Genomic DNA, 280,417 nt, shown 5'->3' with positions numbered 1-280,417 from the left:
CGGAAGGGACCTAAGCAGATCATCTAGTCCAACCCCCTGCCATGGGCAGGAAAGGATGCTGGGGTCAAATGACCCCAGCTAGGTGGCTGTCTAGCCTCCTTTTGAAAACCCCCAGGGTAGGATCCAGCACCACTTCCCTTGGAAGTTGGTTCCAGATCCTAGCCACCCTGACAGTGAAGTAGTGCCTCCTGATATCTAGCCTAAATCTACTCTCAGTCAACTTATGGCCGTTGTTCGTTGTTACTCCCAGTAGTGCTCGGGGGAACAGGAACTCTGCCATTGCCTGCTGGTCCCCCTTGGCCAGTTCGTAGACGGCCACCAGATCCCCTCTCAGCCTTCTCTTGTGGAGGCTGAACAGGTTCAGGTCTCATAGCCTCTCCTCGTAGGGCCTGCCCTGCTGCCCCCTGATCATGTGAGTGGCCCTCCTCTGGACCCTCTCCATGTTGTCCACATCCCTCCTGAAGTGCGACACTCAAAGCTGGACACAGTACTCCAGCTGCGGCCTGACCAGTGCCTCATAGAGGGGGAGGATCACCTCCTTGGATCTGCTTGTGATGCATCTATGGATGCATGACAAAGTGCAGTTAGCCTTCCTGACCGTGTCCCCACACTGCCAGCCCATGTTCGTCTTGGAATCAATAGTGATTCCAAGATCCCTCTGTGCTGACGAGAAGGGAGTTCCCCAGCCTGTCGGTATGCTGCTGGTTCTTTGTCCCCAGGAGCAACACCTTGCACTTGTCTGTATTGAAACCCATCCTATTCTCATCCACCCACCTCCACAACCTGTCAAGATCTAGTTGTAGCTTGTCCCTCTCTTCTAGTGTGCCTACTTCTCCCCACATCCTAGTGTGATCTGCACACTTGAACCAAGGTGCCTTTCACCCCCTCATCCAAATTGCCAATGAAGATGTTGAACAGTGTGGGCCTGAGGACTGACCCCTGGGGAACCCCACTGCCCACATCCCTCCAAGTCGAAAATGACCTGTCCACCACCACTCTCTGGGTGTGGCCCTCCAGCCAACTGGAGACCCATCTGACTGTGTAGGCATCAACACCACAGGTGCCTAATTTTTTAATGAGGATGGTGTGAGAGACAGTGTTGAAGGCCTTCCTAAAGTCCAGGAAAACTACATCCACTGCAACACCTGCATCTAAGGCTATTGTGACCTGGTCGTAGAAGGCCACCAGGTTGATCTGACAGGACCTGCCTCTAATGAACCCATGTTGGTTGCCCCTAACCATACACTCCCCTGCTGGCTCCTCGCAGATGTGCTCCTGGATAATTTTCTCAAAGAGCTTCCCCAGGACCGAGGTAAGACTAACGGGCCTATAGTTTCCTGGGTCCTCCTTCTTCCCTTTTTTGAAAATGGGGACCACATTGGCCCTTTTCCAGTCATCAGGCACCTCACCAGAGCACCGCAAGTGCTCGTAAAGCTGTGCCGGGGTCCTGCAATGACCTTTGTTGGAGCTGTAGACACGATGTCCCATCGGGGTCCCATGTATGTTGTCCCCTTAGCAGCCAATGCAGGAATGCGCTCTGCAGAATGTTTTCCAGTGCAGCTTCCTCATTTTCTCTGCTCATTGCCAGGAATAGCTGAACACTTTTGGACTCCAAGCCAAAAGAGTTTAATTGAACCTTTTCAATTGAGAAAGGTCCCAGCTCAGCTCCAGCACTCAGCTGTGTCTGCCTTGAAGCAAAATTAGCAGATCTGCTCTCCTCTTGGGGACCCAGGTTTGAGTCTGAGCCACTGTAGCCTACATGCACAAGGGATCTGTGCCACATGTGGTGGTGGTGCACAGTCCAAAGTAGCTGATTGTGCTCCCTTTCCAGAAGCACTTCAGCTCCTGGACCAGGCCTCACTGGGACTGTCCATCCAGTCCCTGTGGCAATGATCAGGTGCTTTTCCCTGTGCTATCCAGGAGACATTCCAGTCAAAGGGATCTTCTGCCCACCTCTGTCCTGGGTGGCACCGCGAAGCCCAGATCAGTCCAAGACAAAGCACTGGCTGAGGAGTGATGACTGGGAAAACTCATCGGGCAAGATCAACACCTTCAAATAATCTCACTGTGGCAGCAAGCACACCAATAATGAGAAGGCCTGTTTCAAAATGTCACCAGGCATTCAGCTGGCATCTTCAGGTCTTTCCCTGCCAACTACTGAAAGGGCCAGGATGACAGATACAAGTTGCTTAAAGGAACAGCTAGGGTATGTGTGGGAAGAGGCTCCAGTGCATCCCAACCTCAAGATCAGGATGAAGCAGTAGGGTGATCTCTGCAGCATGATTATAGGGTTGGCTTAGGGCACATAGGCCCATTTTCTCCATTTGGTTACATGCTGAGCTTTACTCTACTACACTTCCACTGATGTCTGCGCTTAGAGTCACAGAGTACAGGGCCAGGTCCTGTATCTCCGCCTCTAGTATCTCACCACAGGCAAGCAGGGTCCGTTAGCACTAGTTTCATCTGCTGCACACTGGGGAAGGGAGAAGGTGCCATGATGGAGGGCAATGTGGCAGCCCTGACAGTGTCCCATGTTCTCTTGATCTTGCCTTGCACAGGCCCCACTCAGGCCTGCTTTGGAGGCAGGGGAGGGCTTGAACTTTGGTCCATTTGGTTTTTGGCTTCCCTTGTGAGGCTGTCAGTAAGGAGAGAGTGCCAACTGCCATGGCAGCCGCTGCAGTGCGACTTGCCAGCTCACTACAGAGGAGGCCATAGAGCCGCCATTGGGAAGAAGGGATGAGGACCACTACCCAGCAGGGTCCGGATGGCTGCTGTAGGACCGAAGGGCCCTGGTGGTCTCTGCCAGACCCTGGAGCCCTCCCTGCCCATTCTCCTGGCTCCTGGTACTGACAACACCCCAGCATTTCCATGTTCAGGGTAGCATCCTCTGAAGCTGCAGTGAGACCTGGGGAAAGGGAAGAACAATTTCAGAATCCCCACGTTCTTCTGCAGGCGCCTCTGGTGTTACGATCCCACCAGTGGGTTCAGGAAGAGCAAGAGCTGTTGAGGCCAGGGAGCTGGTGAGAAGTTAAAGCAGAGAGGGACCTCTCGCTCCCGCCCGTCTCTTCCCTTACCAGCCCGGCTTCTGCTTCTGCTATCGGCAGGTTCCCCCTGGCTGCGGCCAGCTCGCTTCTGTGTTATCTGCCAAGCCCTAGATCCAGGTATGTCTCTAATTCCACAGAGTGACAGGGATGCCCTTTGTGGAAGGCGAGATGAGAGCAGGCGTGCGGCTGCACAGCCTCGGCCCAGGTGACAGGAGAAGCGAGCCCTGCGCTCTGTTGAAAAACAAGACGGAGGAGAGAGAGAGAAAAAAGTGACAGCACTGGAGGGAGCCCAGAGGGGGGGATGGAGAAGACTTCCACACAAAGGGCCAGCCTGTCTTCACACCTGCTCGGACATGCGGGGAGCATGGAGGCTGGTGGGACGGGGGGGGCAGGCAATGACAGATAGAAGCAGAGGGAAATAATTCTCACTGAAAGAAGCATGTCATTGGAAGATACCTCAGCGAGACACTTCAAATAAAGGGAAGCAGCCATGGTGACAGGATACATTCTTTGCCTCATACGCGCTGCAGGGCCACGAGTGCCAGAGACTTCGGGGGGAAGAAAGGCTATTTGAGTCGCATCAAAGACAACCACCACCGAAGCGCAATTGAAGCCTGCAACCGTAGCCAGCCTGAAAGCTGGCTTTGCACAGGCCGCTTTGTTCTCTGATCGGCCCCTCGGCTTTGTGAGCTCCCTTCCAGCATCAGCTGGGCGCGGTGTGTTGGGAGTTGTGGTGTCGGGGGGAATCCGGTAGCAGGTGACATGAGCTCGAGGTGAAAAAGGGGGCTCTCTTCTTAGGCCCCCCACTCCATAACACACAGTCCTGCATGACTGCTTGGCCTGTCCCCTTATGCAAGTATGGGGTAAACCATTGCCTTTCACCTGCAGCACCCCCTGGTTTCACGAGGGGTTTCGAAGTGTGTTGCTAATGAGGATGAGGGGTTCACACACTACCTGCTCTTCCCCACTGCTTGACAAGTGAAATAATAGCTCAACATATTGTGCTGGACAATGGCTTTCTCCCTGCAGCCCTGCTGATGGAACTGGTGGCATGTGAAGTATTTGACAAGCGTGATGCTTGGGTATCTTTTGTGGCATTTCTTGCTTGGTTTTCAGAAAGAAGGGAAGACTCTTGGCAGCCTCCCTATAACTGGCACCCTGAGTCCTTCAAAACACTTCACAGAACCTGGGGCACAGATTATGGCAATACAGAGCGAAGCCTATATGGCACTAGGAAATGAAAACCTCTCAAGGGGGAACTGGGGAACATGTGGCATCATGGCATCCCTGGAGAGCTTTCCACTACCTTCTGGGGAATCCCAAAGAGAAGTCCCCACTTTGTGTATGGTGAATGTTGCTCTTGGTATCTTACCTGGCTCACAACACAGTGCTGCCTGTGACTTGTCCCTTCCTCAGGCCCATCTCATGTCCAAGCTTCACCTGTCTTACACAGAGTTGTTTCAGTTGTCAGCCCGTAGGTAAGAACAGCACATCACCCACATGTTCTCCTTAATGATGGGCTCTCCTTGGGGCCTCCCCATCCAAACCTACCTGAACCTTGGGGAGAAGTGTATGCTGAGCCAGACACCCACCTGCAATTTTGTAGCCTGACCTCTCTGTCATTCTACTCCTATGTGAGACCCTTCTCCTGAATGCCGGTGTTTGCTTAGTACTTACAAAGAGAGGTTAGTCATCAAAGGCAACAGGAACCTTCAGGACCACGCAGTGCTCTGGGAGATGAAGCTGCTAATTTAGGGCACTATGTGTGAGAAGCTTAACTTCATAAACTTGTTTGTTGTAGCATCTGAGCTGCAATATTTTTTCTTTCCAGTTAACCACCAGCAGATTGGCTGAAGTCTGGTTTATGGTGGGAGAGAGTGGTAAGCCTCACAGGAAGTATATGAAGCATGGACAGTAGGACCAAATAAACCATTACGTGAGTATTCAAATTTCTTCTTTAAAATCATTTGCTTTTAGTTTGAATCCCCACATTGAGAATCATAGAAAATTAGGCTTGGAAGGGACCTCAGGAGGTCATCTAGTTCAACCCCCTGCTCAGATGTCACACTGGCACTGTAAATAGGTTGAGAACCTACTGTCTAGGCAAACATCCAGCCTGACGTGTCTTTGTGACCATCACTAGTGTAGCTCCTAGGTGAGGATGATAGGCAGAAGCCTGGGCAGCTGCATGCCTCCTATGCTCTTATGTGCTGAGTAGACACTGCTTGCCCCTGGGCCTGGGAAAAAAGGGCAATACAGCTAATAAATTAGCCAACTGTGCCCCCATGTGGCATAGAGGAGTGCAGGCACCAGGGCCTAAACATCCATGTCTATCTCTATAGCCTTGTGAAAAATCCACTTCTGCCAGGTTGCCTGTAGTTAATCCTGTTCATTTGTATGTAAACTCTCTCTTTGTTGTTTCCCTTCCTCTGATCTCCTTTTGTCCTTAGGCCGTGAGCTCCTCAGGCCAGTGCCTGTCCATCATGGGCGCTAACTTATATTTAATAACAATCATTAATAATGTTGGCATCTGCCCAAGGAATCCTTGCCATTGTGCCCAATGCTACAGCAGCCTCTTCGTGAGTAATCCATGCAGGCATTCTGATGTGGACTTCAGTGTCTAGTACATCACGCAGAAAGGGCTTGGTGAGTCCCAGCTCTTTCTGACATGCGGTGCAAGTTTCTCAAGCCCACTGCTAAGACGAGGTGTTCCAGCATCACAAGTCAGGCCCTAGAAGACCATGCAAATTGGCTTACAAACCACAAGGCTTCTTTTCCCCAAATAATAACTTTGGAAAAAGAGAACTGTCTTCTCAGATTTTTTTTATGCCTTCCTAGGGTCATGTTTCCAGGCTCTTCTCTATAACTCTGAGGGGCAGAAACCTCCCTAAACTTGTTCCTAAGACCTCTTCTTTGTTTGTGTGGCTCCTGGAGCCAGGACTTTAAGAAAAACACCACCATCATGAGAGCTGACTCTTCTTTTGACAGTGCTTGTTTAATGGGAGCCTCACTGCATAGCAGGACGGAGGTCTTTGTTATTTGGGGGGAAGGTATTGTCCCTCATCTCAGTCATTCCTAGGGATCCTTCCTTTTCCCCAGCTTTCTGCCCCCACCCCAGCCCCCTGCCCCACCTAGATGATTGACTTGCACTCTTTTTCCAGTTCTGGTCCTTAGTGGGCCAGAGGGCTGTTTGTTGAGCAAGTGAGAGGCTCAACCCTTCCTTGGGTTATGCTCTATTCCTGTAGCACTCCTAACCCTTGCTGGCCTGGGAGCAGATGAAGTCTGAGCCCCTACATGTCTGTGCCTATGGCTCCAGCTCCTGGAGTGAGGGTGTTGCAGCAGAACCTCAACTTTGTTTTGTTTTTTCTTTTTAGGTAGAGTTGGGGCCTTCCTTGTTACAAAAAGCTTGGACAGGAACCTGGTGGAAGTGAGGCAGGGAGGTTTGCTTGAAAGAACCTGAAACAGTAGCTGAGAGAGTCACCTGCCCCACTGAGCTCGATGGGGTGCTACCCTCAGACCTGCTGCTCTGGAGGCCTCATCAGCACTGCACAACAGAGGACACTGGGTATGGCAGGAAGAGAGCAGTGCCCACAGACCTGAGCAGGAGACTCCATCTGCTGGGGTGAGTACCACTCCCTGGGCTGATGCTCCCAGGGAGGGAAGGAAGCCCCATGTCTGTTTGAGGGGATGAGCCCCCTTCAATCTCCAGTCCAGGCTGGGAATGAAGAGGCAGGACCAGAGTCAGGTAATGGAGCCACAGAGGTCCCATGGCAGTGTACTTCATGCCTCCACTCTGGGTCTCAGCTGGCTGGGTTTCCCTTCCTGCTACCTATGCAGCATTCCTACCTCCTGCCAACCTGTAAAAAACTCTCTCCCCCAGGAGCTGGATTTATTTCTGCATAGACCTTCTAGGCCAGGGAATAAGACAGTCATCTCAAAAACCCAGACAGGGGTGGTACACCAGGCTGCAAGGTGGTCTGGCCCAGAGGAGGAGGAAGCCAGGAAAGCAAAGAGATGTTGTCACCTTTGTGCAGCCTTCCCAGTGTCTATACGAGGGGAGAGGAGACGCAGGGGTTTCAAAGCGAGGCTTTGTGAAGCTCAGAGCTGTTGGCCCTGCTCAGGCAGCCAGTGCATCCAAATTCTCTAAAACAAAGCATATCGCTTTCTCTTCTCCTAGCTGGAAAGGGCTGGGCCCTGCCTATGTTTCCTGTTTGCGTTACACCCTGCAGACTCCCTGCCGAGCTTTCTCCTTTGGGGTGGGTGGGGGAGTAGAAACCTCCCAGGTCTCTCTGAAGTTGAAGGATTAGTAACTTCCCTATCTCTTCCACTGTGAGTCAGGATGGCACCATGGGATCTCCCCATCCTTGCAGCCCTGTCCTGGACAAGCTTGCTGCAGGGCTGCCCTTTGCACTGGATGTGCCAGGTGGAGTCAGTCTTTGGTTTCTCCAAGCCACTGCCTTCTCTCCCTATAGATCAGGGCTGGCTTTCTTTCCCATCTGTGTCGCCTTCTGTCTGTGTTCCAAGATAGCTTTGGTCTGGGCTCTGCTGAGGCTTTACCGAGGGGAAAGCAACAGACAAGGGAACAGGAGGAAAATGACAGGGGAATAAGAGCTACTGCATGCAGCAGCAATGACATTGCCAGTTTTCTTGGGAGTCAGCATCTACTTCCTTGGGCATCACCCTAGGCAGAATGTCTCTCATCTGTGTGCCTGCAAGGACACCCCATATCCTATGCCAGGCAGTCGCACGTAGCACCAAAGTGATGCCAACAGTGGGGAAGGTATTTACTGCCAACAGTGGGGAAGGTGTTATCCAACTGTGGTATCCAACTGAAAAACTGTTCTGATTATGCAAGGCCTGAGTAGCATCAGGAGGACCTGAAAATCTCATCACAGAGCTTGTTCCTTGCAGATTTTCAGCCCAGAATGATGTGAAGTGCCTGAACCTTTTGGATCTAAACCATCCATCTCAGACCAGACTAGGTTTTTGCCTTTTCTGGTTTGCTGCCTCAGGGCTGGGCTCAAGTCCAGCTGGCAAGGCCCCTGCCTGCTGGCTGGGTTGTAAATTAGGCTGCCATGCTGGGTGCTGCCTTTGCTCAGAGGAAGTCGGTTGTGCATGAGAACCACTAGTACCTCTCTTAGAGTGGGTGGCTGCTTATGGGGCAGATTGACTACTTGCTCCATGGGCCTGGCAACATACAAAACTTTTCACCTCTGATCCCAGGGTCTGATACTGTGAGCATTTCACTTGAGGAGTTTGCAGGGGAAGACCCACAGCCAGTGGGCTCTGCTGGGCTCCTGAGGGCTGTACATCACCCCTAGCACTGTTGTGAGTGAACAGCTCCACTCAATGGTGACCAAAAGTCACTGTTGTCTGACAGCTCCGTGGTGGCATCGGAGCATCCAGACATAACAGTGACAAGGTGAACAAGCATCCCATCCCACAGTAGCAAGCTGACAGTCCCTAGAGAACTCCCCTGCCTCTCCACTGAACCCTATAAAAGAGGATGAATGGCCCCAAATGCAGGGCATACCCCCAGCCTTGGGGGGCCTGGGGCCAGTTGTCTGCTGGCCCACTGGGACTTCCTGTGGGTCTTTGAGCAAGTCACCTGGGTCAGGGCAACATGAGCCCCCCTGAATACTGCCTACCCACTCACTCTTGCCTGGGCACATCAGAGACCAGCAATAAGGCAAAGTAGGTAGCTCTGGAGGACCCCTTCCTCTCTTGCCCTGAAAGCAGGCAAGTCTTTGCCTAATTGTCTTGTTGGGTGCAAGTGGGTAGGCTTTATTTTGGAGGGAAACCATATCGATTTAGGTTCTCTGGGCTTCAGTTCCCCACCTATAAGATGGAGAGAGGAGCTTAGGGGGCTAGAGAGTGTTGTGAGAATAAGCACATGATGGTGTGCAAGGTGGTTGGCTACCACAGTAACAGGGGCCACACGTGTGTACCTGGCTGGCGTGACCAGAGCATTCCAGCAGCAGTCCATGATCGCTCCAACCTCTTACCGTGGCCCGTGGTTCAGTGAACTTGGCTTCCATCAGACTGCGCAGAGTGAATTCCAAGGCTGAGAGTGTCCTGCAGGTCCCCACTCCTGCGACAGTTTGTAGATGTGCTGTGGCCCATCTCCCTAGGGCTGCCAGATCTTTTAGATCCAACCTCACATTTATGTGAGAGGTCCTGACAGGTCTTGGCCATTCCTTGGCTTTCTGAGGAGAGCCAGGGTCACTTGCACAATTGCCACAGCTGAAGTGAATGACCTTTTAATTGATGGCTCAGAGCTGCAAGGGCCATGGCGAATGAGCTTCCTCATGCCAGGGCAAGCTGGCAACTGACTCCACACACAGTATGAGTCTGCCCTGATGCTGTTCCAGTGTCACCTGCTCTGGAAAAAACCCACAAGTGCCCCTGATGGCACAGGAGCCTTGGGGTTAAGTTGGCACAAGAGCTTTAGGGGTTGCAAGCTCTCTCTGAGCACAGAGTGGCATTCCCTGCTCTGGTCTCTCCTGGTGCCAAAGCGGGGCTGGAAGGGGGAGAAACTTTGGACTCAGAAGGGGAGCAGCCAGGTGTCATGTCTGCCTGATGCTCTAGGCACACACTGCGGCAGCTTTGCCACCTCATGGCTGGGCTTGAGTCCAGCTGGCACGGCTTCTGCCTGCTGGCGGGGCTGTAAATTAGGCTGCCACACTCAGGCTTGCCTTGACGTGGGAGGACAATAGAGGAAGTGCTGAGGGCTTTCCACTCAAGATACAAATCTCCCATTCGTGAGCCAAAAGGGAGACCCAGATTAGGAGGGTGTTCGCAGCCCATGTCCTGAGGGAACCTGGCTGCGCTGGGGAGGGAGAGGCAGGCAGACAGAATGAGGCAGATGGAGACTGCATCTGAGGGAAGGGTGGCATTCACCCTTGTGTGGCCCTGCTAGACCTGTGGCAGGGGTGGAGGAGACTCAGCTTACACTGCCCAGATCCAGAGCTGGTTTGGCCCCAGCCACAGGCTCAGGGAGACCCCAAGGCTGTGTCTTTGTGTGACCACTGAATAGTGAAGTTGTGCCTCCCCTGAGCCTGACTCACCTGAAACATCGACTGCACTGGAGGCTTTTGCAGGGGGCAGGGAGATGTTACATACAGGTATCCACGGCTGTGGGGGCTCACCACTCTGTGCTGCTGTGGCCTGTGTAGTCTTCTGAAGGGGAGATGGCATTGAGACCCCTCTGGGGTGGACTGAGCAGGGACGCTGGGGGTTCAGTCGGTGCCTTATGGGTGCCCGGGCCATTCAGATGTAACTTAGATACTTCCCAGTGTCTGCACATGGAGCTCCTGGTCACTAGACACATGGGTCTATGTCCCCGTGAAGCTCACGCTTTCCTATGGGTCTTCCATCTCCTGTTGAAGTGCCAGCCTGGGCACTGACAAACTGTCCAGGGGCAGGGGTGGCAGAGAGTCCTTCAGAGCATTGCGGAGGGGGCCTGAGGGCTGTGTATTGCCCTGACCTGGAGCTTTTTTTTTCACAAATATAACTCCACTTCCAACACTCTGCCAAGTGGCCCCTGTGGCAGCTCAAAGCACTTGGCAGCTCAGCAGTTCAAAGCACACTAAAAACCCATTACACAGTTTGCATCGCTAAACCGCATGCCTGCGCACCCATCTCCATACCTGTACCCCCCACCCACTGCCTTCCCCAGAGGGGCTTCTCCTGAATAAGTCTATGCCAGACCCCTCTCCACCAGATGAGGTCTGCCATTGCTTTCCCATTGTCCTCTTCTATCTTCCTGTAGTACCAGTACATTTCTCTTAGTCCCATTTTAATATCATCCTCAACTGCGGGGTATGAGTGTCTGGTTATGAGCAGGTTCCTGGCTTCCCACAAGGCAGACCTGAAGCAGGCTATGGCCTGGTCTAAGTGAGCTGTTGGGGCCCCTTGCTATCTGGTCAGGTGCACATAGAGAGCCGCTTCCCTGGTCAGGTTTCTGAAACCTGTCACCACCAGGAGGAGTTCACGGACTTTCTTCCACACCTCTCTGGCATATGGGCAGTCCCAGAAGAGGTGGTTCATTGTTTCTGCCTACCAGTAGCAGGTCTGTCTCGGGCAGTTTGGACCTCTCTGCCCTGCACTGTTTTTCCACGCCTGCACGGAGAGTGCCCGGTGGGCTGCCTGCCAGGTCAGGTCTGTTTGCAGAGCAGTTGCTGCAACGGTGGCAAGTGCACACTACATCCAATGGGAGCCCATAAACCATGGATTCACCATGGTTTTATGAGATCCTGAAGCACTTTCAAGAGAAATACAAACTGCATGACACTACCCTAGCAAACCTGGTAAACCACCACAAGATATGGGAGGTGGCAAGGGCAAGAGACACTATGTCGTCCATAGACTTACTACCTGGCAACAGCTGCCAGGCCGTGTGGGAGCAAATCTTCCGCAAGGACCTACGTAAGAAGTGTAGAGCTCTTTGCAGGGAGGGTGGTGACAGACAGCTCCCGAGGCTTGCTGTGGACGTGACAGCAGGGGGATGAGGGCTCCCATTCCTGCCCCAAAGGTGAGCCAAACTGAGACAGGGAGGATATCAAAGCAGGGATGCTTGGCCTGCCCTATGGGGATTAAGTGATTAAAGACTTTTCTTGTTGCTTCTCCAGGTTCCAGCAGAGGATGTTTGGCCGGATTAGCCTGGCAAAGCCTCCTCCCTTAATTTAGGAGAGACAGCGGCACCTCAGAGAGAAGACACCTCACAGATGAAAGACAGAACGCATCCCAGGGGAAGGACTGTCTCTCCTCAACCCTGCCGCTACTTCCCAGTGTCTATACACATGCCAGGAGCCCTGAATCCCCCAAGGCAGGTATTGCTGCTTTGCAAGTCAGCTCCCAGGCTTCAGTCAGAGCCAGGATCCCCTTCCCAAGATCTGTCCTTAGTTCCACACAGGTGACAGCTCTGGGAGCAGAGACTGGATGAGCCCATGGCCGGCTGGTTGCACACATGGCTGATAGTTAGTTACATAAGCAAGGCCCTGCCTTACTCAGCATGGTCTCTGCCCGCGTGTTGCACTCAGGAAGTAGGGAGGTTGACCCTGTAGCTAAGGCAATGACCTGGATTCCGTTTCTGGATCTGCCAAACTCTGGCCCCACTAGTCTCTCTGGACTGCAAGAGGGAGCCTTGCACTGCATCTGTACAGATTCCTGCACAAAGGACTCCTGAGCCTTGCTAGAGTGGAAATGTGTCCCACTGTTCAGCCTCAGTCAACCCTAACTCACATAATCCGCTGACTCTGCAGTTTGGCACTAACAAGCTCCTATCCATGCTGGGGCAGACAGAGCTGCAGGGCTGGAAGGGAGAATCTGCTTTACTTCACCCACTGGGCTGCTAGCAGGGCTCCCGCTGTGGAGTCTTTCTCCCTAGCTATGGCACTGTGAGCAGGGAGAGCCCAACTGGAGCGTCAGATTCGGAGGGAGGCTGGGGTTTTGCTTGCGATGCCCAAAGGGGAGCTGTAGGCAGAGCCTGTTTGGTCTGGTACAGTCCTTTGAGCATACTGTGATGCCCTCCCCCCCCCACCCCATGACTCTGCTTAATTATAAATCAGGGCTCAGACCAGTGGCCATGGTGACCCCAAACAGCATAACTGCACCACAAGTGACTGCCAAGGCCCTGTCCCAGCTACGTACAAATAACTGGGTGGTAGATCTGCCCTAGAAAGAGTGTTTAGGTCCCTCAACCATAATCCTTCCATGGGTCAAGTTCAGCAGCTGTTTTCTTCCTCCAAACTCTTCCTTCCTCCCCAGTCTCCAACCTGTCCTGTTCTACTTGGCCACATGGAGAAGGAACCATGGCCACTGTGCAGCCTGAGGCACTCCCACACTCTCTCACTACCTGTGGTGCCTGGCACCCAGGAGATGCTTCTAGCATCCCTGGCCTCATCCATGGGGCACTAACACCGTGTGCTTGGTTTCGCCGTTCCTGGGGGAAGCTTCTACCTCATTGTGCTGCTACCCCAAGAGGCTCGGCCCTGTTAATGCATCTTCTTCCTGGGCTGCCAACATCACAGTCCTTGTACAGGCTTCACCAGGTGTGTCATGATATAGAGGGTGAGTGGTTGCCAAGTTTGCAGGGGTAGTCAAGAGGATGCACATGTATAACAGGCCACTGGATGGTGCTCTCACCCCATGCACAATGCCATCTGCATGGACTGTCTCTGGCCTGTAACTAAAGTACTGCAAAAGAGAAGTGGTTCCAGTCAGTACTGCCAATTGTGACAAGACTACAGTGGCAGGTGTGGGGAGATGATCCCAGGTACAGAGTCAGCAATGCTGTAGTAACAGGCTGCTGGGGGTGCAAACATCTGGTGAATCAGGATACTATAAAGGGAACCATTTCCCTAACTGGCTCAGTTCCTTTCCCTGTCTATCAGGCAAGACTGCATGCAGCAAACAGCTTACAGGTGAGGGCTGGCTCACACACAAGCTTCACTGGGCTTAGTTAAATCATTTTAGTTAAACTTGTGCAGATGTGGGGGGAAGAGAGGCTCTTTTATATCTGTTTGAAAGCAGTTGTCTCAAGTAAGTCTGTGCCTGTAAACTTAAGGAAGGACTCGAGTGTCATAAGCCTGGTTAAACCAATGGAAGAGCCTCCACATACAGCTGTAGAGGTTTAACTGCTTAGGTGCCAGTTACATGTGAGATTGAACAAGTCCACTTGCATGGGTAGAACAGGCTTTGAAGGGTGTGTCTACACGGTGACTGCAGTGCAGTGTAGGCATGCCTGAGCTGGCTTTGAACTAGCTAGCTTGGGTGCTGGTAGCTGGCTAGCCTTGGCATGACAGAGCTGAGCATGAACAGCAAACTCCCCTAAGCAGCAGGGGAAATATGTGGCCGGTTAATCAACACTGAGCTCCAAAGCTGCAGCTAGATTGCTGCTGGTCTGAAGCTAGCTGGAGTATGTCCAAATGACACCAGTCACTACCAGGATTTCAATGTTGACCTGTCTGAGCTGGAGGATGGTGGCAGAGCTGATCTCTCTGTGCCCAGGGGCCATGCAGCACACAGGTCACCTGGGATCCCACATGTTGCAACTCAAGCTGAGGCCTGTGCCTCACATCTGTCATTTCAGCCCTGGCAGCAGCTTCCCAGCAGTACTGGGAGTCCTTCTGCAGGGGTCAGTTTGGTTGGACAGGAGAGCTTGTTTGTTGAGCTCCAGTGAGGAGTTAGCATCCGTTAAGCACTAGTGCCCAGGCCCCAGCCCTCCCCATGCGGTTGTGATGTGTTTGTGAAACACACTGCGCTTGCGGTTGACCAGAGCTCTGAAATAAGTGAGGCCGGAATTCATGCACTGTGCTGTATCCTGATGTGGTCAGGAGCCCAGGCCTGGCTGGGGGAGGGCGGGGGGCCAAGGGAGGCTGCTGGTGGCAGCAGAGGCTGCGAGGCGCCTGCCAGGAGCCTGTGCAGGGCCTTGCGATGTCACTGCCACCGGGCGTGCGGGGGCCCTCCAGGGTTCCGGAAAGCCTGACCCGACACGACCGGAACCGCGATAAAAATGAACCTGACCAGGACACCAGAATGGGGGAGATTAATGTCTGAATTGTCAACAAGCCACTGGAAAAAAAAGGCACAAGAGGAAGCAAGGGGCTGGGAGAATCCAACAGATACCACCGGTGAGGGGGAGGGTGGGGAGGAAGATGCTGCTTCTGCCCACACGTTCTGTGCTGCCCGGCCCTGCTGCTGCTTTACCTCTGCGGCACCCCATGCTCCCACTCGATAAGGCCCAGGGAATCTGGACTTCCCAGAGCAGGTAGCCGGGAGGTCCATGGTTCTCCCTAGCAGTGGTTAAGCTGTTAAACCCGCAGCATGCTTATAGGCTCAGCAGTGCTATGCTCGCTAGAACCACGGCTAAAAGAGACTTGGGGGTCATGATTGACCACAAGATGAACATGAGCCACCAATGCAATGTCGTAGCTGGTAAAGCAAACCAGACTCTGGCTTGCATCCATAGATACTTCTCAAGTAAATCTCAGGAAGTCATCCTCCCGCTGTACTCAGCCTTGATGACGCAGCTGGAGTACTGCATCCAATTCTGGGCTCCACAATTCAAGAAGGATGTCGAGAAGCTTGAGAGAGTCCAGAGGAGAGCCACGGGCATGATCAGAGGGCAAGAGAATAGGCCTGATGAAGAGAGGCTGAGAGCTATGGGACTCTTCAGCCTGGAAAAGTGCAGGCTCTGGGGGACCTGGTGGCTGCCTATAAGTACATCAGGGGTGTGCATCAGGATCTGGGGGAACATTTGTGCATCAGAGCACCCTGAGGGATAACAAGGACCAACGGTCATAAACTCCTCCAAGACCATTTTAGGCTGGACATAAGGAAAAATGTCTTTACTGTCCAAGCCCCCAAGGCCTGGAATAGACTCCCTCCAGAAGTGGTGTAGACACCTACTCTGGGCTCATTCAAGAAACGTTTGGTTGTTTATCTTGCTGGGATCCCTGACCCGAGCTGACTTCCTGCCCCTGGGGCAGGGGGCTGGACTTCATGATCTTCAAGGTCCCTTCCAGCCCTAATGTCTATGAATCTATGAACCACCTCCAGCATCCCTGGGCTGCTACTGCTGTTTATCCCTAAGGATCCAAGCATGCATGTTGGAAGTGTCCATCGCCTGCCATCTTGTGGCAGTGTGCCCTGAGGGGATCCCTGCTGATTCTCCAGAGTCCAAATCCAAACTTTCCAGGTGTCCTGGAAGCAGAGGCCCAGCCACATACCTTGCCCAGGCTCCAGCCACAGATGAAGAGCCCTAGCTGCCCAGGAGGCACTTAGCACTGTCAGGATGAGAGCTGCTACCAGCAGCATGCAGCTACTATGATTGTTATCAGCCCCTCCTGCATCCTCCAACTGCCAGGACACCTGGACATATGTCCTGCCTCCTAGCTCTCCTATTCCCAGAGTGTTACTGTAGCTCTTTTCTGCTGCTTCTCAATCAGCCTCTGGACATGCAATTTTTAGAAGAACCCCTCAGCAGTTTCCCTTTGTCTGCTCTATGTTGGGCTCTGAAATGGATCCACAGCAGGTGCTCCATCCCCAGCCCTCACTTCATGATGGCATCATTTCTCTCGTCCCTTCTCCCTAGGGAACTTATGCCTGGCTCTGTCTCAGAGCTCTCTCTACCGCCTTGACTGCACTCGGGAATGGACCTGAATCAGTCACCAGTGACCAGCAAGCAGGGGTCCTTTTGCTGCTGCTAACCTGAGCCCGTAGACAGGAGCAACCAGGGGCTTACACCCAAGGCTTGGAGCAAACCCAATCAGCTCAGTGTGCCCTTATCTCCCTGTAGGGCTAGCACAGCAGTAGCTGCGCTGGCTGCTGAATCTCAGGCACAGATGGGGCCTTTGAGATTGGCAAGGTGAGAATGGCTGCATTCACTGGGGGGCAGCATGCGCCTCCCTTCAGTTCCCCAATTCTCCCTTGCCATGTGAGTAGTCACCGTGTGTTTCACAGTTTCCTGCCAGCCCCTTTCCACCTCACTCTCTCTCTCCCCATTTGCCTCCTTCAGGGCTTGTTCCCACTCTCTCTATATTTCCCCTCTGTAGATGTCTCCTGTGCACCTTTCATCTGCCCCGTGTTAGCATGGTTTTCTTCCTGGAGTCTCTGCTGAATGCTGGGCCTTGGGTACCTCTTCCTGCCTTGTGCATTTATTCAGGCACTATATACTGCCTCCCTTTGACAGGTCCAGGGCATCTTCAGCCTCCTCTGCTTCCTGGCCTCTCCATTGGCTCAGATTAAGGTTGGTTCTTCATTCCTTTTTCCATTTCAACTGCCCATGCCTCCCTTGTACCACACCCAGCCTCACCAGCTTCTGTCTGCCTTCTCCTTGAAGGGAGGAAAGGGAGGAATTGTCTTCATCCCTCTTGCATGCACTGGGGAATGGAGTCAGCCTGCACTTCATCCACAACCCCCTGACTTGGCTTATCCCAGCCTGAGGAAGAGCAAACATAGCCACAGCACCATCATGACTAATAACAACACTGGGAAGGGTGTGACCCAGGCTTGTTTGCCTCCTGCTCTGGGCAGCAATCTGGGCAGGGGCTGTGAGGGTCTGGTAGAGGTATCCCTGGTGTAGCTAATTCATCCTTTAATCAGCAACACCCAGTGCAGTCCTGAGGTTAGGCAGTGAGCCTTGGTCCATGGACACCAGCCAGTTCCACCTTCCACAGGCTGTCTTGGAGGGACATCTAGTGGTTGTCTTGTCTCACTACATTTATCAGTATCCAAAATGCCATACAACAGCAAAAGATTTCACTGCGGTGACTGCTAGATGCAGCCCCTCATTGGGAAGCAGGTATTTACTGTGGGGGAGTCTTTGCAGAGAACCTTCTTGTTGCCTTTCTCAAAATCCTAAACCAAACATGCTTACGGTCTGTCACAGCTGTGGAGCATTGCTGCTGTTTGTGTGCAACCCAGCAGAGATAGAGGCATTGTGGCAGGGGCCATACACGCACACATAATACAAGTCCCTACCCCAGCTAATTGGCCATCTTACTATGTGAGAAGGAGGGTGAGGGAAAGACACTGTTGTCATCTCCCCGTGACAGGTGGGAACTTGACCCAAGTCAATCCTGGGCTTTTTCCATAAGGTCATCCTTCCTCTCACATAGTAAAGAAGAGGGCTGTGCCCTTAGGGGTGTGATTTCTATGAACAAGGCAGGCCCTGAGAGGCTGCAGGTCAGGATCTTAGTAATTTTATTGTTTTCTTCTCAAGAGCTGGACAGGCTATGAAGCAAATGCATGACAGACATTCTGAGGAATCTGAATCCCTTTTCTATTCAACTGACTTTGTGGCCTGGCTTGTTTGCTGTTCTACAAAGCTCCATCCCAGTTTAGGTCATTTTACCCAAAGTTTAGAAAATGACTGGTCTTTCAGCAAATCAACATGCCCTGAGGAGTATTCCTTGCTTGCAAAGGAAGTGCTAGCCAGCCGCCCAGGTGCAAAGACAGACTTGTACAATTTGCAGGCAAGAAGCAATATCCTATTGCTGAGTTGGTGGGTTACATAATGTGAATAGAGAACCCTGAATAACCAGGTGCAATCAGAAGAAATCTGCTTGAACACTGCCTAGGTTTCAACCTCTGTGCATCTAGATAGGGAACTCTTTGCACAAATTGTGTGTTGAATGCTAAGGAGTATTGAATATGAGTGTAAAAAGCAACAACCATTGCAGATAATTAGTAAAAACAGAAAACAGGGCTAACTTCACTACACAAATTGTTTGCTACAAACAGTTTTTCTACCTTTTTTCTGTGAGCAGTAGGTCTCTGAAAGCCCTTCCTTGATTCAAGCCTGAGATGGTCTTATTTGATTTGAGGTTTGTTCCATATTCAGTAAGACTTATCTTCAAGGAACTCGGTGGCCCAGGTGCAGGGTATCTAAAAGATTGGTTAAATATCTCAGCTGATGGCTATGGTTGACACTTTGGCCCACTGGAACAAGGAGCCTAAGAGTAAAGCTGGCCTGTGTAGCATGAGAGTTCCCCAAAGACCATGGAGTAAACTCCCATATGGAATTAAAGGCCATCATGACTTCACCTTCTTCCTCTTCAGGAGTAGGTTATATTTCTGTGATCTTAGCTTCTCTGGCTAACAATATTGTAGTGTGTGTGTGCGCGCATGCACGTGTATGTATTTGCCCCCTTCAGAAAAAAGATGAGAGCAAACCCATGATAGATTTTAGTCATGTTGCTTAATGCAGTCCTGGATACTCCAGTGATGAGGACAGCAAAAGAACCAATATAGAACAGAACACAATGTTTCTTTTATATTCGCTAGCCACATCCTGAGTGCGACTTTTTTTTCCATCTGTTGGGAAGGGGGTAGGTATCTATCACAGTGCAATGAGGAGGTTTGTGATCCAGCCATGTGCTGAAGGTTACTGTGGAAGGCAGAGTGGTTTTCACATCTGAGGGAATCCTCTTTGTCAACAGAGAAGTCCTGGAGCATTTGGATGCATTGTCAGTGGTTGCTAGCGGACAGGTCTTTACCCTGGGCTTTGCCTGTGGAGTACAGGAGTCAGCAATGGTGGTGACATGGGCCATGGAGAAAGGTTTGCCTAGGACTTTGGGTGCAGTGAAACCATGTTGCCCATCTCTGGCATGGTTGACTTAAAACTAGGGGAATAATTTTAAAAGGACAGGGATGAGCAGAACTTAAAGGAGCAATCACTGACTGAACAGAAGCATCAATAGAGAGAGTTCCTTCATGGAGGAGCCTTTTCCACGGGTAAACTGCTCTGTCAGGATGCTTTTCCCAATGCACAGCCTTGGTTTCCCCGCCCTTTGTTGCACCACCTGGTACTCACTACCTAATCCTTTCCCTGCCCTCACCACATATAGGAGGGTTGATGGCCTGCCCCTGCACTGCTGTTTTGCCAAGCTCTGTGAGTCTGCTCTTTCAGTCCTTTCTCACAGTTCACATCCTCCAAGCCTCAGGCATGCTTTCCTCTGCTACAAACCCCCTCCAGTTCGTTGTTCTGTCTCTTGGGGATCACGGCGCTGTGCTGGATGCAGTTCATCTGAGCTGTGCAGAGAAAGGGCCCCACAGCCAGCAGATTGACCAGATAAGAAGTACAAGAGTCTCCCCACTGGTCAAGCCACAAGCTTGTCTTGGCTGAGCGCCCTTTGCTGATCTGATCTGGGGCACGGAGGCCAACAGCGAGGGGCAGAAAATCAACTGTCCAGCATAGGATTTGTATTCACTTGCTGGGGCACAGCACCTCTCCAGCCCTTGACCATTCGCTGTTTATCCAAAGCACCATCTCCCCTGGCCCTCTGCTGTATCAGAAGCCCAGGTGTCAGGGAAACATAATGCGGGGTAATGGTGAGCTGGGTCTGAGACCACCCTGGAAACACATTCTTTACCTCAGAGGGAACTGGAGATGAACTGGTGGGAGAAGAGTCACTGTACAGATTTGAGTCTTGCACAAGAATTAGGGTCTTTTGCAGCAATAGCAAGGCAGTGCCATGGGATGCAGCTTGGTTAAAGGTGCTTCTTTCCAGGACAGACAGTGAAGAGCAAGGTCTGCAGTCACCTATGAAGCAGGGTGATCAGACAGGGGGGTGGCTTGATGCCTTGACCAGCATTTCCTCTCAGAAAAGAGGCAGTGATGTTTCTAGCTGTATGCAAGTCAGTGCTGTGTGTAGAATGACCCTGGCAATGGTCTCTGTGGTTGCAGCTCTGTGGCCATCTACCTTGCTTTTGCTTTAGAAAGTCTTGGGGTCCTTTGCAGTTTAAAGAGGCTACAGGAATGCAAATGCTGCTTTGGGATTGTTCTCATGTCAGGAGCCTTTCCTCGTTCCATTTTCACCTCTTTGTCATGCAGGTCTGCTGCTCTGGGGATTCAGAGCCATCTTATGTGGCTCTGAGGGAAGAGCTCTGCAAACATCCCACAAGTCACAGCTGCCCTGGTGGAACAGCAGCATCCCTCAGGGGTCAGTTGCCTGGGGAATGAGTTGAGGCACATGGTCACTCATGGAAATGACATGATGAGTTTCCTCCAAGCCCCTCCTCAGCCATCCTTTCTCCATAGCCACTGGCATCATCCCAGCTGGCCTGGCCTGTGATTTGAGTCAAGGTCTGGAACATCAAGAAGCATGGATGACGTTTCACCCAAAGTCAAAGCCCCTTTGTATTGGCAGATTCCTGGGCATGTCATAGAAGGGATGCTATCCCTACTCAGAGCATCACACAAGCCTTTGAGTTACCTCTGTGTGTCAAGAGGTATGCAGGTCCCCATAGACAAATGCCACCAGTGTCTTCTTCAATGGCCTGGGCTGAAAGGCCCAGTGCCACCAGGGCTCCTGATGCCCCAAGCAAGGCAAGCTACATGCCTGCCTGTCTGCAGGGACAGTGGCAGAAGCCCAGGGAGCCCTCAGAGTTTCTAGGAAGTTTCCTGTCTGACGCTCTAGCAGATGCCCTGGGTCTTCAACCGCTGCCAGTCCTGGGCTTCCGGTAGGGGCTCCAGCCCGGAGCCCCCCTCCGCTATCAGCTCACCAGATGCTTTTTTCAGGATACTGTGGTAAAACTGTGCAGGGCATGAGCTGCAATTTGGGGTTTTCTCTGGTGTCAGCCTTGAAGACAAATTGGATGAGAAAAAAAAAAAATGATGCCCCTGTCACTGGTCATTAGTCACTCTTGTTTTTCTCCTGTGTGTGCCGAGGTGAAGCAGTGGGTCCCCCAAGCGGCCCTGCATGGGTGGGCAGTGGGGCTGGGGCACTGGAGGGACTTGGTCAACGGTTACCTGGGCCAGAGGGGAGCAGAAGTTTCCCAGTCTCCTGCAGTCTTCAGCTTCTTGATTGTGTCGCCCCCCAGTGGTGCACTGCACCTTCCGGCTGCTGCCTCAGGCTCCATGGGGGGAAGCCTGCATGAGCCCAGGCTTTAGCACAGGAGGCCATGGGATGTGCTACATCGTGACTCCAAGTTTAATGGGTGATGCACCCCGTGACCTCCTCTGGAGCCATTCCCTTCGGCTTGCCAGGATCCGGGCAGGAATTCATGCCTCACTCAGCGTTAATGGCTGTTTTCTACCAAGGGTTCTGCTGTGATTGAGTAGATGCTGTTAAGCAATAGCAGGCCTGTTGCATCTTCCATGGGGAAGGACCTCAAAGCATGTTGCAAGCTCAGAGGGTGGCAGTCATGGGGCCCTGACCTGCATAGCAGCCTCACTGGGATGGAGCACAGCCACACAGTAGTGGGAGGTGAGAAGCAAGGCAGAGCTCTGAACGCTTACGTTGTGGAGAGGCTGATTAGGGTAGCAGACTGAAGTTGTCTTGCCCAGCACATGCCCAGAAGGTGCTGTGGCGCTGGCCATGCTGAACCAGCCTGAAGCATAAGAAATGTGTGATTTTTCAGGGCCCCTTGCAAGCTCACAGCTCACCAGCTGCCTCGTTCTCCTCCCTCCACTTTGGAATTGGGCCTGAGGTGACCAGCAAAGTCACTTCTCCCTCTGACCTGGGGAAGTAGCCTGGTGGCAAGAGCTGGGGACTTGCCCCAGATGTCAGACACCCCTCAGTGTCTAAACCTCAAATGGGACCAAGAGTGAGTGGCAGAAAAGCCTAGCAGAACTGAGGGCCCAGGTCTAGGAAAGGAGCTTAGTGCTGAGCTTTGGCTCCAGGTTTGGCTGACAGCTAGCAGTGTTCCCTGGTTACTGCCTTGTTCTCCAGGAGGCTCCCCTCAGCCCCTCTGTTCCCTCTGCAAGATGAGAGAGGAACCAGCTTGCTGATGTGAGTGTGCGCCATGAACAGAATGGGGCCTCTGGAACACTGCCTGTGCCTCAGCCTGAATTGCTGGGCATAGCCACTGGTCTCTGCTCAGGTACCAGCTTGCAGGTCACACAGGATGCATAGCAGGAATGCGAGACCTCAGCCTTGTAGCCTCCCCAGGGCTCTGTGTAGCAAACGCAGATTTGTACTTTAGTCAGCAAGTGCATCTCCCCGAATCCATGCTTCATGCTGCCTCTCTCAGCCAGGTGCCTTGAATTGGGAGCATAGCAGATCTCACAGACAGAACAGGCACAGCCTGAATCAACCTGTAGCTGGGAGACTACGGAGGACCCTGCAAGGTGGGCTGCAGAGAGCAACCTGAGCCAGTAGGTGGTGGTCTGAGCCAGCCACAGGGCACCGTGGAGCTCTACCATCTTGCAGAGATGGGGTTCTCATAATTTGTGGGCACATCTCACAAGAACAGCCGTAATCCCCTTGTTGTCCTGACGATGCTCCTGCTCTAGGGGTTCAAGGAGCGTGCCCACCTAAAGATCCCTGCTCTGCTGTTCCAGCTGGAAGATTGTGTTCTTCCTTTCCATCCAAAGCTATTGTCCTGCATCACTGATGGGTTTCACCCAGAGATGGGAGAGGAGTGAGTGACTGTGTGCCCACAAGGGATGTTCTGGACACTGCCTGTGCACATGTGATGTCTGATGGGACTTATAGTGAGACCATCCCAGCAGCTCTGCAGCGGGACCTCCTTCAAGAGGTTCTGCTCCCCCATCTAGCAGGGAGCTGGGCTAGTGCCAGCTGGGCATGGGAGAGCCATCAGCACTGTTGATTTGGCAACTGGAGCTTTTCTCTGTGTTACCACCTAGGCTGTGTTTGTTTGCAGACCACTAGCACTCCTGGCTGTGGGCTTCCTTAACTAGCATTGCTAACATTTGTCTTCATGCTGCATCTGGCTCAGGGGACCCAAGAAAGCCTGCATTTCCCAGGGTGTTCTCCAAAGTTGTGGCTTTGTGAGCCACGAGATGGTGCTGTGCAACTGTTCTTTATGAGTCATAGCTCAGCTCGGTGGTTGCAGCTGCCTCATCTCAAACTGCAGGTTGGGAGGTTGCCCCTTACATACAGGCTAAGCCACCCTTCACAGGAAAACTTTATGCCCCTTGTTCTTTTACCAGGGATGGCTGCTTTATAGCAATAAAGGAAATGATCCTTGTAGCTACCTAGATATTATAGGAAATCATGATTTAAAAAAACATTGCTGAGGTTGTAAATTTTGGATGCCTCAAGCACCATACCCCCTTGATGTCAGGCACAGCCATGACAGCTTAGCTTTTCTGTAAATCAGACCCTCAGGTGGCAAAATGCCTAGAAAGCAAAGACCATAAAATTAGCAGCCGCCTTTTGCAAAGCTTGAGTTCAGTGACTTGCCCAGCTCCACACAGGAAGTCTGTGGCAGTGACAGAGAGAGAAGCCAGTCCTCGTAGACTGCTTTCACCATAAGACTGAGTTTTTTTCTTACTGTTGTCATCCATCTCATTCATTCAGTCCCTAGTTCCTACACCAGACAGGACAGGGGCCCTACAAGCAAAAGCCTCCTGTGCCACACCCAGCCTGGATTCATCCCCTGAGCATGGCGGTCCTGTGCACTGAATGAGGCATAGGAAGAAAGTGTGCATGCTCATCTAAGTAAAAACTATCACACCACGTTACCATGGACAACTGTGGGTCTGGCAGTCACTCAGTTGCTTGCCTAGATAATGTTATTTCAACACAATGGGTGGAAGTGCCCACACACAACATCCATGTGACATCAGAAAGGTTATGTGCTGCTCTGGCATGGATTTAAAAATAAAATCAGGGCTAACTACTACCCTGATTGTCTCAAGAAATGGTAGTTAAAACAAGCTGTTGTATTCTAGCTGTTCAAGCTACACAGTCTGAAAACACTCTGTGCATGGGTGTCCATTGATATGCTTCCTGTTGCCATAGAACTTGAGAGCCCATTCCCAGTTTTGTGTAACTCATGTAGTGTTCCCTAGGTGCACAGGTTTGTAAATGTATGTGTCAGGGTCTCACCCTAAAAAAGTATACCACAGCTGCTTCTGCCTCATGCCCCAGGACAGATCCAGCCTGCAAAATAGCCCCCAGCCCAGGGAATTGGGGTGAGTTTGACACCTTTGCTCCAAGGGATTTCACCTCGTGAAGTGAGAGGGAGTTAGGCACTCCAGTACCTTGGAGGATCTGGGCCTTGGGTACTGCAGTGGCTGGGGGGTGCCCTGTGAGGACCAAGCAGACCACAACAGTGGAAGCTTTTGAGACTTGCCTCAGCAGTTGTCTGCACACTTTGCTCTGGGCCAGCCTGCCCTGCTTTTTTGCCATGAGGCTCCACAGAGAGAATTTCTTGGCCTTGCCTCATCTTTTGAAGGTCCTGGTCAAGAGAGTGGTATCACAGCCAGCCTCTTTCACCACAAGGGATTAGGAATAAGCAAAAACTTGTCCCATTCACTTACATGGCATGGAGGGGAGTTAAAAACAGTCATATGGTTGAGCAAGTTTTTGATGACTGCTTGCAGTGAGCTCCTCTGGGGCCAAGCCCTTTGGGAGGCAGGAGAAGCCTGGGAGTGACCAGGGGCTGGAGTCACCCTAAAATAATTTATTCCGGGGCAGGTCACTTCCCCACCCACCTTCCCATCTCTGCAAGGGGCTTTCATTTCATAGTTTCATTTCATAGACATTAGGGCTGGAAGGGACCTCAGGAGATCACCGAGTCCAGCCCCCTGCCCAAAGGGCAGGAAGTCAGCTGGGGTCATAGGATCCCAGCAAGATAAGCATCCAATTTACTCTTGAAGGTGTTCAATGTAGGCGCTTGAACCACCTCCGCTGGCAGGCTGTTCCAGACCTTGGGGGCTCAGACAGTAAAGAAATTCTTCCTTATGTCCAGCCTGAAACGGTCTTGCAGGAGTTTGTGACCGTTCGACCTCGTCATCCCATGGGGCGCTCTGGTGAACAGACGTTCCCCCAGATCCTGGTGGTCACCCCTGATAAACTTATAGGTGGCCATCAGATCACCCTGAGCCTGCGCTTTTCCAGGCTAAAGAGTCCCATGGCTCTCAGCCTGTCATCGTAAGATCTGTTTTCCTGACCTCTGATCATGCGCGTGGCTCTCCTCTGGACTCTCTCAAGCTTCTCCACATCCTTTTTGAATTGTGGAGCCCAAAACTGGACTCAGTACTCCAGCTGCGGCCTCACCAAGGCCGAGTACAAGGGGAGAATGACGTCCCGGGATTTGCTCGAGAAGCATCTATGGATGCACGCCAGCATTTTGGTCGCTTTACTAGCCGCAGCATCGCATTGGAGGCTCATGTTCATCTTGTGGTCAATGATGACCCCCAAGTCTTTTTCTTCTGTAGTGCTAACCAACGTAGTACTGCCAAGCCTATAAGGGTGCTGCAGGTTTTTCCTCCCAAGGTGGAGAACCTTGCATTTTTCGGTGTTAAACACCATCAGGTTCTCGTCTCCCCATTTGATGAGCTTGTCCAGGTCAGCCTGGATCACCCGCCTATCTTCTGGCGTGGATGCTTTGCCCCAAAGTTTGGTGTCATCGGCGAACTTGGCCAGTCCACTCCTGACTCCAATGTCCACATCGTTAATGAAGATGTTGAACAGTATGGGTCCCAGGACAGAGCCTTGAGGGACCCCACTGGTCACAGGGCACCATGATGAGTGACTGCCATCAATCACAACCCTCTGGGTCGGACCACGAAGCCAAATTCCCAGCCAGCGGATCGTGGTGGAGCCAAAGCCACAACTGGGCAGTTTGGCCAAGAGGTGATCATGGGATACCAGATCAAAAGCTTTTTTGAAGTCAAGATATATGACATGAACCTCTTCTCCCTTGTCCAGGTGATAGGTCACCTGGTCATAGAAGGAAATGAGATTGGTCAAACAAGACCTACCCGCAACAAACCCGTGCTGGCTGTCCCTTAGGATGTTAGCCTGGGCCAGTCCCTCAAGGATGGCCTCCTTAATAAACTTTTCTAAGATCTTCCCCAGGATAGAAGTCAGGCTAATGGGCCTGTAGTTAGCCGGATCCACTCTCCTCCCTTTCTTGAAGATCGGCACCACATTGGCCTTCTTCCAGTCTTCGGGCACTACACCAGAGCGCCAGGAGTTTTCAAAGATCCGTGCCAGGGGCTGGGCTATGACGCTCGCCAGCTCCTTGAGTACCCTGGGGTGCAGGTTGTCAGGGCCGGCTGACTTGAAGGTATCCAGCTTCTCAAGGTGTTCCTTCACGAGGTCAGCATTGATGGAGGGTAGGGGATCCCCCTCACCCAGATTTCCCTGTCCCATAGCAGGCATGGGCATCCCGTGTGACTGATGAAAGACTGACGCAAAGTACCTATTTAATAGGTTGGCTTTTTCCTGGGCGTCAGTTGTCAGTTGCCCCATCTGGTTTAGCACGGGTCCAACATTGCCCTTGCTTTTCCTCCGGCTCCCCACGTATCTGAAAAAGGACTTTTTGTTGTCCTTGATGCCTGAAGCTAGTTGGAGTTCAGTTGCAGCCTTGGCTTTCCTGGTTTGCTCCCTGCAGGACCGGACCAGCGCGGAGTAATCCTCCTTGGAGGTGAATCCCGTCCTCCATCCTTTGTAGGCTTTCCTTTTTAGCCACAGTAGGTCCGCTAGGTCTCTGGAGAGCCAGGGGGGCTGCTGTGCCTTCTTGCTGCCTTTCCTCCGTGCTGGAATAGATTTAGCTTGTGCACTGAGGATCGCTTCCTTGAGAAGCAACCACTCTTCTTGAACTCCCAACTCCCTGTGGTCATGGTCCCTGAGGGCCTGACTGACTAGCCTCTTGAGCTTGTCAAAGTCGGCTTTTCTGAAGTCAAGGACTTCTGTGTTGCTGACTGACTTGCCAGCTTTACGGCGGATGGTGAAGGTGATCAGCTCGTGGTCGCTGTCACCCAACTTCCCATCAATCACTAGGTCGCCGATTAGGTCGTCCCCCGTAGCCAGTACCAGGTCAAGCAGCGCTTTGCCTCTCGTTGGCCCATAGACTTCTTGAGTCAGGTAGAGGTCATCCACGCACGAGAGAAAGCTTTGCGCCCGCTCAGATTTAGCTGAGTGATCTTCCCACGAGATGTCCGGGTAATTGAAGTCACCCATGACAACCAAGGTCCTGGAGCAAGCGGCCTCAGTCAGTTCCCGGGTGAACTCCTGGTCAAGCTCGGGACTTTGAGTGGGAGGTCTGTAGTAGACTCCCGCCGTTGTGTCCCCTGTGCCGAATTCCCCACGAATTTTTACCCAGAGGGTCTCTAGCTGTCCATGCCGGTCACCAACATCAGCTTGCAGGGACATGTAGCTTTCCTTCACATAGAGAGCTACACCCCCGCCCCTTTTGTCAACACGATCCCTCCTGTACAGGGTATAGCCCTCTATCCCCGTGGTCCAGTCATGGGTGGAGTCCCACCAGGTCTCCGTTATCCCAATGACATCATATTTCTTTGCACTGAGCAGGAGGACGAGCTCGTCCTGCTTGTTGCCCAGGCTCCTGGCATTAGTGTACAGGCAGGCAAGTGTGCCCTTGGGGGCTCTTGCCTTGCCCACAGATTGTGCCAGGGCTGGGGCAGGGGTGGGCTCCCTTAAGTGCCCCTTTAAGTGCCTTGGTCCGCTGGCTTTGCAAGGGCCGTTCAGCGGGCCAGCAGGGGCAGTAGTCCCCCCATCCCCCAGCGGGCTTAGTTTAAAGCCCGGTGGAGCAGGTCAGCCAGCCTGGCTGAGAAGAGCCTCCTCCCCAGGGGAGAGAGGTGGAGGCCATCTCTTCCCAGCAGCTCGCTGCCTCTCTCTCCAAAGAGCGGGCTGTGGTCATGGAAGCCAAAGCCTTCCTGATAACACCAGCGCCGCAGTCTTTGGTTCACCGCATGGATCCTCCTCTCCCTCCTCAGCCCATAGCCCGAGACTGGGAGGATCGATGAAAACACCACCTGAGCTCCCAGACCCCTAAGCCCCGCTCCCAACTCCCTGTAGCGCCTCATGACCTGGCTGGGGGTGCTCCGAGCTGTGTCATTGGTGCCCACATGAATCAGGAGCATGGGGTAGTGGTCTGTAGGCCGGAGGAGCTGCGGGATCCTCTCCGCAAAGTCTCGGATGCGGGCCCCCGGGAAGCAGCAGACTTCCTGGGCTAAGGGGTCGGGGCGGCAGATTGCCCCCTCAGTGCCCCGCAGGATGGAGTCTCCCACAACAAACACCTTACGCTTTGTCTTGGGGAGAGCGGGGCCAGTAGCTGCGGTCGAGCCTGGGTTGCCTGCGGGAGCCGGCAACTGCGTGGGCTCTGCTGGGGCTGCAAGAGGTGCGAACCTGTTGCTAAGCTCCGGCGGGGCAGTGGCCTTGGTGCGGCGGGCCTTGGGGCCCTTGACCACCTTGGTCCATGCCCCTAACTGGGCAGAGCGGGAGGTCCCAGAGTCCTCCTTAGTAGCGGAGGGAGACGGAGCTCTCCCCTGCGGCTCCCGGGGGAGAAGGGCCTGGCAGTAGGAGTCTATCTCCTGCTCGCAGTCCCTGATGGCACGCAGTCTCTGGACTGTGGCCTGGAGCTCCTCCAGCTGGCGCGCCAGAGACCCCAGCAAGGAGCAGACCCCGCAAGGGGAGGGGGCCATGCTCCAGATCAGCCTCTTGTTGATTGTCCCACTAGAGCCACTCTGCTTGCGTTCCACATTTTAGAAATAACCAATGGTTTAAAAAACCCAGATCAGAGAACTCTGCCTCCTTCCCCACTTCCTCCTTCTCTCTCACCTCCCAGCCACACCCCAGCTGCCCCCACCCCAGTCAGGCCTAGCCAGAGGGCACAACAGAAGTGTAAAGGGCCAAAACCTCCCAGGCACTGTACACCCCTTCTCTTGCCTGAGCGAGAGGGCTCTCAAGTGGAAGACTGCCCTGGGGCAAAGGTCCCAGGCTTGCACTGGTCTCCATCAGGAACAGTGAGATGAAAGGGGCCTTGGAGAGATGCTGGGAGTGGCTACATCTTGCCCTGACTCTCCAGAGGGGCTTTCCCATCTTCTAGAAAGTAGCAGAGGAGCAACTATGAAAGCCTCAGACCCTGTCCAAACTAAAGGTGAGAAAGTCACTTTGTGTCTGACCTAAAACAAATGACTGGGAGTCTGGGCCTCAGTGCTCAGGAGTGATGGGAGCCAGAGCTGTGCTGGGACAGGATCAGTGAAGCAGCAGGAGCTTGGCTATCCGGCTACGAGTCTACATCCCCCATGGTGCTGACATGGCCCTGCCTAGGTGTGCCAGGTGCCCTGACAGGACAACAGACCCCATGTGCCTGCCTCAGACACAGCAAGTGCATCAGCTGTGTCTTTCTCCCACCATCTACCAAACATGATTCCTTTGCTGTTGCCTCATTTGTTGGCCCCTCAGATCTGACTCCACTGTCAGGCCAAGACAAAGCTAGAGAGTGCCCCATGCCCCAGAGAGTTTGCAGTCTCTGCAACTCTCCATGGAGCAGTGTGGGTGGCTCTTGATGGCTGCCTCTCAGCCCTAGGTCTGCCTAACCCCTGCCTTTGTCTCATGAGGCAATGGGGGGGAATAGGTCACCTGGGACCAGAGTCTGAGATTGGGATGGGGTGTATGATTGGTGAGATAAAGGTAAAGTTTGGGCTGGAGAGCAGCAGTTGCAGCCATCGTGAAATGGCAGCTGGCTGGGGAATGGGAGTCATGTTCCCCAGGGCTAGCACTGCCTAGGTCATCTCCTGTGGTGGGCTCTACTCCCTATGGGGTGGGCACTGTCACGTGCCAAGGACCAGCATTCATGGAGCAGGGATGAACAGAGCTCCTTGTCCCCCGCAGCTGCTCTCACAGTTGGGTGGTTTCCTTCCTTGTTTGGGACTGTGGAGGCAAATTACAGCCCCTTCAAGTGGAGTCCTTTCAGCTGCAAGGGCTGCACAAGATAGACACTCATTCCAGGTCTGTAGGGCTTGGCTTTAATTGCCCATGTGATGCTAATCTGCTGGAGGGGCTCAAGCACTCCTTTATCTGAATGTCCCCCACCCCTCCCCTTCCCCTCTGCTGCTGCGACTCCCCTGGTGGAAATCTCCAACTCCTCTCAGGCCCTCCATGCAGTTTGCTTTGAGCCAGCCTGTAAGAGGAGTTCCCAGCCCCTCTGCAGGGGAGCTGAGACAGAGGGACCCCTTTGTGAGTCCTGGCCCTCACCTGCAGGTTGTGTGTGGCTAGAGGCAGTAGCAGGTCCCAGTCTCTTTCCCCTTCAGCTGGTGTCTGTGCCTTGGTTTCCTTCTGCTGTGGCTGAAGCCAGGGAAACCAGGCCCAGACGGTCCAGAATGCAGCCCGGAAAGACCCTTTGTGCTGGGAGTCTCTAGTGGCAATGACCCCTTCCCAGCCAGAACCTGGCTGTGATGGGCTGGGAGGATGCAGGCTCCACTTCCTTGCTCCTGAGGTGCTGCCAGCCCTGGAAGAGGTGAGGGATGTCCCAGGGGAGCAGCAGATGGAGTTCAGGCAGATCCTGAAACAAACTGGAGAGGGTCACAGCAAGTCAAGCCCTTCCCAGGCCAGGAACCTGCTTAACTGTCTCCAAACAGTGGAAGCTAGCGTGGCGGTCATGGCATCCAGGCTGGAGAGGCTGCAGGAAGAGAACAAGCTCAACCTGAGCCATGTGGAGGAGAGACTTGACTCCCTGGTGGTCCTGCTGATGGGAATCCTGTCTGGCTGCAAGCTGCCCTGCAATGATTCTGTCCTGAAAACATTCATCCTGGGTGAGTGCACTGGAGCTCTGCTTCTGGGTCTACCAAGCCTCACTGGGCTGGCTTTTGGCCAAGAACAACCCAAGGCTGGCTCAGATCCAAGTCCCCCTTTTCCCAAACCCATCAGGGATGGGGTAAAAACAAGAGCGAGGTAATTGATTCAAGGTTTGGCTCCTCTCTGCTCAAAGGACTTACACCCAGGAATGTTCCCTGCAGCTGAACAGGGTAACTATGAACCAATCCCCCCATTTCAGCCTTCCCAAGCAGTTTGTCTGGTGATGAGTGGTCTTCATGGCACTCCAGGGCAGAACTCAGCTGTCAAAAGGTGCTCTAAGGAAGGAGATGTGCAAGGGCCAGGGAAGGCAAGGGAGGATGTGCCTGGGGCCAAAGGGAGCAGGAAGACTGAACCAAACCCAGGTGTGCCTGTAACATCCTGGGCCCAGTGCATTGCTCTAGCAGGTTGTCTAGATTTCATGTCATGCAGCTGTAGCAAACACTTCCTCACGGGTTTTTAATGCAACTGAGTTGTGCAGGGATCATCCAGGCACTGGGCAGGCTGTGAGGTGGGCCTGGAGTGGGGCTATCTGTATCTGTCTCCCATTTCCCCTTACAATTTTCTCTCCTCGGGAACATTCTCTGTCCAGGTTTTCTTTCCCGAGAGCACAAACATTGTGCTGAGCCTAGTCCACAAAGGGTCACACATCAGCAATGAGACACCGACATCTGCCTTCATTGTGGAGATCTTGCACTGCTGGGCATTGGTCTCTTTGCACACAAGGGCACTCACGGTGCAGGCAAAGACTGCTGTGGGGAGCATTTCCCCTGGACACAGCCCCTCTTGAAAAAAGTCTGTGTCAGGGATAGCTCACAGTGATCACTCACACTCCAGAAGCCTGCATGGCCTGGCTGGGCATCTGGCCGGGTGCTGCCAGTCTGTGCTTCTAAGGACAGTCCTTTCAATCCAGACATCACAAGGTACCTCCTGGACTGCAAAGGCCCTGCTCCCCAGAGACTTGCACTCTCTTTGAGAAACCTGAGCTGTCCTGTCCAGCCCACATCCATCTCCAGCCAGTACTTGTCCAGTGCAGGAGGTGCAGTCAGGACCCACTCAGCATCTGCAAACCCAGTCTGACCCCAGTGGTATTGGCCAAACAGCCCCACTGACCTGCTCTCCTTATCTCTCCTCATCTGTTACCTGGCTTTCTCCTTGATTTTTTCCCTTTTCTCCTCTTCCCCTCCCCCCCTTTTTCTCCTCCCTTAATGTTTTCCACCCCTCTCCCCTTTGATGTCCAGACAACCCATCCATTCCTGTCCTGGCAGGAATTCCAGGCAGTTGGATGCCATCATGAAGAGAAATGTCTGGGCTGTGTCGTCTGACACTTATAGCTACCTTCTTGTGTGGTGAAGGGAACAGTTCTCTCTCTTGAAGTCCTGGCACAATCCCCATGCTGTTCTGCCCTTCCTCCTCTCAGCCCTCCAGATGGGGCCTCCCTCAGTAGACATCCTTGCTTTTTATTAGCCTGGAGCTAAGGGGAGAGGAGTGCACTGGAAGCAGAGGAGAACGTGAGGGAAAAGCAGGCCTGTACTTCAGGGAGAGCTCTGGGAAAATCCTGACAAGCTCAGAAATCCCCTAGATTAGAAACTAGTTTGTGTCTCTTGGCAGCCAGGTCTCAGGAAATACATGGGCAAACACTACCATAGCTTGTCTGAAGGACATTCTCCAGAGGCTCAAAATGCAGCAAAGAGGCAGTTTAAGGGCCTCCAGGAAGGATTCAGAGGCTGGAATGGTTCACCAGGGAGGGGGGAAAAAAAAGAGCCATGGCTGAGTGACAGGCAGGGCACGGGGGCCATAACCAGCTATTGAATTTTGAAAGGGTGAAATGTTTGGGATGAAGAGAACTTGCTTGAGCCCCAGTAGATAGGATGAAATGCAAAAAGGAGAATACTGGGACAGTGACACCAGGAGGAAACCTGCTAGGCTAGGGACAGTCTCCCAAGGTTGATGCTGGAAGCTCCCTTTGCTGGAGGCTTTAAAGCAAGAAAGTGCGTGGCCCTGGCTGTGAGTCATCATGAGTCATTTCTACACCTCCCTGTGGCTTTCACAGGAATGTGTCTCCTCCCTTCAGATGCTGTTTGGAGTCTGGGGCTCTGTGCGTTTTACGCAGACACTTCCTTGCTCATTGTTTAAATGCCATTAATCCCTCACATGGGTTTGCCCCCATGCAGTGCCTGCTGCTGTGACGCACAATTAAGATGCACAAGGAGACACGGTGAAGTGCTGAAAGACCCTGGGTTGCTCACAGGACTGACTCCCTCCCAGAGAGGCAGAAGCGGGAGAGCCCTAAGCACCAGATCACCACTGCCAGCTGTGCCTTTTCATGAAAGACAAGGCCTTGCTTTTTCCCTTGCTTTGCCCTTTACCTGTGGCCAGTCCTTGGGCATAGTGCTAGTTGCCTGCTCTTGGCCTTGGAAAGGAGGACTCTCACAAGGCATGTATCCCACCGCATGTTCTCAGAAGGGTTCCCTACTCTCTGGCTTTGCCTGAGCCAGGAGGGCATCTTCTTTGGACAGGAGGTCTTGTAGCAAAAGATGCTGAACTGGGAGGCTGAGGGACTGTATCAGAGGCTGAAAGGAGCTGGATGGTATACGGATCAGGGGAGGAACTTGAGAGATTTTTTTCAGCTCTAGCTCCTAGGCCTAAATAGACTGGTAATGGAGTGGGGAACTCACTTGTGTGGTGTTTAATGGCTAAAGCCAAAAGTCCTCTCCTCAGGAGAGCTAAGTACAATAAGGAGGAGGGGGGAGCTTCAAACACACTCTCTGTTTAGCAGGAAGGAGCTTGCAGCATACTTGTAGCCAGATTTTGAATGGTTCTCCTGAGCCACCCAGTTCCCTTGGAGAACAATGCAGCGTCTGGCCTTAACTACCCCTGCATCCTGTCTGCCCACCTCAGAGTCAGGTCTGAAAGCCTGACTGCTCCATTCAGGCGCCTGCCAGGGAAATGGATACTCTTAAAGCTGGCCCTGGAGGGTCTCAGACTAGAAAATGGCCAGGAGTCCATATCCCCAGCCCCTCCATTATGCTTGGCCCCAGCTGGCAGGCTCCAGGCTGGCATAGGTCAGAGACCGACTCTGTTCTGCCCTGCAAGAGTCCAGTTACCTAAGGTCTGAAATCTGAAGCAAATGGTTATGAATTTTTTAACAGGGAAACAGTGATAGCCGCCTGCTGGAATGATTCAGCAGAGGTAAATGCAGCCCTCTGTGCTAAGAGATATGGGGAACAACGGTGTCACAAGCCATTTGTGTCTCAAAAGGTGACAACGGGGCCCTCCTGGCCCACACTGCCCTCAAACTCAGCCTTTTGTCCTGTTGTGCTGACTGCTGAGGGATTTCTCCCATGCTCGATGGGATCTTTGTTTCAGAAAGGAGATGCCTCAAGACACTGGAAATAAAGGAAGAAACACATTTGGTGCTGAAGGGGATGAGGCAGGTGGGAGCACAAGGTAAGGAATTGTATACAGCAAACTCCACTGGGAGCTTGCTGGCCTAAACTCTGCACCTTGCATTGATTTTATGATGCCCTCTGCCCTGAACTGTGGTGGAGCACTGCTATTCACTGCTAATGATCAGCTGCCTTGTTCCACACCAGAGGGGGCTACCTTTCAGTGATGAGGGAAACCACTCCTAAGTGCATGGCCTCTTGGGATAAAGTGCATCGTATTAATTAGCATTATAACAAATGTTCTCCCCACTTCAAACAAGAGACAGACAGGCAGGGACATGGCCAGGTGAGACTGTTTCAGCGCCCCATGGATGAATGGGAAGGCTCTACATGACAGAGGCATTAGTCTGGGCACAGAAGCCAACTCCTCTTCCCCTGCACACCCAGTCCAGCCAGGGTGGGGGTGAATGTGTAGTGGTCCTAGGCTATAAATTCAGTCTGTACGTTAGAGGAGCTTCGGGGAACCCCTCCCCCAGCCCCATTTCTCCACAGTACAACAGCAGTGCGGTCCCCCTGTTTGATGCTGTGAAGGAGCAGGCAGGGGCTGCAACAGCAGGGTGCACTGTGCCTCTGAACTGAGGGGCATCAGCAAGGCCGTGGGAGGTCTGAGGCCTAGGAGACCTTAGATCTGCTGGGGTGAGGAAGGGGCAGGGCAGCATTTGCAGTCCAAGGGCTTGTGGGGTGAGGAGAGGGGGTGGGGGAGACGGTAGCGATGCTTTGCAGTGAAGTGGATGAGTGCAAATACTGCTTCCTTTGCAGATTTAGGAAGAGCGCACAAGGCTGAGAAGACATCAGCCCTTCTGGGTAAATACAGAGTAATTCGTTTTCCTTCACCCTCCTTGTGCAAGGCAGCCCCATCTTCTTGCCTTTTGAGCCCTGCTCTGCCCAGCCTCTGGGCCTCACAGGCCTGCCAGGTCTAAGAGAGCTTTAAAAACAAAAACAAAAAAGTATGTATCCCAGGACAAATTAGCCCAAACCAATTCCAAATCCAAGAGTCCAGAACCACAAGTGGCCCTACTACTGGCAAACATCCTCTGCCCCCATCTGGAGCTTCAGATGTTCCCAAAACCTTTGGCGAGCATCCTACTTGCAGGCCCAAGCCTGGAGGCTTGGAGTTTGGATGATCTCGAGTTTTGTTTGCCCTCAGCCATAAGGCCGTTGGAGCAAGCTAGGGAGGAGACTCCTATTTCCATAAAGAGGGCTTAAAGCTGCTACATCTCGGTGGGTACTGAACCACGCCGGAAGAGCGGTTCTCCCCAGGTGCACTTTAGGAAAACTGCCTTCATGGACACACATACATGGTATTTTCCCTGCCAGGTTAAGAACAAGGACTATGCATGATCTTAGCCTACAGAAGGCCAAGAGAGCTTAAATTCAGAAATTAGCAGCAATGACTTCAGTGTGAATAAGGCAGGGGTCAGGCCTAGCGACCTGAGCATAGAGCTGCCACCAGGCTCTCCTGGGTTTCTGCTTCAGCTCTGACCTTGTTTCCATTTCCATGCTCTGCACCTCACCATCCCACTTCCCCAACATGGGCACAAAGATGCCCCCCTGCCTTCTGGTGGGGCTGAGAGGGCAAGCAAAACTCTCAGGGCCTGATCGCCTCTTGTGAAGAGCTCCCAGGAGAGGAAATCTTCCTCAGGGTGCTCCTGTAGGGCTGCTGTCATGAGCATCTGCTCCAAGCCCTGCAGCACAGGCAGGACAGTGCCCCATGCCAGTTCTGGGGCCCCAATGCCCACATCTGTTCCCACTGAACCATGCTCTAGGCATCTCCCTGCTGGAGCTATTCACATGCAGAAAGGCCCTTTAGGAAACCTAATGCAGCCAGTGCCTGCTGGCTTGTGGGTGATTGCTCTTTGTGTTGGCTGGACCTAGTGGAAGCCTCCAAGAAATTGGACCAGAGCTTCCCTCAGGACTGCACTGAGATCCACAAGCAGGGCATCCATGAGAACAGTATCTACACCATCCAGCCCATCCCGCTCCGGCAGCCTTTTGAGGTATTGGGGTGGTCCTCATGGCACTCTTGCATCAGTGGGTGCAGGCAGCGGCAAAACAGTTACAGTGCCTCACTGGCATCTAGAGGAGTGATTGGGAGCCTTGGTCCATGCTTGCACCAAAAAACTGTGCCCTCCCTGACTTGGTTGGACCTGGTTACTTGGGCGCAGGAGCCATGGATACGATGCTGGCCCCATCCATCCCTCAAGTGGGTAAGCCACAGGAGTTGGTAAGTCTCAGCCATGCTAGAGCACTGGGCTTGGGCAGACATTTGACTTTCTCTGTCAACACACCTAGGTCAAGCAAAGTGCCCCCACAGCTCTAGGCCACAGGGCCCAGCACACACCTAGAGTGAGACAGCCGTGCTCCAGCCCTCCCTGCTTCACTGGGTTGCTGGCCCCAGCTGGAGCCCTAAAGCACTTCCCTTCAGCTCTGTCTCAATGGCATTTTCTGACTGGCTTGTGTGAAGCTGGGTCGCAGCAACAAGGCCTGTGCTATGGCACCTGGTAGCTCTGCTGTTGCAAAGCTACGCTCCCTGGGCTGGGAACATGGAGGGTGCCCTAGGCATGAGGTTCCTACCGGAAGGCACTGGCTGGGTGTGTGGATCACGATCTGTGGAGAAAGTGAAAACTCTCACAGAGCACTATCCACAAGAGAGCTGCCTCCAGCCCTCTGTAGCCCAAAACGGGCAGAGCCCATGTCCCTGAGGCCCAGAGAAGGATGTCAGGCTCCTGACACTGCTGAACCTGCCTCCCGACTCCCTGCAGGCGTACTGTGACATGGTGATGGATGGGGGCAGCTGGACCATGTTCCAGCGCTGGCAGGATGGCTCCCTGGATTTCAGCTGCACTTGGCAGGAGTACCGCCTGGGCTTTGGCAGCCTGCAGGGCAAGCACTGGCTGGGCAATGAGCAGCTGCATGGCCTAATGCGCCTGGCCCAGCACACCCTGCATGTGGGGCTAGAGGACTGGTATGGTGTCCAGCATCACACTATCTACCTCAAGTTCAAGATAGCCAGTGAGGCCAACAAATACCGCCTGACAGCCCAGGAGTACCAAAGCAATGCTGGCAATGCCCTGACCTACACCCACCACTACAACCATGACCACAAGTGCTTCACCACCTGGGACAGTGACAACTACCCCATGGGCAATTGCAACTACAGGGCCAGCTGGTGGTTTGACTCTTGCTTGGCAGCGAACCTGAATGGCAAGTACCACCAGGGCCAGTAGTGGGGTGATAAGCAGCATCTATTAGGGCACGTGGTACATCCTAACCTACAAGAAGACTAATCAGAGATACTCATTCAAGAAGGCAGAGATGAAAACCAGGCCGGCTGACTTCTAGATGGAGCCCATGGTGGGAGTGTGGCCAGGACTGGGGCCCTGATGCATAGACATCAGTCTGGCCACAGGGATGCACTTACCCGTGCATGGGCTTGTTGGACACTGTTCTCATGGGAAAGAGTGGGGATGCAAGTCCTTTCCACCCATGGCTAGGAGAATGCAATGCTGGGACTGAGCCCCAGAGCAAGGGCAGAAAAGCCTTCTCCACCCAGGACAGATAAGGATACAGGATAAACCACCCTTCCCAAGGCTGGCTTCCCATCCTCTTGTCCCAAGCAGCATTCCCCTCCTCTTCCCCAGTATTCCTCTCTGGCAGCAGCTGGCCCTTTAAATTGGGCAGGGATGCACAGCTGTAGCCCTAAGGGGACCATTTGGTAACAGACTGCTGCTAGCTGCATGGCATTGTCTGCTTCCCTGGCTGATGTGATCCAAGCTCCTGGTATGTTTCCTTACCTCTTCTTCCCTTTGCTGGCCTGTTTTCACAAGTGTCTTGGGTGGGAGACAGGAGTCTGAGCTGTGCAGTGTTGGGGTGCTGGTTTGGCAGGAGAGTTTTGTAGCCATGGACTGTTTGGCTCCAAAGAGGAACAGGCAGGGCCTCAGCTGAAGGGACAATGAGCCTTGAGTATTGCTTGGCTTCTTCCTTGCCTTGGTGAGTCTTGAACTTGGGGAGCCCAGCTATCCCTACCTGATGCCTGGATAAAACACCTAGAGAGCTGCTTTGTATGGGAATGAGGCCCCATGTATGTCAATAGTCTATTTTGTACATGAATTAAAACCTACTTTATTAATAGCAGCATTTGCCTGTGCACTGAGTCAGCCTGATTCCTGCAGAGCCAGGATGGGGAAAGGGCAGCAGTGCCTTGGGGCTTCCTGTCTGACGTTAGGGGCCCAGACACTTATTTGAGCCAAGGCTTCCTTGTCTAACTAGCCAAAAATTCCTTCTCCCGCTTACTGTGCTGTCCTCCACCCCAGAGGTAGCTGTGCTTTGGAGTGGGGAAAGCACAGTGTTGTGACTGGTTGACTTTACACCAGGAGGGGAAACTGGAGGACAAAAGTGATTCTGGATCTGGGGAACACCAGGAAGACAAGGCTCTTGCATAGCAGCTGCTTTAATTTTCATCCTGTGGAAGTGGGACAGCTCTCCCCAGGCTAGCAGCTCCCTCACCCTCCTCTACCCTGTAATCAGGCTGATAGGTTGCTTTTGCAGGGCTCCTGGGCTGTCTGCATCCCCTCTGCTATTTATAGCTGCTTCCTTGCAGCCAGGCCCTCCACTAATGATTTCATAGATTTCATAGACATTAGGGCTGGAAGGGACCTCGGGAGATCATCGAGTCCAGCCCCCTGCCCAAAGGGCAGGAAGTCAGCTGGGGTCATAGGATCCCAGCAAGATAAGCATCCAATTTGCTCTTGAAGGTGTTCAATGTAGGTGCTTGAACCACCTCCGCTGGCAGGCTGTTCCAGACCTTGGGGGCTCGGACAGTAAAGAAATTCTTCCTTATGTCCAGCCTGAAACGGTCTTGCAGGAGTTTGTGACCGTTCGACCTCATCATCCCTTGGGGCACTCTGGTGAACAAACGTTCCCCCAGATCCTGGTGGTCACCCCTGATAAACTTATAGGTGGCCATCAGATCACCCCTGAGCCTGTGCTTTTCCAGGCTAAAGAGTCCTGTGGCTCTCAGCCTGTCATCGTAAGATCTGTTTTCCTGACCTCTGGTCATGCGCGTGGCTCTCCTCTGGACTCTCTCAAGCTTCTCCACATCCTTTTTGAATTGTGGAGCCCAAAACTGGACGCAGTACTCCAGCTGCAGCCTCACCAAGGCCGAGTACAAGGGGAGAATGACGTCCCGGGATTTGCTCGAGAAGCATCTATGGATGCAAGCCAGCGTTTTGGTCGCTTTACTAGCCGCAGCATCGCATTGCAGGCTCCTGTTCATCTTGTGGTCAATGATGACCCCCAAGTCTCTTTCTTCTGTAGTGCTATCCAGCATAGCACTGCCGAGCCTATAAGGATGCTGCAGGTTTTTCCTCCCAAGGTGGAGAACCTTGCATTTTTTGGTGTTAAACACCATCAGGATCTGAGGGCTTCCTAGCAGCCCCAGCCACTAAGCAGAGGCACTGATTAAACAGCAGCCCTTCAGCTGGGGAGGGAGAAGCATAGAAGGTGCTTGTCCCTGCTGCAAGGCTTTGATTTTTTTTCAGAAACTGAGGGTTCTGCTGTGCTGAGCAGGACCCCAGATGGCTGAGGAGGAAAGTCAAGGGCAAAGCTGGGGGTGGGGGCAACCTCTCTGCTCTGGGATAGAGATGGGGCATGTCCCTGGGGAATGGCATTGCTTACTCTTTCACCGTCCTAGGACTGGGGAGAATTCAGATCTTGTGGACTGGCATCAGGCTCTTGTCAGGACAGGCCTCATAATGCCCCTCACTCTGATACCCACCAGAACCCAATCCTGCCCTGCCTACCTATAAACCCTGTGGTCTGGGGCTGTGGGCACGGAACCTAGTAAGGGCTACTTTTTAGGCTGTCTTCCTGCAGTCTGATGTAGGGCTTGCCACGGCTCCTGGCAGCAATGCAATACCAAACCAATGCATGGAGTGGATGGAGCAAGACCCATACCCATCTCCCAGTGTCCAAAACCCACTTAAGGCAGGTTGCTCTTTGCTGGAGAACAATGTCAGGGGTCAAACTGACACTTAATCTTAGCCAAATGGCTGCAAAGCTGGTCACAGCATCTGAACAGTTGTACCCAGGGCCAGGAGCTCAGTGTAGGGAAAAGCCTGCCTGCTCCCCAGCACAGGTGTTAGCAGATGTAAGAAGGAAGCTGGTTCTTGCAAGATGAGGTTGATGTGGTCTAATGACCTGTGCGCAGGCCTGGGGGCCAGAGCTGTAACAGCAGGTGGTTTGGCCTGTGAGGAGGAAGAGGAGATGGATGATTCCAGCCAACACCAAGATGCTGCCCATTTACAGCCATGCCACAGCCAAGCTTGCCCCCAGAGAGCCAGGGGAGCTGAGGGGCAACTAGAGTCAGGCTCTCCAGGGCTTGGAGACCAAGTACAAGTGACTCTGCCCTAAGGCAAGAGGTTTCCTGCAGCCCAGAGACCACTGCTCCTCTCTGTTGGGGCTGAGGCTCAAGCTGTGGGAGAAGAGTTCAGGCTCCAAAGGGGCTGTGGGCCAGGCCAGGGCAGGGGTGTTTGCTTTTGCTGCTTCTAGCCAGTAGTGGCAGTTTCCAAGTCAGGGCAATGTTGGGGAAGGGAGGGCCACACCTGGTCTCCAGCTGGTGGGGTGGGTTGCTGAATGAATGGCCTTGTCAGCAAGGGCTCTACAGCCATCCCCCAATGCACACACCTTGCAATGAGGGTAACCAGTATGGGGCGTTTCTTAGCACCTTGAGGCCAGCTCAGTACAGGATATCAAACCCCTCCAGGCACTGATGGGGCAGAGAAGCCATCAGCATGAGGGGATTGCAGCCCCATGGCTCACCTGCCTTCAGGACCACTGTGAGACAGAGGTGCTGACATTTCGAAGTGGGCAAGTGGCTGCACAGAAATGCGCAATCTCTCTGCCCCTGGCAGAGTTAGCGGGGAGATCCCTCAGGGAGGGGAAATGACAAAGCAGAGATCAAACAACAGCGGAGTCAGGAGTAAGGGAAAGGAGGAAGAGCATGGAGGCCCTGAGAACAAAAAAGAGGATAGGATAGGAAAGGGCACAAAGCTGCAGCCCCATCCAGCCTCCTCTCTCCTGCTCTGTGCCTGAGCCTGGGACAGGCTGCAGGTGAAGCTGTCACTGATGGTCCACAGAGCACCTCCAGTGCCAGGCAGCTGCCCTCCCCCCACTCCACAGCCTCAGCTGCAGAGAGGAGGGGAAAGTAATGCATTTCCTGTGTAAATATTAAGCCTTCCCCTTTGCAAGCTCTTCTGTCCCAGGATCTTGAAGGGCCTACAAAAAACCCTAAGCCACGCTGTACGTCTGAGATGGCTAAGAACTACCTAGGGTGCCTGTAGTCACTTCTAGTGGGGCACATGATGGCTATTTAACAACATACTGCAACAGCTGAGGACAAAAGTGTAGAAAAATCTCATACAAGTAGAGCAGCTGGGGCACAGTATGGAGGTAGGCTGGGCTAGGCCAGCACCTGTTTCATAGTTGGTAGGGTCATACTGAGCAGGGCCCTTGTTCTTTATAGTCTATCTAAAAGGTAGCCCCCACTCAGGGGGAGAACTAAAATCCAGCTGACTCACCATTACCCTTACCTGTATGGTTTGCCTAAGTCTCTTAGGTACCGACCCCACCTTCAACTACCCATTGCCTGCCTGCACTGTCAGCAAGTCCTTTAAAAACCCATTTCAGGACAAACAGCTATTAAATCTCCAGATGCCTTTAAAAAAGTGACACTAGAATGTCTGGGTTTGAGTTCCCCCTTGTGCCACTTACTCCCCCACCTCAACCCAACTGCAGGTAGAAGTCCTGGGGAATGGACAGCCTTTTGAGCCAGTGACTGACAATGGTACAGAGAGGGAGTCATGAGAGCTGCCGCTCTGTCTCCTTACAGAGCAAAGGTAGTGAGCAAGAATGACAGCAGAAGCAAAGGCATCCAGCCCTCAAACAAAAGACAGGTGTGGGAGGACAAGGGGCTGAGGCGCAGGGCCCTGGGGGAGGATGAGTCATACCCTGAGCCATGGAGGGAACAGGAGCACCTGTAGGGTCCATTTTGCTCTCTGAAGGCAGCCAGGCAGAGTTCCTACCCTTCCAGAGTTCCATGACATACATGACAGCAAAGAGTTGCACAGCCCCATAGCCTGTGTTGACTGGAAACATGCCCTATGCACACACAGGGATAAGGACATCACAACTGCCATTTACTGGGTCTGACCCTAGCCCTGTTTTAACTAGTTTCCTGTTTCACACTGGGGCAGCGAGTGGATGCTGAAAGGGAGAATGAACTGGGGGTGACCAGGGTTCTTTTCCTGATCCTGACTTGCAGCCAGCATTTAAGGTCCAGGAAGTTTTGATCCAGAGGTTGTACCCCTCACTCCCATGCTCAATAGCTATTGATGCCTAGGGTTGCCAACTCTGAATCTATTCTGGGAGGTTTCCAGAACACTAGCATGCCCGTGACACACAATATGAACATGCTGCGTGCTTGCATATATCAATTACAGATTATGGTGTGTAGACTTAGTGTCAGGAAGGCAAATGCACATGTTATAGACATTAAGGCTCGAAGGGACCTCATAAGATCATCAGCCCCTAGCCCCCCCAATTTTTTTCATATGTTTTTCTTATTACTATTACATTTTAAAAACCCAGTGGACAACTGTATAAATCGGAGTCAACATGTAATATTTATTTTAATGAATACCCTATCATTTATCTCCTGGATGACTCTCAGTAGTTTCCTAGAGATATCTATCTAATTCCTGGAGACTCCTGGGCAATCCTGAAGGGTTGGCAATGCTACTGATGATCCTTTCCTCCAAGAACATATCCAATCTCCTTTTGAATCTGGCTAAATTATCAGCATCCACTGCACTGGGTGACAGTGAGTCCCACACTTTAACAACACGCTAGGTGAAAAAACTTCCTTGTTTGGTTTACGCTTATGGCCTACTCATTTCATTTTGTGACCCCTGCCTTGTATGGTGAGAGATAGCAAACAATAAATCCCTATTGACGTTCTCTTTGCCATTTACTATTTTGTAAACCCCACACATCTCTTTTCGAAGCAGACTAGGCCTAGCCTCCTTTAGTCTCTCCTTATCTGGTATAGGGGCTCTAGGCTGCTTTTGCTGTATGGTGCCACCAACATTTCAGTGAAGCAGTGCTTGCCCCTGCTGTTAGTGTGTTGGTTGGAGCAGACTACAGGGCACGTGAACTGGGTGCTGTGCATGAGCAGGCCCTGGCGCAGGGGAATGCCAGGTGTGCGCTACTGCTAGTGCAGAGGGGCCCCACTTGCAGGGGCTGTTGCAGGGCTTTACAGGAACAGTCAGGCACTGCACGCCTGTCTGTGTTGAAGCGGCTTGAGGGAAAGCATGTGCCTGCTAGGGCTGGAGGAGACAGACGCGCCTTTAGCCCCTCCTTTTCCCTCGCTCAGCGGCACTGCTTCCGCTCGCTCCACAGTGCCTTGAGTACTGTAGGGACCTCCGCTGTGGCAGTAGCACCCCCTGGCGGACAAGCTGGGAGCGGCGGCTCGTCTTCAGTGCGGAAAGCAGCGAGGCTTGGTCCGTCCCTACACTCCCCCGGGGAACCGCGCCCTCAGCACAGTCGTTCCAGGGCCGCACAGAGACAAGGCTCCTGATGCTGCAGCAGCAATAAGGGCAAGTGGAGCAGACAAGGGCAGGTGCCTCCCAGCTCCCAAGGAGGAGCAGAAATGAAGTGGGGAATAAAGCAATACCTGGAGTACCCAGAGATGATCCCCACTCCTAGCAACATGGTGATGGCCCTGGCCCTTTGCCCAGCTGGCCTTAGCCCCCAGGCTCCTTCTCTTTTTGGCCCAGCTCCTACCTACAGTGAATCAGGTCCGTGCGCTGTATGCAGGTGGGAGCAGAAGAGGTAGAACAGTGGGGAGGAAATCCCTGAGCAATCCAGGACTCGAGGACAGCACCCAGGCATGAGGCCAAGGCTTCTAGAGACCAGCTTTTGGAGCAAACAGAACTAAATGTGCCCTCTCCCAGCTTCATTTCAACCCAGTCTCTCCTCTGCAACTCATTTCAAAAAAAGAAAACGCATCTTGCACAGCAGCACAGGCTTGCATGCAACTGGTTTGGCCACCCTGTGTCCCAGCCTCTGGTTCTTTTTAAACAGGCTCAGAACACTGCTACCTGCAGAACAGCGCTTTTGTGACAAAAATCACAGTATAATCCCTTTATTTCCTTATCCCCAAAATATAAAAGTATAACTTCAAGGGGGAGCAATTTTTTTTAAAGCCTTTGGAAAACAAAATGGTCTTTATTCTTTCTGGACCTGTTTCTGCATGCAGAAGCTCAGGCTCATTATGTAAGGACAGCCAGGGCTTCTCCTCCCAGCAAAATACAGAGTTGGAGACTTGTTTTAAACTGGTTTTGTCTTTCATGTATGAAAACCCGTTGCAGTGAATTACAAGGTATCATACAATGGTCCCTGACATGGCAGTAGCTACACAGACAGGTTCTAAAAACAAAAGGTCTAAGGTTTAAAAAAAAAAAAAAAAAAAAATTATTTGCAGGCAACATTTTCCACTTTGCATTTTCCCCCTTCCCTGTTTTTCTGGCTGAAGAGCAGGACAGGTTTGGCTCAGTGTGTGTCCTCTCCCAGGCCTTTTAATCTCGCTTCACTTTTCTCCCCCTCTTGTAACCACTTGTGTTCTGAAGTTATAGTGCATCAAGGATGTTGTCAATTTTGGTGACCAGCTCCTGGCGCTTGTTGGAATGCAGCTTCTCATTCTCAATGTACGTGTCCTTCTTGAGCTTGCCCGCCACCAATCGCTCTGCCTCCACAGATGACTTCAGGACCAGCTCCTTGACCTGACTGTCGAGCTTCTGGATCTCGCTTACCTTGTGGGAGATCAGAAAAAAGGGATGTTTAAAAAGAGGACTGAACCTAAATGTACAAGCTGTTCTGTTTAGGACGGGGCTACAAGGGAAGGCCCAACACAGGAGACGGTTATTCTGGGTTAAATGGCTATTCTTCAAGTCGCATGGTGTTGAGGGGCCTTCCTTGCGCAGCAGACAAAAATGAGTGAACTAAATGAACAGATGTGTTGAGGGCTACAAGATTAAGCAGCACAGCCAATGAACAAAACAGGTTTAAACAGAGCTGCAAGGAACATATGTTAATAGCAATGAGAGAGGAATAACTTTGAAAAGCAAGATGGTGTTTCAATGATACATTAGAGCCTTTCAAATCTTGGTGATAACCAGCTCAAATCTAACTCAGGCCAAAAGATGTTTCTTATGGGTATTTAATGGCTTGGTCTGAGATGCACCAGGTCAGTGGGATTGGTAAGCACAGTTTAAAGCTCTAGTCTGACTGCTGATCAGTAGCACAAACAATACCAGACTCAGTCACCAGGCCAAGGGCTGAATGGGCCCTGGAGACTAAACTTAGCTCTTCCCATTTGAAAAAGGCAGCTGCTGCAAGTCGTGCATGTGTCAGGATGGTGCGTGAGTATGTGGACACATGCACTGGCTGCCCTGTCCTCATAGAGGAATTGTAGAGAAATTTAGCTGCCCAGACCAGCAAACTAGTAAAAATCTATTACTGCTAAATTTACACATGCAGAAAAAAATACAATGAACAGATGAGACTTAACTCTCCCAATGTAAATTTTAGTTTTAAAGTAAGGTGATAAAATAAGGCAACTCCCCCTTCCCCCAGCATCCTAAAAACATTTGACCCAGGAAGGAAAGGAATTGGCTGACCCCCTATAGGAGCTGTGCGTTTGTCATCTTCATGCAGCCCTGTACAATAATACAGAAACTCCATAGGCTAGGGTTGGCAACAAAGCCATAAGAGCATAAGGCCCCAAAGGCATGTCTCTGTGTTACTGGCTTGGCTAGTAACACAATATGTAACATGTTGGCATGTCTCATCTGCCCAGACATCATAGCTAGGAATTTAATGGCAAGCTAAAAATGACTGTATGTTACAAAAGTATTAATGTGTGCCTAGGCACTGGGCTCAGGGGAGGTTCCAGAGACAGCAAGTGCTAATGTGCCAGGTACCTATTCACCTCCATGCATCTGAGAACTATGTAAATGAAAAAACTAACTGCTTTTCAAGAGAGAACATAAGGTGCAGCAGCTAAGCCAAGAGTGTGAGGACATCTCAAATAGTATACAAAGCTCCTAAGAACACAGCTTAGACAGGCAAAAGCTCTTACTTTATCACATAGGTCAGAGCCTTCAGTCTTCAGCTTCGACTGCAGAGAGGCTATTTCACTGGTTAGGACCTTGTGCTCAGTCTCCAAAGTTTTCTTGCCACTGTTCAGAGTGGAGATGTCTCGTGACTGCTTGTACTTGTTCACTGCTTCATCAAAATGGCGGTACAGGCCCAGCCTTTTGTTCACCAGTGTGAGGACTTGCTCTGTAATGCAAGCAACCTTCATCCTGGCTTCAGCAGCTGGGTCCTGGAAGGGGCAGGAAGGAAAAAAAGACAGGCATTTACAAGGAGCCTGGAAACAGCCAATTCCTTTCATGCTGCCCTTGCCAGATAGCACTAGAGTAGCAAATAGGTTTAAAATGGTCCAAAGGACAGTTAAAAATGATATTGGCACATTTTCAATAAGCTCATAACACAGCCAACTGCAAAAGCTAGCTTTTGCAATCAAATAGGAGAAACCCCTTTTCTCTAGCACCTTATCCCCAAAAGTGTTAGAAGTATAAATTTAATAGGAAGTGAAGAGCACGAGTATCTAATCACCCAGCCTACCTCACAGGTAAATAAAAACAAGGGGAAATGGGGAGTCCTAAGCAGACTGATTCAGGTAGGCTTGTTTCTCTACACCAGACTCCTTTACTTGGAAGCTGAAGTATGGAAAACCCCTTATGCAACTAGACAAACTCAAAAGGACTTTACATATTCAACAACTATGGAAACAAGGGACCACTGATGGGCAGAAATATCCTGCTGGAAAGAACTTTCAGCAAGTGGAACTCTTCTCATACTTTCCCAACTATCTTCCCCCACAATGACTGCAGCCTACTGTACAGCACCTTGGTGATAGAGAAGTCCAGTCTCACATAGATGATCACAGTGAAGAACAGGATGTAAAAGGCTCCAACCACCAAAAGGGGCTCCTGCAGCATGAGAATCTTGTTGAAGGTGTAATGCACCTAAAGAACAGTGTAGAGAACAAAGCAGTGACTGACCTTGTTAAGGAAGAAGCCTCAGGCACAGAAAGGTTCCTAAAACCCAAGTGCAGCGACATGGAAGTGGAACACATCCAGCTCAGCTATTGCTACTGATCAGGAACATGGCTTGAGGGAACGCCATAGTTTGCATGTCGCTCCACAAGTACTCTTAAAGCCGCAAGCTGAACACTACTGTGACTCCCAGGTAAGCATGAAGGAGGCAGGGGCAGTCAGTTTACTGCCCTGTATAAAAGGCCAAGCCTACCACAACGTCCTGGATGTGCTGCTCCACCATGTTGTTCTTGTGCGCCACGATGACAGGGCGGCCAAACGTGTCCAGGTAGGTGTAGTGGAGCTCATCAGCGGCTCGGTTGATCTCATAGGGACTGTCCACATGGATGTTCCTACAAGTAAAACCAGACCCTTTCATGCGAGTCCAAACTAGCTGAGATGGCACAAGCTAAGATTCAGCTGACCAGCCACATCCACAAGCAATTACAGTTAGAGACTGAAAATGCAGCCAGTTAAGAAGCGTTTTATAAGTTAGACGCTGCGTGCCAAGGTTCCTTCCACACTCATATCAGCAGTTGTGTTCTGCAGTCCTCAGACCATAACTGCAAGCAGGAGACTTGGCCATCAGCTTAAAGGTGCAGCAGCTCCAGCACTGACAACCCAGAAGCATTAGCACTTACTTGGCACCTTCTGGCAGGATGATCTTCACAGTCAGAGAGTCTGTTACTTGTTCGTCAAACACATGGTCAACAAACCTCATCTTCAGGGCATACTGATCACCTGAGAGAAGACACAGGATAAAGATTAGACTCCCTGCAAGAACAAGACGAGTCCCAGTGTCTTTCCATTTCAACACTAGAAGCAGCAGGGTCAAAGACTGGGGCTGGGTGCATCTATCAACAGACGGCTACTTCATTCTACTGCAAATGTTAAGTTTTAACCAGAAGCCAAGGGCTTCTAGAGGAGTCTCTGCAGCCCATGTGTACAATACAGGAGTACTAACTAACACCACACACAAGGAGGTTCCCCTACATCGTGTAGTCATCGCAAAGGGCCACCTAGTCCCTTGCTACCCACCGAGGTTGTAGAGGTATTCGTAGCTGGGCAGGTTGTAGCCAATGATATAATGGGTCTTCCAACCCCCAAAAAGTGGGAACCGGGGACGGATCTCCATCTCCACAGAGTCATCCAGGATGAGCAAGTGACTGGTAGAGATGTTTCCAATTTCGTCTCGGTAATACACATCCTGAGCTGCCGCAGGAAGAATAGTCTGCAGGGGAGAGAGAAGCAGCACTTGGTGCCCTGGCTGAAGACAGAGGACTACCTTAATACAGACAAAGCAGTGGAGGACAACGCTTGGCTAAGCATCAGACAAGAGGCGTTTCCTCACTCATGTTCTTATGCACAAAGCCCCATGACTGCTCAGCTGCATCAAAGACTAAGGGAAGAGATTAGCAGCAGTGACTGCCAATATGAACATTAGCAATGGACAAGGAAGCTCTATAGCAGGGGTGGGCAAAATGCAGCCCATGGGCTGGATGTGACCTGCCTGCCATTTTATCTGGCCCACAAGGCCCCTAAAAATTTAGAAAATTAATATTAATCTGCCTCTGTCTGCCTGTCATGCAGCCCTCGATGGCTTGCCAAAACTCAGTAAGTGGCCCTCCACCCAAAATAATTACTCACCCCTGCTCTATAAGATAGCCCAGCCTATGGCTCCATAGTCAAAATAGGGCTGATCCCTACAGAACATTAGTGGTGTTTTGCCCAGTCCTGCGGCAAAATCCCAAGCAAGATGGGTTCCACTGTTTATCCCAAAATCACTCCTGGCTGGTTGACCCTGGAGGCCCAATTTAATTCCTCTTTCAATGGTCAAAAGTTGCCTTGTTACAGTGGATCCAGTTAATCCCAAACTGGCATCAGTGTGCTAGGCATAGGCAGGCAAAACCCAAATGATTTTGCTGAATGCTGAAGTGGGGAAGCAATGCATGGAGCCCCTTGCACCCAATTAAGAAAGCCACAGCTTTGACCACCTCTGTAATTGTTCACTGGTCAGAGAATAAGTTGATAGTAGCCACTGCCACCTCTCATCACAGCACTGGCAGGTGGTGGTATAGGAGAAGAAGGAATGAAGAAGCAAAGAAACCTTGCCACTGACAGGCTGAAATGGGGGAGAACTCAGGAGCTCCTGGCAGAAAGAACAGGTAAAAGGTTGCAGGAAGGCACCGAAAGACAAGGAGGGGAGTGGAGGCTGGCACATAGGGAACTTGTACAGACAACCGACTAGAGTTTGTAATGAGCTCAACCCACAGATGGAACAAAAGGTAAGACAGTCCAGTGAGATCTACCCCATGTCCTTCCCTCTCTGGTCATTACTGCCTGCAAATATAGGAAAGCTTTCTGCATTCCCCCACCAGCATCATTTGTGCAACATTGCAGAACAACAGAAGCAAGGGCATGGGCAATGCAGTAATAAAACAGACAGCCCCCAGTACAAACCTTAAAAGATTTGACAGAAGAGATTCCACTGTCTGGCTGTCGCTGGTAGTCATATCTGGAGAAAGGCCCCTTGAGCACAGCTCCTGTGTGCTTCAAGTCAACCGTTTCTTCTACGGCAATGTTCCCCCAGTGTGACACTTCTATGACCCGTGTCATGCTGGTAATGGTTAGGAACGGACTGTTATTTTCATAGTGGACCTTCAGGGTGTCCTAACAAGGAGAGAAAAGATTATATAAACCCAGACTGGAAAGTATCTGAATCCTAGCCGTAAAAAAAAGTCCTGCTCAGTCCAATTCTAGATTGAGGCATTTAGCTTGGTGAAATTAGTCACAAGGGGTATCAAGGGATAACTTTTTGATGGTTACAAGAACTAGTTACCCAATACAGGGCCTATACTGCACTTCTGTGTACAGCCTAAGGCTAATGTACTTCAGTTGGGGCTCTGCTCCAAAGCCCAGCAGACATCAATCAAAGCACTTTAGCACAAAAATGAAATGAAGATACTGAATGCATCTGCTTAGGTTTCATGAGAATACATGGCAAATTAACAAGGACAGATTCATGAAGCTCCACAGGTACTAAGATTTCATGTGCTGGGGCAGGCAATATTCACCTGCAGCTAGGAGTTCAGGTGCCTAGCTGAATCTTGTCTTGGTGCCAAATTTAACTGGGAAATTTGCAACAAGAATGCTGATGCTGGCTATTAAAGAAAATCCATAAGGAGCAGGCCTGTAGGTTAAGAGAATGTCTCCTCTCTGGACTGTCCCACAAACTTCCTTGACAGAGAGGGATTCAGAGAAGCAAGTGTTTGCACCTCAGCAACTCATTGCCAGCATCTTTTCTTGATTTCCAGAATGGACTGAGTGTTGCTGAACTGACAGTCCCAGCTGGAAAGCTCCTCTCTATACCTGAAGCAGGTAAAAAAGGCAGAAGTTCAAGCTTGCCACAAACATCCAGGACTGGGAAAGACCCCTCCCTATAGGATCCCTACTGGCAGTGTCTACAGAGAGGCCAAATCCAGAAGCAATTAATCCCAGTGCAGTGGCTTTGTCCTACAGGCACTTGCCCATTAGGAACTGAACTTAAACAAGCCAAACTCAGTTTGCTTAGAGTCTTAGTGTAGATATAACCTTGTTCAGACTGGAATCTATGAAAGAAACAAAAGCCTCCATGCCCCAACCTCAGTTCCCAGGGCTGTAATTCACATTTACAAGGTGGATTCTTCAGGGGAACAATACGTCCCAATCTACTTTCAGGAGCCTGTAGCAGGTAGGATTTCACTTGCCAGAAGTGCTTACCTGGCTGTAAGGTGGGATGTCCTTGAAAGGCCCATACTCTAACATATCCTCAGACCGGGAGGGATTACCCAGCTTGGTATAACTCTCTATGTTCCTAGAGGCCAGCTTCACACGCGTAGTCTGGGTCTTGGTTGGGTATGGCGAATAGAAATAGTGATTCCCTTCAAAGACCACAAACTGCTTCTCAGCCTGAGTGATGTGCGTGGGGTAGGGCTGCAGGACGTGTGTGAAGACCATTTCAACAGATACCCGGATCTTGGCCCCCGGTACCAGAGGAGATGGCAACTTTACGGTGAAGAACTTTCCACTGGAAAGAAGTAGAGCAGGGAAGATGTGAATGTCAGGATATCAACCTGCCTGAGGCTCCTCCACAAGCTCCTGGAACACATGCTGCAGAGGGACTTTGGAAGCATTCCACTCGCTCTCAAAGGGTCCCTGCTACAGGCTGGGAAGTTTGGTGAGTCTTACAGGATGAACTTCAAAGCAGACCTCCCCTGATAGCCTGCTAATTTTGCTCCTCAGTATACATTTACTCCACTGGATTGGGGAAATTTACATCTAAGTGGTGATAAGGTAAACCCAGGAAGTTTTCCTGAGCGAGTCAGAACCAGGTTCCTTCTGGGCTAGAGACTACAGGATCATTTGATACTGCAGAATTTACCATGGTGTGGTGTCCCCCACATTACCACCAAAACTAGTAGTTGTGCAGGCAGTGCTCAGCACAGTCCCTCTAGACCCATCCCAGGGGCCTGAATATTTCTTCTACATATGTCTCTAATTAAAGGAATGAGAACGCATCACTGAAGTGGTGTGACAGGAGAGCTCTGGAGGAAACTAAGACCCAAGGGACATCCCTACAGACTGCAGGATAGTGGAGGTCAGGTGAAGCTCCTGAGCCTGATTCGCGAAATGCTGCACAGCTGTACACCTAACTGCAGCCTTTATAAGGACCAAGCAGGCTGTAGGAGGTAAAACTATTAGAGGGGCCTCTTTCCTATACTGGCTAGGAATCTAGCTGTGTGCTATCTGGTTTAGGTTTGTATATGCTTTGATTCACCACAGTACTCAGCACAGAGAAAGAACACCACAGGAGGCACTGATCAAGCATGTTTTTTAAAACAGAGCAGAAGAATCTCCTACCACATGGGGTTGGGAGTGGGACTGGCATCAGCATCATATGTTAACTGTACTCTCCTATTGTTCTACAGCCACACAACAGGCAAGGCTGTAGCATGAAGCAGAAAGTGGGTCACTGCAAAAGTAAAGGACACCACTGTCGACGAGACTAGTACTGGGGCTACCTTAGGAGCTGTGAAAGAGTTGCAGATATAGCAGAATCAGCAGGCAGGTCTACTTCCCTGCAAAAGGTGACCATCTGGAATGGGTGAGTTATGGGTATTTGTTCCCATCAAAAATGTTTTACCATTGGAGGGCAAAACTCACCTTTTACCTTTAACTTTAGTCTCTCGCACTTCCAGAGTGTTCTCCTCTTCCTCCTCACCTTTGACCTGTCCCAAAACAAACTTCATCAACATGACACCAATAAGGCTTTGCATTGCTACACAATTCCTGCCCAGCGCCGACTGGAGAACACATAGTGTAAGTACTAGATGAAAGAGAATTCTCCTTTATAAAAATTCCTGTAGCTATTAGCTGCACATTGATTAATATTAGCTGACACTGAGGTTACCTTTGTGCTCTGTATCCAAGAACACTGAAGCTTCTCCTGAAGCTTCTGCTGGTGTTTTATATTGGCTCTTAAGCTATTAAAGAAGCAGCAAACTGTGGGAGTATAGGTCTTGGCTAGTAGATGACTTTACTTCTCCTGCAGGTCCTTCTATGTAGCGACTTCTACTGCTGTTCTATGACAGCCACCCAGGGATAAGGCAGTTTAGCACAACACTATCTCATTCTGACATCAGCAAGATGCCTCTGTAGAGACAGTCCCAGTCTTCTCACACAAGTGTCCTGGACTGATCTAGGATTTTGAAATGTGGGGAGGGAGGGTTGCAGATGCTGTGGTGCCTCATCTATAATACAAAACACATTTTTCTCCAGCTAAAAAGAAACTAGAAGCTATACTAATGTGCTAGGGGCTTAGGGCTATGTTAATCCATTGAAGATAAAAGCAGAAATAAACCTAACTTTTTACTGGAATATGCTTTCGTTTGCTATACCAATACATTATGTAGAGCAGCATAACAAACTAGGCAAAAAATAATCCACAGAGATTATTTCTTCAATCATGTTGTCTTGAAAATTTAAATGTATATCTTTTTCAGGTACATAAAACAAAATCTAGCCTCCTGGAGCATCTTGACAGTGCATCCAGTGCTTCATTGAAAGGTATGTCCACACCTGGGTTAACCTTTTTGGCCAGAGGTTAGTAAGTCTTCAGGACTGTGAAGCAAGACCTACACTGGGAGAAGCAGCTCTTGGGCAGCTGAAAGACCGCCTTGATCAATGGAAGATCTCACCATTACAAAAGGAGACAGGGTCCCCGACACCTGTGGGGCAAGGCATTGAGAAGGAATTGGACATACCAGAGGCTCTCAACTTTCTTGCCCAGTGGGCCAGATGGGCAATGTCTCTCTGTCCACAGGTCAGATCAGGCTGATGGTCCTGGTATTGGGTCTGGAGGCACAGCCAGCCCTCATCCTGCCATGTGTATGGTGGGGGGGAGGGGGGATTGCTGTGACCTGCCTCCAACCCCGGTGGGGAATTTGGCAGTGAGGGGAGAGTGGCGGTATGAGTAGCCAGTGCTCCCCCACCACCAAACTTCCCCAGCCGTGGGGGATGCCACGGCTTGGCAGGTTGCATCTGCCCCATGGGCTGAGCGCCCTGGGGTGGATTATAATGAGAGACAGAGGATAGGGTTCCTCGGTGCTGCATGGCTACAAATGCTGCACGTGCGACAGCAGCCTGGGCCAGGAATCAAAGAGGGGGGTGGAAATGCGCGCGCGCGCCTCCCCCCCCCGGCGCATGCGTCCTGCGTGGCACCCCCTGGCTTCCCAAGCGCATGCGCCCTGCGTGGCATCCCGGCAGGGTCTCGCGGCCCGGCCCGGCCCGGCCCCGCCCCGCCCCCCGAATGCTGACGTGTCCCTAGGGTCAGGCCCCCCCGACCGCGCCGCGGCGGCCCCTCACCTGCACGCCCAGGTAGGCGAGGCGCGGCTCGAGACCGGGCTCCAGCGCCAGCAGGAAGGCGCCCGCGGGTCCCGCACCGCCCGGAGGGTTGGCTAGGTTTAGCTCGGCCGACACCTTGGCCAGGTGCGTGCTGAGGTCCACAGTGCGCTTCGCCTCCTCCAGCACCAGGTCCGGGGCCGCCAGGGCACAGCCCAGGCACAGCAGCAAGCGCCACGCGAGCCCCGCCATCGCTGCCACCTCCTGCGCCGCCGCCGCCGCCGCCGCCGGGGAGGGCACAAGATGGCGGCGCCCAGGCCGAGGGAGGGACAAGATGGCGGCGCTCATTTGGGGCGGGGCACAAGATGGCGGCGCCCGCGGCCGAGAGGACCCCGTCCCCATGGCAACCGGGAGGATTCCTCAGTTGCCAGGGAAGTGGGGCCCCAAATTGACAACCTCCCCCCAGCCCCGAGTTGTGACTCATAATCACCAACTGTTTCAAGGGTTTCTTTGTGTGATGTCTTTTATTTGACCAGCTCTATAGATGGGATAGAGTTAGACAAGCTTTCCAGCACAAGCCATCCTTCATCAGGTCACCAAAGACACTGTCCCAAAATAAATCCTTGCCTCTCCTCCCCTAATTTTTACTGGAACGTGTTTTCATTTGCTATACTAATACATTATGTAGAACAGCACATCATATGAATAAGTCCTTGCCTGTCCCCTAATACCTGCACCACTGGGCCTCCCCCGGCACCATTGCTCTTAGCGCTGCCAACTGTTTGAGGTCCTGTCATAAAATCAGAGTCAAGCGCACTGGGATAAGCACTCAGTGAAAAGCTAAGGCAGAGCCAGGTCGCATGCATGGACTGTCCTAGGATGGGAGAGGAGACCATGCAAGAGCCATAGTCAGATCAGGTCTTGGGTGGAAACCATCCCTGTCGATGAGACCCAAAAGCAGCCCTGAATCGGTGTTGTGGTCCCTAGCTAAAGAGATAGATGAACCATTGCATCTTGCAAGTGCCCGGGAGGGCAATGTTATGCTTTATAGTTGCTATGGAGAAAGGGTGCTGGTGTCTGAAGAGATGGACCCGGGTGCGGTGTTGTGTGGGTGCTGGGGAGGGTGGTTCTCTCAGTAGGACGCCTCTTGGATGTTGGTGGCTGGGACCAGACAAAGTGGTGACAGTGCTCTTTTAATTCTCTCTTCCATCCTGAATTTGTGAGCTCTTTTCTGATAGTTTGCCTTGTCTGACTGCCACTTGTTACTCTTCTTTTCCCAGATTAAAAAAGTTTAATTAAACTGAACCAAAATCTAAAAAGTTTGTTAAGAAAATCAAAACTGTCAAGTATCAGCGCTAAAATAAAATGTTAGCAACTCAATAGCAAAAAGGGACCAGAGCCAGAAACCCAAAACAACTAAGACAAAGTAACTAGAACTGAATTAATCCAGGGAAACAGAAGTTTTCATAGAAGCTTTATTGGCTGAACAGATGATTGTGCATTGAGATAATTGCCACTCCACACTAAATACCTAAAATAAATAATATCAAGACACAGATTATATGTCATGTTTGCAGGACTGGAGCTGAAGAGTGACAGCTCCTCAGTGCAAGTATCAGTTTCCTCTGATTATTCAATGGGGTGTGATAAGGAGTGGGGCTTCTGTGCTACCACAGTACAAGTGAAAAATAACTTTGCAGAACTAGGCAGAGCCTGCCAAATGTGAGAATTAGTAGGGTCAGAGCATGGGAGCAAATATCCATGGCTACTGGATGGTAAAAACCATGGACTAAACACAAACATTTTTTAAATGATTCATCACAATTGACCCACTTCCTCTGCTAACTTCTCTATTCCACAAGTAATGGTGACCCTCTTTTGAATGGTCTTATTCTTTTACTTAATTAGGTTATCTCTCTTTCACCTGACCTTTACTTGGTTTGTAGCTATTTTGGATAACTTCTTTTGGCTCCACAGTTCTACTGGCCTCTTTCCCTTCTGTAAATGATTATTTTCATTTGCATGAGAGTTAAACAAAGATCACTGTTTTACCTGGTATTTATCTTAAGCCGTCTGCTTCTTTCTTAGATCTGAAGAAGGGCATTTGGTGCCTGAAAACTTATCTAGCATCTGTCCCAACTGTAGAGCTGGTTCAGTAAAAGATACCACATTTCTGAGACAATTTATTCTGTGACAAGGACATTAGCTAAAGATGGTCCCAAGATATGGAATTTGGACTTGGAGCCAAAGTTTCCCAGTAGCTGGGGGAGATCATATCTGATCCAGGTGAGGCCTCTGGTACCAACAATATAGAATGACGTGAATGCCTCCTTTTATTTCTTCTCTATCCCTTTGATCCCTGGACTGTGTGGTGGAGACTTCTCACCAGACAAGCTGCTTCAATGTTTGTATTTTACTTTGATTAAATGAGTGCTAGTGTAAGTCTCACAGCTTGGGAAGTAGAATGCAATTAGCACCATAAAAGTATAGGAGGGAGCAGTTTCACTTGCCCAGTCCTGCCTGTGTGTCTCAAGCAGTGGCTGTATTTTGGTGATATTTCCAGGCAACACACTAGCAACCAAAAAATGGAGAGATCCCAGGGGCAGCAGTCATGTTCTCTTCCCCCCCAAGCTGTGGGGAGCAGATGGGGTAAGAAAATGCACGAGGCTCCTTTGGCTGGCTCAGGCCTGGGTCCCATTCTCTCATGAGGAGGAACTTAGTAAATGGGAACACGCTTCCTGTTCTGACAAAGACTGCCTAGATTAGGAAGACGGGAATGTGATGTGTGGGGCCTAAAACAACAGGGACTGGCTTAATTTAAAGTCTGTCAGCCTTGCCAAGGTCCCTCAGAGACATGGCTGATCTGTAGGGCTGTGCAAGGCTTTGGACCGAGCTTCGGATCTGGAGAAGCTTCGGAGACTTTGGGGTCCGAAGCAGCACATCTGGGTTGAGCGCTGGCCTCGTTCAGCTTCCCGAACCAGTTCAGAGCTTCCGAAGAGCTTTGGCGCCGCCTCAGAGATCCGGCCATAGGGTATAATGGGGAAACAATAAAATATCTGTAACTTTGTTGTTTTTTTGTCCAATTTGGATGACATTTTCAGGGGTGGTAGACTGCAGAGAGGATGAAGCCTGCCAAGTTTCAAAAAGATCGGTACAGGTGTTTGGGGGGAACGGCACCCCAAATTCATGAAAGTAAAACTCATGACACGTGTAGGTGTTACAACATAGTGGGGTGAAAACTGCAGGGATGGTAGCTCTTACAGAGGCCACAAAGCCTGCCAAGTTTCAAGAAGATCAGTGCAGGAGTTTGGGGGGAAACTGCCCCTCAAGCTGCGGACAAGCAAAAATTGTGCCATGGGTGCTTGTGGGACTGACTTTATTGGGGGGTGGGGACACTTAGCTGCAGGCCTAGCTGCTAAGCTGCTGTGTTATCAGCTACCAATCAATCAATCAGGATTCACTCAGGGACTGGGACCTGCTCAATGCACAGGACCTAGCTACTACATAACGATTTAACGAGCATCAATTAGCACCTACAAAACCAGGCTGAGAAGAAAGAATCAATACAGACAATGAACTACCTCAAGACAGTCTTGGCACCAGTTTTGTCTGTCAGCAGCCAGGGGTGCAAGGCCCAGAACCCCCTGCACCAATCTCCTCCACAGCTGGCAGGTGTCGTGGCCTCAGCAGGGGCCACCATTGCTGCAGCTGTCACCTGCTGCACGTTAACACACGCAGTGTCACCCATGACATGAGTTTTGCTTGTCCGCAGCTTGGGGTGCAGTTCCCCCCCAACCCCATCACCTATCTCCTTGAAACTTGGCAGGCTTTGTGGCCTCAGTGAGAGCTACCAGCCCTGCAATTTTGACTCCCACCCATGATGTAACACACAGCTGTGACATGAGTTTGGCTTTCAAGAATTTGGGGTACAGTTCCGCCCAAACCCCTGCACTGATCTTCTTGAAACTTGGCAGGTTTCAAGCTCTCCGCAGAGATTACCATCCCTGCAAGTTTCATCCAAATCGGACAAAAAACAACAAAGGTATAGATATTTCATTGATTCCTCATTATACTTTATGGCCGGATCTCCGAGGTGGCTCCAAAACTTCAGAGCTGCTTCGGCCAGATTGAGGCAGAAACCCAGTCCGGATCTCCGGATCAGATCCTGACCACCTGAAGCGACCAGATCCAAAGCTGGATCGGATTGCTGCCAACTTGCACAGGCCTACTGATCTGTGCCTGTGCTGTTGGCGTGCAGCAGTTTGTTCTGGGAAAGATCGCTTTTTGTGCCAGTGCCACTTCCATTACCTGTAGCCCCCATCTGCCTTTTCCTCTATCTGAGCTGAGATAAATCAGTCCCAGCCTGTGGCTTTACAGACTCTTTATACACCCAGCTTTATACACCTGACTCCACCACACAGGAGCAATTTTTCCCTTTAGCACAGTGGTCTCCAAACTTTTTTGATCGCACACCCCTCTCAGTAAAAAATTTTTGAGCATGCACCCCAATATATGTATATTTATTTATTTATTTATAAATTATAAACACGTGACATGTAACCGTCTGACATACGAACCGAGTGAGGGTGTCAGTGTTAATCTGTATATTAAATGTTAGTAAAGTTTAATTTCTTTCTTATTTTTTTAGATAAAAAATAAATATAAATAGAAGTTCGAATATTTTCTTCCCAGACCCCAATGGATTGTCTTGTGCACCCCCTAGTGTGCGCGCACTTCACTTTGGAGACCACTGCTCTAGCAGACAGCCCTCAGTGCTAGACAAAACAAATGAACATCTATATTTACATTGGGGATATTGTTACACATGATGCTCTGGCTTTGAGCCTTGTATCCAGAGCCAAAGTTTGCCCTTCCTTTCCCAACTCTAAACTCTCCTGAATTTAGGCGTTCCAAATCTGAACTACCTAAAGCCTCATGTATTTGACCATTTTTGTATAATGGTATAATAATTCCAGCTGAGTGAGATCAGAATCCAGAGTTTGGATCCATCATGGACTGGATTAGCTCCATGCTGGAACATGCCTCCAGGACTACAAAATTCTCAGCTTTTCTCTCCTTATCTCCACCTTTGCCTTTCCCTCCCTGTGGAAGTCAGCTTAAAATTTTGGGGGATGAATATTTATGTAATAAGGCTGAGAAGGAGAAAAAAGAAGCCAGAAGGAGCCATAGCAGATGTGCTGATAAAGCATTGAGTGGGAGGTGGGTTGCTTGTTAAAGCACTTAAAAAATCAGATGGCTGGTGACAACTCATTACATATCACCAGTTCTTTTTCTTCGAGTTATAGTGCATTTATAAAGGGGTTTGGGCTTTATTTTGTTGGGGCTGTAGGGCCCAAGCTTATTCCTAAGAGATTCAGTGGAAATGAGGAAGCCCTGGGAGGGTGTAGTTTGTATTTGCCAAATTGGAAACTCCCATTTTATTTGCAAGCTATACATAACAGCTATGTTCAGGAATCACCAGGGAGCTGTTCTGAAGCCTGTCTGAGAAGGAGCCTTTGGCAAGCTGACACAACTAACATACAGCCAGAAGAGCTGTGAAGCTTGGTGAATTGTTTCTGAACCCCCATGTTAGAGTCAGAAGAACAAGGGGTCTTCCCCAGTTTGGAAGGTATAAGAGTATCATCATTACCTTAGAGTATCTGAACAACCTTCCTTTGGTCCACTTGCATATGCCTAATGGCAAGGCATCACACTCCTTGACATGCTGGCTACTAGGCAGTAGGCTTCTGGCTCCCTCTTATCTCCTTGGCTCATTCTAGCTTTCCCACCTGGCAGGCAAAATACCATGACCACGAAGGTGACGGGGAAGTACTCTGACCAAGTAGGTGGCTTAAAAATGGGTTTGTGCAGAGGGTGCACCCTTGTCTACTTGCGAACAGGATGCCCTACGAGAGCCTCATAGTTAGCATCCCACTGGTCAGCTTCCAGTGGGAGGATCTCAGCTACACACTGACTTCATGGAAATAGGGGATTCCTCCCTAGCTTGCTCCTATGGCCATATGGCTGAGGGCAAGTGAAATGGAGGCACCTGAACCCCAAGCCTCTGGGCTTGGGCCTTCACATAGATTTCAAAGACATTAGGGGATGGAAGGGACCTTGCGAGATCATCGAGTCCAGCCCCCATGACCTAGGCAGGAAGTCTGCTGGGGTCAAACAGGCCATAGGATGCCTGTCAAACAGTTATATCAGGAAGACATATGATCCGTTGCACAAGGTTGTGCTCTTTGGGGAGGCTAGGTAACCAGGGCATGCTAGGAAGTAGTGTGGTATGGAGGATTTTTGGTGTTAAACACTACAAATAAGGCTGGACCCGGTCCCGGTTCAGTAAGTCAGTGTGAGTTTTGCTATTCAAAAGGTAGATATGCAGCTTTATAGACTAACACATCTACACTAGATGCTTGTTGCACAGTAGCCTAATAACACTGTGCAGTAGTGCGCCAATCAAAAACGATACTGATATGCTACTGCATAGTGTTATTAGGCTACTTTGCAGTAAACATAAAAAAAACCCAACCCATGTGCTGATGCTACTGCACAGTAGCACAGTTGAATTTGTAGTTGGTTAACCGAGCACAAAAATTTCATTCACAGTGAGTAGGGCATGAATGTGTAAATGTGTCCACTAGGGTATATATGGACAGCACAAGCTTTTACTTGCAGGAGCTTAACATTGAAATGTATTTAACTTCATGATCTTAGCAAGCACGTCTGTCTTAGAGTTAATAGCGTGAGGGCAGCTTCCTACCTGAGTAGCGTATGGCTATTTGATGCCACGCAGGCAATCCAGCCCTTCGTGCCTGTCAGGAGCGGTTAGATAAAGCACCTCCGTGCTTTTAATCTGTGTCGGGGCTTCGGAGGTTTTGAAATATCCACCAATGAGCGCGTAGGTAAGATTTGGTCAACCAATGGCGAAGTTTACTCGGTAACTCAGTGAAACTCCGCTGGAAGATGAAGCTCTCGAAGTGCTGCGGGAAGCCTCAGCCGCGCGGGCAGAGCCGCAGCCAGTCGCTGCGCCCGGGAGGGGTTGAACTCGGTGAGTCCGATTGTCCCGAGGACCCCGCGGGCCGGGGCAGGCTGTTCAGCACCTCCTGCGCGGGCCGGAGCTTTGCTTCTGCATCCTCGGCGTCGCAGCGCGTTGCAGGAGGGACCTCGTCGACCCGGGTGTAGATGCTTTAAAAAAAACAAAACACGACTTGAGGCGGATTCAAGTCTTTGCCGCCGAGTGTGCCCGGCCAGCCCTGTGGTTTTAAAGGCACGTTCCCCCTGGGTGTTTAAAAGCAGTGCCTGCCTTCCTTCCAGAGCCAAGATCAGGCAAACAAGGGAAGAGACGGCTGCCCCGAGCTGCCGACCCAGCGGATCGTGCGCGCGGGGCCGAGGCTGCCCGGCAGAGGGAGCGATCCCCGCGCGCAGCTGCGACAGGGCGGGGGCAGCGCCTCTGCCTGCGTGTGCCTGTGGGGTCGCGGTTGTCGATGCGGGGGGTGGGGGCGTGTGTCCGCAGGCTTGCAAAGAACAATTTTTCCAACTGTCTAGTTGGTCTAATAAAAGATTGACTTTTATTAGTAGTTGTTTCGGATGGGGAATCCAGAAAAAAGATGACAAAGCTGAGATGGAAATACAAAGCGCCCGAGCGAGGGACTAAATCGAGGGAGGAGGGGAATGCCACAAGGTACAAGCGATACAATGTTAGCCAACTAAGCCCGGGGGTGGGGGGATGTGGGAAGGCGGAAGGGGAGGGGGAGTTTGCAACGCTGAGAGGGAAAGGAGATAGATACACACAAACCTGTTACAGTGGTCCGCAATGTTGGAGGAAGTGGCTCAGACAAAGCGTCTCAGTCCATAAAGTCTGATCGCGGGGGTCCTCTTCAGGTGGCGCAGGATCGTCCGTGGCGGAGAAATCCTCGATGCGAAGCGAAGCAGGGAGGCAGTTCAGGTGGCGGTGCCCTCCGGGTCCGGTTTGGCGGTGGCTTGTCTGGAGGGGTTGGTATACTGGCGGCGGCCCGTGATGTGCTCCATGTAGATGTCGCAGGACCAGCGGATGGTGTCGGACACCATGAGGCAGCGCATCAGCTTGGCGTAGCGGCGGGAGACGCGGCAGGCGCGGAGGACGCTCTCATTGCTGCGGTCCCAGGCTCCGAGCGTCCCCATGATGAGTGCGTCCACCGTCACATCGTAGCTGCGGCTCCTCAGGGTGTTGGCCAGCGGGGCATACTTCTTCTGCTTGTGAGCCCGGGCATCGGTGAGGGCTTGGCGCTGATTCTCAAAGATCCGTGTGTGTGTATTTCTATGCGGGGGGGATTGGTTTGAGGGTTTGTGGATGGTGACAGTCTAAAACCACTGCTGGTGCCGGCCCCAGGGGCGCTGTGGGCAGCGCCACTCAGGGGTGACAGGGCTATGGCAGGACTTTGTCCAGGGGTGAAGGACAGGGCAGAGGGACCTGGCAAGAGAGAAAAGGAGCTCCCCTCTCCCTGCCTGGGTGCAAACCTGTCCCCATAGCCCTGGCTGCAGAGCCCGGCTGTAACTGCGGTTATGGAGACCGAGTGGCTGGGCAGGAGCTCTGTAGAAAAGGACCTGGGGGTTACAGTGGACAATAAGCTGATTAGCTGTATATGAGCCAAGAAGGCTAACAGCATGCTGGGCTGCATTAGTAGTCACGTTGCCAGCAAATCAAGGGAAGCAATCATTCCCTGCTGTTCAGCCCTGGTGAGGCGACATCTGGAGTCCTGTGTCCAGTTTTGGGCCCTGCACTTTAGAAAGGATTCAGACAAATTGGAGAGAGCCCAGCAGAGGGCAGCAAAAATAACTGGGGGGCTGGAGCATATCACTTCTGATGATAAGGGGAAGGAATTGGGTTTATTTAGAGAAGAAAAGACTGAAGGTAGGCTTAATAGCAGCCTTCAACTACCTGAAGGGGGGGTTTTGAAGAGGATGGAGCTGGACTGTTCTCAGTGGTGGTGCTGATGACAGAACAAGGAGCAATGGACTCAAGTTGCATCAAGGGAAGTTTAGGTTAGATATTAAGACAAACTTTGTCACTAGGAGGGTAGTAAAGTACTGGGGCTACCCAGAAAGGTGGTGGAATCTCCATGCTTAGAAGTTTTTAAAACCTGGGTAGATAAAGCCTTGGCTCAGATAATATATGTGGGGATGGTCTTGCTTAGAGTAGTGGGTTGAACTAGATGACCCCCTGAGATCACTTCCAACCCTCATTTTCTATCATTCTATGTTGCCTAATGTTTCAGATGGTTTTGGGGCACAGTCACTATAACTGAATTCCCCTGCTCTGCTGGAATCTTTTTTTTAGCCAGAGAGAATAATTCATCTTTCATGGTGATGGTTGTCAAAGGGAAAGAAATGGCTTGTTGAATTACCTTGGAAGGAAGCACAGGCCAGGAAAGAGCAAAGCAAACCTTGTGCTATAAATGCTTCATTCTCGGCAATAGCCCTCAGCAGAAATCATACTTCATCAGAATGGTTGCAGGGATGCCCCAGCTGTGCTGTTGCAAAACATGCTGTGGGCTGGGTGGAAGGAAAGTTGTGGGTTTCTGTCCAGCAGCAAAGATAACTGACTGACTTTGAGTCTCACTGAGGAAACTCATGTTTGTACGGCCTTCAGGGTGAGATAAGTGTGAGTGTGATGCGAGGTTATTAAAAAAAATCCTGTTATTCATGATTTGGGCTCTGCAGCTGATGGGTGTGATTGAATGGTACTATTCAAAGTGCAAGGATTCTTCCTCTGCAGGAAAGGGAGCCTTAGCCTTTCCTAGCCTTCCCCAGCTGAGCCTGGCTGTTCACTAGGAGCCCCTCTGTGGTTCTGGTAGGCTAGTCCACCCTGATCTATAGCAGCGTCTCTTCCAGGGGGTGAGAAGAGGGAGGTTTGGCCAGATCAAGTGAAATGTCTGGTGAGGGTTCAGAAATTATCAAGGCACTTTTGCACGTGAACCAAATGAGAGAACATTAATCTTCTGTGTATGGCAAACCATCCATCAGCGAAGTTTCTCACACACAGCATATTGTAAACCACTTCCTGACAGGAAAAGCTGCTGATCATCTGGGATAATCCAAACTCACTGCTGGGAAAGGTCATTCCTTTCTTCTCTTTTCAGGCACAAAGATCTTTCTGGTCAACCTGAGTATGCTATTGCCAACTGGTGAGGTATCCGAGCTTTGTATTGCCTTTCTCTGAAACTGTGTCTGGTGACAGGTTTTGCATTTGAAGAAGGATGTTGAGATGCTAGGGGGAGCACAGAGGCAGGTGATGAAGATAAAGGTGTTCTAGCGCAGGTGGTACGAAGGAAGGAGAAAAAGAGAGGAAGGAGGGCTGCCATAAAGAAGGAAAGCAACACTTCCTTCTCCCTGTAAAGGACAGGACAGGTTGAAATTGCAGCAAAACAGATTTAGATCAAAGCTGAGAAAAACTTTCCAGCTGTTGGGCTGTAGGACAATGGAACAAGCTGCTGGGGAAGCTGTGAACTTTCCTTCCCCAGTGGATTTTAAGAAGAGTCTTGAAAAGCATCTGTCCAGGGTGATTTAGGAATGTCACATCCTGCCTCTGTTCAGGGAGTTGAACTAAATAACTCTTAAGGTCCCTTCCAGCCTCTGATTCTATAAGCAGCCAGGGGGGTTTACAAAGTTTCATAGTTTCTAGGGTCGGAAGGGACCTGAGTAGATCATCTAGTCTGACCCCCTGCCATGGCAGGAAAGAGTACTGGGGTCAAATGACCCCAGCAAGGTGTTCATCTAACCTCCTCTTAAAAACCCCCAGGGTAGGAGCCTGCACCACTTCTCTTGGAAGTTGGTTCCAGATCCTAGCCGCCCTGACTGTGAAGTAGTGCCTCCTGATATCCAGCCTAAATCTACCCTCCGCCAGCTTGTGACCATTATTCCTGGTCACTCCTGGCAGTGCTCAGGGGAACAGGGACTCCCCCAATGCCTGCTGATCCCCTCTGACTAGTTTATAACAGGCCACTAGATCCCCCCTTAGCCTTCTCTTGTGGAGGCTGAACAGGGTCAGGTCCTGTAGCCTCTCCTCATAGGGCCTGCCCTGCTGTCCCCTGATCACGCGAGTGGCCTCCTCTGGACCCTCTCCATGCTGTCGACATCCCTCTTAAGTGCGGCGCCCAGAACTGGATGCAGTACTCCAACTGCGGCCTGACCAGTGCCACATAGAAGGGGAGAATCACCTCCTTGGACCTGCTCAAGATGCATCTGTGGATGCATGACAAGGTATGGTTGGCCTTCCTGACTGCATCCCCACACTGCCGGCCCATGTTCATCTTGGAGTCAATGATGACTCCAAGATCCTTTTCCACCTCTGTGCTGACAAGAGGGGAGTTCCCCAACCTGTAGGTATGGTGCCGGTTGTTCCTCCCCAGGTGCATCACTTTGCACTTGTCTGTGTTGAATCCCATCCTATTCTTGTCCACCCACCCTTGTAACCTGTCTAGTTCCGATTGTAGTCCGTTGCTTCCTTCTAGCTTGCCCACATCCCCCCACATCTTAGTGTCATCAGCAAATTTGAACAGGGTGCTTTTTACCCCCTCGTCCAAGTCACTGATGAAGATGTTGAACAGTGCAGGCCCGAGGACCAAGCCCTGCGGAGCCCCACTGCCCACGTCCCTCCAGGTTGAGAAGGACCCATCCACCACCACCCTCTGGGTACGGCCCTCCAGCCAGTTGGTGACCCATTTGACTGTGCGGGTGTCGACACGACAGTCCCCCAGTTTCTTAATGAGAACGGGGTGCGAGACCGTGTCGAAAGCCTTCTGGAAGTCTAGGAAGACTATGTCCACAGCTACCCCTGCATCTAGTGATCTGGTGATCTGATCGTAAAAGGCCACCAGGTTGGTCTGACAGGACCTGCCACTGATGAACCCGTGTTGGTTGCCCCTAAGCATGCAGTCCCCTGCTGGCCCCTCCTGGATGTGTGCCAGAATAATTTTCTCAAACAGCTTGCCTAGGATTGAGGTAAGACTAACTGGCCTGTAATTTCCCGGGTCCTTCTTCTTCCTCTGTTTGAAGATGGGAACCACGTTGGCCCTCTTCCAGTCCTCCGGCACCACACCAGAGCACCACGAGTGCTCGTAAAGCCGTGCCAGGGTCCTGCAATGACCTCGGCCAATTCCTTTAGAACTCTAGGGTGGAGATCATCTGGATCGGCTGACTTGAATACGTCCAGTCCCTCCAGAAGTTCCCTAACTAGTTCCTCACTAACCCTTGGCCCAGGTGTGCCTCCCCTGGGGCCCGAGGGGGGCCCAGCAGGGAGGTAGGTGACTGTTCGGTCCCTACTTAGGAAGACGGAGGCAAAGAAATTGTTAAACATGTTAGCTTTGTCATCTGGTGTGACCACCAAATTTCCCAACGTGTCCTGCAGGAGCCCCACATTACCTGGAACCTTCTTTGTACCCCCTATGTATTTAAAGAAGGACTTCTTATTGTCCTTAATCTGGGAAGCTAGCCCTAATTCCATCTCTGCCTTGGCCTTCCTGACCGCCCCCCTACATCCCCGAGCGACTGCAGTACAGTCATCCCTGGTAATGTCCCCTTCTTTCCATTGGGTGTACGCCATCCTTTTAGCAAGGAGACATTCCCAGATGCTCTCCTGCTCCCTTTGATCCTCATTGGGATTACCTTCCTTTGGGCTTGGAGGATTGTCTCCTTAAGGAGCGACCACTCTCCTTGGACACCTGGCTCCCCTCCCCTCTGGGACCTCAGCGCTTCCCTAACTATCCTCCTTAGCTCGTTGAAGTTTGCCCTCCTGAAATCTAGGGCTGCTGCCTTACTGCAGGCCTTTGCCACCTTGCGCTGGATGGTGAATTCCAGCAGGCGATGATCGCTGTTGTCCAGGTGGTCAAGCACCCGCAGCCCCCTCACCAGGTCATCACCCATGGCCAGCACTAGGTCCAATAAGGTGTATCCCCTGGTGGGGCTGTGCAAATGTTGTTCACATTCCACAATGAGCCATGTAAGTAGAGAACAAATACATGGAGAGTGAGTCAGATCCTGGCCCTGAAAAGCTTAGAGACTAGCTGTGTAAGTGGGTATAAGACACTTCAAGGTAATATAGTTAGGTAGCACGTAGTAGGATATAGAGTAGTGCATCAGGAGAGACGTTAACTGAAGCAATTGGACAGAAGGGAGGACTCCAGAGCACTTGGTTTAGAGGCACGCTCCATAATCTGAGGTCATATATCTGCATTTTGGGCTAAGGTGGGGTGGATGTTGTGTTTTTGAGAGCTGAGTTGCTCTTGCAGTAGCTATAGGATGTCACCAGGAAGGAAAAGTGAGGAAAATACTCAAAGGCAGAGGTGCGAAAGGTATGGCTCACAGGCTGGATCTGCCCTATGGAGCCATGTTGTCTTGCCCATGGCATCTCCAGGAGGGCTGGGCAAGTTGGGGTCAGGACCTGCTGATAAAATTCAGGGTACAAAGGGGATGCATGTCAGTGCCAAGGGAAGGAGAGACGGTGGCGCCAACTCCTGTGGCTGCTCCCATTGCCACATCTAGATCCAGCCTGTGAGGAGTCCCATGGTTTGGATCTGGCCTGGGGGCAAGGGGAGTTTGATACCCTTCTCCAAAGGAATATCTGCTCACTCATGCACAATGAGAGAAAAAGGACACAACACTTTTACCCCACACACTGTCAGTGATCTGGAACCATCAGTGCATTTTAAAATATACTAACTGAAGCTTTGAAGTTCACCTTTCCCAGTTACTTTTTAAAATAAGCCAGTGTGCTTTAAAGCACATTGCTTTGGCTTCATAGATCAGCATTTTGAAAGCAGTGAGTCATCATCCCCTGGGGGTCAGAAGCAATTGGTGGGATGAGAGGCCTTGAAATTACAAGCCAAAGCAAAGAAAAATTTGCTTGCCTCCTCCCCACACACCCTTCCTCTTCAAAGATAAGGGTCCTTCCTCAGCCTCTCAAAGCACACACACATAGAAATTAGGCACCTTTATAAGTGTTGCTATTGATACACAATTTACTCTTCCTTTTATAGTAAGCGTAAGGAGATTGCATGCAATGTTAAGTTCAACTAAGGGATCGCTACCCGGAAAAGGCTGAGAAACAAGTGGGGCAGAGCATTAGCGAATAGATCTGAGGCAGGTATGTCTATCCATGCTGTGGGCCACTGCAGCCTCTTCTTACTGAAGGGTAGCTGGAGTTGGCAGGAAAGGCTGAATTGCACTTTCAAGTATTTCTGGGCTGTTGCCCTGATGGTATCTGAAGGCAGAGTTTGGCTGAATATAATTCTAGACTGTGACCAACAGCCCAGGGCAAGTAGATCTATCTGTCCCTGTTGATGGTTGCTGTTGAGCCCATCTATGGCTCACCCCTCTCTCTGGTGGTGTTCAGTCTCTGAAAGGATGCCTGCCTGTGCCTGGCACATGCTCTTACACTACCCCACAAAGCCATTATCAGCAGTATAGAGTAGGCAACACGACACAGTGCTCCCGTCACACAGCACAGGACAGTTGTCACATGAAGCCTTTTAGATACATTAGCAGCATGACACAATTCACCTGTCCCAGGAACGTTCCAGAGGCTGCAATCCCATGACTAATCTGCCTGTCACACTGTTTGGAGTACAATCAAAGCCTGACACAAGACAGCCACCATCACACATGGCATTCCTGCACCAGTGCTCATCACCCACTCTGTTGCCCAGTATGTGCCCTCTGCCCATATTACCTTGAACTGTCCAGCAGCTACTCACTGTGCTGGACTCGTGAGTTTCTTGGGGCCAGGATGTGACACATCTCTATGTATTTGTCCTGTACTTACATGGACCCTACCACTGGGGAATTTGAACACCTGCACCTCTACAGCACCCTGGATACTCATAGTGCTATGTAAATAATAACACTCAATCCTGCATAAGGTACCTGCTACTATATCAGATGCTGCCTCTAAAAGAAGGCTCTGCACTATGTTTATAACAGCCTCAACTACTTCCATGTTTATTGCAGCCATGTTTCTTAATACTATCTTTGCTAATCCATTGTGTCATGTCAAGTCCTTCCCTCCTTGCTTCTCTGTACTTATTTCCAACACTAACAACCAGTTGAAAACAGAATATAAAGTTGTAGCTTAGGAACACCTGGGGTCTAATTCTGACTCTGCTACTGACTCACTCTATGGCCTCAGGCAAGTTACTTTACCTCTTGGCATCTCTGCTTACATATTTATAATGTGAGTATAATGACCTGTAATAACTCACCCCAGCTCCTACACAGCTATAAAGATTAATTACTGGTAGCTAATACTGGGCATTAAGTTTAAAAGGAGGGTGTGCTTTTTCCCCTTCCTTTGTTAAATTAGTAGAAGCTCTGAAGCAAAACAGGTGAACACTGCATTACAGGAGGAAATATAAACAGCAGTTTCGTAAAGTACAGAAGGCAGCCTCTTCAAGATGGATTCACAAGGACTGAGGCACCTACTGATACGTTAGGCATCCCAAATTGACATGTACCTAACCCTAGAGATGCCTACATTCCCTAGGCACTATGGTTCCCTCCAGAAGTGTCTCCAGGTACCTAGATTTCTCCCACTAAGCATCTGCAATCCTCTGTCTTTACAGTACTAAGGTGTCTGGCAGCTTTGTCCCACCTAAGCCACAGCAGGATTTACACAATAGATACTTCCCCACCTGTCTTACCAAGTGAGGCCTGATCTGGCAGGTGCCTGCCTTGGCCCACGCAAAAGATAACTGGGGGTGGTGAGGCCCTTCCCCCTCGTACTCTAGCCCGCGGGTTAAGCACTCCTCTGGGATGAGGGACACTGTGGTTCTGATCCAGTGAGGCAGAGAAGAGAGCCGAAGTCTTCATCCCAGGTAAGTGCTCTTATCAGTGGCCTAGAGACAGTAAAGAGGGAGTGGCACCATTGCCTTCTCCATATTTTTGCAAGAGAGGACTGATCAGACTCAGGCACCTACGTACAGGAGCTGGTTCCCAGATGTGAATTTTGGAGGGAGGTGCCTCCATCCAAACTGGATTTAGGTACAGAACACTCTGTGTAGAGGAAGATCTTAGTCCACAACCCTCTCCCTGGTATTTCTGGCTTGTTTGGGTACCTCCACCCAATCTGCTGACTTCTCTGGATCCTGATATTTGGCATCTAAGTCTTCCCATGCACTACGAGCTGGGTTTGTGGCTTCCACTGAGTAGCAGGAAATCTGAAAGAGAGGTTTGAACCCAAGGCCCTACTGTGAATAGTGCTATCAACTGTTAAATGATGTATTGTAGTGATGGCAAGTATACTAGGGAAGCTAGTGGTGCCTCTTTGTACAGAGATGTTTCAAATCTATTGAACTAGCTCTTGGATAACCAGATGACCAACCATTTATATTTACCTCAGGGAAATTTAGAGTTGATGGGTAAGATCTTAAAATAACCAGGAGCCTGAATTTAACCATATTTGGTTCCTGAGTCAGTGGCACAATTTTAAAACACTGAACACCCAATGGTACCCATTCCTTTTTTAATCTGCTAATCCATTGCCAATAATTCCTTGTTATCCCTGTAATGTTCTCTTGTCTTTAACAGAGACATAGATCAAAGATCAGATAGAGGAAATGCTTATAAGAGCTTTCTTTCAGTATTTGGTTTCGCACTCAAGCACTATATATTGAATGGGTACTTCTACACAAGCATTTAATCCATAGACTCCAGCACAGTTCACACTGGAGTCAGCTGCTCCTGGATGCAGTGTATGCATGTGCACCTGATATCACAGCACTCTGAGCTGGGGTGGAGCAGCCCCAGGTTGGCAGGAGACCTGGGGGGGCAGCTCCAGGCTACGGGTGACAGAGTTGGGCAGTGGAGGGGATGGCTGAGGCACAAGGGGGCTACAGTGCAGAGCTAACCGGCAGATAGCCTGCCAAGGGTAGCACGCTCATACCCTAGCCAGCCCTGGTTGCCATGTATACATGCATTGTAGTGGTATAAATTACTGTTCTGTAGGATAGTTCTTGTCCCAGACAGTATTATCCTATGGAGGAGTTAATTAATTTACTGCACCCTTATAGGGGTAGACAGTGATGCTTTACTGTGAAACTAATTAGTCAACTCCATACTAAAGTGCACATGTAGATGCACCCAAAGGGAATAATTATCAGCAGCAGCACCTTGGATTCAACGGTTACAACAAGCAAGTGTAAAACATTTATCTAGAATGGAGATGTGCCTGATGTGTACAGATTATGTGGCTTATCAGTGAAATGATCCATAATGTCATAGGCAGATACCAGATCCTCTCCAGGGGAGAGTAGACTGAATACAACAGGATGGCTGATGATGGTACAACAGCGTGTTTGGTTTGCCACGAAAAGCTGATTGATGCCTTCATCCCTTGCTATAAACACAGGCAGCCACTAGTGCTAGGAGATGGTGAAACCAAAATTTATTTGGAAAGAATAACCATACCATGGCATACCATTGCAGACAACTAACCATGGCCATACATAAGGAAGCCATGGCAGCACTAATCATCAGTGTTGCTGGCCTGCTATTTGACAATATGTAGTGTTCCGCTGGAAAAAAGCTGAAAAAGTATCGCAGCCTGGTCTCAGAATGAAGGCAATCTGACACCTTAAGAAGGTGAACATAACACCAGTAATGCTGTCTCTGTAAGAAATTATATTAGAGTTGACTGTGAAGGCCATAATAACTCTGAAAATTGAACAAGCTATTACACTCATTCCAAATGCTACACTCCTATCAAGGATTACCTGAAAGGTTGTGGTAGTGTTAAAGTGTTGTAGCCATAATAGTCCAGGAATTATGCAAGGCTAGGATTTCTTAGGGTGATATCTTTTATCAGATCAACTACATAGTTGGGGTAAAGTTATATAAGCTTTCAGATGCTTTCTTCAGGGCCTGAAGCATGCTTGCATTTGAAAATGTGTCTAACTTTATCCCAGTTATGCAGCTGCTCCAAAAAAAGATATCACCTTAAGAAATCCTTGCTTTGAAAATTTCTTCCCCTTTTAGCAAGTAGATACAAATTGGCCATCTATGGCTTGCAGACTGGCGAGTGTCATGAACTTGGCTCTATGGGTCCTTCAGATGCATGTACTAGAGGAAAGGGATGGAGGCACTTACTGAAATATGTGATAATATGCTAATCTCTCAAATGCCTTGGTCTACATTGGACCCACGTTAACAAGAATGATCTCCCCTTTCCGTCTCAAATATTTTGGAGGAATGATGTTCCCTTGAGTTTTCTATGTGGGATATGTTTTTGGCCTTAGGCTTCAGTGCATCTTAGGAGGAGGTAATGTGTTGCCGTATGAAGGAGATTCAGTCATCCTAAAAGTTAAGTTAACTTCTCGTAAGTTCTCACTGGTTTGATAATTCTTCAGAAAAGAAACTTAAATTCAGAATGTTCAGCGCTCTGTGGCGGTCATTTCATACACTATAAGAGAATGTGAAGGGTTAGGGTGTAAGAAAATGCTGAGTGAGTGAAGGGTCTGAGGAAAGAATATGTTACGTGTATGGTTAGATAGCTGTGAACAAGTCAAGAGAATAGCAATTAACAATGAGGTATATTGGTAACAGATCATATTATGCAAACCACAAAGAACCCAGTGAAAAGTAAAGCAAGTATAAAGCAAAAAACAGATTCTGTGGCATATAGTATGTTGTTGTTGTTTCCACAGCATGGTCTTTTACAGGCAAACAGAGAGGACAGGAGATAAGTATGATTCCTAAAGCACACCCTCAGACAGTGATCCTAAACCAGGGTGTTGCATTATGCTGGAGTGCCATAAGATGCTTTCTAGGCCGCAGGGTGCCACACAAAGTTAGCAATGTTAAGTGTGCAAACACCTACACATAATTCACAAGATCCACCCAGAGATTTCAAATAGGAATCCGTAGTGTCAAAAACATTCTGCCCTGGTAGGGTCTTTCTAAGTTCTTTGCAACAGAAGAATTACTCTTATTATTTTACCGTAGTCAAAAATTGAGTCAGGTCAAAGAGGTGGCATTTTCAGACAGTGCCTTGAGTCTAATCAGATTGAGAATCACTAGGAGGTGATGTTCTCAGTGCTCATGGGTGTTAATGGAAGTTGTATACTTTGAAACTCAAAACTGAACCAGTTCAGACTGAAGGCATGTCTACACAGGGATTTCATTCAAATCTGCCATTGGTGCTGTAGCACCAGTGGAAATGTACAGATGGTCACTAGAATGGAAACACTGGTGTAGACCACTTATGCGACAAGCAAGGACTGAGCATTACGGTGTTAAAGAGTGCCTATACATGAACAGTGAGGCTGCTCCAACACACTGTAATTACAGCATATCGGAGCAGGCTCGATTAATCAAATCAGCTAGAGCAGTGGTCTCCAAAGGGGGGTGCGCAAGACGATCCATTGGGGTGTGGGAAGAAAATATTAAAATTTATATTTATATTTATATAAATATACATATATTGGGGGTGCCTGCTCAAAATTTTTTTACTGATAGGGTGCGCAAATATAAATATACACATATTGGGGGTGCGTGCTCAAAAATTTTTTACTGATACGGGTGCGCGATCAAAAAAGTTTGGAGACCACTGAGCTAGAGCATGGTAATTACTGCACTCCAGCAGACTCCCGCATCTTGTGTATCAGTGTCCCCATGCTTAAAAAGTAGTGGGGGCACTTTTACTAAATCTCTTCGAATGAGCTTTAGTTCAAGCGCTCCCACTGCCATTTTTAAGTGTGCAAGCAGTGATACACGAGATGCTGTGGGTGCTTTTAATTACAGTAGCTCTTGGAGCTGCCACCCCTGTCCCCCCAGTTCCAGGAACGTGTATAAACACCCAAAGAGACCAGTGGTAAAGAGACTGCAGTAGCAGCACCATTAGTGGAAATTCACAGACAAAGTTTCAAAAATGGAAGGTTTTAAAGAAAAATACCAGTGAATACACAGGGACAATTAGACCAAGTGAATCACAGGATGATAAAGGAGGTCTAAGGAGAAAACTGGACAGATCTACAAAAGCAAGGGAGCCTGTGATCACAGCTTGTTGGTTCCTCTTTTTATTTTAGTGAGTTAATATTTTAATGATGTTTTGAGGAAGTCACTGCAGACTGTAGAGGTGGTAGAGATATGCACTGGAAAGCTAGTCAAGAGAAGTGAGACTTTAGTAAGGATTTGAAGGAGGAGGGCTTGTTTATACAGAAAAAAAAAATTACTTGCAGCTGGTGCTGCAACCCACACATCTTCCTTTCTTCACAGTGGGTTAGGACAAATTGCAAGGAAGGTTCTCAAGGAGCCAGACAAGTATATAAAGGAACCACTGTTACCTAAAAGGAGATGGCTCAATAGCCTCTGAAAATAATCAGAATAAACCCTATCTATAAAATGTGTGGTCTGTGTCCAGGCATGGACTAACTATAGGCCAACATCTTAGTACACCCCTGAACTTTGAACATTCAGACTGCATTACAGAAATAGGTCCCAGCGCCGCCCCTATTGAACTCCGTAGGAAGTTGCAATGGATTTCAAGAAGGCAAAATCAGGCTGTTAAACCAGATTCCCACTTTATGACCCAAAAAAATAACTATGGAGAGCCTTTCAGCTGTAGCTTCAGGCTGTCTTAACATTGTCTGTTAATAGCAGGTTTGTATGAACATAGGTTGTAAACTTAATACCTTATACAAACAAAACAAAACCCAACAATTGGGTGACACTTGTAAAGGGCACAAGAAAGTTTTAAAAATTGCATTATAAAAGCAGACACCTTTAAGACTTCCTGAATTTTGCAGCCAGTAGCATTGCCTAAAGGTTCAAGCACCACAAACTGGGACTGGTAATACTATCAGGATAGGTTTATTATTAGAAATACTACATTTGGGTTAGATTAGACCAGCCTCTCTGCCAATTCTTCCATGAAACGTTTACATGTGTTTCTTGTTTACTTTGTTTATATTGTCTAGTGTAGCGTTAGATTGAACTGATATGTTTGTCAACTGTGTTGTATAGCCCAACGATTCGCAAACATTTTTGAGTCCCATACTCCTGTGTCAGCTGGCTAAACTGCTGTTTCCCCTATGATTCCATGTTACGGATAATAAAAAAGTGACACTTTGTCACTTCAACCACACAGGAACTGCTCCAACACCTTTACTGATACTGTTGATCTGTTCTTCATTTGTTCTATTTCTTCCTTTCCCACATTTTTAGTTCCACTTTCCCATCTCCTGCTTCCCCAGGCCTTTCTGTCAGCTACCCTGCAGAAGTTTGCTGTACATGGGGGCATGTGTCCCGAGCTTTGAGAAACAGTTGTGCTGCAAGGCAACTGGAGGTTTAAAGGAAATCCATTGAAGGAGGTGTTCTAAGTGCTCTAAGGTGTCCCAGGTATTTAGCTTGGTAGACAGGTTAGCAAATGGAGACTGTTCATCACAGAGAACAAGACAATGGTGGAACAGATTTTTAGTTACTGATTTGGAGGAATTCATATAAGAAAATATCTTGATGTCTTACTTCAGACAACCCCAAAAAAGGCTACTCAGCTAAAGAACCTGGATGTATTACCATGTATGAATGTCTGTCACAGGCAGGCCGCCAATTCCTACACCATTACAACTGCAAAGAGTTGAGATACAGTTTCAAAAAGATCCAATATTCAAGGTTTGATTTGTTTTTAATTCTCAAGGAACTGGACAGGAAACACTGACTTCCTTCCAGGCTATGAAAAGAGTTTGTGCTGGCCAATCTGTTCCTAAGGGTTTCTGCTGAACTGAGCTTTTGTTTTAGCAGAGTCTTATTTTTATTTTGGTTGATTTTGGTGTCTGTCGTTAGGATCCAAACAGAATTATCAGGATGCCTTGATCCATTTCTGCATCTGTCTTCATAACAACATCTTTACTCTTTAACTTCAGTGTCTTTGAATTTAACTAGGACGTACACAACCAGTTGTGTTGCTTACATATGGCAAACATCCTGTTCACTTCAACGGGAGCTGGATTGGAGCCTATTCATCTGATGAAAGGCAGCATTCCCTACAAGGGTTAGCAAGCCACCATAAGAAATGTTTTGCATGGCACAGCTGTCAGTTATGCAGAGAGAGAAACAAAGCAACATCCAAGCCTTGTGCTAGATATTTTTCTAACCACTATGTAATAAAAATATCCCACTGAAAATAAACAAGTTGCGTTGTTGCCAGAATTGCTGTACGCCACAAGAGAAGGCAGGATTTTCCATTATGTACCATGCAGGAAAAAATAAAAAGAAACCTTTAGCAAAGTGGGCAGAGGAGCCCAACAGCTGTCTGGTCAGCACTGGCTGAAAAGAGATTCATGGCAGTTGTCACTTGACTTCTGTGTCAGGGCAGATGAGCTGCTTAGGATCTCAGGCCTGAATAACCCAAAACAGGTCTACCTCTGGGATTATCCTAAATAGCCTGGCACTGTGTTTGCAGTTCATTCAACATATTACAGCCTCAGGGGAATACACCAATAGAGCAACTGCTATAGTCACTCCATGCCTGAAGCCCACGGCAAAACAGGCTTCATGGGGTGGATTTTGGTAGCACCGTGTCTAGAGACATGGCTCTCCTTTGTGATTTCTGTCCTAGATCTTTTCACTAAGTCTTTATTCTTCTGTTCAATAGTCCATTACCCTAATTACCACCCTGTCCTTCCCGTTTAATGATCTCAGTGTGCTTAGTAACCATTAATAAACATCAGAACCCTATTGCGAGCAGGGTTATATCATGAGGAGCATCCTACAGATGGGGAGGCTGAGACATAGAATAGGTAAATGGCTTATTTGGTGTCATGTAAGTCAAGGATATAACCTCTCTTGACTTTGAATCCTCTGCTTTAAATGTCCCATTCAGTACCTCATGCAGGCAATATTAAATCTCTCATTGATTGCAATGATATTGTAGCAGGTCTGAAGACCTGACTCTCACATAATCCATTTTCATTTGGTTCCCTCTGCAGCAGTACAGCATAGCCAGGATGCAGTGGATTCTGTGATGGATATTTTTCTTGATAGGGTTGTAAATCCCAATAGATTATAATGATGATAATAGTTTATTTGTAACATAAAACTGCTCTTCTATCAGCAGGTTTCAGTATGTAGGGAAAAACTCCTAGTGTCTTGATTCCTAAATTTATTCTTAATCATAAGCTTTTTCACCTCTTGCAGATACAAAATTTTGAGTCTGGATTAAAAATAATATATAGGGTTTTACTTTTTCACCATGCCTCTAAAGAACTTTGCTAAAATTATCTTTTACTTAATTTGCCTGGGTCCTTTTAGTTTTTCCTTTTCCTGATCCACGGGCTAGCTAACTGATCATGTGATTAAGACAAATACTTTAATATATGACAGTACAAGCTGAATAACGCAGTGAGTCTTCTACCAGTATGCATGGCAGGATATTCAGGACAGTTACTGTTTCTTACACATACGGGTGCCAGTGAGCTTAACCAATCCCATTGCAGCTCTTCTGCTTGTTCTTATATTAATCATTGCTTAACAAGTGCACCTGGATACATTTTGCAACTCACCATTTTTAATTTATAAGCAAATCTTTTACATAACAAAATCTCTTGTTACCAGACTGCTATGCTCAGTGTAGCACTTACAAACCAGCTTTGTAGAATAAAAATTAGTTCAGCTTTGAATCAATCTTTGTTTATTGATTGTTATGCTTAAACATTGGCAAGAAATTGTGTTTATTTCTGTTCATTTCCTTAGAAATCTCAAGAATGGCAAACTGTTGGTCTATGATTGGGTTACCTGGGTGCTAGGAAAATATAAATCAAATACAAAATAGCGATGGGTCACTGATTTTTTTACAAGCTATGTAGAAGTAGTAGCATTAGTAGTGGGTACCCAAGTTCTTTCAAACCATAGTTTTGAATTTCTTCCTAAATAAATCTTTAACATTTATATAATAATTGGTTTACCAAATAGCTTAATGGCTGGTCCAGAGAAAAGGACTCTTCGCTAAGGCCCAGCCCTTATCCTGCAACCACTTACGCACATACTGAACTTCAAATATAAGGAATCCCACTGGTCTGGGAATGCTAAAGTTTAAAATTGAGCATGTATTTGCAGGATCCGACCGTATACATATAAGCGTTTATAACTGAGGAGGGTCTGGATATTATGAGAAGCAAGTGAATCAACACTGACATTTTGCAGCTATCTTGTCCTAGACATTCTGTTCAAGGATTTATCCTCTTATTCGGTAGTGATCAGCCTTTTTCCCTAGTGGGCCAGATGAGCAGTGCCTGGTTGGATCTGGCTGGTGGCCACAATCCAACGCCCAGGACAGGCACAGCCGTGGCTGCATGGAGGGGGGAAGCGGGGCAGGGGGGACAGCCCAGCCTGGCCCTGAGCCAGCCACGCAGAGGAAGGGAGTGTGTCCTGGCCCTGATCTGGCTGTGTTGTGAGATGGCTGGGGGCTGGGGAATTTGGCAGCAGGGACCATATTAATGGCCACTGCTGCCAAATTTCCCAGCCAGTCAGGAGCTCCACATTTGGCCCACATTTGAACCCCAGCTCTAATTTGCTTGTGCATGTCTGAGGGAAGGAGGATTATAGATGAAAACATGAGATTTAAGGAGGGGACTGAACGCCTGCAGAGGTGCATAGAGTCACAAAGGTTTTTAGCAAGGTTGCCAAATCTGAATCTAGTCCAGGAAGTTTCCAAAATGCCAACATGCCTGCAACACACAATTCAAATGTGCTACATACTTGTGTGTATCAGTCACGTGTTACGGTGCTTAGACTTTACATCAGGAAGGCAAACGCATGTTGCTATTACGTTTTAAAAACTCACCGGACTACCGTATAAATCAGATTCAATGTTTGATATTTCTTTTAATGAATGCCCTATCATTTATCCCTTGGGTGCCCCTCAGCAGTCTCCTGGAGATTTACATCTAATCCCTGGAGACTCCAGGGCAATCCTGGATGGTCACGACCCTGGTTTTTAGCAGCCAGGGCCCCTCACAGAAGTGGCAGTAGAGCTGAGCAGCAGCAAAGCCCGGTATAGGGGTAGTCGGTCACAAAGCCCAGCTTGAGCGGAGAGGAAGCAGAGCAAGAAATAAAGCAAGCAGCAGATTATGACTGATTTCACTTAATGACATTAGGATGCACGCAGGGCCTCGTGGAGCGCCAGATGAACCTGCACTAACACACACAGGTGCCTTTCCAAGGCCTCCAGCTGCAGGATTTGTTTCTGTCCCTGCCCATCATACAGCTGGTGCGTCCAGGGGCCTGCGCCAGGGACACAAAGGGCTGTCCCTACCAGCAGGCATGGGTAGGCTGACTGTCCTGAGACGAAGCCACTCTGGCAGGGTCCTCCTGCAGGACAACCCCCGCCCCTCTTGAAGTCCCTGTGAGGGATATGAATTAACACGTGCCCTGGGGCCAGTCAGGGCTAAATGTGCATGTGAACCATTGTCTCGGTCTGTCTGTACAAGCCTCCCCCGTTCCCAGCAGCAAGTGTTAATCCGGATTACGAGCGTCTACACGGGTGCAAACCCGCATTGCTAGGATAGCCCGCCCTGTCCCACGTGACACGGAGACCCCGCCCACCAGGCTCGGGCCCAAGATGGCCGGCGGGGGGTCACGTGACGCGGCCCAGACGCGGCCTATCTCTTGCGCGCTGACGTTAAGCGTCGCCGAGCGGGTCCCGTGACCGGAAGCTGGGGAGGGGGAGGCGGAAGTGAAAGCGGAGCTGTCGGGGCCCATTAAAGCGGAGCGGAGCGTACAGGCGCCCACACTCGCAGCGCCGCGGCCTGACCAGACGGTGAGTGCCACTGCCTTCCCTCCGCTTCCGGGCCTCAGAGTGGCGGCGGCGCCGCCGCCGGGGGGCCCGGGGCGGGGCGGTTTGGGGGGTGGTCTTTGTCTCCTCTCGCGGGGGCGGCGCGGCAGGGCCCGCCTTCTCTCTCCCCCCACTGGGCCCGGCGGGCGGTTGTTGCGCAAGGGGCAGCTCGGGCCTGCTCGGGGGCTGGGGGTAGTACAGCCCCCTCCCTCTGCACCCGCAGGGCGGGGGCGGGTCCACCCGCGGCCTCTGCCTCGCCTTATCCAGCCTCGCCCGTGCTCCGGCTCCGGTCCCGTCCCGGCTGTGCTGGAGGAACGACTGTTATGTGTCGGGGGGTGAGGTGCTGGAGGCTGAGCAGGCAAGGTGGGATTGTTGCAGTGCACGGCCAGCTCAAAGTGGCTGTTCTCACTGGCTGCTGCTTGTGCCAGACAAGCTGTAACACAGTGTTGTTGGACACTGGCCGGGGGAGAAGGGCCTCAGCCCCCTCCTCCCCCCTGCCCCCCAGAAGAGCTTGCATGTCACTGCTTGGCTCTGGCTTTCTGTGTTTAATATGACTGACTTGGAAATACTGGTTTCCTTGGTTGTTGGTTAGTGTTGTCAGCCAGTTCCCAGTCTGGCTTCTACAGAGCAAGCATGGCTGCCCATAGTGTTTGCTTAACTGCTCCTAGTTGCAGATAGTCTTGGGTAATGTCAGGGTAGTCAGCTGGATATTGCTATGTAATTGAAGCTGTTGTATGCCATACCCTCTTAGTCAGGAAGAAGGAGCATGCTGTCTTTCCCTTGTGACTTAAGCAGCTGACCAAACACATGACTTGCTATCCATAAACTAACTTTGTCAAGGTATGGTGAATTGAGTGAAGAAGGAAGGGTTGTATGGTGTTCTTCCTAAACAAACCAAGTGTGAGGCTGGAGGTAAAATGGCAAACATGTCTCTTGTGGATTCTCCTAACTGATAGCAGTCACAGGCTTCTAGCCTGGAGAAGTGCAAGATACTGTTAAACTGCTGAAATAAGCAGAACTGCTTTGAAAGAACCACAAGTCCTGGGTTTGTTGTTTCCCCGCCCCGCCCCCCCCAACAGCCAAACAGATGGGGAAGCCTAATGGTGAAGATGCTTGGGAACTAAGGAGTTAGACTAAAACTGTGGAGTTTTGTGTCTCCCCCCTGCAGCCCCATTTGTATTGTGACAACAGCATTTAATAATCTAATTCTTGTGTTGTTATAAAGTAGCTTGAGGCAGAACACTGGGTACTATGAAGCCTGGCTTTCAAGGGACTTTACCATGCAGACCTCAAAGAAATGTAGCCACTCGCTTGTGAGAGTACTGCAGATACCCTGGATGGCTCTGGTATTAATAGCAGTTTACCTGTAGTGGCTGTCCCATACATGCTAACAGCCCAAATCCAGAACCAACCTTTTAGGTGGCTTTTTCAGTACAAGATGTACTCCATGGCATTACATCCAGACTGTTGCTGGGCCCAGAGCTAGCTTTGGCCTGCGGTATAATATAGGCATTATGTTGGTCTTAAAACAAGATAACTTTTCTTTTTTTGAGCCAACTGGCTGCTGTAGCTTAAGTCTTTGGGACATTGCTTCATAGCAGTAAAGTAAATAAGACAAGTGTAGTTTTACTCTGTGTTGAAATGGACTTTAATATAAGTTTTCACACTGCAAGGCTGCACCTCCTTATGTGGGCAGGCTGTTTCCTGTCAGGACAAAGCTTATATATGCCAGACTTCCTCATAGGTGATCAGGTTGTCTTTTTTTTCCAGGAATGTAAGTTCTAAATGAACTTCAGCTGGATTTCTCTTCTCTGAATGTGGTTCATATCTTCTGTGAGCCAGTGATTTGCAGACTGACACAGGCAACCCTGACTGGATGGGTACAGAAGTACAGACCTAACGCATGCCAGCAGAGGTCTAGAATGCAAGCTGGAGGAATAATGGTGCAGGATGTTATGCAGTTAAGATGGAGGGAGCTGCTGGTCCTCTGGACAAGTAGAGAGTTGCGTAATAGCTGGAGTTGAATTTTGATATCCACTAGTAAATTGTGGACTTAAACTATGCATGAATTGCACTGGTTTGGGAGTAGTGTGCCTCTTCAAATCGATGCAGTTTCTAGGGGGGAACTTGAAGTCTAGAAGAGCTGTTCTAATACTAGTGTATATAGTATCCATTTCCTAGCCTTGGAATAGACTATAGACTTTTTCTACCCAAGCATGACTTGTAACTGTCACAAGGGCACTTATTATTGGTAACAGAAGTTGAAGAAAGTGTGGCAAAGAGGATACTCTTAAGGCTCAGACTTGTAGCATAATACCTCTTCTGTCCTTGTTTAAAAATTAATGCTTTTTATTGCCCAGCCTGAAATGGGTTAAGTTCAAATAGAATGTGTTTGTCTACATTTCTGATGCTAGAACTCTATTTGGGGGGGGACAGCGCATGGGATAACAATTGGCTTGGCTGTCAGAATGCACAAAGTAGTTGGGACTTGCTCACTAGTTGATGGAACAGTTTGGGTTAAAAGCAGTACTTGTGCCTTGTTAAACATGTTGGAAAAATTGTGCTAACCTGCCTGTCTGAAGGCAAAGTCATAAGGATCCAAGTGCTTTAGTGTTCACATGTTCAGGTCAAACATCTTCTAGTTGAGCATGACACTGACTTCAGCAATTGCTGTCTAACAATTGCCTGTTTAGTGTTGGATTCTTTCTCTATCTGAGTCTTAGTTCTAAAACCTGCTTCTGTAATGACTTCTGATTATGTAAGGCCTTGACGTGCCTCTCTTTAAATTTGGTTGGTTCTGGGAATCACTGGGAAGTATTTAACTGTGGCTGTTAACTGATGCTGTGCATAGTTACAAGTGTCTTTAGTTCTGCAGTTATCTGATTCTGTTAAGCTAGTTCCTATCTTGACTAAGGCTTCCTAAACATTAGACAAGGTCACTGACTGTTAGCAGTCTCCTTGAAATTACAGGCAGCTGGGTTATGTCTCCCTGTCACAAAGTGCATTTACTTTCTCATGATTCCTAATTCAAATGCTCTTGTTGACCTTTTGCACCAATCTTGGAGATGCAGCTCCTGGATTCAACTTGCTGCTGCATTTTCTTCTTGATGGGGATCTGCGTTGGTGATGTCATTGTTGCTGTTTGCTCTGTGTTCCTGTGAGACTGCTCCATCCTTTCTAGTGCCAAGAATGAGAAGTTCCATGCATGAAGCAAGCTGTTTCAACAGCACTGTTCATAAAGCACACCTTCAGTGACAATGAGGAAAGCATTTTTTTTTTTTTCAGAGTGATTAGAAACCTGTCAGTTTTAAAGTTCATCTGAAATACGGTCTATCTCTTTCCAATGAAGCTTCATGAATGCTGCTTCCCATGATGTCATGTTCTCAAGCAAACTGTGCAAATCTGCAGCACAAGTTGCTGCTACAAGCTATTTGGGATACTACATGAGTAGCTTTCTTGTGTATACATATTAAACAGAGCTATTTTGGTAATGCCTACCTAGAGTGACTAATGCATCATGCTTGTATCTAGCTTTGCTCAGACTCTTGCAGATCTAAGGTTGTCTGTCATAATATGAATGTCCCCCAGGTTTGGTTTGTTTTTTAAGCATACATAAACTCTGAGCACTGAGTATCTAGAATTGGCCCATTCTTAATTGGGGGTGAACCTGTATCAGAAGTAACATACTTGCTCATCTTGCATGACTGGCCTGATGATGATGACCCTTTCCCAGGGAACATAATGTAATTATGTGAATGCTGTTTTGTTTACTGAATATGGTGCCACTTTTTAAAGGTGATGACTCTTTCCTGCAAGGGGACATGAAAGTGAACTTGGTTGCGGCTTTAGAGCTCAATTTTTTACTTTAAACACTATTGTTCCTGGGATTGTTGCTTTTCTTTGTTCTGTTCCACAGCAGCAGCTCCTTAATTTTGAAGTGGCCCACTTAAACACACTTGTAGTGGTTGAGCAATTGGCTTGTCCAGTCTATAAACCCTCCAAAAAAGGAGAACATCTCTAGGTGTTGTGGTATTGCAGTTGGTAGTAAACGGTAGGATAGCTTTGCAATGGTAAGGAACCTTAATCTAGGAGGGTAATAATAGCTGCTAGATCCAGCCTAAGAACAGGGTGCCTTATGGGGGGAGAGGGGTATAATCTATTTGGTCAAAAGATGCTTTATATATGTGTGCATGCACACCTAATCTCCCTTGGCCATGAAGAAGTAAGTAATGCCTTTACAGCAGAAGCCATCTTTCTAGCATTTATGCTTCCTAATTGCTCTAACTGCCTTTGTTCCATCCCTGAAATCATAAAGCATTCAGCAAAGTAACACAGTTACTTTGCTTCACACTGTTACTGGGTTTGTTTAGTATTTTGTGCATGTAGGGAGGGAAGTGCTAATGTTGCACAAATGCTTTTTTGAGCAACTGTAGATGGAGTCTTACCTGTTTGGTCTCACTTTGTCAAGGGGTTTGAAGATCATTCTTCTGGAACAGATCTAGCACTCATCCTTTCTACACAGTCCCAAGCATGATTCCCAGGAATGGACACTTTTTTTAGGAGGAGAAACTTGAAACTGTTGGGCATTTTGTGTTTATAACCTTGTTCTTCTGGAGTGAGAGGCCCAGGTAGAAAGGATGTGATAATATCAGGCATACTTGCTTCTGTAGGAGAGAACTGACTTGAGAATAAGTGAGTATCTTAAACACTGTTAAGAGAACTTCCTTACTCCAGTCTAGATAAAACTATTCACTGACTCTCTCTCTCACTGCTTCCCCCCCACCGCATGTATGTAACAATTGAGTATTTGGACTTTCCTTATGAGCTTATGGAAGTGTCAAGGATGGAGAGGCCTCTCTGTCTCTGCTCAAGGCCTTTCTGGGAGACCAGGATGTGCATAGGGGACTTGATCAAAGAATCAATGCATGTCATTGCATGAATGCCTTTTGCTAAATGCAGTATGCCAGGCCTTTAAACTAGGCAAAAATGGGATGCTTTCCTTCCATTTTAAATTTGTCTACTGGATACCTTGATTCTGGCTGTGAGGGACTAGAAAGCTAGGTAATGCCTGCATGTTGCTAATAAACCAGCATAGTTTTGTGTAGTGTGGAAAAATTTGTAGAAAACTCTTCAAATACAATCTCCAAAGAGTGGAAGTACAAGAATTTCATTGGCCTGAAACAGGGTTGTCAATGGGGAGACAACTTTGCATTTCTCTTGCATTCAGAATATTCAAACATTTTGAAAGTTTGTAAGTTGTGGGATGTAGGTATGCCCACATAAGTGCTCTGTACATGTCATAATGGCACTGATTTTTTTTTTTTAAAAGGGAAGTTTGACATTTATCAGCAATTGATGCTTTTTTGGCTGAAGTGGCGGATTAATGTTGCTGATAAAGACCATAGAATCATGGAAGTAGGGTCGGAAGGAACCTTGTAGATCTTGAAGTCTGACGCACCTGCACGCCCTGCCCTGCCCTGCCCTGCCCTGCCTGGGAGGGAGAAAAACTGGACTCGAATGAGTCCAGCCAGGTAGGCATCAAGCCTCTTCTTAAACCTCCCCAGGGTAGGAGCCAGCACCACTTCCCTTGGAAGTTGGTTCCAGCTCCTACCTGCCCTAACTGTGAAGTAGTTCTTGCGGATGTCTAATCTAAACCTCCTCTCCAATAACTTGTGTCCGTTATTCCTTGTTTCCCCTAGCACCCCCTGGCATAACAGTATCTCCCCCAAACCCTTCTGGTCCCCCCTCGTGAGTTTATAGAAGGTCACCAGGTCCCCCCTCAGCCTTCTCTTGTGAAGACTGAACAGGTTTAGGTCCTGCAGCCTTTCATTGTAGGGTCTGCCCTGTTGTCCCCAGATCATGAGGGTAGCCCTCCTCGGGACCCTCTCAATGTTGTCCACATCCCTCCTGAAATGGGGCTCACAGAACTGGATGCAGTACTCCAGCTGTGGCCTGACCAGTGTCGCATAGAGGGGGGGATCACCTCCTTGGTTCTACTTGAGATTCACCTGTGGATGCATGACAAGGTCCAGTTAGCCCTGCCAGCTGTGAGCTCGCGTTGTCGGTCCATGTTCATCTTGGAGTCAATGACTCCAAGTTCCCTTTCTGCCTCTGTGCTGTCAAGAAGGGAGTTTCCCATTCTATAAGTGTGCTGCTGGTTACTACTGCCCAAGTGCAGCACCCTGCACTTTTCAGTATTGAAATGCATCCTGTTTGTTAGCCCACTCCTGTAACCTATCCAGATCTTGCTGCAATCTTTCCCTCCCTACTAGCATGCTCACCTCACCCCAAATTTTGGTATCATCAGCAAATTTAAACAGGTTGTTTTTTTTAACCCTGTTGTCCAGATCACTGATGAAGAAATTGAACAGTGCAGGCCCAAGGACCACATGCATGTACACAGCTGCAGCATGCACATGTCCAGAAGTGTAGCCTTGCAGCTTGGAGACGTGTGTCCAGCTCATAAGTCTTAGGGGGCCTCAGTCTTTCCCCTCACCTGTGGTGCAGGAGGGAGTGGGGCAGAGGTAGGTGCTGCCCAGGTGGGATGGTGCAGAGTGCAGAACTAAGCCATGAGCAGCTCATCCCAGGGAGGGGGTGATAGGGGTGGTCCTGCTGTTGTGTGCATACCTGGGGAGGCATGGGCACCCTCTCAGATCCTTGCATGAAGCAAGGGTGGGCTGCTGTTGTGGACTGGGGGCAGTGCCAGGCTCTTCCTGGTGGGGGGTGGGGCTAGGGTTGCACTTGGGTAGGTAGTGCTGGTAGGGGGCACTACAGGGTGGGTTGCAGCCACCCCAAAACCTGCTGTAACCACCCCCTGGCCAAGAAGAGCCCAGCACTGCCCCTGGCTGTAGCCTGCTGTAGCAGCCTGCCCTTGCCCCATGCACAGATCCCCAAAGGGTACATGTCCCCATGCCTCCCTCAAGGGTATATGCAGTGGATAAACCTTTGTCCCCTGGATAAGCCACTAGCAGCTCTCTCCTGTGCCCTGCCTTGCCCTGACTGGGCAGTGCCTGCCCTAGCCCCATTCCCTCGCTCAATGGGGGCCTCTATCTGCCCCCCCACATGCCTTTTCCCCTCCCCATCTCAACAGACTTACCTGCTGAATGCTGCTGTCCAAGCAGCCAGGCTGTGTATGGGCAATTGGATTGGTACTAGCCAATCTGACTAGTTGACTGATAATTGACCATTGGTATCAGCCCAAAAAACCTTTTATTGGTGCACCCTTATTTATATGCCTAGGTAGCTTGAATAATCTTTGAAGACTGGCTTGACACCTTGACAGTGGCTTCTGTTTATGGGTGGTTTCTCTCACCCTTTATTCCTTCTCTTTCCCCCACAGTTGGTCTCAATTAATGGGAGCAGGTTGACATGACTACAGGCAGCAGCTGGTATGTGAAACCATGCTGGCTAACCCAGCACAACAGATTAAATGAGCTAGAGCCATGGTGCTGTCTAGAAGCCTCTCCTAATCTAGAAGGCACTAGGGAAATCCAGCTTCCAGAGAGAGCATTAGTAAGTGGCATAGACAGCCACAGCTTGTTGGTGTTTTTTGTTTTGGTTTTTTAAGCAGCTCTGACCCTGTCTCATTTTTGAAAGGATGAGACTGAATTTAATGCCTTTTTTTAGTGCAGAATGGCTGTACTGATTCAGCCAGCCTTGGGGCTTCTCAGCAGGGAGAAGTAATGTCAGAAGGTGTGCTCACTGTGCTAGAGTAGGGGTTCCCAGACTGGCCTAGTGCTGGGCTGTAAAGGGTTGGCTGGTGGTCTGCAGGAGAGCTGGCTGCCAGACTGGAAGTGACTGGCATACTGTAGGCAGGTAGCCAACCCCCCCCCCCTTTTTTTGTAACGAGAATAAAAAAAAGGGGGAGGGGGGGTTGGCTGCCAGTCTGGTCATTTCTGGCCCATAGCACAGGGGTTCCTAGACTCCTTAGGCTGAGGACTGGCAAGCCAGAGTGCCCACATGGACACAAGCCAGCTTTTGGCTTCCCTCTAGGATGGCATTTAAGTAGAATAAAAATGCCATCTGGCACTCTGCCAGCATTGGCATAGCAGTTAGTGGTGTAACCTAGACTTCCTGTGTAGGCAAGGCCCTTAACAAATCAACATGCTTCCCTGCCTGAGCTCTTCTGTCAGCCAGGAATGCCTTTGGGGAAGCCCAACCCTCTCATGCCCTGACACTTGGCTTCCTCTAGGCAGGACGGGAAGATGAGGCAACTTGAGTACAGGCTGAGGGGTGTTGTACAAAACGGGCATCCACCCATGGGAGTACAGGGATTCATTTGGCTGCTGATCTCCTAAATTTTTTTGGGAGGGAGAGAGCTTTCTGGTTTACCAAGTGTTGAGCAAGCACATACTTGGTAAGAATGGCACTGACTCTTAAATGATGCTTTTAACTCTGAGCCTCCAACCATAATGCATAAACTTACCTTAAGTGGCTTGCCAGGCATCCTGCTGGGGCTTGTATTGCTGGGCATGTGGCATACCTTCTGCAAATTGGTGCTAGGCACATGTTGGCTTCACACTGCTGTTCTATATGCCATCTCTAGAAGGGCAGTGGATTTCCACCCCCCTTTCCTGGTGGCTTTCTTTTCTCTGCTCTACCTGGTCCTATTGGTGTCTTGGGGGTGTTTTTTTTGGTGGGGGGTTCACATTTGATCTTGTGTGAACACCTGCTATATAGGTTGTGTTGATCATTTGGGCACTCCTGCTGAAAACTGTCACTCCTTGCTCTTCCCCCAAAAGGCATGGTTGCATTTGACTGAAATGAGCCCAAGGCTAGCTGGCAGCTGTAAGATGTTTGGATGGATTGTTTAAGTCTGACTCGTAGCACTCCCTTCAACAGCAAGGGAGTTGTAGGTGATTAAGCATGCTGAGCCTACACATGATGCTGTAATCTTGGGCTGTGCAACAGAGTCAGCCAAGTACTGTTCCTATGGACTAGGGTAGGGTGGGGGGCACAAGGCTAGGAGGAAGCAAACCTAGCCAGTAGTTTGACTCCATCTCCTGTGCCAAGGGGCATGGTCTAAGTTGCACTGTAAATAGGCAAATTTATCTGTCTGTTTGAACAGCTCAATCAAAGTAGAGTCTAAAACAGACCAATTGAGCAGTGAAACTAGATGGGGGGGGGGGTTTGGATCCTGTAGGAGAGCCATGCTTTAAATGGAATTCCAGCAATGCTTCTATTCCTATTGGATTAAGGCTTTTAATACCTAATCCAAATCTTGGGCTCAGCTTGTGATGAATATTGACATTCAACTCAGGCTTTTTTTTTTTTTCTCTTCTGAATGGGGTCCCTGATCCACAACAGCTGTTGTAACAAACCCATTGCTCTTTAGTGCAGTTCCAAATGTGCTTTTGTATGTGGATACCACTGACTTGGGTAAACTGTGTGATGGGAGGTGTAGTTGAGCGACAGTACACTGAAAGACTGTCTTGGAGTCAGGTTTCCCTCCCCCTATCAGTGGTATGTGCCAGTATTTGTCAGGCATCCCTGGCATTGATTAGACCAGGTATTTGAATCCTGTGGTGTTTTTTGTTCTTGTTTTTTTGGAGTAGTATACCCTGGTAAACAAACAATAGCTACAATCAAAATGAACAATTTGACTGGCTCTTCCTGTACTGCTTGAGCAGTTCATATGAAGCATGAGTGGTCAGTAAAATTAAGGCTATGTCTTCATGAATCTGCCTCTTTTTTATTCAGTAAATATGAATTTTGAAAACTCTTCAGCATCAAGCTTCAGCACAGTTTATCTATGACTTGCAAACTGAAGCAGGAATGTGGGATTGGCCAAAAAAAATGTTCTGCTGGCTCCCAGTCGTGTTGTCTACAGTCCTTCCACTGGAGTCTGGTAAGTACTGCTGAAGAACTGAGGTAGCAGTCACAAGATGTATCAATTGCATCTCCAAGCACTCTGATCAGTGAGTCCTTCAGAGTTATCAAGTGGTTCCCCTGGAGCCTAAATTATAGGCTGCTGTGTTGGCATTGGATGCTGAAGTGTAGGAGAGGTCATGTAGCAACCTTTGACCATCAACCAAGGTTTTACAAAATGTGCTGCTGCCTGCAGGAACTGCAGTACCTACATGCAGTGTCCTATCAGGAAGCAGGCTGTAGGGAGCTAATCCTTTGCTGCAGCTGTTTCTGTGGATGCCTGCCCTTGCTGAAGGGTAGAGAAAAAGTAACCTTGCTATTTTGGGGGAATCTCCTACTTACTTAAAGGCAGTAGTGGGCTGTCACTGGATCTGTTAACCAGCTGCTGATGAGAAGTGGGTTGAAAGCAGAAGGGAGCAAGTTGGATGGTGCATGGTTTGGGTGTAAGATTTTTTTTTTTGGTGGGTAGGGGAAAGTAGCAGAAGTGTGTGCAGGGGGTAACTGGAATGGGGCTAGAGCAGCAGTGCTATCTGTTGCCAGCCCTCTTTTCAAATATTCCAGGGAAGCAGAAGTGAAAGTTGTCCCTGAGGTGCAGTTGGCTATAGTGCTGCCCATTAGGGGTGTATGAAGCGGGCCCTTTTTGATTTGGATTTGGCCCAAGCTGGAGTGGGTGATTTTTTTGATTAGTTGGGTTGGGTGTTTTTTGTTTTTGTTTTTGTTGTTTGTTTGTTTCTTTGGATCACTGACCCTGATTTCAGCTGCTTCAAATCTGAAGATTTGGTGCTGATCTAGAGAATCGGTGATTTGTACATAGAAACAGCTAGAAGTGCTTCTGGTCCTCTTCTGGGTCTGCTACTGAGCTAGGGAACCCCCCTGCACTCCTGTGGGATGCTCCATGCACCCCAACATCGCAGTGATCACAAGCCCTTGCTACCTAGAGGTATGCAGAAAAAACACTTAAAGCTGTGTCTATGTCCAAAATGGATTTGGAGAGTTTAAATGGTCCTCTGACTTGGCCACTGAATTGGGCCAAATCTCTGCCGAATTGAATCGGGGATCAAAGCTTCACACAGCCCTACTGCCCATGTGGTCTTGATTTTAAACAAGGATTATCAAGTCCCAAACTATCAACAGACCTCAAATGAATTTAGTCCACTTCTTGCTGGTGCTTCCCTCCAGGAGCATTTGGGCATCCTGCTGTCTTAAGTTCGAGCATTTGTGAGACTTGCCCAAAAGGACTACTGGGATGTCGGCTTGTTTGCCACACCACTGTATGATGGGTAGAGGGGCCTGCATAGTTGCTCACAGCTGGTACCAAGTAACAGCACTAGACTGAAGGTGTTCATAAAAAGCCTAAATGACTAGCCCCACCTTTCTTCCCTTCCCCCACCTCTGAGGGCACTAAAAGATATCTTCTCATAAATGGTCCCACAGCAAGGCCATTTGTGGTGCAACAAAGTTTCCGAGGCTTAAGGAGCACTTCAAACTTTCCAGTGGTACTTCTCACAAACTTCAGTGTGAAAACTGTGGTACTCTAGTTCAGTTCCTCATATGCTTGTTTTTGTTTCTTTATTTTCCTTTAATTGTGCAAGCCCCCCAAGGCTCTTGAAGAGCTAGGCTTATATGAACAGAATGCCAGAAAGGTACTTCAGAGCAGCAGTTTACCAGCTTGTGGGGCTCAGACAATCTTTCAAGACTTCTGTAACCCACTGAAGAGGGATTCAGTGTTGAGTGACATAGCTTCACACCCTTGTCTACCAGACATCTCTAACCTCCTAAGCCCAAGGCTGTGAGTCTGTGCCCACCACTGAGCTGACCATTGTTTTAAGAAATGGTGCTATTAACAGGGCATCCAGTTGTCCCATGGATTTACCAATACAGTTTACTTCCTTCTGGGCTTCTAGTCTGACAATTGTTTTGCATCTAATGGGCAATTCTAAAGCTAAACTCATCAACAGATGTGAATTAAAGGCTTGAGTCAGGTGAGCTGTAGATAAAGCTGTCCTAACGAGTATCCATTGGCAACAGTGGCTGTTAATGCAATGATATGTCTCTGAAAACCAAAATGGCTTGCATTAACTAATAGTAGCAGAGCTGTTGGAAGAGGATGCTGTGGCCACTGACTGGGCTTGTTGGTGGGAATAGGTTGGCAAGAGGCAGTGACTGGCATGGGCTCTGCATGCTGAGTTCTTGGTGAGCTCCAGTCTCAGCTGTAGGCAATAAAAATGCACATGGCAGTGAGTCTGCTCTGGACTGCAGCTCTGAGCATGGCTGGGTCTCCAGTGTGATGTTAAATGAACAGCTAAAATGGCTTCACCAAGGAAGTGTTGGCATATTTTGGTCTTGGCTGCCTTTCATGGGAAGTGACTGTTATGGGCGAGCTGACTAATGATGGGGGGGCGGGGGGAAAGCAGTGAGCTAAGAACCCAGTTTACTTTGGAAGAAAGTTCTGGAACCAAATGGATCTGTTGGGGGAAGGGAGTATAATGCAATAGGCAGGGGAGATGCCCTTCTATATGAACTGGAGTGACTCAACCTCTTCAGTGCCCCTCACTGTCTGAAGATCGAGACGGTAGGTAGTGAACAATGCCTTGTCCTGAGCACAGGTTCCCCCAACCCACTCTAATGCTACTACTGATCCTGGAATGACAGTGCCTAAGAGTGGAGGGCTAAGCATGAAATATTACCTTGAGCTCCGTCTCCAACATGCTTGAGACTGCTGCGTATAACCAAGTATCTTAACAGATTCCACTTCTAGATGTGGAGTATGGGAGTAGATGAGCAGGTTGTGCTTGGGGATCATGTTCCTGCCAGTCCCTTTGGGGCCAACTTCCATCTGCTGCTCACAAGTAGATGCAGTGCCTGAGGTCACCACATGCTCTCCAGAGAAGAAACACTGCTAGCTCAGTCTGGGCTTCCCAGCTCTTGTAATGTGTCCCTGCTCCACTGTCTCCATTCTTCAGTGAAGCTCCTGCATAGCAGTGACAAGTTGCTTTGAGCAGGAACAGAATGACTGAGCTACATTGCAGTCATAATGTTGCACTGCTTAATTGGGGCTCATGGAAAAGCTTAGACTGGCAAAAGCTGTCCCAGGAGAGAACTTAACCACTGCTGTGCAAGCAGCTTTTCTCAGGACTGGGAATCCTCAGGTGGGAATAATCAGGTTCTTGTGGGAATCCCCGGTGCCTGTCTTTGCATTCACCTATCTGATCCCGAGTGAAAGCCTCCAGATACTTCATTTAACACTTCCTAGGGATTTTTTAAACCTGCATCTCCACATCCAGGTAGGAACAGTTGCTTTTATTCCTGGGGAGAACATATGAAAATCTTATGATTTGTGGAGTTCCTTGATGGGTGCAATGGGTGTTTATAACTGCAGTCTAGACTCAGATGTTGTATAGCCTGGGTAGACAACCCCCAGTATACATGCCAGAGCATGGCATAGAAAGTCATTTTGCTTGGCACAACGCTTTTGAAAGGGGCTGGGGCTGTCCTACCACAACAAGGATTGGGCCTCACTCGGCTCTCCTGCCATCAGCCCCTGGCACAGCCACATCTTCCAAGTCCAAGTTGAAGATGTTTGAGCAGTGCCAGAAAACAAGTTCCTGACCCCTGTTGGATAGACTCCTCATTTCATTTTGGATTTTACTCTGTGATGACATGCCTTCTATATAGTGCTCATAAGTAGATGGTCACAGCTTCACGGGCAGCTTCTGCAAGCCTCATCTGGGTTAACTTTCCAGGGTCAAATCAAAGATGACTATAAAATGACCAAAACTTTCGAAAGTATGAAAGTCTGTTCCCTGGGTCTACCCAGTCGGCTTCCTAGTGAAAACCGCTTTTAAGAGCCCAAAGCTGTCCCTTGGGGGTAGATTGAAAGCGAGACCTCCTCCTTATTTGTGTTTCTGGGAGGGGGAAACCCAAGTTATGAACGCTGGGAAGAGCTTGTATTCAGAGCCTCCACCTAATTCCTTTTCCACTAGTTCAGGCAGCAGAAAGGAAGGCACAGAGCACCCTGAGTGACAGGATCCTTTAGATGGCTTCTGAGAAGGGTTTGTTGGAGCAAGCAGTGCACTCCAAGGCAGTGCTGATAGCATTGGATTGACTCCTTGGAACAAAGCCTGACTCATCTCTTGCTAAGAGGCCCTGTGCAGAGCTGCCAGCTCTAATTTTTTATATGCAAATCAACACTTTACCACAACTGACCTTTTTTACTTTCTCTGTTTAATTAGTCTAGCAGTTGGAGTTTTTAGTGGTGCAAGATCTCTGGCTTCTGGTCCTAGAAAGCCTGGGCAGTCAGGTTTTGGGGAAACTAGAGCAGCGTCCTGCTAGGCCTGTTCTGTAAAGGCCTTGCAGGAAGCTGCTTGAAGGCTTTTCTTGTACAAATTGGAAAAACTGTATGCTCAGCTTCTCTAAAAAAGATCCAGAAACTCTGCCACAGATTTGGATTTTTTTATTTATTTATTTGTTTAGTAAGGATGACATGATTTCTAGCAGGCTTTTTCTAGTCTATTAAGGTAAGGCGCATGCTGCAGTGAGCTGAGGAAGAAGAGAATTTCTAAAACCTGTGAAGTAGAAGAGTTGGCTGGTAGTTTCTCCTGTCAGGATGTCCTTGTTGGCACAAAAGACTTTCTGCTGGTAGAACAGTCTGTCTGTTTTGTGTTTTTTGTGTTTTTTCTTTCCTTGCACTTGACACTGACACACTGGTAGACCAAGCTCCAAGAATGCAGTGTTCCAGCAACAGACTTTTTATGGTCTAAAGTGTCCCCAGATATTAAGAAAAGTGACCTGCATTTTGTATAGCTCCCTTATTTCTGACAATCAACTTTAAAAAGGGCAGGGGGTCTTCATATCTCTGTGTAAGCAGTCTTTATAAAAACAAGATGACAAGAAACAACAGCCTCCACTAAAACAGTTGGACGCTTCCTATCTGCCAGTCCTTCACCCTGGTCTTTCACAGAGACTTATTTGAAGACGGAGGCCTCTCTTGGGTTAGGCTCTGCATCTCATGTAAAACTTCATCTCTGGCCTTCGGGAATTGATCTCCAATGTACATCATTTTCCAACCCTAGCCAGATAGCACAGTGTTAGTTCTAGAGCATGTAACTATCACATGAAACCAGCGTCCTCCTATCAAAAGCCTGAGGCTCTGATGCTACAGTGGGTGACAAAGAAGTAAGAACATAAGGGGTCCATAATAAGCTTGACCACTGTGGTATGTTGTATTCCACAGTGGTACAGGAAAGGCAAGGGAACAGGGAATCTTATGCAAGGCCTACACAAACTGATCTATGTCTTCCCCTCTCCTTCCTTACAGCTCCCACCATTCAGAGGCTTAGGAAGTCTAATTTGGAGGCTGCTTCCCTAATTAGCATGTTTATTACCCACTGGATCTATCCTGCATGAATGTCTAATCTTCTGAACAAGCTTCAGTTGTTGGTCTCCATCTTGTTGCAGTGAGTTCCTCAAGTCTGTAAGTTCTGTGAGTAAATAGAGACTGATTATAGCAGCTATGATGTCATGGATCCTGTCTCTTCCCCCTCCAGTTTTTCCACCTTTCCAAGCTAAAAAAGTCACCCTAACTAACTAGTCTTGCCTCCAAAAGCCTGTCCATAGCCCTGATCATCACCATTTTTTTTCCCCTTTAACTCCTCCCCCTGCTGCAACACTCCCCCACCCCCAGCTGAGGCTTAGTTCCATGGACATGTATTGTGATCTGACACTTAGGTTTTGTGGCTAATTCCTAACATCCAGTCTGCCATTCAGCTGTTACTAAACACTAGGCTGATGGCTTCAGAAGACTATCCACAACAATTTGACTTTTTTTTTTTTTTTTTTTCCCCCTTCCCCAAAGTAGTAACAGCTAATACAGAAAGTGTGGGGTGTCTAGGGTATCCTTCCCCCCCTCTACTAAAGGTCTTTGAGCCTCCTAGAGAAATCTGAATGGTATCTGACTTGGAAAGAGATGAGGACCAGCCTGAATTGGTGTCATGTGCACACAAAGGGAAATGAAAGAATGGTGGTTTTTTGACAAACCAGGGAGGCTTGACTGTTGATGATAGCAACTGCTGAGCTCAGCTACAGAGGCCTAGAGTTTCAATTAGTTTTTAAGTGGAATTTTTAAGCTCCTTTTTAACAGGGCTGGCCTACCTACCTGTTCAGGTGCTGAGAGAGGTGGTTTCCAGAACCTTTAGATTCCACACCCACCAGTGTGTGTGCCTTGGCTTCCAGGAGTACTGAGGTGCGCGAGGAATGGGAGAAGAAAGTGACTGTTGTACCAGAGAACAACTCCACTTACCACAGTGTGCCAGTTGCAATGGCAGTGTGGTGTATCAGTGTGGGGCAAGAATGGTAAATAACCAATGGTAAATAGAGCACAGGCCTTCTGCTAACACAGATGGTCAGTCCTCTGTAGAATGAGAACACTTCTGCACTTTTTCATGCTGTCCTCATCTGCCTTAAAATAAAAGCAGCAATGCTTTTAAGCCAATACAAACTGTCCATAAAAACTCTAGAACTAGGTGAATTCAGCCCTGTTCTGTAACTTGGGATGACCAAGCCATAGTATAAATAGGGCAGCTTCTATTTGGAATAGGCAGTCCTGCTCTTCAGACTTAGAGAAGAGTACTACCTTTTGAGAACAGATGCATGCTTAAATCTTTCCCTCCAAAGCAATCTCTACAACTTGCAGGAAAAAAGGGAACAAGAGTTGTTTAATGAAATATTTCTCAGTTCAGTTAGACCAAAAAAAAAAAAAAACCACCCAAAACCCTGCATCAAATAAGTTTTGGTTTGGTTTTGTGTTGCCTCTGCATATACAACCAGTAATGGTTAGTTATCTGCTCTGGCTTGTTTCTCTCGGTTGGAACTTGAGGTGCATTTTTTGAATTTGAGGTTCTATTTTCTCTGAAGCGATCTGACTTAAGGGTTGATCAGAACTTTGAGATCTGCTCTAAAATGAAAAATCCACATAGCAGCCTTCCTAGCCATGAGACCTTTTAACTACCACCTCCATGTCACTCCTCCCTCTGCACCAGGCTGGAGCAGCTCTCCTAGAAAGGAACAAGATCATGGACCTGGTAACAATTGTGGAACTTGCCCTCAGCTGAAGTGCGGTTTCTTGCACTAAAAGCCACAGTGTCTCTGCTCACAGAAGAATCAAACCCTTGCCTATTCTGACTTGGCACTTTGCACCAAACTGGCTCTGAAGTGGACATGACTTTGAATGTGTGTGCTGTCAGAGTGGCACCCATTGAGTCTTTGAGACTGTGCTAGTTGAGATGAGCACTGGACTTTAAGGGTACTGGAGTGACTGTATCAGCCCTTTCAATTCTAGTTACCTTTGAATAAAATGATGCTGTTCAAGCTCCTTGTATGAAGGATTGAAAATGCAGGGAGCTTTTTCTTGCTGTTGTCCTTGCACTTTCTCACTGGTAGCATAGGGAAGTTCATGAAGCTCCAAGAGGCATCTCAAATTACAAAAGCTTCCTCCAGATGTCAGGTTTGGACATGAGGGCAGGTCCACGAGAAATCAAATGGAACTAGTGCTCTGAGTGCTTCTCTTCTGAAGATCGGGCTTCAGTCTTGCTTGTGATCCCACAAAACTACTCTAGTGCCAAGTGGATGAATCCATCCAGCATATCTGTCCTGCTAATCCTTTGCCAGATGGCTAAATTAGTACCTAGTCCCACTGCTCAGGCTGGCTGCATGGCACTACAAATGAGCTTGTGTGGCCCTGAGTGGAGGGAGTGGGATAGACTTCTAGCCTTGAGCAGTATTCAGAGCTGACAGTACTGGCTCAGGATTAACAGACCCATGAGGACTATTCAAACTAACTCCCCAGAGCCCTCTAGTGGGTAGAGGAAAGGGAAAACCACCTGCTTGTGGGTTAGACTTGGCTTTAAGATGCTCTTCTATAGCAGCTGAGCTGAAACTGCTTTTTAAATACAGCAGAACTAAAGAAGCAAGCATGCAGGCTGCTGCTAAATGTGAGAGATTCCAAAAGGCAAGCTTAATTTCCTACTGAAGAGGAATTAAAATGGTGATGGGCTTTGAAACCAATAGCCACTCAGGCTTGCTCTGCTGCTCTTGAAGGCTTTGCTTAAAGCTCTACTGGCTTTAAGCACCTGATTCTGAGCCAGGGTGCTGCAGCACCCTGAGCTGCCTTGATCCTGCAGGAGTGTTGCAGGTGCCACACTATTAAGCTTGTAATTCACAAGAAGTCTGAATATCTGCATTCTTTGCAACAGAAGAATTGCTGTATTTTTCTGTAGGCAAAAATAATGTCGGCTCTTCCCCCATTCAAAGGGTGCCTCCAACTAAAAAGGTAAGGCTGTAAGCAATGTAAAAGCCTGTGGCCACTCTTAAACTGGTTTATGCAAGACCTGGGCCCTTCAAAAGTTCAAATAGCCAAGACCCATTGTGCTAGACATAAAACAAATAGATTTCCTGGCCCAGGGAGCGTATCCAAACATGAGACAAAGGATAATTAATGTCTATATACAGACAAGTGGGAAGAGTAAGGAAACAAGCTAGGCAGGATTAGAGCTTCAGAGCTAATTAGAAATGGCCTAATGTTGACTGGCTCTTGAGTGTCTCAGGCCTATAATTTGAGTCCTACTTTAGCTCAGCTGAATTCTGAAGTCCAGCAAGATCAAGAGGCTCAAGGACCAGACTTTAACCAGTGAAGAGGGCTCTGGACAAAAACAACAGTGTCTAGCCCAGGGAGATGCTCCTAATATGCTAAAGTGCTTTCATCCTCTTAATTTATTGTCTCTGGAACAAAAAGAGTTGGGATTCTTCTAGCTCTAATAGAAGCTAAGGTGTATAAAAACTCTCAGCTGGAAGTGCCCAGCTGTTTAGATGGCATGAAGGGAAACTGGTTGGTTGTAGGCATATAACAATTATTCCTTCTTATTGTAATAGTACAACAGAGCAGTCCTGTGAAAGTTTTTTTTTTTTTTTTTTGATGGTTTAATAAAATGTCACTTGCCACATGAGCTTACCTGAGCAGTGTCTCAAATGCATTGCAGTATAGCTGGATTCTTTTTTTCTTCTTCGGTGCCCTGGAAGGAAGCAACACTGCCCAGGGCTACTAGCCAGCACAGACTTCTTGCTGCTTCCACCCTGACTTGCTCTAAAGCATAATCTAGGATGACTGACTGAGGTGCAAACTGGCCTCAACTCCTCTCTGCAAGGTAACACTTAAACTAACTGGAGAAAATTCTTCCATTGATACCCTAGCATAAAAATGTCTCCAGTCTGACTGCTCTGGCAGCATCTACTATCTCATCTTGGCAAAGACATGAAACTAGTCCTCAGCTGTAGAGTATGTGATGGATTTTGGTGAATTCTTCCTGACTTGAATGTCTTGGATGTTTACAAAATGGTCCAAGGGGTAAGGGATAACATACTCAGAGTTGAGTTTCCCCTTTATTAAAGTCCAACTCTTTTTACTTTGCCAGTCTGATAGTAACCAGCTGTGGAAGAAGGGAGCTCTTGGGACTGCTGGTGCAGGCACTTCAGATAAAAGCCACCCCCTTGTCTCACTCTAGTTCAAGGCCCTCTATGGCAGAGGTACCCAACCACTAGGCTGCAGTCTGGTACGGGGCTGTGGAAGGCTGGCTGCCAGGTCATGGGGGGGCCCCCCCATCTGTCTGCTTGGGTGGATGGCTTCTGCTGGCAGTGGTCACATGGGGGGCAGCTGGCTCTGTGCCCTATGCTGATCATTGGTGTAGAAAAGGAAACCATTGCTCTACAGGATTGGACAGTTGCACCCAACTGTGAGTCCACTTCTAATTTAAACTAGAATTTCTAAAAGCTTTTCCCTGCCTTGCTTCACACAGTAATACCCTCAAACCCCAAAACATCCAAGTTGTGAGTTCCTGCTTATTCCTTGATTTAACTTTTTTTTTTTTTTTTGTGGATCTCCTTTAGTTGAGATCAATGCCTGAGATTCCAGTATTTCTGTAGTTCATGTTAAATCTAGTAAGATCATGGCTCTTGCAAAACTCCTCAGTCCCTCTAAATAGTGCGTGGAAGACTGCAGCAGGAAACTGATTGTTGTTGGCAATCTACAGCTTCTCTGCCAGATGAGTCTTGCACCTTTATCTATTATTCATGTCACCTCTAGCCTGCCATGCATTTGTACACCCCCTCATGTCTCCTGGGCTAATTGCTCAAATGGGAATGGACATGGGAGTCCTTGTTCAGAAAGCATCCATGTGCTCACATTCCTTATTGCATGTGTATCTAGGGACTCTTAGTCTTATGCTCAGTTACTTCAAGCTATTACTGCTACCCTGTTTTAGCAAAGGGAAGCATAGAATGGTGTGTGGCAGGGTAGATGAGCCAAATGTTTTGTTGGGTGGGGGGTGTAGATTCATCAAGTATTACAGTCTCAACTCCTGGTTTCTGAGAAGTCCTGCTGGACTGAACAGCTCTGTATAGTGTCTGACTAAACTGCTGCAGTCAACTTCCTAGGAAAATAAAACTGTTCAAAATATCAGGCTACAAGCTGACTAAACCTTGATTAGCTAGATGAGAAAACTAAATGTCTTGCAGTAGGGCTTGTAACACTCCTCTTCCTTACAGCTTCAGGATGAGGATGTTTGACAAAAGTGTCTTTTTTACTCCCTTCTGGAAGCAAGGATGGAGCAACAGCTACTGCTCAGCAGTCCTTGGTGCCAACACTGCTCAAAGTTCTTGGTTGCACTACTGGAACCTGTGAAGGAAGATGCTAGTTGCTGCAGCTGCAGACTGGAATCTGCTGACAGATGTTTGAGCCATGTTCCAACCGTTCAGTTTGCTCTTTAATTCTCAGTTTTAGTCTGCGCTTGCACTGCACTGGCAGCCTCAAGTACCAGGTTGACAAGATGACTTTAAAACTACATGGAATAATTGGACACTGTTGTCAGAACAAGATGTCCTCTGCTTTTTTTGTTCACTTCCCTTCCATGCAGAGGTACTTGGAGTTGCAACAGAACTGATTTTGTTGTGGCTAAAATCTGTAGAAATAGTGAAATGGGCTTTCCTCCAAAGTAAGGATTTAGCCTTTGTTTGCACTGGTCTTCCTTTTGGTGTGGACACCTCTGCAGAGAAGTCTAGTAGTTGGGGGGGGGGGGGGGCGGGGGGAAATGATGGTATGTGCCCAGCTCCAACAGATGTATTTAGATTGCCTAGTGCTCCCTTCCCACCTTGTGCATACTCTCTTCCACTGAGGCTGAAGTTGTCCTACTGGATCATAGATCAGAGGTTAAGAAAACTAGTTACTTATGTACTAACAATTATTCTTGTTTTCCTGTTGAACACCTTGAGTTCTAACACTGATCAGGGAAGTAGTAACTATTCCAGGAGTGGTGCACTTATGTGCCTTTTGGCTTCAGACTAGAGCTTGGTGTATCTGGTCCATCTTCTTGCTTCCTCTTTTGGGATACCCCAAACACCTGTAAACTGATACTGTCTCTACTGGGATCCTAACTCTATCTTCAGTGACAATGTGCTGATACTGCCAGGTTATAGTGCAGTTTAGAGTATAGGTCCACAAAAGAGAAACCAGCTTCAGTTGCTGACATGTACCAGCCTCTAATGCATGCAGACTGTAGAACTTCTCAGGAATGCTGTGGAGCAAAATTTGGAGTTGCATAAGACCTGGAACCTGTCTCGGTTCTGACAGAGCAGTTGACTTTTGTAGCCTTCTTTGTGCAATAGGTAGTTCCTCATCTGATTTGACAGGATTCATTTCTTTCTCTTCCAGTTTGAAAGATGACCTCTAGGAAGAAAGTGTTACTGAAAGTCATCATCCTTGGAGACTCTGGGTAAGTGGAGCTACATAAGGTAATAATCTGCTTCAGTCCAGCTGGGAGCAGAGCAGAACTGGGAAGTGTTATTTTTCTTTGATTCTCTGAAATGGGATTGGAGAGAACTCTAGGAGGCTACATCTAGTCCAACTTCTTGCTCAAAGCAGGACTGTCCCCCAACTATATCATCCTAGCCAAAGTGTTTTTTGTCTAATTGGGTTTTAATCTCCAAGGAGGTAGTTGGGCTGTAGAAAGCATCTAGCTGCTTTTTACACATGACTGTAGTTTCCCATCTTTCCATACACTTTGTTATGGCTCTAGCAGTATTGCCAGCTTGTTAGGCAAGGGAGAACTTGGTTGAACTGGGGCAAAAATGCCTGTCTTTTAGATGAAATGATTCCAAGGGGTAAAGTGCCCCAAATAGTTTGCTGAAAGGGGCACATGGACCAGCAAGTGGTGGGACATGGCTTCTGCCACTTGAGGGGTGGGGCCTTAAAGAAGGGATGTGTGCCCACTCATCTACCACACAATTACAAACCTGAAACAGAAGTCTTAATATTAAAAGAGGCTTTCATCTCATCATCGGCATTTCATAGTTTCATACCTTCTAGGGTCGGAAGGGACCTGAGCAGATCATCTAGTCCGACCCCCTGCCATGGCAGGAAAGAGTACTGGGGTCAAACGACCCCAGCAAGGTGTTCAGCTAACCTCCTCTTAAAGACCCCCAGGGTAGGAGCCTGCACCACTTCTTTTGGAAGCTGGTTCCAGACCCTAGCCGCCCTGACTGTGAAGTAGTGCCTCCTGATATCGAACCTAAACCTATCCTCTGCCAGCTTGTGACCGTTATTCCTGGTCACTCCCGGCGGTGCTCGGGGAAACAGTGACTCCCCCAATGCCTGCTGATCCCCTCTGACTAGTTTATAACAGGCCACAAGATCCTCCCCCTGGGCCTTCTCTTTTGGAGGCTGAACAAGTTCAGGTCCCGCAGCCTCTCCTCATGGGGCCTGCCCTGCTGTCCCCTGATCATACGAGTGGCCCTCCTCTGGACCCTCCCCATGCTGTCGACATCCCTCTTGAAGTGCGGCGCCCAGAACTGGACGCAATACTCCAGCTGCAGCCTGACCAGTGCCGCATAGAGGGGGAGGGTCACCTCCTTGGACCTGCTCGAGATGCATCTGTGGACGCATGCCAAGGTGCGGTTGGCCTTCCTGACTGCATCCCCACACTGCTGGGCCCTGTTCATCTTGGAGTCAGTGATGACCCCAGATCCCTTTCTGCCTCCGTGCTGACAAGAGGGGAGTTCCCCAACCTGTAGGTATGGTGCCGGTTGTTCCTCCCCAGGTGCATCACCTTGCACTTGTCTGTATTGAAGCCCATCCTATTCTTGTCTGCCCACCCTTGTAACCTGTCTAGGTCTGATTTGTAGCCTGTTGCATCCTTCCAATGTGCCCACGTCCCCCCACATCTGTGTCATCAGCAAATTTGAACAGGGTGCTTTTTACCCCCTCATCCAAATCGCTGATGAAGATGTTGAACAGTGCGGGCCCGAGGACCGAGCCCTGCGGAGCCCCACTGCCCACGTCCTTCCAGGGTGAGAGAGACCCATCCACTACCACCCTCTGGGTGCAGCGCACCAGCCAGTTGGCGACCCATTTGACTGTGTGGGTGTATACACCACAGCCCCCAGTTTCTTAATGAGAACAGGGTGAGAGACGGTGTCAAAAGCTTTCCAGAAGTCCAGGAAGATTATATCCACTGCTACCCCTGTGTCTAATGATCTGGTGATCTGATTGTAAAAGGCCATCAGGTTGGTCTGACAGGACCTGCCACTGATGAACCCGTGTTGGTTGCCCCTAAGCATGCAGTCCCCTGCTGGCCCCCCCTGGATGTGTGCCAACATAATTTTCTCGAACAGCTTGCCTAGGATCGAGGTGAGACTAACCGGCCTATAGTTTCCCGGGTCCTCCTTCCTGCCTTTTTTGAAGATGGGGACCATGTTGGCCCTCTTCCAGTCCTCCGGTACCTCGCCAGAGCACTACGAGTGCTCATGAAGTTGTGCCAGGAGACTTGCAATGACCTCGGCCAGTTCCTTTAGAACTCCAGGGTGGAGATCATCTGGGCCGTTGTATATGTCCAACCCCTCCAGAAGCTCCCTAACTAAATCCTCGTTAACCTGTGGCCCAGGTGTGCCGCCTCCTCTGGGGCCTGAGGGGGGCCCAGCAGGGAGGTGGCTGTTCTGGTCCCTACTTAAGAAGGTGGAGGCAAAGAAATCGTTAAACATGTTAGCTCTGCCATCTGGTGTGACGACCAAGTTTCCCATGGCATCCTGCAAGGGCCCCACATTACCCGGGACCTTCTTTTTTACCCCCTACATATTTAAAAAAGGACTTCTTATTGTCCTTAATCTAGGAAGCTAGCCCCAGTTCCATCACTGCCTTGGTCTTCCTAACTACCCCCCCTACATCCCCGAGCAACTACAGAATAGCCCTCCCTGGTGATGACCCTTTCTTTCCATTGGGTATAAGCCTCCTTTTTAGCAAGGAGACATTCCTGGATGCTTTTGGTGAGCCATGGAGGCTTGTGTGCTCTCCTGCTCCCTTTGATCCTTGTTGGGATTACCTTCCTTTGGGCTTTGGAGGATCGTCTCCTTAAGGAGCGACCACTCTCCTTGGACACCTGGCTCGGCTCGGCTCCCCTCCCCTCCGGGACCTCAGCGCTTCTCCAGCTATCCTCCTTGGCTCGTTGAAGTTTGCCCTCCTAAAATCTAGGGCTGCTGCCTTACTGCATGCCTTTGCCACCTTGCGCTGGATGGTGAATTCCAGCAGGCGATGATCGCTGTCGCCCAGGTGGTCGAGCACCTGCAGCCCCCTCACCAGGTCATCACCCGTGGCCAGCACTAGGTCCAACAAGGCGTCCCCCCTGGTGGGGCTGTGCACCTCCTGGGTTAGATGGAGGTCCTGCACTCTGGCCAAGAACCTACATGCTTACGTGAGCGTTCAGACCTGGCTGACTGCTCTTCCCAGCAGATGTCTGGGAAGTTCAGGCCCCCCATGACAACCACATCCTTAGCCTTCACTACCTCTGTGAGCTGACCCAAGAATTCCTGGTCAAGCTCTTCTCCCTGCTTGGGAGGTCTGTAGTAGACTCCCACCGTTGAGTCCCTTTCCCATTTGTATGTTGTTGCCTGGAGCTAAATGCTATATGATTAACAAGCACTTCATAGGACTGGAGCTATAAACTCCTGGCTTCCGTTAACCAATGAGCAGACTTTGTACCTGGGTTTATAGCAGCCTGTAATCTGACTCTGACTTTAATAAACAAATCTGATGTCACAGCAGGGCACCCAGCGAGCTGCTGAGCAGGGAACGCTTGCCAGCCAGGAGAGTGCATGTGACCTCCAAGCTGCTGTCTCTGGAGACTCTACTTCCTGAGCTACTTCATACAGGCTTAATGAACTGGTCACTAAACACTTTAGTGACTGCAGCTGTACTAGTGAAACTGCCTGTTTGTACATGCTAGCGACCTTCAGTGAGCATAGCTTAAGCCTAGTCTGAAGAGACTTGGATTAAAGATGCAATTTACTGTGGGGTAAAAAGTGGGGCACTCTAAGGACTTGCTGTCCACAAGCTGGTTCTCTTGCCATGGGGTAAATGCATGCATCTAGACAGGACAGCTGCACAGTTCCACAGTGAATCTTCTGTTCTCAATGTATGCAGCAAGACTAGGTATCCTATGCTCCTTACAAAGGGATGTGGGTTATGGCTATAGGTCACATAGATAATGGATGGAGGCTATGGGGAGACTCTTCTGTAGATCGTGAAGAAGGTGGTATTGCAAGAACTGCTTGTTGAGATACCTGCCACCCAGTTTCACCTGTCTAACTGAAAGTGTTTTAAAGCTTTGCATTCTTCCTGTGTTTTGAGGAGTACCAGTTTGGCTATGCAGTGATTTACTCAATGTTGTTCTGGGTGGAGGGGAGGTGGGCCTGTTGTCTTAATCCATCTTCAGTGAAAAGGAGCCAAGCTTGAACTCTTTTAAATATGCTTCAGCAGGCATAATGGTGTCTGCAGAGGCTACTGCCTGCTCAGTCTTGCTTCTTTATCTATACAGGGTGGGGAAGACATCACTTATGAACCAGTATGTGAACAAAAAATTCAGTAACCAGTACAAAGCTACAATAGGAGCAGACTTCCTGACAAAGGAGGTGATGGTGGATGACAGACTAGTGACAATGCAGGTGAGACAAGCAGCTATGTCTTGTTAACCCTTGGATGCCTTGGGACATGTTGGGACTTATCTCCTTGACACTGGAGTGTATCTGAGCACAGAGGCTAATCCTTTGCTTCATAGTAACTTAATTGCTGCATGTTACCTGGGGAGACTTGGATCCTGTGCTGGAAGCATGACCACATCCCAGTAGGCTCTTGGATACTTCCAGGAAGGATCCATCTGACCACTAATACCCAACATCAGCTCTTAAAAGCAGTTCCTCGCCTATTACTTTCCCCTCTCCCACTCTTAAGGGGTAGGATGCGGCGGGATCAAGATGGAGAAACCTCAGGTTGAAGCCCAATTTATTATAAAGCATTTTACTTAACAAGTAAATTGCTGGAGGGATGTGAAATGGCCAAGCATTGACATAAGGGAGGCCCCAGTGGGCTACACAGACTTGGAATGTGGTCAGGCTCACTACCACTGGCTTTTGATGGCCTCCTAGCAATAGGAAGAAAGAATACCCAGAGTGGAATCTGTGGTGGGGCTCATCCAACTCAAAGTGCATCTCTGCTGGCCAAGAAAGCAGGCTTTGAACCACTTCGGTCAACAGGCTGGAGCAGGTAGTATCAAAAGCTCTGGGTAACAGGGCTGAACAAGGCCCTGCTACATCTTGTGCTTGGCTCCTCCTTGAATTCATTCCAGAAGCTTGTCAGGTAGTATAAAGCTGGGGACTTGTGGCAGAACAGGTTGGTTACTGTCAAGAGCCACAGATGCATCAGCATTATGGTATTGATCCTAGATTGCAAATAGGAGGCATTTAATGAGCTACCCTCTGAACAAAGATACTGGGTCTGATTTATCCCACACTTAGATCTGTGGGCAGGAGGGGGCAGTAACTCTGCCACCTCAACATAGGCATGTACTCATCTAGACAATGACGCAGCTGGCTTCCCGCACCCATGGTCGTGACCGTGATTTGCCAAATCAGTGTCAGCTTTACTAATTGTATAAGTCAGCAGTTTAATACTGGCCATAAGACACCTTTTTTTGCTTGAAGGCACTCCATAACAAGCCATTATGTGGGGGTGAAGCTAAAGTTCCTTTCTAGCCAACCAACTAGCAGTTATCTTTCAAACTACTGTTCTGTAGCTGTGCCCCCCTGCCAATCCCAAGTTTTGCACTTGAGTGTAAAGAGGCATAGGAGTGAGCACCTGGAAAGCCTCTTCCACTTACTGGTGACATCAGTGGCAGGCTAGAAATGGACAGATTTGCTGTGAACAGACTAACTGGACCAAGGAACAGCAACTACAGGAGTTGGCTTTGTTGCAGCTTTCATTCTGAAGCCCTTGTCCAAAAGGAAGTGTACTTCTAGATCATCCAAAGAATCTGACTTGACTTTTTTAACTAGAAGCAGTAAACTAGAAGCAGCTACAGACAAACTACTGGAACTTGAAGCTCACTCTCCTGTGAGAACTGAAATGATGGCTCCAACAAGATTGGAAACTCTTCTGGGCACAAACTGTGAAATGGGAAGCCAGGGCATATAGTTGCTATCGACCAGGTCACAGGCTTGTAGGAGCTAACAAACCTGCTGCTTGCTGTAGTTCAGCTGCCAGTGAAGCTTATAAACTTGGCAGTATCCAGTGTAAGACCAGTGCAATTGCTAGGTACTTAACCTACTGGATGTGCATGAACAGGAAGAGTAGAGTAACTTTTTTCTGATGCATTACCCAGTTAGTGCAATGTGACCATTCTGCTTTTGTCATCTTCCCAGTCCCCCATAAACACCACCTAAGCAGCACCTGACTGTTCAGTATTGTAAAGAGCAAGAATATTTCACTTGATGAGGATGGAAATGGTTGGCTGGTCAAGTACAATGGTCTAACTTGCCTCCCACTTCCCAAGTATGTAACAGCCTCTAGCCACTTCTGTGAGGCTGGTTTGAGGTTGTAGAATTTGTTCACTCCAGACTCCCTGTATTTTGTTGCCTTGTGCAGTGGGGGTGGGGATGTTGCCATGTCTGCACAGATGCCAGTCTCCTAAACTTTTTCTTTTTATCTTGCAGATATGGGATACGGCAGGGCAAGAAAGGTTTCAGTCTCTGGGTGTTGCCTTCTACAGAGGAGCAGACTGCTGTGTGCTGGTGTTTGATGTGACGGCCCCCAATACATTTAAAACTCTAGATAGCTGGAGGGATGAATTTCTCATTCAGGCCAGTCCAAGAGACCCTGAGAACTTTCCATTTGTTGTGCTGGGAAACAAGATTGACCTAGAAAACAGACAAGTAAGCACAAGGCCTTGCTAGCCAGCTTCTAAGCGAAAGTTCCTGGTGGGATGTAACTGATTGGGTTGGCTCGCTGTTTTCCCCAGTTTATCAGGGCATATCAAAGGGCCTGGCTCCTAATCTTTCTTTTTTATTAAATGTAACCAGCCTAAACCTTGGGTAAAGGGAAATCGGTATGGGTGCAGAGGCATGGCTGCAGCTCTCGAGCTATAGCTGGACCTGGGCTCCAGCATGCTCTGCACTGGCTTCCCTGGCCAGTGTGATACAGGGTCAGCCTCTTCAAAGCAACAGCTGTGGCTGACCAAACAGGGTGGTAGTTTCCTGGCTGTCTTGTTTCAAATGCCTTCATAGAAACTGATGCAGGCACAGAGGTGCCCCCATGCATAGCTGGGCTGGTGATGCTCATTTCTTCCTTGTGCAGGTTACCACAAAACGAGCACAAGCCTGGTGCTACAGTAAAAACAACATCCCATACTTTGAAACCAGTGCCAAGGAGGCCATTAATGTGGAACAAGCTTTCCAGACTATTGCACGAAATGCACTTAAACAGGTATGACATGGAGTGTTGTCTGGTGCCCTCTAGTGCTAAACTAGTGCAGTTCTGTGTGTTTTGTGTGTGGTGTGGTAGGAGGAGAGCATGGAAATAGTCACCTTCTCTTGAAGAAGCTTCTGCCAAGGGATAAGATGGGCCCTTTCCAGCAGAATGCTTTTGGGTAGGTTAGCTACCTACCTGCACTCCCACAAGACTTTCTTCAGTGGCTTGTTCTTGGATGAGAACCAGTGGGGAGAGGGTGGAGGAATTGCAGTTGATGACTAACTTGGTTCCTCTTCATCTCCATTCATTAGGAAACTGAGGTGGAGCTTTACAACGAATTCCCCGAACCCATCAAACTAGACAAGAATGACCGAGCGAAAGCCTCTGCAGAGAGCTGCAGTTGCTGAGTTGGAGCTGGAGGGGTTGAGCACAGTCCTTCACAAATGGATATCACACTTAGGCCTTCAAACACAGCCCCTCTTCTGTATAAAAATAAAACAAAATTTAAAAAAATCCCATCTCCAGCTGCCAAAATCCACTCATCTCCTGTGAGCAACTGTAAGCCCAGCCCTCCTACACAGAGTTCATCCATGTCCCTATACCCATTCACATCGCCCCACTCCTTGGTAGCAGACCTTTTTCTTGGTTTGAAATGGGAATTCTTATGTCTGGAATGGAAGCTAACCCTGGGTGTCCAATGGAGAGAAACTGTTTACAGGTAATCTGTGTAACAATTTGCATACATTTTTAACTGTCTTGTGTTCCCCTGTGAAGGCTGCAACTGGGAAAGGCTGATTACCCATAGTTCATTGCAAGCTCAGCGCTCAGTCTGACTAGGTTGAGTTTTGTATGTATCTCTGTTTAATGCTTGTTACTTTTAACTAATCAGATCTTTTTACAGTATCCATGTATTATGTAATGCTTCTTTAGGAAAAATCTTATAGTACATGTTAATATATGCAACCAATTAAAAAATGTATAAATTAGTGTAAAATTCTTGAATGACATGTCAAAGTACTAAAACACAGATTCACTAGAAAGTGAGGAGGACACTTGAAGTGTGGTGTGCTAGCAACATGAAGTCCAGATAGAGGCAGTATTCTGTACAGTAGGAGTGAGAATTATGTAAAAGTTCTTACTGACTTTTGAGAGCCAAAAAGCTTCATCTCCTCGGGGGGAGGGGGGGGGGAAATCCAAGTCTGTCTGGCTTCCTTGTATCTAAATTCTCAAAGTTGATTTTCATGAGATTTGATATGCACACTGGATTATTGGATTTAAAATTAAATATGGCTGTGAAATGATCATCTTGTTTGTTCACCACCACCCCCCAACCCATTTAACATCTCACAGGAAATGCAAAAAAGTCTAAGGTGAGATGTTCCAGTGACTTTTGCCTTTTTGTAGAAGGAGCTCCTTCCCATCTGGCTTGTGGCAGTCATACCTTGGCCAATGACTTGAACTAGGAACCTTTCCTCTCTTCTTACTGACCACTACTATAGAATTATTTTGGTATGGAGAAAACTCAGCAGTTTAGCTCCTTTCCCCCCTCCTCCTTTCTCCCTAGTATTTGTTCTTGCATTTTTGTAGCTTGCTTAAATAGAGCCCTTTTACCTGTTTTTTCCAGAAATCTACATTCTAGTACGTAGGCTGAGCTCTTCTGTAAAGAGACAAACATGATGCCAATAAACTTAACAAAAACAGAACTCAATCCCTCCCTGTTTCTGATTCTTCCTCATTACTAACCTATTCCCTCTCTTTTTCTACACTCAGCATGGTAACTCTCCTGTCACTAAGTGGCCACTTGCTTAAATGGAAGCTGTTGTCCAGGCATCCTTCTCGTAATGGCTAATACATACATGGTCACTCTTCTACAAACTTCAACTTCCATGGGGATAAGCAGCCTTATTCCTAAAACTTTAGGAAGTGTCTCCTTCTGTAGACTCAAGCTGCTACTGAAATGGCCTAACCTGAAACTAGAAGTCTAACTGCATACTCTGTACTAGAAGCTGTCAGACTTTTTCTAGTTCTGAGGCATTCCTGAGAACACTAAGGACCTGGTCATATAGGACTTTGATTTTACTAGCTTGGTTTCCCTTGTTTTCTACCAGTGTAAGGGTAGAGGTAGCAGGAAATACCTTGGGACTTGGTAGCAGGACACTAAAGTTTCAGTTCCACTCCTTGCTTCTTCCCTACCCTACTATTGGTGTTGATAAGGTACTAAACCAATCTGTTCCCCTAGCTGCTGCTTCAAAGGGATGTGTACAGAGACTTGATTCCTGCACTGACTTCCTTTTACTCTCAACCTGGTATATCATTAATCCATTATGTGGCAAAGGGTAAGACCAGTAGCTAGAATAAGCAACAAGTTGCCAAGGAAGGTGGTAATAATTAAAACAAAAATCCTTCTATCCAACTCCAGATGGAGGGCACTGGGGCAACAGCTGCTCCTGCTAGAAGCAAGGATCATTCCTAATGCATGTGACCTAGCTGCTTATGTTTAAGCATCTTTTCCCTATTGCAACAGCACTGCCACCCTGGAGTGTTCCAGAGCAGGGCATTGGTCCTAGTAGCTACTGGTCCCGTCACCTCTTTGCACAGACTTCACTAATGACGGCAATAACCCCCCCACCACCACTATAAAGGTTAGGGGGCAGAGAGGAAGGCTCTATTGCACTTGTGCTGCTTTTAGGACACAGCAGTACATGTGTAGAATGCTTTCAGCAGGCTAACTATTCTTCTGTTCTCCAAGGGGCAAAAATCTCTCCCTCTTATCACTGCCCTTGTGGTGGAAGGTGCTGCCTCTTGAGGGAACTAGTACTTCACAGAGCACCTACTAGCCCCTTTTCTCTTGCATGAAACCCTTTCCTGAGAACAAGGCAGGGCCCTTCTTATAAAGTGCGTAACACTTCAAAGGTGCAAATTAAGTTTGCATCTCTTGCCCCAGCACTTAATGATATTATATGATAAAAATATGTTGTGAAGGATGCAGCTGCTTAAGTGCTGATATGAGAAAAGGGATATGGACATTTTTTTCCTACTTGAGAAATCTTCTGCATAGTCTACAAATGAGCTTGCTTTCATTAATCTCTGCAGATCCCACATCCCTCCTGTTCTAATGTGCTTGAAGGGAGTCATCCTTAGTTTTTCCAGGGAGCTTCAGCAATCTATACATATAACCTATGCATGCAACTTTTTCTGGCCTTACTCGGCAATATAAAGCTTTGACATTTGAAGAGTCCCTTCATCTACTAAGTTGCAGTATACTGTGCTAAACCAATCTTGTGATGGATTTAATTAACTCAGGTGGGCACTGATCAGGGAAGATGCTAGATAATGAATGTGAAGATGCAGTTGTTGGTCAGCATAGTTTTGCCACTGCTGTTGAGTGGCTTCATGTTTTTTGGCCCCAGGGGGAGAAGTCTGTAGGGCCTGGAGAACAGAGGTCAGGCTGGCAGATGGGTTATGGTTGGAACAGATGTCACAAGATGCTTTTTTTTTTTGGCTTTGTTTCCCCATGTGCCTCTTAGTTACAGAGGTGGGTGCCTGGCCATGGGCTTGTGTACTCTCCTCTCCCAGCACCAAAGATCAAACTGGCTTTTAGAGTCTCTTCTGCACAGAGAAGTGGATGAAAAAGACTTTCTATGAATCAAAGAACTGTTTTTAGTGTTTCTTGTTTCTGAACAGGTGAGCAATGAAAGAGCGATCCTGATATCTATAACAGATCCTAATATCTATAACAGCACCCAAAAGCTTGTTTGAAGCAGGGGTAGGTGGAAGGTATGTGTACAAAAGGTTGTATGTTGTGGTGGCAGCAGCAGCAGACCCTGGCTGGGCTGTTCTCAAACATGTTCTGCCAACCCATTTGATTTTATACGTTCCAAACCTGTAGTGGTTTTTTTACCAAGGATGCTCCACTGCATTACTCTCCAGCTGCTCATAAGCACTTTGTCTCCCAAGCCTCAGAGATGACCATAAGCAACCTGTCTTTTAGATTTGAGCTCATCTGTCCTCCCTCGTGCACCAAAACAGGTGTTAATGTTTCTTATGGAAAAGAAAGAGGCCTTTCACTTCATCCACAGTGGTATGAACAGCTGCAGGATCTGCAGCTTCCTGTCCTGCACTCTTGTTTCCTGACCTTCTTGGTCCTTACAGACCTCAGTGCTAATAACCAGTCTGCTCCACTACATGCTTCACGTGGCACTGTGGCAGCAGTTGGGGACACTACTATGCAGAGCCATCCATCTCACGGTGCCAAGCCCAAAACTATGCTTTGGGAATCTCCCCTAGGGAGCCTATGACCACCTGTCCCATCCTCTAGAAAACACCTGCCAGCCTGGGGTAATGCTGCTACCACCCAGGCACTGGTCTCTGTAGAGCTCTGTGCAGCCTGGGGTACACAAACCCTGCAAGCCATGGGGTGATTTGCCCACAGTAATCTTTTTGGGTGCCTTTTTTCCGCCTAAAGCCTCCCTGGTTAGCCTCAGGTAGGATTGGGGACATAGACTAGCTCTGCTGGTCAAGCCAGGAGCAAAAGGCTTCTCTCCCTCCCTCTTCAGTAAACCACAGCCAAGCGCACTGTAAGCAGAACCTTTATTGATCTGGGGGGGGAGAGGGGGGTAGAACAAAGGAGTCGGAATACACTTTTGGGCAAATATAAGCAATATGAGTCTTTCAGATATCAGATGCAATGACTGTTTTAAAATGCATCTTCCTACACTTTGTTCCTAAATTCTGGTTAGTTTCCAGGTTTTTACTTGGAGTATAAAACAAACATCCAGACCACAGCCTGAAGGTACCTTGCTTGTTGCTTTCAAAATGCCCATGGGCAGTTCTCTCTCCCTAGGAATCTTATCTGCCCAGGTCACCTGATTGCTCAGCCTGAACCAAGGAGAAAACCCAGGAACTATAGGGGTCACTTGGTTTGTTCCAAGTGAGTGACAGAGGGGGATTTCTTCATAGTACCACTTTGCTTTGGTGATGTTGCAGTGTTTTAAATCCTGGGCTGTGTGTGGAGCTGGCTCATAGCTAGCTCTCCTGGGGCTTCTCTTGTGAGCTGCCTGCACAACAGGAAAGCACAAGTCAGGAGCAAGTGGCTTAGACAGCTTTAGTGGGAAGCCTTCTGTGCCTTACCCTATTGCTGTTGCTGTCATCCCCAAGTTAGAAAACAATGCTATGGGGAAATGGACCACGTGGAAGGCTTAGGTGTTCTGGGGATAAATGCATTGCTTCCTAGGGATCTTTTCCCATGTGGGTCTGCCTTGAGGAGAGATGGCTTTGACTTGGAGGGAGCAGTACTTATGGGACTCTAGGGCAGGCACAAGCAATAGTTTTCTGGGGAGATGCTGACTCTGAAATGGGGTGGACGAGTGCAGTGCTAAGCCTGCACTGCCTTCGTGCTGTGCCCCAGAGACTGCGCCAAAGCCTGGGAATAAGTGAAGGTAGCCCCTGGAGAGAGGCTGGCACCTACTTGGGGTCATGGGCTATGTCAGCTCATTCCTGGGCTTTGGCATGTGCAGGGCAAGAGGGGGAATGGATGCACAGACTTTGTAGGAAGGCAGCAGGGATATGGCATGAGTTCTTCCTTTTAGTTCCTGGCCACTCTGTTCATCTCTCTGCTAGCATCAGTGTTGTCTAAGAACAACACTTTCCAGTAAGCATTTACCAGGTACTGTAACCCGCCTGTGCTTTTTAACTGCTTGAAATGACTGTGACCACAACATTCAGTGAACTGTACCTGCTGGTAAGTGAAGCCTCGGATCAGCACTCAGTTAGGAACTCGCACCCAGGGCCCTTCTAAGCCAGCCTGGCGAAGTACAGAGACTCTCATAGATCCTGTCCGTTATGTTACCTCAAGGCTGTGCCATCGAGCACAGCTGTGCCCTACTTAAGGGCAAAGGTGTTGCCTTTTTGTCCTTGCTGCTCTCCCCACGATGGGGTGGAAGTTGCTGAGTTGGAGCTGTTTTGTTTTATCTAGTCTATGTTTGGTTTTCATGCTTATGCCTTCCTCAACCCTTATAGAAAGAAGCAGGCTAGGCTCAGTGTTGCCATTTGTAGTAGGATTTACAAAAACTTTCTAGAAGTGTTCCTGGGTCCTGGAGCGATGCAGCTTATATGAGAGTCGTGGCTTATGTTTAAGAAGCAGTTTGAAGCTTTTGTGGTTGGGGACACAAGCCTGCCAATGAGACACCAGTGCCCCATAAACACTGACAAATTACTCTAAAAGGCTCCTGGGTTCCAGTTGGTCTCAGAATTTTTTCGGTAAGGAGAAGGAAGCTGTGTGCCTGATTCATGATTTCTAAGCAGTCGGGGTTGGTAGCACAGCGGACAAACGGCCCCTACTGTGTGCCATGTAGAAGTGAAAGCCACCTTGACAACTTAAGACTCAGATGTGCAGCCCAGCTTAGAGTTGCTGAGTACCTACTCTTGGCCTCTGAGTGACGACTCCAGTCTTTTTCCTCTTATTAAAGTGGTCCATGCCTAATATTACCCATGTAATTTTCTTTCATCTACTTCTGTTTCTCTTGGGTGCAGAATGTGCTCAGATGCTGGGGAAGTACTGAGTGGACTGCTAAGCCAGGGAAGGGCTTTCTGCCCATTTCAACAAGCAAGAATCTGAATACTCTTATTCTGGCAAGAACAGGTGGTTTTTTTTTTTTTTCTTTTCCACTTGAACTTCTAGAGGGCCATAAGTCACAAAGGCCCTCTTTTCCCAGCATAAGCCAGTAGAGAGAAGTAACACTTGTGGGAAAAGCAAAGGATGCTGCTCTAAGTTATTACCTTGTGGCTCTTGTGTTGCATCCTTCTGTAGCAATACATTGTGGGGCGGAGGAAGGACCCTTGCAACTTGAACCTTGTTCCATTAGCAGTGATTTTGCTTTTTAGTGATTTTTTTTTTTCTGTCCCTGGCAGAGATAACAGTTACATCCTCGTTGTTCCCAAGATGTAGCTTCCCTCCCTACACCCACATATCCTGTAAACAGGTTTAAAAGGATATTTAGCTACAGCCTGAATAGCTACCAGGCCACAGGGCTACCCAAGGCTCCCACTCCCCTGCTGCCAGATTTTGGGCTTTGTGGGGAGCCTCCGGGCCAGATAGCACAGGATCAGTCTGTGGGTCCCAGAGTGTGAGCATTGCCAGCTGGTGCTGATAATGTAAGGACCAGCCCTAGGCCCTGCCTGGCCATCCCACCCCAGCCTCTACAGCCCATCAAGCCCTGCTCTCCAGGGGCAGCTGTAGGCACCTGTCAGAAGTAGGGCTCAGGGCTACTCGGGATCACAAAGGAGACCTGGAGGTGGCTGGTGCAGGGCTCCAGCTCCAGGGCTGGGCTGGTGACTGAGTGTGACCTGGGGCTCTAGGGAGCCAGGGTGAGAGGTGAGGGGACATCCTTGGTGGCGCTGAGCCCTGGGAGCCCCAAGGGCTCAAGAAGCATCATGCACATGCATGAGCTTGGGCCTGTCTCCATGGAAACAGTGATGTCACACCACTGGGAGGCTGCACCGTGTGTCTGGGCAAGGAGCTACCATGTGACTGCCAGAGCAGAGGCAGGGGCAGGGGAAAGGCTCTCCCCTCTGTGATCACAACAGGGAGGGCTTATTGACTGCAGCCCCAGGGTTGCGGGGAAGAAGGTTAGAAGATACCGTGGTGTTTCCTACTGTGGGATGTTCAGACAAGGACCTGGGCAGCAATTGCAGAGGTTACTTAACCTGCCCTCACCACCCACTCAAGCAGGGACAGTGCTTCTCAGCATGCCTAAGGGGGGAGGAGGCTGTGTGGGACCAGGCTGCCTAGTGAGGCTGTGCCATCTCCAGCCTTGGTTGTGGCATCCTCAGCCTTGGCTATGTCCAAGAACAGGTTGAGCAGACCCTGGGCTGGGATGATCCTGCTGTGAGCAGATGGTTGGACTAGAAGACGTTGTGATGTCCCTTCCAGCCCTACTTCCCTAGGAACCTATGTAACTGGCCAGCAGTGCCTTTATACTGTCAAAGATGCTTCTTCCTCAGCTTCTGGCAGGGCCCAAAGGGCAGGTGAATGGGGCTGGGGCAGTGCCCAGTCATACTAGAGATGGCATCATGCAGCCCTGGCCTGGTAGCTGTGGGTTTTGGCACGTGTCCTCGCTGAGCAGATCCCTCTGCACTGGGCTGTGGTGGATTCAGCAGCAGATTCGCTGGCAGCTCCCTGGTGGAGGCAGATGTAGCACTAGCTGCTGAGAAAAAATGGCAAAAATTAGCATCTTAGCCCTGGCCTGTGTGAGCAAAGAGGCCAGACATGCGAGGTTGAGGGTGGGGAATGGGACAGATACAGTGCATGTGTGGTATTCCCTCCCCCCTCCAGTTACAGAGCACCTTTGCTTCCCATTTGCTGTAGGGGATATGGGACTGGTGCCCAGCTGAGGGCCAGGGATAGCAAGTGCATAGATACCAAAGGCTGTTGGCCTGTGAGGCTGCAACCCTTAAATCCGCATGACAGCAAAAAACCACTCCAGTTCCAGCTTGAACCCAGCTTCATCCAGGGACAAAGTCAGCTCACATGCATCACTTTATCAGTGCTAATCAGCCAAGGGGCTGTGGCACCCCAGGGTGCCTTTGAGATCCAGTAAGGGTGCTGTGGGCTTCGGCAGCACTGTTTGGTGTTCAAGAGATTTTATGTAGAAATGCAGAGTGGTGCTGGCAGCCTGCCCTGCTGTGAGCACTCAGATCTTTGCAAGAGAAGACCTACCTTATTATTTTGCTGGAGTCCAAAAACACGTGAAACCAAAGAAGTGGCATTTTCTGAGGGTGTTGGGCAGGAAGTGGAGGGTGTTGGAAGCTATTGAGGGATGTGGCATATTTACCATGAGGCTAGAGGTGCACAGATAACAGCCCAAACAGGAGGCACTCTCCCAACCCTTTCAAAGTGGCTCAACCAAGCAGTTGTCCCTCTGCCCCATTAGCGCATGTGCGTTGGGGGCCAGCCTCCCAGGAAAGGCCAGTGCTCTCAGGGGTGTGGCATGGTCTGTGCGCTCCTGTGAGGGCAGCCACTTGCTACTGATCCCCCTGCTAAGCGCACCGGCAGCATGTAGGGTGGACCTTCCCTCAGCCTGGTTTACAGACTTAGGTCCCCCACCAACCCTTGGCACACCCCTTTTTCCCCACAACCCCTGCATGCACACACCCATCCCCTGCCCCTCCCCCCATATTGGCATCCAAGGTACCCTCTGGAGACAAGTGAGACCTCTGGAGACAAGGGGACAGCAGCAAGGGCTGGGTCTGGCTTTCTAGCCTGGCCTGCATGACTTGGTACCACATGATGCCTTCTTGGGCATCTGAGGTTTGCTGCTTCACATGGTGTGTGTGAAACGGAAGTGCATGGCAGGAGGATGGCACCAACACCAGCCAAGGCTCTGAAAGAGAAAGTGTGTGTGTTTCCATGCTAGGACATGCTCCGAAAAGGGGCTGCCAAAGATCCCCTCCCCATACTGCCCCACCAGTGGACATGGAGCAGGGACAGAAGCTGGTTCTGGATTAATGTCCCCTGCCTTATTTGTATACCACTGTAGCCTGGGATGGAATACCCCATAGAATAATGTTCACCTTGGATTAGGTGGGTGCGAGAGATGGTGTAGGACACCCCTACTGTGGCCACCACCCATAGGGGACTGGTTGGGGGATTTTTAACCCTGAAGGGGCTGGTGGCCCCCCCCCACCCCCCAACAGCCAACACTGGTGCCCACACCCTGACACCCAACAGGGCCATCAGCAGCTTCTGTGGGTGCCCCCTCCAGATTCAGGAGGGACCAGTCACTCATACCATCAGGCCTGTTTGCCTACAGCCAAATGCTGTGAGTAACACTACAGCTTCCCCAAGGGCTGGGATTCCAGCCCAGGCGGCGGCAGGGCCCGGGGAGCCCGGTGGCAGGGGCCAGGCGCTGCCAGTGGAGAGGAGCTTGTTTTAAAGTGGACAGCACAAGAGCCAGCAGCATCACACACACAAGTCCAACTCGGCCAGGCTCAAGTGGCCAGGCTCAAGTGGCCACTGCTTGAGTCCGGTGTGGAGCAGACACCAAGGCCCACCCACCCTGCCGTTTTCCGTAGCTGTCTGATTTAAGAACAACACACTGTTGTTCAACACACTTTCCCTTAAAGCCTCTGCCAGGAGCTGCGCTAATGTGAACACGCAGGTGGAGCCACAGAGACAAGCCTGGGGAGTGTGTGCTGTGACCTCAGGGCCCAGGCAGATGCACCCTCACTAGCGGCTATGTCTGGCGCTGCCTTCCTAGGTACTTAGCTGCTGTGGAAAGGCAGAGGCACCCAGGCCTGCTCCGCCCAGACATCTATGCCAGGCCGGTGAGTTTCCCACCATTTGGCATGGGCGTCTTCCCTGCAGTTAATATAGGTTGACACAGCTGTAAGAGGAACCATTAGCCTGGCCGATAGCTGCCAGGCTATCATTGTGGGGTATTGGCAGGGTCAGAGATGTGTCACCATCAGTCTCTGCAAGCGAGCGGGGTGCAGGCACAGAGCACTCTGTGTGTGGGAAGCGGTGCCCTGTGTGGGCCATGCCTGAGTGATGGTGCAGAGGAAAATGGAGTCCAGCAGAAAAGAAATTTGCTCCAGATCCACCAAGAGCCAACCTTCAGGGCAGGGGAGGGCAGCTCCAGGGGACAAGTGACCTTGTTGCAAGCCTTCCTTATTGCAAGCTCTAGAGGAATCTTCCTTTTAACCCATCAAATTGCACAGCCCCCTAGCACACCTGGGGGCTCTTGTGAGGCTGCAGTCACTTTCCACACCGCTGTTTTCCCCTCAGCCCATAGTCTCACCCAGGACCTGTGGTCTAGGCCAATGGGGGACCTAGGCAGGGTTTTTTTAGGCAGGGGTGCCACAAAGTTTACCCTCCATGCACTCCCCAAGGATTCCCCTCTTCTGACTGATTTGTTGCAGACAAAGGCTGCCTGTGCCACATATGGCATGCATGCTGGACATTGAAGCAGCTCAAGCAGCAGTGCAAGTCTGGGAGTAGAGACCATAATCAATGAGATCCAGTTGCTGGGAAATGCTCAACTCACTATGCTACATATTTCGACTCCCTCTCTCTTTCTCTTGGTGCCTGCTTGTGCCTCTCTCTCCCCCCTTCCCTTCCCTCCCCTCCCTTCCTCACAACTTCAAGAGGAGGCTGGAGAGCAGGTCTTCCAGGCCCAGCTGCAGCACCCCCAAACCTGGGCTACAGCGCAAGGCCTCAGCTCACCAGCCTTCTGCTTTGCCCTGGGAAGCCTGCCCCCCCCTGACAACACAGCTCAGGAGGAAGATGGAGAAAGCTCCAGCCCAGCCCAGCTGACCCACACACTGGCTGTGAGGACACTCTCCTGGGCAGGTGGAGGCCAGGCTGTGGCACAGTGTCCCGCTTCCTTGCCCCAGGGAGGGTGAAATTGTGTCCACACCCACATGGTGGCCCTGGGCCCAAACCTTGATGCTCTTTTCTTTTGGGATTACTCCAAGGATTCACACCCATCCCCACCCCACCCCCAGGCTACCCAGATCCTGCCACCTCTTGGCTCTGCCCCACAGCTGGCAGGCATCTAGGGCCCTTGGTGCTGATCCCCAGTGTGATTTTGCTGCCACTGCCTCCCTCCCCAGGTGGGCTAAGGGCAGACTCCCCGGGGGGGCCTTGTCCTCCACGGTGGCAAGCTGACAGGCGAGGAGGAGGCTGGGGCTAGCGCCTCTGCCAGAGCATTAGAGCCGGTATCCCCTGGGTGCGCGCTGCGCTGCGCGGCGGAGGGGCTGGAGGGGAACCAGGATCTGCCTGGGGCTCAGCCCGCCCCCCCCCCCGTACGCGGTCCCTCCGGCAGCGTCAGGGCAGGGAAGGCGCTGGTGGCAGAGGGCGAGGGCGAGGGCGGGGTAGGAGCAGCGGGTCCTACTGCCTCCCGGCCCGGAGATCCGCCCTGATCGGGCCCCGGCTGCTGCTGCACGGGTCTCTGCCCCTCGCCCGCATCGCGGTGCGGGGGTCGCTGCATCCGATCCCTGCCCCCGGGACACACCGGTGGGGGGAAGGGGCGAGTCCATCCTTCCCCCCACAGGCCTGAGCGGACCAGGACCCCCTGCCCCCCCCGGCCCCCAGCGGGAGCTCCTAGGGGCGGGGGGGGGGGGCACAGCGAAGCCCGCCCGGGAGCGGCGGCGGGGGCTCCCCTGTGCCCGGGCGCGGCGCCCGCGGGGCGGGAGAGTCCCGGCGTGGGGGCGCGGGGGCTGGCGGCGGCGGCGGCGCCCGGGGCCGGGGCGGGGACCCCCCTGCGCGCGGCGGCCCGGCTCCGTGCTGCTGCTGCCGCCGACCACGGGAGGGCGTCGGCTGTGTTAGTTCCCGCCGATCAACCCGGGGCCAGCGCGGCGCCCGGGGGTCCTCGCCGCCCGCCGCCGGCCCCCCGCCCCGCCGCGGGCTCTTGGCCACCCGGCCCAGGCGGCGGCGGGGGCCGGGGAGCCCGGCGGCGGGGGCCAGGCGCCGCCACACAGGGCGCCCCCATCCTCGCTCTCGCCGCCGCACCGGGCGCGCCCGGGAAATCGCGGCGCGGGGGCCCTTCCCGGCGGCCGGGCGCCCCGGCGGCAGCGCGGCCGCCTCGGGCAGCGGCCGGCGCGGGAACCTGCAGGCGGGGGGCGCGGGGGGGCGCGGCGCGGGCGCGCCAGGGCCCCGCGAAGGGGCTCCAGAAAGCACAAGTTGGAGCTGGCCGCGGACCAGCCTGTTGTTGTTCCCAATTCGGTCCGCCCCGCGCCTATATAAAGCGCTGCTCGAGCACCGCCCCGCCAGTCGCGTCCGAGCGCCGGAGACGAGCGGAGCGGAGCTTCCTCGGAGCAGTCGCCGCTGCCAGGATGTCGGTGGAGCTGGAAGAGGCCGATCTGCCCCTGACTGAAGCCGAGGAGGTGCCGCTTGCCCCGGAGAAGAAAGCGGCGGCCAAGAAAGCCAAGGGCGGCGGCTCCTCGTTGTCGCCGTCCAAGAGGAGGAAGAACAACAAGAAGAAGAACCAGCCGGGCAAGTACAGCCAGCTGGTGGTGGAGGCCATCCGTAAGCTGGGCGAGCGCAACGGCTCGTCGCTGGCTAAGATCTACAACGAGGCCAAGAAGGTGGCTTGGTTCGACCAGCAGAACGGGCGCACCTACCTGAAATACTCCATCAAGGCGCTGGTGCAGAACGACACGCTGCTGCAGGTCAAGGGCACCGGCGCCAACGGCTCCTTCAAGCTCAATCGTAAGAAGCTGGAGGGCGGCGGCGGCGAGGGGGGCGCGGGCGGCGGCGCCCACAAATCGCACAAGAAGGCCGTGGCGGCGCCTGCCACGCGGCGCGTGGACAAGAAGCCGGCGGTCAAGACCAAGAAGCCCGAGAAGAAATCGCACAAGAAGGGGGCGGGCGCGGCTGCCACCGCCAGGAAGGAGAAAGGCAAAGCCAAGAAAGCGGCCAAAAAAGGTGCCGCCTCCGCCGGCGGCAAGAAGGTGAAGAAGTCGGCCAAGCCGAAGGCACTGAAGAGCAGGAAGGCATGAGAGCGGGGCGGCGAGGACACTGCCCCCGTGATCGTCCTCCCCCGCCCCGCCACCGAGGACTGAGCCCCCCCAGACAGACTGTTCTGAGAACGGACCCGGGTTATTCGCTTTGTCTTTTGTGTCGCCGCCCTCGCTCTGCAGCCGCCTCCGTGCGCAGGAAGACGGGAGGAGGCGCCCGCTGCTCCCCTTCTCCCGCCCGGGGTGGGTGGGGGGCTCCGTGCGCGCAGGGCGACCCCCGATCGCGTCCTTGTAGTCGCTGATTTTTTAAACGCCTCCAACGCTTGTGTCCCCCGCGCCCGCCCCTGTTCCGCACGCCCCCGGCAGGGGCCGCGCCACGTGGCCCCGCTCCCGCGCTGCGGTGCCGGTTGCTTCGCTGCTTTGCGAATTTTCGAACATCTCCGGCGCCCCCTATTGGCTCTGGCCCCTGGCGGCGCCATGGAAACGGGCTGCCCGGCGCCTATTGGCTACAGGCGGCGTCTTTTCCCTTGCGGTGAGGCAGCTGCAGCTGGCCCGAGCGGGAGCCGTGGGGGGGAGCGGGCGCTGCGGCCCCTCGTGCGGCGAGCCTTTTTTTTTTTCCTTTTTTTTTTTTTTTTTTTTTTTTTTTTGGTTCAATAAATTGTAAAAAAACAAAACCCTCGGATCTGATGATTCCTCCGTGTGCGGGGGGAGGGTTTGGCTGCCCCGCCCCCTTCTGGGGCCCGATCCGCCAAGCACCATCTGGCCCCGGCCCGCCCAGACCAGATTCATCCTGTGTGGACAAAGCCCGGCCCTCGCAGGGTCGACAGGCACAGCTCCCGGCCCCGTAGGGCTTTTCCCGCTCGAAGCTTAGGGCTGAGGATTTAGGGGCTGCAGCGATAGACCTACAAAAATTGGCCGGGGGGGTTGCGGCACCGTGGGGGGGGTGGAGGACAGCCTACCCTAGGGTGGCAGTGGGTAGGGGTTGGTGCAAGGGGTAGGGGCTGGGTGGAACAAAGGGAGCCCACTGCAGGCAGTTTCCTGGCCTTCCAAGAACTTTTGCTTCACCCTGCTCCAGAAGACTCGGTTCCCAGTGTCCATCACTTGTAGGCTGCACCCCTGCTGTCCACAGGGATAACCATCAAGCCAAGGCTCAGCACCAGGAGGGAGAAAGGAGCTCTTCCATTCTTCGAACAGTGGCAAAATTACAGCACAATTTAAGTTGTGCTTCAGCATGTGTCCCCCACACCTGTAAGGAGCTGGGGCCTATGGTGCAGGCCAGGGAGGCTGTAACAGGAGCCAGGCAGCAAGGACCAGCCACCCCTTCCTTTCTTTTTTAAAGATGCAACAAGTCAGGATCTTCTTGGCCACGACCAAGGCCCCATTCTCTATTTTTTTGCATCAGGGCTCAATAGCTGTTGTTCCTAATTAGGGGATTGCCCTCCAGCCCCCTCCTTTAAGCACACCAACCCAGCAGGCCTCACACTTGGTGGGATGCTCTTTTTTCCACTGGCATCCAAGGCTCTCACAGCCACCTGTGCAGAGTTCCTTGCACTGGCATAGTGCTGCCAGCCCTCTGGGAGGTGCTGCATCCTTCCTGCTTTGACAGCACTTAGCATGCTGCCCCCACTTGGCACAGAAGGAGAACCCAGAAGGGTTGCATCTCAGCTGATGCTCAAGCTTCCCCATCCCAGCCCCCCCCTGACAGCGCAATCGTTCTGGGCCCTAGGGCAGTGGCTTCAGCCTCCCCCTTGAAAACAGGTCCATGGTTTCCCAGAAAGCAGCTGGAGCCCAGGTAACAGTGTCAGCTGCCCTGCCCTGACCACACATACAAGATGGGGGAGGGCAGGTCCTCCTGGCCATGTGAGGAAAGCAAGATGAGGGCAGGGAATTGTTGCCCCCTCTGAACTCTACAGTGGGTTTCAAAGGGCTGGGAAGAGAATCATGTCCTGCCCTTACTGCTCCCAAGGTGGGCTGGGCTTGGGGAACTGAACTAGAGCAGCAATACACCAAACCCAGGGCTATCAGTGCAGGGATGACAGAGGGTTGTGGACTTTTACCTTGAATGCCATTCTACCTGATCCATCATCATTAATGAGATGTCTGGGAGAGCAGGAGGGGAAGCTTCTTGGGGCACAGGCTGCTTGGAGTTGCAGTCCTTCCCTAGCATCAGTACTCTCTGGAAATTAATGCTATAGCACAGCTGGCTCTAAGCTGCCCGAAGGGGAGCCATTGAGCTAGTTCTGCTTCACTCCTCCCAAGATGAAGGTAAACAGGCCAAGCAGGCTGCATTCAGAGGCTGTTTAGGGAAACAGCCATCAAGGTTTAATGGCCTCCAGCTTTGCTTCCCATGGATCCTGGGGAGGTCTCCAATGCCCACTTGCAGCCAGGCTGGTCAGGAGCAACTACGGTTGTTTGGAGAGATCGTCATTATAAACACTGCATTATCTTAGTCCAAATTAGACTTTCCTAGGCCTGTAGGAGCCAGAAGGAACAGTGGAGAGATCAGGCCCTTAGCATCCGCTGCTGTGAAATACAAGGTACTGAACTAGCTGGACCCCTGGTCTGCCTGCATGTGGCACTTATGTTCAAGAATATGATCCAAAAACCATCATCCCATTGGCAGAGACTGATCAAACCCATTCTGTTCTCCTGCTATGGAGCCTCAATAAAGATGACATGCAAAAAAGGTAGAAGAGGCCTGTAGGAAGTGAAAGATCACACTAGAAGTGATGCATGCCACTAGGCTGTTTGAGTCCTGAGTTTCCAATATAACCTGGAGTGCAAAGGCTACATTATAAGGATTTTCAGCTGGGCCATTAGCAGCTCTGCAGTCGGATGGGGGTGGAAATGGGGCAGCTGCACCAATTAAAAAGAGAAGCCGTCTCCCCCCAGCTCAGCACACCTGTTAAGCCTTGCATAATGCAAAAGCCTTTCAAGTGATCTTAGTAGCAACCCCTGCAAAAAAAGGGCAGCATATTACTAGCAAGACTAAGCAGCTTTGAGATTTGGAGCTGGCATCTCATCTGCAGACCACTGCTTCAAAATCTAGTGATCAATCGCAGCTGGAACTAGGCACCTGATGAGAGGCTAGGGACTCCTCAAAAAACAAAAAAACAAAACCAAAAAACAAAACACAGTAACTGAAGCAACCTAGTACTTAATCCATGTGCTGGGACCAATTTCTACAGCCCAGCCAGCCAGCTGTGCAGCCCTGTACAAATACATCTCTCAACTAGATAAGCAGCAGGAAAGCAGCTAGCCACAACAGGACAGTGTTTCTCCCACACGCACTTGTCAAGCACTGGAGGGGGAGGAGACTATCATAAGGCAGGGCCCCATTCTGGTTACATAAAAGATTTCCAATGGTATCAGTGGGCTTTGGAGCAGGCCCCTGTGCTTGGGAACAGCCAGACTTCTCTTGCTGGCAACCTGAAGTGACTCTTACAAGGGAGGGTAGGACTGGGATGACTTGGTCTTAGCTGCATACAGAAGCCAGAGCTGCAGATCATGGTTGTCTGTAGGATACCCAACACAGAGAAAAGTCAAGATGGCCTGTCCCGAGTTTTAGCAGTGTAGGAGATAGAGAAAGGAAGCACAGGAATAGATGAGGTCAGACTTTCATCCTCACATACAATAGCATACCTACTGCATGAGCCAGCAGGAGTGCAGGGATCCTGATGAGAAGAGAACCCTTATTGCAAGTACAGCTGCTACAGCAGAAGAGGGGTGAGGCTAAGGCTGTTTTGACTCAGAGCTAGCTGCTGAATGCATGCGACAGACCCTCTTAGTTACTTCAACAGCAGAACGCAAGAACTCCATTTTCAGCTCCCAGACAGAGTGCAGGCTTGCGTCCCTCCTCCAGCCCTGCAAACATGTACAAGAAAAGTAGTGGATTCCTTGAAGCTCCTGTAGCACCTTCCTCTTCCCACAGAGCTCACACTAGCCAAGGCCCTTTATCCTTGGGTGGTTTCCAAGTTCATCATATAACAATGAACATATTTGAAGGATTAAAAAAGGACCTCCCCCCACCAGCCTTCAAATCGCATCAGGTTAGAAGTGGTAGGGGTGGCTTCAACTGCTGGGCCTGCAGCATCCCAATAGTGTGTGTTTCTCTTTGTTAAAAGCATTTCTCCCTTCTTGTTGCGAGACGGCTCCCTGCACACGCAAGGGACCAGCTTGCACACCGCACCGTGAGATACACCAAGACAATGGCTTCTCTCTTTTAGCCACAGGTCTTGAGAAGTAACTCAAAGGATGCAGATAGGTAGGTTGCTTTAACAATTTTATAGGCAAGCTGGTCACAGCTGAAGGGAGCTAGTCCCCTTGCTGCCCAAGCTTGCAGTACCAACTAGAAGGGGAAGCAGGTAGGCAAGGCCAGGCTAGCTCCCCACCCCCAGAAGGAAGAGTACTCAGTGCATGGCTAAAGGAAGTTTGCCCAAATAAGTGCAGGAGAGTCGAGGTGTGGATTCCTCTCTCTTGGCAGGTTCTCTCTCCATTTAGCAAAGAGAGGGACCATTTTGTCAAAAGCTTGTTGCCGACATTGAACATGCATTATGAACACACTGGAGCACTTGGAATCTACACGCTTGACGAAAGCCAACTGCAACCAACTCAGCCCATTTTTTGTTGGGCAAGTTGAAAAATGCAGGAAGTACAACTGATCTGCACACATCCAAAGTCATTAGCCGGGCCTAGAACAAGCAGCATCTTGGAGCTGCCGTTCCAGCTTCTCAGCCCAGTTAAGGTTTGCTGGGTTGACAGGGCTGTAGCCCGAGGATAGGACTCTGAGAGGCTGAACAGTGACAAGAAAGCAAGCTTTTTATACCTGATCCTCAGCTATCTACAGAAAAGCTTTACAGCTGGGAGGCTGGTCTCCACAGCCCACTCCATCCTTAAAAGAGTTTTAGAGGGCACCAGCCACAGGTGACCACTTGCGTTAAGAAAAGGAGAGAGAACAGCCTTTGGAAAATCAGACCAGCTGCACAAACCAAGGTTGGCTGTAACCTTTGCTCACCTACAGGCCTGCAAGTTAGCTATTGGTAGCAAGAGCCTTTTTTAAATTTAATCCCCAGGACTAAGGTAGTCTAGACACCATTGCTCCAGCCATTGTCCTCTGCTCAAGACAGACGTGGGGTGGGGGGGGAAGGGGTTTAGCTTGACACCAAGATGAACTTGTTTAGATTCTTTTGCTTTGTGCACCACACGCACTGCATAGCCACAATCCAACTGTGCTTGTGAAGACGTTCAGATGTACAATTTACAGCCTGCTCATAAGAAGCCATTTTGTTACTGGCAAAAAGTGAGCACCTAGCACATGTAAGAAGTCCTTGGCTAAACTATCTGGAATTCTTTTACAGCTCATTTCAGAGTTCAGCCCCATTAAGCTGGTACCCTGCCACCACAATAAAGTTCTCCACATTGAGTGAAAACAGAAGGTCAGAGTTTCTTTGTATCAAAACTACCACCCACCTAAGCAGCAGGGACTTCATTCTCAGCTGCAGCATGCCACTAGCAAAACTCCACCCTACCAGACAGGGCTTCAGACCCAAGACGAGGGACTCTGCTGAAAAGACAACTAGGAAGATGGATCAGTTTACCGGACACCCATTTGGACTTTGGTCAGAGCCCTGTGACACTAGGTCTGGGGCTAGTTTTTCGCATCCTGTGCTTCCCAGGGTCACAATCTGTTCCTTTAGATTCATCATGCTTGCTTGAGGCCTCTCCCCATCCTGGACTGCAAGCTCTTCAAGGCAGGGCTGGTCTCATTTGCTTCTCTAGAGCACCTAGCACCATAGGCCCAGGTACTGATCTGTGCAGTATAACTAACTAACTTAATCTGTGATACCATCTCTACAGTCTCTTCTGTAGAAAGATTTATTCCCCCTGTTTCTCTGCTTTAAGGGTAGCCAAGTCCAGAATAGCAATCTTGGCTTCCCTGGTTTGCCAAATGCCTTCCTAGTCATGCTGTGAGCTCTCTGCCTTTACTCAGAGGGCAAGGCCATCTGAACCTTCAGTGGTCCTTCCTCCACAAGGGCAGCCATCAAATCAGCAAAGCAATTGAAAGCTGATCAGCTCTCTTCCCACCCTGACCTGGATTTACATCATTGGTCTACTAGTTTGGCACTTGCAGCACAGAAGCTGCACTTTTAAAGGCAGAGCCTTGCCCTTCACATTAAGCTTAGCTGAATTTCCCTTTTGCAAGCCAAACTTGCTGAAGGAAACTCAAGTTTCTTTGCATTTGCTGCACTGTAAGTATCAAGTGATCCTACAGTGCCCACAGCAAGCACAAGTCACATTTGTTGTCATTGACAGGAAGGCATTTTTGTGGGGGTGGCAGGGTCAGAGCAGCTTCCATGGGGGAGACAGACTTCAGCTAACAGGCCCAGTAAAGGAAAGCTCCACCCCACCCACATGTCTTGCAGATGGCCCAAATACAAAGCTACCAGCACGAAGGAGTGCCTATTCCCAGAAATTTGACAATTCCAGATCCAAGACTGAGCAGGTGAAGTGGTGATAAGAGACAGCAAGTTTGACATGCATTCAATACTGAACCAGTTTAATCAGATATTGGCTTTGCACTGTTCTTTTTTCAGTATCACAAGTTCTGCATTTTCTAAGAAATACAAAGCAAATCTCCTTTGAATTGTACAGAATGCTGGTCCTGGAGGAAAGAGAGAGACCAAACCACAACAAAAATAAAACAGAAAGGAAAAAAAAGGAGGAAAAAAAGAAAGAAAGAGAAGAGAGAGAACACAGGACATAGATACAGACACTTCCAATTCTCCACTCCCTAGAAACAAAAGTGTGACCACATACAGTTCCCACCCCTACCCACCCCAGGAGGATGAACATCCAGTTTACAGGAGGAACGAAACCCAAGTTGGTCCAGCGTCACAGCAGCGAGACCACTGCCCAGACACGAGAGCTTTTTCCAAGGTCTGCACCGGGAAGATGGGGGACCAGAGAACCAAGCAGACAGCCAATGACGTATCAAGGTCTACTGCTCCATTATCACTACACAACGCCAACGTACCTCTTCCACATTCTACGCATGGAGTGAAAAAACCCTTCATAAAAACCAGTTAACAAGCATCCAAGTTCATCTACTCTAGGTAAATTTTAATATTAAAATCGAGTCAGAGCCAGAGCAAGTTACTTCATCCACAAGATTAACAGCTGATTTGATAGGTTGAACACATGCTACTTACAGCACAGACACAGTTGCCCATTGTACTTTTAATAAGGTTATGAAGTTCTACTGTCCAAGAGCCTAGACACACTGCTGCATGCACATAATTTCTATCAACCTGTCACATAAGCAAACTGCTCTCACCACAGCGAGCAAGGCTGCTATTTATACCAATTTCTAGAAGATCACAGCTACTATGTGTCACGGGACAGCTAGGCTGACTTTCATGCTCATACGTTACCCAAATAGCCATATAATAAACACCACATTAACTAGATTCTCATATGAAGTCCAAAGTTTTTCAGCGAGAGAAGGAAAAGGAAAAAAAAAAAAAAGAAACCCCGAACAAAAAAACGCTAATCCATTAAGGAGGATTACAGTTAACAGATTTATAATTAGCACTTTATTTTAAGTACTAGAAGTAGTGTTGAACAAAAACACTGCATGTCATGTTAAAGTGCAACTAGGATACAAATGCTAAGTCTCCATAAGAAATAAGAGGTTCTGCAACATAGACCTATTGATCCAACCAGGAAGGAACACAAAAAAAACAAAACAAAACAAAACAAAAAAACCAAAACGCACAACAGAAACGGCATTCCCTGTCTGCAGGAAGCCCCTGACCTTGACATGCTCTTTAAGCACACCCCCCTGACCCCCAAACCATAGCAGACCCCACTCTCCTGGAGGAGACATAACTAAGCCCTACGACACCCAGTGAGAACGCGAGCTAGGCCACGCAGCTACAGTAAGGTGACTTTGCGAGGAGGTAAATCAGAACAACACAGCAACAAAAAGGAACAGAGGAGAGAAAGAATCGGGGCTCTTCTGCAGGTGGTGACGCCGCCTCCCCCCCTCCCCCCAATCCCTCCCTCATGGGAGGCAAGACACCATCCGAAAGATGTTTCTTGGCCGGAGAGAAACATCAGGCCTTCCTGCCCGGCCTGACCTCAGCAAGTCTCTGTGGTCACATTCATGGGGATGTGCAGCAACAGCAGGTACGATCACTGCCCTCGGGGACCCGCCAGCTCTGGGACGCAGCCAGGCCAGCAGAGAAGGGGCTGGTCACTCGTGCAAAAGACACAAGGGAGCAGGAGAGGCCGCTCTGCCCCCTACACCCAGGGGCACAAGCAGAAGGCCTCCCTGGGGCAGGGCAGAGGCAGGTCTCCAGGTGCATCACCGGGCAGGGATGGAAGAGACAAGGCGGGGGCGGGGGGAAGGGACGGAGCCCTGCCACAGTCCGGAGCCTCCACTGTGCAAAACGGGTTCCCCTTTCCCAGTTCGTGGCAGAAGAAGAAATCAGCCCGAGGACGAGGGCGGTGGGAGGGAGGAGGAAGCGCTGGGGCCGACCTCCCCGAGCGGACGAGACAAGGGGGCGGGGGCGGGGCCCGGGCCCGGGCCTGCAGCGGGGCCGAGTCCGGGCAGCAGGCGAGCGCCGGGCCGGGCCGGCGGGGCGCCCCGGGGAGCCGGGCGGGCGCTGTTCCAGCCGCTCCTCCCCGCCGCGGGGCCGGGGCAGGGCGGGCAGGGCAGGGCAGGGCAGGGCCGGGCCGGCGGGGCGGGGGCTCGGGGCCGGGCCTCACTTCTTGGAGCTCTGCGTCTTCTTGGGCAGCAGCACGGCCTGGATGTTGGGCAGGACGCCGCCCTGCGCGATGGTGACGCCGCCCAGCAGCTTGTTGAGCTCCTCGTCGTTGCGGATGGCCAGCTGCAGGTGCCGCGGGATGATGCGCGTCTTCTTGTTGTCCCGCGCCGCGTTGCCCGCCAGCTCCAGGATCTCGGCCGACAGGTATTCCAGCACGGCCGCCAGATACACCGGGGCGCCGGCGCCCACCCGCTCCGCGTAGTTGCCTTTGCGCAGCAGCCGGTGCACGCGGCCCACGGGGAACTGCAGCCCGGCCCGCGACGAACGCGACTTGGCCTTGGCCCGGGCTTTGCCGCCGGACTTGCCTCGGCCGGACATGGCCGGAGCCTGCGGGACACACACAGCATAGCACAGCACAGCGTTACCGCCGGCCCCTCCTGCCCCGCCCCGCTGCCCCCGGCCCGGCCCGGCCTGGCCTTACCGCTCCCGGGGGGGCTGGAGTCGCCGCCGCCGCCGCCTGCCTGAGCCCGCTCCGGATCGGGCCCTGCTCCGCGCCGCGCGCCGCCCGCAGCTGCAGTGACAGGCGCCCAGCCCGGCGGCTGGCGGATATGCAGCCCGGCGCCGCTCTCCCATTGGCGGAGCCGGCCGGCGAGCGCGGCTCCTATTGGTGCTTTCTGCGATCCCTGATTTGCATAGGGCTGGCAGCGTCGGCGGCGCCCGAGCCGCAGCCGCCGCAGCAGCGGAGCCGCCCGCCGCGGGAGCTGCTGGTGAAGCATATTAATGTGCGGCGCCGGCGGCAAGACGGGCGGCTCGGCCAGGCCCGGCCGCCTCACAAAGGGCCGCGCGGGGGGAGGGGGCCGGGCCAGGCCCCAACACCGCTCCCGGCACCGCAGTGCGCCCCGCCCCGCCCCGGGGGCCCGGCCCCGCCCCGGCCGCTCCTTTGTGGCGCCGCCGCGGACCAGTCGGGGCCGCCCCAGCGCTGGTTGCAGGCGGCCTGCCTGACCCAGCGCTCCGGCTGCCCCCTCGGGACCCGTCTGGGCTGCCCCGATCCCAGGCCCGGGTCCAGGAGCTCTCCCGTAGCTGCAGCGAGGCTGGAGCCGCACGAGGGAAGGTGAAGCGGTCCCTCGTTAAAGTAGCAGGCGCTGCCCTGGCAGGATCCATCTCCACTTCCGGTTCTGGGCGAGGGCAGAAGAGCCCCTGCCTGCCTGCGGCCTGACAGGAACAAACCCGCCCCTCTTCCACCACCCAGCAGGGCCACAGCTCCTGCTTCCTCGAGGAGGCTGCCTTTCCTCCAGGGGCCAGGTCAGCAGGGACAAGCAGGTCCTCGAGGCCAGGAAACCCAAAGCAGGGGACAGCAGCTCTTTGCTGAGCCAGCGTGCATAGGCCTGAGCTGCTGCGCCCAGGACCCATTAACCAAAGGCTATTTCCCACCCCCCAGTGATACAGCTCACCACTTCAGTGGGAGCTCTAGGATAGAGTAGCTGCAGCAGCCCCTTGCTCCAAGTGAAAGTGCTTCTAACCTTGGCTGCTGCTGCTGTCCTTTTCACGCTACACTTCTCCCTTCTGCTCTCAACCATGAGGAAGAAGGAAGGTTTCCAAGCCAAGAGATTTGGCAATACAGTTGATTTCTGCCTAAGTCCCTAGTGCCCCTGACTGCCGTTCTGGAAACAGGCTGGTTGTCTCCCTCCAAAAATCCTAAGAATGATAGTGTACTTCAGTATCCTGCTGCTTTATAGAGCAGGCTTCCTCCTTTCCCTGACCCAGCCGAACAGGCTCCCAGCCTGTTTTAGTGCAGGTTTGTTTTAAAAAAGTGTGTGTAAAAACAAATTCTCTTCCATCCCACACACCTACAATACTATTGCATCCATTCCAGGCATCTACACTGCTAAAGCGTGCACTCAGTTTTCTAAGATAGCTGGCCCAGGGCAAAGCACAGCTGGAAGGGGGAGCCTACAGCTGAGACTGGAGAAACCTAACATTGGGTTTTCCCCAAAGGGCTTCATTTACCTGTACACACACTTCTGGTTAAGATCATTATGAACCAGAGTGGTCATTCTCTACCAAACTAGCAATACAAACAGACTTGCCTGTAAAGGCGTTATGTAGGGATTGCATCCTAAAGAGAATTGCCTGGTGATCATCACACTCCCAATGCTTTGCATCTGCAAGATGCTCTGCATACAGTCAGTCCTTCCATCAGTCCTGTGGTGGGTGAAGGCTTACTTCCCATTTAAAACAGGGAAGTTCGCAGCAGCCCAAAGGCTAGAGAAGGGAGATACCCATCTAGTGTAGACTACATTGGTGTCTGGTCACTCCAGGTACTTCAGGGGAACTCCTGAGTGCCTGCGTGGGCCAGCTTGAAGAGGCTGTTCTGTACTGGTTGTTCATCTGCAGCAGTTGTTCTGCCTCAGGAAGAAACTGCTTGGCACAGAAAGGAATCCATTTCTCACGTTTTGTCTTCTGCCTACAGAAGCCCGTAGATGGTGCTGAGGCAACGGGCCCAGGGACTACAAATCAAGACCTGTTATTTTGACAGTCTGGAACAGGCCTGGGATAAACAGCAATTTGTTCACCTTGGCAGCTGAATGCTGGAGGGGATGCAGAAGGGGCTGCAAAGCTGCCTCTGCCTGGTTTCCCCTAAGCACAGAATGAGGGAAGATTTAAATCCATGGAGCAGGCAGCAAGAGAGGTTCCCTTCCTGGTTCCCTACATGTCAGGCTCAGTGGAGCATTTTCCCCAATCAGTGGTGTGTGCTGGACTCAGGATTCAGATGTAAGATCACACATTGGATCCAAAGCTCTTAAAGGGCCTTCCTTCCTCAGCATGGGCAGCTCTAACATCCTGAACAGCATCCAGGCAATCTGCATGTTCCCTTACTTCAAATTCACCACATCTGGCTACTGTTACTGGCAGTCTCTCCAGCAGCAAGAAAGCTTTCAGAACAAGCAGTTTGGAGAGCAGCCTTCAAAATGGGCCTTCCCAGAATAGTTTCATTAGCAAACAGCCCCCCCCCCCCACACCTCTTCAGGACCTTATTCCACCAACAGCTTCCCTGTTGCCCACTATCCCCTTCCAGAGTCATCTTATTCTTTTCCACCAGAAGTGAGGAAACCATGCTCTTCACGCTGGTTGATGAACGGATATTCTGAGCCTGCCACCTGCTACAGACAGACACACACATGCATGGGACACCACACAGACAAACCCACTGCTTTATTTTCTACAAACCATTGTGTCAGAAGCAAACAAGCAAGGCTTTGCACGCTGAGGTCTTTGCTTTCACTTCTGACTCCAATGGTGTCCAATTTTAGACCAAGACAAAAAAATGCAAGTTGCTTTAGTGGTACTCTAGTGATATGGACTGTAATGGCACGCACTTTCCTAATCAGGAAAAGAGTAATTGTTAGCTGTCTGAATGGAGAGTTCAGAAAAACGCTCTAAATCTTAAAACCATGCTAACAAAACAGCGTCACAAATGACATGACCAAGACCCACTGCCCACCCCAAAGGGAAAAATAAAGGCTATGAGATGAAGACTCAGCCCAAGGAGATGAATAAAACCCAGTCATCACTCACTGGAACCCTGCTAAGATTTTGCTGATATGCTCAGCCCTTCTGAAAATCTTTTGTCTCCTCAAATTCACCACATCATGCAGGCAATATCCAATGCCCCATTTTTCCCATGTTTCATCTAACCCTGCTTAGAGCAGGGTTAACAGTGGTTAAAATGCTGACTCCTCACTGAAATTAGAACTTCTCTTGCTGATGCTGCAGAGAGCAGCAGCAGTAGAAAATCTGAGGGGAAAAAATCTCATGTAGTTCTAAAAAATCTGACACAGAGACAGTCTGAGAAACTGGCACAAAATATTATAATGTCAGTGAGAAAAGCCCCTGAGGCTTAGCACACAGGCTCCTTGAAGGCAGGTCAGCTTGTCAGAAATGGGACAGGCAATGAGTCATGAAAACAATTTAAGGTAAAGGCACTTTTTTAACGTTTGCCAGCAAAACTGAGTTAATGAGGATCACTTTGTATATGTCACCACACACACACTCTCTCTCTTTCTCTCCATAATCCTCTTCAGTTCCACAACAAAAAGCTTCCTGAGTTTTAATAGGACCCTGTTCCCTTAATACCTTCCTCTTCTCCACATATAGCCCAAGAATCCCCCTGCCCTGAAACCCACATAGTGCTATGGCATTTCTGAATGCTGTAAGGCAAAGCAAGAGAGAGTTAGCACAGAATTTCCTGGCTTTGGACAAAAGGGAGGTGAGAAGGATGGGGAATGTCTCACTGAAACATTAACTTGCTGTTGGCCCTTTGGCTAATTTCCCAGTTGCAAATGTCTTCCAGCATCAGCAGTGTTGAGGAGACACTGTCAAGAATAGATAGCTGCCCACTGGCACCATGGAAAGAATCTGCTGAATACCAGGGCAGGAGAGAAATTAACCTTCAGATAGTCCAGTCACTGGTCCCTGTCCAGAGGGTCAAGTGCCTCTGTCACCATCACATACGTATTTGGTATTTAGGTGTTCCCAAGGCAAAGTCACTGCCAGCTATGTGGGGGGGAGTGAACAGCTGGTAGGAAGTGACCATGCCTGCCTAGTGGAAGTCAAAGCCAACATCACCCTCCTGAGTCAGGAAACATACAGGACAATGGGGACACTGAGCTACACCATCAAATCAATACAAGGGATCAAACTGAAATGCTCCATGCAGCAAAGTCATGGGAATCTCAGCATCAATCTGCAGTGCCTAACAAGATAAGGTGTCACGTCTCCTTAGGAACTGGAAACAGGGAATGATCTCCAAATGGTTAGGCTGGCTCCTATACCCTGGGCCTCTTAGCAGGAGATTCTTCTTCCTCTTTCTTCAGCCACTGGTGCATTACACTCGCGCTGGTTCTTTTGGGCATAGCAGCTTGGATGAACTGACTGGACCACCTGGGCAGGTCGTCTTCCTGTTTCTTGGGAGATTTGTTTTTTAACCAATCCAGCATCATTTTACTGCTGGCACTGGCTTTGGTCTCCTGGGAGGACAAATGACAAACACAGAAATAAAAGAAGCAGAGAAATACCAGGTCATATACAAGGGCCATCAGCAAATTCATGTTGGTACTGGCATCCAAGAGCTGGGCCCCAGATCCACAGCCTGCAGCAGGTTTCACAGGGAGGGTCCCAGCAAGTTCATCCCAAGCTCCATTCAACGGGGAATACACCTCATGAAGTAAGAGGCCCATGGCTGATTTCTGTAAAAGTGGGGGAGGGAGTGGGAATCCCTAATGACCTGTCACTCCTGACATCTCCCCCAGCTCCAGCTGAAGATGGGTAGCAGCCTGCAATCTCTTTGGTACCTGCCAGCACCATCTTCTGACAGAAACGGCTGCCCTGAATTATTACAATGCACAATCTCCCTCCCGTGCCAGAAGCAGAATGGCTGTTGGCTTGGCTCAACAAGTGAGCAAAACATGGGGTTTATTCACTCACAGTGCTCAACTGTCCAAGATCATTCTGGTCTTAAAGATGACAGAACTGTGAAAGGTAGAGGGCAACATTTCTCTAAGAGGTGGGAAAGCTTAATGAAAAGGGAAATCCCTAGCAGGAAGACTACAAACAGAACAAATCCTTATCTTCAGACAGTATTAGGTAGGGAGGCCTGATTCATGTCTGGCCCTGGATCTCACCTGCTTGAGTCCTAGCTCAATGGGCGCAAAGCATTCTGGTGTGTCGTTCCGGGAGTTGCTCACCAGGGTGGACACTGGGTGGAAAGTGATGTGCTCCGTGGGCTGTATAAGCTTAACTGCTTCCTGGGTTGGCACCTCTGCAAAGTCCAGCCATTTCCTGATGGCCTCATCCCCATCTAGGATAGCTGGCATCCTATATGAGGGAAGAGACCTTCAGATTGTGCTGATGCATGGAACTTGCCTGCCATATGGTAGAACTGAGTCATCTGGGGGCAAGCTAAGCTTAGTGCCAGCATTAACAGAGAGCTGACTGCAGGTACATCAGGACAAACCATGTTGGCAGCAACTCCTTGTATCTACAGAGCAAGCTGGGTGGCATGGAGACCCCATTGCGGAGCCAGGGAGAAAGGACTAAGCAATACATAGCTTGTTTGTGAGGCTGGCAGCACATTACTTTCATTAAAGCAGCCCCCTTCCGAGAGGGAAAAGGTCCTGATTGACAGTCATTAAACAGGCCTGAAGGCAATCCCACAGTGACTTACGGGAAGGGCAAGATTCAGTGACCCCAAACATGTCAGTCACATGCTAATGCATGTCCTAGGGGGTCAGGTGGAAGAAACAGGAAAGAGTTCCTGACTGCCAAGGCTGTGCGTTTATGGGAACGCAGTCACACTACCTGCTCCACATGGGAAGGAGAAAGGTTTGCCACTATTCTTAGCTACCCTATAGTATGCTCTGTAACCCATACCAGCCAGTCTCACTTGCCTGTTATGGATGAAACTTATGGCTTTGGAAGCATTCACTGTAATAATGGTGTAGGTGTACAAGGGATCCCCTCCACTGGGAGGCTGCCAGCAGTCAAAAATCCCAGCCATGGTAAGTAACTTCTTGCCTTTCCATTCCTCCTCCTCATTGTCCTCTTCCTCTTTCATGTCTGACTGGAAAGGAAGATCAGGCACAATCACTATCTTACTAACCCCAGCCCTGTGCTAGGCCATTTCAACATAAAGACCTTTAAAGGGCAGCTGACCACTCACAGATAATGCTAAACCCAGTGCAGGTCAGTGGCTCAGGGCTCAACTACTATTTTAACTGCTTTTCTATGTTTAGGGACCTTCCCACAAAAGCTCCACTAGAAGCCTCATCTTCCCTTGCTGCTGCTTCCCCTCCCAAAGCCAATACCCTCCACCTGTGCAGCATAACCTGTCACTTTAGAAACGAATGAAAAGCTGCAGGAGACAGGAGAGGATAAGCAGAAGTAGCAGATCAACTCTCTCATGAGACAAATCAGGTGTCCAGGCCAAAATAAAAGAACGAGGGGGCAGAACATGACAGGCAGAATCATTTCTGCGATCATCTAAAGTGATCCCCTGTGAGATTCAAGCCATGGGAATTCTGTGTGCTCAGTACCCCTCAGGATCAAACTCACAGATCAAAGGGAGCTTGCAGAGCTACACAGAGGCCACCCACATATTGCAGCTTGAGAGGTTTGTTTTGCTGTTTCCAGGGTTTGTCACTCTGGGTGCTAATAGGCAGCACCCCACACCACCAAAGGCTTCTTTCTACCCATTTCACCACACATGCAGCCTCCACTATGAGTGTTTCAACCCTGAACACAACTAAAAAAAACGAGCTCTTGGCCCACAGTAACAGCTAATTAATATTTCTGAGCTGTTCTGGAACACGAAATCGCCAATGGCTTAGTAGCAAATGCCTAAACACCACCAGGCTGGGAATCCAGTACCATTTCTTGCTTAGTCTGTGGAAAGTAAATGAAATAGGGCTGCTTCTCTCCATTGCGTTGCTGCCATTCATAGAATCCATCCGCCAGCACGACGCAGCGCCTGCCCTTGACAAGAGGGCCCTTTGAAGAGAGAAAATTTGACCATGTCACAAATGAAAGCAGATGGCAGACTGGGATGTACTGACATCAAAGAAAGCTGCTTGGTGGAGGAGAGAGGAAGGATGACATCATGGCTTAAATGCAGGGAAGACCTTTCTTTTTGACACATTGCATTTTCCTGCTCATCTTCAAATGCTCAGGTATTAGGTCTGTGGACCCGCACTGGGGGTCACACAAACCTATGCTTTGTTTTCAGGGCTTATGTTAGCGTACAAATGCTTTAACAAAAGAAGAATCTTATGCCATATGGCAAACTGCTGCCTAAGTGGCTTCTGCACAATGATCCAACCGGTTTTCACCCAGACACATTAATGGTAAATCATAGTGGTAGCATGTGACATCGGTCCCAGCACAAGGTGGAAAGGTAGCCATTCTATTCCACTCAAGAAGTTGTGTTAATAAAAATAGGTCACTGGGGCAACTGGAGCTTTGTCCATTGCCTTCCCTGGCATCAGTGAGAGACAGAGAGCTTAAATAAGCCTTGAAGAGTCTTTGCAAGGGTCCATGATTCTCTCTTGCTGAAAGCCATGAGTTGTAAGGCAAAATCATTCTCTGTGTCCTCACCTCCACCCCTTGCATTCTCCAGCACTTGGAAGAATGCCCCAATTCCTTCCTACAGACATTTCCCCCACTTCCACACAGCATGCCAGGATGCCCATCTTCCAGCTGAAAAAGGCTGGCTAAGTCTCCTTACAGAGCCCACTGTGCCACTGCTAAATTGGCTTGACAAGCTTTTATTAATTTCACATAGTATTTTATTCCCGAATGAGTTTGTCAATGCTGCCTTTGTTTTCTCCAGTCTGACCAGTACTTGAACCAAACAGAAGGTTATATCTAGGCCACCCTGTCAAATACACCATGTGAAAAGCCACTACCTGCTGAGTTCTCCTGTTTCATGGAAATGGAGATGCTGGTTGTACAATGTGCGAGTACGAAGGACTTTTTCTAAACACCTGGGACGACAACAGCCAGTACTTGTTAGGGAGAGCCTCTAGGTCTGGTCTCTATCTTACCAGATAGTAGTAGCACTGCTGGGAGTTGATGATAGCAAAATTTCCCCCATTGGATCATAGAAAAGTCCAGCTGGTAAGGACCTCCGGAGGTCATCTAGTCCTGGTTGTCCGTCCCCACCCCCCCAATCCATATTAATTTGACTATGGGGTAAAATTCCTTCCTGACCCCAAACGTGGCTATCGGTCTGACCCTGAGCAGACAAGCAAGACCCTCGACCAGGGATCTCTGTGTTGTAGTACCAGCAGGAGCACTGGCACACCCTGCTCAAAATCCTCTTGTTAAATGCAAAGATACTGTAGACTCACCCTGTAAGAGAGTTTCTCCATCATGGTGTCACTGCGACAGTTGAAGGTGCTGTACTGCATCTTGGAAGGATTATCTTCTTTGAACCAGGCCGGGACCAGTCCCCAGCGCATAGGCACCAGGACACGCTCCGAAGGGTCAGCATCCTTCCACATAAAATAGAGAAGCACCTTATGCCAGCACATGTATGAGTGGAAAGCAATTTCAAAGTAATGAAAGCATCTTGCAGCTTGCTGCCTTTGTATTGTACAAACCTCACAGCAAACTCAGCTACAGCAACTGCTGGCAGAGGGCCTACTGAGAAAAAAGGAACTTATAGATAACTCGTTAAAGTAACGCAGCACACATTAAGCAGAAAGTCAGATTACTTTCTCTGCCAGGAATGTAACTGTGGATTGCTGCTCTATGAGTTACATTCCTGTCACTTCCGTTTTGTACGAGTCTGCCTGGATACAGTCAGTGCAGATGGAATATGGCCGCCATTCCCAAGTGATGCAAAAATAATCAGTATAAGGAGTCATTAAAATATGCAATAATTAACATACAGTAATATTTGTTTGAGCAAAATAACCGTACGCAATTGGGTATAAGGAAAACCGTACGCAATTGGGTATAAGGAAAACCCCATCATAAATAACATTATTTATATTTAATGACATCCCCAGTTTTCTTCCAAATTCAGCACCCAAAAAGGCCAAGCAATTATGCCATCTCTGAGCCCTCCCTTTTATAGTGAGCAAAGAAAAAGGGGAACATTCAGTCTCTGATAAGCTTAATTAAAAACATTCTTATGTCACAACCAATAATTTGGTCTTTATTAACCTATTATTTAAATTCAGGGTACTTTCACTCTTTGTAGAGTAACTGTTTGCATATTTTCTCAGTTTGGACAATGGAAACGCACTAGTGGGTTTCACTTCTGCTTCCCGTGAATTTCACTTTGTAATTCTCAGGGCACCAATGTTTGGATGGCCAAAACCACAGAGAAGAGTTGGTATTTCCCCCAAACTACACAAATTTTAAAGGCAAAGACATGCATTTCTGTATGTTATAACTTTTCAGTCTTCAAGCGCATCAGAAAGACGAAAAAGGCAGAAGATGACCCGTTTCAGCATTGAAACAGAGTGTATCCTACTGTCACTAAATCGTGAAGGAGCAGAGACAAGAGTTGAATAAAGATGACTGAAGGAGCAGATGTTTCCCGGAGCTCATGATGTAATGCTGCAAGCTTTGGCACTGTAATCTCATCAACTATTGCACGGGTGACATGGGGTTTTGATTAGAGCACGCAGGCGGGAAGGTGAAGGGGAAGTGGTTTTCAAATGTCACGTTTTAAGACATTAATGTACTTGTAATTTTGAAATTTGCAAGCGCCCTTTGATTTGGGACCCAAAAGAGATGGAGCATTTTGCAGGGTCACCTTTAAACACCTGTGTAAAACCTTTGCAGCAGGGAGGCAATTCCTGACATTTCAGCAGAGATCTCACATTTCTTTTTTTCTTTTTTACTGTAGGAGGAACATACTCTGAAGCACACATCACAAACATGGCAAACAGGGGTACTGGTCCTGCAAACATCCTGTAAAGCGAACGTTAATAGTAGGAGCCTGGGGACACAAAACCGAAAGCAAACCGCTCTTGCTCAAAGAGATGGCAGGATTCAAACTGTAACGCACCCCAATGAACGTAAAGATGATGATATCGAATTGGTCAACAACCAGTTGTGAACTTGTCACTCCCTTGTAACTACTGGTCGCTGAACAGAATGTACCAGAAAAGCTACAGAAATGTAAATCTTGTTTCATTTCAAGGTATGCAGTAGCAATCTGATGAATAAATGCAAAGAATATTACTCAGCTTTGATGTTTCTCTAATACCCTAACATATTAATATCTAATAATACATGGGAGACGGCAATATTATTAATAAATAGGAAAGGTGCAACCCGAGATGGTCAAAACCTGCCAAAGCAATTTGAAACCCATGAAATATACCTGAACTAGGACTAAAAACAGTGATTCTCAAGCAGGGTGCCACACTGTTAGATTTGCAAATATGCCCCGCAAAATAAACCCTGAGACTGCCTACAGAAACCCATAGCTGTGGTCTTTCTGAGATCTTTGTAGGAGAAAAACTCCTCTGTTATTTCCCCATACTGAAAACAAGCGTGAAAAACTTAGAGCCGGCGGTTTCCGAGGGGTGCCTCGAGTCTGAAAAGGGCTACGAACCCCTGACTTGAAACCAGGTCTCGGCGGTTCCCACCGAAACAACAGGAGAGCCCAGCACCCGGACAGCAGCAGGAGCCATATTCGGGTCCCCCAATACCCGCTCCTGCACAGAGGAAGGCGATGGTGTGGCACCCTGAACGCTGGACCCCGCTGCCCGCTGCGGGGGCAAGTGGAAAGTTTAGAGAAGACTTCGGGCAGGGGAGCGGGGCTGCTGCCCGCAAGGAAGTGTGAGAAGCCCCTTCAAAGGGCAACTGGCCCAAGGGCTTTCCCTACCTGCTCCCTTGGTCTGGCCCGCCTTCAGCTGGGAGGGCTCAGGAGAAAGGGGAAGGAAGGGGAAAGGAAAGGGAAGGGGAGGCCTCGCGGGCGGGCCGGGGGCCAGGCGGAGGCGAGGGGAGAGGGGCGGTCACCTGGTGCAGGTGGCGGCGGGCCAGCAGCACGGGCCCGTAGGCCCGGGGCCCGCGGTTGTAGGCGGGCTGGTAGCGCTCCGGCTCCCTCCACTCGGGCAGGCGGCGGCGGCCGCGCCCGTCCCGGTAGGCGCAGGCCCGGCGCAAGTTGTCGGCCGCCAGGCTGCAGGCCACGCGTCCGCACATGGCAGCGCCCCGTCCCGCACCGCGCCCCGCGCCCCGCCGCCCGCCCGGCGCCGCCGCCCCGCCCCGCCCCGCGCGCCCCGCCCCGCCCCGCGCGCCCCGCCCCTGCGCCCGCGGCGAGACCGTCCTCAGCGCCGGATACTGCGGGGCGGGGGGCGGGCACAGCGGAGTGGGGGCAGGGCAGGCGTCTCCCCCCGCCCCCAGTCTGAGCCGCAGAGAGAAAGGGAAGCCGGGCCGGGGGGCATCGCATGTCCTGCCCCTCCGAGCAGGTCCTCTGCAGCGGGGGGCCAGAGCTCGGGAAGAGCCAGGTTGGGGACAGCCGAGGGGCGCGAGCCACCGAAGCAGCCGCGCAGGCACCGCGCTTAGGATCTGCGGTTTCCCTCCGACGCGCTGGCGAGAGGCCGCCCGTGGCTGGCTGCATCTAAGGGCATCCACGCCGCGCGGCCCAGGCGGTGGTGGGAGCGGGTGGCAGTAAGCAGGAGACACTGCCTGGGGCAGGGGGGCAGCACTGTCCAGGGGGCAGTGACCACCCACAGATGCTGCCAGCGGTGTCCGTGGTGGTGCCTTTCCATAGGGGGTGCACCGCCACACTCAGGTGGTGCACACTGCCCCCTGTCTAAGGGCAAGCCGGCCTTGCCGACTTGCTAGGGAGGTGCAGCGCCTGGGAAAAGGGTTGGTCTGTCGTGTTTGAGCAAGATACAACTGGAAAAGAGCCAACTTCTAGAACCAGGATCAGAAGGAATTTTATCCTTTTAAAACAACCACGTCCCTTTTTATTTTGGGGGCCTTTCAAAGACATAAAAACAGTAGGAGAAATTAGAGGATGTAACACACTGATTTTACGGGTTCTCACTGAGTGCTGCCCAGTGGCTGGGCTGCCATGACAGGAACAAGCAAAAGGGGCTTCGTTGGCAAAACATTGCAAACTGCTGCTGTATCCAGCAACTTGGTATGATGAAACAGGCTGACTTTGTAAGAGACCAATCAAACATTTCATAAAACGTATTGGGGCTTACAACCACCATCCTTGTACTGCGAGAAATCCAAATACCCATCCTAATTTTACTAAAGAAAAGAAAGTTGTTGTAGCGAGTATGATTTCCATTCAATGTCCAGAAAAAGAGAGAGCAGATCACCAAATACATCCTCCCTTTATGGGCCTTGCACGTCAGAGAACAGTTCCAGAAGGGCAGTTTAGCCAACGGAGGCCATGACTACATCGACAGGAAGCTCTTCTCCGCTGCGGGCCGTGACTTGCATCGTCACGGTATCTGTCAGGACAAGACGAGAACGCACCAGGAGGTCGTGGCCACCCCGAAACACACCTGGGACACAGAAGAGATGGAGGAGAGAATTAGGTGCTAGCAGGTCCCTGGCTCAGGTCCCTGGCTCACCCACCCAATTCTAATGGTACCATGGCTGGAGCAGATGTAGCTCTCCAAAAGAAGGTCAGCTGAAGACAGGCACAGCTGGATGGCTTTGAACCTCACAGGAACACATTAAGACTGAGTTGATCACTAGCATAAATCTAGGATAAAACCTGCCAAACCAACTTAAGTTTACTTCTCTGCTTTTAAGTCTAAGTCTAAGATACCACAAGACATTCCCAATTTCACTATAAGCTACATCTCCTATAAACAGCCTCAACCTGTAATTCAAAATGGGTGACAGAAGTTGCGGGGGGTGGAAAGTGTGACAGGGACAGACAGATTTATGCATCTTATATAGAGCTCTGGCAATTTAGGGATAGACAACACACGGGATGTGCTAACAGCATGCCTTGAGCAGGCAGGTCCACGTGTCCCAGAAGTGTCACACGAGACACAGTAAAGATCCCCGCCACAACTTACCTGCAAGGTACAACGTGTGGGAGTTCTTGTTGTCTGGCACTTTATCTGAGCGCTCACATGGCTGCATCCCTAGGAACTTCACAATATTACTGACTGCCTCTGTTTAGAGAAATAATGAAGTATCATAAGCATTTTTCATGACAATCCCTGGAGGTGACACAACCATCCTAACATAAAAGACAAGCTCCTTGCCCCAAGAGGATTACCCTATAGCTCTACAAGGTAGCTCTTACTACGTGTTTGAACAGACCCCAACTCACTGTTAAATATCTTTGGACACTATCACAATCCGTAGCAGGAACAAGCTATAGGACAGCGGGGCTTAACCTTCCAGCCCTTCAGGCTGGATGAGTGGCATCAGAGAGGTCTTCAGGTGCAATCCAGCACCCCCACATCCATCCCCATGCCCCTGAACCAGCCTCACACAGCAGAGCAGTCTAGCATGTAGCACCACATCATCCAAGTCATGGGACTCCCCTACCGGTCTGGGAATTGGGCATCAGGGGAAAAACAATTAACACAGTCCCTTGCCACTACATTTCCAGACCCCTGGTGAGCCCTGTGGGCCAGATGACACATCCAGAGGTTGAGCAGGGTTGAACTGTTATAGGGGGAGAAAAGGGCAATAAACTTAAGACTAATTCCCAGCCTACCACATCCAGAACCCCTAACACAAAACAACATGATGAGGGCTTGCCATATAGAGCACGCTAGGGGCTTTTAGGAAGACCCCAAAGAAAGTGACAGCTGAAAAGGTCCAGGATTCAGACGTTGCCTCTTGCTGGGAGGGAAATACTAGGAGATCTGCTAGGATCAGAGCCTGCCTTACCTTCCAGTGTTTTAATGGTGGATAAAGTGAAGGTCTCTTCCTTTTCATACTCATCACCCACTTCATCCCAGGCTGCTCCAAAATTCGGTTTCAGAACCCTTTGGATGTGATCCGCTACTGTGACCTCGATATCTTCAAGCTGATGGTGAAAAGGAAATTTAACCAAAATAAAATTGCTCCTAGTTTTGCCCTCTACAGCAGACAGCTGTAAGCCTTCCTTCATTACAGTCAAGCAGTCATATTCATGTTTCACCACAGCTTTCCTTGGAATTAGTGCCCTGTCCCCTTTCAAGGTGGCTTGAGCAATACCATTTTGACACCATTTGTTTGCTGTAGGTAATGGAGCTGGAAAAACCATCAGGTCCTCCATGCCCAGGGTTTGATAAACTGATTTCCCATTTTGAGCATAGTTCTTAAATCTGCTACAAATGAAAGTGTGAAAGATATCCAAGAGAATGGACAACACAAAAATAAAAATTCAACAAGAGATGTCAGTACCTGGACTTGCATTTCTGGTACACAGAGAAACCTCCCTGGAGTTGGCTTCCCAGTTTGTACCATGAGGCCCAAGGAAGACTGAAGTTATGTGGACAGAGTATTTGCTGTATTTGGAAAGGATCCTGCATGCATTAGTGTTGTAACTACTACCTGTCACCATCCAGCACTTCACATTATTCCAGTCACATTTTCGTGAAATACAGAACTTGGGTCAAAGGAGGAGACTCCCTCACTGAAGCATATTAGAACTGGTCAGCAACCTGCATTCATTTATATATTCCTCTGCAGGAGTGCAGTCATTATCTATTCGTTATTATATAGTTTAATGGAATATATTTGCTATTTCAATTCACTCAAGTGCCTTAGTAATGGGGGAGGGGAGGAAAGGCTCTCTCAATGTGGCAAAAGATGAGCATCTCACTATGCTGTTCCCCTTGCAGAATCCTCCCTACCCCTCCTGGCTTGATGCACTTCACACTGCTTTTCCAGCGCTTCGTGCTGACTCACTGCCCAGTGGTTTCTATAATCAAATGCTAAACAGCATCAGCAGAGGAAAGGGCAGGGGATGCATGGCAAACAACTACTTCAGTCAGAACAGGTTAAGGTTCAGTCATGTCATTCCTGTCCCCCTCCGAAGGGCACATTACCCCACCCTGTAAAAAGCAACTGAGGCTCTGGGCTGAGTGCAAAGCAACTTCTTCGCAGTGGTAACACAAAACTCATCAACAAAATCAGCTTATGTGCTCAGAAGTCCTACCTGGATCTGGTAATAGGCTCAAACAGAACCCCTTACAGAGGCTGTTAATATAGGCCAGAAGGAAGTCACCCCTTGCTTCCAGGTTTGAGGGCCAGAGCAGCCACATGGCATGGGAGGCTGCAATGGACTTTCCCTGGTACCAGAGCCAGGAGCTCTAGCACATGAAGAGATGCTCACTGAGCGCTAGAGGTAGCCAAACAGCATCCTTCATTCATTAAACAAGCTCCGCTACTGATAGAGCCCACCATTTCCTGCTCAGAGCACTGGCAGATTATTTTTAAGTCTGTGGCATTTGCTCAGGAATGGAAGGAGGTTTATTTACTCAGAGCAGAGAGCCCTGCTGGGTAGGAGGGCTGCTCGCACTGGCAGGAGTCATGTGCAACACAGACAGGAACCACGCACACTTCTCCACATGGCTTTGCCAGCAGGCTGAGAGAGATAACACAGTGTCCACAGAGATGGAAGTACTGATAGGAGCATACACTAGGTTAGACAGTAACCATCTGTCCATGCTGGTACTGTGTAAGTGGGGAGGCTCAGATATTCATTAGAGCTAGCTTGGCCCCCAGGAGTCAAAAGTGCTGCCACAGAGACTGCGGAGAGAAACTTAGTTTAAGGCAGCGGAGGGAGGTGGCATTCTTTCTGGTAGGCGTGCCACAAATAGGTCCCGCACCCTTCCCACGTGCTACTCCCATCCCCTTCCCCTGCTCAGCATTCTGCTCCCTGCCCTATCTACTATTATTCTGCCTGCCCCCTCCCTGATTTGTGTACCACAGAGAGGCTGTAGTGTCCATGCCACTTGTAACACATGCTACAGAGTGGCCATCTGTGGTTTAAAGAAAATTCCGGTTTTCCATGAAAGAAACCCACAGAAGGTGTCCAGAGTAGCTGCTTATGACCAGATATTTCACTATAAGACAAAAATAAAACCCAGAAGCACCTCGGCACCACTCAAGCTCCAATTATCAGCTCTAAGACCAGTTCCTTACCACATACTCATCCTCATAACCCTCATCATCTGTTTCACCAGTGTTTGGGTCACAGTCCTTGACGGTGAATTTCATCATGCAGCTGAATGTACAGGCCACTAAGAGGGGAAAAGAAAGAAGAGGCAAAAGGTTCATGTTGCCATAAGATATGCATTTCTCTTTATGCACTGGAGCGTGTTCAGAATGGAGGAACAAGTATCTCAGGGCTCCTGGGTTCTATCTTCAGTGGGTCACTGACTTGACCTCTGAGTTTGGGCAAGTCATCTCTCTGCTCTGTGCTCCATTCTCCCAAATGTGAGCTGCATCTATTTTAGACATTCAGGCTTAGTCGTTGTTAATAAATGCAGTGGGTTGAAAGCACTGTCATAAAACACTGACCTTACCAGATGAAATATCATCATTCCACTGGACAGTCTCAAATAACTGCAGGAATACTAATTAACTAGGCCTCACAAGTTCTCCTAATGAAGGAAACAATATACTTATCTAGGGGTCAATTTACATACCACTGAAATGACCAAACTTCTACTTTACAATGCAGTGGCTGATTAATATCACTCGAGTTAGGATAGGAAGTAATGAACCGCTCTAGCTAAAACTGAAACTGCCAGGTGAATGACAGGCTATACAGAAGGGAACTGTTACTAGAAAGAAAACCAAAGTATGGAAAAGGGAGGTTTCAATTTCTGATTGGTGAGCAGGGCGTATGATAAATATGCTGGAGACCTAGCTCTAGGACTCCTAATAGGCATTTTAGCAACCTGCTTTTCTGTGGCTTCTGTAATATTTAGCACCTCAAAACCATATGCCTGTGAAGTAGGGAAGTTTTATAACCCCTGCTTTACAGGTAAGGAACTGAGTCACAGGGGGGCCAAGTGACTTGCTAAAGTTGCACAGGAATTATGTGCAGAGCATGGAACTGAACTCATGTCTCCCACAGCAGTCTCCCAACCATTTTAACATCCTTCCTCATTGTCCAAGCACTCCCACCTTTGGTCAGAAAAGCCACAGAGGGTTCAGCCAAGGATGTTTCCATGCCAACAGGTGAAATAATTACTTGTAATAGGTTTCATGAGACAGGGTGGGGATTTAGGTTCAATTCATTAGTGTAACAACTTTCAAACACAACTCTGAAAACCTCATCAGTAACCAGCATCACAGCAAGTCTATTTTTGCCACAGAATTCTCTTACTGTCAGAGAAGAGAGACAAAGGGCAGTGCAGAGCCTGGCTTTGAGATGCTATGGGGAAAATTAGGAAAAAGAGAGAATATACCTTCCCAGAAGGGAACTCTGAACAAAGAGAAACTGATCAATGCAGCTGAATGCTGCACCCAGTTAAAGGCTTTAAACAAATGGCTTGGACATAGGGCAGAGTGTGAAAGAGAAAAATGGTATTGGGGAATGGGGAATACCACTGAGCATGGCCTGCTTACCTGCTGTTGGGTCCTCTTCAGGCAGTGCCACCAATGTATAGCAAGTACCAGGCTGATTATAAACCAGGCTTTTGGCAGGCACATAGCCAATGACCTCATACCCTTCCGTAGGCTCCATCTGCACTGTGACATTCTCCAGAATCTGATCGTTCAGGGTGTTTGTGCAATCAAACTACATGGAGAAGAAAGCGAAGTGACAATTTGAAGCCACTAGTTATGGACATAGCAGTTGGCTGTGTATTATGTAGGCAATTGCTTAGTGCAAACCATAAATTCTAACCCCCTGCAACCTAAAAGCAATTGCTATCTGCTGGGATGCGAACCTCTATATAGGGACTTCAGACAGGGCTACAGTGATTGGATTTCTTTATGATGAGTCAGAGTTGTACCCCAGAGCAACTGGCCTTTCTAGCTTTTCAGATGGGAAGTTCAGCACTCCAAGGGACATAAATGCTTCTGTCAATGTTGCACAGGAAAAGAAATTAAAACAAATAAAACAAGAGTCCTGTGGCTTGGCCTCAGCCTCGTATATGAAAACACACAATTCAGAAGTGAAAGACGCTTCTTAGCTCATGTTAAGTCCTTATTCTCCTTCAGTGCAGAGTTCTTGCCTAGCAATTTGCATGCTGTAGTTTTAAGCATTTCCAAGAAAACAGCTTCTGTCTCCTCATCTGAGAGAGTATTTCCAAGTCTAAAGATCTTTACTATAAGGTAGGTTGAATCAATATGGAGCCTGAAGTTTCCTCACTCAATCTTATGGAAGCACAATGTCCTAGAGTTGAAATGGATGTGGTACTTCTAAACGCTTGAGCAAGGGATGAGAAAGCAAGACACACAGCTTTTGTTTAGGCTCTGATCCTGACTCATTATGTGACCTCAGGCAGACCGCTAACCTTCTTGAGAGCTTACCCATGTGTAAAATGAACGATGAAAATGTTTGCATGCATCTCAACAAATAGAGAACTAGAGCCCTCAGCAAGAGGGTCAGGTAAGCATAACGTGATTCCTCATAAATTAGCTGCAGAACTCTTCGTGGCCTGGGCTGTTGGCAACTGCTGTGGTCAGTAGCCCAGGCTGAAAAGATTAGCATGCATATCTTGAAGCATGCCACAAATGTAGCAGAAGTGTGTTAGAGACATGGCCAATTAATGTGGATACCCAGGTATGCACAGCATGGGCTTCAAATCACAGTAAGTGGCCTATCCCTTTCTAGATTAACCTTATCCTCTCAAACTAGGGAATGCTCCCCACTCACTATGAGCAAAGGTTTTGAGCTATGAGCTACGTAGTTTTGCTGGTGGAACTCAAAGCATGCCAGCAAGACGGCAAGTGCATGCATACCCATAGCTCCAGAGGCAGGACAATCTCCTGTGTCTGCCAGCAGGTCTCCAAACATCCCGGTACCAGACATCAGCCTGCAGGAATCATGCGCAGACACCCCCATGCCAGCTACCACACCCCTTTAACAGCTGTGCCTCCCAAGAGTGCACATCACAACCTGCCAGCACAGCTGCTGCATGACAGCAGAGCTCCCAGAAGCCAGGCACTCTGGTAGCTTCCCTGTGGCACCTGCTGTGTCACAACAATTGCTGGCAGCAGCAACAGCAGCCTAAGGCAGATGAAGCCAAAGCCCTCTCTCCTCACTGCTGAGTGAGAACAGCACCACCTAGCGATTGCCCATATGTCCGTCACTGGAACTGTGATGTCTGCATAGATGCTTGGCCTAAATTTGCGTTCACTGGGTTCTGCCTCTGGGAGAATGCCAAGATAGCTCACTTCTGTGGTCTACCCTAAACTACAGAAACCACTCGCTGGGCTGTTTCTTCCCAACAGTGTTCTTAAACGATGAGGAGGTGACTTTTACAAGCTTATTTCAGCCCAGCGCAGCAGCCTCCAACCCACCTGGAACACCATATGGCTGAAGAATGTGTGTTTGGTGCAGCGGACCACGTACTCCGTCTCTGATTCTGTGAGAGCTACAGGCTCTGGAGAGGACTTGAAGAGCGGGCCCAGGCCCCGGAACTCCAGGATCCCTGCCAGTTGCTCTGAAATGCAGTTCACAGAACCAAGATTATTTTCCACAATTCCTGAAATAGCAGGTCACATTCAGAAGCAGCACAAAGCCCTTGTGTTAAGTCACCAGAAGGTGGCTCAGCAAAGAGCTATCCAGCAACAAAAGCCCTCACTGAAAATGCATTCACAAACCAGAGCCAAAATTTATCTTTTGCCTGGGTTTGTAATTTACTTAATTGAGAATCGCACACAAGGAGGCTCTGGGTTTGGGGGCATAACTAGGCCCCAAGTAGGAAGTAATTCCAATTTGGCTTGAAACTTGGAGTACAGCTGTTTACATCTCTGCTGCAAGAATCACTTCAGAAGGTCAAGTGTTGCAGGGATTAGACAGGCTCTAAAAATTACTTGGCTGTTACATCCACACCTTGTCTCTATTTAGGTGTGGAACAGGAGAGGACTTGCATTCTGCTTACCTTGGAATATTTCTTGCCGTGTTGCTGCCACTTTCTCTGGCTGTTTGACCACAGCAACAGGAACATTTTCTGAAGCGGCAGAAGCAAAACAGGATGAGAATGTAAGGGAGGACTTCACTGGCTTAACACACAAACCACCATATCTGGAGAAGGATCTGGCCTTTAAGAGTATGATGGAAAGCTGCTATTTGTCTTGCTAGACATTGCTTTCACCCCAAGAAGCATGTACACAGAACTACTGGGCTCCTATCTTGAACTTCCAAACTAGCTTTGGAATAAAAGTATAGCTCAGTAAAAATTAATGGTCAGATTAAAACAAATTGTAACCTGAGAGAAACCAGGTTTTATCAACTGCAGTCTCTGGAGAAAGCAAAACCTCCCCAAATTCAGATAAAATAATTGTAGCAGCAGATGGAGATGGACTGGATGACACCTCTCTATCACCCAAGGGCCAGAAGTTATGAGGTTACAGAGTGCTTGAGCTTAACACCGAGAGGAGCATCCCCTATTACTCCATGGGTACCTGCTCTTTGTTCAGGGAGAGGAGCAGTTGCCAAAGGAACAGACTTCAGATCAAAGGGTTTCTCAGAGGGCTCCAGAGTATATTGATGCAGTGCCCTCTCCAGGCCAGGGATGGATACTGTCAAGCCTGAGGAAAGAAGGGAAAGATCCCTGAAGTCACCGACATCATCTATTCCATTTGCCACCATATCAGAATGCAACAGAAATCCCTACTCCTGCTCTTCTTTACTGGCCAATATTGTTCTGAGCACGTCACAGCTATAAGGATATCATTTAGCCTCCCTGCAGATGGCATGCTGAATTTACATGGACATTCCTGAAAATATCATGGGTACTTTTATGCAAATCATTATCATCCCCACAATAAAACAATTTACACACCTCTGGAGCGCATATGGTTGCATCATTCAGGGTCTGAACCTAGCTATGCAGCACATGGCCATGCACTACAGTACAGTCTGGCCACTCAGTCACACTAAAGGTGTGTGCAGACCTGGAAAGCAGGGTAGTGTCACATGCATCTTATGTCTCATGTCAACTTCATAAAAAGTACTAAACCCCTTAACACTTGTCCCCTGGTCTTCAGGCAATGACTAGTGTAACCAACTGACAAACACGTGACAGTCTGAAGGATGCCCAAGCTTCCTGGAATGACTCCGTCTCCACATACCATTCAGGATGTAGCCAGCATTGAGAGCTTTCTGCTTCTGCTCCAACACATTTAGGTAGAATGTGGCTCTATCTCTCACTTCATTGTCATCATCCATCACACATCTGAAAGCAAAATACAGAACAAGGCTCAATGCGAGGCATACAAATCCACGCAAGCCATATCCCAACAGCTAATCCACCTTGGTGACCTAAAGGAACTGAGAACATGTCCTGGGAAAAGCCAGTAATCTGTAACTGATTCTAGGATCACGCTAGCAGGATGATAAATCACTACCTCACCATCCCTTACAGCTTCTCAGGGGCCCTCAGACTAGTTCTACAGCACTGAATTCAACTGCAACACGAAAATCTGTAATGGGAAGCATCATTCCTTGTATAGTCGTCTCCTGAGTCATCCTGACGTTATTTCTTAACTGGGACAGGGCCCTCCAAGATGCCAAAAAAATCCCAGGCAGGTACACAATCTTAGAGCATTTGAGAGGAATCCCAAAGATTTCTGGTAGATGAGGCCAGCTCTTCTCACTCACCTTTTCAGTAGTACCAAGATACTGGGTAACATCTCCTCATTCTGAGCTCCAAACTTGGCCAGTGCACTCACAGCACCTGCAGCAACAGCAAAGTCCACAAGATTAGCCAGGAGAGAACCAAACAAGGAGTTTCCTCTTTGGTTTCTGACATTATATGAACTGTCATGGTAATAAGAGGACACAAGGCCAGGAGGAGTAGGTGTGGGGCGGAATGCTGGCCCTTCTTCCTCCACGTAGCAAAGCCTCACAACTCACACAATGCAAAAGTCTTGTCCATTTTTTTTTTTAAAGACCCACTAGGAACCAGACCAAGTACGAATGCATCTAAGCCCTCAGAGTTAAAAGCAGGTGTAGTGACCCACTGAAAGCCCTTTAACTGAATCCAGTTGGAGCGAATGACTGAACTCCCACTCTTTAAGGGGACAGTGATTTCTAGACCTGCCTCTTACCTGCCCGGACCTCCTCATGCTCCAGAACAACCCGGTTGTAGATGAAGCGAATGTATTTTGAAGGATTATTGGTCTTGGGCCCTTCTTGCCCCAGGAGGTGGAGGATTCGGGTGGCCAGGACAGTGAACTCGCAGTCCTCAATGAACTCGCACAGGTGAGACAGACCTGTCTCTTTGCTTTCAGAGTTCTCCTCAATGATGCTGATGATACAGTCCACAATGGCTCGCTTATACTCAAAGCCTCCCTATGTGGCAAAGGGAAGCTGTTGGTGAGAAAGTTAACTGACCAGGAAGGAAGTTGCCCATGACTGAGGACTTCTCTTCCATGTGTGAAAGGAACTGGGTGGCAGCACAGCCCTGCTCAGGGCACTGGGCCAGTTCCAGCTATGCACATGTGCATGCTGCCTTTCAAAAAGCAGCAGCCAACCCACACATGCACTGACAGAGCCAGTGTGTCCAGCCCTAATATTACACGGAGTAGGGGTGCAACATGGCCATTAGCTCTGGAATGAACAAGGAGTTCTGTATAGTCAAGTTCTTCATACAGCTCCTTCCAAAAAAGGCAAACAAACACGTGCCAAATAAAAAGCAGACATTAATAAAGGAAGGTGCAACCATCAGCACACCTTCAAGACAGACTCCATTTCAAGCCTCTCAGCCATTAAATTCATTACATGAACCAGCCATATGGGAGGGATCAAAAAAAAAAAAAATCCTTCTCCCTTCTAGTGCCAGACATCTGCATATGACTCAAAGGAATCGATTAGGGATCATCTCTGCCCCAGTAGGGCCTAAGGGCAATAAATTAGGGCAGCGAGATAAAAGATCAGCATCTCCCCTGGCACTGGGTATCACATTATTCTCAGCTGTTATTTAGTAGCCTCCATTATGTGTTCCAAAGGATGAGACAGCTCTATATCCTCTTCCAGTATATGCGCCTATCTGTGGGTGTTTTGAGTATCTTCTCAGAAGCTATTTTGGGTAAAAGAGTCATAAAAACAGAGTGGTCTGAACTCCAAAACCATATTTCAAAAGGATACCAGCTACCCACACAGAATCTGCAAGAATGGAATGTTCCATTTTCAAAGAGCAAGATAAAAGGTCTTGGTTTGCTCCAAAATGAAAGGTTTTAATTGGCAGAAAGTGATGTCATAATAAGCTATTGATGCCAGCTAGGCAGCAGGCATATGTTAGACCATTTAGAAAAGGTTTCAGCAAACATCTGCAAAATGCCTTCCTGAAATCCTGTCACTGACTGCAGCAGGGAATAATGGCAGATAGCAGGGATCCCTCCCAGATCAAGGATCCCTGGCAGCAGCAGAGCAAAAATCATTCATAAGGATGGCGTCAATTCATTTCTCTCTAAAGGACAAAGCTGCTTAGAAGCAGTTGTCAAAGTGGAGTGGGGGACAAAAGCAGGTCGTTCAAGTGTTATCCAGACCCAGGCTGTCAGCAGATCTGTGGTTATGAGTGTTTGTTTTGACAGGTAACAAAGTACTGAAGCAAAACCATACGCTTGCACAGGGAGCCAAATAAAAAACAACATGCTTTAAGATTTTTCATGATGTCAGTTTGAAAAATTGCCACAGACTTGGCCTGTCACTTCTACCGAGTGGGCAGGCTGCCTCTGAACTGCAAGTTTTCCAGGGCACACAGCAGCACCTACTTCGTGGCCCTTAGATAAAAAATAAAAATAAAGAGGGAATCTGATTCTGACCAGGTCCCTTAGGCAGTCCCTGAGTCCAGTAGCGAGCCTGCTGCCTTACCTCTTCCCGGAGCATTGTGAAGAGGAAGTTCATCAGGACTGCATGCTTGCGAGGGTACTTCTGACACAGAGCGCTGATAGCCTGTACCACCACAACCTGGACAGGTTGGAGAGAAGTGTATTTACCCAGGAGAACTCCATCTTGTTTCAGTTAGTTTTCACCCGCCTCCAAATGGGTTTTGGGTTGCAGAAAGATGCAGGCCTGAAGCCTAGATACCATGCTTTTCTTTTCACCCAGAACACTGGGTATGTGAACAGAAAGAGCTGCCCTGGGATGAGAAGGGACTCCCATCTCAATCTCAATTACCTCCTAGAGAAAGTCAGTGTAGGAGCCCAATAAACCTTAATTAAAAAAAAAAAAAGGTTTTTTTTTTAAAAGGGCTCTCCAGAAGGGAGCCTACTAGTGGCTGAGGGGTTATATAGACCAGTGAGAGCCAACCTTTTCAGTAGGTGTGCCAAAATTAGGCCCACACCCTCCCCACATGCCACTCCAATCCTCTCCTCCTGCCCAACCTACTGTTCTGTTTTCTGCTCCCAGCTCTGTGCTCCCTGTTCCCCCTCTGGCCTGCTGCATGCCACACACAGAGGCTTCCTCTGCCAGCTGTGGCACTCTTGTCACCAGCTGGCCATCCCTGACAAACTGGTGTGGTTTGGCAATGACAGAACAGTTGATCTCAACAGCTCGTATGGTCCCAAGGTTTCAGAAGGCAAACATGCACAGAGGAAGACCCCCACACAACGCCTGTTTGCAGGACCTCACTGCACCTTGAATTCATCTGAGATTTCTGACATGAAGGAGGAGATCTGCTTCATGAGTCGGTCAATGCTGCTCTCACTGCCGGTTTTCAACAGCGTGGTGATAGCCAATGTGGCAATGCTGCGGTTGGAGTCAGTCACTAGGTTCTCCAGGTCCAGGTTACAGGCAGTTACAGCAGATGGGTGTTTCATGGCAACCTAGAGAAGAGACCAAGTGGAATTCCCTGAACAGATGGAAAAGGCTCAGCCAGCAAAGCCAAATGCTTGCAGCCCTAACACAGCACCAGCCTCACCTAGCACACTCATGTGCAATAGATTCCATGTAGCGATCATGCCAGAAAAGTTATTTACCCAAGGGAAAAGATAACAGCTCTGACCCCCTGTAGACATATCCCCACACTGAGAGAGAAACATCGGTGGCTTGGTTTCTAAATGCCTTTTCTTCCTCTCTCCTCTCACTAAAAGGAGACCCAGGATCTGAGCCACCTGGCCATGCCTGCAGAAGAAGCCCAAAGTCCTCATATAAGAGTCTTCAGTACTATGTCCCACAGAGCGGCGTTCTGCAGAGGTCCTAACCACTCAATTTACTAATCCCACAGCTCTTTCTTTTGGCATTAAAGAAGATAAGCGATGAGGGCTACTCTAGTCTTTATGCTGGAACAAAATCTGCCAAGGGAACAGGTCAAGCATGAGGAGTAATTGTCCCCAACTGCATAACAAGAAGCTACTTCATCCTGAGATCTTGAGCCTCCAAAGGAAGTGCGCTTCCACAGACTGGTATTAGATAGATGCCCATTAGCCAGCATGATCCGTTTTCCTCACCCAATGCTTTCTTGGACATTTTATTCTCCCCAGGAAGCACCAAGATGTAAGCTCTAGCTTGGAATGAAAGACGCAGGGGAGCTGCATGTGAGATGGGAGGCAGGAGGCTGATGAGCTTATAAGAAAAAATGGCGCAATCCAGCCCCTTTCTCCTCTCTGGAATCCAGACTTCGCAGAGGGGCAGAAGCCATTCAGAGGCCCACCTACCTTGTTGAGGGTGCGGACAGCTGCATACCGAAGAGCTGCCTTTGGGGAACTGCAGAACAACTGTAACACTGCAGAAAAAAGCACCAGAGGCAGAAATTTAGTGACCTCTGAACAAGACGGGCTTCCCTCCTCCCCAGGCACAAGATTCATTGTAGGGCAACAGGGAAAAGGAAAAAAAGATGTTAGCAGAAGATAACTAGAGGTGTGTTTGAGAGGGAGCTCTCTGGACTTACCATCTGCCCATGCCTATTCCAGTGCCCTAAGAACCACAGGGCACAGTAGAAGGTTACCTAAGCTGTCTCCCTCTCCCCTCCCCTACACCAGTGTCACCATAAAATGATCATGAAGCCATGATTTGGAGAAGTATGGTTTTGCCTATTGTGGAACCTGGATCTACCACCTTCCTACTGAACTATAATCTTTACTATTATTAAAACTGGATTTTTCTAGTTTCAGTTTAAATCCCAGTCCTTTTCAAGCACTGGTCAACTTCAAGGCCTTCTACTGTGGAGAGAGGACACATCAATTTGCCCTTTCTCCAAAATCCAAATGCATCACCTCAGTGCCATGCCTGACCCCCCTTGAGCTGTGAAACTAGTGCCCCAGATGGATGCTGGTGCTAAGTGGGTGGAATTTTCTTAAGGAAATCATAGCCATCTCTGCAGAGACAAGGATTTTCTAGGATGATATCTTTTATTGGACCAACTATGGAGTTGGGATAAATACACACGTTTCTCTAAGCCCCCCCAGCCATGCTGTGCTTCACTTGCTGTGCCTAGCTTCCTATAATCAGAGACCCAAGGAAGTATGTCTTACATGCAAAAGCTTGTCGACTTTATTCCAATGCCAGAGTTGATCTAATAAAAGATATCCTTGTCAGTCTACAATGAACGCAGCAGGCAGATACCTCTACCAACAGCCAAGACACACATGCAATAACAAAGCTCCAGCAGGCATAAATGTATTTAAGAGCCTTGTATCAATAGGCTAGTCAACAGGGGGATCTGTCACCCGGCCACAATCCCAATTATTCCCTGGCATAGCACTGGAATTACCCGAAACAGCAGGCGCCAATTCTTTGGCCGTGCAGGTGGGCAGGTTGACGATGGCAGAAGCAGCTTCGTAGACAACCATCTCATGCTTGTTTCTCAAACAGCTCTCGATGAAGTCAAACAGGGGGCTGTCACGGCTAGGAGATAAGTCACGAGAATAAAGTGGGCTTTAAGTACTGGGAGGACAGACAAGACTGGCTGAAAAAGAACAACTCCTATGCTAATGGAAGCTTCACTTTATTTAGAAAAGACTAATGGTAATAGTGGTCACTCTGCCTCACTCCATGAACAATGTAGGGCTGCAATCAAGACTCACTGGCTCCAGACTACATGCTCCTCCCCATTAGCTGGAAGACATATGGCAAGGGCTCTCAATCATTGGGTTGCCAGGCTACCATGGGTGGACTGCAAGTGAGATTATGTCCTGTAGGCAGGTTAATTAACTGTACCGAGGCACTCAGGCATCATGCCAAGCTAACTCAGCACTGTTCCTTCCTAATGTCAGACCCCAGCACGTGTGGAACTCTTTGGCACTAGGAACACTTGGATAATGGGGACTAGGAACACTTGGAGGAGCAGGACAATGGGGGAGATGGGCTGTGGGGCTCTGCTGAGGTGCAGGTGTGTCATGGGATCCACAGGGTTATGAACCCTGACCTAGGGGACATGTGACATGCAGCAGTGCGGTTCTGATTCTGCCTAGCAGAGGACACTGGTACACAGAAATTAACCACATTAATTCCAACACAGGATTGAAAAATGGAAGACCTCAAGAACAGTTTAAAAAGAACAGGATAAACATGAAAGCAGTTTGACATACAGCTAAATAACTGGGGCAGACACACACAGCTTGCCTAGGAACAAAACCCAAAACAACAGGGAAATCGGCTCCCTTTTGCCACCTCCCTACTAGGTCTTAGCTGTGAATGAAAGGAAGGGGCTGCATTGCAGATTTTATGGGCCCTGCCACACGTTCAAATTATAGTTGGATAGAAACCAGCTACAAAGTTACTACACATTTTCAAGCAGTAATTTTGTAGCTGGTTGGCTCTTTGTATAGATGGATGGTCATTTTATGGCATAATAATTACTTCACACATGTGGCCAGTCTAAACGTATTACACATCACACAATTAACTGGTTAATTGTGCAACAGGTGGCAGGGGTCTATTATTTCTTAAACACACAGGTGACAAGACAGTCCCACGTGACGAGGCAGAAGTGGGGTCTAAGGAAAATCTTCCTCCATGGCAACACGGCCTTCATACCTTCCAGCCTCTTCCTCCAGCAGCTTGCTGGCTACCCGGATCATCATGCAGTAGGCGAAAGGTGACTTCAGGCCATGACGCATGAACTTGCTGAGCATCTTGTTAACTGCAAGCCGGTCGTTCTTGCGCACATGGTAGAGCAAGCCAAGGGCGTGATACTGTACAGGGAAAGAGAAAGCAAAGGGAAGCATCTGCTCAGCTACAGACTGGGGAGGCCAGCAGAACACCAGCAGTACCACAACCCTGGTCTGCTGCATGCTACTGCAAGGTTCTTACCTGGACCATGATATTATCACTTGATGCAGCCTCCTGAGCCTCATTCACCCAGCGTTTTACCACATCGAAGCTGGTCTTCAGCAGGTGCTGTGGGGCCACAAAGTCACAGAAAAACCCATAAGAACCTGTCCCAGTCTCGAATAAGCTTTGCAGTCACTGGTTCATATTAACCAGAAACTAGCCCCACATCTTTTCTGACTCTGTCACTGCCCTATAAAGCAGCCAATTGCAGACACCAGGACCTAGAAGAATCAGTCTGGAAGTGACCTAGGTTGTCTGTGGCTCTGGTTCAGAGAGATACATCAACGATCTCCACCCTAGAGTACTAATGGAATTGGCTGAGGTCATTGCGGGACCCCTGGCACGGCTTTACGAGCACTTGTGGTGCTCTAGTGTGGTGCCAGAGGACTGGAAGATGTGGTTCCCATCTTCAAAAAGGGGAAGGAGGAGGACCCGGGAAACTATAGGCCAGTTAGTCTTACCTCGATCCTAGGCAAGCTTTTTGAGAAAATTATTCTGCAACATATCCACGAGGGGCCAGCAGGGGAGATTATGCTTAGGGGGAACCAACACGGGTTCATTAGAGGCAGGTCCTGTCAGACCAACCTGGTGGCCTTCTATGACCAGATCACCAAATCCTTAGACGCAGGAGTAGCAGTGGACATAGTCTTCCTGGACTTTGGAAAGGCCTTCGACACTGTCTCTCACCCTGTTCTCATTAAGAAACTGGGGGGCTGTGGTGTCGACACCCACACAGTCAATTGGGTCGCCAACTGGCTGGAGGGCTGCACCCAGAGAGTGGTGGTGGACAGGCCATTTTCGACCTGGAGGGATGTGGGCAGTGGGGTCCCCCAGGGCTCGGTCCTCGGGCCTGCACTGTTCAACATCTTCATCAGTGACTTGGACGAGGGGGTAAAAAGCACCCTGTTCAAATTTGCTGATGACACTAAGATGTGGGTGGATGTGGGCACACTAGAAGGGAGGAATAGGCTGCAATCAGACCTAGACAGGTTACAGGGGTGGGTGGATGAGAATAGGATGGGATTCAACACAGACAAGTGCAAAGTGATGCACCCGGAGAGGAACAACCGGCACCATACCTACAGGTTGGGGAACTCCCTTCTTGTCAGTACAGAGGCAGAAAAGGATCTTGGAGTCATCATTGATGACAAGATGAACATGGGCCGGCACTGTGGGGAGGCAGTTAGGAAGGCCAACCGTACCTTGTCATGCATCCACAGATGCAACTCAAGCAGGTCCAAGGAGGTGATACTCCCCCTCTGTGCGGCACTGGTCAGGCCGCAGCTGGAGTACTGCATCCAGTTCTGGGCGCCGCACTTCAAGAGGGATGTGGATAACATGGAGAGGGTCCACAGGAGGGCCACTCACACGATCAGGGAGCAGCAGAGCAGGCCCTATGAGGAGAGGCTACGGGACCTGAACCTGTTCAGCCTCCAGAAGAGAAGGCTGAGGGGGAATCTAGTGGCCTGTTACAAACTAGTCAGGGGGGACCAGCAGGCATTGGAGGAGTCCCTGTTCCCCCAAGCACTGCCAGGAGTGACCAGGAATAACGGTCACAAGCTGACGGAGGGTAGATCTAGGCTAGCTATCAGGAGGCACTACTTCACTGTCAGGGCGGCTAGGATCTGGAACCAACTTCCAAGAGAAGTGGTGCTGGCTCCTACCCTGGGGGTCTTCAAGAGGAGGCTAGATGTACACCTTGCTGGGGTCGTTTGACCCTAGTACTCTTTCCTGCCATGGCAGGGGGTCGGACTCAATGATCTGCTCAGGTCTCTTCTGACCCTAGAAACTATGAAACTCTGCCCTACCTGAATGCAGTTGACTCCAACACTAGACTCCTTGTGGTGGGACTGTGAGGATTATTCAACAACCTTCATATGTTGAAGGCAAAGGAAGTGCCTTGCTAATGCTGGTTTATATTCCAGTAGTGTCCTCAGGCCCCAGGCAGGACTGCAGCAATGGTGTGCTGCATGTCGTACAGACACACAAGAAGGTATCCTCCCTGCCCTACGGAGCTTATGATCTAATTCCAGTATTGTCAAATCTGCTTGCACAGAAACACGGTCAGAATCAGAAAGGCACCGCCCCTGGCCCAATCTCAGAGCCCTCATGAAAGACAGCAGAAAGCATACATATTCCACCCTGGAGCAGGCCCTGCTCCATGCACTGTCGTGTGGCCTAGAAAAAGCGCCCTACAAGTTTCATGCTGCTTGTCCAGCTTGTCACAAATTGGAAGGAGTCCCTCACCTGAGCTGCTTCCACACAAGTGCTACTTCATCTCAGTTCCTGACACAAGCCTTCTTTTAGCTCCAAGCTACACTGTAAGATGGAGAAGCTGTCTTTGGAGGATGTTGCATTACAGAGGCAGGTGGGTTGAAAGCAAATGCATCTAAGTCATTCAGTATCTCAGTGTCTTCACTTGGGGGTGCGGTGGAGGGGGGAGGGACTGTTGTTGAGAGGCTGATATGCCTTTGAGAAAACTCTCTAGAAACACTGCATATTTTCTCCTCTCTACCACTTCAAAAATAAAATGCAGATCAGTTGACTTAATGACAGATGGCAGGAGTGTATTTGTGCTAATTTTATGATCCACGTGGGTGACTGTAACGCTCAGAGCAATGGATTGCACTGATTTAACCCAGACACAGCATGCACAGCGCTTCTGCAGGCTCACACCTTTACCAACAAAACTTCAGGCTTCACAGCAACACTCCTGCTAACCCAGTCCAGGCAATAACTCCCTCCCCATCCCGTGCTGCTCTCCATGTCACACCAGTCTCTGTCTCTAACAGGCATTGACAGTCATGCTAAATGACATAACAATTTTGTATACTGAACAAACAGAGACTAAACAACCCGTTTCTATTTATGACCTAAGGGAGTTTTTGAACTTGAGTCTGCAGAGGTAAAAGGCGAGGGCATCAATAACACAATGCATCTATTTATATAGCACCTTATCCCAAGTTCTCAAAGCATTTTACAAAGCTAGCTAAGAATCGCCCCAGTTTCACAAATGGAGCAAGGGAGACTCAAAAGGTCACACATCCTTCTTCACAATCTGAGTGTGGGTTCTCCTCAGTTACACTTCATCTAAAACCACTTTTCTCTGCCAAAAAGATAGGACAATAGAGACACTACAGTTCAGTTCTCAGCGTACAGATTTGCTTCCCAACCAAATTGGCCCTCCAAAAAAAAATCGCCCTGCAGGCGTATACATACCAGTGAGGACACCAGGGCTGAGCTGGATACACTGGGCACTTTGTCCACAATCGCCTGCTTCATGTAGCGCTCGATGGCCTGCAGCATGGTGCTCTGCAGAAAGAGAGGAAACCAGACCTGACTGCACAACAGGAAAACAGAGAAGAGGGGGAAGAAAAGGAGGGGCAGGACTAGGAAAAACAACTCACTCGGGACCAAGGAGATAAGAGCCCAGCAACAGGGAATACTTGCAAGACAGGAGGCACTTACATCTGTGATTTGGCAGAGTGCTCTCACAGCAGGGCCTCGGTAATTGTCGTCCTTCCCAGTCATGTCTTTGGTTAGGCTGGATGAACATGGAAGAAACTTTTAGCACAGCACATTTCACCCAATAGCTCTAGATAAGGCAACATGCAGTTAGCAAGTACCAACAGCAGTACCAAACCAAGAGGTTATCTCCAGTTGGTTCAGGAGGACAAAAGAGTGCTAACTTCAACCCTGCCTTATTCCAGTAGGAAGTGTTTGGTTATAAATGCAGAAGTAGCTCTTATGCAAGGGCAAGAGACCTGAGCGCACACACAGCGCTATCCAACTATTAAAAGGGAAGAGCTAAGGTAAAGCAGCATGGAATCTACTGCACAATACAGGTCACCAATAGCACTAGGATGTCAGTGTCTGTAATTCAGTGGCCTCTTCTCTCAAAGAGGAGGCTTTCTTCTCACCCATGAATTTCCCCACCTCCCTGTAGGCATCATGGCTATCTCCAAGTGGCTGTAGGAGCATTGTTGGAAGCCATATGGGAGCAACTGTGATAGGAAGGAGATGCCTCACAGAGGATTCACCTGCTAGTCACAATGATGACATCCTCAGCGATGGATGACATCTCTTTGATGGTCAGGTAACACATCCTGCGAAGTGTTGGCTACCAAGGAAAATGGAAAAGACAACTGTTAGCTGGGAGGACAATCACCACGGATGGCTACTGTTCTGCCAGTGTTCCTAACTACAGGCATACCTCGTTTTATTGTGCTTCACTTTATGGCACTTCGCAGATATTGCGTTTTTTTACAAATTGAAGGTTTGTGGCAACCCTGCGTCGAGCAAGTCTACCGGCGCCATTTTTCCAACAGCATTTACTCACTTCGTGTCTCTGTGTCACATTTTGGTAATTCTCGCAATATTTCAAACTTTTTCATTATTATTATATTTGTTATGATGATCTGTAATCTTTGATGTTACTATTGTAATTGTTTTGGGGCGCCATGAACTGCGCCCATATAAGACAGCGAACTTAATCGATAAATGTTGTGTGTGTTTTGACTGCTCCACCGACCCGCCGTTCCCCCGTTTCTCTCCCTCTCCTCAGGCCTCCCTATTTCCTGAGACACAACAATATTGAAATTAGGCCAGTTAATAACCCTACAATGGCCTCTTAGTGTTCAAATGAAAGGAAGAGTCGCACATCTCTCACTTTAAATCAAAAGCTAGAAATGATTAAGCTTAGTGAGGAAGGCATGTCGAAAGCCGAGATAGGCCGAAAGCTAGGCCTCTTGCGCCAAACGGTTAGCCAAGTTGTGAATGCAAAGGAAAAGTTCTTGAAGGAAATTAAAAGTGCTACTCCAGTGAACACACGAATGATAAGAAAGTGAAACAGCCTTATTGCTGATATGGAGAAAGTTTTAGTGGTCTGGATAGAAGATCAAACCAGCCACAACATTCCCTTAAGCCAAAGCCTAATCCAGAACAAGGTCCTAACTCTCTTCAATTCTATGAAGGCTGAGAGAGGTGAGGAAGCTGCAGAAGAAAAGTTTGAAGCTGGCAGAGGTTGGTTCATGAGGTTTAAGGAAAGAAGCCGTCTCCATAACATAAAAGTGCAAGGTGAAGCAGCAAGTGCTGATGTAGAAGCTGCAGCAGGCTATCCAGAAGATCTAGCTAAGATAATTGATGAAGGTGGCTACACTAAACAACAGAGTTTCAATGTAGACGAAACAGCCTTATATTGGAAAAAGATGCCATCTAGGACTTTCATAGCTAGAGAGGAGAAGTCAATGCCTGGCTTCAAAGCTTCAAAGGACAGGTTGACTCTCTTGTTAGGGGCTAATGCAGCTGGTGACTTTAAGTTGAAGCCAATGCTCATTTACCATTCTGAAAATCCTAGGGCCCTTAAGAATTATGCTAAATCTACTCTGCCTGTGCTCTATAAATGGAACAACAAAGCCTGGATGACAGCACATCTATTTACAACATGGTTTACTGAATATTTTAAGCCCACTGTTGAGACCTACTGCTCAGAAAAAAAGATTCCTTTCAAAATATTACTGCTCATTGACAATGCACCTGGTCACCCAAGAGCTCTGATGGAGATGTACAATGAGATTAATGTTGTTTTCATGCCTGCTAACACAACATTCATTCTGCAGCCCATGGATCAAGGAGTAATTTCGACTTTCAAGCCTTATTATTTAAGAAATACATTTTGTAAGGCTATAGCTGTCATAGATAGTGATTCCCCTGATGGATCTGGGCAAAGTAAATTGAAAACCTTCTGGAAAGGATTCACCATTCTAGATGCCATTAAAAACATTCGTGATTCATGGGAGGAGGTCAAAATATCAACATGAACAGGAGTTTGGAAGAAGTTGATTCCAACCCTCATGGATGACTTTGAGGGGTTCAAGACTTCAGTGGAGGAAGTAACTGCAGATGTGGTGGAAATAGCAAGAGAACTAGAATTAGAAGTGGAGCCTGAAGATGTGACTGAATTGCTGCAATCTCATGATAAAACTTTAACAGATGAGGAGTTGCTTCTTATGGATGAGCAAAGAAAGTGGTTTCTTGAGATGGAATCTACTCCTGGTGAAGATGCTGTGAACATTGTTGAAATGACAACAAAGGATTTAGAAAATTACATAAACTTAGTTGATGAAGCAGGGTTTGAGAGGATTGACTCCAATTTTGTAAGAAGTTCTACTGTGGGTAAAATGCTATCAAACAGCATCGCATGCTACAAAGAAATCTTTCGTAAAAGGAAGAGTCAATCGATGTGGCAAACTTCATTGTTGTCTTCTTTCAAGAAATTGCCACAGCCACCCCAACCTTCAGCAATCACCACCCTGATCAGTCAGCAGCCATCAACATCGAGGCAAGACCCTCCACCAGCAAAAAGATTACGACTCGCTGAAGGCTCAGATGATGGTTCGCGTTTTTTAGCAATAATGTATTTTTTAATTAAGGTATGTACATTGTTTTTTTAGACATAATGCTATTCTACACTTAATAGACTACAGTATAGTGTAAACATAACTTTTATATGCGCTGGGAAACCAAAAAATTCCTGTGACTCGCTTTATTGCGATATTTGCTTTATTGCGGTGGTCTGGAACTAAACCCGCAATATCTCCGAGGTATGCCTGTACTTTACATCTCCAGATACTTGGCACTTTTTAAAAGCTCCAATTCCTGAAGACAGGTGTTGACAATGAGAGAATCTCAGTTCTCCTTTATAAAAAAGGACAGATAAAGCCATCATGCCAACATATCCAGCAGATCCCTGATTTCACCTTATATGTAACCATCATGTTCACAAGGACCTAAGAGAACATGACTAGAGGGCAACTGAAGGACTCAGAAACTAGAATTCAAATAAAACCCCCATCATTTCTAAAGATATTTAGTCTTGTGCTTTTGTGGTAGCTTTTTTGGCATGTTTGAGGTGGGCAGCTGACTGTGGGGAGGGAACCAAGTCAAAAGACTGCTGCTGGACTACTCAGAACTGATACCCCATTTCTTAAGTTCGCTACCAGCACAACACCAATTTTTTGCTTTCTTTAGATCCTACTGGGGGTCAGGCACAGCTGGTGAACTCGGGGGGGGGGGCAGAGGGGGCGGCTGCAGCCAGCCAGGCACTCCAACCGGTAGAGGGGAGCCTGCAAACCCCCTCCCCACCCACCACCCTGTGGGACACTCCACCACCCTAGCAGTCTGAGTTCACCAGCCGTGCCTGCTAGGCAAAAAATTCAAGTTATCATGGGGCATCGAGTAAGGCAGGCTGTCATTTATTATGCTCATTCAGTACCTCCCCCAGTGGTGCCCAAACCAATCTAGTTATCACAGTGATGTGAAAATTAAATATAAAAGGAATAAGACAGAAGAGCCCAAGCCAACGGCCCATCCAAAGAGTCTGTCTTGGTAAACAGCTTGATTAGGTGGATGGCAGCTGTTTGATCTGGATGATCTGTGACTGAAAGGGACATCCACAAGGTCACCTGCACAGAGTAACTCTAGGTACCATGTATGATGGCACAAGTTCCTTTTCCTTTGGAATGGGGCGCTTTACGCCAAGGGGGCAGAATCACCCTTCCTGTTGACATATTAGCCTGGGGTCAATATGAGCAGATCTACACAAAAAATGCATAAATAAAGGACTTACATCATTGGACTGGAACAGCTTGGTCATAGCAAAGAAGGCTTCGGTAGCTTCCATCACACCCAGGTGCTCCCCCTAGTATGGGCAAAAGAGAAGTAGGAATTATCCCTTAAATACAATAGCTTTAGTGCTGGGTAGAGGCTGGGCTGACAATATGACAAGCCCAGCTTGGGCTGTAACAAAGGGAGGTCTCTTTCTCACCCATGTGCTTCACGACAGACACAGAGAATCCACCTCCGATACTCTATTGGTGCTAGGACATTGACCTGCAAGACTCCTGACCCAGCATGAGAACAGCTCAACTGCTAGTGTAGACAGCACAATGCCTTTTTCACTGCTGCTACAGAAAGCAAGACTACTACTAATGGACTTGGAGATGATGCCTTAAGAGTAAAAGAAGAGTTTGGTCTGTACAGCCCATGCAGTCAGTCCCCTCAGCTGTGATGGCTAAGGGGCCAGTTAACTAAATAGTTAAAAATGCACAGAGGCCTGAGAGGCTGAGGTACTTCTGAAAAATCCAACTGGGCACATAAAACCTATACAAATTCTGACTTATAACGCCAGTTGAAACTAGGATTAGGCCCACATTGCCCATCAGGCAGTGCTAAGGAAATAATTTCCTGTTGTCATCAACATGTGAGTTTAATTTTTTTTTTTTTAACTATCCTCTTCCATCACTCTAGAACTTTTGAGAGGGAAGGAAGACAAGGGCCAGCTTACAGAATAGCCATGTCTTTTCCTGTTATTAAGCATCATTTCATAAGACATTTAAATTATCAGAATGTAGCAGACAAGACACATTTCTAGAAGAAACAGGTTTAAAATCTGAAGGATTCCTTGTTCATGTTTCTATTACCTGGTTTATAAGGTACAAAATTCTGGTGAGGATGTGAGCACATTTCCGAGGGTTTATGGGAGTCTCATTAAACACCCGAGCCTAGAAGCAAACACAAGCAGGAGTCAAAGCCAAAGGAGATATGGTTTACCTAACACACAACACTTTCTTTAAAGCAAGGCTGCTAAAGCTAATATGTTCTCGGCTGGGTATTTTAAGACTGTTCTCAGTTACTTCAGAACAGCTTTTCCCAGTTCATAATTAAGCAGCTGTTCTCTATTCACAACCAGCCCTATTAACTCAGCCTGCTTTCAGAAAGCCTTGCTGTAATCAAGGTTTGAGAGGCCAAATTCAGACCTCAGTCACACCCCCATGCAACCTCAATGCCAGGAGCAACAGCAGTTCTTGTGCTGATGCACAGGCCAGGTTAGGATATAGCTCCCTCTCCCAGAGCTGAGCTAGCTCTACCCAAGGCTGACAGGAGGCAACATTACCAAAAATATCATGTATGAACAGATGACTCTGAACACACAGGCAGCTGGTCTATGACGAAAGGAGATTTTTTTTCCTAAATAATCATTTCTCAGACCAGACCCACACTGACTATCCCCTAACCATCTGCAGGCTGCTTACAATTTTCCTTATCCTAAGCGGAATTTTAGGATATCTGAGATCAGTCCCTGCCTTAGTAAGAAAAGCTGATCTTTCCAATGGATGAGAATGCATCTGTCTATTCAAATTTATAGCACACGGACTCTTTTCATTGTCAGACAAATATGATTACTCACTTCCCTTCAAAAAAAAAACAACTCAGGGAAGTTTTGCCATTGACTTAAATAACAGCAGCATTGAGGCAAAATTGTAGTTATTTGCTAAGATTCTCTAAGTAGGAAGAGGCCATGTCACTGTGTGCAAAAGAGACAGCGAGCTCCATGGGATTTTAAGGATTTACCTCTTGCAATACTGCACTCTTCTCCAGGTGCTGAAATGGATTGGAACCCCCACCTGGAACACAGAGAGCAATTGTGACCTCAGGAATGGTGCTGTGGGCAAAGACACCAGAAACCCCCTTTGTTTGCACTTTTCAGGATTAGGTTTGAAGGATTAGAATGCTCAAGCCTGCCATTACTACCACTAATCATCATCAGTCATCTAACCCTTCTCCAGCTCCCCAACAGTATCTTCCTTTCAGGAGAGCTTTTCAACAACAACAACAACAAAAAACCCACCCCTACCCCCAAGCAATTGTTCTTCCTTCTTAGCTCTACTAAGTCACTAATCAAATGCCTCACCCCTTCGCAGAGGAGGGCTCTGTAGTTTTCTCTCCACCTTGCCTTGGGTGAGGTAGAATGATTAGCTCTGAAGAAACTCTCATGCTGTGTTGCTCCCAGATGGGGGTAACTGGCTATGAAAGGCCCTCTTCCAGTCCCCAGGGCTGACAGCACTTCCAGGGACAGCAGCAAAACCAATCAGGCTCAGAAATCAATCCGACACAGCCATAAACCCACAAAGCTCTAACCTCCCCATCCCCCTGGTAAATCAGGACTGTGTTACTCTGCTCCATCATGCAATCAGTGGACTACATCAACAAGCTATTTTTCAGATCTAAAGTTAATTAAAGCGAACAAGGCAGTGGACTGGAGAGCCTGGAAATAGAGTCTCTTTAATCATCCTGTTTAACAGACCAAACACTACTTGATGAAAAACATCAACAATTAGAGCTGGAACACTCACAGGGCAAGAACTACAATTATGTGTAGCATCCATTATCTGCCTCTCTTGGACATATCAGAGAGTTTCAGCCTTGCCTGAGCTGGCAGTTATTGATAAGCAATTTTCATTAATGCCTAAACTCAATTTGCCATGTGGACCCAACATGACCCAAAGCCACCCTCACACTCAACACTGGTGCTGCCTGCATTCAGTATAGCCCATGACATGTAATGCCCTGTTACGATCTGGTCCTGAAGAACTATATAAGGGGGCAGCACTCTGTGTGAGACTCAGATCTTTACTTAAAGGCACTGGTTCCTTTCATTTAAGCAAGAGACACCCTGCTACCTTGGGACCCATTCACCAACACAACATGTGGCTGAACAAAGCTTAGATGTGCAGATGAAGAGAGAAGGGAGGCGAAGAGAGGAGCGATGAATGCCAGCGTTTGTAGCTGTACGTACTCCAAAGGTGGGTTGAATAAGCTCATCTAGCAGAGAAGGCTTAACAGCAACCAGTGCCCCTAACTCTGTTCGCTCCTGCAACCCACGGATCACTTTGGCTTCTAATATTTGTAATTCTCAAACTGCCATTAATATTACTAACCATCACCAATCTCCTGACCCTTCTCCAACTCCTTGCACCTAAGCATCTTAAGGCCCTTTATCTGTGTTGACTTAACTACTAAAGCATCCTGCAACCCAAATAATTATCCACCTTTCAGAGATGGGGAAAACCAAGGCACAGAAGTTAGGGGCTACAGTTATCAAAATGACATCTAATTGTGGATGTCTACTTTGAGTACTGGTTTGCGGACACGCTTTGGCTGACCTCCGCGGGGTGTTGGAATGCTCAGCACTGCTACATGCCTTGCACTGGACACTCAAAATCTGGGGCCACTTTTGAAATTGCCCTTACATGACTTGCCCAGGCTGCATAAGAAGGATGTGGAAGAACTGCAGAAGATCTCTGGTCCCCTGACTCCCAGGCTTTACCCACAAAATGATCCTCTTCTGTCCTTTTATGATTGGATGTACTAGACTAATCTGTGAGGTCAGTAAGCTATGAGACATGCTACATCACTTAAACCTGAACTTGGCAAGAGATCAAGACTGAAAGGCATCCTCTGTGGATTAGCTTTTTGTTGTGCATGTAGCTTGGAGAGAGGAAACTTCATTCAACATGGAAACAAGCACCAAGAACCAGAGCAAAAACATTCACGTGGACTTGGAAGGTCTCCAAGATGTACAGACAGGGTGGATACAGTAAATAAAAGCTTGTAGGAAGCAGGGTGAAGTACACCAAGGTGGACAGAGTGTCAAAGCCACAACACACAGGACCAATCACATCTTCAATAAGCCTCCTTAACAGCCCCTCCACCATTTGCACAGACCACAAGAGGCCCTGACACGTGTCTTAGGTGCCATTATATAGAGTCCCTAGAGAGACAGCTTAAAAAGCTAGTCCCACCCCCAAAAGTTAGGATCGTTAGGAAATACCGAGCTGAAGGAGAAACGAGCTCAGAGAAGGCCCAAACTTATATCAACAGGTCTGACGTGCATCAAAATAGAAATCATAAAGAAGAGCTGAAAGGGATCACTGGGGTCATCAAGTCCAAGTAAATCCCTTCCTGGAGGGACTTCTGGGCAAACTCCTCCTGGTTCTGGCCAAGCTTGTCATCTACCAGACTCGGAAGGACACCAAGGGTGAAGCCAACCTGGGGACTTATGCATGGAGGAAGAAGATATGCCCACATCTCCAAGTAGTTTTACTGGGAAGCATTTGCAGGCTCCCTAGATGCATTCAAGGGCTGTTTTCCTGTCCTAGATCTGTTCACGACTCCAGGTAGAGCTTCACTGGCTCCTTGGACCTGGTGGTGGACCAGTGGGTGCTGACCGGTGTGCTCTGCTCTGTGTCCCTCCATGGTGAACCCCTTTTAAACATCTGATCTTTTCTCCTGTCACCATTTTCTTTTTTAGGTGTCCCCAGCAATAATGTGATGTGCACTTAGTGGCACCCCATAATAAAGGGGGGCTTTTAGCTTTACATGGTGGGCATTAGCCCACGTTCCCAATGCACATCACACAGCCCTGGATGCGTTTGAGAAGCAACAGGTGCCAGCTGGTGTCCCCTACTCCGCACCCCCCTCCAATCCCTTGTTATCACCCCAACCCTCACCCCTGTCCGCCACGATATGCCATGGTAGCACCCCCTGTTGCTGAGCATTTCCAGGTTGGCCTGGCCCCGTGGAGCCAGCCAGCCTGTCCTTAAAGAGGTGGAGACACCCCTGGACACAGATGGCCGGGGTCAACTCCCAGGTGCGGAGAAGGCACGAGCACCTGGGCACGTTCAGCGCCTGGGGCAGGCTGTTGCCAGCCTTGGCACTGCACCTGGCAGGGGATGGGGGAGCAGTGCATCCCAGTAGCACCTCCAGCAAGGCACCAGGACGGGGCAGAGGGGTGCCGGTGTGGCCCGGTACCCGCAGATGCCAGCCCAGCATCACCGCGGCCCCTGGCTCTGCCCCGCCCTGCCCCACTGCAGAAAGCCCTGGCATGGACAGGTGCCCCTGCCCGCCCATCCCCGCCGCCAGGGGGCGTCCTGCGGCCGCGCCTCACCCGACTCCTCGTCCTTCTTATCGAACTTCTTCAGCATCCTGGCGGGGTGGGGGGGAGGGGGCGCGTGGAACGCAGAGCCCGGCGCGGGGGGCAGAGGGGCGCGAGCCCAGCAGCGGCGCCACTTCCTGCCCGCACGCCACTTCCTGCCAGCCTGTCACTGGGACAGCTCAGCCCGCCCGCCTCGCGCATGTGCGCACGCGCAGGAGACCTGGAGCAGTCCCTCACCTCGACGTGGCCGGGCGAAAGGAGGGGGTTGCGCATGCGCCTTGCGGAAGGTGGTGCTAGGTGATGGGCGGGGCGCGGCCCAGCCCAGGGCTGTGACCCGAGAGGAGGCGGGGGGCTGCGCATGCGCGGGGCGGCCGCAGGGTGAGGTGTACAGGCGCTGGGTCTGGGTCTGGAGGAGCCTGGCTTGCTGCCCAGGGTAGGGGGCTGGGAACAGGTTTTAAATGTGAAATTGGAAGGTCAAATTCCCGTATTTTCTGAAAAACTGCCATGCACTGAAACAAAAAGTGTGCACATAAGACTTTTTAAAGTGACGCCATGTTATGTGGTCACTTCTGCTGGTATCATTGCACTCTGCTTGGCACTGCCCACTCAACCATTTTTTTACAACTATTTAGTTGGACTAATAAAAGACATCTCCTCTCCCCAAAAACTTGGCCAGGAGGTTTTGGTTTAAGTCTTTCTCCGACTGCTGGTTAAACTGAATTTATTACTACGATTATTCTTGTCTCTTGTGTTTTGCAGCTCTGTGGCTGGTAAATCTGCGCTTTATTTTGCAGCAGGCTGTATTAGGTACATGCCTGGAATTTGCAAATGAGGCAAGCGTGGAACCCCTATGACGTCCTATCGATTTAAGATGTTACATAGCATTTAAAATAAAGTTCTTAGTATTATTACACAGTGGGATTTAGTGATGTGTTTGTTATGCAGCTACTTTCTATTGCTCACTGTAAGTCTCCAGTTAAAGATAAATGGTAGATATGACTCACTTTATTCCTTCTCAAATTCCAATTCAATGCAAGTGAGATCAAATAATCTAGTTCAGCTCAGATTGTCAGTGGAGTGACTTACTTGGGTTTTTTTCCCCCAAATTTAATGACATGAAAAAATCATTGTACATTTTAAACACTTTCAGTGTTATTTCTTGTAAAAGGATTAAAATTATCATACAAATACAGACTCTGGAACAGACTCCCAGCAGGGGTGGTGCAGGCACCTACCCTGGAGGTCTTCAAGAAGAGACTGGACATGCACCTTGCTGGGGTTATTTGACCCCGGTTGTCTTTTCTCCCCAGAGCAGGGGCACTGGACCCCTGCAGCAACAAGTAGTAAACACCTGCAGCTGAGTGCCCTCTCAGCTGATAGTGTTCCCAGCCCCAGGGGTGCACCTGGCTACATCTTCCCATTAATGATTTGATAGGAACCAGCCACAAACATATTACACATTTTTTGTGGAATAATTTGGTGGCTTATTCCTTATGTATCATATCATTGATTGATCGAATGTGTGGCCAGGTCACAACTTAAGATGTGATTAACCATGTGGTTAACCGTGATTGAAGTGTAACGTGTGGCAGGGGCCAGAGAAATTTAGTACTATGAGCCCTCAACACCCTTGGCTGCTTCTGTCTCAGTCCATTCCCCTCTCTTGTGTGCCCTTGTGGGATGTGGCATCCATTGAACATTTCACTAACAATGGTTTGGGAATGAGAATGGACACAAAATCCCATTTAAAAAAATGCAGAACCAAGGGTTTCTGAGGGTGCTATCTTTTATTGGACTAGCTGCCTGGATCATCACAGCTACAGCATCACTCCAACACTACTTAAAAATGCAGGGACATTTAGGGAAGCCTGGAATTAATTCGGTGAAATTCAGCCAAGACACAGCTGTGTACCTCCCATAATGACTAAAAGAAGGCAGGGCTTACATTTTATATCTCCATCTGAAAGCCAACACTTCCAGCAATGGAGCACAGCTCCGCCTACCGTCATGCTGCCAGGCTGTTCAGAGCTGATTCAGACTGAAAGGCATCACCTATCACTATAATTGCTGAGGATTGCTATAGCCCCACCTGTGAGTGAACACCCAAGGACTCTCCTAGTTCAGATCCAGTCCAGCTCTGCTCAGCAAGTGAGATGGGACATCCAAGTGGGTCATGGCACTGGCTGCATGTCCTCCATCCTCTCTGGACAGAGAGGTCAGACTGTACAGAAGCCGCATTGTGGGGAGTGTCGTTGCTCTCTGGAAAAATCATGGCACCTAGAAGTCTAAGTGTTGGCAAAAGGAAGCCTGGCTGTTACTATTCACTCCTTGCACTGTTTATTGGCAGAGTTAGCACCTTTTGCTGAAACCTCCAGGCGCTGCACCAATGTATCTACCTGCCTGACCCTCTGGATCACAAAGTGCACATGAGTCCTTCATAAGAAACATCTTGCCAAATACTGTAGCTTTGCTGCTAGCACCTGCTGCAAGGATCTGTAAGGAGAAGCGTACTTACTAGCGATCAAGTAGTCATCAAAGAACATGGCAGTGTCCAGAATCCGCTGCAGCTGGACTGAGGAGGGCTTCTCCTTCCAGCCAGTCCTTTACCTGTCCTGTGCAAACAGGCAGTGGACTTTGTACCCAGTGGCTGGTCCCTGCTCTCTGCTGTTATCTCAAAGGCTCACCAAAGACGTGGGAGTCAGGGTCCAGCGGTGAAATGTGACGTTTCACATTTACACACAGCTGCATTCATGGCTGGCAAGAGCGTTGTTTCTGCTAAAACCGTGGTTGGAGACCCAAATAAGACATGTGGAGCAAGGGGAGGGAGGTCAAATACTTGACTGACATAAACTGGTACCATTTCACTGCTTTCCATGAATCAGGTTTAATTTGGCTCCTATTTCTATTGCCGAATGACTCTGCTTTCCCTTTATTTCCCTATACACACCACTGAATTTGATCAAGGAGGGTTTGAACATGGCTGTTGCCAGAGATTGTCATTGCTGCACCTGGGTCAGCCCCAAAGCAGTTGTTCAAGGGCTTTGCACAATTACATCCTGCTAGATGGGAACTGCACTCCTTGCGGCCTGCTATCATCACAGTAGTTCCTGACCCATATTGTCTCCACTTCACTCTTGGTCCAGAAGGACCTCACGAGAGCTAATTTTACTCTTCAGCCAGTTGACAATGGTGGAGGCGACTTTGCCTCTTATTTGCCACCTTACTCCCAAATGACTTGCATACTGCCAGCATGGTACGCTTCTATCAGCCCCTGGCTTGGTTACTACCCCCCTTTTCCTATTCAGGAGACAAAACGCCAATAGAAGGAAGGGGCAACTTGCTGCAGCTTCACTTATTTCTGGGCTCATTTATTGTCTGGTCCCCAACGATAGAGATGCATGCTACCTTGGGTGACAGGGTCCAACCAGGTTATGATGATGCAGCCAGATGTAACATATTAGTTGAATGGTTATACAGACAACAGAAGCGTTTGATAAGCCTCCTTTTATTTTACATATCCCATCTTTCTTTGCACTCTCTCCTAAATTTTTCAGCATGATAAATATAAACTCTCTTATACAGGAGAATGAACATCTTTTTTTTATAAAGAGAGATGCATAGAGACAGCAAGAAGGAAACACACTTAAGACCTTGTATTTCAAATGTCTGGAAAACGGCATATTTAAAAATATACAGCAGTACAGTGTATTGGGTGAAGTGCCAGATTTGGTAGCCTGAGTCACAAAAAGACAGCTGTCCCTGCAGCCAGAGGGAAACGTGCCTAGAGAGAAATCCAGAGATCATGTCAGATCCAACAACATTGTAAACAGGAGGTATTGTTCTACTGCAACAATAGAACTAGGCCAACATAAAGCGAAGAGTCAGGCCTAATCGACTTGTGTTTCTTTTCCCAGGGTCCCAGAGATTATTGAGCCAAATATCCATTGTTCCTGTCCATTAGCTCTTAACCTGTCTCAGTTTGTTCCTGTAAACCTCACCTGTCAATTTTGCTTTCTGTATTATCCCCGGAGTTTTTATTTTCTGTCTAAAGCACAGGGAAACATTCTCCTTAAAGATCAACTTCCTTTCATTAAAACAAAACTGTCAAGAAACAGTTTCTTGCTAGGGGCCCCCAAGCTACATGCCAGCCAGGGATTGGGGGGCCAGGGATCTGTAAAATGTTGGGTGTCAATTGGGCCAGGAGAAGGGAGCAGAATTGATCTCATTTTTTGCTTGTTCTGTGTCACACAGCAACTCTGGTGCCTCTCCCAGTTCCCACATTAGTTTGACAGAAGGGGCTGGGGCTGTTTGGACTTGAAAGTGGCTCCAGAATATGCACAGAAGCTACCAGGGATTCCCAGGCCCTCTTCTCTGTTTGCTTGTTCCCCAACTTTTCCATACCCCACCCATTATTGATCATTATCCTCCCAACACCTGTGAAGTAGGAACTATCTTTATCTCCATTTTACAGATAGGGAAACTGAGACATAAAGAAAGGGGTTATGAGCCTTTCTCAACTCTACCAGCAAATCTGCAGGAGAAATGAAAATAGATCTCCGGAGCTGCTGAATTTCAGTGCAGAGTTGTCCCTACCAGACCATCCTTCCTCTGGATACAGATAGCTGAAGTGCAAGCAAGCTCAGCCCAGCCCAGCCCAGCCCAGCCAAAAGCCATTGCAGGTATGTACATAATTAAAGGTGAGTTCTCAGATCCTTTCATTTAGGCACTGACTACAGCAAAAATGTTTCTGAATGGAGACTAAATAAAAGCCTCTCTACCTGGCACATTAAGCATATCTGGCAGGTACAGGATAGGGCTTTTGTCCGTACAGCACTTCATATATTTTTGAGGGGGAGGGGTTCCATAATTGTTCCCCTTCTACAGATAGGAAAACTGAGGTAAAAGACAAGAAGTGACTGCCCTTCTTTGTTTCCAGTTGTTTTTTTTTCAGGCAACTAACCTTTCCGGGGTAAGGAGTCGGCACCTGTATGCAAAGAGGTAGGAGTCAGCACCCTACGAACAGCCAGTTCTCAATGAACCACCAGCAAGCACTTTCGGAACCACTGGCCACAACTCAGGAATAAATGCACTGGTTACATCATAGGGGCTGCATTACGCTACAGAGAATCCCAAAGTTTGGACAACTTGAGCTCACATGATTGAGATTTACTTTCGACGCCCTATTCGGGCCATGAGCTCTGCGTTGGCTGCTGCTTTGGCTCGCATGTCCTTGACTTTGGCTTCTTCTAGCAGGACTCTCAGGATATGCAGAGGGACATCAAGAGACAGGGAGACCTTGGATCCAGGACTGCTCTTTTTCATGACAGCAGCAGCCCTGTTGTGGTCGAGCTTCAGCAGGGTGGACAGTCCCCCCGGTAATGGCCGACGTGTCACTTCGCACGTGGACCTCACCATAGCACTGGTTCTGTGCTGAAGTCCATGTGCTGCTGAGGGGTCCTCCACAGTCAGGGAGGCCTTGCCATTTCCCACTGTTGTTTCTCTCACAGGGTGGTCTCTCTCCTCGTGGCTGGTTTGGCAGCTGTTGGCTTCAGCATCGTTGACCTTCTGAAGCCTCTCACTGCCCATTTCCTTAGAGGCTGTCACTGGAGACCAGGCCACAATCAAGAAGGTCAGTAATGATAAGATTCTGGGACTGGACATCATAGCCTAGGAAGGCTGCAAGCAGACAGCACGTGGTCAGGGAAGACATGGAAAGCCAACAGGTTGTGCTGAGAGAGAGATAGACGGAGAGCAAGAGTCTTTCAAATGCTACAGCCCGAAATACTTGCCCTGCGTCAGCTACTGTCTTCTGAGCTGACACCACTATTGCTTTCTGCGATGTACCCACCTGAGCAGCATCTGGCGCATGCTCCGAGTTTAGGAAGCAAAGCTCTGAAAGTCCTAGCGTCTGCTGCAGCAGGCTGTCACATCCTCACATGTACAAGCACCCTAAGCTTGTGCCTTTCTGAACAAGTTAGTCTCTAAAGTGTCACCCTGCCCTTTCTTTGGTTTACAGAGGGTTGTTTTAAGTGTTTAAAATGTTTGTTTCTCTCTCTTCGTGCCAGGCTCTTTGCTCTGTTCCCCAAGGAAATCAGCTAGAAAAACCTTCCCAGATTGGTTCACGTCCGTGGAGGGACTTTACTATGTTGTGCAGCCAAAGCAACAAGCAGCACAATTCATTAGATCTTTCCCCTTCACAGCAAACCTAGGATTTGCCTTTTGACATTTAATTGTAAATTAAGCCTCAATGTTAGTTTTTAGCTTTTCCCTCTTCAAGTTATTTTTTGGGATGGGGTGGGGGAGTTTCTACTACTTTCAGACTGAGGGGCCAAGTTTAGAGTGTTTTGCCCTAGCTATTTGTATCAAGAACTGCTGATCTTCCAGAAACTGGAAGGACTATTCAGCTGAAAAGAGGAATCCCGTGCCCATAGCTCCAAGTTTAGGAGCAGCACAGGTGGAAGGAACGGGAAGACTGAGGTTTGTTTTCTCTATGGTCACATTTGCCCTCGGCTCAAGAGAAGAGACTGAAAAGCCATTTGCAGGTTGTATCAGGCAATTTTCTTATGGACTCTCTCTTTCTAAAAATACAGCTTAAGCACTTGCACTGCGAGAACCAGGTGTCATGGTAAAAGCATCCTGTCCAAGTAAGAAGCAACCTGCCACCTAACCCTTCATAAATGATGGCTTGAGTGTGAAATCTCACCTGTCCCATAGAATCCTCTCCTGCCAGATGCTCTCCCCTGAAAGCACAGCCTGGGACAGCTTCAGAAAGCAGCTCCAAGTCCTCAGGAGTCAACAGCAAAGGAGTTGGATGCCACACAACTGCTACTGCTGCTGTGGCTGGTGTGTCCTAAGTAACAGCAGCCCAGCTTGGGTTCTTATCAATCTGCCCCGTCCCAGTCCCAAAGCAATCCTGCCCCCTGCTCTGAGCAGGTCCAGTGACATGCATCCCTCAGTACAGATGAGATCATCTCATGGGGTGAGGGTGAGTGAGGTTATTGCCTGCCCTCCCCAACAAGACAATTAGACCAATTTCAGGGTGTTCCAGGAACTTGATGCATCTGACTCTTGATGATTTTTGCATCTAATTGAGCCGTGATGCTCCTGTCATACTGGTTTATAGTCATTTGAGAATAGAAGCCCCAAAACCACATGCTAAAGCTGCTAGCAAAGCCCTGTGACACTTTGGAGTGAGCAACACTTGGATACCAAGTGATCCTGCGGTATGGGATCCTCTTAATACATGAGAGCTTTGGAGTCGGCAGCCCAAGAAGCCCCCAAGCCTTCAGCCAGGGGTTAGAGTTACTGCAAATAATTCACCCCTCTACAAGGCCACCTGCAGCACAACCCAGGGTGCTCAGCCCTTCTTGGTAAGGGGCCTTGGCATGCGTCTAGCTTTGAGCACTTCAGAGCATATTATAAGCTTAAATACATTTAAGCCCATGATGAGCATTCCATGGGAATCCATATCTTCCCTGTGGGGAAACTGAGGCCCCAAGTGGCAAAGTGACTTGCTGATGAGGGAACAGGCTCCAGTGTCCTGAGTCTGTATTTCCTGGTGCCATGATCAAGTCAGGTGGTTGCTGCAGCGGTAGGCGAGGGACTGGGTGTCCTGACAAGACAGTTCTAGTCCTACAATTATTTATACATCGTTAAACATGCCAGCACTGTAATAGTGAGGCACCATGACATGTACCTGGAGCAACGTCAGAGCTTCCACACTTCTGTCCTCTCTTCATACTTTAGTCCTATTGACCTCTGAGAAGTCTAGCTGGCATAGTTACTTCCAGCAATCATGTTGCTGGGCTCTTTCCACACCTCCCTCACCACGGCAAGGCCTTCAGTGCTGCCCCAGGGTTGCACTCCTCATGCTCAGTCCATTGGATGGTGATGGGGTCTCAAGGCTGAGAATCTCCACCAACACCACCCATGAGTTGAGACTGGCACTGGGTCAGCCATATTGCCCCTGGAGAGCTGAGCTGCCACAGTTAGGTGTGTGAAGAGAGGTGGCCTCTCTGTCAGGCCATGGCGTCCTAGAGAAGGACCAGGACCATGGCATGAACAGAGAATTGGTTTGGAAGCCAGCCTAGCGTTTGAGTCCAACATGGTCTTGGCATCACACCGGCAACTTCTGCCTACACAAGATTCAGTTTTACCCAAACACAAATTAACCCACAACCTCCACACGTAGCCCCTACCAACTGCAGTGTACCAGTCCCTGGTCCTGCTTGGCCCAATGCTTTCCTGCAGGCTGAGCAAAGCTTGTGCTGGTCTGTCACCCCTTCCGTGCCCGTAATCTGTGGAGTACCCATGGGTGGACTTGTGCCCCGAGGCCTTCTCTTACGGGACGGGTGGGCAGCTGCCCTATTGTGCACAGGCTGGACATTGCGCCTGCCTCCCACACACACACTGGGTGCCTTTGTCCAATGCTATTAATACACATGCTGTGGTTTGGCCATGCTGGACACTCAGTTCCCCACCCTGGCTGACTGGAAGCTGAGCCCCTGTGGTTCGAGTGACGTGCGCTGGGAGCCCCTGGCAGTGCCGGCTCCCCCACAGAGCGGTGATGTCACCACTGGGAAAGTGGCAGCGCCATGCAGGGCAGGCTATTTTTAAACTTGCTCTGGTTTGCAGTGGGGGCTGGTGATTAGCTCCATCCTTCACTGTCTCACCAGTTATCCCCAGACTTGATCCCCCCACAGGACCCCCTGCCAAAGCCAGGAAGCAGCTGCAGGGGCAGAGAAGGGCCTGGGATGGACACACAGCTTTGAGTTTAGTTGGACAACTCCCCCCTGGAGTTGGACTCTTTCCCTCTGTGACCCCAAAGGAAGGCTGATGGGACTCTAGCTTGGCACCTGTGCCCCTTGCAGCTGTCCCTACTAGTACCAGCCCATCTCTGCTATCTGGACTTAAAGGCCCCTGCACCCTGGTCCCTTGGCTCTTAAAAGGAACACCCTCCAATCAACTCAGTGGAGCCCACAGTGAGAACTACTAGTACATCGGTTCTGTTGGCTGCAGCACTTGGGCCACTGAGCTCTGGGGCTGCAGGATCTCTTGTGAAGGCTCCCTCACTGCCATTGGGGGCAGCATCCACTACTTCCATGTACTCTCACCCATCAGTGTTCAAATTGGAGCAGTCCCCCAGTGGAAACAGTCTCCCATCTGAAGAAAGGCTGTCTTCATTAGGAGTCATTACAATGACCACTTAAAACTCCAGTTAGCACAGCTTTATTGTAAAAACCCCACCCCTCTCACCTCCATACACATATACATATGCTGTATACAGATATACACACAGTGCAGCAAGACAGGCAGGGATCAAACTGACGCACCCCACCATGGCTTTTCCATCTTGTTCCAAATACCTATTAAGATGGTGGCTTCTGGTGGGCAAGAGGCAGCACCCAGGATGGGGAGGAGCACGGCAGTACAGAAATTTCCAAAGCTGTTTGAAATAACATACAACGGCAAGACCTTACAATAGCATTAGCACCATCCTCAGTGTTTCCCTGATGAGTCTTGTCTCACAGTTCAACACCACTGGGTTGAAGAGCAGGGGCGAAAGCGTGCATGGTTACAGGTGCCTCTACAAGGCAGCTCCACACTCGCCTTCAAGGGCTCGCTGGCCTGTGCCTGGGTTTCTTCCAGTGCTGTCGCTCTCAGGAGAGAACGCTGGTTCCTGGTGAAGGATGAGGTGAAACTTCTTCAAATGAAAACCTGGTGTGTGGGGGGGAAGATGATGAATGGGAACTTGCTGCCCGTCTGCAGGTGCATGTGTTCTACCCAGCAGCAAAATGCATGTGAATAATGCAGCCGTACCCGGCTCTGAGCTCCCAGCCATGGCTTACAAGTGGTGAAATCAACTACTGAAGCCTCCTTGTGAAACCTGCCCAGCTCCTGACCACACAGGATGGCCAGGTCTCAGTAACACCCGGAGGTTCTCCCTTTAAATGGAGGATTCTCACTGGCAGAGCCTGTAACATCATACGCATTTCTGAGGTGCCTCCCTGGGCAGGGTCTGAGCACAAAGGGGCTGGGCAGCAGCTTGATGTTCCCATGAATGCTGGTAGGTGCCCAGCAGTGCCCAGATGAGGTGGAAGCAGGAGGGAGGGAGGGTGTCCATTAAGGCCCTGCCCACCACCTGTACCTCCCAGTGAATGGCTTGGCTGGAAGTGGGCAGACAAGGTGGCAGATGGAGCGTGTAAACAGCCACCGTGGCACTGGGGTTTGGAGGCCTGAGAAAACCACCAAGCTCTTTCCTTTGGCTAATGCTGACTGAGACCCCCAAGGAGCATCCTGACTATAACCAGAGGGCAGGAAAGGGGGCCTGTGGCTCAGGAGTGCCCAGCTGCGGCCTTCACTGCCATGCAGCCGCCTAGACATTGCTGTTTGTAAGGTGTTCCCACACGGGCACTGGAGCAGCAGAGGAGAGAAAGGCTGAGAAGGGCAAGCAGCTTTTCTAACCTAGAGAAAGGGACTCTGACTCTGGTTAGGACAAGGGCTGGAAGAGGCCTGATCCTCAACCTGTCCTGTCTGACCTGTGAAAGCTCCTCTCTGGCAGAGCTGGCACTGCCCAAAGAGTCTGGCGTTTTCTCCTGCCTGACGGTATAAGGAGCTTGGGATGGGCTAAGGACAGAGGGCAGGCAGAGGACCTGCCGAAAGAGCCCCCAAAGGAAACACAAGAGGGAAAGCCAGTGCAGAGGGGAGCACCTGCTGGGACCCTTCCAGCACCTGGGAGCCCAAATGGGGCAGCTCCCTGTAAGCACCAAGGCCATTTAGCCCTTTGGAGCATTCATGGCAGGCAAACTTTGGCTATAAACAAAGGGCTTTGTGCACCCACACTCCCGTTCTCAGCCTTGCCCAACACGTTCCAAGCTGGGAGACTCTCAGGCTGGGTCCTCCATTCCCCAGCACCGGCCCGCAGCCTGTGACCCGACACAGAGCCAGCAGCAGCCAGCCTGGGTTTGGTCCAGCTAGTACATTTCACGTGCTATCTGTCATCAGCCCCCAATAAGTTAAAAAGCGCTGGTCCCCCACAAAGCTACAAATATTGTTTCTTCCCCTTTCTGCCATTTGATAAAAATTTCACCTGAACTTAAAAACCAAGAGAACAAATAGAAAAATAACCCCAGAGCAACACAAATACTTAGTACAAAATAGCACCGGTCTCTGGTCCGGGCCGGGGCACCCTGTGCCACAGTAGACAGCAGATGTAGCAGTGAGGGGCGTCTTGGGCCCAAGGCACCACATATGGCCAGGACACTGAGCAGGCCCCGGCCGGGCTCCCTGGAGGACCTGAAGAAGTCTTTCACGGAACGGGCAGGCGGGGTTCCACTCAGACAGGAAGAGCCCCACTAAAACAGGGCAGGTCATGGCTTCTTCTTCCTCTCTGACATGCTCCCACCTGCTAGGTAGACCTCTGCAGGGAAAGAGAGAGGAGGTGGTGAGGAAAGCAGAGGGCTGGAAGGAGGATCCCTCTGCCCTGATCCCAGTGACTTGAGCAATGGCTCTCAATCCTTTTGCACTCAAGGCCCCCCACCAAAAATTGTTCAGAATTTAGCAGCACCTCATTTAAAAAATGAATTGAAATGTAGCAGGAATATTATAATGTAATCCTTATTGTAACTAATAACTTATTGATTATATAATTGTAGTTGTATTATATTAATCCCCTCAGGCTGTTGGCAGGGAGGGGAGTGCTCCCTTAGCTCTGCCTAGCCTACTGCACGCTTGCTTCTAGTGCAGCAGGGAACTAAGGGCCACAAAATGAAGCTACTAGGTTACTACAGTTTAACACAAAGAAGTTCTTTTTCACCTAGCGTGTCACTGAAGTGTGGAACCCATTGCCACAAGGTCTCTGAATGCTGACATTTTAGTCACATTCAAAAAAGGGACTGGACACATTCTAGGAGGAAAGGGGTATCAGTAGCTATTGAGCATGAGAGTGAGGGGTGCAGCCTCTGGATCAGAACTTCCTGGACCTTAAATGCAGGAGGCTGCAAAGGAGAAAGCAACAGTGGAAAAAACCCTGGTCACCCCACTTCATTTTCCCTTTCAGCATTCGTGCTCTGTCACTGCGCAACACAGTTGACTGGGTCTGACCCAGTAAATGGTTTCTTATGTTCTTATGGAACTCCCCACCATGGCTCCAGCTTGTTGGTGGGAACCAGAAACAACTGGGCCAAGGTCTTCCCTTAGCTACACCAGCTACCCTAGCTAAGGGACAGAGTTCAGGATGCCCAGCTGGCTGAGAAGAAGTACCAGGATGCATACCTAGCATGGGGGAGTGCTGAGGGGCTGGGAGGGACACGGGGTGGGCAAAAGGACCAGGAGGTGGGAGGGGGGTTAGCCAAGGGGGTGTAATGGCAGTGAAACTGTGCTGTGTGCGTCAGTTAACCACGAGGTGTGTCAGAGCCAAATGCAATGCAGGGAGGTACACACTTTTCTGCTACAGCCACTTCTCTGTTTAGCTATGACAGGACTCCTGGAAACAGGTGCATGGCCATGCCATGGTGTCACTGTCACAGTATCCCAGGCAGGTTCTCATGACCCCCGGTGGAGAACCACAGATCTAGTTTGGCCCTGCTTTCATCCATGCCCTGTGCGGACAGGATATCTGCCATTCTGGGCCTATCAGCATCAGAGCAGAAACAGCCCATGGCTGCCCTGCCGGGCCTTCTTACTTGTGTCCACATGGTGCGTGCACTGGTGATCACAGTCCTCCTTGGCGTAGAAGCGGTTGAGGTTCCCGCCACAACCACTGTAGATGAAGGGACGGCACTCAGCCACTCTTTGGTTGTAGTACCACCGCAGTGTGAACCGGCTGCAGTTTCCCTCATCCAGGGGCAAGCTACACGGGTCGGCTGGGAGAAAGGAAACAATAAGCAGACTTACTTGGGCTGGACCCTGGGGGCTGAGAGGAAAGAGACCAGGATTTAGATCCATGTTGCTTGATGTCCTGCTCCCCTCCAGCAGAGAGCATTAGGGAGCTTCATTAATGCTCTTCAGAGCAGAGAAATCTGTGCCCATTGGGGTGGGGGTAGGTTCACGGGATGTGGATGCTGGTCCATTGAGAACTCAGCAGAGATGCACACACTCATTTCACAACAGCCTGACAACACTGATCAGCCAGACTGGAACGAGTGACTGAGGGGCAAACGCCTCCGTGACTTGTTTGCCCATCTCTGCCAGCTAGCCTCGCTGCAGAGTGCTTTACTAGAAGGAGCCGTGCAGACTGACCTTGCCTGCTCCAAAGAAGCAGAAGGTTAGAAAGGAAGAGACCTAGACTTCTCTCTCCCTCCCTCACACACACAGAGCTCACACACACATACACACTAACACACAGAGCTCACCATCGCTCAGCATGGGATGCTCTGTCCCCTCAGCATCCACATCCTCTCCATAGTCCTCGATGTACATCTGCTCATACTCTGGGTCATCAGAATCCACCACAATTCGTGTTTCCTGCCCTAGAAAACAATCCCGGCCACATCAGCAACACTCTCCAGAAGGACCAGGCAGGGTGGGAAGGAGCAATGGACAAGGACTTCGGGCTGGTAGCTGAGACCATGTGCAAATTTCTGCCTCACCCTTCCTGGAAAGATAACTGATCTTAGCCTCTGCTTCTGGGAGGGGCTGTTGGAAATGTCAGATTCAACAGACTGGCCTTTAGCAGCATGCCCCTGAGATGCCCAGCTGAGGCCATGGCTTCCTTAGCCAGAGAAAGCCAGCTAGAGAGGTGCTGCCCAGTCACATCACATGGGTCACTCTTTGGGCCCTGCAGCTCCTCTCAGGAGCACTGTGCCTGTTTTAATGCAGTGGAGGCACTCAGTTTACTTGTGGACAGCTCTTAGTGCCAAGCGCAGCACAACTGTTATACCAACAACAACCCTTTGCTTCCACATGGCCATACTCATACCCCTTCCCTCTAACCAGCCTGGCCTTACATGGGGCTGGGGACTGATGCCATGGCGGACTTCACTATTTTTCTGCCCCAATGTCTTTGGCAAAGTCTTAATATAATGTCCAGTACCAAGATAGAACTTAGCAACAAAATAGTAGCAAGCATTCACCATGCCTGTTACCGGAGCTACTGTGCTAATGGGGGCACTAAGGCTGCATGGTATCTGCAAGTGAAGGGTACTGTCTTGGCACAGCTTCTAGGCAGGACTGGCACAGATAACACCAGAGAAAGTACATGAGGACACAGCACAGAGAGATGAGACTCACCCTCCTCTTCAGTGTGGGACAACTTAAGCACGGGCACTAGTTGAGCATTAACAGACGGGAACGGTTGGGTGGATGGATAGTTGGGAAGAGGACCTGAGGGGGACAAGGACAGGACATCACACCAGACATAAGAATGACCATCACAGTTCCTGCCAGCTCCAGTACACAAGACAGACATACCACAGGCCAGGGCTCAAGAGCAGCATCAGCATCATCCACCCCCCGCCCGTCTGCTAAGAGCAAGCTAGACACAGCGCAAAGGGAACAGGGTGCTGGCAACCAAAGAGGGACAATGGCTGATAATGAGATAAGCACTGTACAAAGGTCCAGGGTACAAGATCTTTTTGATTCCTGCTGCTAGGAAGCCCCATCGTATGACATGATCTGCATAGCCACTTCCTCCTGCCTGTGGCCAGGCAGGGCCTCCTGGGATATGGGGCTATGCAGCAAATCCATTCACTTCTCCAAGAGCTTCTGAAGATCCCAGCATGGGGTGACCCTTGGACAAACCAAGGAAGAGTCATCCCTTCCAGACCCCATACTCCCTAACCATCCCCTACCTCACATTCAGGGTTGCAGACTGCTGGCTAGAGCATGCACTTGCTCTTGAACACCGCTTGAACTTCAGATACACATTGGTGGGTTAAATCTTCACAACTACACATGCAATGAAGCTATTAAAACAGCAAGGGGGAGGGGAAATGATGCATGACAGGAGACAGACAAGTGTGGCAAAGGTCTTCAGGTCTTCCCAGATATGAAGCAGGGTCACTCAACAAGTCTGGAGGAGGCACATCATGGTCACAGGTTCTACACAACAAGACAAGTCTACCACACACATGCTGAGGCCCTGACCTCTCTGAGCTCTGCACTGCCTGAGGCAGGTCCAGCCTGTGACTGAAAACTGTCTGGTGCCTTCTACTGGGAGCATCTCTCTCCAGCTCCACGGGCCTGCCTGCTGCCTGCCTCCCCACAGGCCTGCATGTGAGCAGTTTGGCAGATGCTCCGATTTCTCCATCACCTGGTCTGCTGTGATGCTGAGCAGCTCTGGGATTTCTTCTTCCTCTGCTGGAACATTTATGTCTGTTCCTTGCATGTGTCCCCCCGCCGCCTTGGAGAGCAATCAGGCAAATAATTCACGTCATAGTCTGCGCAGCACTACCAGCTTGGCTGTGCTCTCTGCTGGCCTCCTCTTCCCTACAAACAGCAGCTCCCATTTCCTTTCCTCTCCCTGAACCCTTACTTTCCAGCTCCCCCTTTTCTCCCTTTGCCAGCTCTTTCCTTCCCCTCTGAGCTTTCTCTGTCTGCACCAACTTGTACCAGACCTGGCCCTGGAGAGTCTCCCTCAGGTTTCACCTCCTTGTTCCACCTTCCCTCCATGGCCTGTGAGCTCCTATTCCCTTGCATTTCCTACAGCAGTCCTGGTTTGCAGGATCAATCTTCTCCTACAGCCTGTTGCCATGTACTCGGTGCCTTGCTATCAAGACAGGCTCCTCCATGCAAAGCCACCTAGTACTAAAGGTCCATACCATATGAACAATTTGCTGCTGGCTATAAGAGAGTGGGGATTTACCTGGCCTCAGTCCCTCCATGCACGTGCTTGCCCCATGGAAACTGGAAGATGAATTGCAATGGCTTTGCCCACTCAGTGGGGTCCTGACTACCTGAGAAGGCTTCCACTTAGCATGGGGTGGGAGATACTGTGCAGCAGCAACGTGCAATAAAGCCCTGTCCCCCTGCATCCCATGGTCCCTTAAGCATATGTCCCTACTTACTCTCCCTACTCAGGAGTCCATGAAAAGCCACTGGGAAAAGAGAAGGGGATGACGCCACTTGTGAGTTGCCTAGGGTACTGGGTTCAGGGAAGAGGCAACTGCTGTGGCTGTCTCTGCCACACCATCCCAGGTGCCTGTCTCAAGTCAGGGATGCTCAGGGCAGGGCTCTTTTGCTGGTCAGATGCTCGGTTATAGACTGTCCCCAGCAAAACTCATGCAACAGGGTCCCCAGGTGAACAGGTCTGGCGCCCTCCTCACTGATGGGAATTTACTCGACAGTGCTGAGGGTCTCTGGTTGATCCCCTCTGGCTCCCACCATGCACTTGCCTTGATGTCCTGCTGTGCAGGCAACATTCAGGCCTTGTTGGAAAATCTGTCTGGAGCATTTCAAACAGCCCCCAGGAGGCCTACAGACACCTGCTACCTCTATGGCAGCCCCAGCTCCTGCCATGTCCTACCATGCCTGCTCCATGCCCTCCAGGTCCTGGCACGGTGAGTAACTCCCAGAGACAGTTCCCCTGCCAACACAACACCCTCTACACACTCTCTCTCCAAGTCCCCTAGGACTCATCACCAAGCCAGGATCTCCACAGGGCAGCAGCTCCCTGACCCTAAGAGAAAACAAATGCCAAGCCAGTTGCATGGACCTACACCCTGCCTCCTGCCTCCATGAAGTCTGCTGCATATCTGGGAGAGTGAACCTGCTTGGCAAGAACAAGGTTTCTGCTGTGAGCTGGGACCATAGGGGGAAGACAGCCAAAGATGGGATGCTCACGTGATCCAGAAGAGGAGTAACGGCCACCACAGGCTGCAGAGAGAGAGAAGCGAAGTTAATGACGGGAAAACTGCTTTGGGCAGCTGGTGATTGGACAGAGGCGACATGTCACTGGCTGGGGATCCCCAGGGCCAGGATGGCTGGACTGCAGGGTGCAGCACACACATGCTAAGGACAGGCATCCTGGCCCATGCTACTGCCCCAGTAGTGGGGGCAGCAGGACAGGGAGGGGCAAGAGGGGAAGGGAGGAGTGTAGGGCCCCTGGGCCTGACTTACCACAGTGCTGACTCATCTCCTGCCTCACAAACTCTCGGATCTCTTCTTCCTGCAGAGCAAAGAGCCGAGTGAAGGGACTGGACGGAGGTGCTCCCTCTCCCTGCCAGGGCAGGGGCACCTCAGCAGGCCTGGGGACCAGTGGAGGGAAAGAGCCCCCTCTCTCCACTTCAGTCCATGAGCCAGACACAGAGGAAGCTGGTAGAGGGGAAATCCATCCTGCCAAGCAGGAGACCAAGCCTGGAGTGCAGGTGCCAGCTCTGGGGGAGGGAAGTACACCACTGGGGAGGGCCACACCAGGGCAGTGCTGAGGGGGTAGGAGCAATCCTCACCATCATGCCAGGCTCTCCCTTCTCTCCTCTAGGACCTTCAAGGCCTGGGTTCCCCTGAAGACAACCACAACAGGGAATCAGAGCTGTGTGACGAGGGCAGCAGCTCTCTAGGCCAAGACAGCCTCGCTGCAGAAGCCCAGGGTGGGCTCAAGGTTCAGCTGGCAAGTCAGGGCATCCTACCACAGACACGCACCTGCTCTCCTCGCTCACCAGGGATTCCTGGGACTCCTCGGGCTCCTGCCACCGACTCCCCAGAGGGGCCTCTTTCACCCTGTGGCAGGAACACACCATGAGAACCTGTCCAGATTCATGTCTAGGGTTGGGCTGCTGGAGGGATCCCGCAGACCACGCACAGACCCACCCCCTCCTCCCAGAGGCTCTCGTGGGTGCAGAGAGGGCACTAGGGCCACAGCTGCCAGCTGGCTTAGCCCCACCTGTTCTCAGCGGTTCCTCAGCCAGATCCAATACATTAGGCTCTACTCCCCAACAAGGGGAGCTGGGGTCCCCTGGCCATGGGAGGAACCCAGCTCTGAGGGAGAGCCCCCCAGGCCAGCCCTGGGCAGTGCTGGAGCCAGTCTGGGGAGTGAATAGAAGGTCCTGGGAACCACCCGAGCCCAGTGCTTCCAAACAGCCCCAGCGAACACCGCACCCTTGTAGAACGCTATGGCAGGCCCTTGCCAGCATTACTGAGGCCCCAGAGCCCCCCAAGAGACAAGGTAACCATCCCAGAGATACAGAGGAGCCAAGGCAAGTACCAAACTCAGGGGCAGTGACAAAGCTCTGGGAATGGAACTCAGGAGCCCTGACTCCCAGTCCCAACCACTGGGCAACACTGCCCTTGCCCCCCGCAGACTTGTCTTTGCCCGTTGCTTGCTGCACTGGAGCTTGCAAAGGGAGAGGCTCCTTCCCAGAGTCTGTCCCTGGTATTTGTTGCCAGGTCCCTCCTCGCTGCCCTTGGGATGGGAAGATGCCAGGAAGAACTGAACCAGATGGGGAAGAGGAACCTCCACAAACTGGCTTGCGAATCCTGTAGGCACAGGCCAGAGGCCACTGCTCCCACCTGACCTAGGCAGGAGGAAGGGGAGGGGCTGGGTTTTGGGGTCCAGTGCTCTTCATTGTGGAGGCAGGGGCTGGCCATCCAGAGGAAGGTGTCTGTGTAGTGGGGACAGGGTTCTCACCTTCTGTCCTTGAATGCCCTCAGGGCCCTTGGGTCCAACGTTCCCTGGCGGGCCGGGTGGCCCAGGGGCTCCATCGCTGCCCCTAGGCCCCGAAGCACCTATAATACCTGGAGCACCCTAGGGAGAGAGCAGAGAGTCAGGCAGGGCATGACTGCTGTTCCACACATGGGGAGGCCAGAGTGCAGATGCCGCTAAGCCTGGCACCAGGCCCTCATTGGGTCAGCATAGGACAGGCCTGTTCTACATGCCACAGACACGGTGCCAGCACTCACTAACTTATCATGAGACTTGTGACAGGTGGGTTTGCTTTCCTTAAAGCCCCAGCTCCTGGAATCCTGTGACTATGTGAGCACCTCAGCATGCATGAAACCTGGTAATATTCCAGCCTCCCAGCAACAGAAATGAGCTTAAAAATACAACCTGAAAGCTCAGAAACCAGAAGGAACCACACACTGGCCATCTGTAACCCCTTGAGATTTGCAAATCAGTGCTGTGATTCCTGAGGGTCTGAGGCCCGACTGGGAAGCACCAGCGTTAGTGACAGTGTCCACCCTTCCCCCTCTGGGGGCAGGATGACAGCAGGGCAGGTCGTGGATAGTCCGAGCCAGACCTCCCAGGCTGGGTCTGCTCTCAGTGGCTAACAGCTCTACACCTGGGCTGACCCTGCTGAAATCCTGCTTTCATCCCAAAAGCACTGGTCCTGCCAGGTTGGCATCCTGAGGATGGCAGGAATTTCAAGGGGTTCAAGCCAGTTTTGGGACCCTCATCTCAGGTATACAATCACCACGGGCCTTCTGACAGCTGACTCTGTCTATACATTGGGCAAAGTGTGGGCCTGGACAGCAGCCAACAAGCACTTGAAAGCTCCCAGGCAATCAGGAAGCTGCAGGCACCTCTGCTGGGCCATCAGGCTAGGGCTGAGAGCTGCTCTGGGAAGGTCACCAGAGCCCCAAGCACTTAGGAGCAGGCGCTGACCCTGTCAAAACTCTCACAGACATCCAGGATGGGAACACAGCTTTTCATGTGACATAACTCACCCGGTCCCCCTTCTCCCCCTGGTCTCCTTTGGCTCCTTGCTGTCCATCAAATCCCCTGTCACCCTGTGAAAGTAAAGAGCCAGATGGTGTTTCTGTGTGCTTTGGGGGAGGGAGATGGAGGTAGATAGTACCTATTGGCAAAGCCCCCAGTGTGGGGTATGGGTACGGATTCCCAGGATGTTAAAGCTCATTTCCCTATACAACAGGGTACTCAAGGCATGGCCTCCAGAGTGATCCTCATGGCAGCCAGCGAGAAAGAGTCTGGCATAGCATGGAACCAAAGCTGCCGGCACGCCACATGAAGCTGCTGGGGTGAGGAGGAGGGCAGAGCTTCCTCCCTGTTGGAGCAGATGGGACCCTCTTTGGGGCTTCTGTGCCCGCAGCATGCAGCTCCCGGATGAGTAGGCAGGGAGGAAAGCACCTCCACTTCCAGCACAGGTGAGGGTAGGACAGGGACCTGGGAGACCTCCTGCAGATCCTGAGCAAGGCATCCACATTTGTGTGCTTGGGCTGCCCTCCCCAGAGCTCAATATGCAGGGCAGAGCTGTGGCACAAGGCCCTGAAGACTTTGGGGCCTCCACTACCAGCACTGGAGACCTCCATCTCTTGGTGCCCAGGACCATGGGCATGTATCAGTTAATTAACACGAGCTCCAACCCAGGCACCGGAGTGGGGAAACCAGGCAGCCACTTCCCTCCCTCCCCGATTCATGCCCCCACTTCCCTACCTTGGGGCCCATGAGGCCTTCTTTCCCAGGGATCCCTGGGGCTCCCGACATGCCCAGCTCTCCCTAGAGAAACAAGCAGAGGTTCATTAGGACTGCCAAAGCATGCTCCCCTCAAAGTGCCTCGGTGCCAGCTGTGTGCTTACCGGCTCACCCTTCCGTCCTGGCAGTCCTGGTCGGCCTGGCATCCCTGACTCCCCCTACAGTGGGCAGAGGAAAATGTGTCAATAGGGACAGCAAGAAGGGAGGGAAAGCAGCTTGACTCCTGCCCAAACACAGGGGCTGCAGGGCAGGACCAAGCCGAGGCATCTTAAAGGTGCCTCTTCCTCTGCATGCAGGTCCCTTCTGCAGCCCGGCTCTGCCCCTGGGGCTGGTGCTGCTCCTGGACACCATCCAACCCAGCAAGCAAGCTAGGCAGTTGACAGCACAGCAAGTTTGGAGCCAACCTCACCGGCTCCTCCAATGGGTGACTCCAACGGGCCCCAACCCTTCGGCCTTTTCCCCTTCAGAACCCCCAGAGCATGAGATCAATTCTACATGCTACCTGTGGCAGGGTGCTTTTAAGCCTTCCTCAGAGGCACTGGGTGTTGCTGCTGCCAAAGCTGGGGGTTTTGACTGGGGTGTCCCAGTGCTCCTGCTGGATCTTAAAGCTGGAGGTTCCTGGTTAGAGGGTCTTGCGCCTCTATTCAGGGCCAGGGCAATTGCCATATATGGGTTCAGGAAGCAATTTTACCCCATGGTCAGGTTGGTCTGCACTGTTGGGGTTTTCACTTTCCTCTGCAGGTGGGGGGAAGGGAAGGGGAAAAGGTGTGGCCCTCTGCCTGGGATCTGTTGAGCACATATAAGCAACCTTTTATAGAAGGAGGACACTGGCTGTCATGATTTCCCTGCTTTATCTGTGACAGATGAGGGCACTCTGTCTTGCGCTGTGTCAGCGTTGTTGATGGCAGTCATACAAAGAGTTTAGATGATGGATTGTACAGGATAGTTTGGACAGGGCTGATCCTGCCCCAGGCAGGGGTTGGACTAGATGACCTCTGGAGGTTTCTTCCGGTCCAACGTCTCTTGGACAGAGATGCTGCAAGGCCCTTCTCCCAGAGATAACTCCTGTGGCACATCCAACCCACAGCACCGCCCCACCTTCCTGCCACACTGGGATCCACCTCTGGGCATGAGCTGCTGAGGCTGGAGAGGGGACCCTGGCACTCACCTTCTCCCCCTTGCTCCCATCCTGGCCGCAGGCTCCCTTTATTCCCCTTTCTCCCTGCAGGGAAGAGCAGGGGTCACAATATCACAGAGGGGCAGAGACAGTTTGCTCCCAGCACTTGGCCCTGCTTTGAAGGGGGATGCTAGGCACCACAGACAGGGTTTGTTCTGGGCCCCGGGTTTCAGGCTGAAGCAGGACTGCCCACCTTGCAGGTGGTGCCACCACATCAGAGCCTGGGAAGCTACAGCCCCTAGGAAGAGGGCACAGAGCAGTGCCCACCCCATGGCAAGCCTGAAGCCTGGGGTCTCCTGGGACCATCCTCAAGCCGACAGGGAGAGAGGCCTCTGTTTTCCTCTGCCATACCCAAGCACTGTGCCAGGCTCAGACAGGTGGGGCTCTCCTATGGTCACATGGGAGGTAGACTGAGGCAAACTCCCCACCTTAGGACCACGCATTCCCATCGGTCCCATGTCGCCCTTCTCTCCTCTTGTGCCAGGGATCCCATCCTTTCCTGGCTGCCCCTGAAGGAAAACAAACACAGAGTGACCCTGGGGCTCAGCTCCCAGCACATAGGGGCCATAGCAGAAAGGGGCTGGACCTCACCGGCTCTCCAGGCTCGCCTGACTCACCGACTTCACCCTGCAAGAAGAAAGACACCTGGTCAGGGCTCGCAAGGCTGTGGACATCAGTGAGGCCACATACACACAAACAGGTATGGTCGGGGGCAGTTTGAGCTTCATGTGTCAGTGAGGGGCCCCAAGCACGCACTGCCCAGGGCTGTGTGCATGGCTAGGTATGTGCTCATGTCTGGCAAGGCCATGTGTCAGCAGCGGGTGAGTGTAGACAGGTTACAGCTTTCTGTGTTTGGCAGGCACATGTGTTCCCTGCCTAGCATGCGCGTGCGTGCGCGCACGCACGCACACACACACACACACACACACACACACACACAACCCCCACTCCTCTACCCCATGTGCAGGCTCAGGCCTGCCTGTGGGAACACCCTTACCTTCTGCCCATCAGGGCCCCGGGCTCCTGGGAAGCCTGTGGAGCCCTTCTCGCCCTGCTGCCCCTTGACACCCTGTGGGGCAAAAGAAGAGGTTACACTGCCTGGCATGAGAAAAGTGCCCCCTGTTCCCCTGTACCCGCAGGGGCATGGATCTGCAGTGTCCCAGGGGAAGGAAGAGGTATCAGCCACTGTACCACTGTGTGACAACTGGGGCTGGGTGGGACAGGGAATACCAAGCTATCCCTGGAGCTGTTCCTGCACAGTCCCACACTGGGCCATGGCCCAGCAATGCCCCAGTGCTGGCTGCAGCTCCAGGCCCTGAAGCTCCCACAGATACAGGTCTAAAGCCCCTGCCGCACACCAATTCCTCTCCCCTGCCGAGGGCTCACATACCTTCTCGCCTGGGAGGCCCTGGTCCCCTTTGTTGCCTTTATCTCCCTCGTTCCCCTTCAGGCCCCGATCTCCCTGGAGTGGGGAGGAGCAGAGGAAGAAGAAGTCAGACCCCCACAGGGGCAAGGATTTGACATGCAAGGAAGACTCAGATGGGAAGAGGTCTTGGGCAGAACCTGGCTGTAGCTAAAGGGAGATGGCTGAGGAGGCCTGTGCGGGAAGATCTGCACAGGTCATGCAGGGCTAGAACCACCAGCACAAGTCTCCCTGCTGGGGTAAATCCTCCCCTCAAAGGGAAGGACATGGCTCTGGGAAGAGCCTATACCCACTCCGGCCCTGGGGAATGGGAATCCATCTGGGCTGGGGCACTCACCGGTTCGCCCTTGTTGCCACGGGCCCCCGCTGGTCCCTCAATGACAACGGTGTCACCCTGCACAGGGAAAAACAATGCAGTGAGAGATCAGCATGTACCTTCTCCAAGCCCTGCCACACTGCAGCTCCCAACCCCACCAGCTTAACAGCATCACGTGCTGCTGCCCACACAGCTGTCTGCTGTCTATTGTGGCCAGTTCCCCAGTGTCCACTGTGTGGTGGACCTCACTGCAGCACAGGAGGGGCCACAGACCCTGCCAACATGGCTGTGAGAGTGTGGGGGCTACTGTCAACTGACTGGGCTGCTCCAGGGCCAGGAAGAGGTCATGATGGGCAAGACTCAATACTGACAATTGGCACTGGGGGCAGACAGGCGGTAGCAGCAATGGGGGCACAGCAACAGATGAATGAGGCACTCACCTTATCTCCCTTTAATCCCATTGGTCCCACGTCTCCCTGTGGGGGAAGGCAGTACAGTGAAAGACCTACCTCATGTGGGGTGGGAGGGAGTCCCATCTCAGCCAGGACCCACCCGGGCACCACAGCCCCATGCTGACACTCCTCCCCAACTGCCTTAGGGCAGGGAGGCAAGGAGCCAGACTCCACCAGGCAGGAGGGGATGAGGGTCTCTGGAAGGAGACCCTCAGACTGGACTTGAGGACGGTGTTCAGGATGGGCTGACTATCTGAACCAGAGGCTTGGAGAAAAGCTGAGCTGGAGGGAGAGCTTAGGCTTCCCTGGAGACAGCCCATGTCCCAGTGGGTGGCAGGGAGACATCCAGGGGCAGCTCCCTGCCTGCCCATCTCCAGCCCTGGCCTCTGCTGGGATGCACCAGGCAAACAAGGGCTCCCACAGTCACCAGACAGTGGGAGCGGACTGAGGGGACCTCCCCATCCCCAGCTGCCCCTTCCTTCCCCCCCAGCACTGTCCTTACTTTGTCACCTCGCTCCCCTCGGTTCCCAGGCAGCCCCTAAGGAGAAAAGAGAAGGGGAGTTACAGTGCCTGCCTGGGACATGAGCAGAGCAGAGCCCCAGCAGGAGGGGCAGGCAACAGGTGGGAGGGGGGTGCATTTACCGCAGGCCCACGATCGCCCTCCAGCCCTGGGCGCCCATCTTCACCCTGCGAAAAGGAAGATGACAATGAGACAGAGCTGGGAAGTGGGGGCAAGGCAGGGAGGCATGCTCCCTGTGCAGGAAGAGGGGAGAGACGCAGAGCTCAGGGCAGGAACCCGAGCCTGAGGAGGTCCTGGGCATGGAAAGCCTCCTGGGTAGTCAGCACAGGGCTTGTCTCAGACCCAGGCACAGGGTGGGCCCCAGGGGCTCCCTGTTCCACAGGCCACACTTGAGAGGAGCCATGTTACAGCCCAGAGCCAGGCTGTGCAGACTTCCCAGAGCTACAATGCTGTCCCTGGGAGCTGCCTCATGGCAATACTGGGTGCTGGCCAAGGTGGGGTGAGCAGGGTCTGAGTGATGGTGTGAGGGAGGGGAGATACGCACCCGAGGCCCTGGGTCTCCTCGCTCGCCTCTGGCTCCTGGCAGTCCTGTCCCCACATCTCCCTGTCACACAGGGAGGGAGAGAGAAAGGCCCATCTGTGACCCTGCAGCTAGTGGCAGCCTGCTTGCAGTGGCTTGAAGCAAATGCCCTGCTGCGGTTGCCCCGCTCCACAAGCTGCCCATGCGCTCCATCCCAGCTGCCCCACACCTCTGAGCCTGGGCCCCAGCCACAGCCCCTGCCACAGATCTCCTGACATCACAGTGCCCAGGGAGAGGTGTGCTCCCTCTCTGCACTGCTCCCCTGAAGCTGCCCAGGGAGGATCCACCAGCCACCTGCTCCTTGCCTGCAGGGCTCTGTGTCTTTGCTGACCCTTGCTGTTGGCTGGGCATGTGGCAGGACAGGCACTTGCTTGTCCCTCTCGGCCTCCACAGCCGCGTTCCACTGTCACCCACCACCCCCATGCTCTCAAACACCAGCTCCTGCAGAGATGGCAGCTGCACAGGAAGGAGGGCAGTCAACAGGCCTTGGCAGGGAGGTCCAAGACACCCCAGAGAAGGTGGCAATAAGAAGCCTCTGCCATCACCTGCTGCATCAGCAGGGCAATCCCAGGTGCTCCCCACAAGCCTGGCTCCTTGGGGAGATGGGGGTTCATCCCAAGAACCCACTCCAAGACTCCCACCCAGCCCACCCAGAGCAGCAGAAGCTAGATGCAGTAACAGGTGTAACCAGAGCCTACCTTGTCCCCCTTCAGTCCTGAGATGCCTGGGGTCCCCTGAAAGGAAAGAGAGGCAGATCAGTGCCTTCCATAGCTCCTAGAGTCTGCTCCACCAGAGGCAGCACAGTAACGAGGCAGCTCACAGCCACCCTTTGTGACCCCCTCACACACCTTTCCACCCCTCTGGCCCTGGGTGGCAGCAGTGGCACAGTGGGGCTAGCTGATGGAGAGGCCTTCAGCTGAAGGGGAGCTGTTTGTCCACACACGCCCAGTGAAGCAGCTCAGAAATGCCCATAGGGACTTGCTAGCCCTGCCTTGAGTCTGGAGCAAAGCATGGACTCCAGTCCCCAGGGACGCTGGGGCGAACGAGAGATTTCTCTGTCCAGCAGCCACACCAGTAGCCCACCTGCCCTCACCACAGTCACAGCCACTTTGAGTCAGGTCCATGGTCCACACTCATGTAGGCCTCTCAGTTCTGGCAAAGCCTTCTGGGTGTGTCTGAGTCTCAAAAAGGCTCCCCGTTGGCTCAGTCCCCCACAACCCTGGGGTGAGCTAAGATTTCCCAGGGGCAGCTAGACTAATCCTGCAGATACTCACAGCATCCCTCTCCCCCAGGATCCCCTACCCTCCGAGACACATAAGGAGGTGGGGAGTTAGGGAAGGCAGTGGCTGTGCTGTATGAAAGCCAGGTGCCATCCTCCTCCCTCCTCCTCCTCCTACCAGGCTGCAGCCAAACCCAGCCCCTGTGTTGGGTGGCATCAGACATCTGGTACTCACAGCTAGCCCTGGGGGTCCTGGGGGACCTGATGGTCCAGTGGTGCCATCTCTTCCAGGAAAGCCAATCAAACCCTTGAAAAAAGCACCAGTCATCAGTAGAGGCCCTGGCATTGTGGAGTCACTGCTTCACTACAAGTCAAGGCCTGGGGCTGCCCTGGCACTGAAGGGAGCCTGGAGAAGGCCCCACCCAGCAGAGGCCAAGCCTGGGCACCAGGGCAGCTCTCCTTCACTGAGATCCCAAGGACAGGGCCCACAAGCAGGCCACCCAAAGAAAGCAGCTCCAGGGCTGCTGCTGCTGCAGCACTGAGCAGGGTTGCAGGCAGGGAGGCTCCTGGGTCCCACCAGCATGGAGAGGAGAATCCAGCTCAGTTAGGGCAGGTGCTGCCATGTTGGAGTCACACGGCCAGCAAGCAGGGTAGAGGAATGAGTAGGGGAAACACACTGAGTCCTTTGAGGGGACACTGCTGGGTGCCCTGACAGTCCAGGATGGGAGCTGGCAGAAGGCATCAAGACAGGGGAGGGCCAAAGAAGTCCTATTCAGTCTTTACCACTTCTTCTTCCCATGAGCCTTGGGGCTCCAGGGTTGCAGGGGCCCTACTGGCCAGAGTCAAGGAGCCCAGAAACATCTCACAGACTCCAGGGACACTGTGCAAGCTGCCTTTGTACCACACATGGTAGGGCCAAGCCTAGGGCAGCTGCTGGGTCCCTGCTGTCACACTGCTGACTGACCCTGGCCCTGCCACCAAAGTGGGGGGGGGTCCCCACAGCCTGAGCTGGGGCCCCTTGTTTTGGCAAGGGTTGGGGGAAGAGGGGGAGAGCTGTCACTGTATGAGCAAGTCATACGAGGAGAGGCTGAAAGATTTGAAACTGTTAAGCCTGAAGAAAAGACAACTCAGCGGGGACTTGGTGGCAGCCTATGAGTATATAAGGGGTGCACAGAAGGGCCTGTGGGAGCATCTGTTCACCAAGGCCCCCCAGGAGAAGACAAGAAACGATGGGCATAAACTGACTGAAAAGTGCTTCAGACAGAACATACGGAAAAACTTCTTTGCAAGTTGAGTGCCAAGGGTCTGGAACAGGCTCCCCCCAGGGGTGGCACCTTCACCCACCCTGGCAAACTTCAAAAAATATCTGCACACACATCTTCTTGGAGTCATCTGATCCCAGCAGTCTTTTCTGTCCAAGTGCAGTGGGGCTGGACCCAATGATCTTGTAAGGTCCCTTCCAGCCCCTAACAATTATGAATCTGAATCTATGAAACTCAAGGCCTAGGCCTGGCACATTGCTTACCCTCTCTCCTGGAGCTCCTGGGGGCCCTGGCTGTCCATTTTCTCCCCTCAGGCCAGGCTGGCCTGGGGTCCCTGCAATGCCTGGTGAGCCCTGGGGTCCTGGTGGGCCTGGCAAACCAGTGTCCCCCTGGCATGGAGACAAGAAGGCAGAGCTGCTGAGCCTGGTGCTGGGGGAGGACTCATGCAGCTGGCTCTGGACCACTAAGGATGGAACAGAGGGCCAGGGCCAGGGCCAGTGTCCCCATCAGGAGACTGGGGGTTTGGTGGGAAGAGGGAGGCCTGGGGGAGTGAGTGGGGGGAGTAGCGGTGGACTGGCCAAGCACCAAAAGCAGGGGAAGGGGCTTGGGCTTGGGCAGGGAGGGCAGGGTGAAGGCTGAGACAGGGGAGGGAAAGCCTGATGCCTGCCCCCTGTGCAGTACCAAGGGATCATGAACTCTCCCTGGCTGGGGGTCTCCGGGGGGTGTCATCTTCCAAGCAAGTGCTTTGGAAAGGTGGATCAGTGCCAGGAACCCAGCAGCACAGCAGGGAGACAAGCACAGGGAAGGGAAGAGGCCAGCCAGGGGCAGCATCAGGACCAGAACCCAGGTGTCCGGATTCCTTGTCTTGCCTTGCGGCTCTGTAAGCACTGTCTGTGCAAAACCCGGGCTAGCAAAGCTCCCAAAGAGGTTACCTTCAAGCCAGGAGGCCCGTCCTGCCCAGGGGGTCCCTGCAGGCCGATCCCAGGCAAACCCTGAATGGGGCATGGGAAAGAGAAATGGTAGGTTGTGAGCACACTGAGCAGGTGGCCCTGGGTATGTGGGAGTGAGGAGGGGCTGACAATGGTCCCCAGGGAGTGAGGTGGTAGGAATAGGCCAGCTACCAGCAGGGCAATGCCCATGTCACAAGCCATGCCAGCTCTGCAGGTGCTGCTCCTTGCTGGCAGCCTGACTGAATGGGCCCTGGAGAAGGGGTTCCCTGGATGTCCCTCCAGGGCCAGGGACACTGGCAGTGTCATTTCCACAGCCCCAAGTGCCAGGTTTAAGCAGGGCCTTGCCTGGCCTCTTCAAACTGGCCGGTCACACCGGCTGGTCATGGTGGGCTCTGGGTGCCCATGCTCCAGCTCGGGAGGACTGGGGGACACGCACCTTCTCCCCTTTGACTCCATGCGATCCTTTGGCTCCCTGTTAACATACAAACATGAAAAATACAGTGAGACCAATGCTGTACATTTGTACACACGTGTGTCAACACATGGGCTTGAAGGCACCTGTATGCAGCGTGGGGCTGAGCAGGAAATGGGGAAGGACACCACCTGCCTCCAATCCTGGCCTCTGCTATCCCCATCTCTGGCCAAATCCCTGCCCTCCTTCTGCATGGTACTTACATCTTCCCCAGGGTCTCCAGGCTCCCCTGCTCTTCCAGGCTCCCCCTGATGGAAGAGAAGAGAGACAGAGACTCACCTATGGGAAATGGACTGAGCCAGATACTCGTGGGAGACAGTGAGCAGAGAAGAGGCCCCTGGAGGGGCAGGGCTGTTCCTCACCGTATCACCCCGGGGGCCAGGTAAGCCTCGATCACCCTTGGGACCCTGTGGAAGAGAGTTCAGAGTGGTTATTGGGGCAGGGGCTGGAGGAACAGGAGGGGGAAGGTACGGGAAAGATTCACTTACAGGTTTTCCCAGCAGGGCCCCATCCATCTGCCCAGGCTCACCCTAGAGAGAAACACACAAGGGTCAGCACTTGCGGCAACCCCACTGCGCCCCCAGAGTGCAGGTTGCCCGGCACCCCTACAATGTGAGCCCTGGGCTTCCCACCCTCCTCTCACCCGTGGCTGCCTCCAGAGCTCCCTGGCCAGATTTCAGGTAACACCTGAACACAGGGGCAGCAGAGCACTAGGTCTCCAGCCTACCAGGTGTGGGCTGGTGAGGGGTTGGCTTGTTCCAGGCTGCTGAAGCCCCCCTGACTTTTTGGCCTCTCTTAGCCACTCACAATATTATTATTGCACCTGCAGGGCCAGAGGGGCAACAGAACACAGAAGCCCTGGTTCTTTGTCCTCCTATCCCCCCTAAAGCTTCCCATGCTGATTTCTATAAGGTAAGCCCCCAGTAGGCCTCTTACCTTCTCACCCTTCATCCCAGGAAGCCCGACAGTGGCCTAGAGACAGGGGAAATATGGATGTTTAACAGTAGTGGTGCTGGGGAGTGCTCTCTCACCATGGGGCATGAAGCAGAACACAAAACCTTCCTGCTTCACCAATGCTTAGGCACAAGGATGGTAACACCCCCCCATATCAGCAAGGTGACCACAACAGCTGAGCCCTGGGGCTATTCCTACCACTTCCAGGCCTGAAGCTGGAAGCTTACATTGAACCAAGGCCCCTGGTGCCCTTTCCCTAAGGGACTTGTATTAAGGATTCCTGCAGCAGGAAAGAATGAAATGACCTCCCAGCCTCACAGCCCACCACTAAAACATCCCCACCACAGGCTGGGAGCAGGGCAGGCCCCTGGCTCCACCTGCCCCAAAGCTGGGCTCAAGAGGTGGGCATGGGAGGCAGGGGCATGTGGGGAACGTCTGCTCCAAAGCCATGGGTGGGGGGCTGGCTTGGCCCCACTCCATCTCGCAGGGCTGGGTCTTGCATGTCTTACTGCCACGGGCTGCAGGGAGCTGGTACCATGCCACTGCAGGCTCCAAAAATAAGATGGGGAGACCATATCTCACTCACCTGCCCTGGGGGCCCAGCGTTGCCTGGCTCTCCTTTGGGTCCAGCAGGGCCTGGTGGTCCTGGGACGCCCTGGCATACAATCCACATAACCATTAGCCTTGACCTGAGGAAGGTGGGATGGGTGCTGCCCTGCCCCACCTTCCCACCCCCTGCCCCCACACCACCCCCTCTGCTCCACTGCCACCACATCAGCTCCCCGTGTGGGGAGCGGGTATGACATCAGAGGTTAATCCCATGGGAGAGCTGACTTCAGTTGTCTGCACTCTCCTACCCATCCAATCCTGGTAGTCCTCCCATGTGCCAGGCTGCACTGGCAAAGCTACACAGCCCCAGATTACCAGCCAGGCTGTTGGCACTGTGTCTCTGTAGCCTGCAGCACAGGGCCCTCCTGTCTCCTCCAGCTGGAGCCGGCCTCACCGAGGCAGGAGACTGCCCCGAGAGTCCAGAGCCAGGGCACGGGGGGGTGAGACCCAGTGTAATGGGATGCAGCATTTCCAACCTGTGCAGTCACTTGAGAACCCAAGTGATGGGAACAGCTTGAGCCTGGCTGCCACGGCCCTTCCCACTGGAGTGTCTGGTACCCAAGGAGCCCGTCCTGCCAGCCCCCTCCAGACACGTACCATTTTTCCTGGCAGCCCTGCCTCTCCCTCCTTCCCTGGTACACCATCTCTGCCTGGCACGCCGGGCTTTCCACTCTCCCCCTAGGGAACAGGAAGGACACTACTGAAGAAACTGGGGCCAGCAGAGCAGACATTTCACACCAGAGCTGGCCCCTCTTCTGGGTTTCCATGACCCTGAGAATGGAAATGAGAGCTTCATCCACAGATGGGACAAGGGGGTGCCAGGGCCTCGCCTGCTCTACCAGCAGGGCCTGGTATGTGGAGACTGAGAGCCAGGATGGCAATGGTGGGACACAGGGAGGGCCAGCAGCCAAGCCATGCCCATGGGGAAGGGACCATGCCAAACTCACCACTTGTCCTGGCAGTCCTGGCATGCCCTGTGGTCCCTATTGAACAAACACATGCAGGAATCAAACAGAGAAGGAGGAACAGAAACCACCGTCCTGGGGTGCAGCATGGAGATGACTCCTGCTCCACACCTACTACCTACCACGAGGCCAGGGGGCCCTGGTGGGCCTGGGAGGCCGACATTGCCCTGGGGACCAGGCAAGCCCTGAAACAGAAGGAATGTACATCAGAGAGCTGTGGGAGCTGCCCCCTCAGGACAGCAGGGAACAGTACCCACGGAGCCCAAAAGGAAGGGCCCTGTCATGGCAGGACTGTACCCCTTAGAGAGGTCCATGCCTGCCTGAGACCGAGCTAGGGTCAGAGCAAGTAGAACAGACTGCTGATGGAAGCTGTGGTCTCTCCATCACTGGAGGTGTTCAAGAACATGCTGGACAGCCACTGGTTGGGGATGGTCTAGGCACAGCTTTGTCTGTTCTACTATGGGTGTTTCCCAGGCTCCTGGGCTTTTCTGGGTGCCTCCTCCTTCCCTTTCTGCTACATGCATTAGGGTGTTTTTTAAACCTTCCTCAGAGGCATTGGGTGTTGGTTACAGCCAAGGCTGGGGAACTTGACTGGGATGTGTCACGTTCCTGTTGGGACTCGGGACTGGGAGTCAGAAGTTCCTGCCTAGAGGGTCTTGTCCCTCTGTTCAGGGTCTAACCAATCACCATATTTGGGGTTAGGAAGGATCTTTACCCTATGGCCAGATTAGTACAGATAGTGAGGGCTTTACCTTCCTTTGTGGCAGGGGCTTGGACCTTTACCTAGGATCTCTTAACTGTGTATTAACAACCTTTTACAGTAGCAGAACATTGCCTGCCATGGTCCCCCTGCTTTACCTGTGGCAATTTAGGGTGTTATGTCTTGCATTGCATCAGGGTTGATGGTAGTTTTACTAGGAAGTTAGATTATGGATTTGTACAGGATGGTTGGGATAGGGCTGCTCTTGCCTCAGGCTGGGGTTGGACTAGATGGCTGTTGGTCCCTTCCAGCCTGACTTCTTTAGGATGCTATGAAGTTGGGCTGGGACGGCTTAGCTACTCACCCGGACGCTGGCACCAGGCTCACCCACATCTCCCTGCAAACAGAAACTTTGGCATTAGGATACCCCACCCCTGGCAGAGATAACACTCCAAGGCCCAGAGCTGAGGGTAGGCCCCAGGATTGGTCACACCAGCTGTGGGCAGCTCAGAGGGACATCAGCAGAGATGGGCCTGCCGGCATCAGCTCCAGCAGCATGCAGCCTATGGCCTACTCCTGGACCTCTCGGGGCTCCAGGATGATGAGAGGTACGTGCCCTTCTGGCAGGTCCCTAAAGCTCTGCTGCAATGTAGGAAAGCTGGTTGGATTTGGGAGCTGGGCATGATAGGGTTCACTGGGGCACTGGTCTTGGGGAAGTCCTTGCCCTGCAGGAGAAGTCCAGTAGCCGCACAGGGCGATGCCAGTTCTCTGGAACCAAAGCTCTCACCAGCTTCCGTGAGACCTGGAGGCTGTGGCACCACTTGAACATTGCCATGTGGGCTCAAGGGCATGGCACCCATGGCCTGCTTGGAACCAGAGCCCCTGGAGCCACCCACCCACTGGAAGCACCTCTTCAGCACGCGAACTGGGCAGGGGGCAGGTGCGTGCCTGCACGGACACACACACACATGCATGCACGCACACGCACACACGCACACACACACACACACACACAGAGTGCTGACACCTCATACCCTCCATGGCCTGGGGGCAGTGTAACCTTCTGCCTGGAGCTGGCAGCTCTGTAGCGGGGTGAACACAGAGTCCACAGGGCTGCACCTCACCCATGTGTACCCTGTGTGGAACCTGGTAGCCCCCCAGGGAGGTGAAAGCCATGCTCTGATAGCCAGTGACAGTGCTTGCTTGGGCCAACCCAGCCCCTCAGAGATGACCTGAGTTCAGTATGGGTAAGTGGACTCCAGGCAGAGGTTTTAGCCCCCAAGTGGACTGAACACCTGGCATAGGACGTACCTTTATTCCAGGTGGGCCCTGAGCACCTGACAGCCCAGCGGGGCCCTGCAAGGAATGAGGGGCAATTACCTCCTGGGACAGCCAGCCCCAATGTTCAGGAACAGCATGCACACAGTGATCAGCAGCCTCTCGTCTGCTTTGCTGTGTGGGAACTCCCAACCCACCTGCACCCTGGTTAGCAGGTTGGGCTTGGCACTGCCCAGCCCTGACCTTGCCAGTATTGTGGAAGGCTGCAGCATCAGCCATGCAGGGAACACAGAGTGGAGACACCCACCCTTCCTGGCTCATATAGAAGGTGGACGTCCCAATACCCCTTCCTGATGTGATCCCTGTGGCAGGGTAGGTGTCTGGGCACCCCCCAAACAGTCCCCCTCCCATCATTACAGCTGCCAATTCAATACATGCACTGAATTTAGGCGCTGCCATTCTCAGCACTCAGTGCAGGAAGTGACATGTACTTACAGGGGGGCCTGGTGGCCCAGGGTCTCCCTGGCTGCCCTGCAGGAAAGGAGAGAGACAGTTAGTGCTGGGTACAGAACCCTGGGGCAGGGGGAGCTGATCACCTCCTGCCTTGCAGGGCTCAGATGGGCCAACAGGGCTCTGGGCTTTGTTCAGATTGAGAGCTTGAGAAGGGGGCAGTGGCTGAACTGGCCCCAGCATTTTACCTGCCATGAGAGCCCCTGCGCTGCCCCATAGCCAACTCTCCCACCCCTCAGAAGGGGGCTGACAGAGTTACACTCATGCTGCCCATGTGATGAGTGGGGCCAGCCCAGCTGGGCCCGGGGGCTCCCCACCACCAGACACAGGCCGCCTGCTGCTTCTCAGATTCTGCAGCACGAGTGCAGCAGGGATGCTAGGGCACTGTTTGGGAAATGGCAGAGAGGGGTGCAGGGAGCTGGTTGGTAAATCCGTTATTCTGGACCCTTCTCTGCAGCACCCACCAAGGCTCTCAGGGCACCTGGAGTGTGCAGTTACACCAGGGAGGTGCAGCGGTGTCACAAACCCCAGACAGGAACACTGAGGCCCAGAAGTGGGCAGGAGACTTTCCTGAGTCCGAACCAGCACCAGACCCTGCATCTCCTAGGTCATAGGCTCTGCTCTACCTCCGAGGGAATGGATCTGCCTCCCCACACCAAACTCCCAAAGCAAACAGCTCCAGCTAGGAAAACCACAGGAGGGGGGCACACTGGCTGCCATGCAGGGGTGGGAGGACAACACCTACCGGTCGGCCCAGGACTCCGGGGAAGCCGGGCAAACCCTGCAAAGAGGCAATTCAGAGCCAGGGGATTAGCGCTCCCAAAGCAGCCCCAGCCCCAGCCCCAGGCCAGGCCTGGTCTCCTGCGAACACACCACCAAGGCAGAGCTGCACAAGATAGAGAGAGCTTGGGAAGGCACCACAGACCATGCCCAGAACCAAGGCTGCTGCGGAGGTTACTTACAGCTGGGCCAGGTGGCCCCCTAAAGCCCTGCGGGCCCTGGATGGGAGGGAAGGACACAAAATGGCAACAGCATGAGTGGGAAGCACAATTTGGCAAGGGGCATGAGGGAGAGGGGTATGGTGGCCCTGGGGCAGAGGGCCTGCTGCCTAGGGGACATCTTCCAGGGCAGTGCAGGCACTTGGGTGCCTGGGGATGCAGCAGAAAGCCTTGTGCCTGCTCCAGCCCATGTGGCATGGAAGACACAGACGGAGCATGCAAAACACGAGGAGCTGGTCTCGGGCTCCCTGGTCTCTGTCTGGCTGCTCCATTGGAATTGCAGCCTGTCCCCCTGTGGTGCCAAAGGACACCTCATCACCCTGTGGCCAGGGTGACTCTGAGCTTGCCCAAATTGAGGAGTCTGAGGAAGGGGCTGTGTTAGGTTCCTGGGCACCTCACAGAAGCTGCCATCTCCTGGGGAACAGGGATCTTGGCTGGGTCTGATGATGCAGAGATGCTGGTTCTGGACTGCACCCCAAACAAACCGAGCTGCCTCCCATCTGCTATCCGTCAGGCACCTGGTTTTCAGAGTCCTCCCTCTCGCCCCACCCCTCCCATCTGGCACTCGCCCCCATACTTACCGGCTTCCCTTCTGGTCCCGCCAGGCCTCGTTCTCCTGGAAGGCCCTGCAGCAGATGAGGCAATGAGCACACAGTCCACTGCTCCTCAGCACCACGGAGGGCTGCACACAGTGGCTGCTAATCCAGCCCCCCTGGGCTTGGCCAGCCTTGGCTCCTGACCCACCATCTGGCTCATCCCAGTGGTACTCACCGGGCTGCCATCCCGGCCTTTCTCGCCAGCCTCTCCCCTCTCTCCCTTCTGCCCAGGGTCACCCTGAAAATCAGAAGTGCAGCACATCATGTACAGCAACAAGTCACAGTGAGCCACCCTGCTGAGCCCCTGCCACAGCTTACCCTGGAGGCCCTCTTTCTAGGGCTTCTCTGATACTCTGGGGAGACAGCAGGGCTCTAGGTCTCTGAAAAGGGGGTGTCTGAGCATCCCTAATGCCTGGCACACACGCGCGCACACACGCGCATGCACACACGTGCACCCCCCCCACACACTGTGTTTATGTGAGGGCCCTACAGTACAAGGCAGCCTTCTCCAGCTGTGAGGTCTGTGGGAACAGCTGGCTTGAAGGTCTTGGGCCTGAGATGCCCTGCCTGTACACAGTTTCTCCCATGCACTAGCACCCACCTGCCCCAGAGGGACTCACTCAGGGAACACGAGGGGGTCCATGCCCATCTTGGGCATCCAAGGTGCCACCCAGCCCATGGCCTGCGGGCACCAATGCGGTCAAGAGGAAGGACAGCAAAGAGAGGGTGAGACGAAGGTGAGAGAGTCAGGTGTGCCAGGAAGGAGATGCCCGTGAGGGAGACGCAGCCAGAAGAGAAGGCACCAGCAGACTTACTATACTCAGACCTTATCTCCTTTGGGTCCCCGCTCGCCGTCCACACCGGGCTCACCCTGCACAGGGAACAGCAGTCAACAGGGGGAAGCCTGGCTCAGCTCCTCACTCCTTAGCTCCCAGCCTATGTCTAACCCATGGGCACCTTCCCGGGGCTCCAGCTCCTCTCACCCTCTGGTACTTGTGAGTCCCAGCTCATACCCCAACCCCACCGCCGGCAGGGGCAGGGCTGCTGTCTGCACAGCCTCAGCCTCAGCCTCAGCCTGCTGTTACTCCTCTAGTAACAGAGGAAGTGATGGGTTGGCTCCAGGGGTGATGTGCACCTGTTTCCATGCTGGATGCCCTGGTTTGGGACAGGTCCAAGCCCTACAGCTCTGACACAGCCCACGAGAAGAGAAATTCCACTGCTGCTGCCCTGAAGCCCCTCTGGGGACTCCAAACCACCCAGCAACACCCCAGGAGCTCAGCAGAGGCTGTGCTGCCACCAAGAGGGGGTCAGGAAGGCCAAATGTCCCTGCCAGACAGCAGGTTCTACATGCAGGCTCCTGTGGGAAAGGCTGCTGATGCAGGACCTCATCCCACTTGGCTGGATGGCAGCAGCATGGCCCTCCTGGCACCATGCTGCAGCTCTTGGGTGAACCTAGAGGGAAGGGAGAGCTATTCTCTCCACTTCCTGCCATGCCTGGGATCTATTTCAAGACCTGGCAGCCCTGACTGGGACAGCTGTAACATGTGGGCACAAAGTAGACTCTCCTTGGTACTAACCCTGGTTCCCTTGGGTCCGGCGGGTCCACGGTCCCCTGGAAAGCCTGAGAGACTGCCATCTGTTATATCCACCTGGAGGTAAGAGCACAGTGAGAAGGGGCAGCCATAGCTGCCAGTGCCCCAGCTCCCCCACGTCCGGCGCTCTCCCAGGGAGTCTGCTTCCCTAGCAGGGGCTTGCCCACTCTCTGATGCCCCAGCAGGGCTCTTGCTCAACTACAGGAATTGCCACACAGGCCAGGCTGGCAGGTCACCAAGTCCAGTTGTCAGACCCAGCTGCTTTAGAGGAAAGAGCATGATAGGCTCATAAGAGGTCACTTATAACCCAGAGACACAGTTATGACTCAGAAGCTGCCCAGAGAGTCAGTTCAGCCCCAGGCCTGGGGTGGGGAGGGGTTGGCAGGTACCTTGGAGGCAACAGCACGCACTCTTCCATCATGCTCTGTGCCAGACCTAACCCCAAGGGACTCAGGACAGGTCCCTGAAGGTAACACCCAGAAATTGGAAGCTGGTGGCACAGACAGGTTCAGGGAATAGGGATGTCACCCATGACCATGAAGATGTGTATTGATCCTGTCAGACAGGTCTGAGGGCAAAGCCAATCCTGCCAGATCCCAGGGACGGGAGTGGTGCTGGCACCTGCTATCCCAGAGGGCAGGACACAGTGCAATGTGTCCTGGGACACAACTGTTTCCCAGTTTGGGCAGCCAGTGGCCTTGTGGCTACTAGCAGTGGCTTCCCCTGGTACCTGTCTGAGCTACCAGCAGCACAAGGCCCGATGGGAACACAGGGCCACAGAACATGAAGAGGACCAATGGCTCGAGGGAATTGAAGGGCAATAACATTGAATCACAGGGGATCACCTTCACTGGCTCTGTCCTGCCGGCCCTTCCTCCCCCAGCCCAGTCCCAATGGGCACAGCTGTCCAGATCTAAGCATCTGCTGGAGTGAGGCTAGCGGTGTGATAGGTGGCCACAGGGTGCTCACTTTCCCAGGTACACAGTACATGGTCTTTCAGCTGTCATCCCACCAGCCCAGGGAGCCCGGGTCTCAGATTCCTAGGTGATGGCTCAGAGCCAAACACAGTGCCCACAACAGGTCCCCAATTCCTTCCTGGTCCCTGCAGCCAGCCAGGGAGTAGCCAGGCTAGGGAGAATCACTCACCTTGGGCCCTGGGGGCCCGGGAGGACCCGGCTGGCCATCTCTGCCCTGGCAAAGAGACAAACAGGTCAAGAGGCAGAGAGAGGAAAGCTCCCGAGGGCACAGAGAGGAAGCCAGTCCCAGGGGATGAAGAGCCACAGGGCCTGAGCCCAGAAGCAGGCAGCCCTGGGACACCAGCCCACAGCGGGGAGAACTGGGAGGGCAGGAGACTGTCCTCCAGACACCTCCCAGGGCCCCAGACCCCAGAGACCTTCCTTTTTGCAGTCACAGCTGCCCTTGCAGGACAGCTGCAGCATGTTCTACTCCGAGACCCCACATGAAGCCCCAAGACCTGTCCAGCTAGAGATGGGCACTGCCAGCACCCCTAGAAAAACCTTTCCCACTACTGGACATACCAGCTCCCAGGGCTCTGGCCACAGGGTGAGGGCTGGGGCTCTCACTGGGAGCCATCAGCCTTCAATACTCAGCAATGCATCCTGAGTTCAGGACACCATGCATCTGTCCTGGGGCTGAAGGACTACAGCCCTAAGGCTAGATGTCACCATCACTGAATGTCACAGGTAAGAACCTGAGCACACACACACGGCCACCCCCACCAGGTCACGGCATATTTGCAAGCCACAGGGATGGCAGAGGGCACCAGCCTCACTCACCTGCTCGCCTCGCTCGCCCCTCTCGCCCTGCAAAGCAAAGGTGGTGGTGGGTCAGTGCAGCCAACTCCAGATTGTGGCTCTGCTCCCAGGTCCCCAGGAGGCAGGCACAGCAAGGCTGGCACTTTGAGTCCCACCCAGACAGGGCCCATGCAGAGTCTGCCAGGCAGCTGAGGTCCTCCCCTGGCAGAGATGGGGGGAACTGGGAGCCTGCTCACTGAGACCATCTACTCCCAATGCCAGCCTCAGCAGAAAGGCTCTACTCCCTGTGCTGCCACCATGCACACAGCAGTAATAATCGCCCACAGAAGCCAGGGCTCACAAAACCAGCAGTGCCTCAGGGAGAGGCAGGCTCCTCAGCAGGCCCCCAGCCCCTCCTGGACAGCAGAGACCTTCACAGGCCCTGCAGTGAGATTGCCGCTCCAACCCTCTCCCCCACCTTCCTGGCTTTGCTCACCTTCTCGCCAGGCCTGCCAGCCTCCCCGAGCTCCCCGGCCCGGCCAGGCACCCCAGGGATTCCAGGCTTGCCAGGCTCCCCGGGCTGGCCAGGAGGCCCCTCTGGACCTCGATCTCCGACGGCACGTCCCACGGGGCCTTGGGGACCGGGGGGACCCTGGTCTCCTCTGTCCCCCTTGGGGCCTCTCTCTCCAGGGAAGCCCCTCATGCCCTGCAGAAAACAGCACAGTTCAACTGGCTCTGATGCCAGGTCCACCACTCACAGTGCGAGCTGCCCCTGCCCTGCCAGAAGCTGCCTTTTCCTGGCAGGCTCTTGCTGCAGCGATGGGAAGCTCAGGCCTTGGGGCTGGCTGGTTAGCACTGCAGTTACACATGTGTTGTGAGCCACATGTCAGCCTGAAAGTGCAGAGACAGGCTTCCTTCATAGGCTGCCCCAAGCAATGGGCTTCAGCCCAGGACTGGATGGACCCCCGCAAGAGGCACGGACAGTTCAGTCTCTGTGGCTAGTGAGCCATGGAGTCACTGCCCATTACTAGGGAGGCAATGGAGCCTGCCATTCCCTAACACTGGAAGGGTCACTTTCTGGGCTTTGCTGGTTGCCGGAGGGGGTTGGGGAATAGCATTCTCCCCTCCCACTCCCCCACCGCTGCATGTCATGGTGCTTTTAAGCCTTCCTCACGGGCAATGGGTATTGGCTGCAGCCAAAGACGGGGACTGACTGGGGTGTGCTGGTGCTCCTGCTGGGACCCAAACCCAGATATTCCTGGCTAGAGGGTCTTGCCTCTCTGCTCAGGGCCAGACCAATCGCCATATTTAGGGTAAGGAAGACATTTTATTCCATGGTCAGATTAGTACAGACTATGGGGGTTTTGCCTTCCTCTGCAGTGGGGAGCATGGCCTTCTACCTGGGATCTCCTGAGCATATACTGGCAACCTTTACAGAAGTAGGACATTGGCTGCCATGGTCCCACTGCTACCTGTGGCTACCTATGATAGGCCTACCCGTGGCAGGTTAGGGGGTTCTGTATTGTGTTATGTCAGGGTTGACTGTGTTGTTTTGCTAAAAGGTTAGACGATGGATTTGTATGGGATGGTTTGGATGGGGCTGATCCTGCCTCAGGCAGGGGTTGGACTAGACCTCTGGAGGTCTCTTCCAGCTCTGCTTCTCTGGGATTCAATCATCTGAGCAGCACAGACAGGCCCTTCATAAAGAGGCATCTTATCTGGGCCCTGTCACAAAGCCCTTCGGTTCCAGGGGAGGGTTACACGTGGAGAGGAAACCAGGAGAGCCCAGTATGGGCCGTGGCCCTGGCACAGATGTGCAGGAGAAGGGAAGGCATCTGCACAGGAGAGGCATGACAGAGACCCCCCACTATGTGCAGGAAGAACCACAGTGCCTGTTAGTCCAAAGGCTTGCTGGGATTTCAGGAACCTCCATCTAGGTGTGATGGAGTCAAACAGCCCTGAAGAGAGGGTGCCAAGAGGTCAGGTCAGAAGAACCTGAGCCATAATTTGTTTGGACACCAAGCAGTTCCACCTCTGGGGCTGGCCATGACCTGAGGTAGAGCCAGTTTCAGAGCTACCCGAGGAGGCCGGTGGGATTTTCCCAGCTGATTCTCCCAGGGGACTCTTGGTTGATGAACACCTCACCCTCTCCCTCCCCTCTGCAGCCTTAGTGCCTGCAGGCTTCTCCCACTCTCACCTCTTTCCCTGGGGGTCCCGTATCACCTGCATCCCCTTTATCACCCTTGTGGCCTCTTCGTGGCTCCTGGAAGGATGGGATCAAACCGCTACTCCCATCATAGGTTCCCAGGATCTCTCGGAGTAAGGAAAGCTTTGGAAAGAGAGAAGGAGTGTATCCTCTTGTCACACTTGCACATGGGAGACATGGAGCATGGAACAAGCAGCTGGGTTATAGCAGGGTTGGCAGGGTGTGCTGGCACTGCTGGGAGCCCATGGATTACTCCTGACAACCTTCAGGGAAGATGTCACTCCATAGGCACAGCCTACCCCTGCCATACACCTATCCACAATGGCACTGCTGGGAGCCAGGGCCACCTGCCAGAGCCTCTGGCTTTCCTCATCACTGCCACGTGACTGCCGCTCCTTCAACCCCTGCCCAGTGTACTGGGCAGGCGCCAGCACCATGCCCCACCGTGCCTGATGGCTCTGGCTTCCTCTCAGGCAGCCATCTCCCTGGGCCTTGGCCTCCAACAAGAGCCATCAGCACCTGGTCCCTCTCTGTCCATCCCAGCCTGGGCTCACTGATCACCAATGGTCAGAGGGACAGGCCCCTACTTCCCCCAAAGTGGGTGCCCTATTTGAGTTGCCTCCTGGCTGTTGCTTTGCTTTTTACCTTAATCCCATAGGTCTCCAGGGCCCGTTCCACACTCTAGAAAAGGGAAGGAAAGAATGAGAGTAACATGGAGGCAGAAAGCAGGAGGCTCCCACTCCCTCTGTGGGTCATGATTCCAGGGATCAACCCCCTGTCTTCCCCAAGGACAAAGCTGGAAAGATGAGCAGACACCCAGGTCACCCTGGGAGAAGGGGGTCAGTGGCTCTCCCTCTTTGACAAGTGTGGGACACCAAGGAACAAGTGTCCCCATCAAGGAACTCACCAGTGTTGACCCAGGGTCACCCCGTGGTCCAGGAGTCCCAGGATTCCCCTATGGCCAGGGAAAGAAGGAAAGTAAGGCCAAATGAAAACAGTAATGCTCAGTGTTGGCAGCACCAGGGTGGAGGGAGCTGCCCTGGATAAGCTACAGCCAGAGCAGAGTGACTGGGTGAATATGGGGTGTGTGGAGCAGACAGACTTGTGTCCCCTGGGGGCAGAAAACCTCACTCCATGGTCAGCTGTGTGAGGCTGGAGAGTCACCCAGACCGAGGCTTACCCTCACCCCACCACGGCCACTTAACACAGTTCAAGACAGGATCCACGTTCTGCCATGACAGCCTGCTCAACACCTCATTCAGCACCATGGGAGCACCGTACTGAACTACACAGTGGGAGCAATTGTCCAGGAGGATGGTGTTGGCAGGTCACAGCCAGGCCCCCTCCCCATACCATAGCTGCTTCCCAGGGTCCCCACTTCCACAGTGCTGCAGGCTTTTGTATTACAAGACCTGTGTCCCAAAGTCATCCAAGTAGCAGGTTGTGCAGCCCAGTGGGAGCAGCTACCGGTGCTCTCAGGGGCTTCTTTGGGTTCTGGCAGTACCAACACACAGCACTGCACAGGGCTGTGCTTGTCCAGGCTGGTCTTGCTGCATCCACAAGCAGTAATTCCTAGCAGCAGGCCCCCGCCAGCTACATGCTGAAAGGGGTCTCCAGCACACACAATACTATTCTGCTGCAAGGGGAGGCTTGGCAAACACCGTCCCCCGCCCAGGGAATGCCTGGCATGGGAAGGTCCATATAGGGGGCAGAAGGGAAGTGAGAGGAGTCTGTTGTCTTCAGTTTGTGAAGTGGCTGCTCCAGAGGTTCTGGCTCCCTGTCCCAGCTTATGGGCTCCCCACTCTGTGCCCTAAAAGCAGCAGTACCACAGGCTGGGGCAGACTTGATGAAGCTGGCACCACTGGGCACTCACTGGTTCTCCACTGGGTCCACGGTCCCCGCGGTCCCCCTGAAACAGAGCAAGAGAAATCAGGGTCCCTGCCACCCCAGGGATGGGAACATGGGGTGTCACACAGGATTCTTTGCAACTCCCATGGAAGAGATAAGACCAAGAGGATGTAGCCTGGTGGAGCCTTGGGGAAGGTCAGATACCCGCATCCTCTCCTTGGACAGCAGAGGTGACCCTGTGACCCAGTGCTCTGCCCTTCGCTGGCCCTATGTCAGAGATCTCTGCTGCTTCAAAGATTCCCTGAGGTCTGGGCCAGGCATGAACCAGAGCTGGGACTTGCCCAGAGCCCCCACTGTCCTGAGGCATCTCAGAGAACAGCATCTGGGGCTGAACATCACAAAGATCCACACCCCTTCCCACACCAACCCACCACTCTCCACTGAGGCCCCCAAAGGGGCTCTTTTGCTAGGCCTTGCTCCTCCACAGGAAACTTCCCAGAAGACATGAGGCCAAACAGGCATGTGGGAAGCCAGGCACGGGGTCTGTACCAGCCAACTCTGACCCTTGAGGGCCTGGCAGCGGGTACTCTCTGGGAGGCCATTCCCACCCCATCCGACAGTTCAGATGGACTGCCAGGGAGCCAGGAGCAGCCATTGTCCTGAGGCTGGGTCTTTAGCAGCCAGAATCACCACTGCCTTGCAACACCAGGGTGTGTGGCAAAAAGACACTTACCTTCGGTCCTATAGGCCCAGGGTGGCCCGGTGTGCCCTGAAAGGTATACAAGAGCCCCAGTCAAACCCTGGAGCTGGTTTGCAGGACTGAGCATGGCTTACCTGCAGCCAGCAAGACTTGTGGACAGCCCAGAGCTGGAGAGAGGAGGATGTTGAGGGCCCACAGCTCATGGGCCCATGCAGAGGGGAGTGAATGCCATGACTGAGAGGAGGGACCAGCCCAGGCTGGGATTTCCCCTGCCCCTAGGTCTGCCCCCTCCAGCACATGCGATCCCACAGTGAGGAGTCCACTGGGCAGGACAGAGATGAGGTAGGGATAGGACAGCACAGTCACACTCTGTAGGGTTAGAGAAGGGCCCCCAGTCTCTGTGGCCTGGATGTGAGAATTCCCTCTGCTACCTAGATCTGCAGGCTCAGGGACCTGCCGTTGACAGGCCTGTTTCCCAGTTCAGCCATGCAAAAGGCAGCTGGTGGCTCACACAGGGACAGAGAGCCAGGATGCCTGGGTTCTGTTCAGAGTAGATTCTCCTTTCCAGGAGCTGCAACTCCCATCTATAACAGCTCTGGTCCCATCTGTCCCACACAGGTCCCCTGAACGCCTGGGCCTCTGGCTTGTGCTGTTGAGAGGGTTTGCCTGGGGTTAGGTACCTGGCCTGGGGATCCAACATGCCCTGGTATGCCAGGGAGGCCAGGTGGTCCTGGGGGGCCGGGTGCCCCACTGCCTCCTCGATCACCCTTGGTGCCCTCATGACCCTGCCAACAGAGAACAGAAGTATCACTGCCTGACGCTGACCCCAGCAGGGCTCATGACTGCTGATAGTCACATGGCTGGCAAAAGGGTGACCATGCCCAGGGCTGTCAGGGAAAGGCACCAGCCTTTCTGCCCCAGCCACTGCCCACTGAAGGTGGAGGCAGCACCTGGGAGCAGTAAAGTCAGAGGGCCACCAGTGTCTGTCCCACAACCCCCACCCCCAGGCTGCAGCTTATGAACCAGATCTAAAGCCCTTCTCATCTCAGGTCTGAGCTAGGTAGAGCAACAGGCCTCCACATGCATACACTCCTGTGAAACGGTGTGAAAGCCTGTGGATGCAACCACGACCCCTGCCAGCTGGCAAAGGGCATGGGCCACTATGCATAGGAGGGCAACAACACAACAGACAGTGGGTGGTAACACGGCAAGATGTGCAGAGCTGGAAGAGCACAGCCACATCCTCACTGCTCTTGGGCCTGCAACTGGCTCCAGACCAGTGGTATACCTGACTGCAATGAGCAACAATGAAAAAGGGCCATTAATCATATGTATTCAGGACAAGGGAGTATAATGGGCAACTCTGGGAGGCCCTGCACCAAGCATGGAGGGGGTAGGTGGAGTTCACAACTGAGCCAAGCCTGACCCAGCTGGGAGGGAGGGCAGGGAATGGAGAGCACTTACATCTCTGCCAGGAGCACCAGCTTCTCCCTTGTCCCCCTAGTCAGGAAAAGTCAAGAGAAAGCAGCTTAGGAACATTTGAAAACAATACAGCCAGGTGCTGCCAGCAGGGCCCCAGCCCACCTCACAAATCCTGACCAGCCTGGTATTTGCATCACAGAGTCTGGCTTCCACCATGCTGCACTGGAGCCAGCCCAAAGTCCAAGGGGGCAGGAGGGAGCACCAGACCCTAAACTTGCACTCTTGCCTACAACATTGGCACCAGGGAAGTAGTTGTTCAAAGGAGAAAGAGCCCTCCCCACCCGAGAGGGACACACATGATACGACAGGCCTGGCGGAGGCTGGGGGCATCTGTCCCCCCCAGGGACCCCACGTGCTGGACCATGCCCATATCTGCCCGGGGAAGGAGGTCCCCATGTTCATTACCTTCCTTCCATCTTCTCCTGGGGTCCCGTCTTCTCCCTGGAGGACAAGAAGCAGCAGTCAAAGCTCTGTACCACATAGGCTACAGGCAGAGGCAGGGGAGGTCCCAGCTCAGACACCCACAGCGGGGCATCACACTGCTTCCTGGAGGAACCTCACGCTTCCACCTAGGCCTGGTGCAAGAGAAGCTGGGGCCAGTCAGGACCAAGCCAGGTGGAAGTGAGGGGGCTGGCTGGAGCTCAGGGCAGCAGGAGGAAGGCCTGTCCGTGCCCCAGTCTGCATCTCCCTTCTCCTGTGGGGCTGGGTCCATTACTCACATTCTTCCCATTCAGACCAGGTTTTCCATCATCTCCAGATTTGCCCTACAGGAAAACGCAAACTGTCAGCTGAGCCAGGGGCCTTCCAGATACCCTGGGAAGCAGCAGGGAACCTCTCTGAGGAATATGGCTGGCACAGTGCCAGGGGATTGGTGCACCACATAAGGAACAATTGGCACAGAGCCAGGGGATTGGACAATTTGGAATGGGAAAATTACAAAAGTGACAGACAAACAAAGGAACACGTGTGTTTTGTGTTGCCGCCCTGGGGAGACAGGAGCAACCTTGGAATTCTTGTTTGAACAATGAGGAATACAGAAGCTAACATCCCACACACCCAGCAGAGGATCTGAGGCCAGTATCACTGAAGATCGCTGGTGTAATGTCTAAAGGAACCCCTTGCCAGGTTGTAGTATAAGGAGGAAGCTTGTAATAAAGCATAGGGGTTACTGTTAAAGTTCACTTGATACCAAATCAGATGAGGGGCCGTGTCAATCCTTGGGGGTCTCTGGCAAAAAGAATCCTCGTAGTAACAGCAGGAGTGGGGAGGGAGGAAGCAAGGGTGGGAAGGAGCAGCAGCTTCATGGCCAAGCCCCTGGTGAGGAGCAAGGCAGAGAGGAAGTGACCTGGGAGCCTCCCAGGGTGGAAGCACAGCTCAAGGGGGTGGGAAACCCACTCAGTCTACTTACAGGCAGGCCTGGTGGTCCGGTGGGGCCAAGAGCTCCTGGAGGGCCCTGCTCCCCCCGCAGGCCAGGCAGCCCCTACAGGGAGAACACAACAGATGACAGGCAGGTCATGGAGCAAGGCAGCTCCCCCAGCCCCTCCTGGACAGGAGACAGCGGCTGCACAGAGAAGGGAGAAGAGAAGAAGCGGCCCTACCGGGCCAGCAATGCCCACAGGGTGAGTGGTGAAGGGAGGCAAGGGAGAAGGAGCTGGGGTCTCTGCAGGGCAGGGATCTCCACCACACTCAGGAGTTCACCACACAGCAAAGCACCAGAGGAAGTACCTGGGACTAGAGGAAACCCCAGTCTGATCGGGAGAGGGCCAAAGCTGTACCCTGGTGAGCCCTGTGCCTACAGGCAGACTTGGGGGGAGGGAGGGAGTCCTATAGGAAAGGCAGGAGTGTTTGAGCCATGTGTACCCCAGCACCCTGCAGCTCTAGAGTACTTACATCTCGGCCAGGATCCCCCTGCTTGCCAGGGTCACCCTAGAAGAACAGAGAAGGATGAGGTGCTGATCAGCGAGGCGAGGCTCAGCCTGGAGTCTGAGGCACAAATGCTCCTGTCTGCAGGCTCCAGACAGGCCTGGCACATTTCAAGGACTTAACAGCAGCAAGAGACAAGCTCCAACCTGGCTCAGGCTACCTGATGGGCTGTATGGTAGCTGACACCACAGGCACCGATAGTCCCTGCAGCATCATGCCACTAGCACAGCCAGCACTGAGAGGGACCCTTGGCCAAAAGCAGGTGGGAGAGTCCCAGAAACCAAGGTACCCCCATCCTCAGGGTGGGCTGCAGGGGCACCAGCAGGATTAGGAATTGCTCCATAGGACAATGCGTTCTCCCTCTTCCTGCAGCATCCCTCACAGTGGGGGCAGCAGCTCCTGGAGTGTTCTGGGCACCTGCTGGCCTTGCGACTGGGGCATATCACACTACTGGGTGTACATGTGCCTCATGGGACCTGGCTGTCTCTGGCCAGTGGCTTTGCCTGTGGGGGATGCCAAGGGGCAGCCTTGCTGTGGAGAAATACCCAGGCCAGGCCACACTTACCCTCAGCCCCGTGGGGCCCATCTGCCCGGGTTTGCCATCCAACCCATTCCGGCCATCCAGCCCTGGGGGGCCTCGCTCTCCCTGCAAGAGAGCAGAAAGGGAAGGCTTTACACTGAGGCCTTCCCTGTTCCCCTTGAGAACCCTGGCTGGGGACCCCCAAAGCCCAGCACAGGATCTAGTGGAGTATGGGCATCAGTGACCAGGCTGGAGGAACAACAGGGGTATGTCAAGGTGGCAGGAGCCTGGGCCACACCCTCCCAATGCAACCCCTGCCTGGCCCCTTGTCAGCCCACCTCCTCCTCCTGGTCCAGCCAGCCCCAGGCAGTGGGGCCCCTGAGACTGGTTGGGAATGTGTCTGCTCACCTCTGAGCTGCTTCCAGAGGCCACATTTGCCTGGGACTCAGCTTGGAACAGACAAGACAACTGGGTCTCCAGGAGCGAGGACACTGCCCCTGCCCCTCCCCCTGCTCTGACTCCTTGGCCACTGCACAGCCCTGCCCAGTCTCTGGCCCCTCCACAGCCTGCTCTCCTCACTACCCAAATGCCAACCCACTCCCCACCTTGACCCAGGCACTCTTCTCCCTCCACGCTACCCCCAGTCTAAGCTGGTGCCCTGTGCTCTGACCCCCCCATACGTCATCCTGGTCTCCAGACAGCTCCTCTCCCAGGCTTGGGGGCTCTTCTGCAGCCACAGTAGGGCAGACCAGTTCCTGGCACTCCAGCTGCATGCCTGTCCACCCCTCGCTTCCTCCCCCTCAGTAGGCATGAGACCTGCCTGCTCTGTGTCCTCCAGCCAGGCTCTGATACTGAACCAAGCTGTATCCCCCCACCCTGACATGGGGCTGGGCCATGGCAGAGCTCCCTGCAGTGCACCAAAGGGGTTCTCTTACCTTCTCCCCCGTGGGGCCTCTGTCTCCAGGGTCGCCCTGTAGTGAAGGTAGCACAAGTCAAGGGGTCTGGAGTCTGGGGAGGGGGCTGCAGGTGGGCACCAAGCAACAGGAATGGGTACTCACCCGCGTGCCAGGGAGACCTCGAGGACCTTCAATTCCCTGCAGAAAGAGAGAGAAATGGTTGTGCTGGGAGGATGGGAGGAGAGCAGGCCAGTGCCTGCCTTCCCCTGACATACATGCTCCATGCCCCCTACATGCTCACTGCCTCTAATAGCCCCACCCCAGATTCAACCTCCTTCCCCTGCCCTGCACCTGGCCCCCTGCCTGCTCCCACCATGGCCCTCCCACGTGCACTCCACCCCCAGGCACCCCAACTCCCTGAGAGACCCAACCCCAGCATCCTCCCCAAGTTTACTGCACCCACAGAGGTCCAGTCCCCAGAGCAGTCACCCCTGCCCTTATCACAAGCTGTCTGCTCCCTTGACACACCCAGTCCTTCCTGTCCCCTCCTGTACAATCCCACCCCTCCAGACTCCCATGCCCCACCTCCGACCAGCACTTGGCAGGCTGGGGTTTCAGGCAAAAGGCCCTTCAGTTCCCCAGACAGCTGCAGGGTGGCCAGTACCTACCCTCTCTCCAGGCAGGCCAGGTGGGCCAGGCAACCCAGCCTCGCCCTTCGCACCTTTCATCCCATCCTCTCCAGGATCCCCAGGGTCTCCCTGCAAGGGAAACAGCCAGTCAGAGTAGCTCCCATAAGGGACCACAGCTGCTCAGGGCATCCATCCAAGTCGACCTGTGCCTCTGCTCCCCTGGTAGCAGCCCCTTGGAGCAGGGGTGGGGCCTGTCCTGCAGCCTACTCCTGCCATGCCACCTGGGGAACCCAGCTAGGCAGGGAGGGTGAGTAGCGCTGTTTGTCTCTGCTGCACGACAATGCTCCATGAGGCACAGTCCCAAGCACAGAGCAGGCAGAGCAGGGGCCAGGGCCAGGGCCAGAGCCAGCTGGAGCCCGGGGGTTCTTCACTGGGCTGTCCCCCCATTCCCACCCCAACCCAGCTCACTGCCACATTACCTTCTCGCCTTTCTCCCCGATGCCCCCTGGTACTCCTGAATCAACCTGCAGAGCACAAAGAGAGGTCAGGCACTACAGGGCCCAGGGCACCAAGCCAACACAGCCAGGGAAGGGACAGAGAAATGGTGAGCTTACAACTCGTCCTGGGGGACCTGGTGGCCCCTGCAAAGGAGAAAAGGTACAGGTTCAGTAGAGGCCTCTGTTGTACCCACAACCCAGTGCACACAGGCAGGAATGCAGCCACATCCCACATGGCGTGTGAGAGGGGACAGGCCCCAGCACAAGCTCCACAGGGCACAGACCCACCCCCGTGCATGACACCAGAGCTGTGGGGCAGCCAGCAAGCTGGGGCACAGCAGGGTGCCCGAGCTCCACAGCTCTGAGGCACAAAGGTGCATGTGTCCCAGGGGATGGCCCTAGAGCCAGCCTGGGGGCTCAGAGAGGGCCACTCATCCAGGCGCCCTGCACTGACTTTGCCCCTGCACCTCCCCTGCCCAGCCACACCTGACTCTGTGCAGTGACCAGAGGCTAGAGACTGTCTGAGGAGCTGGCACTGAGCACACACACCCCAGCAGCTGGGAGCACCAGGCAGTGCCCACAGCCCAAGGAAACTTCTGATGGAAGGGAAATACTGACAGTCCTAGCCCCCACAGCTGAAGTCTTCTGCAGGGGCCAGCAACCATGGGAGGCAGGCTGGTGTCAGCTGGTCACCACGTGGTTCAGAGTATCTCTGCCCCTGCGTCCATGGGGCAAGGGTATGATGGACCCAGAGTCAACACGACTCTTCTCAGATGCTTCAAGAAGCCCAAGCCAGGCCCAAGCTTGAGTACCCAGATTTCCATGCCTTGTGAGCCACAGCAGTGCCCATGTACCCTGGCCCCTGGGGTGGAGAGTGAGGGCTGTAGCAGAGCCCCCAGGAGAAGGGGCTGTCCCAGTCCAAGCACCACATGCTCCCACCAGATAAAGCAGCACAGATGGTCACAGCTACTCACTGGGTCCCCACGGTCACCCTTGTTCCCTGGTGCTCCAGGACTGCCCTGCAAGAAGAGAAAGGATGTGGTGAGGAGGGGGCAGACATTGGTGCTGGGGACAGGGGTGGGCTGGGCACCTGACACTCACGTTTCTGCCCTCGGCGCCTGGGTCTCCTTGGTCACCTTTCTCCCCAGGGAGGCCACGGTATCCCGGAGGGCCCTGTGAAGAGACAGCAGGTGAGGCAGTATCCTGAAAACCCCAGCACATTCCCACAGGTCTCGATGACCTCCCCCACTCGCTGTACCAGAGGTCCCCCTCCACTCACCCGGGCGCCTCTGTCCCCTGGCTTTCCTGGAGGCCCCGACTCACCCTAGGACATAAAGAGATGGGAGGTGAGAGGCTGGGTAGGAAAAGCAAAGGGGATGAGGCAGGTGAGGGGCAGTGAGAGCCCCAAGGGAGGGGTGGCACTTACCGGGGTCCCCTCGTCGCCCTTCTCACCAGGCTCACCCTATGGCACAAACAAACCGGCACCCAGGGGGAGAGGAAGAAAAGATGCTGTTACCTTCCCTGCTCAGCAGGGATGGAGCTGCCCCTAGCACCCAGATGCTTCTTCCCTCCTACCAACCTCCCCGCCTTCGGGGCAGACCCAGACCCAGCAAACATCCCAGGGCTCCACACTGGTGCCCCTGCTTCCCCCAGTCAGGTGCCCCCGCTCCTTGCTTTGTGTCTCTCTCAGGTCCCATGCACAGGACCTTACGTCTGTCAAGAAGGGCCTCTTGATGTTGCCATGGCAATCTGGCCCAGCATCACCATGGAAACTAAGCCTGGAGGTGCAACTTCACTGCAGCCAGGAAGGGGCTCTCTGCTGCTGGAACACGCTGAGCCCCAGCAGCACCCCCTGCCTGCCCTGCACCCTGCCAGAACAGGCCCCCACCCCCTGCAGCGCAGCCTCTCCCCGTTACCTCCTTCCCTCGCGGGCCGGGCTGCCCAGGGGACCCTGCTCTCCCCAGCTCCCCTTTCTCACCGGGCTCGCCTGGGTCCCCCTGCATGAGAGCAAATCAACACAGAGAGGAGAGAGGGAGTCAGTGTCCTGCCAGCAACAGTGAGGGGTGTCACTGCACACACATACGCACACACTCGCATATGCACGGCTGCATGCACACATGCACAGACCCACACTCTTGGCCCACATACATGGGACAGAGAGGGGGAGAGGCCTCCCACACCTCCCGCCCCAACCCTCACAGGAGAAGACCCGCAAGAGCAACCCCTGGACCCACACGCCATATTCTCAGCACAAGGGGGTCAGAGAGGTACACAAGCCTGCACAGCTCCTTATCCTTACTGCTCCCCACTCCTCACCCCCCTAAGCCATTACCTTGGGGCCACTCCTGCCAGTGAGGCCAACAGTCCCCTGGAGAGAAAGAAGCCATTAATGGGGCTGAGGGGCCTTGCAGAGGCCGAGGGGGGTCAGAGAAAGCAATGCAGGGAGCTGCACTTGTCTGTGGGCTTCTCCTGGGGCAAAGGCAAGGCAAGAGAAGCTGTGTCCCTCCTCCCGGGGTCCAATGTGCACAGAGCCTCTTCTTGTGCAGAGGCTGTGAAGGCCCTCACAATGGCACGGGGTGCTGGGCCTGTGCAGAGCTGGCTCTGCCTCCCCTATGTTCACCTGCAGACCCTGCTCATATGAGGTGGCAGGGCCAGTCATCACCCCCACCACCATGGGGGAAGCTGAGCTGTTCCCTCCTCGGGGAGCTCCAAATCTGGCCAACAGCACCCTGGCATCCAGGAGGCCCAGAAGCACGGCTGCCGACCCCCATGGGAGGGGATGCCGGGCAACCCACCAGACTTACCCTTTCCCCCTGCTCTCCTTTGGGGCCGGGTGGGCCAGAGATGCTTAATCCAGTGGGGCCCTGGAATGGAGAAACGCCGGGTCAGGAGGAGAAGCAGCTCTCCCAGTGCCTCACAGGTGAGGGGCTGCTGCCACTTGTCTTGCCCCCAGAGAAGGGTGGGTTCGTACGCTCAGAGGAGGGAGTTACTGAAACACCACAGAGCAGGATGCCCAGCAATAGAGATGAAGACCCTCCATCCTGAGCCACCAGCGGGGCTCAAGCCTGAGCAGCCCCCCACTCTGCTCAGGGGCTGAGAGCCACTGCAGTGCCCAGGCAGGCTGTTTGGCTGCAGGGGGCTCCTTCCCACTAAGGTTTGGGAGAGGATCCAACTGTCTGCAGCGAGGGCGGCAGTCCTAGGTTTCAGTGGGCACTGGAGCTGGCTTCAGCCCCTGCTTCTTGCTGGCTGCCCGCCCCCAAGCAGAGCTCCTGGGTGGGTGCCAAGCCCAGGGACCCGGCCCAAGGATACTCACGCGGTCTCCTTTATTTCCAGGGTCTCCCTTGGAGCCAGGGGGACCCTCTGGTCCTGCAGGACCTTTGTTGCCCTGGAACAGAAGACATGGCCCTGTGAGCCGCCCAGACTGGACACCTTCCCTTGCAGATGGAGGGGACTGTGCACCAAGGGGGAACGTGGCTGAGGAGGTCCCCCCCCAGATGGCAGCAGGCCCCCTCCCCTCCAAACCCATGTGGTGTGTAGCCATGGGGTCCAGTCGGTGAAGCGTACAGATGTGACCCGCATATCATCTCCAGACCTCAGCCTCCATGATTCACACCAATAGGACAAGGGAGGGGTGGGAGTAGAGGGGGAATGCCAGGCAAGACTAGCACTGGCTGAAGGGACAAGTGGTGAGCACAGCACGTGGATATGGAGTATGCGGACATCCCCTGGGCACTGGGCAGCATGTACAGAGTTGAGCAGAGGCCTGGGCTCTCACCCGTATGGCTGTGCAGATGCCCTACCAAACTCCCTGCAAGCTGGGGGCAGAAGGGATCAGCCACCAGACATAGCCTCTGTCACAGTGGGCTAAGCTCTACACCTCACCGCACACTGTGCACCACGTGGACACACAGCAAGATAGAGAAGCTGCAAAAGAACACATCAAAGCAGTCTTTGCTGCCATTCAGGCAGAAGCACCATCAGTTACCTTCTCTCCTTTGATGCCAGAGATGCTGGAAGCCTGGGGAGAAAAAAAGAACAGCTGAGGCCTGTGAGGCCGACAGCAAGCAAGTGCTCCTGGAGCGCCCTGCCTGCCCCTGGCAGGGGGATCATTACCTCTCAGCCCTTGTTCTGTGCCCCTGGCCTCCACAGAAACAGACCCCAGTCCATCTCCTGGCTCCCCCCTGTACCCATGCTCCTGTGGGCGCAGTACCACCTTGCAGCCAAGTCCCCACCCTTGCACCCCCTTCTCATCAGCACTGCTGCTGGACCCCTACTGCCCGCCCTTCCCTGTAAGGCTCAGCTCTCCTCTGGGGAGCCCCGGCCCACCCTCCCTGCTACCCAGGAGGTCACTTACCGGCCTCCCAGGTTCCCCAGGAGCTCCTGGATCTCCCTGACAGAGGGAAAACAAGAGAGGACAGATATCAGCTGCCCCTGCCTGGCACCCTCCCCACAGCTTCCCATGGGGGCATCAACTTCCTCCAGACTCAGACCCGTCCACCCCAGCCCTTGGCCCCAGGGTCAGCATGGCCACCCCAGTGCAGGCCACTGAGATCCTAACCCACCCTGAGCACCAGAGCTTTGGTGGCTCAGCCACACTGATGCTGACTGGGGGTCAGTCACATAAGAGGAGGCTCCTCCCAGGCCGGGGCCAGAGCAGAGGCATGGACTGCTACCCCCATCAGCATTCCCCCCACAAACAGCTGTGGCCATCGCCTGCAGGGGAGCTAGTGTGGAAGGTGGAGCCAGTCACACTGCAGTCCAAGTGCCTGCCCCCAGCAAATACTGTCCCCTCTGTAACACTGGAGCCCCGACATGTGCAGGTAGCACTGAGCAGAGCAGCAGGCCACCAGCCTCCCATGCTCCCAGCTTTCACTGGAGTACTAGCCAGGGGATCGAGCACAAAGCTCCACCTCCGCAGGGAAGTCCCCACACTGCAGGGTCCCTTCTCCTTAGAACATCCCTCTAGAGAAGATGTGCTCCTGGCTGCTTCTTCAGAAGACCCGAGCCCAGCCCCGCTGCCTCATCTCCCCAGGGCCTCTCCTCTCTCAGCCCCCAGGCTCCACCTTCCACCTTGTGTCAGGAATGAAGCCAGGCATAGAGAAATTTGGGGGGGGGGGGTTTGGCTGCTTTATCTGTTGCATTAAGGGTAATCACAGTATTTTGTACACTGAGACCATGCCCTGCTGGTCTGGGGCTCATTACTGAGCAAAGGACACTGAATGTAGCAGCCCCAGGATGTCCCAAGAGACAGGTGAGGGAAGAGCATATCCATGGCTGGAGTGCAGTGCTAGAAGACAGCATCCCCTCTCACCCCACAGGCACCCCAGCAACACTGTGCCCACCCCAATAGCTTCCCAAGGGGTACAGCAAGTAGGCAGGGCATAGGCTACAGTGAAGGGTCCCTACCTTTTCCCCTCGTGGACCGGCTGGTCCTGGCAATCCCTGTTCCAGAGATTAAAGAGACAAGAAAGCAGCCCCTCAGAGCACTAGCATAGCTGTCCCATGTCCTGGCCAGGCACACCAGGCCTTCAGGGAGGCTCATGCCACAAGCCAGTGCAAGACTGAGCACAGACCCAGTGTCCATGTTCAGGAGCAGGAGGATGGTCCTGCCAACCTTGTTGACTTGCAGTCTAGGGCCTCAGTTAAGGCAGAGCAGTTTCAGACAATTGTCTCTGCCCCTTCACACCCCACAGAGAGCCATCCAGGCTGCACTTGGATGCCCTGATGGCTGCTTCTGAGGGAAGAGCTGCCATGGTGCAGCAGCAGGAGATGCCTCAGCCTGGGTCCTCTGCCAGGGCCTCCAGCAGTGCTGGGCAGGCAGGTGTTTCGGCACCATAACTTTCCACTTCAGCCAAACAGAGCCTGCCATACTCACCTCTCTGCCAGATGGGCCCAAGCGGCCTGGACCTCCGGGCTCCCCCTGACAAGGAGGAAAAAAAAGGCCTCAGGGGAAACAGAGCATTCTCGGGACATAGGCTCCACCTCTGAAGGTGGGCACAAGGCAACCCGCTTGGGCCAGAGCCACCTCACCCAGCTGACTGCTTCTGCCCTTCTCCTTCACCCACTGAAGCCTCAGGGCTTTGCTCCTACCCTCCTGAGCTGCAGGTTGGGAATGGGGTTTCGGGCAGATGACCCACTACAAAAGCTCACAGAGCTGGTTCACTGCCCCCAACCAGCACCCAGCCCATTGTGCTGCCACATAGAGCCATGCCACCCCCAACCTGTCCCTCCTGTGCCTACTGGGGCTGCAGGCAAAGATCTGGCACCATCATCACATGTATGTTGGAGACAGAGCTAAGGGAGCAGGGCAGGGTCCCAGACTGCTTGGGCTGGTGTGACCAAAGAAAGCAGAGAACTACATTTACATTTCAAAGGCAGAACCTGTAAGAGGTGAGAGAGTAGACTACACTGAAAGCATGAGGGGTGTCTTATACATGAGGGACATGATATATGTGAGGGGCATGATATATGTGACTATGGCCAAGGCACCCAAAAGAGAGAAGGAGGTGCAGATTCGCCTTTAAAGACACAGGCAGAGATGAGGTCTGTGGAGTCTCCACTCCAAGGCCTAAGACCTGCGGATTCCACAGAAGGGCTTTCTGAATCCCTGGCTGTAAGGAGATACTTTGCCCTCAGGACTACATAAGATTCATGCAAAGGCTTTCTGTTGTCTTTTTGGTTTATTATATTGCATTTTAAATTAGACTAAGTTGTTCAAGCATTTCTGAATTCAGTGCCAGTACCTAAAGTCTAGTATTAAATTTGGTAACAGGGTGAACAGCACAAACTATGGCCAAGAGCCAGACTGAGTGACTTCCCTGGCAAGGGCTGTCCCTGCTCATTACTAGGTCTGCTGTAGCTGCTGTGTGCCAGCTGTTCCCAGAGATTGGGTCTGGGGGTGCAGAAGTGGCTGAGGTTAGCCCAGAGCAAACTTACCTTCTCCCCTTCAGGCCCTGGGGGTCCACGATCTCCCTACAGGAGAGGGAATGAGACTAATTCAGTTTGGCTCACACTCCCCGAGTGCCCTCAGGTGAGCCTGTGATAGCTCCCCAGCAGATAGCCACCTCCCCAGAGACCCCTCTGAAACAGTGCACAGCTTCCAGGTGCTTTCCCCAGCCCCCTGCAGGGGCTCAGACTCTACCAGTCAGTCACCAAGGACACTTCACAGCCCAGTACATTCAGGGAGGATCCTGGCCTGGTTGTCCCTCCCCTTCTAGACAGGAGGTGATCTCCTCTCCCAGGGGCTCATTTCTCCCTCTGCTTCTGAGGCAGATGCTTTGGAGCCTCACCATGGGCAAAGGACTCCTGGTATGTGGGACCTGCAGGGCCAGTTTCCTTTCTCCAGAAGCCCCTGCTCCCAGCAGCAGAAGGTGAAACTGAGTGCTGCTACTTCCCTGTCTCTACCCCCTGGGTCTGGGTCCTCCACCAGGCTGCTACCAGCCAGGGCAGCAAGAGGACCTGTTGGAACCCAAACCTAGTGCTGGGCTGGCGGGGCAGAGGGGGCCATGAACCCTGGAGGGCACAGGTTACTCAGTGTACCCCACACTCACCTTTTCCCCTGCTTCTCCAGTCTCTCCTGGAAGCCCCCGGTCTCCCTGCCATAAAAAAACCCAATGGTGTCACTGTCAGATGATACAAGGACCACACCAGGGATGCCTGGCATAGCTGAGGTGCCCATGCAGCCTGGGACAAGGGGAGCAGGCTCCACAGATCCGTGTGGAAGGAAAGCCACAGAGCCACCTACCTTTCGTCCTTGCTCGCCTGGTGGTCCCCGGGGGCCCTAGCAGAGGAAGCGAAAATGTCAGATCTCTGCCACTGAGCCCAGGCCCCACTCAGCCAAGAGGGGTTGGCCATGCCACCTCACCTTCTTTGCCACCTGCTGCTGTCCAAAGCCAGTGCAGGATGACATACCTAGCCCAGGGCAGGTCCATGGTTGGGATGGGACCTGTCCATCTCCCAGGACCAGACCTGACCTCCTCAATGTACCCAGGCAATGCCTCCCTTTGCTCAGTCCTGCTCCCTGGGGCAGGACACAGGGTGGAAGCTGCTCCCAGCTGGGCCTGCCATTGGGGCAGTGCAGTGCCAGGCCACCATTCCAGTTCAGCACCCGTGCAGTCTCTTGGCTCTGCTGGCTTGGTGCCCTCCAGCTGCTGGGAGTGGGGAGAGGGGGACAGGAGCCCTTTCCTACTGAGAAGGGGCTTTGCCATGCTGCAGAGAGGCAGAGATGGCTGTTGAGCCTGACACAGGTTCTGTTCCTGCCCTGCTCAGTCAGGGCTCATAAGTCTAACAGCTCTGGCCACTCAGAGCCTAAGCCTGCTCCCCTCTTGGGGTCCCAGGGTTCACTGGCCCCCTGCCGGCTGGGCGCAAGCCACTAGGATACAGCCAACCTCCTCACCCGATCTCCTGGATCCCCTTGACGGCCGGGCGGCCCTGGAAAACCTTCCTCTCCATCACCCTGGGAACAAAAAACAAAGCGAGAGCTGATGAGAGGCAAAGGTATGGTCTTGGAGGGACATGGGGGACAGGCACAGCAGATGGCAGGTATTCCAGACACCCCTGCCTCTCTAGGTTAGCAACAGTGAGAGAAACCCAGGGAATGGAGGCCTCCACACCCCATGAAACAAGCCTCCTCCTCCACCTCAGCCACCCCATCACCAGCTCAGCTAGTAGAAGGGAGCATGGAGTGGGATTCCCCCAGAGGGCAGAGGCCAAAGGCCCTGCTCTCCCACCCCTACGGTGCACCCTCTTACCTTCTCTCCTTTCTGTCCTGGGAGCCCTGCAGGTCCCCGGGGCCCAGGGTCACCAGGCAGGCCCTGAAGAATGACACAGGAAGAGCAGCTGAGCTGAGCCCAACATGAGCAGCAGAAGGCAGGGGGCCAGACCCAGCCTAGAGTGAGCAAGGGCTTCCTGAGTCCAGGCTCAGCACTGGTGGGAAACTGGCCCCACACCAGGAGGGGGATGCTGGGAGGGGGTAGGTGGATTTAGGCGAGGACTTATTCAGCTCCTTTCCTAACTTGGACCCAATAGACACCAGGGCCAACCCCCTACACCTTCCACCCCGCTCAATGCTTCACCCTCACCCCATCCATCTCTCTCCATGTACCCCCAGCTGCCCCTCACTCCAGCTCTGCCACAGCCCTGTCATGGTAGGAACAAGTACTCACCGGGACACCTGGCTCTCCTCTGGGTGCTTCCCCATCAGTCAGCCCTGGGGGGCCCTACAGAGACAGGCACAGGAAGTCCTGCTGTCACTGAATGCCCTGAAGCCCCACAGGAGGCAAAGCCACAAGGGCCTCACATGCTGGCCACACATGTGGGCCCGCATAATGGCCATACATGGCCATGACTCCCCATTTGCTGCATGTGAAGTGACTGGGCCTGGAGAACAATGCACCCAGACCCCCACAGGCACCCTGCCCTGCAGTGCCTGCCATCCTCCCATCTCTGCTGTGCCCTGGCAGGGGGCATTCTTGCTCCTCCACACCCAGCACCAGGGCCCATCCCAGCTGGGACCACAGGGGATGAGCCAGGGAAAGAGGAAAAAGTGGGGGTGATAGTGACTCACTCGTTCGCCACGGTCGCCTTTCTCCCCCTGCAAGAGGAAACGTGCTCAAGTCAGAAGTGGCTCCTTGCTGGCAGGCTCCCAGCATGGTTACCACTTTCCGATAGGGCAGTGCTGAGGACAGGGACAAGGGGCATTCACAGGGCAGGGGGGGAAGAAATGAACACACACACAGCCCCTCTGTCCCCATAAGCAACTGGCAGGGGACTGTATGACAAGGGGCCACTCTGCTGGAGGCCAAGGCACAAGCAGCAGCTCAGCGTAGCTCTATGGTGTGTGTGTGGGGGTGGGGGATGACTCTGTCCATTCACTCCTGACTGGGGACATGGAAACGTCCTGAGTATGCCCAGGTGGGTGATACACCCAGCATTCCCGTATGAGCAGAGGGTGGGGATGCTGGCCTATGTGGGAGATGGCACCAGAGGCACAAGGTGAGAGGCTACAGGGGCATGAGCCCAAGGAGCTGGGGCAGGCTGGACCAACAGACATGGAGAGGGCTGTGGAGGGCACATGGGGGCTGCTTCTCAGATGCAGGGTGTGGGAATCTGTTCAGAGGACATCTGTGTGCACACAAAGGAGGGTGCCTTGCAAGCCAGACTGTCCCGCTGCCCAGGATGGGGCTGGGCTGGCTCCTCGCTGGCTGGAGAGGGACATACCTTGACAAAGTCTCCAGGAGGTCCTGCTGGCCCTGGAAGTCCAGGAGGTCCAGAAGGTCCTGGGTCACCAAATGCTCCTCTGGGGCCAGGGTTTCCCGGAGGCCCAGGGATTCCCTAGGGAATGGAAGAGGAACCATCAGTGGTCGGCATGGGGGACACCATGGGGTCCGGAGCAGAGGAGGAGCAAGTAGTACCCAGGCCTAAGGGCATCTGGAGTCAGTGAGTGAGCTGCCTGTGCTGCCCAGCCATTGGCAATGCCAGAGTCAGAGGGGCAGGAGGCAGAAGAACAAAAGCAAGGCCTTGAAGGAGACAGACCTTAGAGTTTAGATTATGGTTGTATGGGATGGTCTGGATAGGGCTGGGCCTGACTCAGGCAGGGGTTGGACTAAATGACCTTTGGAGGTCCCTTGCAACCCGACTTCTGAGTGCGTGACTGGAGATAGCAGGGGAGGATCCAGGCTGCTTCAACACTGGTGCAACTTAAGAAAGCAGGGGGCTGCATTTCAAAGCGAGCAGCAGGCACTTTGTTAAAACCTATAGACACTACGGAATCAGAAAAACATCCTGAGACATGTAAGTCGTGGAAGACGTGAAAGGAGTGAGGGACGTGCTGTTGTCCAGGCAACTAAAGGCGGACAAAAGGGCATGAATCACCATAAAACCCAAGCAAGGATGAAACCTGTAGGACTGCTCTCACCATCTAAGAAGAGCTGCGGATCCCCCAGAAAAACCTCTGAACACCTGGCTGCAGACTCTGTCCTTGGGACTACATAAGACTTATGCAGAGTTTCTGCTCTGTCTTGACTCAGGCTAAGTTGTACGCTGCTTTGTCTTGTCTGTTGTGTTTTAGCTTAGGCAAAGCTTTTCTGTGGTTTCTTTGTCTTCTGCTTAGAACTGCAAATTGCTGTGCTCAGTAAACACTCTCTTCAGATAATGGTCTGTTCTTGTCCAAGCTATTTTATGACTTCAGTGCTCTAATATTAAAGCCCAGTAATACCCTGCCAGCACCAGCATAGGGCCCAGAAGCCCTGGGCTGCACTCAGACACCCCAGTGGCTGCTTTGGACTACATACCGGAGTGCCTGGCTCTCCTTTCCGCCCAGGGAGCCCACCTCCTCCATCCACGATTACACCAGGCTCCCCCTGCACAAAACAAAAGGGTAAGAGTCATGGTTCATGCCCTGCATTGTACTCCAGGGTCACAGCACCCATGAGATATAGGACAGTCACCCATCAGATGTAAGACAGTCATCTGACATCAGTGCTGCAGTAGCATTTAGGACAAGAATCAAGGGTGGATTCTGCAGGGAGACATGGGATGGCAGCATGGACTGACTAAAGCAGGACACTGGCCAGGGCAGGGGGTGGGGAGATGAACAGCAGCCTGGTAGAGAAGGAGGCAGGTAGTGATCACACATGGGCCAGAGCTTGGTGGGGACACTTCTAGCAGACCTGACCCCCCTAGCACCAAGCTATGGCAATGAGGTGAGTAGAGAGCAGACCCCACGGTGGATGGAGCCCCTAGTGAAAGAACAGACCTGGGCCCATCTATTCCATCACTGGAGCTCTGGTGTGACCCCAGCACCCTAGGCCGCCTCCTCCAGGGCGTCAGAATCTGCCAGGAAGTCGTGTGGCAGCCCTTGGAAGAGTCCTGGGCTACTCAAGGGGTACAGACTGTGAGCTCCCCACACCCATCCCAGCCTGGGCATCAGACAAGACACTGCAAACAGAGCCTGCAGTGTGTGTCTATGAACACCGCGCCTGATGAGGAAACCAAGATGGCAAGCCCAGCTAGGCAGCCCCAGGCAGGATGGACATCCACCTACCGGCTCGCCTTTCTCTCCCTTGGGCCCAGAAAGCCCCACGGGGCCCCGCAGTCCCTGGAAGGCAAAGGCAACAGTGAGTAAGAGAGCTCTGGAAGGGGGAGCAGGGTTGGGGGATAAAGACAGCTCTACTTACAGGTTCCCCTCTGGAGCCTGGAGTGCCTTGGCTGCCCTGGAACAGAAACATCAAGCCAATCAGGTAAGCATGTGCCTGTTGCCTAGCGTGGGGGGCAGGGGAGACTTGGGGGGCTGAGGCATGCACATGGTCTGCATGCTACACCTGTGGCTGGGAACACAGAGCATGAGACAGGCTCCTGGAACAAGGGAGAAGGGTATTGTGGACTGAGGGTCTCTGAACTCAGGAGAGACCTCTTTAATTCAAGCCTGGGGTTGCTGCTGCTGTTGCGATTCTGGGTAAGACCCTGGGACAGCTCTGCACTGCCAAGAGCAGTGGGCAATGGGATGCAAGCTGCCCAGGAGATCAGGGACCCAGGAGAGAAATGTAGAGCCCAGGGGAACAAGGGGCATCACTTACTGGCTGGCCGGGAGAACCAGGGTTGCCAGGGCGACCAGGGCTTCCTGGCACCCCGTCTGCTCCTGGGAATCCCTGTGGAGAGAGAGGGAAATCAGCCTGTGGGTTCCCGTCTCCTGCCATTCCCAGGTGCACCTGCACTCCAGCACTGGGAGTATACTCCATGGGTGCTAACTCTGTGGATGCCCCAGGGCTCAAGCACCCACCGAAAAAATTAGCAGGTGCTCAGCACCCATGGAGCCACCTGCAGATGTTAAAAAAAAAAAAAAAGCGCTTTACCAGATGAAGCAACGCAATACTTCAACCCACCTCTACAGTGTCTGTAAAGATCAGGTGCTTCAGAGGGGCTTTTTGGTGCTTTTGGCTTAAGGTGATTCAATCAGCTATTAGATAAAAGTACCCAAAAAGCCCCATTAAAGTGCTTGATCTTTACACCTGCTCCAGACCTGGGTTTAAGTAACACGTTGCCTCTTCTGGGCAGGCATGGGGCTTGGTGTGGGAATGCATTGAGTTAAAAGTAAAGTGCCAGGTTTGGTTTTGTTTTGTGTTTTGTTTTTCGTTTTTTTTGGTAGGGGTGATGTCTGCAAGCACCCACTGGCAAAAAACAAAGTCAGCACCTATGACTGGGAGACCTTCACTTCCCAAAAAGTCCAGCCATGTGGGGGCAGGCCCAGGGACTGGCTTGTGCTTGTTTTGAGAGGCCTCTGCAATTGGGATGTGACTGAAGCTTTGGAGGAGGGGGAGCACAGCAGAGTTTGCTTTGCACTCCCCAGACGCTCCCCAGGGCAAGACCCCTCCAGGGTTGCAGAAACACACTGAGCAAGTAAAAAAGAGAAGAGCCCCATTTTTGTATTTCTCAGGCCACCACTGCCCATCTCCCAGTGCCCCACAGTGTCACATGGAGGGATCTCAGGGGCCATGCACTGGGAACACACAAATGAGTCTGGAGAGGGGGCCCCAAGGTCCCATGCTCAGAGACAGCAAGTAGCCTCGAGAGCAGGGCAGAGGATGCCCTGTCTCAAGCTAGTCTCCCCATTGCCCTTGGAGCTCCTATGAGCCTGGTGAGCCGCTCCAGCAATTACTCACCCTCTCCCCCTTCTTGCCTGGCTGCTCAATCACCTGGCCGGGGGCACCCCGTGGTCCTGCAGGCCCCTGAGGGCCCGGGAGCCCATTGCGCCCCTAAAGGAAGGAAGGAAGAAACCACCAAGTGAAATGACATGGGGAAGTTGGGCGGGATTTCTCTCTAGGGATTTCTCCACAGAGCCCTCTGCCCATCTTCTGCACCTCCCCAGTGCACAACCAACAAACAGGAGCAGGACCACAAGGACAGATCCCAGCACACATAGTGAGGTCACCTGGGCAGGGCCCTGCCACCTTCCCCTGTCTGGACATCAAGGCAACATGGAAGCCCCAAGAAACCGTGGGCTCTCCCTCACCAGCCCTCATGGAGCAGAGCCCCTGGAGCTATTGGCAGTGCCTTACGATGCTCCAGGCATGCCTGGCCTTTTCTGGTCACAGCAGGATCATAACAACCCCCCCAACTCTGGGGTCAACAGACAGAGGGATGGGGAGGAGGAGGAGGAGGAGAACATTACCGGTTCTCCAGGGGGGCCGGGCAGCCCTATGCGTCCTTTTGGTCCCTGCACAGAAACAAAGCCAGGAGTTACCAGCAGCTAGGACATGGGTCAGAGCCCATGAGTCTATCAGCAGCAGCTGCCAGACTGAGCAGCCTCCCAGCCCGCCCTCTTGGTGCCCCCTTCCAGCACCTCCCTGTGACACTCACCATGTTGCCAGGCTCCCCCTTCTCACCCTGCAGCATAACAACAAAGACACCAGAATCAGGAGCAGCACAATGACCCCATGGCATGTCCACACCCTAGCACCCGCTGACCCTGGGGCAGGGAGGCCATGCCTGCCACCCCCACACACCCCTTCCTGCAATCGGAGCTGTAGCTTTTTGCTTTCAGCCCAACCAACTCCCCTGGTTGGCCCACATGAAGGGCAGGGGGAAGCACCCTCCATAGGCATTCGCTCTCCTTCACAAGGCCGCCCCCACGTCCCCTCCACCCCCTTCCTCTCCAGGGACTACAGGTCCCTCTGGATGCCCCAGTGCAGGGCATGTACAGATCCCCCATCTCTGCAGCCCCCTCATGTGTCCACCCTTGTCCCCTGCAACCTCCTCTGCTGCTCCTCACTCCAGGCCTGCACTGAGCCAGGAACCCAGAATAGCCCCATGCTGACCTCCCCCAGCTCCAGGAAGGGCCCAGGCCCTCTCCACTTCCCATTGCTGACTGAGCGCCCTGTCCACCCCATCCCAGGGAAGCAGCTACAGCGCAATGTGGCACAAAACTCACCTTGGGACACTGTGTCACGCAGGGCTGTGGCCTTGACTGTGGAAAAAGGGGCAAGTTCTGCATTAGACAGCTGAGCCAGAACCAAGGCCCATGGAGGCCAGAGGAGGGAGGTGACAGGAGGTGCCTATAGCCAAGTCCGAAAAGCATTCCCCATATAGAAATCGACCCCCCAAGCCAGCCCAGTTCCCACCTGCCACTGGGCCAGCACCCGAGCCCAGTGCCCACTCAAGGGGACTGCGGGAACCCCTTGAAGAAGTCAGGCCCTGCCTGCCCCTCTGCTGGCTGCTCCTACCCCCGGGATGTCAATTATCTGGCAGAGGGAGCTGGCGAGCTCATCCTCCAGCCCCAGTGAGGCTGCCCGTGAGTCTGCAGCAGAGAGGACATAGCGGGGGTTGTCATCTGTGACGATGCGGCGCAGCTGCTCCCGGTCTGCGCCTTCCATGCCCACCGCCAGCACCTGGATCCCTGCCCAGGAGAGAGAGAAAGTGGCCTCCATGGGGAGCAGCCCAGTAGCAACCACCCCAGTCCCAAGAGCTGGTGAGCAAAGGGAGAGGGGGAAGCAGCTCCAGTGCCACAGACTGCCTTGAACAGGGGTCTTGGCCAGTCCCACTGCTGAGAGGAAGGGGCTGGGTGCCCTTCTCCCTGCCCACCCCTCCCATTCTCAGCAGTGCCCTAGTCCTGCCCCACATCCCCATGGCCCAGCCACCCTGTCCCAGCCACTCCATGTGTCCTGCTCTCACCCACAGCCTTGGCCTCCCGGGCTGGCCCAATGATGTCATCACCTGAAGGGCTGTCAGCCAGCACCACCAGCACTGCCGGCACGTCTGGTCGGCGCCCCGCGCTGGGGCTCAGCATGTATGACCTGGCGAAGTTGATGGCTGCACCTAGAGAGTGGGAAGACGAGTCACCCAGGGGCCTGAAGCCTCCCTAACCTGTGCACTATTTGTCCCTCCAACCCCACCCACCCCAGGACAGCCAGCCAGCCCCTGGCCAGTGGAAAGGGGCTGCAGCAGCCTTGAGAAGCAGAGTCCCACGCATCCCTGCTTCAGCCTCAGAGTGCAGAGCCAGAACAGGGCCCCACACCAGGTCCTGCCCACCTCCCCTCTGCACCAGACTGAATCCTCGGTATCTTGGGGGCTGGGTGGCAGGCAATGCACACCTCATGGGCACCATGGGCAGCCGGATGCTCACAGCCACCACTCCCAAGCCCCTGTGGACACTGGGGGCTGCGCTAAGAGGAGGTGAGGCTGGGCTGCCATGCAGTGCACCTCACCTATTGCATTGCCACTGGGTTCTTCATAGGGCAGGTTTTGGATCTGCTCCAGCACAGCACTCAGGTCACTAGAGCGGTTCAGCAGGATCCAAGGGCGGCTGCGGTAGCTGTAAACCACCAGGCCCACCTGGGGAGAGAGCAGGGCTCAGCCCAGCCCTTAGCACAACAGCCCCAGGGCAAGAGGGTTGGGGGCAAGTCAGGGGGTGCACAGTGAGGCTGATGGGGGCAGGAGGCCCCGGCCCCCAGGGAGGCAACCAGGCTAGTACCTGGGTGGCGTCAGGCCCCAGCTGGCCCAGGGCAGACACAGTACTGGCAAGCAAGGCGCGAACGGCTCCAGCACTGAAGGCGCTGTCCCGGGTGCCGTGTACCAGGAAGACGATGTCACTACGGCCACCCCTGCAAACTGGAAAAGGATAAGGCATGAGGATGTCAGCAGGGTGAGAGAAGGGGAGGTAAACCTCAGCCCTGTCCAGCTGGGCAGACGCCCAGTAGCCTGAAAGTGAAGAAGCCACTGTGCTCAGTGCCTCTGCCCTAAAACAGGCCTGCCCCCTTGTACATGCTCATCCCAGGAGCTCAGGTGCCCTAGAGAGAAAAGCTAACAGCTGAGCTGGACCTGGAGCCTGGAGAAGGACACACCAGCCAGTGCCTACCTTGGCGCTCAGTGAAGGAGGAGGCCGCACCCACAGCACTACCATACATGGGCCGGATGTTGAAGGTGTACCTGCCTCCCAGCCGCAGCCCAGACACCTGGTGGGAGGTCGCTGACCCAGGCAGAGTTGTTTTCATCTCGCCTCCCCCTGACATGAAGGGATACAAGGCACATTCACAGACACATTTTGAGGCAGACGAGCTCAGCAAGGGCCTTATCCCCTCCCCATACCCTTCCGCAGGACCTCATCACCCTCCACAGTGGCTAGGAAGATACGCTGGAACTGGGGACCATCAGGTATCCAGCTTTGATGGAGAAGGGTACTCTCCTTCCTAGCTTCCAGGCTGAGCTCAGACACCATTGCTGGATGCCAGCCACCAGGGCATATATTTGTGGCAAGGCCTCCAGTCCAGACACTGCCCCAGTGCCCCTCACAAGTGGAGGGACCTGAGCCTCATAAGGGTGAAGCCAGGACCAAACACCAGTGCCGTGAGCTAGGCTTGCATAAGAGTTTCCACAAGCCTTGTTTTCTCCCAGCCCCAATACCATGTACACCTTCAGCCAAGCCTATCACAGCACCGTCTTGGGGGACAGAGAAGCCAGGGAGGAGCTGGGTCTTGCTGGGGACTGGCATGAAAGTGAAGTCCAGGACTCATCTCCCTACAGGAATCCCCTGCTCCAAACAGCCACAGGGCCTGGCTCCAAGCAGGCCCTGATACAGCTATGCAGCCTGGAGTGCTGACAAGCCTCTCTGTACCTGTGGGGCTGTTCCAGGTGAGGATGTAGCCAGTGGCACCAGACGCAGGAGTCCAGGTTAGCAGTGCAGAATCATCCCGGGTCTCTGCCACATGGAAGTTGGTGACTCGGCCTAAGGCTGTTTAAAAGGGAAGGAGTGGGGGCTGCAGTGGATGCCTTCCCCTGCAGCCAGGATCCAGCCCCAGCCTCGTGGGGATGCAGGGCAGGAGGGGTCCTGGGACAGCGAGGCCTGCAGCTGCAGTTCCCAGACTCTCCACCAGATGGCCCCCCTGCTGCACCCACAGCTCACTGCAGGGAGCAAGGGGGTCCCCTAAGGCCCTGAGCCCAGCAGATCGCTCAAGTGCTGGGGAGAGCAGCTTTCTGCCTCCCTCAGCCTCCCAGGGAGGCCATGGGGAACAGCTGACACAGGAGGGTCCCTGCCCTGTGCTCCATACAGGGAGGCAGAGGGCTGTCCCTTACCAGTAGTGGCCGTGATGGCCGCAGGCTTGCTCTCCTGGCTGCCCACCAAGCTGACAATGCGGATCTCGTAGCGCTTTCCTGCCTGCAGGCCCTCTATGTTGTATGTGTCAAGGCTGGCTGGGAGCACCTGGCTCCTCTCAGGCCCACCTGCCCCATAGGAGAGAAGGGGTGAAGTGGGCTGGGCCAGGTGTGCCATGGGTGCTGCAGTGGGGGGATGTACGCACCATCTACTGGGCGCCAGCTCAGGCGGTAGCCAGTGCTGCCAGGCACCGGGGTCCAGGAAAGGCGGATGCGCTGATCTGAAGGGTCAAAGGCCTGAAAGTCCCCCACGGGCTGGGGTGGAGACACCTCCGCTGCTGGAGAGGCACAGACAGGAGGGACAAGGGGTTAGGAAGGAGGGAATGTGCCACACAGAGCTCTGGAGCAGAGGTGACTGGTGCCTTCTGAATCTGGGGGGGCACCCACAGACACTGCTCGTGTTGTCAGCAGCAGGGCCAGAGCTGGCGAGCATCCACAGATGCTGGCGGTGGGGGCAGAGCTGGTGAGTCCCCACAGATGCCGCCAGCAGCGGGGTCAGAGCTGGTGAACATCTGCAGACACTGCAGGGTCAGAGCTGACAAGCATCCGCAGATGCCACCGGCAGTGTCAGTGGCAGGGACGGTCCTGTCAGGGAGGGCACATTCTCCTGTGCCCCCCTACGTGTCGCCTATGCCTAGGAGGTTAGATGGGCGGGGAAGTCTCAGGGCAGGACCCCTCAGGTCCCTCCCCAGGCTGAGGCACCTGCAGGGCACAGAGCTATCACAGGGCAGCAAGCAGCTCTCAAGGCTGCTTGTAGGGACTGACTGGGTGCCTGCCCCATGATGGACTCTGCCTCTCCCAGAACCACCCATCTGCCCAGGCCATGGACCCCAGTGCACTGAACCACTCCTGCCCACGGCCCACATGGAGGCTGCCACTCTGAGACCAGGACCTAGGTGACCTTCGCTCCCCCCCCCAGCAGGGCTTCTCACGGTGCAAGGCTGGAACCTACGCGTGGTGACGGTGATGGAGACAGGGTTACTCTCACGGTTGCCGATCAGTGCTGTGACCTTCACAATGTAAGTGACACCGCCCTCCAGGTTCAGGATGTCAAAGGAGCTGGTGTTGCCAGAAACCACATTGCTGCTCTCAGGGCCCCCTGCAAAGCAGCAGGGGGTTAACTCAGCTCCCCAAGGGCAGTAAAGGATTGGTGTCACAAGGGAACACTTATGCCCAACACCGGGGTTTGTGACTACCACAGGGCCCAAGGGCTGGAGAGGAAGTCCACTGTGCATCAAGCAGGCATGAAATGGGACGATGGGTCTCTACAGGCCCACGCTGGCCTGCAGCTCATGAAGCTGGGCTGAGATTTGGGGCGCTAGAACACGCAGGCAGCATGGCCTTGTACTTTACCATCCTGCCGGCTCCACACCACCCGGTAGGCCGTAGCCCCGGACACCCCAGCCCAGGCGACTCGGATAATGTTGCTCCTGGGCGCAAAGACCCTGAGGCCGGAGACCATTCCCACCTCCTCCGAAGCTGTGGGAGAAGGACAGCAAGATGCTGGGATCACTTGGGATCGCAGCTGCAGAGCCAGTCCCAGGGGGCAGGAACAGGGGCAGGGGCTGGGGCCCACAGGCCAGACCAGACCTCACCTGTTCTAGCAACAATGGTGACGGGGCTGCCCTCCCTGCTGCCCACCAGGGCCGAGACCCCAATAATGTAGTCAGTCTTGGCCTGGAGCCCTTCAATGGTGAAGGATGTCATGTCAGGTGACAGCACCCGGGAGATCTCCTGCCCTGTGGGGAGAAAAGGACAAAGAGCAGTGAGTGGCTTTCCTGGGCAAGGCACATACTGGAAGGGTCAAGGGCTGTGCTCCAGAGCCATGAGGCTGGGGCCACCAGAGCAGTGACCTCCATAGCTCAGAGCAGGACTCTTGTCTGCATTTCATGGCCTGGCCCAGTCAGTAGCTGCCAGCTGGGTGTGACTCAGTGAAAGGGGAGTGGCTGGGATACAGGACTCCAGACCAGGATCTTCTCTGGGAACAGTGGGATGGAGCATCCTCCTGCAACACCTCATGAGGCAGATGCTCAGGCCAGGAGCACAGAAGTGAAAAGCAAAGACCTCCTCACTCATCCCTCCAGGAACCTCTGGCAGCAGGCTCTGCCCTGCAGCGATGGGTCTGGCCCAGGAGAAAGTAGCAACATGCCCTCGATCCACAGTCCAGTAAGCGAAGGAAGCAAAAAGAGCCCAGCCCCCTGCACCAACCATTATGCCATGCTGCAAGGTACATGCTCACATGGGTCATCTAATGGGGACAGCCCCCAGAGCCTGCAGCCAGTCTCAGCACTGGACAGCCCTACTCCACTGGAGGCCACATGCACTCCTGACACCTACCATCAGCCGATCGCCAAGTCAGCTTGTAACCTGTAGCCCCAGGGAGCCTTTGCCATATGATCCGCAGCTGGTTAGGGCTGGCCTCTGCCACCTGCAGGTTGGTGATGCTGCCCACTGGTGACGAGTCTGGGGAGAGAGCACACAGGTGGGGGTGGGGGGGTGCGTGGAGGATCATCCTGGAGCCAGACACCTCTGCCCTGCCCATCCTTCACACCCAGGGGCTGGCCCAGGAGTCCATACCCAGGACAGTCCAGCAGCCCTGTCACAGAGCGCCCCAGAGCAGAGGAGCTCTCCCAGTCCTGAAGCCCAGAGCCCAAGCTCCTCTCGGGAGTTTCTCCAGCACTAGTGCCGAGACGCACAGTCAACTCTACTGAACAGTGCCTGGGAAGGGACAGGTGCCTGGCAAGGACAAACTGACCACTGACCCCTCCTCCACCCCAGGCCAAGTCCTTGGGAGCTTGGGAGAGGATCCCCATTGCTTGCAGGCGATGGGCACACTCAGTCCTTCCTGGGCCTCCTGGCACTTAGCTTCCATACCCAGACGGATGCTGAGGGAGGCAGCACTGCCCTCCTGGCTACCAGCCAGGGCTGACACGCGCACCACGTAGACAACACCCTCCTTCAAGTCGTCAAGGTCCAATGTGGTCTGGCTGCCCGGGATCCGCCTCATCCTCTCAGTGCCATCTTCAGGGGAACCAGAAAGAAAGGGAAGTCTCAGGGCTCACTCGGGCACTGGTATCATGAAGTGTCTGCCCCCGAGGTGCGGAGGCATCCTGGCTGCCACCCTCATGGCTGTCTGCCTGCAACACCATGCCACACTGACCCTAGATGGGCCTCAGCTTTTGGGGTGGCGCAGTCTCAGGAGAGGGGCCTATTGCCCCCACTACACACATGCCCAGTCCAAGGGGTAGGGTGAACATGGTTCTTCTGGGGCCTGATTTACTCTAAAGGCTCAGGGGCCCTCAAGATCACTCAGACAGTGACTATATCACCCAGCACTGGCCAGCTGTGCCAGGGGGGCTCAGCCTAATGGCACTCTAGACTCTGGCAAAGCCTAGGAGAGTAGGACAGGGACCAGAGCTGCCAAGTGAGAGGAGTCCAGCTCAATTCCCAGCAGTCCCAAGGGAACCTTTTGAATATGAGCCCAGTGCACCCAACAGGGCAGTGCCTGGAACCCCCAGCCCAGGCCAAGAGGAAATGTGCAACTTCCCTGAGCAGGGTTTTGGCTCTGGGACCAGTGACGCGGGCTTTGCTGCTTATGTTATAAGCTAGGCCAGTGCTGCCCACCCAAACCTCCAGTCCTGAATTTAGCTGCATCGGGCACAGAATCTCCAAGCTCCTCCCCAGGAGTCCCCAGCTGCAGGGCTAGTACTAGCTGACTCCTCCCCGGCATCTCGCCCCCATGGTACCCATCCACAGAACTAGTGCCAGCTGTTGACTGCCCTCCACCCCCCAGCACTGAAGCACCCAGCCACAGGGCACCAGCTGCCTACTCCTCAGCACAGAACATTCAGCTGCAGGGCTGGAATGTGGCAGAAAGCCACCTTGTTTCTCCCCAAAAACTCTGCCCTGTGACACTGTGACTAAAATCTCTGAGCTGCAACCATTTGATTAGGATGGGCCCAGCACACAGGGCACCGCACCCTCAGCCTGTCTATTTAGGTAACCTTGAGCTGGCTGCATTCCTGAGGTGGGGGGGAAACCTGCTCCCTCTGCCTACATGACTGGCACCAGCCACCTGGGTGAGGGGCTTCTACCTGGGGAGCTGGGATCTGCCTGGTAACAGGTGATGTATTTCAAATTGGTTGGCTGACAGCCAACTGGGGCTGACCTCCACTGGACCAGGTGAATGAGGTCACAGGGGCTATATAGGTTGGTGGGGGGAGGAGGCTCGCTCTCTTCAGCCATGAGGTGAAGCAGCAGCAAAGCAAAGGGGAGACAGAGAAGCCTTACCATCTGGACCTAGTTCTCTCTCTCACCCCAAGACTCCAGAGGGGAAACTGGAGGACTCTGGAAGATGCTTGTGAGTAAACTACTCAATCGGATTAGATATTTAGCTGGCAGTAACACAGATGTGTAATCAAAAGGCTACCTCAGCCACACTGTTTGCTCTTTAGGATTTCTAGGATATTGCTCAATCCTGTACCCTAGTTTACCCTACCCCTTGTAATCAATAAAGTTCTCCTTTTTGACTGGTGTGGGAGACTTATTGAGGGGTGGGTCTAAATTATGCCTAAGAGACCCCTTAGGTCTGTGGACTAAGGGAGACTTTACTTTTTGCCCCCTGACTTGGGGAAGTGCCCCAAGTGCCTGTACTGGGTCGAGTACCTGTCGGACTATTAGGCCTGTGTTTCCCCGAGGACACAGGGCTGAGACAGTCCCTTCTCGGGGTGGTGGTGGCGACGTTACCCCCAGACTAGTGAGTGTGCTCCAGGAGAGAGGTCGGCCAAGCATAAGGCGCCCCTAGGGAGGCATTCGGAGTCTGGAAGGTGGTCGGGGGCAAGGAGGTGGGTGGCTCAATGCAGGAGCGCCCCCTACTGGCCCGCCACATGGAGCATGCTGGCTTTGTCCCAGTCCCAATACACCTGGCTCTGGAGCCAACACCAGCTACATGTACTTGCAGAGGCAGCAGAGTGGCTTGACGCATGGTGGCAGGACAGCTGCTCTGATCACTTGCTAGGGCACAGAAATGCCAGTGCAAGGAGTTTCACTGCAGCTGGCCCCTATGGGGTCTCTCTAAGGCCCCCTACCATAGCAGGGCATGATCTCCAGGGCTCTGCCCAGTGCTAGACCCCCAGGCCTCAAGGCTAAGCCTCAGGGGACAGAGGAGAGGCCTGTGGTGCTAAGGGAGGAGCAAGCTCTGGGCCCACTGGCAGCTCAATTCTCTGTCCTTGTGAGGCAGACTCACCCTGGGAGTTGCGTACCACTATCTTGTACTCAGTGGCACCTGGGACCCCCAGCCAGGCCAGCCGGACCCTTCTCCCCACCGTCTCCAGGATCCGCAGGTTGGACACACTGCCCACCAGAGGCCAATCTGCAGCAGAACAGGACAATGTGAGGGCCATGGCTCAGAGGCAGGGAAAGACAGAGGCTGAGGCACGGCATAGCTCTATGCAGAGAGCGTGGAGCCCCGCAGGCCTTCAGCGTCATCAGAACAGCACCAGCAGGGACTCAAGCTGTCATCCTCACCAGACCCAGAGGGTTCAGGCACCAGTACAGCTACATGGTGAGGTGGGGGTTGGAAGACTATACATACAGCCCAGCAAAAGAGGGCAACGTTGTTCCCATGCTGTTAGGGAAGGGAAAGCTAAATGAGGTCTTGTGTAGAAGCTTGTCCCTAGTGGCCACCCCAAACAGGCATGTGCATTTGTACATGTGCGTGAGGGCTGGACACGTTCAGGCTCTGGGCTTCCCCACCAAGTGCACAGGTTGCAGCCAGGGACTTACCTATCTCAGAAGTGGTTACATCTGTTGCCACCTCCATCGTGTCAAACAGCGTGTACAGGGTGATGCGGTACTCTGTTTTAGGCTGAAGGCCTCGGAGCTCATAGGTGTTGACGCTGGGCGGCAAAGACAAAACCTGGGGGGCCTCCACTCCTGAGAACCACAACAGGGGATGGTCACTGTCCGCTTCCCAACACCCACCCCCCAAACCTCCCTGCTGGAACCCTGCTGAGCGGCCTGCTCTGCAGAGGTGCAGCCCTAGCCGTGGCTGACACCAATTCGCAGGGCCTGTGAGAGTCACCCTACCACCACCATACCCATAACTGGCCCTGCTCACCTGCTACTCTTTTCCACTCCAGCCGGTACCCACGTGCAGGACGGATGATGTTCCAAACCAACTGGATGGACGTTGGGCCCAGGAAAGTGGCTCGCAAGGTCTGGCTTATTTCTATAAAACAGACAGACAGTCAGGCTGAGCTCAGTACCAAAGAAGGGCCTTGCCAGAGCCTTGTGTTCCCCTGCCTATACTTCTTAGTCCATCTTTAGACAGGGGCCTTTGGCATCCTAACCACCTCTGCAGCAGACAGCACTAGGTCCCAGAAGCTGGATCAGACATCACCTCGGTCTCCTCAGGGGTCCCCTCCTTCCCTCCCTGAACAGCATGGGTGGAAGGGAAAGTCTGTTGCAGCTTTACCCAAGGATGCAGCCTACAGGACTGGTAACTTAGTGGCTGGACAGGCTGAGAAACACTGATGCAGTGAAAGCATGGGGAGAAGAGGAAGGAAAAGGGCAAAGTAGGGGCCTCAGCAGTGCAGGAGCAGCATATACTGTCTGCCCATCACAAGCAGGCTGGAAAGATGCAGAGCAGACCTGTCCCTCCTGGAAGGGGATGGAAATGTCAAAAGGCCCATCTGACATCCTGGAAACAGCAGCCCTTGCTTTTTGGTTCAAAGCAACTTCTCAGGTTGAAATCTGAGTTCACAGCTTCACCCCCTCCCTGGTCTGTGGGGATACCTTCTCCTCCCTTCCCTGGTCACTGCTAAGACCCTTAGAGAGCATATGAGGCCCTAGGCTGGCACAACATGACAGCAGGCAGTGCCATCCCCACCCCTTCACATCACTCCCCACAAGGGGAGACGTAAGCCAAGGCTGAGGCCACCCACATTGCTGTTGCCTTGTGCAGCCTGCTGTTTGCTGTTCCTGCTTCTTACCTTCATCACGCACTCAGAGCATCAGCTGCCTGAGGCAGGAATGTTCTGATCATTATATGCATGTGTGCATGTGCACGTGCGCCTACACCTCTAGGTATGGGCTTATACTATGTCTGCTTTGTACGGGACCAAAATCAGGGCCTCCGAGTGCTCCCAAAGCACAGAGAATGCTATTATCCCATCAAGTCTCCAGCCTCTTGGCACTGGCCCAGGTCCCCACCCACCCAGGCTGAGGAGACTTCTCCCATACTAGGCACCCACCTGTTCTCCTCCTCACGGATGCTTTGGGCCCTTCACTCTGCCCATAGAGCGGCGAGACGTGCACTAGGTAATCCGTGCTGCTCTGCAGGCCTGTCAGCAGGTAGGAATTCTTGCTGGTGTCCACATCCACTTTCCGAACATCCTGGCCTAGGGAAGTCCAGAGCAGACCAGATTAGGGGCCAGTTCAGGCCCTCTCCCAAAGGAGCAGTTCCCAGCAACACAGGGGTTTCCAAGCCAGGTCCCATTGATAGCCCTTCCCATGAGACCAGCACAGCCAACCCCATCTCCCTACAACCAGTGCACACCAGATCAGGTAAAGGCTGGACTCATGCTCTGGCTGACAAATGTAACTAAATGTCAAGACAATCCCCTGCCACATGCAAAGTTGGCTATGCCAGTAACAAAAAACCCCTGTATATGGCTTAAAGAAAGCCAGGGCATGAATGGGTAAGATGTTCCCCCTTCCCCATGCCCATTGGCTGCCTCTAAGCATGCAGGGCCCAGTCCTGTCCTCTCTTTGCCTGCTGGACCTCTACAGCGCTCCAGGTTCCCAGAGGTCATGGGCTTAGGCCTTTAATCTGCAGACTAGATAGCTGGGCCTTTGGGGAGGATCTCAGTGCTGGGTTCTGTGCAGCTCGCATGGCTTGTTATGCAGGCAACCAGTGAAGCTGCTCCCACCCAGCTGCCTCCATCTCCCTCTCTAACATGTTCCTCCTTTTCCTTGGGTGGCAGGAGGCTCTGATCTCCACAACCCAGCAGCAAGTGCTTCACCCAAACCTCTGCTTCAGGGAAAAGGGTGAAAGCCCCATCAAGCATCAAGACAAGGCTGTCCCATCAGCAGGGAAGGGAAGAGAGGCCTCTGCCCCCCAAAGTGCCCTTTAGAGTTGCTCTATGGCTCAGTGTGCTCAGCCCTCCAGAGTCCAGATCTGCCAGTCACTCTTTGCCCTTGCTTCCCAGCACTGGGGGGCTGGGCAGCCCTACCTGAAAGGGTGCTCCAGGAGACCCGGTATCCGGTAGCTCCCCTCACGCCTCGCCAGACCACCAGCATGCGATCCCAAGAGATGCTCTGAACTGTCAACTCTGGCACCCCTTCCATTTGCACTGTGGGGGAAAGCAACATGGCACAAAATGCAAGGCCTAGAAAAAGCTGCTTCTATGCAACCCACAAGATGACCAAAGGGGCCCACTCAGCCCAGGCAGGACACACAGGGACAGCAGCCCACATCTGACTCCTACGGACAGCAGAAATCAGAATGCTTCAACCCACCACAACCTCCCCCCCACCAAAAAGTATACACAGAGAGATTACACATGACCAGCAGTAACAGAGCTGTTTGAAATGCAAGAGCAGCCATTAATCTATCATCTACCATAGTGGATTAATCATGAACTGACACTGTTATATAATTGCCAGTTAATACAGTTAATTACTCTCCAGAAACACCAATGAGGTGCTTTGCCAAAAGATTCCAAGCTCAAAAGCTAAAAGGAATATCCCCGTCTAGTGAAAGCATCACCCACAGAGACCTATTCAGATTCCCAAATCAATGCAATACATTTTCTTTAAAAAAAAAACTACCCAGGTCAGAATTAAAGGTGTTTTGTTGTAATGAAAAATATGTATTTTTTTGTAGTTGACATTACGCGGTTGGCTGGAGGGGACGAGAAAAACCAGGAGAATTATTTTGCAAGTTTCAACAGAGTTCAGACCCAAAGCTGGTTCTGTGATGAAGGTTTCAAGAGACGTATTTTCCCCATTTCTCTGAAATTTTTATCAAAATAACAGAATTTTTTTTGCTTCCTGAAAACCAAGTTTTCTCCCTGAAAACCAACTTGCTTTATATACATAAGCTGCAGGGAGCAGTTTGAAAAAACTTTTAAAGACAACTTTGGAACATTTCATGAGAGAGGGAAAAGCTTTAATAAAAAAACCATTTTTATGTTTTTTGAACCAGGGGTAATTTTTAACATTCATCATCTGAAAGGAAACATTCTGTGCAAAAAATCATTTTAACCAGTTCTGACATGAAGGAGTTTGTTCTTGACCAGACTGGGGATGCCCCTCACTTCCCAATCCTCCGCTGGAGCTCTGCATAGGGTGTGGTGTTTGGAACCCCTGCTCATTGTGTCTGCCAGGGACTGACTCATCATATGAGTACTTCAGTGCCATGGGAGAGCAGGCAGGAGGAAGGGGCACAGGATGCCAGGATGTAATCCTTGGGGTCTCCCTTTCAGGGACACAGTGGGGAACTCTATCAACAGGAGCCAAGCACTCACCCCAGAATGACAGCAACCCCCCACCGTAATACACTGGGTGGGCGTCTCTGCACCCATCCCGCACAGGAGCTGGGTGGGGTTGTTCCTTAGCTGAGCAGACCAGACCAGACCAGACCCACAACCATGGCCCCAGACGCTGGGAGTCCTACCTCTGGTGCTGCACAGATGGAATAGGATGACGAGCACCATTTGTGCAAAGCCATTAGCCCATGTCTAGTAAACCACGCACCACCTTCTGTCCCACCTGCCAGGACACCACTGGAGACAGTCTAGAGCAGCTGAGGGAGGCACCAGGCTCACAGAGGCCCCTATGCTCTGGGCAGCTTCCCCAGAGTGCCCTTTGGGTGGGACATTGCTGAGGCCCCCAGCTGCTGGCTGCCCCCTACAGATAGTACTTACAGGTCCTGGCGTTGGCCACAGCTGGAGCTGCCGTATGCTGCAAGTAGCGGGGGTAGAGGGTGACCACGTAGTCAGTGTTGGGACGCAGGTTGCTGAGTACAGCTGACAAAGTGTTGGCCCCCAGGCTCATCTCCTCCACCTGAGCCTCACCTGGGAAGGATGCAGACAGCGATGGGTGAGAAGTGCTCTGTGTCTAGGGGAAACGTCCCCAGTCTGAGGGTGCTGTTGCCTGCAAGGTGATGGGACCTGGACAGCCCTGCTGACCTGATGGGGAGCCCTGGGTGCCTCCAAGCTGGTGTGACCCCATGTGAGCCTGGAGTACAAGCACACATATGATGGGCTCCATAGCTTGGGGTTACACATGTGTTAGCACATAGGTACTAACAGTCCGTGTAAGAAGCCAAGCAGCCATTGCCTGTCCAGGGCTGGGTCAAGGGAGCAAGGGGCCCTGCACCCCCTCTACAGCTGCTGTGAGAAGTGAGTGGCCTCAAGGAAGGGACTCCCCGGAGGTGGTGCTAGGCCAGTGCCTTCAGCCTGGTACTGGGTACAGGCAGGGTGCACAGCTGGTTCTGCTGAACTAAGCAGCATGGCAGTGCCCACGGGGCCTGAGTTCTGGGCTGGGAGATGCACTGCCAGGGCAGCTGGGCGTAGCTGCATGCAGGGCGAGCTGCCAGGGCCACATGCAGTGCGCTGGCTGCAGGCTTGGGAAGGGCAGCTCCAGGTGCAGGTGTGCACAACAGCACCAGGGAAAGTGGGTGGGTGCAATGAGCAGGGTTCTTACTGCCCCACACAACACCACGCACATGCACCAGGCCCTGTCTATGCACCACCACAGATGCTGTGGCCTCTGCAGACCTGCCCTCCCTGACACTGTATATACACGCTGAACTCCTCCTACACATCCCCAACCATCCACCACAACACGTGTTACAGCCCTGCATTCACACACTGAACCTCCCACCCATACCCCACCTACACCCTCATTACGCGTGCTGAGAATCTCCCCTGTACTCCCAACCACAGTCCTGTGTACCCTCACAGCAGCAGTGACCCAGCCCTGTGCACCCACACAGCAGCACACATCTGACCTCCAGCAGGCTCCAGTCCTCCTTCAGAGCCCCTTGGCAAACACAATCAGAGCCCAAAGCACCCTCTGCCTCCTGCCCTAAGGCACAGGCACCTCCATGGGGAGGATGTCTTGTAGAAGCAATACTGGTGTGTATGTCTGATTCTTGGACCATGTAATGGGCTCCACCTTTACCCATCTAGATATCCACATGTCTGTCTGCTTCCTGGTACAACCAGTGAAGTAGCTGGACAAAGGCAGGGTAGGGAGAAGAAGGTGCAGAGACCATGCTAGATGCTTTTCCTCCAGCTCTCCTACCTGGCTGCTAGGGCTGTGGAGAAAGGCCTGCCCAGGCATAGGCTTCCCACCCTGCTGGAACAGATCCAGGCTCCACGCCCTTCATAGGAGGGAGTCAGTCTGGAGCACGGCTGGGAGAGAACACAGCTCCAGGGATCACAGAGCCCCGGAAGAGGTGGAACCCACTTGGCCTGGTCTCCTCCCCTCTGCCCTCACCTCGAGCACCATAGGTGAGCCTGTAGCCCTGCAAGGAACCCAGGCCAGTTTCCCAAGTCAGACGGAGGAAAGAGGGTCCAGCTTCCACCACTCGGAAATTCACCACTCCAGGGAGGGGCTCTGAAAGAGAATCACACAGGCCTGTTAGCTCAGCCCATGCTCCTGCCCCTGAGGCCAAGGGGCACCAAATCCCATGAAAAAAGGAAGCTTAGCCTCACACCCACAAGCCCCTCTGCCCACCATGAGGCATGGAGCCATCCAACAACAAGAAGGAGACAGGTTGTGGGTTTTGGCAAAGTGACTTTCCCTTTCTAGTCAGGAGCCAAATGCCAGGCCCAACTGGGCAGTACCCTCTGAGTTGGAGCAGAAATGACTAGACATCCTGAGCACCACCAAACCCACCTATGTCAAACACACCCTGTCCTAACTGGTGGCCAGAAAAGCCATATCCTGGCCTGGGAGAAGGGGGCTCATCCCCAAACAACAGCCAACCACACAACCAGAAAGCCCATGTGCACTTCAAGGCCCAAGCTGCCCTACAAGTGGAGAGGGTTCATCCGCCAGGTGTCCCCCAGATGTGGAAATAGTCACAGAGCCTGGATCCCATGCCTGGGGTTGGGGGTGGACATACACACCCTCCCTCTGACCGAGTGGGTTACTCACGGGTTTGTCCTCTGCCGGAGACTGATTCGCTGATACTATTGGCATACTGGGCGATGATGGTGACTAGGTACTCTGTTCCTGGCCTCAGCCCGCGCAGCACAACACTTGTCTCCCTGGGGGCAACGTTGATCTGTCCAACGGCAGTAGAAATAGTTACAGTGGGATCCATGGCAGTGTACATCCTCAGGACTAAGAGAGAATCCACTGCCCCATGCTTCACATGAGGAGCGCTCTCACACAGCATGGTCAGAGCTGGGGCATCATCTCACCACCTGCCCCCACTCTTAAGGCTTCTGATAGTTCCATGAGAAGGCTTGAAAACCAGTGGAGACAGCACTGGGAAAGGCACTAGTTCTTGTCAGAACAAGAGCTCTCCCTTGCCCCAGGAGGCATGACACCAGGTGATGGGCTTAAGCTGCAGCACAGCAGATTTAGCTCAGACCTGAGGAAGAAGCACCATGGGTGTCCAAGCAACTGGACAGAGAGACAAGCTGCCCAGGGAAGCTGTACAGTCTCCTGTATTGGAGGTTTTCAAGATGCTGGCATTTAGTGTAAGAGCAGCACATCCTGCCTTGGAGCAGGGGCTGGAGCAGAGAATGCTTGGGGTCCTTCCTTCTCAGCCCTAAGATCCCAGCATTTCCAAGGCTTCTCGCTGCAGCTGCTTCCCCATCACTGCCTAGCGCCGATCAAGGAAACACGCTGAGTGAGAAGACTGGCAGGTCCAGGGACCATGGTTAGGCAGTTACCTAGGTACAGGTGAATTACGGGGTAGAGAGTAGGGCAGAAAGACACCAGGTCCTTACTCCATTTTTCCATTTCACAGCAATGCAGAGAGCCAGGATTTGCTCAGCAAAGGACTGTGACCCCTGTTAGGTAGCTTGGTGGACTGTGAGTTCACCAGGTGCATGGAAGTGGAGTGCGCTGTCCCCCTGCAGTGGCCCCCAGCCTGATCATGGAAATCTAACAGATGGTGCTGCCTGCTGGATCCAGCCCACGGGAGGGTGGCCTCTGAAAGGATTTCAAACCATACACTCCCTTAAGGGGATGAGTGAAACCACCACCCCCACTAAAGGCTGTGAGCTCCCGCTCTAGCCATCAGGCAAGCTCCTCTCCCATAAAGTGCCTTGTCAGTGTGCAGCTCACGCCAGCAATACCCCCTTCTCAGAGGGCAGTGACCAACTTCTCAGGGGACCCAATCACCCACAGCCACTTGGCTCAAGCTGGCTGCCAAGTGGCCAATCCCCGCAGGGAAAGGATGTGCTCACCTCCTTCATCTCTGCCATGATCTGCTGCCCCAAGCTGGTGAGCGGCAGATAGTGGATTCTGTACCCCGTGACAGGTCCGCCCGCTGCAGCCCAGCGGATCTTTAGCAGGTCAGTGCCCTGCTCAACGAAGACCAGGTCGGCTGGGCCACTGTACACCTCCTGGCCTTAGGGGAAGGAGAGCAGAGTCAGGATCCCAAGGTGCAGGGTGAGAACACGAGCCCTCTGCCACCCCATGCAGGGAACCCCTGTGGAGGTCAGCAGGAAGGCAATAATCCCAAGGGAAGCACGAAGAATCCAGGCTTGGGGCAGGAGAGGAATAAGCCAGGCTGGACACAAATCAGCAAACCAGCCGTGGAGCCAAGTGAAGCCCCATTGCCATGTCCCAGGGTCAGACTCAGCCTGAGCTGGGCCCTAAAGTCAGCATCATGTCAAGGAAACGTGGAAACAGAAAGGTTAAAACTTAACCTTTCGCAGGCAACACCAGGAACTCAGCAGCCAAAGCTGGTGCCTGAGAAACAGAGTGAAGTATTTTCCAGAGCGGGGCTGAGGGCAGAAGGGCCCACCTGATCCCAGTGGGGAGATGAGTAAGGCCCCCCAGGCTCTGGAGGCCAGAAAGCAGGGACAGTCACTGCAGTCAGGAGAGATGTGATCGGATGCAGCCAGAGCCTAGAGAGTCCCAAAAACCCCTTCCCTGCCTTACCTGTGGTCTGCAGGACTCCTCCAGTGCTGGCACACACCCTACGGGACACCAGGGGCAAAAGGGTCCCCAGGATCTTGAAATCATTGACATAGAAAAAATAGTCCTCAGTGGGAGTGGAGGCCACCCTGATGAGCTCCCCACGGTCAGCGTTCTTGATCCCTGTGGGGGGAGCACGGGTGAGCGGGGTACCAGGGCTCTCTCTTGCACCCTGGTCCTGCCCCTCTCCACCATCCCATGCACCCATGCCCAGGCACCTGCCCTCCTGGCTTTTAGTGTGCCAGAGGTTCAGGTGCTAGGCTCCCAGGGTTAGTCAGGGTGTTGGGCCCCAAGTGCACTCTGCCCGTCCCTGCTGGCTCCTCTACCCACCTGGCCCCCTCACTCCCAAGCAGGGCAGAGCACTGAAGTTTAGCCTGCCCTGGGCTTCTGCCCCAGCACCACCCAGCCCTCTCCCAGTTGCTAGAGGATCAGGCTTGTCCAAGCCCTGCTGCCCTTCTCTTCCCTGCTACCTGGTGAAGACAGATACCCTCAAGGCCTTGTGGTCACATGCGCTACATACCCACAGCAAAGATCTTCACATCCTGATTCTTCATCCGTGTGGCTGGTTGCTCAGCATCATCCTGGGATTTGCCATCTGTGATGAGGATGCAGACCTGCCGGGTGGGGAAGAAGGCGAGTTCCTCAGCTTGGCAGGCACAGCAAGAGCATCTTAGCCAGGTCCCTCACTGCCCTCATGTACTGCACAGCAGGGCCTGCCCCATCCCATGGGCTCACCCCAAAGAAGTGGCAGATATACAGAGACCCCAGGACTGCTGGGGTCTGAAAGAAGGACAGGTGCCAGGCAGGTGGATTGTTCTGCAGGGGCTGGCATACCTTCCCTCCCCACCTGCCTGCCCAGCCTTCCTCCTACCATTGGAGGTGGACAGGCTTGCCACAGGGAGCTGGAGTAGCAGGGAACCTAACCCTGTTTCCTTGTGTTGGCCTGCCCCAAGATGAGGGACCTGGGATACAGGCTAGCCTGCTCCATCCAAGGTAGAGCTGAGTAGCTCGACCAGGCAGGTCAGGCTCTGGCATGGCACCAGCAGGGTTTCCCTGGTGGTACCTTTGGGACACTCTGCCGGATCTGAGCAGGGCTGAAGAAGTTGTCAGTGACGTATCGGAGGCCAGCACCAGTGCGTGTGTTCCCGCTCTTGTAGCTTAGCTGCTGGATGGCCTTCCTCACTGCCGTCCCGTTGGAATAATCAGAGAACCTGAACTCCACCCTGCAGGCAGACGGGGTCCCAGCAGGGTGAGGCGAGAGTCAGATCCCAGCAGAAGCCATCCCACGGGGCTCTGACAGGGGATGGCTTGGTGACGGTGCAGAGCAGGGCAGATGGTTCCCCAGGAAAGTGAGCTCAAGGGCTGCAAGGCTTTGGGAGCTGTCAGCCCTTTTAATTTTGCCTGACCTACAGTGAGTCAGCATCACTCTCCCAAGGGGAGTTGAATGCCGCAGCCCACAGCAGGGGCTGATACCAGGAGCCCTCCCATCACCCCTCAGATGCCCCCTGACCACTGCAAGCCACAGACATAGTGACACACTCCCACCAGCGATGGGAGGTGGGACTGGGGCCCCGGGGGACTCACCGGGGGTCGTCGCTGTACTGCACCACCCCGAACCGCACAGCCTTCTCCCCCACCACGTGGATGAAGGGCCTGACCAGGTCCTCCATGAAGGCTCGGACCATGCGGAAATTGGCCCGGCCGATGCTGGAGGAGCCGTCCACCAGGAACACTATGTCAGCTGCGTAGACGTTGACGCAGGTCTCTGCAGAGCAATGCCAAGCAGCTCAGGGCCAGCTCCCTTGGCCCATGTAGGCAGGGCAAGCAGGAGGTGTCCCCTCCATGACGGAAGCTCAGAAACAGGCCCAGCAGAGAGGTTCACTGCAGAGGCCACCACCACAGCCTGCCCCTTTACTGCGAGGAGCCCCAGGGAGAGACAAGCCCAACATAGGCAGGCAAACCCCTCACAGCTTAGAGGGTATCTCCTGTAAGCAGGCAGGGCACCAGCATGGCCAGCACCCTGCCGGGGCCACAGGGGCTCTTACCCCCTTTGCAGCGTCCTGTACTAGGTTCTCAACCAGGTGCCACATTCCTTCCTGCCAATTGCAACCTGCCAAGAGGGGCCAGCGAGCCAGAGCACAGCAGATGCCACCCCTCCCCTGAGATCTAGCACAGCCCCTCGCAGGCACCACATTGCTGTAGACGCCAGTCCGAGCCAGAGCCAGCTGCAGGCCCCAGAGCCATGTGGGCTGCAGAGATGCTCCATACCAAGGCTCTTGGACTTGGTCTTCCTCCTCCTGCCACCCCTGTGCTTTAGAACAGGGAAGCTTCCAGCCCTCCCAAGGCAAAGCCCCCAAGCTGCCTCCTGCCCCAGGGCCAGGGAAGGTGCTGGTCCATGCACACACGAAGTGGGACAGGGAGAGACAGCAGCATCCAGGCCAACCCCCAAAGCAGCACTGTCTACTTGCTGCAGCCAAACAAACTGCCCAGCCTTCCACAGAGGATGTGGGGCAGCAGGAGGTCAGGGAGGTAGCCCGCTCTGCCCCCCATCCACTTCTCTCCTAGCAAAGCTAAGGCTCTCCTTCTGGCACCCTATTTTGCCTTGGGTAGGGCATGGAAAAGTAGGGGTCAAAGGAGGTTGTAGGGAAGGTCAAACATGCCAACATCTCCTGGAAGGAGCCTGATCTGGGTCCTGCCATGGAGCATGCAGGGCTCCGTGGGTAACCATCCTCCCTGCCCCCTGCCAGCAGCAGAGAGCAGGGAATGGGCCAACTCTCCCAGCATCCATGCTCAGAGGACACTATGGGGCATGGGCTGGTTTGAGAGTGGGGGGCTGGGACCAGACTGAAGCTACTCAGTCCGAGCTCCTTTGGCTAGGCAGCAACTCCTGCCCCCAACACCACCTTCTCTGGCCCCAGCCGTGTCTCCAGACATGGTGCTCAGAGCACCCCACCCAGAGAGCACTCACCTTGGTTCCTCTTCTGGGCTGTCACTGGTGCCAAGGCCAGGAGCACGGCTTGGAGCCTGGCAAGGAGCAGGACCCACCCTCTCATCATGGGACCCTGCAAGACATGAGGCAGGTGCTGAGCCCAGGCAAGAAGCAGAGAAAGCAGGAGGGCTCCCCTCTCAGCAAGGCAGCTGGGGGAAGAAGAAGGCAGGCTCCCAGAGAAATGGCCAGGGTGCACTCACCCCAGTGCACAGAGGGAATTACCAAAACCAGCTGGGACCCAAGCTCTGATCCATGGCCAGATGCAAGGAACCCCTCACACACCCCTGCAGGATAACTCACCTACACATCCCGAGCCTGGGCACCTTCACCCTGCCATAGGCACGGGCCCTTTCACTCCCTGTAAAGCTCCAGCCCTGCTTGAGCTGTGCTAAGCTCTGGGGCTCTCTGAGCTGTGGTGGCAGCAGGATCTGCAGGTTAATGGGGCTAAAGAGTAAACCTGCTGCCTATCACTGCACTGCAACCACCCTGTCCCTGTGGTCCATTCTACCTGCTCTGACCCCGTCCCCGCCCCATGTAACTCCAGCTCTGTGTTGTTCAGCTGGGAAGTCCCACCACAGCCAGGGGGAAGGGGAAGGGGAAGGAGAAGGGGAAGCAGAAGCAGAAGCCACATGGCATCATGAGCACTTTTATTACATCAAGCAAAGCAAACCTTTTCCCATGCACCTCCCTTCTGAGGGCACAGCTTTCCCCATCAGCCCCTTCGCCATGTCATGTTCCCCCCCCCCAACACACAAGCAACAGGGCCAAAGTTTTTCATATGCCGATACCTTTATATTTTTACTCTTCACAGGGAATGTGAAGGGACTTCCAACATCTCTGCTTTCAAATATGAAGCCGTGCTCATGAACTAACTGTAGAAAATGGCATTGTGCCCCCTCTGCCAGGGCCAGTCATGTCAGGCTCTCCCAGGGGCAGCCTCACTCCATCTCTACCCACAAAGAAGTTTGGGTGGCCTGTACTGAACACAGCTTTCCAGCTGGGGACCTGGCCTTTATAAGCACAGCACTTATTTCTCCCCCCACTCCTTCTGCACCCTAGCTCTTCAACTGCCCTTTTCTTGGGTAGTTGGAGATCTCAGAGCTGTCCACAGACTGACAGGGTTCTGCCCAGAGTTATCACTGCTAATCTATAGCCTAGCAATGGATACAATCCATGCAGTTCATTCCTTCCAACACCCATTATTCAAGACCAATACACTGCTTGAATTTTAACAGCTCAATACCATTTCCTGGTAGCTTTTGCCATTGCAGGACTTTATAGTGGGAAGCAGGTTGGTAAGATTCTGTTTAGGGTTAGACCATTTTCTGACTAAGAACAGCATGGGCAGAGACAGGGGTTGCTCCAAACTACCGAATCTGATGCTTCACAGAATGCAGCTCCCCAGCTGGGGCACCAGGTCAGAAAAAAGCCCAGCTGACAGAGTCAAGTTATAAAGACATATGGGTGCCAGGGTGGGAGAAGGGAAATGTAACATCCATCCAAAGCAAGGACGGCTGTCAGCTTCTAGAGAAGCAGCAGTGAGCTAAAGCAGCCCTCGTGCCTTCTGCTGCAGATCCCGGATGGGGCAGGCTGGTGGGAACAGCACAGCAAAGCACTGGCTCAAACTTCTCAGGCCACCACTAAAAGGACTGCAATTTAACCAGACTGGCTTTTGTTTGACAGCCCATCCATGCACTGAGCTCTCCTGCATCACACTGGCCCCCAGCCATTGAGCATTGACCTGGAGAGACTGGGATGGCAGAGGGTAGGGGACCCGTGGCAAGGAGAGGAGCCGGGGCAAATGGCCGTGAGCTCCAAACATTTTCACTGTCTCCTGAGCACAGTAGCTTCCAGCCCATCCCTGCCTCAAGCTCCACTAAGGGGCTGCAGAGGCCTACTCTCCACGCAGCCCTGGACCACTTCATTAAAGCCCAGCTGGAAGGCTGTATGGGCTTTGGACAAACTGGCACCTCACTGCTTGCAGCCCTGCTCACTGCAGATGAGCCAACCCAGTTTGAGCCAGTCCAGAGTGAGGACAAGGCTGCCATACTGCATCCCAGGCAGCCTCCCAGCTCGAGTCACACGGGTGTGAATTCTAAGAGCGTGCAAGCCCTCAAAAGGCAGCCAGCGCCCTGCCCAGCTGGGCATGAAACAGTTGCCTCAGGCTTCTTCCAGCTTTTCTAATTAACCTGGAGTTCACAGCTGCCAAATGGGGCTGAGCTGTGGCCCAAATAATACCCCACCCTGGGATTGGGCTTCTCCACTGCAGGCTTTGAGAGGGGAGGAGCGGTATTATGCCCATATTACTGAGGGGAAGGTCACACAGCCAGTTTGTGACAGCGGGGAGTGGAACCAGCCCAGGGCTCTGCCCACTGGAACCTCCAGCACTGGGGAACCAGGGAGCTCCTCTGGGCTCTGGGGCATCGGCTCCTTCCCGAGGCCCTGGGGACTGTTCTGCACAGGCTGTGATCCGCACAGAGCAGCATGCAGGAGATGCTTTGGCAGGGCCCAGGCGGCACGTCTGGCTGAGTGGGCTGCGTTCACACATGCTCAGCGGTTGGGTAAGGAGCCTGAAGCACCATGCATGCAGGGCCGGGCTGTGCAAGGAGGACTGGTATGGGCAGAGCCAGCCAAAGGGGTGGGGAAGGGGCTCTCTGCCAAATACACTGTGGGCCCCTTCCAACAAAGGCTGGGAGCTCCTGGGAACCTGGGTGGCAGCCTGGCACAGGTACACAGCACCAGGGGGCCCTGCTCCTCTGACGAACATCAAAAGGGGATTCTGAGGTCCATAACCGTCGGTGCTGCAGGCCACAGGCATGATGGCAGCACCCCCTGCCCAACACACACATACCCACCCCCCCATGCTGGCAGCCAAGGCCAGAGGAATGCTGGCTCCCAGGCAGCTCCTAGCTCCCTGGCTCCTCCCTTGAAAAGCAAAGAGAGCATCAGCTGGAGCTGTGTAGCCCTGGAGGAAGCCAAGGAAGCACACACCCCATTGCCCCCCCTGAGCACACAGTACCCCAGGGAAGGACGCGCCGCACAGGCTGAGCTCCCACACCAGCCCCATGCCAGCTCTCCCCTTCCCACTGCTCACTCAGCAGCCCTTGCCCCAGGAAGAGCAGACCCTCCACCCTGCTGCTGCAAAGAAGGCAAATCCAAGCCACCTCCAGCCACCCAGGCTGAAGGTCAAGGTCAAGGCAGAAACACCCCCAGGAGGGGCCGGGCCAAGATCTCACTCTCCAGGACTCCAGCCAGCAAAGCTCAGGCCAATTCACAGCCCTTGCATCTGCATCTCCAAAGTTCCCCTGGTGTCAGTGAAAGCTGAGCAGGACCAGCAACGCAGCAGGGCCAAAGGGCACCACAGGCCACTGGGGTCTCTAAACCCCAAGCTAGCAATGGTACCCCCAGCATGGCACATCCTGCCCCACAGCCCCTAGATCAGCAGGAAGCAAACGGGCAGGCGGGTTCCTCCTACAGACCAGGTGCCCAAGCATGCCACACATACGGTGGCAGTGACATGCCATCCGCAAGCCTCCCAACTTCCCTTCAGCCCCTCCCAGCAGCCCCCAGGCCAGCTGCATGCCCCTCAGTGTGAGTGCAGCAACAGGGCCTGGGAGCACCCAGCAGAGGAGTGTGCGGGTATGGGCAGCCATGGGAGCCTGCCGTGCACACACACATGCAGAGAGCAGAGCCGAGTGAGCTACAGCAGTGTGTGCAGTTGGTCACAAGCATGAGTACTCGGTCTTCATCTGATCGAGCCTCAATTCTCTGTTCCCCGCTACCGTCCCTTGGCCTGGCCGATGGCCCCACTCACCTCCCACCGGGCACTTGGCTCCACGGGGCTCCGAGAAAGTCAGAGCCTGCCAGAGCTGCTCCAAGGAGCTGCGGGTCCTGTTTGCAAGGAGCGTCCTGCCATGAAGATCCCGCCCTCCGGGTGAAGGGTGAGCACAGAATCCACCTCCCCAGCCTCCGCGGCCCATCCCTTCCCCACTCCCCTCCTCCTGCCTCCCTGCTTCCCTCCTCCACTGAAAATGCCCAGGCCAGCTGAGCAGCCTGCACTCCCCATGGCCCAGTCAGTACCCCCCTAGCTCTCACCTCTGCAACTGGGTGCCCAGGCAGCGTTGTGGTGGCACCACAAATGCTCATTCCCTACAGCCAACACCTGCCCGCACCCTGAAAGTGGTGTGAGTGTGCAAGAGGAAGGGAATCAGAAAGCATCACCTTGCCAGAAAGATGCTAAAGACTCTCCTAGCAGAGCCAGATGCACAGGGGAAGACTGAGCTGGTGCCAAAAGATGCCCATGCCCTAGGTGTGCACAGTGGCAAGCCAAGAAACAAGCACTCCTTGGTTTGGCTCCCCAGCAGAACAGATCCAGTGGGATGTTGTGGCCTGGCAGTGCAGGGGCAGGTGGGACTAACCTAGAGGTGCAGGCACAAGACAGAGCCTGGGCAGCCACAATGATTGTAGCTCAGCCACAGCACACTGCAACCTGACCCCCAAGCATACCACCTTCTCTGGGTAACTCCCACAGCTGCCAGGATAGGCTCGTCTTCCCCCACCTTTTCAGCCCCAGCACAGAGGGACAGTGGCCACCCAGCTGCCCACACAGGGGCCTGTCCCAGCCAGGGGCATCCCACAAGTGCCAGGGGGCAGGCACGGAGCAGCCTGAGCAGGGGGGTCTGTGCTGCCCCGGGCTCTGGCACAGGACACACTGGAGGTACTGGGTGCACCACTGACTCCCTGCCCCCAAAGCCAAGCCCAGCTGCTCTGGCACAGGCAGGGCAGGTGACAGCCTCAGGGTAGCAGGAGGCTGAGAAGTGCCTGGGGCTGGGACAGAGACGAGTCCTGCTTACCTGCAGCCACGATCGCCTGGCAGGATGCACCAGAGCCTGCACTGCTTTTGGGGGCAGCGGTGCTGGCAGCTCCTGCAGCCCAGCCCCTGCCGCCACAGCCAATGGGCCCCCAGTGGGTGTGGAGGCCCCTCCCCGCCTGAACTGGGAGGCTTTCCTGCCCACAGCCATCGCCCCCTCCCCTCCCCACCCCCCCACCCCCGCAGAGGCACCCAGCAGGTCTCACACCCACAGCAGGGGAGGTCCCTCTGACTTGGGGCTGCATCAGGGTGGAGCTGTAGTGTTAGCCACGAGTGAGGCAGAACAGATTTGCACCTTGAGATCCAGAGAGAGCAAGAGAGAGAGCACAAGCTTGGGTGGACCCAAGAGCCTTGCATTGGCTGCTAGGACGAGTTAGATGAGGGCTGTGAAACTCATCAGACATGGGGCCTCAGCACACCACAGGTGTGTGTGTGGGCAGGGGGTGGGTATGTGTGTGTTAGGCAGGGGTAGTCTAGGACGGTGTGGGGAGGCCACAGGCAACACATGCCATGATCGAGTCTCAATTTTCTGCTCCCCACTACTGTCTGTTGGCCAGCTCCTGCCCCAGACACCACATGCACAATATGGGGCTGGCTTGGGGCATGTGCTTGGGTTCCAGCACATGGGGACAATTTATGGGCCCAATGCAGACTGGCCCTGGGTGCAGCATGAACAGCAAGTCTGACACAGGTGTTGCATGCCAAGTATGGGGCTGGCTGCAGTGTGTGCTGCATTGTGGGGGCTGATACTGCAGCTTCATGGGCTGGATCTCTGACAGCCAAATTTAGACAGTGGCTTAGTACAGCCCTTTACCACTGGATGGACTGATGCCCATGAACCCAGAACTTCAGATTGCACTTCTGGATACACCACAGGTACTTTAAATCCCAGGTGCAAGTGGTTTGGATAGGGAGGCCCTGCCTCTGATGGGGGGTTGGACCAGACAACCTCCGAGGTCCCTTCCAATCTGACTTGTCCATAACTCTGAGCTGGTGACCTGCAAAAACTGAGGCTCTGTCTACCCCAGGGAAACAAAAGGCTCTGCAGCACGTCTAGAAGCTTTTGAGGAAAAGGCCCCCTTTGCCTTGGAGTTTCTCCTATTTTTCCAGGACCAAACTCTAGGATCTAGTACCTGGGGCCTGGGGTAAGTACCACTATTGGGGATTGGCATTTGACCAAACCAATTGTTTCTGCCTGGAAGTTCTGGGGAAAAACTGAATGGGTGTTTGGGCCAGATGGATCTAGAGGCTTCCTGAGTGGCAGGGCACAGGGGACTCTGGGAAGGGGTAGGACAGCCACACTTTCCCCTCTCCCCATGCTAGAGGGATCTGGTCTGTGAGGGGACTTTCACCCTGTGAAGGGAGAATGGGGCCCTTTTGTCTGGCATGCGCTGACTCTTGAGTTCAGACTAACATATCGCGTCAACTAACCCACCCCACAAGGACCCTGTGGAACCAGGGGCCACTGACTCTGGCAGGGCAGCGCCCTACCTGGAAACACTCAGTGCTCCCAAGGGAACAGCTGGCCAGTGTCCAATGCTACACATGGCAGAAGGGGGCTCTGAGAGCAAGAGGACTGACCTTATTTACAGCATATAATGTTATCTGGCTCTTTTTCAACTCAGCCTCTAGGGATCCACAAAGGGCACGTCTAATAAGTCACAACCCAGCAAAAGACTATTCCACCTTGAGCAAGCCCCAGGGTCTCACCAGCAATCCCAAGCTGACCATTAGCCAAGTCAAACAATACAATAAAATGGAATCAAACTTCCCCTGAGACCAGCCTGGCCTGGCCAGCGTCTTCTTATCTAGACACTTCGCTCCCATCACCGTGAGATCTGCATGCTTCCCAAGTACACACAAATAGGAACACCAATTGCCTTGTTGGGGCAAGGAGATGAGCCATCTAGCCTGTCTCTAGAGGAAGGTGCAATGGAAATCCCTACAAGGCCTCTATATTCTCTGACAATATACTCTATTGTCATAGGGAGACATGTGCCTGTGGACAGCAAATGCTCTGAGCCAGAACAACTTGGAGCCACGTAGCATACATGCTTTATACCCCTATCTGTATTTCAGTCCAGTTCACTTTCACCCCAGCTGATATTGCATGGCTTTACCAGTCTTTCATGGTGCCCCATAGCCCCGCTAGAAAAAACAGGGGTCCTTTGACACTCAATGGAAGCCCAGTCCCTGAGACTGACAAAGCAGCCCTATCTCTCCTGTTCATTTCCAGCCACAGCACCTGACCTCTCCTTCCTGCCACACCAGCCTCTGCCCAGAGTGCTGCTGGGCAGCTCAGCTCAGGGTGAGGGGACATGCAACACAGAGGTCTGGGATGGTCCAACCAGCAAAGGGCAGTGGGGTGTTCTGGCACTTCATTGTAGCCCAAGTAACCCCAAAATCACCCCTTCTCTGGCTAGCAGAAAATTTCTAGGCATCTCTCCTAAGCCCCACCAGCACTAACCCTCCATGACCATGGAAAATTAAAGCTCCTTCAGCCCCCAGGCTTCTGCCTAATGGAACAAGCCCCCAGGTTATCCAACCTCCAGCATCTCGCTGACACATACCTTCAATGTGCATTTTGCAGCAGCCCCAAGAGGCTCCCACCAATAACAAGTGCATTGCACCAGACAGAGCATTCCTGAGAAGAAGCCATCTCTCCAGGGACCCTACACCCACCTCAGGAGGAGGTTAGGAAGGCCCCAGTCTCAGAGCAATTCCCAGTGACCGTTTAAGGCAGCTCCATCCTGGGAGCCCCCAAAATACAACTGAAGAAGGAAAAGGGCAGTCACCTGGGATCACATGAGAAATCCAAGACGAGTGGTCCATGGACCCTGCCCCATCCCATAGACACCAAGGTATTGAGGTTACAGAGTGGCTGAGAGCGCTCTCTTGCGCCTACCATGCCTAAAGCAAGACTGAACCAAGCCACTGGGGGGGACTGAGCCAGGACAGGCCCAGAGGTGAGCTGGGCAGACCCCATCCACACACCTGCCAGTTGCTCTGGCCCTGTCAGAGAGCTTTTCAACCAGTTGAAGCCCAGTTGAAGAGCTAGAGACATAGCCCACCTTGTGCAGGGGGGCACTGCCCTGCACCTAGCTGGAAGCTATGAGCACAGGTCTTGTTCTGATGGAGTCTGTTCAGCCACCAGAAACCAAGTCATTGGAGAAAGGTCTTCAACCAACAAACATCCAGGAGGGGGAACAGCTCCAGAAGCTTAGAGCACCAACCAGGATGGCCACCAGACGGCACACAAACCAGAGGAGCACAGGATTCCCAGTCTGGGAAGAGGCAGCATGAATACAGACCAGGAAGTCAGGGACAACTCCTCCGCTGCCCTCAACGCCAAGGCAAAGAGCCATGCATTGAAGCCCAATCATCAAAGCAATGGGTTCTGACCGTCTCCACCACCGATCCAGGGAACTGCCTGCTGCAGGACACGGGGCAGCGCAGGCTTCCAAGTACACTGTGACCGTGGGGACATGAGAGGGAAGCCTGATCATGCTGCTGAACCTACCCAGTGTGGGACAGTCCCAGCTGTGCTGCAGTCACTCCTCTGGCAGCACGTGTGGATGGACCCTGTCAAGGGCAGGACAGCACATCTACAAACACACCACTAAGTTGGTTCAGTACGGTAGGATGGAGAAAACTGGGCAGATGGCTTCCATAACAGCACTCCTCCTAAGATCAGTGCCCAGGCACCCCTGCCGCCAGCATCTGAGTGCTAGCCAACTCCTGAGCACTGTGGAGAGTCTTGCTGGCCTGTCCACTGGCTCCCTCCTGGCTGCCTAGCTTGAGCCGCTCTTCCGAGGGCCGAGCGAAGAGGGGATGGGCTATGGAAACACTTCTGCACAGCCCTGTGCCAGGTGCTACAGGCAGCTGTGGGCTCCAGCTGTGGAGTACCTTCTCCCCAAGGAGTCACCACCACAGGCTTGTGCCAGGGGAAGGGGGTTGTGTCCCCTAGCTGTAGTGATGATGGCAGACTCCTCCCCAGCATGTCTCTCTCTCAGCCCTTCCAGTGCAGTCCAGAGCCCCACTCTGCAGGCCAGATCTTGCTCCCAGCCTTGCACCTTTTCCCTGCTTCTCCAGTGGTCCAGCCCCCAGCTGGCAAGAACCGGAGGCCTCTTCAGGGGCAGGCTGTGCCCTGGAGGTGGCTGGTCCCCTCCCCTCCCTGCAGGTGTCCAGCCACCTCCGTGCTTTCCCCTCCAATTAACCCATGTCCTTGCATCCTCGCTGGGAGAAGCAAACTCTGCAGGCCCAGAGGCTTCCCCTCAACTTCCACGAGGACCATAGGCTGGTCCAGGGGCATCTTTCAGCAAGGGCCAGAGACCTCTAGCCCTGGGAAGCTCCAGACTCCCAGAACCCCTGTAACTCCTCAAAGCTGGGCCCACGGATCAGTGCCAGCCCTGATGCTCCAGGCTGCAGCCTCCCTGCCTGGGGCCAGGAGAACTTAGTTCCCAGGCCTGCTCTGTCCCTGGGCAGGGGAGGGGCTGCCTTGGCCCAGGAGCTCCCTCTTAAAGGCGCAGCTTCCTGAGCATCTCCTGGGACCTCCTTAGCCTTGGCTTGCACTCCCTTTCCCCAGGACAAATCCAGCTCCTCCCCAGGGCTCCAGGCAGCCTTTAGCTTCCTTTAGCTCTCATGGCCGGCCCAGAGGTGCTGTGGGCAAGTCGAGACGGCTACAGCACAAGCTGCACCAAACCCTGGGATGGAGGCAACTGCAGTGCCCTCCTCCTCTCCGGCTGGCAGCAGGCTGATTAATGAAGGCAGGGCAGCCTGTCCCAATTAGAGAGGGGCTTCATTAAACAGGGAGTGAAGGGGGCTGCCAAGTGCTGGGCAGCTGGCCCTGTGCCCAGTGCATTCTTCAAGAGGACTGTCCAGAGGTGATGGCTGGAAGGGCTGGGAGCCGGACACATGCACTGGTCCCCCCACTGCCCCTAGGCACGTCTCCCTGGCCAGGGTCTGCTCCAAGTTGAGACAGGTGACCTCTCCCTGTTAGCAGCTATGGCCTGGGAAGGAAAAGCAGTGGGGCACAGTTGTGGCACTGGCCTGAGAGCCCAGTCCAGACACAGCTCCCCTGATGCACCTCACAAGGGCAGCAAGAGAGGGGAGGTGGCAAGGGCAGGTATCGGGGCCCAGGCTGCCCATGGGACACAGTGGGGCACCTCCAGGCAGGCTGCCTCTGCTGCAGCCCCAGAGCACCAGGTGCGAGTGACTCACCAAGCAGGGCCGCCCTGGCTCCCTCCTGCTCCCAGGCCTGGCAGGCTTTGCCAAATGCCAAAGCTGTGAGGGGAGGAGAGGCGTCATCCTGAACTGCCCCTTCTCTCCCTCCTGCCCCTGCCCCTCCCTCCTTCTGCAGGAGGAGACACAGTTGCTCTGGGACCAGGCGGCCAGATAAGAACTTGAGGAATTTGCGCCCGCGGGCAGCTTGCCTCGGCCTGGGCCTCCTCCCTGCTCTGCGGGCAATGCTAAGCGCTCTCTGCAGTGGGGGAACAGGGGCAGGCACCTGGCTCCTGTCCCCTGCCCTGAGACTCACCAGCGCACCCAGGAGCCACACAGAGCTCAAGGGCACAGCACCGCTCTCTCACAGCCAGCATCCCTGGCCTCGCCTCCCTGCCCTAAAGACACCCACCAAAATGCCCTCCCTCCATGCCAACACCCCTTGCCAGACCCACCACCCAGCTATTCTAGCCCTGGGAGCTCAGGCATCTTTGCCAGGCACGGTCTCCCCAGTGCTGGCCTCCCCACACAGCCCTGCTGTTCCAGCACTGTGCTGCGCCCTCCCTTTCCTCCTGCCACTGCCTCCACGGACCCAGGACAGTGCTGCAGTGGGGGGTGCCTGCCTCACATGGGCCAAATGTGTGGCCCAGCGAAGCTGGGAGTGAGGGAGAGCAGCATGTCTGGGGTGCAAAAGTAGCCTCTCAGCTCCCACATCCAGAGCTGGTGGGGGTAAAGCACCAACCAGAGTACAGCTTCTCTGAGCAGCAAGCAGTGCCCCCAGCAGCCTCCCCTTCCCCTACGTGGCCCGTCTGCCAGCAGCAGGTGCAAAGCCATTCCCCCCACAGCTGCCTTGCCAGGCTGTCCGTGTCCTGGGACACCCTTACCCAACACCTTCCCCTCTAAAGATGCTATGCCAGGCAAGCACAACCCACACATTCAGATGTGCCAGTGCAGTCACACCAGGGCATGGGGCACCCAATACTATACTATACTAAGACTAAGCAGCACTGACAAATCAGTGTCTTTGAGTGAAGAGAGACCCGTAGGAATGCTGTCACAGGATCACAGTGGGCCAAAAGTGAGCTCACAAAGGTGGAGTCCATCCTCTGCAGTGGGGTAGGCAAGTATGCTTAGACCCTGCCCAAGGGACACCTGCCTCACCTGCTTTTAGGAACTGTCCAGGAAAGAGCTGCCACCTCCATACGTATCTCCTACCTACACTTTCCTATCCTGATGCAGTTTTTTTCTGACTTCTAATCTAAATCTTCAAGCCTGCAAATTAAACTCATTGCTTCTTGTCCTGTCCCCAATGGACAGAGAGAACAATTGATCACCAACACAGGGGAAGTCTGTTATCACGCACACTTTTAGTCTGGACTTTTCTAGACTAAACAAACCCAATCCCTTCATTCTTTTATAAGTCACGTTCACAAAGCCTCCAAGCCATTCACGTTGCACTCCCCTGGACTCTTTCCAGTTTGTCCACATCTTTCCTAAAGTGTGATGCCCACAACTGGACACCCCAGCTGCAGCCCCAGCCGCATGAGCGCAGTGGAATACATGACTTCGTGTCTCTCACACGCAGCCCATCCCTCAGTGCATACCACAAGGAGATCTGTGCTTTTCCAAACAGACTCACATTTGCTGTGGCTGACTTACATTCACCATGCAACCTGCTACCCAGGTCCTTCTTTGCCATGCTGTCAGTTATTCCCCATTTTGTATTTACACATTTGATTCCTTCTTCTTGCCTGCAGTTTTTGTCACTTTGCCCCATCTCCAGTGAATTTAATCTGGCCAATTTTAAACCATTCACATGGGCATTCTGAATGCTGATCCTGTCCTGTGCCCAAGATCCCCTCCCAACTAGGTATCATCTGCAAACTGGATAAATGTTCTCTCCATGCCACCATTCAAGTCACCCTACTAATAAACGAACAGAAGTGGGCCCAGAACAGATCTCTGCAGCATGCCACCTGAAACATCCCAGCAGTTTGGCAGCAAACCATTGGCAACTACTTTTGATTTAGTTTTAACAACTTGTTATAAAGATCCCATTTTCCTAGTTGGCTTATGATGACAGCATGAGGGACAGTATCAAATACCAAAAGACAAGGTGGATCACAAACACTGCTTCCCCCATATCCATGGACCCACATCCAAGAGGGAAATTTGATTGGTTAGATGTGCTTTTATGACCTAATTAGACTCTAGGTGCTTATAAATTGATTAGTCAATGCATTATTCTGGTGTTATTCTGGGTGTTGAAGCAAACTGGCTGGTTTATATTCCCAGTGGCATCCAGCTCCAACCCTTATTAAAGATAGATGCTATGTCTGCCCTTCTCCATTCCTCTAGGGCAGAGGTGTCAAACATATGGCCTGCAGGCCAGATCTGGCCTCTGGAGCCATAGGATCTGGTCCATGGGTTTCTGGACTGACCCCTCATGCCAGCTACAGTCCCCTATGCTGCATGTGATGCATGGGTCAGACCCAGCACTGCAGGCAGCATGGGGGTTGGTCTGGAGCACCGCATACAGCCCATGCCTTGGCCCCCCAGCGTCATGTGCAGTGCCATGGGCAGCATGTGTCCTATGATAGCCCCTGGGGCTGGCACGTGCTACATGCAGTGTATGTTCTACATCTGGTACTGTGGCCACTGCACAGTGGGTAGGTCCTGGTCCAGCCCACAGACTAGTTTAACAATGCTCATCCGCCCCTTGGGGCTTAATGAGTTTTCCAACAACTCATGAAGGACAGGGCAGGTCCTTCAACGGGGATGTCAGTAATGGCTAATGGTTCAAAGATTCCTTCTGCTAGCTCCTTCAATAACCTAGAGCAACTTTCACCAGGTTCTGCCAGCTTGAGTACTCCTCTAAACATCCTTTAGCCTATTCTATCTTTATTTCAGCCTGTGCTCCCAGCCTCTTGTTAAGCCCGACTATGGGCAGCGTCTGGTCCCAATGAACATTTTTTGTAAAGCTTGAAGCACAGAAGGCATCAAATGCATCAGTTGTGTCTGCATCACCATTTATTTGCTCCCCTTCTCTGCTAGTAATGTTCCTTTGTCCTCTGATGTACAACACAGAAGCATTTCTCACCGCCTTCCCTACACCTTGCTTGTTGTAACTCATTTTGCGCCTTTCAGATTTGATCCCTACATCCTTTGGACTCAGCCTTAGTCATATACCTGTGTTCTCCATGATTCATTTTTGATTTTTCAGACTAGTAAGGAACTTCTGATGCACCCATCTTACTGCACTTAAGAACATAAGAACTACCAAATACTGTGTCAGACCATAGGTCCATCTTACCCAGTAGTATCCTGTGTTACACAAGGCAGGGTGTGTGTGCTGAAAGAGAGAGTGAACAGTATGACCATGTTTTTTCCCCCTCAGTGTTCCTCCCTCTTGCAGCCTCCAGAAGTTAAGGCTCTAATTCAGAGGCTGTACCCCCAATTCCCATGCTTAATATAGTTCCTGATGTCCCTTTCCTCCAAGAGTGTGTCCAGTCCATTTTTTAATCTAGCTGAACTGCCAGCTCCCACAACACCTGGTGGCACTGAGTTCCACACTTTAATGACACACTGGGTGAAAAAGAACTTACTTTTGTTAGTTTTAAGTTTACTACCTGCTAGTTCCATTTTGTGACCCCTAACTCCTGTATTGGGAGAGATCGTAAACAAAAAATCCCCCTATTTATTTTCTCTTCACCACTTAGTATTTTGTAAACAGTTATTGTGTCTGGCTATCCATTCCCACCCTCTCATCAAACATCTCTTTTCTAATCTTAATAGGCCCAGACTCTCTTCATATGGAAGCCCCTCCATACTGCTAATCTTTCTTGCTGCCTTCTCTGGACCTTCTCTAGCTCCTCTAGATCCTTTCTGAGGTGTGGGAACCAAAATGAGGTACAGTATTCAAGGTGTGGATGCACCATGGATTTATAAAGGGGCATGTTGATACTTTCTGTTTTGTTTACAATATCCTTCTTAATCACCCCTAATATTTTGTTTGTTTTTTTCACGGCTGCTGAGCACTGAGCTGATGTTTTTAGCAAACTGTCCACAATGACTCCCAGATATTTCCTGTATGGTAACAACTAATGAAGAGCCCATCATCATACAGCTTCCTCCTCCTCTTCCTCTGGCAGGGGGGGTTGTTGTGCCTTTAACAGAGTCTTTCCTGCACAATTTTATCCCTGGTCTCAGTTCCCAGCATGTGGGGGAAGTCTGTTTCTGAAGTCCACGGTCCTCCTTCTGCTGCTCCCACCCTTCCTGCCCTTCCTTGTCTCAGAAGTCTATGATTTCAACATCACTCTCACCCAAATTAGTTCCCCCTTTATCATCTTAATTAGCCCCTCCCACTTAATCAGAACCAAATTCGAAGTAGGATCCTCCACCACCTTCTGAAACAAGACATTGTGCTCAGCACATTCCACCTACTGGATGTGCAGCTGGTGTCCTGCTCTATTGCCTTTTCAACAGACATCTAGAGAAGTCCACCTACCGCCAGGTCCAGTCCTGACAACTGCTGCATCCATCTCCACCTCCTGGTCCAGGACTGGACCCTGCCATGGCACAGTCCTGTTCTTCTCCTCTTGTGTCTTCACTGACAGACACTCAACAAACCTATGTCTCCTGGTTCCTGAACCTTGGGGAACAGAAACACATTTTGGATACACAGGACGACACCTTCTCCCTTTCTGCCCTGGCTGTCACACACCTCCGTACCAATGCTCCAATCCTGCAACATGGCCCACCGAGCCTCAGTGCTGCCTGCTCGCTCATGGCTTGGGTTGCAGATTCTCATATGCTGCAGGCTATATCCTCCCTCATATATCCCCTGTGACTCTAGTCCACCCAGGGGAATTTTGTCCCCAAAGCCAGGTCTAGCATTAGCACTAGCACAGCCCAACCCACTGTCAGGGGTTGTGCTGGGGTCAGGCCACAAACACACAAAGACCTGCTGTGACTGCCTACAAGAAACCTTTCTCCTCCAGGAACCCAGCCAACAGGTCCCTCTGTAGAGGGATAGGCCTCTTTCCATTTCCAAAGTGGATGCAGGGGGTCAGCAAGCAGGTCTTCATTAGCAGGGGTGATGGGAGGGATGTGTGTCCGTGCTGGGCCCACGGAGCTCAGCAAGGGGGAGGCACTGTCAGCTGGAAGAGCAGGCAGGAGGGAAAGCAGCCAGGCTCCATGTGCAGGGCCCTGACTGAAGCAGATGCCTTCACCTGGGAGAGCCCAGAGGCCATGTGTCCTGCACTTGATCTCAAAGGAACTCCCCCCTCTCCCCACTAGCTTGGAAGTCCCTCCTGCAGCACAGGTGTCTGCAGCTTTCTGGGCTGAGGGACGCCTCACTGGCAATCCTGCTGCCAGCTCAACACCATCTCCAGACACTGACCTCCTGCTGCCCCCCCCATCCAAACTGGAAAGGCCTCCGGGTGTGGCAGGGTCTCCATGCCCACAAGACACAGCCAGGCTGAGCTCCTGGAACAGCACATCCAGCACCTGCACTGTCCATCCTCTTACCTGCACTGTATACTGTCCGCGTGCCAGTCACCACAGCTTGCAGCCCCTCACAGTGGGCCTGCCTGAGCTGCAGGACTCCCTCCTAGCAGCTGCAGGCAATCCCTGATGCCAACTGAGGTTTCTGGAGAGCACAGTGAAAGAGAAACCTGCTCCTTGCCCTGCCAGCCACAATCTGTCCAAGCCCAGGCAGCTCTTTCTGTACCATATCCATCCCCAGGTGGTCCCCAGGAACAGACAGGAACAGACACAGCCAGGTGGGCAGCATTATCACCAAGCCCAGGCACCGTATAGCTGCTGTCATGCCCTCCCTGCCTGCAACCAGCTCCAGTGTCCAAGCCATTACCCTGGGCTCCCGTTGCTTGAGCTGCTGCTGACTCAGATCTACTGCAAGACAGGAGACAGTGCTGGGACTGCACCAGTTCATGCCTGTCAGGCTCAGCAGAATGGCTGGCCCACCTGGGACACTGAAAACCAGGGGTCTGTTTCACCTGAGACCCCCCCCCCCCAAGGTTCCCCTTGGCTCAGAGCTGGGGGTGCACAGCAGTGCAGGACCCAGGCCTCATGGAGCTGCAGGTTTCAGTGCCACAGGGTGCCCTCAGGGCAAGGGAAGACTAGAAATGTTCTCTCAAGGCCAGGTGTAATTCTCCTTGGCTCCATGCTCCCCCCTCCCAGTACAGCTGTGCAGGCTGCTGTCTAAGCCAGTAAGTATGGGGAGCAACTCCCTACCTGCCAGGAGGGACAAGACTCCCCCACACAGGCAGCGACAGGAAGAAGCAGGGCTGCCAGTATGGGCCTGGGAGAGGGCCGGGTGCACCAGGTGGGGAAAAGGCCCAGTGCACGACTCAGACGGTGCCACCGGCAAAGCCTCTTCTGCAATAATTACTGTGGGGTGAGAAAATTAAAGGGAGATGCGTAGACGCTGGCTCCCCTCTCCAGGGCTGTACTCCTAATTGCACCTCTGCTGAGGATCCAGCAGCCTCGCTCCCCACTGCTCCACCTGCTCAGGTCCCACCCACCCCTGCAGCAGGGACCCTCGTGTTCCCTCTGCACCCTGCAGGGGAGTGCAAGGCAGGCAGGGGCAGCTCTCCATGCTAGCAAGTCTGGGGTGGGGGAGTGCCTACCCACAGCTGGTAGGTGGATGCATCATGAGCATCATTCACTGCTGCAAATACTGCAAAGCTCGCCTGCTCCCTGGGCAGTACTACCAGCCCCCATGAGCCAGCTCCTTGCAATTCCTGGCCAGCAGCTTTCTGCCTAGTGAGTTGGTGGCTACCCTTACCCCACCCTCTCTATGGAATCATGCCACCCAGAGGAACTGGAGGTAATGGGCCATGCTAGGAACTGTGCACGCCTGCCATGTGCCCACAGGCACTGTCACTTCACCTGAAAGGCCTGCCCCAGCAGCTTCATGTGCAACAGCCTCCATGAGCCAGTGACAACATCCTGGGTGAATCCATGCGGGCAGGAAAAGGCACACAGGCAGAAAGCTGGCCTGACTTCTGCCCACCTCCACCAATGCTCAGAAGAGCCAGAGAAGCACTCCTGGCCTGGGACCTTCAAGGGAACAGTACTGTGAGGGTTAATGGCAACACATGCATCTTTGCATTTGGAGTAGGGGGCTTATGGCTGTGTGTTGGGGGGGCAGTCAATCCATACTGACGTGAGGATGCCTCAGGGCTGAAGGGACACAGCCCTTCCCAGCTGGGTGCAATGCTGCCCAGGCCTTCCAGGCCATCCTCCCTGCTCAGTTGCCACTTGCCCCAAGGACGAAGCACAGGCCAGACATCCAGCATCCTGCTGGCCTGGAAATAAGTGTCCTAAAGCAGGTCTGCTGTCCATGGCAGCAGGAGCTTGCTCTGGGGAGCCCAGGGCTGGGAGCTAACAGGGTATATGGGCTGTCCTCTGAGCCCCTCCTCATTTGCAGTCTCTGGTACATAGCAAACCACTGGCCCTGCTCCATGTGAACTGTTCCTTTCAGCTCCTCCTTGACCACAGAGCCAAGCAGATGCCATGAACCAGCACCTGGTCATGGGTCAGGAGAGCACCCACCATGAAGGAAGCCACGTGACACATGCTGTCGGCCATGCATCCCGTGTGTCCACAAGTGCTCAGCTGGCTTCAAAGCCAGTAGAGAGGGAGAGCTGCCCAAAGCCCAGACACCCCAACTTCACCCAGCCTGCACATCCTGGCAGACCAGGCTCCAAGCCTACAAGTGCAGTCTGGTCGCACAGGGGCCCTGGGCTGAGCCTGGCAGCTTTTCTCAGCCTTCAGCAGCAGGTCCCAGGTTCTAGGTCCCAGATCCCTGTCCTGCTTCTCACACAGTCTCCCCTAAGCCAAGCTGGGAGCCAGGCCAGCATTACCAGCCCTTTCCCTCCCATGTGACCTTCCCTTTCCCTGGTCCCAGCTTGGCAGTTCCTGGGAGCTGTGTCCAGCCTTGCCTCATGCCCCACAACCTGCAGTGCCAGCCCTATGCCCCACTCTGCTTGGTGCACAGGGCGGGAGGGCAGCCAGTCTAGTGATCCCCAAGCTTGCCGGAGGCCTGACATGGGAGCAGTGTGGAGCAGACAGTGACTCACGCCAGGCAAGGGAGTGTGGGCAGATGCTGCAGCTGGGACGGCCTGCGCCAGGGATCCCCGCCGTCGAGCAAACGCAGACAGGGCTGGCAAGTCAGTGGGCCCCGAGGCTGGAAGTGCCCTCCTTAACCCCACACAGTGCAGGCGGCGCTTGATGGGATCCCAGCCACAGTGTGCCAGCCCCAGCTTTGCTCTGCAAAGAGAAATGGGAGAAAATGCTCCAGGCTGCACTGAACACCCAAGCACAGGGCCTGAATGGGGTGGAGGGATGATACTGGGAAGCCTGCGAGCCAGCACGCACCAGCTCCTGCCTGCAGCAGTGTGTGTGCGGGCCATGGACAGTGCCTGGTGTGGTTCTTACACTGGGCTCTGCCTTTCTCTAGAAAGATGGCAATCCCCTGTGTTAGCCAAACACCTGTGTAGCATGCAGATCCTGGTGCCTCCTTGGTCAGGCATGTTCAGGCCTGGGCACTGCCTCAGCCTCTCAGTGGGGACATAGGGACCCTGCCTGCCCTGGCCTCAAGCTTAAAGCCCAGGCCTGGCAAGGGTTCGGACAGGCACGGCTGGCCTACCACAGGGGCGACCTTGCTGCTCAGGGAAGGGTTGTGCTGAGGCTCAGTCTCTTGGGTGCAAGGTAGGTGGGCCCTGCTCTCATGCCCCACACCACAGCCCAGCTATACAGCAGCCCCAGTACCACATGCTGCACTCTCCAGAAAGACCTTGGGCTTGCCCAACCCAGCCCCCACCACACAGAGTGGCACGTGCTTCAGCCTTCACAAAGTCCCCATCACTGCTTCCCCGAACCCTTGCTCCTTCCAGCTGCCCAGCCCCTGTAGCTGCAGCACATTGGCCATCAGATCTCAGAGCAGACAGAGACAAGCGGTGATCCCCAGGCTGCCCTCTGGCTTGTCAGCCCTTCATGATGCCCAGGGCCAGGTGTGGGCATGCTGGACATGCAGGCATGGGGCAGAGCAGGCTATGTGTCCGCCTGGGGCCTGCTTGAGTCCCTGGCACAGCACCAGCTCTGCCTGGTCCTGGGCAAGGCAGCAATTTCCAGGAGGACAGCTTTTCCCACAGCAGGACGGGGCTATGGGGCACAGGGAAAACATTCCATGCTCTAACCGAGGGCCGGGCCAGGGGGGAGGCGAACAGAAAAGCTGCATCCATGGGGCTGTGGAGCAGAAGGCAGTGGTCATGGAAGGAGCCGGGGACAAAGCCAGTGACCCACTCTGACCAGGCAGCTCACATGTTCCTGTCCAGCTTACATGCCTCTAGCGGAAACGGAGCGCTCCCATGCAGAGGTCAGCAAGTGCAGGAAGTGGGCTGCGCCGCAGCGCTGGGGAGGAGATGGCCTCTTCAAGGAGCTGGGGAATCTCTGCTCTGCCACGGGGACCTGTCAGGACACGCTGGAGGAATGTCTTTGCACTGCCGGCTTCCTGGCCCTGCACTCCCCAGCAAGGAACCAGCTGCTGGTACGGTCATCCTCTGCATGCAGGAGGCAGTTGTTCCAGCCAGAGTCAGGACAGACCCTGCTGGCCTTGCACCCAAGAGACAGCCCCAGCACCACTCTGCCCTGGGCAGCAAGGTCACCCGTGCCAGGCAAGCCCTGTCTTGCTCAGCCTTTGCCAGGCCTGGGCTGGCAGGGTCCCCCTGTGCCTGCTGAGAGCCTGAGGCAATCCCCAGGTCTGAGTGAGCCTGCCCAAGGAGACAGACAGCACAGAGGCGCCAGGAACTGCATGCTACAGGGGCTTTGGCCAATGTAAGGGATGGCTGTCTCTCCAGGGAAAGGCAGAGCCCAGTGTAAGGACAGAATCAGGCACTGCCTGAGGCCCACACACACAAGAAAAGAAGCCGGTGTATGCCAGTTCCCCTCTGTCCCACACATCCCATCCACTCCATCACAGCTCCAGAGCACAAACACCATTTTAGAAGAACCTCTCTTCCCGGGAAGCCCAGGGGTATATCTGGGCTGCACAGAGGGCTCTGCCAGGGCTGAGGAGAGCTCTTAGCCCATGCACCTAGCTGCGTGCCTGTTTCCCAGAAGAACAGGGCCCTGGGGACATCCTGGCTACCTAGGCATGCAGCCCACGCTTACCAGTGGGCTGGAAGCTGCTGCCAAGATTCCTGAGTCTGGGCTCTAGAAAGCAGCCAAACCCCCAGCACAGCCCACATCCCAATCCAGTGTCCCCACAGACACCTCCAACCCCGCCACCCCAGGCAGATGTTCACGGGGCGAGCATAGAGCACCTCAAAACCCTAGCCACCATGGCCTTGTAGGTGTGGTTGGAGAAGGCTAAGGGCATCACTTTGACTGAAAAGTGCCCTCACCAAGGCATTAGGCTAGGCAGTCAGCAGCAATTCTTATCTGTTGCTCCCTGGCAGAAGCTGTCTGGATCTTGCCTGCTGCTGGGGGAGTGCTTGGCAGGGACTGACATAACCCCATGCATGTGTATCATGTTACAGGTTGTAACACATTACCGGAATGTAAAATGTAAAGTCTATCATGGCCTACCGTGGCCAGAGCTGCAACCCCTGGGAAGTGCCTGGGCCAAGAGAAGGGCAGACCCAGTTCCTGCTGCTGAGCTGGAGAAGACAGGGATAGGGATGCTGGGGGAGGACAGGGAAGGGAAAGGTCAGTCAGGCAACGGGGCTGCTGCCATAGCCCAGCACCACATGCCAGGTATGGGTATCAGACTGCATCTGTGGAGGCAGAGGAAGAACTGCAGTTGAAGCCCAGAGAGGTATCCAGCCTGAGACCCTGAGCCTGACCCAGAACAACTAGGTTGCCTCTGCCACAGCTCTGCTCTGGTGTTGAGCAGAGATACGGACTCTTGGCACAGGCCTCGCTGAGCAAGGACAGAACCCAGCATTGCCTGGACAGTTGAGACCCAAAGGATCCTGCTGCCTACAGCATCCCTTGCCTCTGCAGGGCAGGGTTTTTGGGGGTTTTTTTGTAAAAATATGTGTCATATGTATACACACATTATATATATATTATATATATATATATGATATACACACACACCTTCTAGTCACTGATAACTGGCTCCTTAACCCACCATAGGAACCCTAGCCCCCTAGCAGCCGTTACAATATACGTACCTCCAGAATGGCACTCCCGCACACCCATCCGCAAGGCGTTGTCACCCTCAAACCCCTTGTCTCTTAGTCCTGTCCCCAAATATGGGGTTTAAAACTCAGTTCATTTGCTGTCACTTTCGTTGGAGGACCTCCTGCTACTGTTGCTGTCCTCATTGCTGTCTTCCAATCCACTTGCCTTGACATCCTCTTCACTGTCTGTTTCCCTACTGCGGGGTCAGGGCAGGTGCTGCAGCTGGCCCTGTACACCTTCTGTAACAGACAGCAGCAGCCAGTATCCTCCTGCCCTGACTGCAAACCTTCCCCAGAGAGCCTGCCAGCTCCACACTGGAGGGAACAGCAAGTGGACTTGCAGACCTGCTCAAGCAGCTGCTGGTGCACCCCTCTTCCTGGGGGGAGCAGCCTCCCTCCCCTTTGCCTCCAGCTGGGTAATGCTCCTTCCTGCTGGCTTGGCACAATGGGTTTGGAGGCCACTGTCAAGCAGACACTTGAGGCTTCCACCTTGGTGGGAACTGCCCCCCCTCACCACCACCTGGTACTGGGTTGTCTCGACCAAGTTGGCTGTACCCCTTCCCCTGCAAAAGTGCTGTCTACAGACACCTGGCTGCACTGCACCCCAGTGCTTGTGAATATACAGAAGTCCCTGAGGTACAGATGGGCTGCGACACCTCCAGGACAGAGGTTAGTGCTGACGGGAATCCCACAGGCAGCCCCAGGGGAGCTCTCTGCTTTCTGCAGAGCTCATGTCCTGGACTGATCTGCAAAGTGACAGATGAAACTAGACCAGTGGCTGCATTCAGGGCAGGGGCAGACAGCGCAGGTGTCTCTTGGGACATGGTGACCAGCTCCCCTCCCAGGGCAAAGGCCACGTTAAGGACACTCAGGCCACCACCATCCCCAAGGGTTCACACTCAAAGGTCATCAGGTGCCCCAGAGCCCTCCTGCACTGCCAGGCCTCCACGGACAAGATAGATACAGCAGGCAGAAAGACAGTGTACAAATCCAGTGGGGTGGAGGGAAAGTTGGGTGGGGCAGGCTGGCCATGCAGCTCAGTGTGGGCAGTGCCACAGCAGGCTGGAGTGCCCCCCAGAGCTGTGCGAGGGCCCAGCTGTGCCAGGCCCCAGTGTGAGCCAGACATGGAGGGACCACCCACGGGGTGCCGAGCAGGCTCATGCTGGAGGAATCCAGCATGTCAACAAAGCACAGGAGGACTCTCAGCACCCTCTGGCCCTAGCAGCCCCCATTGCAGGCTGCACACAAGCCACGGACATAGCTTTGTTTGCAGCAGCTGCTCCTGGGAACAGTGTCTGGATCAACAAAGCCGAGGGAGCGAGGAGGTGGCAGCAAGCACAGGAGGGAGGGGGCTGTGGGGAGAAAGCCTGCAGGGCTTGGCTCCTGTGACACTGCCAGGGAACAAGCCCAGCCTTT

The 280,417-nt window shown here is 52.3% G+C and overlaps 7 protein-coding genes, 1 long non-coding RNA gene and 2 pseudogenes across 13 annotated transcripts; 4 read left to right on the top strand and 6 right to left on the bottom strand.

Annotated features, from left to right (window-relative positions):
* The first annotated feature begins 30,872 nt into the window (after positions 1-30,872).
* LOC149855822 (fibroleukin pseudogene) lies at positions 30,873-37,742 on the top strand (annotated as a pseudogene).
* A 2,656-nt stretch (positions 37,743-40,398) lies between these two features.
* Positions 40,399-40,577, bottom strand: LOC149855821 (U2 spliceosomal RNA; annotated as a pseudogene).
* A 4,202-nt stretch (positions 40,578-44,779) lies between these two features.
* On the bottom strand, positions 44,780-55,028 carry RPN1 (ribophorin I). The gene is made up of 10 exons (XM_090021721.1): positions 54,636-55,028; positions 52,935-52,999; positions 51,492-51,798; positions 50,193-50,402; positions 48,771-48,963; positions 48,374-48,473; positions 47,947-48,085; positions 47,544-47,663; positions 46,712-46,957; positions 44,780-45,383 (listed from the first exon to the last, which is right to left on the bottom strand). The coding sequence occupies exons 1-10, from the start codon at positions 55,011-55,013 to the stop codon at positions 45,201-45,203; spliced, it is 1,941 nt and encodes a 646-aa protein (XP_089877847.1). The 5' UTR covers positions 55,014-55,028; the 3' UTR covers positions 44,780-45,200.
* On the top strand, positions 54,568-110,814 carry RAB7A (RAB7A, member RAS oncogene family). 4 transcript variants are annotated; one of them, XM_090021725.1, is made up of 6 exons: positions 54,568-54,647; positions 102,035-102,095; positions 106,188-106,314; positions 108,358-108,576; positions 108,998-109,126; positions 109,423-110,814. In XM_090021725.1, the coding sequence occupies exons 2-6, from the start codon at positions 102,043-102,045 to the stop codon at positions 109,516-109,518; spliced, it is 624 nt and encodes a 207-aa protein (XP_089877851.1). In that variant the 5' UTR covers positions 54,568-54,647; positions 102,035-102,042; the 3' UTR covers positions 109,519-110,814. The 4 variants fall into 4 exon arrangements, with proteins under 4 accessions (XP_089877851.1, XP_089877853.1, XP_089877850.1 ...); XM_090021727.1 differs by lacking the exon at positions 54,568-54,647 and adding an exon at positions 56,754-56,897; XM_090021724.1 differs by lacking the exon at positions 54,568-54,647 and adding an exon at positions 80,257-80,397.
* A 2,873-nt stretch (positions 110,815-113,687) lies between these two features.
* Positions 113,688-131,952, bottom strand: LOC149855817 (histone H2A type 2-B). Of its 3 annotated transcripts, none has more exons than XM_090021729.1 (3): positions 131,816-131,952; positions 131,336-131,721; positions 113,688-117,315 (listed from the first exon to the last, which is right to left on the bottom strand). In XM_090021729.1, exons 2-3 carry the CDS (start codon positions 131,710-131,712, stop codon positions 117,309-117,311), a joined length of 384 nt encoding a protein of 127 aa, XP_089877855.1. In that variant the 5' UTR covers positions 131,713-131,721; positions 131,816-131,952; the 3' UTR covers positions 113,688-117,308. The 3 variants fall into 3 exon arrangements, with proteins under 3 accessions (XP_089877855.1, XP_089877857.1, XP_089877856.1); XM_090021731.1 differs by having other exon boundaries at positions 113,688-117,312; XM_090021730.1 differs by lacking the exon at positions 113,688-117,315 and having other exon boundaries at positions 131,194-131,721.
* H1-10 (H1.10 linker histone) lies at positions 121,869-123,192 on the top strand. The gene has a single exon (XM_090021723.1). It carries the CDS (start codon positions 121,943-121,945, stop codon positions 122,606-122,608), a length of 666 nt encoding a protein of 221 aa, XP_089877849.1. The 5' UTR covers positions 121,869-121,942; the 3' UTR covers positions 122,609-123,192.
* A 2,580-nt stretch (positions 131,953-134,532) lies between the features above and the next one.
* HMCES (5-hydroxymethylcytosine binding, ES cell specific) lies at positions 134,533-143,125 on the bottom strand. The gene is made up of 6 exons (XM_090021722.1): positions 142,870-143,125; positions 140,238-140,381; positions 138,760-138,879; positions 137,781-137,953; positions 137,016-137,208; positions 134,533-136,361 (listed from the first exon to the last, which is right to left on the bottom strand). The coding sequence occupies exons 1-6, from the start codon at positions 143,050-143,052 to the stop codon at positions 136,161-136,163; spliced, it is 1,014 nt and encodes a 337-aa protein (XP_089877848.1). The 5' UTR covers positions 143,053-143,125; the 3' UTR covers positions 134,533-136,160.
* LOC149855816 (uncharacterized) lies at positions 140,388-142,086 on the top strand. Its single transcript, XR_016438463.1, has 2 exons — positions 140,388-141,450; positions 141,749-142,086. It is a non-coding gene; the product is annotated as an uncharacterized LOC149855816 (long non-coding RNA).
* Positions 143,126-143,776: 651 nt separating the features above from the next.
* Positions 143,777-173,152, bottom strand: COPG1 (coat protein complex I subunit gamma 1). The gene is made up of 24 exons (XM_090022058.1): positions 173,016-173,152; positions 169,640-169,692; positions 168,709-168,789; positions 167,856-167,927; positions 164,269-164,348; positions 163,697-163,772; positions 163,448-163,540; positions 160,208-160,294; positions 159,932-160,089; positions 158,667-158,800; positions 157,612-157,679; positions 156,592-156,780; positions 155,828-155,923; positions 154,063-154,306; positions 153,614-153,689; positions 153,085-153,188; positions 152,416-152,541; positions 151,893-151,961; positions 151,309-151,451; positions 149,407-149,578; positions 147,973-148,070; positions 145,729-145,867; positions 144,900-144,998; positions 143,777-144,374 (listed from the first exon to the last, which is right to left on the bottom strand). The coding sequence occupies exons 1-24, from the start codon at positions 173,050-173,052 to the stop codon at positions 144,244-144,246; spliced, it is 2,625 nt and encodes an 874-aa protein (XP_089878184.1). The 5' UTR covers positions 173,053-173,152; the 3' UTR covers positions 143,777-144,243.
* Positions 173,153-182,215: 9,063 nt separating this feature from the next.
* Positions 182,216-262,719, bottom strand: COL7A1 (collagen type VII alpha 1 chain). Its single transcript, XM_090021147.1, has 119 exons — positions 262,552-262,719; positions 257,678-257,771; positions 256,294-256,474; positions 255,773-255,932; positions 255,230-255,323; positions 254,674-254,832; positions 253,974-254,137; positions 252,709-252,838; positions 252,046-252,165; positions 250,467-250,616; positions 248,772-248,891; positions 247,791-247,937; positions 246,656-246,766; positions 246,322-246,471; positions 245,783-245,908; positions 243,412-243,558; positions 242,875-243,000; positions 242,133-242,276; positions 241,891-242,016; positions 241,490-241,636; positions 240,684-240,815; positions 240,460-240,606; positions 240,002-240,118; positions 239,246-239,392; positions 238,862-238,998; positions 238,596-238,722; positions 238,063-238,206; positions 237,615-237,787; positions 237,323-237,358; positions 236,752-236,778; positions 236,564-236,608; positions 236,055-236,147; positions 234,972-235,043; positions 234,573-234,608; positions 234,440-234,493; positions 233,688-233,756; positions 232,615-232,728; positions 231,962-231,988; positions 231,561-231,614; positions 231,147-231,209; positions 230,792-230,851; positions 230,141-230,176; positions 229,947-229,991; positions 229,333-229,368; positions 228,272-228,316; positions 227,803-227,838; positions 226,751-226,786; positions 226,382-226,414; positions 225,710-225,781; positions 225,201-225,260; positions 224,729-224,764; positions 224,313-224,393; positions 223,823-223,858; positions 223,676-223,720; positions 223,498-223,569; positions 223,371-223,415; positions 222,514-222,540; positions 222,379-222,423; positions 221,939-222,028; positions 221,433-221,468; positions 221,310-221,345; positions 220,420-220,500; positions 219,822-219,857; positions 219,340-219,411; positions 218,651-218,695; positions 218,337-218,372; positions 217,914-217,949; positions 217,130-217,234; positions 216,483-216,518; positions 215,775-215,810; positions 214,809-214,856; positions 214,547-214,582; positions 213,893-214,024; positions 212,192-212,401; positions 211,738-211,764; positions 211,088-211,132; positions 209,927-209,998; positions 209,176-209,220; positions 208,525-208,587; positions 208,335-208,379; positions 207,501-207,536; positions 206,741-206,776; positions 206,279-206,323; positions 205,332-205,364; positions 204,390-204,452; positions 204,250-204,285; positions 203,900-203,980; positions 203,280-203,348; positions 202,676-202,711; positions 202,228-202,269; positions 202,102-202,146; positions 201,943-201,987; positions 201,704-201,739; positions 201,250-201,309; positions 200,581-200,706; positions 199,291-199,362; positions 198,535-198,570; positions 197,801-197,860; positions 197,379-197,423; positions 197,239-197,274; positions 196,725-196,760; positions 196,306-196,362; positions 195,936-196,007; positions 195,543-195,614; positions 195,137-195,172; positions 194,974-195,054; positions 194,537-194,590; positions 193,473-193,526; positions 193,330-193,392; positions 192,603-192,665; positions 191,566-191,682; positions 190,581-190,658; positions 190,388-190,441; positions 190,059-190,107; positions 189,783-189,815; positions 187,233-187,325; positions 186,356-186,472; positions 185,687-185,866; positions 182,216-184,422 (listed from the first exon to the last, which is right to left on the bottom strand). Exons 1-119 carry the CDS (start codon positions 262,717-262,719, stop codon positions 184,373-184,375), a joined length of 9,189 nt encoding a protein of 3,062 aa, XP_089877273.1. The 3' UTR covers positions 182,216-184,372.
* Positions 262,720-280,417: the final 17,698 nt, after the last annotated feature.

The sequence above is a fragment of the Crocodylus siamensis genome, chromosome 11, assembly GCF_052110815.1.
Source record: "Crocodylus siamensis isolate JL-2025a chromosome 11, ASM5211081v1, whole genome shotgun sequence".
NCBI classification, from domain to species: domain Eukaryota; kingdom Metazoa; phylum Chordata; order Crocodylia; family Crocodylidae; genus Crocodylus; species Crocodylus siamensis.
Note: the sequence above shows the minus strand (reverse complement) of the source record. Positions and strands in the feature narration are given on the sequence as shown.

Coding starts and splice junctions, on each gene's coding strand:
- RPN1 (XM_090021721.1), bottom strand. CDS start 55,013: ATGGGGACGGGGTCCTCTCGGCCGCGGGCGCCGCCATCTTGTGCCCCG. Junction 53,000..54,635: donor TCGCCTACCTGGGCGTGCAG/GTGAGGGGCCGC, acceptor GTTTTGGGACAG/GTCAAAGGTGAGGAGGAAGA. Junction 47,664..47,946: donor AGCACATCCAGGACGTTGTG/GTAGGCTTGGCC, acceptor ACTGTTCTTTAG/GTGCATTACACCTTCAACAA.
- RAB7A (XM_090021725.1), top strand. CDS start 102,043: ATGACCTCTAGGAAGAAAGTGTTACTGAAAGTCATCATCCTTGGAGAC. Junction 106,315..108,357: donor ACAGACTAGTGACAATGCAG/GTGAGACAAGCA, acceptor TTTATCTTGCAG/ATATGGGATACGGCAGGGCA. Junction 108,577..108,997: donor TTGACCTAGAAAACAGACAA/GTAAGCACAAGG, acceptor TTCCTTGTGCAG/GTTACCACAAAACGAGCACA.
- H1-10 (XM_090021723.1), top strand. CDS start 121,943: ATGTCGGTGGAGCTGGAAGAGGCCGATCTGCCCCTGACTGAAGCCGAG.
- LOC149855817 (XM_090021729.1), bottom strand. CDS start 131,712: ATGTCCGGCCGAGGCAAGTCCGGCGGCAAAGCCCGGGCCAAGGCCAAG.
- HMCES (XM_090021722.1), bottom strand. CDS start 143,052: ATGTGCGGACGCGTGGCCTGCAGCCTGGCGGCCGACAACTTGCGCCGG. Junction 140,382..142,869: donor CCCGCCGCCACCTGCACCAG/GTGACCGCCCCT, acceptor TTTATGTGGAAG/GATGCTGACCCTTCGGAGCG. Junction 136,362..137,015: donor TTGAGCTAGGACTCAAGCAG/GTGAGATCCAGG, acceptor TTGTCCTCCCAG/GAGACCAAAGCCAGTGCCAG.
- COPG1 (XM_090022058.1), bottom strand. CDS start 173,052: ATGCTGAAGAAGTTCGATAAGAAGGACGAGGAGTCGG. Junction 164,349..167,855: donor AGCTGTTCCAGTCCAATGAT/GTAAGTCCTTTA, acceptor TTTCCTTGGTAG/CCAACACTTCGCAGGATGTG. Junction 157,680..158,666: donor ATTGGCGCCTGCTGTTTCGG/GTAATTCCAGTG, acceptor TTTTTTCTGCAG/TGTTACAGTTGTTCTGCAGT.
- COL7A1 (XM_090021147.1), bottom strand. CDS start 262,719: ATGGCTGTGGGCAGGAAAGCCTCCCAGTTCAGGCGGGGAGGGGCCTCC. Junction 240,816..241,489: donor CTCCATCACCGTCACCACGC/GTAGGTTCCAGC, acceptor GTGCCTCTCCAG/CAGCGGAGGTGTCTCCACCC. Junction 212,402..213,892: donor CGGGACCCCCAGGGAAAGAG/GTGAGAGTGGGA, acceptor TGTTTTCTGCAG/GGCATGAGGGGCTTCCCTGG.